This window comes from Microcaecilia unicolor, chromosome 3 (genome assembly GCF_901765095.1).
Source record: "Microcaecilia unicolor chromosome 3, aMicUni1.1, whole genome shotgun sequence".
Lineage (NCBI taxonomy): Eukaryota > Metazoa > Chordata > Amphibia > Gymnophiona > Siphonopidae > Microcaecilia > Microcaecilia unicolor.
In genome coordinates, this window is record NC_044033.1 from 352948613 (window position 1) to 353232907 (window position 284295).

At 42.7% G+C, this 284295-nt stretch overlaps 1 protein-coding gene across 1 annotated transcript; it reads right to left on the reverse strand.

Moving 5' to 3' along the window:
* Nucleotides 1–26073: 26073 nt before the first annotated feature.
* On the reverse strand, nt 26074–210719 carry VTA1 (vesicle trafficking 1). The gene is made up of 8 exons (XM_030198503.1): nt 210457–210719; nt 158343–158437; nt 102269–102396; nt 86044–86119; nt 75859–75970; nt 58816–58986; nt 46547–46630; nt 26074–26628 (listed from the first exon to the last, which is right to left on the reverse strand). The coding sequence occupies exons 1-8, from the start codon at nt 210557–210559 to the stop codon at nt 26483–26485; spliced, it is 915 nt and encodes a 304-aa protein (XP_030054363.1). The 5' UTR covers nt 210560–210719; the 3' UTR covers nt 26074–26482.
* Between the last annotated feature and the right edge of the window lie 73576 nt (nt 210720–284295).

Genomic DNA, 284295 nt, shown 5'->3' on the forward strand with positions numbered 1-284295 from the left:
CCCCACTGGCAAAGAGTCCCCTGGTACTAAGAATAGCAGTAGGTCAGAGCTGGCACAATGGTGTACAATGCCCTTTTTCAGTACCATTCAAGGTAAGAACTACGTTCTCTAACGTGGGTAACACAGGAAAGGGAACTAAAACTGGCTTACAAAAATGGCCACTACCGCATGGACTACAACAGGAAACAAAACAGGGCACACTCTGACCCAGTTAGCAGGGGGGGAAAGCACCATGGGAGTAGAGCCCAGTACCCTATACCCACCACAATGCATTGCTAATGTGACTCTGCAGGGCACCTAATAGAAAAGGTGTCACACTCACCCAAGAGCCACATCGCAACCAGGGAAAGGCTGTCAGAGGATACAACACATTCTGCTGTCATGGAGGTGGGTACGGCATTTGAGGCTGGCATACAGGCTGGCAAAAAAGGTTTTTAGTTTTATTTTTTTACTATGGAAGGGGGTTGGTGACCACTGGGGGAGTATGGGGAGGTCATACCCCATTCCCTCCAGTGGTCATCTGGTCAGTTGGGGCTTCTTTTTGAGGCTTGGTCGTGAAAATAAAAGGACCAAGTAAACCCGGCGAAATACTGCTTAACACCGCTTTTTTTTTTCCATTATCGGCGAAAGCTGGCCATCTGGTAGCCACGCCCATGCCCACCCATGTCCCGCCTTCGCTAATCTACCGACACGCTCCCTTGAACTTTCGCCGGCGAAGCGACGGGAAAGCGGCGATGCTGTCAAAAATGCCGCTTTTGATTATACTGATTTCGCCGCTTTTAAGAAATCGCCAGCCATCTCCCGATTTGTGTCGGAAGATGGCCGGCGATCACTTTCGATTATAAGCTGGATAGTTAATTTTTGACAAAAAAACCCATCAGCAGGTTAACACACTTGCTGATGCTGATAAACTTGGAGCATCTCCTCCCTCACCCCCCTCCAAGAAATATTTAAAGACATAGGATACACTTTTTGAAAATGACTGGGGCTGCTGAACCAACAAACTCAAGACAAATCTTTCCCCTTTCCTCAGCTAAAAAGGAAAAACACAATACCCCTAATTCTATAAAAGCCGCTAATTTAGGTGCATGCGCCCAATTTGTGTGCACAATTTAATTGAATAATGAGCATTATTGGCATTACTTAGATTTAATATTTTTTCAGTCAAAGAATAGTTAAGCTCTGGAACTCGCTGCCAGAGGAGGTGGTAACAGAGGTTAGCATATCTGGGTTTAAAAAAGGCATGAACAAGTTCCTGGATGAAACGCCCATAGTCCTTTACCATTTCCCTCCCATTCTCCTTCCCTTTCACCTATCATATCCTTGTCTACCTTCCCTATTCTAGTTCATTACGTTCTTTTCACATGTCCTTTGTAATGCCTTTCATAATGTAAGTAGTTATGATCATCACAATTTATAATACTGTTCCTACATTTCCTTGTTTTTACAAGGACATGGATTACTGAGACCGAGTCAGCACGGCTTTTGTGTGGGGAAATCTTGCCTGACCAATTTACTTCAATTCTTTGAAGGAGTAAATAAACATGTGGACAAAGGGGAGCCGGTTGATATTGTGTATCTGGATTTTCAAAAGGCATTTGACAAGGTACCTCATGAAAGGCTACAGAGGAAATTGGAGGGTCATGGGATAGGAGGAAATGTCCTATTGTGGATTAAAAACTGGTTGAAGGATAGGAAACAGAGAGTGGGGTTAAATGGGCAGTATTCACAATGGAGAAGGGTAGTTAGTGGGGTTCCTCAGGGGTCTGTGCTAGGACCGCTGCTTTTTAATATATTTATAAATGATTTAGAGATGGGAGTAACTAGCGAGGTAATTAAATTTGCTGATGACACAAAGTTATTCAAAGTCGTTAACTCGCGACAGGATTGTGAAAAATTACAAGAGGACCTTACGAGACTGGGAGACTGGGCGGCTAAATGGCAGATGACGTTTAATGTGAGCAAGTGCAAGGTGATGCATGTGGGAAAAAAGAACCCGAATTATAGCTACGTCATGCAAGGTTCCACGTTAGGAGTTACGGACCAAGAAAGGGATCTGGGTGTCGTCGTCGATAACATACTGAAACCTTCTGCTCAGTGTGCTGTTGCGGCTAGGAAAGTGAATAGAATGTTGGGTATTATTAGGAAAGGTATGGAAAACAGGTGTGAGGATGTTATAATGCCATTGTACTGCTCCATGGTGCGACCTCACCTTGAGTATTGTGTTCAATTCTGGTCGCCGCATCTCAAGAAAGATATAGTACAATTGGAAAAGGTGCAGCGAAGGGCGACTAAAATGATAGCGGGGATGGGACGACTTCCCTATGAAGAAAGACTAAGGAGGCTAGGGCTATTCAGCTTGGAGAAGAGACGGCTGAGGGGAGACATGATAGAGGTATATAAAATAATGATTGGAGTGGAACAAGTGGATGTGAAGCGTCTGTTCGCGCTTTCCAAAAATACTAGGACTAGGGGGCATGCGATGAAACTACAGTGTAGTAAATTTAAAACAAATCGGAGAAAAGTTTTCTTCACCCAACGTGTAATTAAATTCTGGAATTCATTGCCGGAAAATGTGGTGAAGGCGGTTAGCTTAGCAGAGTTTAAAAAGGGGTTGGACCATAAACCGCTACTAAACGGACTTGGAAAAATCCAAAATCCCAGGAATAACATGTATAGAATGTTTGTACGTTTGGGAAGCTTGCCAGGTGCCCTTGGCCTGGATTCGCCGCTGTCGTGGACAAGATGCTGGGCTCGATGGACCCTTGGTCTTTTCCCAGTATGGCATTACTTATGTACTTATGTACTTATGTATTCTTTACCATGTAAGATGCTTTCTTTTACGATGTAAGCCGCACTGGACCTGCTGTATGTGGGAAAGAGCGGGGTACAAATGTAATAAATAAATAAATAAAATAGTCTGTTATTGAGATGTACTTGAGGGAAGCCATTGCTTGTCCCAGGATTGGTACAGTGGAATGTTGCTACTAATTGGGTTTCTGCCAGGTACTTTTGACCTGGATTAGCCACTGGGCTAGATGGACCATTGGTCTGACCCAGTGTGAGACCCTGAGCGAGGTTTGGGAGTGTGCCGGTGAAATAACACATCTGGACATGAAAGGATGCACACAAAATAAGTATTTATTTAAAGAGCTCCCTGGACCTGTTCCTTCACAGGGCCCGAGACATACTGTGGGTAAACCTCTGCGGTTCAGAAAACACAGATATGAAGCAAGCCTCTAGAAGCAGGCCTAACTCAGTTTGTGACTGTCAGGGTTGCCATGCCCCAAACACAGACTTTAGTTCTGGTCTTCTCTCAGAGTTACAGGTCTAGCTTCAGCCAGACCGCAAAACAAACTTGCAATATTCAGTTCAGTATTAGCAATGGGTTATCTCAGCCAGGTCACAGCAGCTATACGTATTCAGTAAGGGCATAGGCTTGGACTTCAGTTCCTTCCTCCCTGGGCCTCCTTAACTTCTGCCTTTTGAACTTCCTGGTAGTGACTCCGCCCTTCCCGGCTTACTTTCTCCCGGGGGGGGGGGGGGGGGGCAGAATCTGCAGTCGTAAGGTGGCCCAGGCTAATTAAAAAAGGACTTTCCTTAAGGGTGAGGAGCAGTGTCCTATAAAACCCGTCACATCCAGCATGGCTATTCTTATGTTCTCATGTGTCTCCTGGATGAAGCTTCCATTGTAGCACAGTGCTTTGCAACTAAAAACAATTCCTTACCTACTGAATTCATATCAACTAATCAGTGTCCCATAAATTGCTTATCAAATATTCATAGCTATAGTGAACCTGTGATGCAACTTTAGCTTATGAGCCACAATTTAACCAATATTGTTGAGAAAATAGACAGTCACTTTAAGTACTGGAATTGTGTAATCAAATCACAGGTGCATCTTTCAAAGGATAAAGCTCCAACAAGGCGTGAGAAGATGCAGTGTAAAATGTTTTAGAGAGTAGGTGTAAGGCTGGGCTGCTGGTAGGATTGCTTTTGGGAGGAGAATGGTTCAACCAATAACGCAATACATCATCAGTCACTTTTTCATGACAGCTGATTCTGAATGATAAAGTTATCTCTGTATTTAGTAGAGCATTACTGCAAGGCAATATTGCATAATAAAGGTACTTTACTGCAGCAATCATTTTCATGGGAAAAAAAAAACAGGGGCGCATTAATAAGACAGACCATTACACAAAGAGGCCCATTTTACATAGACTGTAGAGATCAGAATTGAGATGTCCAGGTTACAATTTTCAGGAAACTATTCAGCGAAGAATTCCTAAAACCTTCAAATACCTTATCTCTCAGTAAGGAGATATTCAGTCTCCAGTCAATTGTTCCCAGTAGCAGTCCCCGCCCCTGGATACTAATCACCTATGCATGATCCAACCAATTAATAATGCCTATGTCTGGACCAGCTATATCCACCAGTACATTCCTACCAACCAAGACAGTCTATTCTAACGTATGTTCTAGGAGTATGGGAAAAGTTAGTATAGTCCCTTTGGCTCAACTGTTGTAGCCTCCACACATCTACTAAGTTGAATAGTGCCATCAAATGGCATAGATTAATCCTATGTTGTCTATTATAATCCTGCCTTCCTGAGGACCTGTCCAGTTCCAGGTCCTGTGTCATATTAAAGTCCCTCTATCACAATCTGCTTATTTTCTATATCCCACCCCATACACGTCACTCATCACAACAGGGTTTATTTTCTCTACCCCCCCCCCCCCAACCTTTCCAACTTTGCCTTGATGTCTCTCATGACACTGTCTTTTGTGATACCAGAACGTAACTTTAGAACACCCTACCATTAGAAATCAGACTTAATCTTCTTTTGCCACCCAATGTCCGCTAAGATTCCATGGATCCATTCCTTCTAAACAGGATTCCTTTGTGTTTATCCCACGCATGTTTTAATTCCATTACTGTTTTCATCTCCACCACCTCCTGCGGGAGGGCATTCCATGTATCCACTACCCTCTTCGTGGAAAAATACTTCCTGACATTAGTCCTGAGTCTGCCCCCCCCCCCCCGCAACCTCAATTCATGTCCTCTAGTCCTACCACCTTCCCATCTCCAGAAAAGGTTTGTATGTGGATTAATACCTTTCAAATATTTGAACGTCTGTATCATGTCACCCCTGTTTCTCCTTTCCTCCAAGGTATACATGTTCAGGTCAGCAAGTCTCTCCTCGTATGGTTTGCAACGCAAATCCCATACCATTTTCGTAGCTTTTCTTTGCACCACTTCCAGTCTTTTTACATCTTTAGCTAGATACGGCCTCCAAAACTGAACACAAAACTTGTATTGTATTGGAAGTCTTGTGGCCAACTCTTCTACATTTTCTTGGTTCTAGAATGTTTGGAATATGTTTCTCTTTAGAGAAACTCACTGTTATTGTAAATGATGATCTCCCCAGTGTTGTGCTTATCTGGAAGCTGTTTTTAGATGTATTTGATGAAAGAGATATTTCCTTTATATCAACATCAATGGATCTTGATTTTTGTGTTAAGGTGTCGATTAGAGGCACTCTATCATATCTCGCCTTTTTTTTTTTATCAGTTTCAAGCTTAGTTTATTCTTTAGCCCACTTGCTTTGGATGCTGTCTTGCGGAATTTTCTTTCTCACGATGCTTCACTCAGTTTTGAATGCATTGTTATTTTATTATTCTTTTTCACTTTATATATGTTGCAGTGTAACTGTATTTTTGTTTGAACCACTTTATTGAGAAATGCAACCAATTCAGAAAAGATGACAGAAATGGAGGAAAAAGATTTAAAAAACAAAACAGGATTGGGGACTCAGGAGAATAGCTGAAAGGGGGGGGGGGGGAGGAGGATGCCAGGTAAAGTAATAGGGATAAAGAGGCTAGTTTCTCATCCTAATCAGAACTCCTGAACATCTACTCAAATTCCAGCCTCTTGAAGCTTGTTGGGTAGATGAATGACCAAGAAAAAGGAGGTAGAGGATGATTTCCAATAACTGACCACAGACAGATTCCATAACATCAGTAATCCTTTTACTGGATCCACAGGCATCCTACCTTTCAGAACATTAGACCGGAACCAGTAGTAAGACTGGCACTGATTGTAAAAAAATGCTTAACACAGTGCACGAAGATTGTTCCCTAGGGTTGTTTTATTTGCTACGTGAACCAGGTGTCTGCCTAGGGCAGCATCATTTGGGGGGGGGGGGGGGCGGGGAGGTTGGCACTGATGCAGCAGTCATGATTTATAGAAAAAACTAAATTGTGGTTGGTGTTGGGCCTTGAGCATGTGCGGATGTTCAAAGACCTGCTGTGACCACAATTAGTCTTCTATAGACATGTTGACTGCTGCACTATTGTCGCCCGAGTAGGGTTACAGAAGAAGACAGGAAACTAGTGAACAGCTTGTGAGGGATGGGTGGCACAAGTCAAATGCTGAAAATCTTGGGTAGAGAAGGGAAGGGAAGCTGCTGCTCACCTGAGTGGAGGTAGAGAAGGACAGAGATGCTGGAGGGGAGGTAGGAAAGGAGTGAGATACTGGACAATGGAAGGGAAGGGAAGGAAAGGGGAAATGCTGGATATGGGGAGAAAGGCCTTGAACCTCCCCTTAATGGGAGATTTAGGGTACACAGCTGAAAGTTCGCCTAGGGTATCAGAGACTCTTGGATCAGCCATGCTGTTCCCATTAGTTCACATAGGATTAATCAAAACTCTTCAAACTTTTCCACACTTGGAAAAGTTCCACATAGGAAAGCCAGGCTGAACAAAATCTGCTCTTTATTGCTTGTTATCAGATAATATCCAAACAGAATTTCAGCAATGTTTCCCCTTTTTAAGAAAGGCAGGAAAGTGGGGATGTGATAGAGAGATTTAAATATCTCAGTGACATTAATGCACAAGAGGTGAGTCTCTTTAAATAGAAAGAAACTTCAGGAATGAGAGGCATTGGATGAAGTTAAAAGGTTTTAGGCTCAGGAGTAATCTAAGGAAACACTTTTTTACATGGCCTTCCCATGGAGGTGGTGGAGATGAGGACTGTATCTGAATTCAAGAAAGTGTGGGACAAGCATGTGGGACTTCTTAGGGAGATGAAGAGATAGTGGATGGGCAGGCCATTTGGTTTTTATCTGTCATCAAGTTTCTAAGTTTATGTTTCTTCCTAGAAAAGTCATTTTTAAAGACCTAGGGGCCGATATTCAAAGTGATTTCACCGGCCAGAAAGAGCTCCTGGTCAGTTAAATCGCTTGTGGGAGGTTATCCACTGATAATCAGTGGCATTTGACTGGTTAGTGCTGCTGTATATCACCACAGACTGCTAAACTGAAAGCCACCTATTTAGTAGGCGGTTCAGGGGCAAAGCTGGTACTTATTCAGTTATGTGCTGATATGGGACTGAATAAAACTCAGTCCTGTTTTTGTGCCAGAGGTGTAGCTACCATTGAGTGAGTCTGGCAAAATGCCCAGGTCTGCCCAATGGTAGAGACTGCCTACAGCTGAACCCTACACACACCTACACCACACACACCCACACCCACCTCTCACCTAGTCCTCCAAAGACTCCAGGCGTGCCATCCCTAGATTTGTCACCCTTGGCAATAGGGTCAGTTCTATATTCTGTTATACTTTGCATTCTCACACTTTCATTTCACGTATGCAGAGCTATGGAAAGCAGTGGATAAGATAAGTACCCACTCAGGCTGCCCTTATACTATGCTGCTATCATCAGCCTTCAGATACTGTGCACAGCTGCTCTTGTGCAGCAGCATGTTTGAAAGAGGACTGAGGGCCTCGTCATTAGAAAGGGAACCGCTTGGCTGCCAGAGGTGACATTTAACCCCACGATGGGCCTACATTTGTGTAAGCAGCTTTCACATATCCACCTTTCATATTTTCTATTATACAGCACACATACATAGAAGCTCAACTCCAGATACTGAACACAGGAGAGTGACTCTGTTTATCAGAAAGGGGCAATGCAGGACTGGCCTGGGGACTTGGCAAAACGTGCTGTGCACTTCCGTGGGCAAGATCTTTCGGTTTAATTCCTGGACCAGATTTTTAGCTCCCTAGTTCAGCAGTGACTGGGAATTCACAGCTCCAGAGGGAAGTCATGGCCCTGTTTGGGGTGGGGTGGGGTGGGGTGGGGTGGGGTATAATGCAGCTATAGACCCTATGATTTAGAGCTCTGGAAGGAGCTCAGATTAATACCTCCCAGCCTTAGGGCCACTGCTAAACAATGACCAGGCTAGAAACAGTAGAAGGAAGGGAGAGTCTATTTTAAAAAAGGAGGGAAAATCAGCAAGTAGTTATAAATGAAAACTCATGGTGCCAGGATCCCCATACTGGTTCCAACTGAACTCAGAGAAGATAGGACGAAGTAACAAGCCAAAAAAAAAAAAAAAAGGATGGGGGGATAAAGATTCTGCATCGTGTATTAAGGGCATGGCTGACCACTTATTACAGGATTGTGAGCAAGGCCTATGTAAAACCTACATATACTGTAGGGGATCTATTAGCTACCCTCAGGGTCACGCATTATTTTTATTCACCTAAGTCATCAAATATGATTTCATCAGAAAATTTAAGACTGTAGCTCTATCTTCCCTCCAAACAAACCTGCAAACGTCTGCACTTGGTTTCATTTGTTAATTTGTATGCTTTGCATATTCTTTATTATAGCGACTGTTTTCCTACTCTAACTCCCTATATAGCTATGGCACTTGACTACTAATAAAGCACTGAGCCTTGACACTAAAGAAAAGTTTACTCATTAAGTTTGAGACTAGATGGTCCTTGAAAATATCAAAGGTCAAAGCCCATTTAGTTAGTCCCTCAAATGTATATTTTATAATAATATGATCAAGAGTTAGATAGTTACTAAATATTAAAACAAATCTCCTATTATCTTCAGTAAGTTGTACTCTAAACAATAGTTCATATCCACAGTCTGTTTACTGTTTGGATTGTTCCTTCCTCAGTGTACATAAAACATGATGAAAACAAGTGCTTGGGATTTAATTTAGTTTAAAACTATTTGCCAAACCCTCTGTTTCATGACCTCATGCCTTTGGCAAAAGTTACACAAAGTCTTAATCTTGGCTGATTAGGTGTGTGTATGTAAGAGCAAAGGTTCACAAATAATGTGGTTTAAAATAATCAAAGATCTCAACAGAAAAGGGCAACATTTCACTGGCTACTGTGCATAGTTAGGAACCAAGATCAGAAAGAAACACATGAGAGCAGAGCTTTGGTAAGCCTAAGCACCAGCTAGCCCTTTTTTACAGGAGGGCAATTCCCAATACTCCATAGTTAGCCCCTCCCCCCACCCCCACCAAATCACATCGAAAGGACGTTTTTCACCAGTTCTGAAAGGTAAAGACCTTCCCTTTAAAAATTACCTAGGAAAAAGTGCTAGTGAAGATCTGGTTTTTCTGCAGTTAAAAAAAAAGGCACATAGGTGCCCTTTTACTAAAGCTTAGTGCATGCCAATGGGTATTAGCATGCGCAGAGTGCCCCATGGCCCATAGGTATAAAACAGGATGCATAGCATCAACAAGGGGTGATCAGAAGCAAACACCGGCGCTAGAGGCTGTTAGTGCCATACTAGCGCCGGCGTTTTCTACCACCCCATGATCAGAGCCCTCGAGCATGTGCAAACAATGCGCTTGAGGGCTCTGAATGCAACTAGCATGCAAATGCATGCTAAACATGGCTAAACATATTCATCCTCAATGATCAGCGACCAGCGCACCAAAGATTGGGTCGCTGGCTGCAGCAAATCCTACGCCAGCTCCGAGCTGGTGTTAGGGTTTGCAGATCATTGGGGAGGGATGGTGAGCCCTGTCCAGCATGCATTTCCATGCTGGCAGGCCCCCATTCCCCCCAACAAGGCAAACCTGCCAGTGACAGGGGGCTGGAGGTTCAGGGAGGACTGGAGATCCGGTGGGTCTCCAGCCCCCTAACTCCCCTCAACATGTGCAACCAGTCCCTGGTGGCCCAGTGGGTGACCAAACCCCACCCCAGCAACAGGGGGGGCTGGAGGTCCGCTGGACAACCGGTCCCCCCCTAGGTTCAGGGAGGGCTGGAGATCCGTTGGGTCTTCAGCCCCCCCCCCCCCAGCAAAGGGTCCCTGGTGGCCCAGTGATCAATCCGCCCCCCCTCTCCCTGCCTGTCCACCCCCTCTCTCTACCCCCTACCTTGTGTGTTGGAGGAGGGAGGTAGCCTGCCTCCCTTCTCTTCCTTCGATGCTGCAAAATGGCGGTGCCCATCCCTGCCCAGTGTATCCTGGGATTATCCCTTATATGGTGTGTAGCCCCGCCCAGCGCATCCCAGGGTACACTGGGCAGGGCGACACCATTTTGCAGCATCGAAGGAAGAGGAGGCAGGCAGACCCACTGGATTTCCAGCCCTCTCTGACCCTGGGGGGGGGGGGATCATTGGGGGGACCAGAGGTCCGCTGGACCTCCAGCCCCTGTTGCTCGGGGCAGGGGTAGTTGGGGGCCTGGTGGTCCCATGGACCTCCAGCCCGCGTTTGACAGGTTTGGGCTTTTGACAGCACAGAGGTCTGGCACTGGCCTTGTTTCCCAATAACTGGAGTTGCACTACTAACCCCCATGTTTACAAAGTTGTGCTAGTGGCTGCCGTGCAGCTGTGCTGGTATTCGCACAGCTTTGTGAACAAGGGGTAAGTTTATTTTGATTCCATTCTCTTTCCCTATAGGAATCCTTTGTGATTATCACATACATTTTTGAATTCTGTTACCATTTTCGTCTCTCTAACCTCCCACAGGAGGGCATTCCAGGAATCTATCACCCTCTCTGTGAAAAAGTATTTCCTGATGTTACTCCTAAGTCAAACCTTTTGTAATCTCAATTTATGTCCTCTGGTTCTACCACTTCCCCATTTCAGGAAAAGGGTTGTTTGTACATTGATACCTTTCAAATATTTATATGTCTATACCATATCATCCCTATCCATCCTTACCTCTAGGGTATACAAATGCAGGTAGTCAAGTCTCCTCATCTAGGTCTTGTGGCACAAACCCAATACCATTTTTTTTCTTGCTTTTCTATGAACTGCTTCAAATCTTTTTATGTCCTTGCTATGGCCTCCAAACTGAACTCAATATTCCAAATGAGGCCTCACCAATCACTTGTGATGGTTATACCTCTCTCTATACAGCCTGTCTCATGCATCTCCTTTGGATTTCTGCACCCCAAGTACATCACTCTGTATTTCTTTGCATTAAAAAGTGGCAGAAACGTTTCCTTAATGCTAAGTGAGCTTTTACCTTAAAATATGGTGAAGTGAGCCTTGAGCGGCGAGATCCAAGATGGTGCTGTAGCATTTAATCGCACCAGACGCACCCAGATACCGAATCAAAGTACTGCTGGGGAAGGCTCCAGATCTCCATAGACAATGGGGAAAAGGAGAGGGAAGGTGCGGGAGAAGCCCTCAACCACCACCGGGACCCAACTTCACCACCAGATGACCTTGGAGCAGTTCGGGTTAGTGCCTGGTCTCAGGCAAGCCTCTTCTCCCGGCGCGTCAACGCTGTCCAACAGTGTCGACGGGGTCTCCTTGAGCCCCGTCCAATGTGCGGCTTCCCCCCAACCAGGAAGGAACAGTTTGGAGTCAAGTCCTGCAGTTCAGGCTCCGGGAAGCAGGGGACCTGAATGTGCAGGAAGGGAACCTGCCCACGATGGGAGAATCGGCTAAGAGCAGCAGGCTGGAAGAACAACTAGCAGTACAAGTATAGCAGTACAAGTATTGCCATCACAGATAGTGAGTATCTTGAAACAGTCTATTAATGCTCCCCTTCCTGTTTTTTCCTCGGGGAATATGGGAAAACCAGCCGTAGTGACAATGGAGCCATTCTGGGACCTGACATTTAACATCCAGTCTTCTTTATAAGTATTGATATCTAAAAACACTAGTGCAATTAAGGTATTATCTGAAGCACCCCTAATCCAGGCATAGGTAACTGCTCAACAACCATCTGAACAAACTTTTAAATGAAAAAATTCAAAAATTGGAATCTGTGGGACAAGCCTCAATTAAAGATAGAAACTTTACTTTTCGCCATTTGCAATATTTAGAAAATCAATCTAGGAGGCTTAATTTGAGGCTGACAAATTTTCCTAGATCAAATTTAATTACACTTATAGAAATGGTTAAAAAATACTTGGTTGAAATTCTAGGAATGTCTGGGGATTCATTGCCTCCTGTAACTCAGGCGCAGTATTTACAAAGTAATGTAAAATCTTCACCTGGAATCGTTCAAACCCAAGTAGGAGAGGCTATGAACCTCACATCTTTTTTGAAATCCTCATTAGAGGTAATTACTCAGAGAAGTACTGTGGTGGTTTCCTTTGCTCTGGAGATGGACCGAGATGCAGTATTGAGACTTTCCTTTCGTCATTTGGACTCTCTATTAGAGTCTTGGGAGCTAAAATAAGAATTTATCCTGATTTGTCCAGAGAAACACAGAAAAGGCGCAAAGCCTTTTTGGTTTTACGCCCAAGGACTTTGGCATTAGGTGCCAATTTTGTACTTAAATTTCCTTGCATATGTCGTATATTATTTCAGTCTAAACAATTCCAATTCTTTGATCCCAAGCAGTTAGATGTTTTGTTGTCTAAAGAAGAGGTTAATGTTACTGTCTAATCACAGATGTACACTGTAGGGTAGCTTGGAGTAGGCTACCTGGGTAGCATTAAGTTTAGTAATTATTTCCTAGGTACAATGTTAAGTATTGTTTTTTCCTTTCTTGGATCTAATTTACCTACTGTATAATGAACGAAAGTGGTGAACAGATTTCAGTTACTGAAAACTTTGAATATTTCTCTATGTTGTATTTCCAATTTCTTGTATTATTGCTCTATGAGTTGTATAATCAAACATATAAACGGCAAGTGACCGACTCACCTGTAAATGCGCAGTACAGACTTCCCTCTCTGTCCCGCCCTCGCGTCATGACGTCAGAGGGCGGAACAGAGAGGAAACCAAAGTTGGACTGTGGGACGCCGCCGCCGCCGCCGCCGCCGCTGCTGCTGCCTGGAAATGAACATCGCGCGAACCAACCTCCACCCTCCCCCCCATCCCTGCCGCCGCTCCCGCCCCCTCAGTATCAGTCCCCCTGCACTGACCTGACAGCGCCTCTCACCTCCGTGTGGAAGTGCTGCAGGCAGCAGCAGAGCGATCTGCTGCTGCCTGTAGTGCTTTCACACGGAGGTGAGAGGTGCTGTCAGGTCAGTGCAGGGGGCCCGGCACGGATGGGGGAGGGAGCAGCGGCGAGGAGGGTAGCTGGACATGGGTGGAGGGCAGGGGGAAGAGGGCATGGTTGCTGGACATGGGGTGAGAGCAGGGCAGAGAGGAGGGTTGCTGGACATGGGGGGAGGGGGAGGCCAAGGGAAAGAGGAGGGTTGCTGGATATGGGGGGGGGGGGAGGATTGGTGGACGAGGTGAGGCCAGGGGAGAGAGGAGGGCTGCAATACTCGCCCATTTTTACAGGCTTAATGGCTAGTAATACATAATTTTAAAAAATATGGTGAAGGGCATACCATGGGTTTACCCATCAGAACCCCGGCAGGCTCCTTCCTAAGGGGCAATGGACTCATGTGTGCAATGCTCAAGCCCTCAGACCTCTCATGGACTGCCTGATCATTTGCCCATAGTTGGTTGGGCTGATGCCTTGATACTATGCTGAATGAAGATTTGCATATACAGAGCCTTCATTAAAGAATTTTAAGGTAGCCTGCAAGAACCCATTTTCTTTCAATGGTTTAAGGTGTATCTGCATTTGGAGGCTGGGGGACCTGAGGAGTATGCAGTAACACTATCTAGTTTAATTTAATTTATTCTTGGTGTGATTGTTTCTTTCCTATATATTTTTTGGTATTCTTTTCCTATTGTTAATGAATTATTTTGTAAATCGCTTCGATTTATTTGCTAAAAAAGGCAATTCATCAAATTTGAATAAACATAAAATTCTCCTGGAAGGGGATTGTTGGTTGTGCCAATTCTTGGTTTCATTCTTTCATACAGAATAGAAGTTTTAACGTTCATTATGCTAATTCTTGGTCCAAGGAGAAATCACTTAAATGGGGGGAGGGGAGTCCAACAGGGGTCCCATTTTTGCCTTTATTGTTTAATATATATATATTTCAGGGAAGTCGTTAAGATAGTTTGGTCTGTTTTATGCTTATGCAGGTGACATCCTGTTTTGGTTACCTATTAATGGGGGTGGTCAAATGCAACAAGTAATATTGTCTACACTTATGGATACAGTGGGCTCTTGGTTTGTAAAATGTAGTCTGGTTTGGAATAGATCAAAATCTGCAGTATTATAGGTTGGAGACACTCATTGACAAGGGGTGCACTTACAATTTAAAGTGGGAAACAGGGATCTACCACACATGTCTAAAACCAGATACAACAACGCTATTCCATGTACTTTGTATTGTTTGCTTTGCTGTAGATAGACTTTCTTTCGAAAATGCCCCCGATGCCTAAGTCAGAATGGGGAGGCCCTGCTCTTAACATCCAACCTCCCCCCCCCAACATCCATCTCATAGTAATTTTCGAACAGGAAAGACATCCAGATTTCCTGTTCAAAAATATGCACGAGGGATGTCCTTATGCTGGAGATATCAATCCTGAACAACCATTTTACAAACAGAAATGTTTAAATTATAAACAGAGGGAAAACAAGGCACAGGGATATCTGTCTGGCAGCATTCTTATTAAAATGGCCACCCTGACATCCTTGTAGAACTGTAACCCACAGGTTCAATTCCCACTGTAACTTTTTGTTGTTGTTGAAGTAATGTGATCCCTATAGGAACAGAAAAATACCTACTGTCCCTGAATGTACACCACTTCAATATATTTTTAAGGATTTAAAAACAAAAGTTTTGCAGGTCCCACGCTTTTTCCATTAGCGCATAGGACTTGCAAAAAAAAAGGGGGGAGACAGTAAGTGCTCCTGAATTATCCAGCACTAATCAGAGCATGCTAAATAGAGAATGCTTCCATGTCCATGCCACACCTCCTCCCAAAAAAGGCTCTTAAGAAAAATCAATAGCATATGATTAGCATGCAGTAAGAGGCAAATTAATGAAAAACACTTTAAGGCAGCTTGAGATAGGCCTACTTCCCCCCTTCCACATTAAGGGTGTGTTACCATGTAACACAGTTTAGGAAAAGGGTCCCTTTATTAATAGAAGACTCTTGTGTATTATGCCTGCTCCTTCTAGTAATTAAGTTAGGGGTCCTTTTATTAAGCTGCAGTAAAAAAAAAAAAAGGGTCATGCGCTTGCAGTAGGGGCTGTGTTTGCTGCATGCTACGGCCCTTTTTAATGCAGCAGATAAAAATGCCTGAAAATAGCCATGGCCATGCGGTAAGATTGTTCTTACTGTGTGGCCATGCAAGGGGGAGTACTTCCGCCACTCACGGAGGTGCAGTAAGGGCTCCCATGCTAACCTGGCTGTTTTACCTAGCGTGGCAAATGGTGCGCACTGGGGCTGGAACTACCGCCGGCGGTAAAATTGATAGTTCTAAGGAAGGGTTTTTGAGTTGCTTAAATTTCATTTCTTGCTTGAATCCCTTCTCCTTCTCCAACTCGTGGACTTGCAGCCAATCATGTTGAGTCTTCTGGTTATTTCCTTGTTATTTCCGTTTCATGGCTAATCTGAACAAGGGATTTGCTTGGGTAAGTATATTTAAAATTGTCTGGAAGAAGAACCTCATATAATATTACACCTGAATGTAAGGGAGTGGTTTTGGACACGCGCTTGTGATTTGAGTAGCAAGTATCACAGGTGATATGCTCAGGTTTTTATACATTACATAGGTTGCAGAAGGTGTGCCCGTACTTCGATGAAGCAACTTTACACCTATTTTTGCATTCTTTAGTCATTTCAAAATTAGACTATGGTAATATAGTCTATTTGGGTATTGCCCGTCACTTTCTACTACTACTTATCTTTTCTATAGCGCTACTAGACATACATAGCGCTGTACACTGGACATAAGGAGACAGTCCCTGCTCGACAGAGTTTACAATCTAACCAGGACAAATAAGAAATAAGGGAATTACTAAGGTGGGAATGATAAAACATGGAGTACTGAACAAGTGAGTAAGAGTTAGGAGAAAAAGGTAGCCTGCCAGTGGTAGAATTATCACCTGCAAATACAAGCATTGGTGGTTCAGTGGTAGAATTTTCACCTGCCACGCAGGAGGCCCGGGTTTGATTCCCGTCTACTGCGACCTGTCTTTTGAACACGTATACCTTGGAGGAAAGGAGAAACAGGGGTGACATGATACAGATGGTCAAATATTTGAAAGGTATTGATCTGCAAACAAATCTTTTCCAGAGACGGGATGGCAGTAGAACTAGAGGACATGAATTGAGGTTGAAAGGGGGGGGGGGGGGCAGACTCAGGAGTAATGTCAGGAAGTATTTTTTCACAGAGAGGGTGGTTGAGTCAAAGATGACCCCAAGGTTACGAGCTGATGAGCCAGGGAGGATGAGAGTGTTATCCACAGAGATAGAGAATAGCGGGAGAGATAAGAAGCTCAGTTTTTGCAAAATGCCTGTATTCGGCTGTTGGGAAGAATAGGGTTGAGAGACCACGGTACACCTTTGTATATTTGGTACCATTAGCTTCCTATGGAGTTCAGACCCTTGCATAAAACTTTGTTGTTGACCTATAAAGTGCTTTATGGGGGTTTGCCTACTTATTTGGTCCCTTTGTTTTATGGGGGTTTGCCTGCCCCTTTGCTTCAGTTTTATCATCCATGGTGAAAGTTCCATTCTACTGGCTCTGCCTTATTGGCTCTTCCTAGTACACAGCAAGCATGCCTCTCTATAATACGAGATAGTGCTTATTTTTGGTGTGCTCCTTATTTATGGAATCGATTATCTATCATGTTACAGATAGAGCCCTGAGTCAATTCAAATTTAGAAAATAAGATTTCAATTTTAATGCAAGCTTCTGGTTCCGGTGCCTAACCTTGGGGGACTCAGAAGGCCTAGTGAGGGTTGTCCATTTGATCAATCTATTTGAAGAGTGGTATATCAAGTGTTGTAAACTATTAAAAATTAAAACTGGCCTCCAATGAGGATACATCATCTCAAGCCTTTATTCACAACCACTTAAAGTTTCTTCCTATCTATTTTTCCACACCTGCTATCTGATGTAGTCATCATATTTACAGTTATGATCTGTGTCTCCAGAGAAGCATGCCTGCAAATTAGTACACATTCACCCTGAATCTGGTGACTGGATGTTGCCATCATGCACTGACTGATTGGAAATCCTGCCCCAACAGATGTGAATAGAGTTACTCTGTACAGCCCCTAGACCTGGGAGAACCCAAACGTCATATACTGGTCTCCAGAATGGAACCCAACTCTATCAAATAACAGCTGAACCGGCAGGACATTCCACAAGCAATAAAGGTGAGGATATTGCCTTTTGCCACTTCTGAACTTCAGTTAGGCCTATTTTTTTTCTTTTAACACCTCTCATTTTTATTGTGCAATGGCAGGTATGCAGCTTTTATTTAGAAGGCCTCATATTGTTATGCTTTGATTCTAGTAACAACTAAAGATTATACAATGCCAATATGTTGTCAGACAAACTGTGCCTTAAACAAGGCTGTGTGAGAACGAAGCAGTGCAGCCACTGTGCGTACAGACATTTTGGGCAAATACTACTGAGGCCTTTTCTCCTCTACAAGCAAAAAAAAAAAAAATACAAGAAAATAAATATACAGTGGGGGAAATAAGTATTTGATCCCTTGCTGATTTTGTAAGTTTGCCCACTGACAAAGACATGAGCAGCCCATAATTGAAGGGTAGGTTATTGGTAACAGTGAGAGATAGCACATCACAAATTAAATCCGGAAAATCACATTGTGGAAAGTATATGAATTTATTTGCATTCTGCAGAGGGAAATAAGTATTTGATCCCCCACCAACCAGTAAGAGATCTGGCCCCTACAGACCAGGTAGATGCTCCAAATCAACTCGTTACCTGCATGACAGACAGCTGTCGGCAATGGTCACCTGTATGAAAGACACCTGTCCACAGACTCAGTGAATCAGTCAGACTCTAACCTCTACAAAATGGCCAAGAGCAAGGAGCTGTCTAAGGATGTCAGGGACAAGATCATACACCTGCACAAGGCTGGAATGGGCTACAAAACCATCAGTAAGACGCTGGGCGAGAAGGAGACAACTGTTGGTGCCATAGTAAGAAAATGGAAGACGTACAAAATGACTGTCAATCGACAAAGATCTGGGGCTCCACGCAAAATCTCACCTCGTGGGGTATCCTTGATCATGAGGAAGGTTAGAAATCAGCCTACAACTACAAGGGGGGAACTTGTCAATGATCTCAAGGCAGCTGGGACCACTGTCACCACGAAAACCATTGGTAACACATTACGACATAACGGATTGCAATCCTGCAGTGCCCGCAAGGTCCCCCTGCTCCGGAAGGCACATGTGACGGCCCGTCTGAAGTTTGCCAGTGAACACCTGGATGATGCCGAGAGTGATTGGGAGAAGGTGCTGTGGTCAGATGAGACAAAAATTGAGCTCTTTGGCATGAACTCAACTCGCCGTGTTTGGAGGAAGAGAAATGCTGCCTATGACCCAAAGAACACCGTCCCCACTGTCAAGCATGGAGGTGGAAATGTTATGTTTTGGGGGTGTTTCTCTGCTAAGGGCACAGGACTACTTCACCGCATCAATGGGAGAATGGATGGGGCCATGTACCGTACAATTCTGAGTGACAACCTCCTTCCCTCCGCCAGGGCCTTAAAAATGGGTCGTGGCTGGGTCTTCCAGCACGACAATGACCCAAAACATACAGCCAAGGCAACAAAGGAGTGGCTCAGGAAGAAGCACATTAGGGTCATGGAGTGGCCTAGCCAGTCACCAGACCTTAATCCCATTGAAAACTTATGGAGGGAGCTGAAGCTGCGAGTTGCCAAGCGACAGCCCAGAACTCTTAATGATTTAGAGATGATCTGCAAAGAGGAGTGGACCAAAATTCCTCCTGACATGTGTGCAAACCTCATCATCAACTACAGAAGACGTCTGACCGCTGTGCTTGCCAACAAGGGTTTTGCCACCAAGTATTAGGTCTTGTTTGCCAGAGGGATCAAATACTTATTTCCCTCTGCAGAATGCAAATAAATTCATATACTTTCCACAATGTGATTTTCCGGATTTAATTTGTGATGTGCTATCTCTCACTGTTACCAATAACCTACCCTTCAATTATGGGCTGCTCATGTCTTTGTCAGTGGGCAAACTTACAAAATCAGCAAGGGATCAAATACTTATTTCCCCCACTGTAAACTAAACTATATGAAAATATAAAACAAAAGATAATGAGTTGAGCCTTGCTTAAGGCACAACTTGGCAACAAATTTGCAATGTTTGTGTAGAAGGCAACAGCTTCCACTTCCTTGTCTGTATCCTTATAAATTCCCAGGACTTGCAATACAAGGGAAAGGAAATACTCTAGATATGCTTCTGAATCAAATGAAGAAAGGACAGACAGGGGGGGGAATCATTGAATAGATAAAACAGTATGTTATACTTGATGTTTCAAAAAATTGCAATAAACAAAATATAAAAAAAAAAAAAAAAGAAAGAACAGACATCTGTTAAAAAAATGTAAAAGTTCAAGCATTTCAAAACAGTTTAATTTAGAACCTATTTGGGATATCTAGTGCTTTGGGACTATATCTAAAAAAGCTTGTTGAAACTTAATTGTAGAAACAGCATTTGATACCTGATCATGTGGGATACAAATGCAATAAATAAATAAATCATTTAAAACTAGAACTAAGAGCTGCATGAGAATGGGGTTAGTGGGGATCCCATAGGGATGGATCCAGATCCTCCAGGGCTCCAGCGCAGCTGTGCGGCAAACCAACCTTTCTTTCCCTCCCCCAAGCTGCAGGGTGTCCTCCCTGCACATACCTCAAGGCACCTGGTGGTTTAGTGGCTTCGTCGGGGGCAGGAAAGATCCCCACTCTCTCCTGCCCACTGCCGCTGATCCTCATCTCGCTGCCGCCGCTTTTTTAAACATGGCTGCTGAGACTTCCAGCAGCGGCCTCATGAGACCTCTGTGGAAGTCTTGCGAGGCCACCGCTTGAAGTCTTGGCAGCCATTTTAAAACAATCAGCAATCTACAGAATCGGCTCTGTGTAAATCAAGAAAACATGAGAATTCAGGCTACAAGCATGCAAATGTGCGGGATGGAGAAGATCACTTCCGGGACAGGTTAGATTCCTGCAGGGGCAGGCTAGATTTCTGTCCCTGTGCAAGTCTTCTACTAAAATGCATTACGTTTCGGGCTTAACCCACTAAATAATGCTGAATTTTAACACACAGCACATCCAAAAATAATACAGCATCAATAAAGGCCATTCCCACAATTTTTTTTTAATTGCAGGTCATAGGTTAACATTTGGATTAATATGCATTACTTGTTCCAAGTTAATGCAGGAGCACTTCCAGCCTCCTATTTAGGAAGCACTAACCCCCAGATTCTATAAAGGGTGCCCACAATTGGGCAAGGATCCCAGAGTGTTCAAAAAAAATGAGTTTTGGCCTCTTATCAAGCCATGCTAGCGGCTCCTGTGCGGCAATGCAGATGAAGCCCATTCAAAGTGAATGCACTTTGTTGGTATTAACGCACCGGGGGCTGCCAGCGAGGCTTGATAAAAGAGGCCCTTAATGGGCTCCAATGATTTAATTATTGGAGTTAATAAGCACTTAACTGGCATTAACTATGATTTGGGTTAGAGGCTGAGGCTGACTGAATTTCGACTTAAAATCTAGGTTTGGATTTTGGCTGAAAATGCTGCGCATTACCCCCAAGAGAAACCATATAAGGTAATCAGGTTTGAGGCAGGATAAGCACATGTAGGTCAAAGATATAAATTCAAATCTTAAAATTACTTTTCTAAAATTGTCATTTTTAATTTTAGCTTCTGTACACTATTTACAGGTAACTGGCCACTAAACCACTGGATTGGAAAAAATGCACTATTGAAAGCTGAGATGGCTTGTCTTGAAACCGTAATCACATTGATCTATATAAGCATTCTAGTCATTCAAAAAAATGAGTTGGGGCAAAATCTACAGAATTGGTTCTGTGTAAAGAAAACATGACAATTCAGGCTAAAAGCATTCAGATGTGCAGGATGAACTATTTTATCTTTACTTCAGAAGCAACATCTATCTCATGGTTGACAAATGCTTTGTGAGATTTCAGCAACAGCAATGTTATAAAAAAAAAAAAAGACCTGAAGACTAATGACAGATGCTTTCTCTCCTCTTTCATGTACACAACACAGATGATTCTCCAAGTACTTTCTGCAAAAAAGAATCTTAGGTATACCACTATTTTCTCTTTAGCTGTCTCTAATACCAGTTATACTTTTATAGCAGCAAAATGAGCAAGAACAGGTGTACTTTTCCCTTTGTACTACATGTGTTAATCATAAGTTATTTCAGGATAAACCGGTATTTGAGAATACATTATTAATAACAGACCTTGTTTATTTGTGATTTGTTTTGTAGGTTGAATGAATCAAAAATGTTAAAGAAAATCAGAGTTTGTTTTTGTAGCTATAAATTTTTAAAATGTGACAGCTCTGGAATGCAAATAAAAACAGACTACAGACTTTGTCTTTTAGAAACACTGTGAGGTGACTGTTGGGCAGTAAACTGTACAGCTTTGCAAGAATAACTTATTGGTATAAAGTTGTACAAGTATTTAGTAAATCTAAGTGTATAACTGCTGCTAAATGTGTACATAGCTTTATACAGGTAAGGTATAAATGCATACGTTATATGGAGAACAGTGAAAGTCAGCTGCTCTCTGTATACCGTTTGCCTCTGCCCCTGGAATGCCCTGGTCTGTCCTCTCTTTATACATTTAAATTTTGGCCATACACCCCTGGATTCTATATAGTGCACCTAGAGATCTGTGCAGAAATCCAGGCATATTGTATAACAATGCGTGTAACTTAATTGGCTTGACAAGCTAATCAGCATTGATAACAGAACTTAATCCATAAGCACTAATTGGTAATAAGTAGAATTTATATGCACAACTCGCTAAGCGTATTCTGTAATGAACTGTGCCTAAATTCTAATGCATGCAGTTCAAAAGGGGCGTGGCTACGGGTAGGGCAATGGGCATTTCAAAAATTTTGCACATATAGAATATGGCCCAGTGTGCATAAATCTACACAGAGATTATGCCACAGTTTCGTTGGTGTAAATGGAGGCGTGTAATTTTAGGCGCTGGGATATCAACTAAGTATAGTCTATATATTGTGCCTAAATTTAGGTGCCGCTTATAGAATACATTTAGGCGGAAGTGTTTATCATGCAGATTTTTTAGATGCCATATATAGAATCTGGTCCATAGGGGCCAATTCTCTAACTGGGCACCCTCTTGTAGGTGCTTCCATGCTGCATGGGGAGTGCCTGGATTCAGTTTTAAAATGCCTAACATAAACCCCCACTGGCACACCTAAACATAGGTGCACCCATTTATGCCAGGTCACTGCCAGGTGTAAATGAGCATGCCTAAGTGCAGCATGCAACATGCATAACTTACAATATTCTATAAATTGTGTGCATGTGGCAGCCACAGCCATGCTCTGACTGAACCTCCCTTGCAGTTATACACTATGGGGGACATTCTATATATGGCACTGAATGTTAAGCACTACTTCTGCACCAAATTTTCGGCAAGAAAAAAAGTTTACTAATGGATGCAAGGCATCAAAACGGGACAGAAACAGCAGTTCTGCATGAAAAAAACCCCATACTTAACGCGCCAATTTATAGAACAGTACATGTTCCGTGCAGATCAGTAAAGGGGGCATGGCCACGGGTGGGCCGGAACATTCCCTTAAAATGAGCGCAGGGTGTTAGAATTTTGGAGGATCCACACCCAACTTGGGCACCGGGATTTATACCTAGTTTCAGTTGGTGTAACTCCTCATGTCCAAAGTTGAGCAGCTCTTTGCGCTCTTCTATAAAAAACGCCGATCCAAGACCACTCGTTATAGAATACCGTTCAGTAGGGATTTTTTTTTCCGGCACCAAATTTTGAGTGCCGTTTGTAGAATTTCCCCCCATAGCACTTACACGTGCCCTTATAGCATGCAAGGCATGCATAACTGTACATCCCCTTTATAGGATGTAATTTCCTAAGAAAATGCCTATGTGAAAAGTCCACAAAAAGACATCTATCTAATGTTCATGCTGATTTTCAAAGCACTTAGCCTTCCAACATATGGAACTTTGGAAGGCTAAGTGCTTTGAAAAAATTGAGTATAGACTCTAATTTACCTTTATAAAATAGACTTCCAGATCTAGCCCCAATTGCACACATTTCCACCTGCTCCAAAGGTGTAAACGTGTACATGCACTCACGTATTTATAAAATACATATATGCATCACAACTCTGCTTCTGCTCCCCCTGGGAAAGCCTATAAGCAGATCACATAAAAGAAGGCATAACCTCTCCACGTGCATTTAAGTTTTATGTATGTTTGTGGACATACAATTTTATATGTCAGGCATTACAAATGGAAAATGCTTTACAAAATTACCCCCTCCAACTTATACAGCCTAAATTTAAACATCTGGGATGGCAGAACATTAAAAAAAAAAAAAAAAAAAAAACAACCCCACACACTTAAGAAGTTGGCTCTCATTGCCAACCACATAGGTGTTTTCAAATACTGGACCATTTATATAAGGAAGAAAAGTTCATCCATGGTTTCTGGTTTCTGTTTTGAGGTCTTCTCGAGGCATTCACATCCAAGGTGGGTGAATTTTGTCTTCCTGTCTAGTGGTGAACAATTGCTGCTACTGATGAACTCAATCCAAGCTTCAGAGAACTCCTTATCAACTACCTATCATTTAAATGTTATTTTAACTACACCCCTTCACCAGGATAATATAAACTGTGGTTTAAACACAGGACTAAATTCAATAAATGGCAGAAAAAAAAATAGAACTTCGTGTTATTTCTATAAATGACACTCAAAGTTAGGAGCAGTGGACAGAATAGCACTTAGCAGGAGGAACTGTTGACTACTTTTAGGTGCAACCATTTACACCAGCAAAACTCTGGTGTAAATCCCCACACCTAAATTAGGCAGGGATCTCCTTTATTCTATAAAAGTGTGCATAAATTGTGGGAACGCCCATGATCCACCCCTTGACTCCCATGGCCACGCCCCCTTCTTGGATCCACACGTACATTTCACACACAGATCTGGCTGCCTAAATTTAACCACGCAAATTTTAATTAATGGCAATTAGCACCAATAATTGATTGTTAGGGCCCAATTATTGGAGCTAATTGGCTCATTATTCAATTAAATTGCATGTGTAAATTGGGCTCATGCCCAAATTTGAATGCACAATTTTTAGTGTCATTTGTCGAAATTGAAGTCAGCTGGCTCTGTTAAAAGGTCAGTTATCAGGTGTCATCACCAACACACTAGTGTTTCTGTGTACAAAAGAAGAGTGAGACGGGAGTGATTGTGTCTGATGGCCTTAAAGGGACCAAACAGAAAAGGCATAAAGAGAGGGATGACCAGCAAGAAAAAAAAGAGGTGATAATGCCCTTGTATAAATCTCTGGCGAGGCCCCATTTAGAGTACTGTGTGCAATTCTGGAGATTGCACCTACAAAAAGATATAAACAGGATCGAGTCTGCCCAGAGAGAGGCTACTAAATTGGTACGCGGTCTCTTGTCATAAAACATATAAGGACAGGCTTATGAACCTCAACATATATACACTGGAAGAGAGGTGGGAGAGAGGGATACGATAGAGATTTTAAGTACCTCAGTTGCGTTATGTACAGGAGGTGAGCCTTTTTCAAATGAAGGAAAACTCTGGGTCATTTGGCCCTTATCTGCTGTCATGTTTCTATGTTTCTTCTTTCTTTGGACCTTCTCTGAATCAAAAAGTAGAAATCTATTTTCTTACCGCCAAGTCTAAGACAAACACTGTAGGGATACAATTCTAAGATGACTGAAAAGAAAGGACAATGGACAAAAACCTGTTATTGATATCACAAAACCAAGAGATTGGGGTGACATATAAGCTGGGACAAGCTGTGATGGCTTATCACAATTAGGATGCCAATTTCTGATGAAAGACAAACATCGGAATCTCTCTTCTCAAGTGTGCCAGCTTACAAAACAAACTTCTTATTTACAGAATACACACATAGTATTTATTAATGTGGTCAAAAGGCTGTCTTAATTATACTGTGAAAAGTTTTACTAGCTGACCTTCAACGAGTTTGGAATGGAAATTCTAAGAAAAATTCTAGCAGAGAACAGAGAATCAAACACGGAAGTTCACAAGCATGGTATCAAAAATATGTCTTTAGGGCCTGATTTTATAACAGGACGCCGATATGGGAAGTCCAAAAAGGTGTCTCTGTGCCTTTATAAAACAGGCTCCCAGATCCAGCCCCAACAGCATGCAAATGCTGATGCGCACATTTATACTTGCTCCGAAGCAGGTGTCAAGGTTGTGAGTACTCTGTACACATAACTCAAATACATGTATGAGGAGTGGCCTAGTGGTTAGAGCACCAGTCTTGAAATCCAGAGGTGGCTGGTTCAAATCCCACTGCTGCTCCTTGTGATCTTGGGCAAGTCACTTAACCCTCCATTGCCTCAGGTACAAACTTAGATTGTGAGCCCTCCTGGGACAGAGAAATTGCCAGAGTACCTGAATGTAGCTCACCTTGAGCTACTCCTGAAAAAAGGTGTGAGCAAAATCCAAATGAATAAATAAAATATATATGTCTCAGTTCTGCCCCTGCTCTGCCCAAACTAGGCTCCTGATAATGCATACAGGTGACACCCGTACGGGTTTGCACCATCTTGTATACTGCTGTACAATTTTTAAAAAACGCTTTCCTCCCCCTCCCCCCACATAATGGAAGCATGGTTCTGAAGTGCTCCATTTCTTCCAGTACACAAATACACAAAATTTTGAAGCTGATTTTATATTTTTTGCTTAAGAATTCAGACTCAAAGATTACACAACTGCCACATTTTTTAATTCTTAAACATCTGAAAAGAATGAGTCAACAGATTCTCCAGACGTAAAACGGAAGCATCAGCATCTGTTCTAAATCTTCTATGCGCCTCCATCACCTCACCAATAGCCCGATAGTATGAAACCCATTTGCACACAAACATTTCTTACTCCGTTATGTTAGCAATGAAGCTATCTTAAGGCTGTTGATTAATGAAACAGTAAGCATCTGATAGAGAGACACAGATTTCATTGTCAAGGGTTTTCATGGCTGTGTTCATCAGATAGGGTGAAGGTGGAATAATGAGGCCTCTTAGTTCTTTAGGCTAGAGCTATGAACTCTGTTGGGACAAAGGATTCATTCTCTGCCGGTAGTGAGTAACTTGAGGGCTTTCTGTAGATTCACCACAGCAGTGCCGACATCTTCGTATTGCAGAGCGCTTCCAGCATATTTGCAGAACTTCTGAGCCCGCGCAAAGTCTTCTGGTGTTAAAAGGAGATCACCTGGAAGCACAAGAAAACACAAAAAGAAATTAACTAAAACAGCAAAAAGAGAATGAAAAAGCTTTATATTAAATGAAATCTAGATGTATTTTCAATTCTAACATAACAAGTAAGCTTGGACTTAATTCCCTAAAGCATATGGTGCACTTGCTATTTGGTTATCCTTTTGGAACCTGTTTCTTTCTCGAATCTCAGTGTTGGATTGCTGAATAGTTTTTAGCCCTGATGGCTCATTGTCCAGTACCTTTTCAGAATGAGAAACTGATATGGTTGAGAAAGGTTTGTCCTTTATATATGTCGTCAACAGCAGGATGTAATTCTACAGAAAAGTTAGTTACCAGAATGCTATGCTCAGCACAAAACAGTGGCTACTGTTGTACTGACTTTGCCGTCAGCATGGAATAATGAATTGATCCATAGCTGGAACGTTTATTCCACAACATACATCTGCATAGTGACATTTTTCTCCTTTCTGTTCTAATACGACTAACTGCACAAATGCTCTCCAGCTTTGTCTCAAGACAATGCTTAGCCCCTGAAGGTGAGCTGCAGCTTTATCGCCAACATGTGAAGAGAAAGAAGTCACTAATTAAACAATTTAATAGTTATGTCATTCAAACATGGTGAAAATGACCTCCCCCCCAGAGTTAGGTAGACTATTTAAACGATATATACACAAAATGAAGATGATACAAGAAAATTTTGCAGTCTGAAAAATACATCAGAGGAATTAGATCATATGTTTTCCAAATATAGTTAAATTCCCTACTAATGATAATTAACATAAGAGCCAAATGTACACGTGCAAATCCTCACATTTGGAGGTAGCATCATTTGATGGAGCCCATGAGATAAAAGCTTATTTGGCTCAGAGGTTTTCTAGAGAACTCTGAATCTTTAGAATCTACTGTACATATCAAGCCAGGCTAAGATCTTACATGCTCAGTTGTAAGAAAACTCCTAGGGTCGATATTTAGCATGGTTTAAGCAGCATGCTGAGTGGGCTGGCCACTGATATATAGCAACACTTAACCAGGAAGTACTGCTGAATATCACCTCTAACCGCATGTAGTAAAACAGGGCAGTAGAGAGGCGTAATGGGGGTGGAGTCAGGGAGGAAATATAACCAACTTAGGAAAAACAATCTCAGCTCAAAACGTCACCTAACTTACATAAAATACAACAAAAATAGTGCCAAATCATTGTACCATCAATGCAAGATCAGTAGTAAATAACACAGAACTAATTAAGGATTGGATTGAGGAAGAACAATTCGGGTTGCTCCTAATTACAGAAACCTGGCTAAATTCTAAAGATGGCCCAAAACTAAATGACATCTGTCCCTTAGGGTACAAAAAGAGAGGTAGGATTAGCAATAATATATAAGTCCTTTCTCAATGTTGAACTAACTTCATATACTATTTCATCTTACCTTGAAATACTAGCTTGCAAAATTAGTGATATCTCTCTTTTAGAGCAACTGTCTCATTCTATTCCATTGTCCCCCAGACAATTGGTATGATGCTGAAGAAGACTTTACACAGTTTATCTCAAACATATGTGTCAACTCCACAAACCTAATTTTGATAGGTGATATTAATGTGCATCTTGAAGACACTAATGATATTAAAATTCAAGATTTTAAAAAGTTTCTAAGACCGTGGAAATTCACCCAATCTCTTGAAGTTTCATCTCACACCAAATGAAATGGGAACCTACATTATGGTCTGACCATAGCAAGCTAACGTTTTCTCTTTATGGGACAGACGAGAATAATATCACGAAGTCTGGAAACGGCACTATCCCTTTTAAATCGAGAGGGAAAGTTGATGCTATAGAATTCTGGTCCAAAATCTTTGACGAGAAACCATTCCCTAACCAAAATTCTGACAACTTTTTAGTGAGATGAGACAATTGCAGTAGGTATACATTAGATAACATCGCTCCAGAAAAATGAGACCTAGCAGGAGATTAGCCCCTTGGTTTAATCAAGACATTCTAACAATAAAAAAGACGCTGCAAGAAGCTAGAGAGAAAATAGAATAAAACTAAAAATGAGGAAAATAGACTACAATGGACCGTAAGAGAATATAAAAACATAATTAAACAGGCTAAAACAAAAACTATGAAAAATATGTAGGAGACAGTTCAAAACTATAAGGTTTGATTAATAACCTACTAAACAAGCAGAACAATTGGCCCAATACTTTGAGCAAAAGATCATTAAGAAAAGGAAGGATGTCATGATGTCCAATGGTGACCTCATAGATTACATCATCGAATTGTCACATCTGAATACAGGAGTAAAACCCAATAGAATATGGCCTTCTTTTTCACAACTCACTACGGACACAATTAAGATCTTTACCTACTCAAATACTCCACTCACACTGGATTCTTGACACTTGTCCGAGCTACCTCCTAAAAGGAGCACCCGGCCATTTCATCTCATCCCTTACATTACACCTATCGTTTATGTTATCTCATGGTCTATTCCCCAAGGAGAAGGGCTACATCATGCTCACCCCTATACTAAAGAACGTGCAGGCTAGCAGAATTGATGTTTGTATTTACAGAGAATAAGGCCTTTTTTCTCAACTGAGATTTTCCACATGTTAACTCAGTATTAACTCAGCTAGACTATTGTAACACTGTCTATGCTGGATGTAATTATACACTACTAAAAAAAACTGCAATCACAACACTGCCGCTAGACTTGTTTGCAAAGAAACACATTTTGGAAAGGCCACCCCCATTGCTACAAAAGCTCCCAATAAAAGCTAGAGTCACTTTCAAATTATGCACATTTGTTTTTCAAATAATATACAGCATAGCGCCAGACAATATAACATCTTTAATTGAACTCCCCACTCGAAACGCTGCTCTAGGAACCAGAAGCTGCAATAAAGGTTATCTATAAATCAATTCTTACGACTGGATTTACCTATCAAGCAACCAAGTGCTGGAATTGCCTCCAGAAACAAATCAGAAGTGAAACTAATTGTATTAGTTTTTGCAAACTACTAAAAACCTTCCTTTTCAGGAAGTTCTTTCAACAGACAGTAGAAATAAATACAAAGGTACAATATCAATTGAAATCTGTATCACAAGTTTCATGATATCCTACTGTGTAATTGGTTATTCAATAGTTTGACTGTATAAAGCTCCTTTTCACGCTTTTTCATTTTTTCTTTATACTCTTACTATGTAATGAATTTAATTCCTCATTCATTATTACCACTGTTGTATGTAAGTCATATTGAACTCATATTTGTTTGGGATAATGTGGGATGTAAATGTCATTATAAATAAATAAATAATAGAATAATGAATACAGGGAAAACCAAGATGCTGAGGGCTCTGTTCATGGAGCGCTGTACTTGTAACCAGAAGGGCAGGATAGAAGCATTGCTCATATTGCATTGTATTAAGGCAGCACACCATTTTGACACACTAAATTCCACACCACTGGTGAAGATGATTAAAATACGAGGAGCAGCAAAATTGGCTTATCCCTCAGCAAGACTGGAACAAAAATGATTTTTCCAGGTGGACTTCATGTTCATCTACTTGTTGAAACAGTGAGTTAGACTTGTCCATTTTACTATAACATTATACTGTGCACTTATTTGCAAGATCATAGTTATTGTCATTATAGCCCACTGGCTTTGGCTGTTACCACACTGCGGTGATTTCTTCACACAGAGTTAAACCTGGCTGTAGTGCAGCACCCTAGTCATATCTTAGCTTCTCTTTCTAGCCTCATGCTTTCTACCTCTTGATTTGAAGCACAACAGTCCAGCCCAGAAACAGAGGGGAAGGATGTACCTGGGGTACTACTTAACTACCAAATCCCTGGCTCCTATTCAAGAAGCTATAATGAAAATCAGAACGACAAGTGAGGTGATTAAATTTGCAGATGATACAAAACTATTCAAGGTTGTTAAAACACGAGTGGACTGTGAAATATTGCACGAAGACCTTAGGAAATTGGAAGACTGGGCATCCAAATGGCAGATGAAATTTAATGTGGACAAATGCAAGGTGATGCACATTGGAAAGAATAATCCAAATCATAGTTACCTGATGCTAAGGTCCACCTTGGGGCTCAGCACTCAAGAAAAAGTTCTACATATCGTAGATACTACGCAGAAATCTTCTGCTCAGTGTGTGGCGGCAGCCAATAAAGCAAACAGGATGCTAGGAAATATTAGGAAAGGGATGGTGAATAAGACCAAAAATGCTATAATGCCTTTGTATCGCTCCATGGTGTGACTGCACCTTGAGTAGTGTGCTCAGTTCTGGTTGCCGTATCTCAAAAAAGATATAGTGGAATTAGAGAAGGTTCAAAAAGGAGCGACCAAAATGATAAAGGGAACAGAACTCCTCTCGTATGAGGAAATGCTAAAGAGTAGGGCTCTTCAGCTTTGAAAAGAGATGGATGAGGGGAGATAGCACTGTGGTCTACAAAATTCTGAGTGGTGTAGAACAAGTAGAAGTAAATTGATTTTTTACTTGTTCCAAAAGTATAAAGACTAGGGGACACCCGAAGAAGTTACACGGAAATACTTCTAAAACAAATAGGAGGAAATATTTTTTCACTCATAGAATAGTTAAGCTCTGGAACTCTTTGCCAGAGGATGTAGTAACAATGGTTAGCGTATCTGGGTTTAAAAAAGGTTTGGACAAATTCCTGGAGTAAAAGTCCATAGTCTGCTACTGAGACGGACATGGGGAAGCAACTGTTTGCTCTGGGATTGGTAGCATGGAATGTTGGTGCTAATTGGGTTTCTGCCAAGTACTTGTGACCTGCCGTGGCCACTGTTTAGAAAACAGGATGCTGGGCTAGATGGACCATTGGTCCTGACCCACTATGGTTACTCTTATGTTCTTATGACAAGAGATGGCATGAGCCTCTCTGGACCATTGTGCGGGCTGAAGTCAGTAGGTGGAGCTTGCCGCTATATTGAGGGACGCAAAACATTTGCAGATGCGATTGAAAACAATAGCAAACATGCGGTTTCATTAAACCTCCTTGGTTTTGCATTCTTTATTATTATTATTAGCATTTGTAAAGCGCTACCAGTTGCACGCAGCATTCTTTATGCTAGGAGGGGATTGGGGAAGATGGGTGTAAGGGGAGTTGGGAGTTTCTGAGGGGTCTGTGAAGCAGGGGAGGGTTGTATTCAAAATGTATTTGCCAGTGTTCCATAGCTAGATTTGTTATTTGCAATGCTATATTGTGGTTTAAAGTGCAGCGCTATATAAAAACAATAGCAAACACTTATGACTGCCTATGTGTTTGGGGTTTTTTTTAAATTTGACAGTTTTTATATTTGAAAGCTTCCCATATGTACATATATATCATGAAATAAAACTGGAAATCATTAAAACAACATAAAACATTATTGTAGCTGGTAGAAACAGCAGTAAAACTATTTTGTGTTCACTTTTCTATACTGTTCTATACAATACAGTATTATATGGATAGATCTAAGTGAGGATATCCTGTTTCCTGACTGTTATTGTAATCTGCCTTGGGGAGCCTGATATTATTAAGATGGCATATACTGAAATTAAATGGAAGTAAAATTAAACTCTCCTTTCATTGGGGAACATGGAATTACATCTTCACTTCCATCTCTTTTGTAGAAGTTTACATTTTAGATACACAAATTGATTATTCTGTTTTGAGCATGTTTCAGGGACACATGGTTTTATAATAAAAATAAATATTTTTGTTTTCATTTGTTTAAACATTACTAAATGGGCTATAAGCTCCTAATGCAGTCCATTGGTTTTCTTATATTTGTTTTCTTGTAATGACTTATACTTTGCCAAAACTGAAAACTCTTATCTCTTCTATCTGGCTGATAATAAAAGGAGCTCATTGTGAACACTATCCACCCTAAAAGGCTGTTTTGTGACTGAACATGAGGAATTGTGATATTGCATAAATAAGTGTGTATTTTTGTTCCTGGTCATGCATCCAAAGGTTATGTAATCCTTTCAAGAAAGCCAGTTAATCGTTTAACTTATTAGTAGAACATAACCACAAAGACAGGTTATTTTGAGTTAGTCTTCACTGTTTCAAATTTGCTTTCCTTTTGCCATCACTATCCAGTTGGATAGGTAGTGCCTTAAAAGGTGCAGGATTAAGTTGTTTTTTTTTTTTTTTATTTACTTGCATATACCACATTATCACAAGCAAACTTGGGTTCAATGTGGTTTATATTTGAAAATACAGTGAGGCAGAATAATAGAATTCAGTAACATCACACATCATGGGAGCAAGTAGATAGATGTCGCTGAAGCATTTAACAAAGTTGAGATTAGCATATATACCCAACTGGACATTTAAAAGTTTGTCCTTTAATGATGCTGCATGTTCAGAAATCATAGTCAAAAGTATAGACAGTTATTCAAACATTATCACATGCACACACTACACACACTACAAAAGGCATCCATACACACACTGAAATGTCAACAACAACTTCTACAGAGTACATCCAAAACTTGATTTTTTATTTCCTTATTTCCATCTTCCAAAATTCTAGACAGATGTACAGATCAATAGGACCCCATGTTAACTGCTTAAAGTACTTTAGTAAATATCTTCCTATGTATCTCTTATAAAATAGTAGAATAAGCAGCAGAAATTGCACTTACTTTGCAAGTGCAGACATTTACATTAGCTTTACATTTCAGTTTGTTGAACATATTTGATATCTGTATTCACTTTTCCCAAGTTTTCCCTTCTATTTGCACCATTCACCCACCTCCTATTCCTTGCTTTTCGTGAACCATTACAACATTTTACTCATCAAGTAAATAATAATGCTTATTGTTATTGTACTACTGGTTGTACGCAGTGCTTCACAGTGGAAATTACATGGTACTACTTTTAAAACATATAGGAGGAAAAGCGAAGATACTTACATGTAGCGGGTATTCTCAGAGAACAGAAGGCTTTATAGTCTCACAAGTGGGTGACGCCGACCTGCGCCGCCCAGTCTAGGACTTATGAAAAGCATAAGTAGAGCTTTGTGGAGCACGAGACACGCTCCACCGTGAGAATGTGTTTTATACTACAGCAAAAAAAGTTAAAAAATAAGAAAGGAGTCAACTCCAAGGGGAAGTGGGAGGGATAGTGAGAATACAAAGCTTGCTGTCCTTAGAGAATGCCCTCTATAGGTAAGTATCTTTGCTTTCTCCTAGGACAAGCAGGCTTATAGATTCTCACAAGTGGGGAATCCCTAGCATCCAGGCTCACAAAAAACAACAAACATTGGTGAACTGGGCATCGAAATGGCGAGGGCATAACAGATTAACCTGAAACTATATACAATCTAAATGAGAGTGCAGCCTGGAACAGAATAAGAATAAAATGGGCCTAGGAGGGTGGAGTTGGATTCTAGACCCCAACAGATTCTGCAACACTGTCTGCCCGAACCGACTGTTGCGTCAGGTATCCTGCTCAAGGCAGTAGTGTGATGTGAATGTGTGGACTGAAGACCATGATGCAGCCTTGCAAATTTCTTCAATGGAGACTGACCTCAAGTGGGCTACCGACGCAGCCATGGCTCTCACATTTTGAGATGGTATTACCCTTTAGGGCCAGCCCAGCCAGGGCATAAGTGAAGGAAATGCAATCTGCCAGCCAATTAGAGTGTGCGTTTCCCGAAGTCAACTCCCATCCTGTTGGGATCAAAATAAATAAAAAGTTGGGCGGACTGTCTGTGGGGCCTGGTACTACTCCATATAGTAGGCCAACTCGAAGCAGAACTACCACCAGAGGTCGTGTTGGGGCCCTCTGTACACATTTACTACCTTTGGCTTTAATTTTATTGAATTTACTACCTTTGGTTAATCTGAGAAGAGCTCTCCACAATACTTTTTCCAAAAAAGCTTCTGAAATCATGCTCCAGTTTTTACAGATTATTTAATTTCATTGGCTGAATTTATTATTCCACTCGTCTTTACAATCTCAAGTGGATTACAAATAAAACATTCATAAAAAACAGCCAAGAAATACAATAAAAATGTCATTATACTTTACACAGGGCTTGGTGGTTTCTTTAGAACTGAAAATTTTAACTTTGCTATAAACAAGGAAATACTATTTCATTTAGTTTTGGTGAAACTGGGTAGACAGTTAATTGCAATTTTTTTTTTAAAGGAAAGACCAAGACAAAAATGACGAATAAAAGTATTCATCCTCACAAACAGCACAGTTAATATGTATTTGTAAGTCAGTCCAAAACAAGGTTAGTAAATGCTACTGTGGCAAGTATTACTGAAGAGCTCATTATAGCAAGAGGACACCGTTTTAGTCTGTTCATTTAAGTAATCCTGAACAAGATGCTTCTCTTAATTTGATGGTAGCATAAGGACAACAGTGTATTATCTAATGGGACAAACTGTGGTTTCGTATGCCTTTGTATCGGTCCATGATGTAACTCGAATACTGTGTTCAGTTCTGGTCACTGCATCTCAAAAAAGATATAGTAGAATTAGAAAAGGTACAGAGAAGAGTGATGAAAATGATAAAGGGGATGGGATGACTTCCCCATGAGACGAGGCTGAAGTGGCTAGGGCTCTTCAGCTTGAAGAGAAGACGGCTGAGGGGAGATATGATAGAGGTCTATAATGAGTGGAGTGGAACGGATAGACGTGAATTGTTTGTTTACAAAAATACTAGGACTAGGGGGCACGCAATGAAGCTACAAAGTAGTAAATTTAATATCAATCGGAGAACATTTTTCTTCACTCAATGTGTAATTAAACTCTGGAATTCGTTGTCAGAGAATGTGGTAAAGGTAGTTAGCTTAGTGGGGTTTAAACAAGGTCTGGATGGCTTCCTACAGGAAAAGTCCATTATTAAATTCACTTGAGGAAAGTACACTGCTTATTTGTGGGATAAGCAGCATAAAATGTATTGAACTTTTTCGGGATCTTGCCAGGTATTTGTGACCTGGATTGGCCACTGTTGGAAACAGGATGCTGGGCTTGATGGACCTTTGGTCTGTCCCAGTGTGGCAATACTTATGTACTTAAGTCTTCCGTGACGTTCCATATTTAAGTACCCTGATGCAGCAAACATTTGTTCTTCTGGATATACATTTCTCTTGATGCCCCTCTACAAGTAGTTGGTGAGGCCCCACTTGGAGTATTGTGTTCAGTTTTGGAGGCCGTATCTTGCTAAAGATGTAAAAAGACTGGAAGCGGTGCAAAGAAAAGCTACGAAAATGGTATGGGATTTGCGTTGCAAACCGTACGAGGAGAGACTTGCTGACCTGAACATGTATACCTTGGAGGAAAGGAGAAACAGGGGTGATATGATACAGACGTTCAAATATTTGAAAGGTATTAATCCGCAAACAGACCTTTTCCTGAGACGGGAAGGCAGTAGAACTAGAGGACATGAATTGAGGTTGAAGGGGGGCAGACTCAGGACTAATGTCAGGAAGTATTTTTTCACGGAGAAGGTGGTGGACATGTGGAATGCCCTCCCGCAGTAGGTGGTGGAGATGAAAACAGTAATGGAATTCAAACATGCGTGGGATAAGCACAAAGGAATCCTGTTTAGAAGGAATGGTTCCGTGGAATCTTAGCGGAGATTGGGTGGCGACGCCGGTAATTGGAAACAAAACGGGAGCTGGGCAGACTTCTACGGTCTACGCCCTGATCGTGACTGGATAGGGATGGGCTGGAGTGTAAATTTTAAGGGGCTTCGACATTAGCTTCAGAAGCTTTAGTACAAGAACAGTGCTGGGCACACTTCTATGGTCTGTGCCCTGAAAATGGCAAGGACAAATCAAACTCGGGTATGTATATAAAGTATCACATACCATGTAAAATGAGTTTATCTTGTTGGGCAGACTGGATGGACCGTACAAGGTCTTTATCTACCGTCATTTACTATGTTACTATGTTACTTACCTATGAAAAAAAGAGCTTATAAAAATGGTAAATGTTGCCATGATAAATATTGAAGATGAGAAAAAAAAAACCCTCTTGCAGCAATTGCTCCTATACAAAATGAAAAAAAAAATCCACCTCTCTTCTTTCAGTCACTAACAATTATTCTATTATGGGCTTTACATTTTTAATATTCTGGCATCTGCCACCTGTTAGACCTGTATGGCCACTATCTGTCGCCACTGATTTTTTTTAGCTTGCTGGTGAAATGGCCGAACTAGTTTAAACCTGTGACTTTTTAAAAGTTTGCTGTTATTTGATGGACAGCATATATATATATAGCTGAACAATTACATATGATCAAATTGTAGAGGGTGTACAGTATTATTCAGTCTCTACACACACCTTTGGAAATTCCAAAAGAACCAGCCTACTCTAAATGTTGCCTGTAAGTATATTACGTGCAGAAAGATTTGGTGTCACAGAAGCTGGAAATTCTTTCAGGGATCTGAGGCAACAGGCCAGCACAAAACTCCTTTAATGGAAGGAAACTTTTTTTTTTAAACTAGCCTAATCATATTATTTCAGTACCGGCTCTCTTGGCATGAGGCCATTTTCTTTTATTAAGCTACCACTACCAAAAACATTTGTGAAGCTTTTTTTCCCAAACTAGACCTCAGGCTTCTAAATGTAAGGCAACTATAATCCAAGCAAATACCAGCTAGTAAAAGTGAATATATTGAACATCATGAAACATATTTGTATGCTTCATAAAAGGGTCCTTTTTCTACGCTGCATTAAGCAGTTAATATCGAATTAGTAAGTGCTAAATGTTAATGCTACACTTGATATTTAGCATACTCTAATTCCAACTGAGAAATGCAGAATAAGGTGGGGGACAGGGAGGGACTGCGTCTTACATTTAATGGGTGGTTTGTTAATGCAGCAGATATTGCAAAAATTATGATGCCAACTTCAAAAAGTGCTGTTAAATGCATCTGCATTATCTGTACTAGGGTGCTTATTTTAGAAGCGCTATTTGAGTTAGATTTGCATAAACATTTAAATCTCAGTTTTACAAAGCTGAAATATATAACTCAAACTTCATTAGGAATAGTAAATATGTTCCTCACAGAAGTCTTTAGTATATGAACTGAAATTAGTTAGACTTTCTAGACGTGTGTCAGTACAGAACAAGGGACATTATTAGGCAAAGGGGCTGAACTATGGCACTTTCGTCTAGCCTTTTAAAGAAATATTACAAATTATGTATCATTTCACCAACATTTAAAAACATGGAAAATATTTGCGTACATACTGAGTTAACTGGGGTCTGCTGTCATTGATTATGGTATTTAACATCATTTTAATTTATGCTTGATATGATTGAAATCTGGAGAATTTTGCTATATTTTTATTATGTATTTTACTATAATCTGCCCTGAATTGATGGCTCAGTGGAATATGAGTGTATTAAATTAAATTTAGTATGTTAATAAACAAACTAAACAATTATATAGATTGGACCTTCAGAGGGTGAGCTCTCAGAGGTATACGAATCATGCTCAACTCCTCAGAGAAGAGGAACCTTTCTTTGTCATCAGGTCTGAGTAATATCCAAACAAAAATTCTCTTTTACTTTACTTTTAACAGGACACCTTTTTTTTAACCAAAATTTAATAAAGATGCACAGAGGCTGCCAGGATGCCCTACTTTTCAACGAAGAAACTATACTAGAATCCCTGTCCAGCGTCATTCATTGATCATTTCTTGAAGACAGAAGTGACAGAAATTTCTTCATATCTTCAGTACGCCCAATTGACTATTACAATTGACTATTGACTATTGTCAATTGACCAATTGACTATTACACCCAATTGACTAATTCTCTCAGCTCTAACCCTCGTCGTCTCTTCGCCACCCTTAACTCCCTCCTCAAAGTGCCCTCCGCTCCCACCCCCCCGTCACTCTCTCCTCAATCACTGGCTGACTACTTCCGCGACAAGGTGCAAAAGATCAACCTTGAGTTCACTACCAAGCCACCTCCTCCTCCTCTTCACCCTTCAACCCTCTCCCTCAACCAACCAACCCAGACCTCCTTCTCCTCCTTTCCTGATATCTCCGAGGAGGAAACCGCCCGCCTTCTTTCCTCCTCAAAATGCACCACTTGTTCCTCTGATCCCATCCCCACCAACTTACTTAACACCATCTCTCCTACTATCACCCCCTCCATCTGTCATATCCTCAACCTCTCTCTCTCCACTGCAACTGTCCCCGACACCTTCAAGCATGCTGTAGTCACGCCACTCCTCAAAAAACCATCACTAGACCCTACCTGTCCCTCCAACTACCGCCCCATCTCCCTCCTACCCTTCCTCTCCAAGACACTTGAGCGCGCAGTCCACAGCCGCTGCCTTGATTTTCTCTCCTCTCATGCCATCCTTGATCCGCTTCAATCCGGTTTTCGCCCTCTTCACTCGACAGAAACAGCACTTTCTAAAGTCTGTAATGACCTGTTCCTTGCCAAATCCAGAGGCCACTACTCCATCCTCATCCTCCTGGATCTATCCGCCGCTTTTGACACTGTCAATCATGACTTACTTCTTGCCACACTGTCCTCATTTGGGTTCCAGGGCTCTGTCCTCTCCTGGTTCTCCTCCTATCTCTCCCACCGCACCTTCAAAGTTCACTCTCATGGATCTTCCTCCACCCCCATCCCCTTATCTGTTGGTGTTCCCCAGGGATCGGTCCTTGGACCCCTTCTCTTCTCAATCTACACCTCTTCCCTGGGCTCCCTGATCTCATCTCATGGTTTCCAGTATCATCTCTATGCTGATGACACCCAACTGTATCTCTCCACACCAGACATCACCGCAGAGACCCAGGCAAAGGTATCGGCCTGCTTATCCAACATTGCTGCCTGGATGTCCAACCGCCACCTGAAACTGAACATGTCCAAGACCGAGCTTATCGTCTTTCCACCAAAACCCACTTCTCCTCTTCCTCCACTTTCTATCTCAGTTGATAACACCCTCATCCTCCCCGTCTCATCTGCCCGCAACCTCGGAGTCATCTTTGACTCCTCTCTCTCCTTCTCTGCGCATATCCAGCAGATAGCCAAGACCTGTCGCTTCTTCCTCTTTAACATCAGCAAAATTCGCCCTTTCCTCTCTGAACACACCACCCGAACTCTCGTCCACGCTCTCATTACCTCTCGCCTGGACTACTGCAACTTACTCCTCACCGGCCTCCCACTTAGCCATCTATCCCCCCTTCAGTCTGTTCAGAACTCTGCTGCACGTCTCATATTCCGCCAGAACCGATATACTCATATCACCCCTCTCCTCAGGTCACTTCACTGGCTTCCGATCAGATACCGCATTCAATTCAAGCTTCTCCTTCTTACCTACAAATGCACTCAGTCTGCTGCCCCTCACTACCTCTCTACCCTCATCTCCCCTTACGTTCCCGCCCGTAACCTCCGTTCACAGGATAAATCCCTCCTCTCAGTACCCTTCTCCACCACCGCCAACTCCAGGCTCCGCTCATTCTGCCTCACCTCACCCTATGCTTGGAACAACCTTCCTGAACCCTTACGCCAAGCCCCCTCCCTGCCCGTCTTCAAGTCTTTGCTTAAAGCCCACCTCTTCAATGCTGCGTTCGGCACCTAACCCTTACCGTTCAGTGAATCCAGACTGCCCCAATTTGACTGCACCTATCGGACCGACCGTTCACTTGTCTATTAGATTGTAAGCTCTTTGAGCAGGGACTGTCTCTCTTTGTTAAATTGTACAGCGCTGCGTAACCCTAGTAGCGCTCTAGAAATGTTAAGTAGTAGTAGTAGTAGTAGTAGTACGCATCTGCTTTAAGAATTCTCTCTGAAGTAACTAATCCTTTGAAATCAATTTTGATAGTGACCTTTGATATAATGTCATTATATACTTGTTGTATCCCTCACAGTGGTTCCTGTACCCTGCTGAGGAATTTTGTCCTGTTGCCCTTTGGAAACAATTCTTAGATGACATTTTGTCTTTGGATGAGCACCGAAAAACTACATTTTGTTTTGCAACTGGTTGAATTCTTTGAATCCTTATTTAAAGTTTGCAATATATTATCATGAATCTATTGATTTCTTGGATGTCTGTATATCAAAGGAGGATGATCAGCTACCCACTTCTGTGTTTTCTACATCGTAACGCCTATTTACATTTTGTTAGTTTCCATGCCTATATAATGAATAGCCGTCTTCCAATCAATTTCTTAGAGTGAAAGACACTTTGCTCTACACTGATAGAATTTAAAGTTCAAACAAAGCTAATTTAGCAGCTATTTTTGAATTGCAGATACCCAGCTTCAGTGGTACACAAGGCTTACTGGTAAGTTTGTTTTATACACAGAGTTATGTCAATATCATAATTTGACAAGATGGTTTAACAGTATGTGTTCTTCCATTTTCTACATCTTCAGCTTCTATTGCATCTATCATCTGCCGAAATTGGCATGTATTACAGCTATATTCCGTTTTTAAAGTGTTTACAATTAGTTTAACAAAGGGGCAAAACCAGTGATGGATATTTATCATAAGAATTTGGATCAGACGTCTAAGTTACAGGAAACTAAACATAGTATATATGGTGCTCCTCCTTGATATGTGGTCCAGTTTGGAAGACCCACAGACGAGATACAAAATTAGACTTAGAAGGTCCACTACATATCCTACAATGGGAGCAGTATATGTAATTTTGTGTCCTTGTATCTGTGTTTATATTGGTAGGAATATGCACATGGTTAAGCTCTGCTTGAATGAGCATAAATCTAGAATTCTAACTGGTAATATACAGGAACTGTTGGTTCAATATTGGTTAGACTTTAAACACCAAACCACAGTTTTGATGGAGAATTATTGACACTATGAAGCAAAAAAAACCATAAAAACATATCTATGGAGATCCAAAAACAACAAAAACAGTAGAAAAGTCATCAAAAAAGTGACCGCTCTGGGAGTCTATGAAAGGAGATCCACACAGGCAGTTGTCCAGGAAAAAACACCTTTACTGGCATACCAGTGTGCACCCAACATGGGACCGTGTTTCGGCGAGACATGCTCATCTGCCTCAGGGGTCATAGAAACACTTTCAGTTGTTGGATATTGGTACATATGATCCTGGAGCAAATGGCATATGTAAATATAGACGAACACATCTCACAGACTGGTGCAGGAAATAGCAAAGCTGAAAAAAGCTGCTGTAAAAAAGTCACAACAGGAAGCCACAGTTAAAACCATAGACTCTCAGAGCGGTCACTTTTGTTGAATTATTGACACTATACACATTGGATGGAAGGGTGGCAATTACGAAAGATTTTTCAATTTTAAGGAACAACAATGGATTTATAATTTGAAGTCGGTCTTACTGCTAGGGTTAAATAAGGAAGTGGAGTGGATGACACTGGCTTGTGATTGGCTGCTATACGAAGAGGAGTGATTATTTAATTGTGGAAATCAAACACCATGGCCATCTTGAATGGAGCCACAGAAGGAAAGTAAATTCTGAAGGAGAAGGTATGTGGATCTCTGATTAAGGTGTGTATTCTTAAGGATTGGTATTACTAAAGCATGACTGTATTTTCTATTCTCCTAGGAGATCTTCCCATGATGCAGCACAATGTGAAACATTCAAGTCAGAATAAGAAGTCTCCTGAAAGAGTTTGTCTGCTTATGGCTCACTAGCCGTTTGAAACAAGAATGATATATGTGTTTGTTACAAATTTTTGAAAAAAATTAATATGTTTAGTAATAAGTCTTCTGGCTAAGAGTTCTGTATACAGAATCATGAAAGAATCATGCAGTATGGTGAACTGTTAGAAGTAAAAGAAAATTTTCAATTGAATATTACTCAGACCCAATGATGAAAAAAGGTATCTTTTCTTTCTGAGGAGTTGAACAAGATTTATATACCTTTGAGAACTCACCTCTGCAGGTCCACTATATATAAATATGTTAATTAATATACTATTCCCAATGAAATAGGTATAGATTATGAATTATATTGGATTTGAATTATACATATAAATTTATGTGCCTTGTCTGGGTCATTAAACTCAAACACACAAACGGCAAGGGGCCATGGTTTGGGCATGGTGTGGATTGGATTAGGGTTGGTATAAAAAGTATTCACCATTTCAAAAGGGAAATGCACATCTATGCCCAAAAAGACTGATGTTAGGATTTACATCTGCTACTTGAGACATCTAGGTTTTAGGAAAGTGTCACTATCCAGCAGAACTCCACTAGAAGGATGAGAGGTTGCTATTCCACCTAGTGAAACTGGCAAGGAATACTGGGCTCTGTGGCAGCTTCAAGAAAAATAAATATTTTAGGTTTCTAAAATGGATACAGCTAAGTTACTCACACGTAGTAGGTGTTCTACGAGAACAACAGGCATATATTCTCACAAATAGGTGATACTGTCCAATGGAGCCCTGTGAAGACACTTCCAAAGTGTACTGCCACTTTAAATCTTTAAAGCAGTGCTTCTACCATGCAAACGTGGGTGCTTTCCAGGCCAGCGCATGAACACGGAACTGGCAGTACAGTGTTAAAGCTAAGAAGACAACTCCAATGTTGTGAGAATATATACCTGCTGTCCTCAAACACCTGCTAAGGGTGAGTAAATTAGCTTTCTCAGAGGACAAGTAGGCATGATATTCTCACAAATGGGAATCACTAGCTACTAGGCTCACAAGAGAAGTGTATTCTGATAGTCAAGTAAATAGTGAGCCTGCTGAAAAATGAGCTGGTAGGTGGAGTTGGATTTTAAAGAGTAAAAAGATTCTGGAGAACTGCTTGTCCAAGCCAGCTATCCTGCCTGGAACACTGGTCCAGACAGTAGTGAGTCGTGAAAGAATGGCTAGAAGACCACATAGCTACATTGCAAATGTCTTTGATACAGGTAGAACGAAAATGGGCTGAGGATGCCATAGCTCACACATTATGAGCGGTGACACAGCCATCAAGGGTCAGGTCAGCCTGAGAATAGATATAGGAGATACAGTCAGTTCCCCAAGTAGAGAATGTATGCTTGGTGATGGGAATTCCTAATTTGTTAGAATCAAAGGATACAAAGAGCTGAGAGGATTGTTGAGAACGCTTTGTGTGTAATTAAACTCTGGAATTCGTTGCCAGAGAATGTGGTAAAGGCGGTTAGCTTAGCGGTTGGGTTGTTATAGACTCGGCATGCTGTTACCAAATGGAAATGAGAAGAAAAAAACATGACATTTCCAAAGACTACACACTATCATCAGTAACCGACAAAATGGCGACAGGAAATGAACAAAAATTCCCATAAATGAAGTGAAATGAAAATTTTCTGGTTGCCTATCCCTATTGCTGATACTTACACATGTAAGTTACTAAGTTTCCTTCAACTGATTTTTTTCAAATGTATTTATGAATTGATGTGTCCACTGCACATGCGGGCAAATATAGTGCATTGTTGAGGTATTTTAGAACAGGCTCCACACTGGCAGAAACCTTTCCTAAAAAAGCAGTGGAACTGAGCACATCCTGACTTGGACTTCTCAGTTCTGATCTATGTAAGATAGGGCTCTTAATGACATTTCTAAACTATGTGAGAGAGAACAGAAACGTGAAATTTGTTTCAAGAGGATTCTTTTCCCTACATATGGCATATTAACTAATAACATTATTCTAAATTTCTAGGTTAAAATATTTAGGCCAAGATCAGAAATAAAAACAAAGCAACACGTGGGAAATACTATAGCATCACCGACACAATCCAAACTTAGTCCAAAATAAATATTGATCTAGGAACTACATTCTTTACTGAAACCTGACAGTCAATTTCAACCCAAGCCAACACCCATCAGCCTCCCCGAGTGTTTTAAATATGCATTTAAAAATGTGATTGCCTAAGTTGAAAAGGGCATTTTGAACAGGGGAAAAAAAAATCTCTAGACAAGAAGCTGAATGAATTTAGAAGAGAAGCTGTGTTCTGTTTTAAATATTAGGGATTTTCTCTTATCACCACCACAACTATAATTGGGCAAATACAGCTGTGTTATGATATTGGGAGGATATCTTTGTACAGGTCATGTAGGTAGCAAAATGGACATTTAGGTGTGACTGTGTAAACTAGGCAAGTGTTTTTAAAAGGTATGGCGCACACCAAGCATTTTTATGAAACATGAATGATACCACAGTGGATGTAGAAATGTCACCATGTACAACTGAAAGAGTTCATTTTAGAAATTCACATTTCAAATAAAAGCAGTGTAACAAGGGGTATATTAATACATGTATAATAGTTAAATATAGATTATGTATGTGGCGATTTTGCTAAATGTGTATCTAAGTGCTGTTTATTATATCAGCAAATAGTGGATTTTGTAAACCTGCACATTCAAGAACAGCTAATTAAGGAGCCATGTTCTTTCATCAAACTTTTTGCCCCATGGAAGGTGGCTCTGAAATGTCATACCCAGCTCCTTGACAGCAGTATGCAGGTCCCTGGAGCAGTTTTAGGGGGTACTGCAGTGCACTTCAGGCAGGCGGACCCAAGGCCCATCCCCCCCTACCTGTTACACAGTTTAAATCACTCACTGCTTCCCCAGAATGGCATGATTTCTGGACACAGTTTAAATCACTCACTGCCTCCCCAGCATGGCATGACTTCTGGACATAGTTTAAATCACTCACTGCTTCCCCAACATGGCCAGGTTCCTGGACACAGTTCAAGTCACTACCTGTTTCTCTAGCTGGATCTGACTTCTGGCTACAGCTGAAATCATGCACTGCTTTACAGCACAGCACCTCTCTCCCCTTGAGTGGAACAGCTGCTTACCTTTTCCTCCAAGCTTTCCCCAGCCTTGAAGGTTTGTTATGAAGCCTTTCAACTTCTTCCCTTGTACCTGAGCTAGAGCAGCAATCCCCATGGGCTCACTTCCCCAGTCATCTTGGGCTTGGATCTCCTCTCAGACCTCTTTCTCCACCTCCCATTCCATGGGCTCCTCTCCCTTTATGGTCCCCAGCTGGTCCTCTCCCTCCTGATTATTCCTCCTCAGCCAATCCCCCTCCTCTCCCTCGGGATCCTGGGACTTATAGTTCCCTTGCTGTTCCCTTTGCTTGTCCCCCAGGGCTTTGCAGGGGTTTTTGGGAACTGTAGTCCTCCTCCGGCTCTTGGGAAACTTATGCCTGCGTGGGGGTGTGGCTTCCCAGCCCCTAGGATCCTGGGACTTGTAGTTGGAATCCCGGGTATGAAATCTACCCATCTTGCTCCTCTCCAGATCCCTTCTTCCCTGACCCTCAGGGGTTCCTCAGAACATCCACACCGGCAGTGAAGAGGGTTAATAAGCAATACTACGGTAAGATACAAAACCTTTACATTTATTTTCACTTTTAATAGTTAATTTCTCCTATTTCTGTATCTGCTTACTGAGCCTCAGCTTCAAAAAAAAAATAAAATAAAATAAACATAAGAGCATAATTGCCTTACTAGGTCAGAACAAAAAGGTCCATTAAGCCTAGTAGTATCCTGCTCCTACAGTGGCCAATCCATCTTACAACTGCCTAACAGGATCCTAAAATGTAGATTTCATGCTGCTTACTCCAAATTCATAACACAGAATACCAATAAAGGGCATTGTGACTTAAAATTTCTGATAAGTATCAATGTAATACTGAAAATTTAAAATACTGCTAACCATTTGGTATGTATAAAATTAAAAAAAAAACTATACGGCTATATAAAAGGCTAGAGGGAAAGAATTCAGGACAATTCAACTTCAGCATTCACGTTTTTGAATGCTGGACCCTGTCAGGGAACAGTTCATAGATAATTTGTACCTTGCTCAAACCCAGAGAGAAAGCAACTTTTTTTCAGGTATGTTTTTTTTTCTTTAACTCCCCATGGATATTTTGTAATGCTTTAACAAATGGGGAAAAAACTGGAAGAAAAACAAAGTCAAACAATCTTACCTTGTGGTGTAACAGTGTACAGAGAAGGATCTACCACAGGGATGTTCTGTGAAGTGGGCTGGACGATAGGATTGCTAGATACCCCTGGATATGATTAACATAAAGGCCAATTACTGAGCTGTGCACAAACATTTAAAATACAACACACACATAAAACACAAACAACTTAGTTCAAAATGAAAACAAAAACACCAATGACAACGAACAGCTATACAAAAAGAATGGCTAATCACCAGTTATACTCCTTCTGTACAAGCAGCATTTCTAAGCTGTAACTCGCCCACAAAAATCATTTTAAAATGTTGTATTTTATAATATTAATTTATAGACTAGCAATCTTTTGGTTTTGCTTTTATAATTTTTTATTTTCCCGACTAGAACAGTGCTTAATCTCCTGACTCATGCACAAACCTTCTGGGACCCATCAATGTTCCCAGACCTGGAGATTGGAATTTGGTTGTATAAATGTACAACAAACAGGAAATGCACACTTTTCAAGTTTCTGACATTTTGCTGAACATCTCACAATTCTTAGCAACTGAGAATGTCTAATATATTCAAGTTTCAAAACCCCTTAAGTTTTTCAGTATGTCACTCAAAAACACCTGAAGAGTATGTTAACTGTATTTTCTATTTTCCATCTATTTAGTTCCACTTAATTACACTCTTCTCACCTCAGTTGGAAGCGAGTTACATAAAACAATATGATAAAAATTAAATATATCAACCTCTCATACATCCCCAATAACCCAAATACATATAATAAAATCTATCATTCCCAAAAATTATACAGCTAATAAAAACATCACCATAGGATTTATCATTTTATAGCAATGAGATATTTGCTTTTCTACTTATACTATGTGATGCTCATCAAAGTGGGTTAAAGAGGCAAACGAGTGAAATAACTTATCAAACAATCTGACAGAGATGAACATAGTAACATAGTAGGTGACGGCAGAAAAAGACCTGTAAGTGAACAAAGTTAACTCAGAAGGGGGGAGGAAAGAGAGACGAATCTTTCTGGGCAACTTCATCACAGTTTGGGATTCTTTTCGAAGCCGTTTCTCTAGCAATCTTAAAAGGGTTTGCATGGCTATTCTGATATTCTATGGAATTCTTTAGTTTTCTTCTTTTGTTCACTTTTTCCCGAAATGCTTGTGAAAAGCAAAATATAAAGTACGCTGAATCTCCCATACTTAGAATTTTGCTTATTTTGTTGTCAGCAACTGTGGACATCAAAAACATATCATACAGAAAGCTTCAGCTACCTCCTACATCTTAAAGGAATCTGTTGGGCACAATCCTGTTAATATCACAAAACTTGTTTCTGACGTGAAAAAGTAACAATTCACTACAGACCAGATAATTAGTTACATAGGGAAACTGAGCTTCCTCTTTAGTTGAGCTATCGCTTATTTATTCCCAGTTCCAGTTTTCTTTGTCTGGGAATCTGGCCTACAACATAGAGCACCTTGTGCCATGCACAGAGATTTACATTCTCCGTCAATGAGTAGGATTTAAGTCAGACAAGTAGGGGGGCATCACCTGACGGCACTGGGAGGAATAGCTGTCCAGAACTCAGAACTTAGTGTAAGGTTCTGAGCATTCTTGGGCCTTCGGAGTCTCTTCAGCTTTGTTTTTTCTGTTCAGGCAAACACATGCAAAACAAAGCCTTCCCATATAATTGTTTAAACTATAGTCTGACACTGTTTTTGTCATTTTTCTTCAGGCAATGGTAATGGCACATCCAGTTCCTTCTGAAGCTTTTGAGGCTAGCAGCATGGATGTTTCTTGAGCACCTTCAAAAGCCTGAGGGGAAAGCTGCTTTTGTCAACTCTGACCAATGCACTGATGAAAAATAAACATATCACTGCAGACTTTCCTCCCACTTTCTGCACAACTCACTTCCTGTGCATCACCTCTGTCCTATTAATTGATTTTGGCATTTTTTTCTATTTCTTCTTGATTATGTTTTCAGGAAGGGTGGTACATCAAGTGCAATAAGCCATCAAGTGCATAAACCCAAAAACACAGTGCCAGTATCTCTCCGCGGAGTCATCCAACACAGTGAAAGACATGCTCAGCTCAGACAAACCCACTTCTGTGCAATCCCTTGTGCAATGGCCTACTCTGTCTAGGCCAGTGATGGTTATAGGGGTGGATGAGTCTTCATCTTCCACCTCTCTTCAGGTTGCAGAAAATGTTTGCTGGTTTTGTCAAGGATTACTTCAAAAACTTATATTAAAGTTCCTTTGCCATCATGCCCTTAAGAGCTGTTGCACTCCTCTAGAGACTTACTCCTGAGACAAAGATAACCATTCAGATCCCACTGTCTTGCTCTTATGTACTTCAGATTTGAAGGATGAGCCAGAGCATTAATTTCCTCCATCCTCTGACTCACTTTCATCCAATGTACAGGGCCTCCTAGATCCCTTTGATTGTGGGGGGGGGGGGGGGGGGGGGGGGGGGGGGGTTGGTTACAGGGATCTCCATATGAGGACATCTAATATCTAAAGTAGGTCAACAAGGAGGGGCATTTTCGATATGATGTCCAAAAATCAAGTAGCAAACATGGTCATTTTTTGAAACCAGAAAAATGCCCACTTTTTGTTTCAAAAAATGGCCATTTGCTAGACTTTCTTTTTTTTTTAGCTCAGTGCATCTATCTTTTAGGACCATTTTTGGCAGGAAAAAATAATGTCTCAAAACAAGCCAGATGTATGGGGGGGGGGGGGGGGAAGAATTCTTACATTACATCTAATATTTATATGCTTCCCCCCCCCCAAAAAAAAAAAATAGGATTGACGCAGCTAACAGTAAGAATTACATTTTAAAACCTTAAAAAGAATTGTGTCTTAACACCGCCAGAAAAACATCCTTCTGCCACCTTATGACTTTTTTGATGTTTATTTTTTTGTTGTTTTGAAAATGAACCCCAAGATGGCTAAGTAGTTCGTTTTCCACACTCATCATATCCTGCTTTGATTACTGCAACTTGCTCCTCACAGGTCTACCATTAAACCATCTCTCTACCTTTCAATCAGTTCAAAACTCTGCTGCACAACTTATTTTCCATCAGTGTCACTATACTCCCACAACCCTTCTCTTCAAGTTACTTCACTGGCTCCCTATTTGTTTCCATATAAAGCTCAAACTCTTCTTACTGACTTACAAGTACATTCATTCCATAGCTTCTCAGTATCTCTCTCTCTACCCCTATACCTAGGGACAACTGTTCATCAGATTAAGTTACTCATCTGTAGAAGCTGGCTGAATTTCAGTTTTGTTATGGTGCCGAAACTGGCCCAAAATCCTTTTTCTTGCCAGATTTGGCTGAAATGCCATTTTAATTTACAGCCATAATTTTGGTTTTGGCTGAAACAGGCCATGTGTTTATGGTGGAATCCGAAAATTTGTGCTCTGTCCTGTTTGTCTCCTTCTTCCCTTCCAAACAGGAGTTGCTGGGAGACTAGGTGGCTAAATGGCAGATGACGTTTAATGAGAGCAAGTGCAAGGTGGGAAAAAAGAACCCGAATTATAGCTACGTCATGCAAGGTTCCACATTAGGAGTTACGGACCAAGAAAGGGATCTGGGTGTCGTCGTTGATAATACACTGAAACCTTCTGCTCAGTGTGCTGCTGCGGCTAGGAAAGCGAATAGAATGTTGGGATTATTAGGAAAGGTATGGAGAACAGGTGTGAGGATGTTATAAATGCCATTGTATTGCTCCATGGTGCGACCGCACCTTGAGTATTGTGTTCCATTCTGGTTGCTGCATCTCAAGAAAGATATAGTGGAATTGGAAAAGGTGCAGCGAAGGGCGACAAAAATGATAGCAGGGGTGGGATGACTTCCCTATGAAGAAAGACTAAGGAGGCTTGGGCTTTTCAGCTTGGAGAAGAGACGGCTGAGGGGAGACATGATAGAGGTATATAAAATAAGGAGTGGAGTGGAACAGGTGGATGTGAAGCGTCTGTTCACGCTTTCCAAAAATACTTGGACTAGGGGGCATGCGATGAAACTACAGTGTTAGTAAATTTAAAACAAATAGGAGAAACATTTTTCTTCACCCAACGCATATTAAACGCTGGAATTCATTGCCAGAGAACGTGGTGAAGGCGGTTAGCTTGACAGAGTTTAAAAAGGGGTTGGACGGTTTCCTAAAGGACAAGTCCATAGACTGCCACGAAATGGACTTGGGAAAAATCCACAATTTCGGGAATAACATGTATAAAATGTTTGTACGTTTGGGTAGCTTGCCAGGTGCCCTTGACCTGGATAGCCGCTGTCAGGGACAGGATGCTGGGCTTGATGGACCTTTGGTCTTTTCCCAGTGTGGCATTACTTATGTACTTATATGTTTCTTACTGAGCACAGCCAATTCATTCCCTGACTGTATAGGCCACAGTGGTACTATAAATGGTACTGTGCTGAGACAGCATCGGCCACTGATACTTGGACAGCCTATGAGTATTTCAAGGCTACATTAGTTATCTGCATTCTCTAGCCACTAGGCCACTCCTCCACTCCACATATAGGTGACACCTGCAGCCACAAGGGCTATTGTAGTGGTGTATAGTTGGGTACAGTAGGTTTTTGGTGGGTTTTGGAGGGATCAATCTATAAAGGAGCAATGGTGAGATGTGAACCTGAGAGGTTTTATGTGAAATCTACTGCAGTGCCCCACTGCTCTCCTGGGATACTTGTGTGGCCAATCTACTAAGGATGCTGGCTCCTCCTACATCCCAATGGCTTGATTTTGTGCATTTTTCACTTGGACTTTTTTTTTTTTTAATGGACCAAAAAGATAAAAGCACAGAGTACAAAAACATCTAGAAAGTGGCAATTAAAAAAAAAAAAAAGCATTTTTGCCATTTCGAAAATCACTATGGGCCCTGTTTATTAAGCTGCGCTGTAGGCGCGCTAACTTTTTAGCATGCACTAACACTAGAGACACCCGTAGGAATATATGAGTATCTCTAGCATTAGCACATGCTAAAAAGTTAGTACGCGTACAGCGTGGCTTAGTAAACAGAGCCTTATATTCAGTGGTGTCTGGAGCAGGCTCTCGCAGGCTCTCGAGAGTCGTTTGTTAAGTTTTTAAGAATTTTGGGAGCCGGTTCTCCATGGCTACTTTAATAAATGGATCCCAAAATGTGGGCTTGGGCCCCTCCTGAATTCTCTTTTACTTTGCTGGCGAGAGAGAGCCCCCTGTTAACAATTTACCAGCACACCCCTGCGTTATATTTGCTATTTGGATTCTGGACATTTTGAGCAAAACATTCAAAGTAGGACTTGGACGTCATATTGAAAATGTCCCTCATGGTCTCCCATGAGACATTTTGGGGAAAATCCTCAGATTAATACTTAGCTGTGCTGTATTTTCAGTTTGTTTAGTATAAATACATCTGTTTTCTACCAACTGCTGATTGTAATCCTTCCATTGTAAACACCATCCAACATTGTTTTGATAGATATTGTGTTATTGTTTTCATTATTGAAAATTTTCAATAAAACAGTGAAACTTGCCAATCATGTAGAAACCTGTCATGTCAGCCCCAGATACCCTGCAATTTGGTGTAAATACCCTTTCTCAAGGTTGTCTTGCATCATTCGTTAGATTCTAGCTGAGTCATTGCACACAGAGGTGCAGCTAAGTAGGGTGCAAGGGTAGCTGTTGCTCTCCCAAATGTATTTCGAATAAAATGACATCTATGCAGTTCAGCCCTTCAGCTTCACACTGATGCCTATTTTATAAAAAGTTTGCTCCCCCTGACATCAAATCCTGGCTACACTTCTGATTGCACATTCTGCTCCTGACTCAGGATTACAGTCCTGGTCCTTAGCTGATGGAATGTTTATATTTGTTTGTTTGGATTTTAATATATTGCCCTTCAGTTCACAATTATATCTCTGTTGTTTGAATTTCAGGCTGTGAAATGTGTATATTTTTGACCCTGTTTCATGGTAGTCCTGTTATTAGGTTTCAATTTGCTGTTTTCAAGTTCACTCATCTATTGTATTTATGTTTATACTTGTTCAGTTTACTATTGTTATGCTGCTAACAAAATTGTAAGTTTTATGTTAAACTGTGTCTGCTGTACATCGGCCTTAAACTACTATATCTTGACTTTCAAGACTGTTAGCTTACCACACACTCCAGTGAATAAACTTCCAGCCTCACTACTACTACTACTATTTAGCATTTCTATAGCGCTACAAGGCATACGCAGTGCTGCACAAACATACAGTGGGGGAAATAAGTATTTGATCCCTTGCTGATTTTGTAAGTTTGCCCACTGACAAAGACATGAGCAGCCCATAATTGAAGGGTAGGTTATTGGTAACAGTGAGAGATAGCACATCACAAATTAAATCCGGAAAATCACATTGTGGAAAGTATATGAATTTATTTGCATTCTGCAGAGGGAAATAAGTATTTGATCCCCCACCAACCAGTAACAGATCTGGCCCCTACAGACCAGGTAGATGCTCCAAATCAACTCGTTACCTGCATGACAGACAGCTGTCGGCAATGGTCACCTGTATGAAAGACACCTGTCCACAGACTCAGTGAATCAGTCAGACTCTAACCTCTACAAAATGGCCAAGAGCAAGGAGCTGTCTAAGGATGTCAGGGACAAGATCATACACCTGCACAAGGCTGGAATGGGCTACAAAACCATCAGTAAGACGCTGGGCGAGAAGGAGACAACTGTTGGTGCTATAGTAAGAAAATGGAAGAAGTACAAAATGACTGTCAATCGACAAAGATCTGGGGCTCCACGCAAAATCTCACCTCGTGGGGTATCCTTGATCATGAGGAAGGTTAGAAATCAGCCTACAACTACAAGGGGGGAACTTGTCAATGATCTCAAGGCAGCTGGGACCACTGTCACCACGAAACCATTGGTAACACATTACGACATAACGGATTGCAATCCTGCAGTGCCCGCAAGGTCCCCCTGCCTCCGGAAGGCACATGTGACGGCCCGTCTGAAGTTTGCCAGTGAACACCTGGATGATGCCGAGAGTGATTGGGAGAAGGTGCTGTGGTCAGATGAGACAAAATTGAGCTCTTTGGCATGAACTCAACTCGCCGTGTTTGGAAGAAGAGAAATGCTGCCTATGACCCAAAGAACACCGTCCCCACTGTCAAGCATGGAGGTGGAAATGTTATGTTTTGGGGGTGTTTCTCTGCTAAGGGCACAGGACTACTTCACCGCATCAATGGGAGAATGGATGGGGCCATGTACCGTACAATTCTGAGTGACAACCTCCTTCCCTCCGCCAGGGCCTTAAAAATGGGTCGTGGCTGGGTCTTCCAGCACGACAATGACCCAAAACATACAGCCAAGGCAACAAAGGAGTGGCTCAGGAAGAAGCACATTAGGGTCATGGAGTGGCCTAGCCAGTCACCAGACCTTAATCCCATTGAAAACTTATGGAGGGAGCTGAAGCTGCGAGTTGCCCAGCGACAGCCCAGAACTCTTAATGATTTAGAGATTATCTGCAAAGAGGAGTGGACCAAAATTCCTCCTGACATGTGTGCAAACCTCATCATCACTACAGAAGACGTCTGACCGCTGTGCTTGCCAACAAGGGTTTTGCCACCAAGTATTAGGTCTTGTTTGCCAGAGGGATTAAATACTTATTTCCCTCTGCAGAATGCAAATAAATTCATATACTTTCCACAATGTGATTTTCCGGATTTAATTTGTGATGTGCTATCTCTCACTGTTACCAATAACCTACCCTTCAATTATGGGCTGCTCATGTCTTTGTCAGTGGGCAAACTTACAAAATCAGCAAGGGATCAAATACTTATTTCCCCCACTGTAGAAGAAAGACAGTCCCTGCTCAAAGAGCTTACAATCTAATAGCCTCACAACTGCATACTGTTGCTTGTTTCATAAAAAGTCTGTATCATATAAAATCTCCATTAAGAAAACCCCTCGTTCTGTGGGATCTAAATTTGTTCCTCACATCATTTACTGAAGTCTCCTTTTGAACCTCTGGAAATTGCAACTCTGAAATTCCAAACTTGGAAAGACTTTCTTCCTAGTAACAATCACTTCAGCTAGAAGAGTATAAGAAGTTCAGGCAATGCACATGATTACAAGGTTATTCCTCAGACACATCTCACATTCTTGCCTAAAGTGAAGACACTATTTCACCTAAATGAGTAGAGTCCTTTCTGCCTTGCTTCAAAGCCCATTCAAATTCTCATGAGACAGTCTTCCAAAATCTGGGCTCTAAATGGGCTCTCATGTGCTGCTTAAACACAACTGAAATGTTTAGAAAAAATTGACTAACTTTTCATCTGATTCAATCCTAACAGACCTGGTATGCCAACTGCAAAAAGGACTTCAGCTAACTGACAGGCTTCTTGTATACAATTCTGCTATAATCATGTGGATGCTCCCTTCCGTTCCAAAGTCATGTCTCATCAAATTACAGCTACTGCAAAACAAGGTAGACTTTGGAGCTATTGACAGCTACTTAGTCCTTTCTTCATACTTTCACTCTATTATTGCTTAGACCAAGTTCTAGCACAGGACAGTGCCTTTGGTCAAATGGTGCTGGCCAATCTGTTTCCATGAGCTAATAACTTGAAATTGCCCTAAAAACTAGGACAAAATAAAACTTGTACAGCCTTATGTACAAGTATGTATTTACATATGTATATTTACAAGTATGTATTTACATATGTATATGTAAATAAATAAATGTTTGGCAGTCATCCATGCATGCCTGAATCAATCATACTTGTCGACTGAAAAAGCAATGTGGCTCACCTGTTAACAAGTTTTCCATAGACAGTAGGGTTGATAAGGCACACAATTCCTTCCAAGAGTTGCTTACTTTGAACTCTAAAACCAACTGAGCAGACTACTGCATACAAGAAATGCTGTGCATGCTCAGAAATTTGCATCCAGTTTTGAGCTCTAGAAGAGCAGCTCCATCCTGGCATATTGGATGACATCACCCACGTCTTATCAATCCTATTGTCTACAGAAAACATCTATTACAAGTGAGCAACAAATTTACAATGAGTGGGAGCATTAAAAAAAAAATGAAAAGAAAAAGGAATGTGCTAAGACAACACAACACACACTTTTAGAACATCTAGAGCCCTATTGACAAAAGGAATTCTGCCATAATCACAGAATGGAAAATATTAATTGCGAATACGGCCTACCTAATGTACATGCACCACGTCAAAATACTGCCGATAAAAAAACAGCATAAAAATAAATGCTAATAAAGTATAGAATATAATGGAATACCTTTTTATTAGCTTAAAACATTTTTGACCAGATTTTGGGAGCTAAACCTTCCTTCCTGAAGTCAGGTCAATATACAAAGAGCTGCTAATGTCTAGAATACTTTTTAATAATGCTAGAAATAAAATAAAAAGTGTTGTACTAAAATACAAAGAGGAACTCAGATATCTCACGGATTTCCCTTTGATAAGAAAGGGAAGTATCATTAACTGAACTCTTACGTTAGAAAGAGTATGTCATTCTAAGAAATAGGAAGGCAAGGAACAAGGGAAACATCTGCTTCACTCACAAACTTCCAGTAGGCAAAGATATTCGTGCTCTCAATCATTTTGCAATGAATTTGAGTGAAAAATGATTTGTGCTTTCAAATCATTTCCATTTTTCCTGAAAGCACAACAATGAATACTGCCACCACACTGGCCCTGAGCCTAGCAGACTAGTTAGAATTCCTGGTCTTTTGATTAGCAGCGTGAGTAGAGCTGATGGGAGTATGAGGTGAAATACATACAAGGATAACTCTGCATACACTAAAAACAAAGCATCAAACTTTACTCAGACCAAGAGCAGACCTGGCCAAGGAGGAATTTGACTTTTTAAGACGTAAATTCTGCTTTAACAAATTTAGGAGTATAAGGCCTCTCTTATATAGATGTGTACTGCAAAGGTGACTTGTCTAATGCTGTACGGAAAAGTGATATTTGAGAGCTCCTGGCATTTGGTCTCTAAGGTGAAAAAAGGAGAGATCGATTCCACAGATGTTCCAAATGTTTATCTGGATTAAGTAAGTACGCAAGTAGGTGATATACAACAGCATTAGGACAGGGCAACTTTACTGTTACCCTTCCCATGCACAGCAGTTCCCTCACTGTCCTAGTTAAGGCTAAGAATCAACTCTTAGGGAAGTAGGTGGGACTGTGTACATTATTAATCCTACTGTCTATGGAGAACATCTGTTAGAGGTAAGCATCTTTGCTTTCCCCATCAACGTGCATGATTGATTCACACGCACAAATAACTCCCAAGTTCAGGGTTGCTTCACGTCTGAGAAAACTTCCCTAGTGTTAATGGGGAAACTGCTCAAATGTGGAAGCAAAAGCTGGATAGTTCTTATGGAACACTACTCAGTACTGCTTGACTGAGGGCACTGTACATGACTCAGGTCGGGTCTAGGCAGTAGTGTGGTATATATGGGGTAACTCTACAGAGGACGCTAAACGTTAGGCGCTCAAAATCTAGACACCAAACCAGTATTCTATAAAGGCAAATTTATGCACCTAATCCATTACAGAATAAGTACAAAAGTATTGCCATACTGGGACAAACCGAAGGTCCATCAAGCCCAGCATCCTGTTCCTAACAGTGGCCAATCCAGGTCACAAGTACCTGGCAAGATCCCAAAAAAGTACAATACCAACATAAAGATGAGAGTACCCCTTTATAAGGCCACATTACTACTACAACACACTATATATGTAAAGAAAATGGTTCTCATCATAGAGGCCTTTGCTTATCAGGTTGGCTTATATGTTGGCAAGTCCTACAGTGCTAGAATGGTATGCAGTTCTATACCAAATCTGGGCATGCTTTCACAATATTTGAAACAAAAATATATGGCTTATATTTACAAAAAATAATCTGAAATGCATTCACATAGCTACACCCTGTTTAATCTGCAGTCTAAGTGCATTAATATTAGACCACCAAACATGCTTACACTGGTAATATGACGCTACTCTAATGACGACACTACAAAACAAGTGTTCCAGAAAGCTTAATAAAAGGAAGCTTGTGTAATTTTTGAATATCAAGGAGGCAATTCTACAACTGGGTCCCTCCATGTAGGTGCCCCGAGGCATTACTAGCATAATCTGGTATCGGTGCACCTATCACTTAGGTGCCCAGAGTTACCCCAGTCCCAGTGTAAGAACTTAAATATGGCAGGGATGTGTGTAACTTACAGTAGTGTATAAGTTACCCGCGTAAGTGGGAGATATACCTATGTCCTGCCCATGTTTCACCCATGTGTGCGTCCCCCTTGCAGATACATGTTACATAAGTTAAGTGAGTATTTGCAGAATAGTGTCTTGACGTACTTCTAGCGCACATCCATGTGTAAGGGCTAGTATTCTAAACATTTATGGGCGAAACTGGCATGTAATATGAGCAACTAGGTTACAGAATTGTACTTCAAATGGCTGATGATATGTGTATGTGTTCCGATTGCCTGGTAGCTTGTCTGCAGAATTAACAGACTAGCTCTACCCTTGCTGACATTTGCAAAAAGGCAATCCTAGAGAGTAAAGTGGATTATACTACTTTATGATGACTTATCAATTTCAAACAGCATTGGAATGAATTCTTAGGGGTGGGAGGATTTGTTTTCCACCTGATCATTTAGGCTTCCGGATCATCTAGAATTAGGGCTGGGTTTCTGTTGCTAAGAATCTCTATTCACAACTAGCTGGGGAGTTTTCTTCTGTTTTATATTTCATCCCATATATCTAGTCTAGTCATTGCAGTGAGTGTTCTTCAGTCAGGGGCCATATACCAGGGTTCCTTCCTAACTCTTGCAAGTATGGGCCCTTAATTAGGTCACCCAGTGTCAACTCTTCAATGTAAACCATAACTACCTCCCTGGAGCTGAGAACATTATTCACTCAGGTGGGGCTGGACATGCTGCTGCAGAAAAAAAATCTAACTATGGTATCAAACCAGAGATCTTCTGCATGGCAATCACCAAGCTACTGAACTGGCATGGACTGAATTCTTGTTAATCAAACTTGTTGGCTCTCAAAAAAATGTGTAAGCAAAAATCATGGTGTCTAGAGACCCTAACTGCCTTTAAATGACACACATAAAGCGGTTTACAAGCTAAAATGTTAGCTAGGAAGGAATACTATCATATATTATAGGAAAGGAAGGAAGGAAAGAAGAAAAGACACACTGAGTTTCACTCAGTGGCAGTGATTGTTCCATACCTGTGTTGTGAGGTACTTCAGCTGGAGTGTTGGCTGGAGCATGGGCACCAGGCGGGATCTGTATGCCAGTATAATTAGTTGTGGGCATGTTGCTGGGATTGTATGTAGAAGATGAAGGTGGAGATGCCTTGGGAGGCATAGAGAATAAACCAGCTTCTTCACTTTCGTTATCTGCAAAGCACATGCAGATTAACCATTACAACTACATACATACATACATATTATTACATTCCAGAACACAGTGAAATCGAGTGTGAAACTGACATCCTTTTGTTCCTAAAACTCAGCAATGCATATTTTGTTGCAAAGAGTAGGTGACAAACTGATTAAAATACAATCAACTCTACTGGTACTGATACTTTTGCTTTAGTAAACACATATTTCCTTACCACACAGGAGAAAAAGCAGATTGCGAGTTCAAATATACAGCAGCAAATATAAAACGTAGCTTCAATTCACTATACACTGATTTTTTAGCTGAACACGGCTTTAATTTAAAATACAATAATTAGATATTTTTATTACAAAGATCTCAAACAAAAGAAATCTGAATCTGCTAACTACATTTATCATAAAATTGATTGTTAATAGACGTTTGTACAGCATTCTCTGATTATAACCAGCATCTGAACTGCTCATACTTTTTAAAACTCTGAAAGGCCACTGTAGCCTGAGAGTGTGCCACTAATGCGCCTCATTGAATAGTGCATTTAATGTATTCATTGCTTTCAAGCAACCATTCTGGCTGTGGTATAGACTGCAGACTGTGTTAATATAGTCTTCTACTTCATCATGCTACAGAACCCATATGCATCAAAGGGAAATAGACAGCGAAAAATCAGTCCATAGCAGGAGTTCTCAATCCAGTCTTTGGGTCACATCCAGCCAGCCAGGTTTTCAGGATACCTACAGTGAATATGCAAGAGATAAATTAGCTGGCACTGCCCCCTGTGGTATACAAATGTATCTCTTGCATATTCATTGCAGGTATCCTGAAAACCTGGCTGGTTGGGTATGTCCCGAGGACTGGGTTGATAACCCCTGGTTCATAGCTAACTATTTCAATGAGATTTGTTTAATAAAAATGCATGCAGTCACAGATGTTTTAAAACCCTGGAAGCCTTGTTTGCTGCAAACACCATGAGATCAATCAGGAATGATAGGAGTCATTAGTTTAAAGCAGAGTTCTTACGTTAGACGAGGGTGGGCCAGGGAGGAAAGGAGGAAGTCCGAAGGGAAGCGATCAGCTGTTGCTTGCTGCAGCGCCTTCACACTGAGGTGAGAGGTGCTGTGAAGGCCCGGCTCGGTGGCAGACGGAAGGGGGCCGGTGGAGGGAGGGAACAGCGTGGCGGTGACGACCTCAGGGGGGGCAGTGGGGGCGGGGCCTCGGGGGTGCGGAGGATGGCGGGGAGGCCAGGGTTGCGGGAAGCTGTCATTTCAATGCAGGGGGGGAAGGGGAGCGGCAGCGATCTCGGGGGGGGGGGGGGGGGGCCAAGGACAATCCATAGGCACAACTCGTTTTTTTTTTTATATGTAGTGAAGGACGTCCTTGGCATGCGCAGAGCAGCCAGCATAACGCTTGGATGCTCTGCACATGCTCGACCGGCGACTGTTTACACGTGGAATAGAGAATGCAAGGAGCTACAATGAGCAGCTCATTTGCATTCCTTTTCCTTGATGAATACCCGTTCCTTACCGATTCGCTAAGGGAATCGGTAAGGAAAGGGCTTTAACGAGTCGTTAGTGCATCTTGGCCCCAGTCCTCAGGAAACACCTAGTCAGTCAGGTTTTCAGGAAACCCAGAATGAATACGCATGAGCTAGATCTGCACCAAAAAGGAGGTAGTGTATGCAAATTTATCTCATGCATATTCATTGTGGGTATCCCCAAAAAATCTATCCACAAATAGGCTGAAAAATCTTTCATCTAGCAGCAGGGGTGTAGCTAGGTGGGGCCACGGGGCATGGGCCCACGCAGAATTTAGCCCTGGCCCCCTGCTTTCACCCCCCTGCCGACGACCCTCCCATGCCACATTCGACCCCCCCTCCTGCCACCAGGTACCTTTGCTGGCGGGAGTCCCAAACCCCGCCAAGCCGAAGTCCTCTTCAGCGCCAGTCTCCGGTGCGTTGCTGAAACAGAATCCAGATCAGCAAACGCGCCGGACTCGGAGACTGGCGCTAAAGGGGACTCGGCTGGCAGGGTTGGGGACCCCCGCAGCAAAGGTAACTGGCAGTGGCGGGTGTCAAAAGGGATGGGGGAGGGGCGGTGGAACGGCTAAAATGTGCCCCCTCACCTCGGGCTCTGGACCCCCCCTCCCGCCGAAGTCTGGCTACGCCCCTACCTAGCAGCACTATAGCTATATATCTTTTTTTCATTAAGAATATATAAGAGGAGGATAAAGACCTCAAAAGTCTGCCTTTAATACTTTTAAGCAGTAGTGTGCCAGCACTGGCTTGACTCTTTTCTTATCATAGTAACATAGTAGGTGACAGCAGAAAAAGACCTGTACAGTCCATCCAGTCTGCCCAACAAGATAAACTCATATGTGCTACTTTATATGTATACCTGACCTTGATTTGTATCTGTCATTTTCAGGGCACAGACCGTAGAAGTCTACCCAGCATTAGCCCCGCCTCCCAACCACCGGTGCTGCCACCCAATCTCTGCTAAGCTTCTGAGGATCCATTTCTTCTGAACAGGACTGAATTCCGTTACCGTTTTCACCTCCACCACTTCCCTCGGAAGGGCATTCCAAATATCCACCACTCTCTCCGTGAAAAAATACTTCCTGAAGTTTTTCTTGAGTCTGCCCTCCTTCAACCTCATTTCATGTCCTCTTGTTCTACCACCTTCCCGTCTCCGGAAAAGGTTCATTTGTGGATTAATACCTTTCAAATTTTTGAACTTCTGTATCATATCACCCCTGTTTCTCCTTTCCTCCAGGGTATACATGTTCAGGTCAGCAAGTCTCTCCTCATACATCATAAAAAACCTCAATATTTTTTAAAATCATGACTATGCATAGAAACATTATATCTTAACATAGCCAAGCACTTACTTTTAATATAAAGGTCTAAAAGAGGCTTTCTAAAAGAGGACAGAAGAGGGTTTTATTTCCCTCCCGACTAAATAAGATGGATGTGTATTTCAACTCCATAACTTAGGCACTGAGAGTGTATCTGCTTCTTTTTTTTGCACATTAAATGAGACAGAATATTAACCCAGTACTGATGAGGAGAAAATGACAAAGAGAAAGTGTTTGAGTAAATTAAAGCCAAGAGCTCTGATGTCTGTGTTCTGTTCAAAGGTACATAGACACCTGCTCTTCTATATCAACTACCTTCATGATGGCTCTTATTTGGACTACTGGCTCCTTCCAAAGTGTCAGGAGACAAGACTGGGGGTTCCACAAGGTAGTTCATCACCTTAATATGATAAAGCCTACATGAATATCTTCAATATCCTTTGTATTCCTCCAGAAGCCAGGTGTTATGGTTCATCCACATGTATGCGGGTAATTAGTCCATGAGACAGAGTTCTACTGCTTAAATGCTAGAACCAAAGAACACTTCAATGGTGTTAAATGTGTTCACATTAATAGCTAATTCTGTTCCGACCACACACTGTAACTTAGACCAGTTCCTTATATCTTGTTTAACTGTACGAAGAAGGTGTCTTGAGTATAGCCATCCATCTACTTATCCTGACTGACTCTAAACTACCCATTTTGTCCCCATCTATATACCTGCACTTGGCCCCTCAGCTACATGTTAAGAAAAGTATTAGCATCATATCTACGTTATTTGATTGTTCTAATATGTGTTTATTAGGTGTTTCATTGGTATTGTGAAGATACTTACCTGTAGAAGGTATTCTCCAAAGACAGCAGGTCTTATATTCTCACAATTGGGTAATGCAATCCCGCATTGCCCAATCCGGAGCTTTTAACAAGCTTTAAAAGAGCTTGAACGAGTGTCTTCCTGCCCACCACAAGACCGCAGTTACCACAGTTAAATACTACAGCATAAAAAGAAAAAAATGGAGACAACCCCAAGGGGAGGTGGGAGGGTTTGTGAGAATATAAGGCCTGCTGTCCTAGGAGAATATCTGCTACAGGTAAGTATCTTGCTTTCTCCGAGGACAAGCAGGCCATAATTCTCATAATTGGTGTATCCATAGCATCCAGGCTCACAGAAAACAACAAACATTGGTCATCTGGGCCTCGCAACAGCGAGGACAGTACTCAATTTAACCTAAAACTATATACAAATTAAGTGGGAGTGTGGCCTGGAACAGAATAAAACGGGCCGGGGGGTGATGGAGTTGAATTCTAGACCCCAAGCAGATTCTGCAAAACTGTCTGCCAGATCCGACTGTTGCATCTGGTATCATGCTCAAGGCAGTAATGATATGTAAATGTGTGGACTGAAGACCATGTCGCAGCCTTACAAATTTCTTCAATGGATACTGATTGCAAGTGAGCTACCGACGCAGCCATGGTTCTGACATTGTGAGCCTTGACATGACCCTCCAGGGTCAGCCCAGCCTGGGCATAAGTGAAAGAAATGCAATCTACCAGCCAGTTAGAGATTGTGCGTTTCACCAATGGCAACCCATATCCTGTTGGGATCAAAAGAAATAAAAAGGTGGGCGGACTATGGGGCCTAGTTCACTTCACGTAGGAGGTCAATGCTCGCTTGTAGTCCAAGGTGTGCAAGGTGCTCTCGCCAAGATGGGCATGATGTTGGGGAAAAAATGTTGGCAAGACAATTGACTGGTCCAGATACAACTCCAACACCACCTTCAGCAGGAACTTAGGGTGTGTGTGGAGAACTACCCTGTTGTGATGAAAACTTAGTATAATAGGCATCCACTACTAAGGTCTGAAGCTCACTGACCCTACTATCTGAAGTAACAGCCACCAAGAAAATGACCTTCCAGGTCAAGTACTTCAGAAGGCAGGAATCCAGTGGTTCAAAAGGAGATCTTCATCAGCTGGGCGAGAATGATATTGGCATCCCATGACACAGGCGGAGATTTGACAGGGGTTTTGACAAAAGCAAATCTATCATGAAGCGAACAACTAGAGGCTGTCCAGAGTGGGCTTACCCTCTACACATTGATGATATGAACCCTTACAGAGTTGGTCTTGAGACCAGACTCAGAAAGATGTAGAAGGTATTCAAGCAGGGTCTGTGATGGGCAGGAAATAGGATCTAGGGCAAACCTCCTCTATTTAAAAGAGTAACACCTCTTAGTGGAATCTTTCCTGGAAGCCAGAAAGACCAGGACACACCCTCTGAAAGACCCAAGGAAGCAAATTCTAAGCTCTCAACATCCAGGCTGTGATGGCCAGAGACTGAAGGTTGGGATGCAGAAGAAACCCCTCATTCTGCGTGATAAGGGTCGGAAGAACACTCCAATATCAATGGTTCTTCAGAGAATAACTCCAGAAGAGGGATCCAGATCTGCCAAGGCCAGTAAGGTGCTATCAGAATCGTGGTCCCGCAATCTTGCCTGAGTTTCAGCAAAGTCTTCCCCATGAGAGGAATGGGAGAATACACATACAGAAGACCTGTCCCCCCAATGAAGGAGGAAGGCATCTGACACTAGTCTGTCTTGGTCCTGAAGCCTGGAACAGAACCGAGGGACCTTGTGATTCATGTGAGTAGCAAAGAGATCCACCGAGAGAGGGCCCCATGCTCAGATCAACACTCGGGCAACGCCCATATTGACAGACCACTTGTGTGGTTGCATAACCCTGCTCAGTCTGTTGGCCAGGCTGCCCGTAAGATAAGTGGCTCGAAGGAACATGCAATGCCAATGAGCCCAACACCATATCTGGATGGCCTCCTGACACAGACGGCGGGATCCGGTGCCCCTCTGCTTGTTGGTGTAATACATGGTAACCTGATTGTCCATTTGAATGAGTACAAATTGTAGGCAGCCCATCTCTGAAAGCCTTTAGAGCATTCCAGATTGCCTGAAGCTCAAGGAGATTGATCTGGAGATCCGTTTCCCGGGTGTACCAAGCAACTGGAGTGTGAAGCCCATCTAAAGGAGCTCCCCAACCAAGGAGAGATGCATGCGTCATCAGAACTTTTTGTGGCTGAGGAATTTGGAATTGAAGTCCCAGAGTAAAATTGGATCAAACGGTCCACTACAACAAAGAGCGAACAAGCTCCGGGGACACTCGGATGACATCTTCCAGACCTCCCATGGCTTGGCACCACTGAAAGACCAGGGTCCACTGTGAAGTTCTCATGTGAAGGCGTGTCATGGGTGTCACATACACTGTGGTGTGACCCAACAATCTCAACATCTGCTGAGCTGTGACCTGCTGAGATGCTCGAACCTGAGAAGCCAGTGCCACTAGAGAGTTTGCTCTTAGCCCCAGAAGAAAAGCTCAAACCTTCTAAGTATCAAGCACGGCTCCAATGAATTCCAATTGCTGGGCAGGGTGAAGATGGAACTTGGGGTAGTTTAAAAATGAGCCCTAGTAGCTTAAGCACCCGAATAGTCCTCTGCATGGACTCTTGAGCACTGTCTTCCGATGTGCTGTTCATTAGCCAATAAACAAGATATGGGAATACATGGACTTTCAGTTTGCACAGCGACGCTGCAACTACCACTAGACATTTGGTAAATACCCTGGGAGCCGATGAGAGACAAAAGGGCAAAACACAGTACTGGAAGTGATGTGTTCCCAGCCAAAATCATAAATACTTTCAGTGGGATGCTAGTATCGGGATGTGTGTATATGCATCCTTTAAGTTCACAGGGGATAGCTAATCGTTTTCCTGATTCAAGGGGGAGAAGGGTGCCAGAGAAACCACCCTGAACTTTTCTTTGTCCAGGGATTTGTTCTGGGTCCTTAGGTCTAGGATGGGATGTATCCCCCCCCCCCCCCCCCCCCCCCCGTCTTCTTCTGCACAAGGAAGTACCTGGAATAGAATCCCCACACTTCTTCCCCAAGTGGAACGGGCTCGACCGCATAAGACTTCAAAAGGGATGAGTTCCTCTGCAAGTATCTGCTTGTGCTGAGAGCTGAAGTAAAGAGTTCTCAGTGGGCAATTTGGAGGGTTCTGAAGCTAATTTAGGGCATATCTGAGATGGACTATTTGGAGAACCCACCAGTCTGAAGTTATAAGGTGCTATCTTTAATGGAAAAACTTCAGACTCCCCCTAACTGGCAAGTCATCTGGGACTGACACTTTGACAGCGGCTATGCTCTGCTGGAGCTGGGGAGCAGCAGGGGCCTTAGGCACACACTGTTGATGGGAATAAGCGCGCTGGGGCTGAGCCACAGCAGGCTGGTGAGATGAGGTGGCATACCTATGCCTCTGAGAGTAGTAGGCACTCTTCTTGACATGCCAGAAGATCTCCTAGATGAGGAGGCTGATGCAGAAGACGCCTGGCAGAAGAGAGAAGAGATGATATCGGTATGTTTTTTTGATAGACGGAGCATCTCAAACAGAATGATTTGTAGACCAAACACAATAACTAAAAAAACTAATACAGATTGCAAAAGGCAACCGATGGAAATGATAAAGAACAGGAGACATATTTTCAAATTGCTTGGACTCAAGTTATCAAGCATGCAGACATATTTTGTACTAATTGCAAACGCTGGCGGATAGATTTACTTAATCTAATCAACAAAGAGTTGCAATAATCAAGTCTACTTGTGACAAATGCATATCTGTTTCTTCAAGTTGTCTTGAGTCAATATAGTCTTCAATTGTCGAATCATACGAAGATAGTAAAAACAAGATCTTACTATATGACCAATTTGCAAATAAAATTTCAAAGCATTGTCACATTGAACACCCAATGTTGTTATATTTTGTAATAATAGAAAAGATCTACCACTAATTTCAGGAAATGCTTAAAGTGTACTGAATTTCTTACAGCAAACGAAGGATGCTATATTGGAGAAACAGGCCAGATGCTTAAGACAAGATTCAATTTACATAGATATCACATGAACAATACAGCCAGTAGGGCCCCCACCCCGGTGGGACAGCACTTCACAGAACCAGGACACTGTACCAGTGATTTCACAGTGAGAATACTGAAAAGTAACTTTAAAACCATACAAGAACGTAAGACCTTTGAAGTCAGAATGATTGAATATTTTAACACCCAACAGAAAGGACTTAACAAGGATCTGGGGTTCCTAGCCCATTATAAACCATAAGCTGTATGTCTCTGTTGATCACCCCACCCCTCACCTATCCACACCCATCCTGTTAGAATATCAATGATATGCTTTGATGTCCCCATGCATACCTCCGACCCACCCCCATCCTCCCACCCTGTCAGACTGTCATAGTAATGCTTGAATGTTTCACTTATATACACTGTCAGCTAGCACATTTGCTTATTTCCAATCTGACGAAGAAGGGCAACCTTCGAAAGCTAATCAAGAAATGTATTAAGTTATGGCCAATAAAAAAGGTATCATCTTATTTCTTTCCATGTTTTATTTTGTTTTATTTCTATTGATAACCTTAGAGCAAAGGAGAAACCAGAAGTGGTTTACCCCAAGTGAAGGGCTCAACCAGCTATGTCCTTATAATTTTTCACAATTACCTAGAACATATCACCTGATCTGGGCCCTAAAACACTGTACGCTAAAGTTTGTTTGGATGTATTTCTTGTGCTGTGTAGTAATGATTTGATCATTAATACAAAATCCAATCGGTCAGGAGACACCAGGAAGAAAGTGAAGACCAACAGATTAGTATGGCAAACCAGAGGTTTAGGATGTTAAAATAAGGACCTGATGCAGCCATATTTTAGCAGAATCCTGCATCATAAGAACATAGAGTAGCCATACTGGGTCAGACTGATGGTCCATCTAGCCCAGTATCCTGTTTTCCAAACAGTGGGCAAGCCAGGTCACAGTATTTGGCAGAAAACCCAAATCTTGGCAACACTCCGTACTACAAATCCAGGGCAAGCAGTTGCTTCCCATGTCTGTGTCAATAGCAGACAAGGGTAAAATTAGGTTTCATACCTGATAATTTTCTTTCCATTAATCATAGCTGATCAATCCATAGACTGGTGGGTTGTGTCCATCTACCAGCAGGTGGAGATAGAGAGCAAACTTTTGCCTCCCTATATGTGGTCATGTGCTGCCGGAAAACTACTCAGTATGTCGATATCAAAGCTCCATCCGCAGGACTCAGCACTTAGAGAATTACACCCACGAAGGGACACTCTGCCCAGCTCACCACCGGCCGAAACGGGGGAGGGGAATTAACCCAGCTCATCCCCACACAGTGGGGGAGGGGAATCCGTCCAGCTCATCCCCGCGGAGGCGGGGGAGGGACACCACACCCGCCGATGCGGGGGGATCTGGCTTATCCTGCAACCGCAACCGCGGGAGGAGCTGACTGACCCTAACACCGCCGAAGTGGGAGGGGTACAAAGCTGCCCTACAACCGCACGAAGCGGGAGGGAGTGCCGGCAGAATTTTAAGTCTCAATCCAGCCCCGTAAAACGGAGGGGAGAGGAATGCAGCAGCTCACTGTAACACAAACTCGTCTCAACTCTTGAAGAATCCAAGTGAAAAAACTTGAACACGAAGTCTTTCTGAAGTAACTGAAGACCAAACTTGAACCTGAAATGCAACCAGAATAAAAACAGTACAGATATCTGGGAGGGGCTATGGATTGATCAGCTATGATTAATGGAAAGAAAATTATCAGGTATGAAACCTAATTTTACCTTCCATTTCATCATGCTGATCAATCCATAGACTGGTGGGATGTACCGAAGCAGTACTCACCCAGGGCGGACATAGCAATCCCTGATCGCAACACTGAAGCTCCAAACCGGGCCTCCGCCCGAGCAGCCACAGTCAAGCGGTAATGCTTGGAGAATGTATGGGCCGATGCCCAAGTTGCCGCCTTGCATATGTCTTCCAAGGAGACGGACCCGGCCTCTGCCATCGAGGCCGCCTGAGCTCTAGAGGAGTGAGCCTTCAGCTGTATAGGTGGCACCTTCCCCGCGGCCACAAAAGCCGCTGCAATGGCTTCCTTGACCCATCTTGCCACTGGTAGCTAGCAGCCTGCAGACCCTTACGAGGACCTGCAACCAGGACAAACAGATGAATCCGATTTCCGGAAATCATTGGTCACTGTCCAAGTATCTGATGATGACTCGTCTCACATCCAGATATTTAAGAGCAGAGTACTCCTCTGGGTAGTCCTCCCTACAAAAGGAAGGGAGACACGAGCTGCTGATTCACATGGAAGCGAGAAACAATCTGGGCAGGAAGGAAGGCACTGTGCGAATAGACACTAACCTGCCTCAGTGAACTGCAGAAAGGGCTCTCGACATGAGAGTGCCTGGAGCTCGGAAACTCTTCTGGCTGAAGTGATAGCCCCCATTTCAACGTCAGGTCTTTCAGAGATGCCCTCAACAAGGGTTCAAAAGGCGGCTTCTGTAATGCTCTTAGCACCAGGTTGAAATTCCACGCAGGCACCACTGAGTGCAGAGGAGGGCGCAGGTGCTTAACTCCCTTGAGAAAACGCACCACATCTGGCTGCGAAGCCAGGGAAGCATCCTTCAGGCGGCCCCTGAAGCAAGCCTGGGCCGCTACCTGGACTTTAAGGGAACTGAGCGACAGGCCTTTCTCCAGACCTTCTTGCAGGAATGCCAACACTGAAGAAATTGGAGCAGTGAATGGAGAAAATGAGCCTGCTTCACCATGCTGCAAAGGTACGCCAAACCCTGGCGTAAGCAGTAAAAGTAGAGCGCTTCCTCGCTCTCAGCATAGTGGCGATGACCTTGTCTGAGAATTCCTTCTTCCTCAGACGCTGCCGCTCAATAGCCAGGCCATAAGACCAAAGGGAGAGGGATCCTCCATCACCACGGGACCCTGATGTAAACAGACCTGCTCCACTGGCAGGCCCACCAGGATTATCCGGCCCGGATGCTTTGCCAATCGGTCTAGCACCCTGCCCAACATGGGCCAGGGCGGGAACACATAGAGAGCTCTTGTGTTGGCCACTGTTAGAGGAGAGCATCTACTCCCAGAGTCGGGGTCCCGTCACTCTGCTGCAAAAGCGCGGCACTTGGCAAATTGGCCGATGACGCCATCAGATCTAGGCTCGGCTGGCCCCAGCGTTCGTGATATCCAAGAACACCTACGCCGATAACTGACCACTCTCCGGGATCCAAGGTTATGGCGACTGAGAAAGTCCGCCTTGACATTCATGACTCCGGCAATGTGGGCTGCTGACAGCTGCTCCAGGCTCGCTACCGCCCCACTGGCATAGATTCATGGCTTCCTTGGCTAGAGGGGCGCTCTTGGTACCTCCCTGGCGGTTGACATAGACCACAGCCGTGGCATTGTCCAACAGGGACCCGTACTGGCTTCAACGCCAGTACCGGGATGAACTCCAAAAGCGCCAACGAATGGCTCTGAGTTCCAGGAGGTTGATAGACCACTTTGCCTCTGCAGGAGACCAGAGCCCCTGCACTGTCCTTCCCAAGCAGTGGGCTCCCCAGCCCGACAAAGAGGTGTCCGTCGTGACGACAATCCACTCCGGGGTCACCAGAGGCATTCCTGCAGACAACTTGTCTGTCTGCGTCCAGCTCAGCCTCAGCGCCTTGCTGCACTGCTGGGGTCCAAGGAAGGCGCACAGCATAATCCTCCGACATCGGAGTCCAGCGCAGCAGCAGAAGATTGTTGTAGTGGGTCTCATATGAGCCCTGGCCCAGGGCACTACATCCATCGTGGCCGTCATAGGAGCCCACCAGCTGCACATAGTCCCAAAGCCCGAATAGGAGAGGCTACTAGGAACTAGTCCACCTGAGCCTGAAACTTGACAATCCGATTGTCTGGCAGGAACACTCTGCCCACTTGGGTGTCGAATCGAACTCCCAGATACTCCAGGGACTGAGTCGGGCGCAGCTGGCTTTTCTTCCAGTTGATGATCCACCTCAGGGAGCTCAAAAGAGCAACCACCCGGTTCACAGCTTTGCCGCACTCTGCATAAGAGGGGGCTTGGATCAACCAGTCGTCCAGATAAGGATGGACTTGAACTCCTTCCTTCCTCAGGAAGGCCGCGATGACCACCATTACTTTGGAGAAGGTCCGCGGAGCAGTAGCCAACCCGAACGGGAGGGCTCTGAACTGGAAGTGTCGGCCCAGTACTGCAAAACGCAGAAAGCGTTGATGAGGAGGCCAGATGGGAATATGCAAGTACGCGTCCTTGCTGTCCAAGGATGCCAGGAACTCTCCTGCCTTCACTGCCGCTATAACAGAGCGGAGGGTCTCCATGCGAAAGTGCCGAACTTTCAAGGCTCAATGGACCCCTTGAGGTCGAGGATAGGCCGTACAGAACCTCCTTTCTTTGGAATCACAAAGAAAATGGAGTAACGTCCCTTGCCAAGCTGATTTTCTGGCACCGGAACGACCGCCCCCAGGCGGATCAGATTGTCCAAGGTCTGCTGCACTGCCACAGCTTTGACCGGAGACTTGCAGGGAGAGAGTACAAACCCGTCTTTTAAGGGTCGGCAGAACTCTAGCTTGTAGCCGTCTCTGATGACTTCCAGCACCCAAGCGTCTGAAGTTATTGTGGTCCACTCGCCCATAAACGAGGACAGCCGTCCTCCAATCTGCACCGGGGCGTGGACCAAGGCCCCGTCATTGGGTACGAGACCCTGGGGGAGGACCGGAGGGAGCACCTCCGGGACGGCGGTCTCTGCGAAAGGAATGCTGCTTGGGGGAGAAGTTCCTCTTGAAGGAAGAGGGGGCAGAGGAGCCCGACCTGCCCGGGCGGTACCGACGAGCTTCCTGCAACCGTCCTCTGGAGGTACCAGGGCGAGTACTAGCCCGAGCCCTGACCTCTGGTAACTTCTTGCCCTTAGACGTGCCGAGATCGGTCACGATCTTGTCCAGCTCGACCCCAAAGAGCAGCTTGCCTTTAAAAGGCAATCTAGCCAGGCGGGATTTAGAGGCGTGGTCAGCAGACCAATGCTTCAGCCAAAGCCACCGCCGCGCAGAGATTGTCTGAGCCATGCCATTAGCTGAGGCTCTCAAGACATCATACAGCAAGTCTGCCAAATAGGCCAAGCCCGATTCCAGGGCCGACCAATCAGCCCTCAAGGAAAGATCCGAGGGGGAAGCCCGCTGCACCATAGTCAGGCACGCCCTGGCCACATAGGAGCCGCAAACTGAGGCCTGCAAACTTAAAGCAGCCGCCTCAAAGGACGACCTTAAGGCCACCTCCAATCTTCTGTCTTGGGCGTCCTTTAGGGCCGTGCCACCTTCCACTGGTCACGCCGTTTTCTTAGTCACCGCAGTGATTAAAGAATCCACGGTAGGCCACAGAAAGGCCTCACGTTCACTTTCAGGCAAAGGATAGAGGCGGGACATAGCCCTAGCCACTTTAAGGCTCGCTTCCGGGACATCCCATTGAGCCGAAATTAAGGTGTGCATGGCATCATGCACGTGGAAGGTTCTAGGCGGGCGTTTCGTCCCCAGCATAATGGCAGAGCCAACAGGGGCTGAGGGAGAGACGTCCTCCGGAGAGGAAATCTTCAAAATGCCCATGGCCTGCACTAACAGGTTGGGCAAATCCTCTGAGCTAAAGAGCCGCGCTGCAGAGGGGTCATCCGCTCCATCCGAGCGGGGATCCGTCTCCTCCAAGGAATCCGCAAAGGACCGTTGGGAGAACTCAGATACGCTGCCCTCATCTACATCGGAGGAGACAAAGTCCTCCAAGGCCTGGGAATCAACCCGAGGGCGTTTACCTCTGGGAACCTCAACCTCTTTACCAGACGAGGGAGCAGGGGCAGCGTTTTGCATAAGGAAGCCTGATGCAGCAGCAAAACAAACTCGGGGGAGAAACCCCCCAGACTGTGCACTTCCGCAGCCTGGGCAACAGCCCTAGACGCACCCTCAACCGGCGCTCGCAAGAGCGGGAGAGAGACATGCTGCGCATCCAAAATGGCGTCCGGCGCGACACTCCGCGAAGGAGCCGCGCGGGAAGAGCGGCGCTTAACTTTAGCCGCTTTGGTGCCGTCGCCCAAATTAAGGGCGTTCATGGCATTAATGTCTCCAACCTCAAGGGCGGCCCAAGAAGAAGCCGTCCGAGCCGCGTGGCCGGCCAAGATGGCGGAGGCGAGGAGCGGGGGATGGGCGTCTATGGCGGGAAAAACCACCACGCCGGACGAAGGACCGGGACATTCTTCGGTCATGAAACTGTCACCCAACAAGGGCGAATCAGGCTTTAAGACCCCCGCATCCCCTCTAGAAGCGCTCAAGCGATCCGGGGAGCGACTCTTTACGCCCTCGCCCTCCGACGCCATATGCCACGTGGAGATAAATCGGGGATCCCCTGCCCGCTATACAAAAGGTAAAAAATTACCTGCTTTCCGCTCCGAGCTGTAACGACCTGGTGTCCCAGTGAGTAGCTGCAATGAACGTTTAAATAAACGTCGAAATAAACGCCTTTAAGGACGTTAAAATTTTTTTTTTTTTTTAACGGAGCCAGCAGGAGGGGGGAGAAAAGGAGGGACCTGGCACCACCAGGTTTGCACTTGCTCAAAAGAGCCCTCAACCCCAGGCACTCAACAAAACCTAAAAATTAGGCTTGGAGGCCTAGCCAGAGCTGCTGCTGTGTGTGACCACCACCTGCTGAGATAGAGAACATACTGAGGAGTTTCCGGCAGCACATGACCACATATAGGGAGGCAAAAGTTTGCTCTCTATCTCCACCTGCTGGTAGATGGACACAACCCACCAGTCTATGGATTGATCAGCATGATGAAATGGAATGGACATTTCCACCAGGAATTTGTCCAAACCTTTTTTAAATCCAGATACGCATCAGTGGAGATAATGATGATTTGATATATTTTTTATTTCTGATTCATTTAAGTATTTCTTGAATATGAATAGAATAAATAAAGTAGCAAAGCACCCAAAAGTGACTTGAATTTTTACATTATTCTATACATCTTTTGAAAAATGAAACATAAGCTGGTCTATTTTTCAGTAACTAAAAGGAAATCAATATGGACTGGCCTCATGGCTCGGCCATATGACACTGAACAGTGGTGCAGAAGATTCAGACTCCAGTTTACAGGGGCCACAGCAACACTCTGGTTTGGGACAAGTGACACACTTGGGCTCGGGGGGAAAAGAGAAAAATACCAGTACTGCTACGGAAGACTGCTACAAGAATAACAAAGGGATTCCGTCTTAGAAAAGACCTCCATTGCAGCTCTTTGCAAGAAAGCAAACACAAGTCATCCAGGTAGTCATCAGGATGAGCTGGCTATGACAAAACCTTATAATAAATTCAAGGTCTGAACCTGATAGAAAGATTGAACTGCCGAAAATCCTTATACGACATGGGAAAAGTGGAAAAAGCAAGTGTAGTACTGGAACAAATATCTCCATTTTTAAGTTATTCAGACTGTTGTACAAATCTGGTCAATAATGTACACTTTCATTTTGAAAGTCAAATGCATACCACAACTTTCACATGTGAAGGTCAGAAAAAGAGTTTCTATTCAACCACAACATTGAGACAATAGTGAGTCAGAATGAAAATACTGTATAAGACAATCTAATATTTTTCAGACAGTGTATTCATAAGTCTAAATTCATTATGTCTTACAGCCTATTTCTTCTCCCCCTAGTTTGAACATTTCTAAGTTTCTATACTATCCTGCAAGGATCCAAGAAATTTGTGCTACTTTTTGGTAGCTTTTCAAATGAAACCTCAAATGAGATCTAGACTTAAACTCAATTTTCCTAAGAAGCATTTTACATTTTGTTGACAGCAAATTAATGTTTTTCCTGACATGGCTACATCTACTTAAGGGAGAAGGAAAGCCTTCTTGGCCTTAAAACCTAGGGCTTTGAACCTGGGGACTACATTATTTTTAAAATTTCATTGTTAAGTGTTTGGTCGAATTAGAAAATCTGTCATTTTGTTTTTATGTATCTAGTTCAGTTAGAGATTTCCTGTCTTGAAAAATCTACTTTATTTTTTATTTTATTTATTTTTATTTTCTGCATTTATATCCCACATTTTCCCACCTCTTTGCAGGCTCAATGTGGCTTACAAATACCGTAGTGGCGATTGCCATTTCCGGAATAAGAAATACAGAAGAATGTTCAGAATGACTGTTAGTAATTTAGCTTCCATTTCCTTTTGAGTAAGAAAATAGGGGTCAATAGATAAGATCTTATGTCTGTTATTATAGGTATTTGACAGCAAAGCTGAATTGGGTTAATGCGGACTTGAGATAAATTGATTGGTTAATTTCTGTTGTTTTTTTTATTTCTGTCTTTTATCATCATTAATTTTTTGTATTGATGATTCTAAATGCACACACATTCACTCACATGGGTCAAACTGATTACAGATTAAAAAAAAAAAAAAAATTAACTGCCAGCCATTGCTAATCTCCCATACAGTACAAGAATCACATTACGGTCAATTAAAGGTAACAGAGAGAAATCCAAAATCAGTGATGGCTTTTGACTAGCAGAAAAAAAAATACTTAAAATCCTTAGTATGCCACAGATAAAAGTTTATGGAAAATATGAGTTCTACAGATATTTCTTACTGAATTATAGCAGCATCCATGATCCCAATGCCATAGTCTATAATGAAAGTGACCAGCTAAGGTCTGTCATTGTCTTTTGGAGAGAGTCTAAGGGACTGTCCTTCGCCAGAGAGCCACAGCCAGCAAGACAGCCCAAAATCAAGACTTCTCATCCTGTCCTGGTGATTGCACAGGTAGTTTGCAGTTCCAGCCTATTCATAATGAATACACAAGAGATAAATCTGCATCCAGTCTATACAAAGTTACTTCGTGTATATTCAGGAGGATATTCTAAAATCTAACTGGCTGAGGGGTCACTAGGAGGGGGGTTTGGGAAGCTTTGCGGTAAGTCACCTCATTGCCCTCCCTGGTCCTTGATTATTTTTGTTCAGACACAAAGAGAGAGATTTTCATAAAAATGATCTTATACAAACATACAGTACAGTAGAAAAAAAATACCATATTCTTCTCCTTCCATTCCAATAGGTCCAGCCTGAGGAGTTTCTCCATTCTTCAAACAATTGTGAATATAAGTCGCCTTCCATCTAGCATACTTCCTGTGCTGAACATTCTGAAACCAAAATAGAAGATGTTTTAAATACGTTATAGCAATAAAGCTAATTAGGCAACACTACAGAAATGTTGAGAGTAGTATAGTGGGGAAAGGGAAATGGGACTTGATATACCACCTTTCTGAGTTTTTTGCAACTACATTCAAAGCGGTTTACATATATTCAGGTATTTATTTTGTACCAGGAGCAATGGAGGGTTAAGTGACTTGCCCAGAGTCACAAGGAGCTGCAGTGGGAATCAAACTCAGTTTCCCAGGATCAAAGTCCACTGCACTAACCACTAGGCTACTCCTCCACACTAGTCAAGGGATTAATCCATTTATTAATATACAATACAAAATAAGCATATTAAAATAACACTATTAATGAACTTTCATAGCTAATTATCTCTTAAATTGCACAAATTCTCAATTTATGTATGCACAACAGAGACTAGATAATACAAGCCTCAGATTCGCAAAGAACATTTTGATTAAAGAAGAGTTTGGAAACTGTAAAAAGAACTAATTCATAATAAATATCACATTTTTATTTAGAGGAAAAATGTATTAAAGCCAAAGTCAACCCTGAAGGAGTGCTGTGACAGCAATGTCTCAGTGGGGAACTTAGGAGTACTGGTTTGTTAGAAATTGTCTCTCTTGAAGCTTGGAGAGAATGTTAGCTATGATTCATTCTTTGCATATCTAACAGTCAGAAGTGAGCTTAAAGTCTCTCTGTATTTGCTTGCTCTTACCCTCTCATTCCTAACTCCCACTCATAATAGGGACATTCTTTGGCTTACAGGGTGTTACCCAATTAGGACAGGAGGGCAATGTTTCACAAAACAGTTGAGATTCCTGTCAGATTAACTTTCGTCTCTTTACAGGTCATTGACAAACTAACAAAAAATGCACCAAATAAACTTAAAGACTGCTGCATTATTTCATTACTAGTACTCTCCTAGCAACTTTATGTAACTAACAACTCGACAACATTAAGATGCAAAACAGGAGTCCAACAAAAAGTTGGGGGCTGCCTAGTTTTTTTTTTCCCATCAAGTACGTGTCTCCTGCACTGCTCCACCTTGCCTTAGACCTAGCTGCTCCATCTATGCTCCTTGCTAGGAAAGTCCTGACAGACTTAAATCTAACAATAAATAGAAACACATAAAAAATTATGTACCCCTACTTTCAATGCCAAGTCATTACTTGTCATCCTGAACAAACGCATTTTCAATCGCTGCTCTCACCTTATAGAACAGGCTTCAAATATAACACTCTGGCAGATGGATACCTGCTTAAGTTTTCACAAAAGAGCAAAGACTTATCCCAGGTATTTTGCTCAACTTAGTCCACACTTTACCATTTCTTTCATGGATAATCTATTTCACTTTTAATACCTTTTTTTTGTTTTTTTTGTAATATCTGTGCCATCTATGTTTCATGTATTATGTTTAATTTTGGAAATCTGTTGAGAACATGAACCTCAATATCAGTGGAATATAAATAAAATATGTACATTTTATTACTTTGAATTTATTTCAACAAAAACATCATTAAACTATTAAAAATATAGTTAGACTTCTGAACCAGTGCTTGTGTATAAATAATCTGTTAATACAGAACTAGATTATTTTAATAAATCATATATTCTCAATCTTATTTTAATTTAAAATGATTTCATTGTCTTTCTGAAAATCATCCAATGCAGTTTACAACATATATACATAACATTTAGAATAGGCTTGTCCAAGTTCAGTCCTTGTGGGCTAAAAACAAGCCAGATGTTCAGGATATCCCTAAGAATATGCATGACAGAATTCTTCACCCAGTGGAAGTAGTGGGAATGTAATCTTACTCACACATATTCCTTAGGAATATCCTGAAAATCTGGCCTGTTTGTGGCCCTCAAGGACTGAACTTGGGAGAAGCCCAAAATCCAAACATCAAGAAAATACCAAATCCCATCAACTGCAAAATCAATTATTCAATCCCCCATCCCTAATTGTGGACATTCACATACCACCACCACACTTCTATAGGGTGAGGCAAAAAAAAAAAACCTAGAAGTTTTTTTTGTTTTCATAGCAACCGCTTTGTGTTTCAATGAGAAATTTTATCTATTTAGCCATCATACCTACATATTACTATTAAACAGCATTTAATTATCTTAAGCTGTGTTGATGTTACTGACATTTTAGTGTTACTACCTAGCAAATTTTGTGTGTTAAAAAAATGTTCTGAACTACAGCACTGTAAAATAATGTCATTCAACCAATACAATAACAATGTGCCAGGAATTTCACAATTACTATGAATGCTCAAAGTGTTCACCCTCAGTTTAAACACAAGGCTTCAGTCACTTTGGGAAGTTCTTAACAGCCTTGTCAATGCGTCCTGTGGCAGGTTGTCAGCCCTGTTGCAAGCTGTCTCAGATCATCAGCGTGCTCCTTGAGTTTGGTGACTGTTTGCGGCTTTGGGTGGAGCTTGTGATAGGCTTCCAACTTGCTCCCTAGACAAAAGTCTACAACACTGTGAAGTCATTAGCAGTAAGCTGCTTACCCCCACCCCCATTTTATTTTAAATAATGGCGAGTCTTTACAGTGCAGATTGTTTTAAAGTGATCTTTTCCTAGATTAGAACTTTTTTTGTGGGGTTTTTTTTTCAGTTTAGGTTTCCCTTGGTGGGGGTGTCAGCTCTGTCAGCGGCCCCCCTGAGCGTTTGAGGTTTCCTTTATTTAATTATATTAGGTTATTCTTTTACTTCACATTTCACTATTTTGGCAGACTATTTAATGTGGTGAGTTTTAAACTGCAAACATTTTTGAACATGCGAAAACTGATGGGTGGTTCCTACTAAAAAGTCTGTAACTTCATCTTGTTAAAGATTATGTTCATAGTAACATAGTAAATGATGGCAGATAAAGACCTGAATGGTCCATCCAGTCTGCCCAGCAAAATAAACTCATTTTACATGGCATGTGATACCATGATATACATGTGATACCATGGTATACATATGTATACCAGAGTTTGATTTATCCTTGCCATGTCTCAGGGCACAGACCGTAGAAGTCTGCACAGTATTGTTCTTGTACTAAATGTTTTGAAGCTAACATCGAAGCCCCTTAAAATTTACACTCCGGCCCCATCCATATCTATTCAGTTACTGTAGACCGTAGAAGTCTGCCCCAGCCACTTGTTTTGCCTTCCCAATTACCAGCGTTGCCACCCAATCTCTGCTAAGATTCTGCAGATCCATTCCTTCTAAACAGGATTCCTTTGTGTTTATCCCACACATGTTTGAATTCCATTACTATTTTCATCTCCACCACCTCCTGTGGGAGGGCATTCCACATATCTACAACCCTTTCCGTGAAAAAATACTTCCTGACATTACTCCTGAGTCTGCCCCCCCCTTCAGCCTTAATTCATGTCCTCTAGTTCTACAACCTTCCCACCTCCGGAAAAGGTCTGTTTGCAGATTAATACCTTTCCAATATTTGAACGTCTGTATCATGTCACCCCCGTTTCTCCTTTCCTCCAAGGTATACATGTTCAGGTCATAAAGTCTCTCCTTGTGCAGTTTGCAATGCAAATCCCATACCATTTTTGTAGCTTTTCTTTGCAGAGCTTCCAGTCTTTTCACATCTTTAGCAAGATATGGCCTCCAAAACTGAACATGATGCTCCAAGTGGGGCCTCACCAATGACTTGAGAGGCATGGGCATCCAACACCTGCGTCCTGTTTCTTCTGCCTGCTCATACCCCTCTGCTATGCCAGCCTCAAGCATCCATTCTGGCCAACAGCCCTGTCGCCTTAGTTATAACTGTTTCCTTCATCTTCACTATCCTCTGCACCAGCACCCCCAAGGTCTCTCTCCATGATGTCAAGTTTACTAATCTCTCACCTCCTATTCGGTATCTCTCTTTCGAGTTTCAGTACCCCAAGTGTATCACTCTGCCACTTCTTAGCATTAAGTTTTAAATGTCAGTACTCATATACCAAGTCCAATTGTTTATAGATATTTTTATATAAAATTTTTTGTGAAACTCGCTCAGTATATGTGACGTGCAACCACCTTTTCCCATTATGTCGCATGAGCGCAGGACTAGCAGTAACAGTGTTAATGCTAAGAGAAGATAACTCAAGGAGAGGTGGGTTGGGTTGTGAGAATTCATGCCTGCTGTTCTCTGAGAAAACCTGCTACAGGTAACTTAGCTTTCTCCGAGGACAAGAAGGCATGATATTCTCATAAATGGAACTCACTAGCTATGAGGCTCATAGGAAAAGTATATTCTGACAGTCAAGCAAATAGTGAGCCTGGTGGAAAACGGGCTGGAGAGTGGAGTTGGATTTTAAACATTCTGTTTTCCCGCTACATAAACAGCCCTGAGGAAGATGTTTCAGGTGCCACCCATGTCCATATCTGGATTTGCTGCTGACAATATCCAGTTTCTTCCTGTTTGTTCAGATAATACATCACCACCAGAGTGTCTGTGCATACTAGTATTACCTGGTTGAGAATTCGACCTGGAAGGTCTTGAGTGTTTCAGATGTGATTTGGGGTAGCTGACTATAAATATGAGGAGTTCTAGGAGTTGTATTGTTGACGTCATTGAATTGGCGGCAGATTTCCAAGTGGCTGCCTGTATTAATGAGTTTTCAGGTGTCCTATTACACCAAGCACACTTTTTAAAGTCACTCGGCACCCTGATGATATGGAAGGAAAACGGCTGACGAAGGTCAAAAGGCTCAATGGCCCGGGGACCTTGAGTAATATTGTACCTAAGAAAGGTCAGAGGTTCCCGGGTAGATGAAAGCCTCAGAGGCCCTCTGGCCAAAATGAAAAAAAAATTAAAAATAACAAAAATACAAATGTCATGAAGAGTTGAACTATGACAAAAACAAATAATTATGAGGAAATTTTGACCCAAAAAGGGAAGGCACCAAAAGTCAAAAAGTTGACACACTGAGGAGAGATTAGAAATACCGCTCTGCTGTGTGGAAAACGAAAGACTTCTGATCCCGTGCTTGTGCATCAGGCAGGAAGGCACCCACGCATAAGCGGTGAGGGCACTTTCCTTAAAGATTTAAAGTGGTAGTACACTGACAGTGTCCACATCAGGCTCCATCGGATGACGTCACCCATTGTGAGAATATCATGCCTGTTTGTCCTTGGAGAAGTCTCTTTATATCGACGTCCCTTGTATTTAGTTTGCTTATACCATACCATCTTGCAAGATCTCTTCACTCCTCTGATGCTGATCTTTTTGTCCCTTCTTTTAGAAAATTAGTCTGAGTCATCCCGTGCAACAGTTCGCTCAGTTCATGGAAGCAGTTTCCTTTCTCCTTGTAGTCTGATCAATCCTACATTAGTTTTATGTCATCACTGAGGACGCTGCTCTTTCACAGAATGTTTTTTTTTCTTTTTAACTATATCCATTGTATTCCTTTTGTTTTCAGATTTTATTGTTATTTTATTTTGATTAGAGTCTGCCGGTTAAGATTGCTGAGTTATACATCCCTTCCTCTGTTGTGTCCTGTTTGGTCTATTGTTTTATTTTATCTGATTTTACATGGGTTGTAGTAAATCGTTTTGATACTCTGTGACATAACTTTACAAAACCAACAATAAATAGCAGATGGGAATGAATTCCATAACGGGTGTAGCTACTGAAAATATTCAAGTATGCATCCTATATTTCCTTACCATCCTAACCCAAAGGTATACAGATAGCCTGACAACTTACACTTATAGGCTAGGAAGATTCAAACGGCATTAACAATGGAGCATGGATTCTTCTCTCATACCAGTTTTAAACAAACAGCAGCAACTTATATTTGATCCCACAACTAATCAGCAGCTAGCAGTCTCATTACTCCAGAAGTAATCTGCTCAAACCATGATAATAATCCTGGATGTTGAATTTTGTGCACACTGAAATGCCTTCTGGCATATGCTGAAAGCCCTATGAAAATGGCATTGCAAAACAGGGAAACACTATTGCTTGAAACACTGTACAGAAAATATAAGAAAACTAAAGAACCACATCTTATAAAATATAGTCTGCATTATGTTTTGTGTATTGTGAATCACACAACAAATATCTAACTCTGATTTTACGGGAATGACTGTCATTCGTAGTCCTAGTTAATGATATCCAAAGACTGTTTTCATAAGATTCCTACACTATTCTGTGTCAACCAAAGAAACATGAAACATAATACTATAGATGTAGCATAAATACCATCAGAGCTAGCAAAGAGAACATATAATATCTTTAATTATTACTTCATATAGCAGATGGATATAAATGTAAAAATAACAGTGTGGAAAGGCAAAGCTCTGTAGCACTCCCTGTTTCATCTCTAACCAACTTGAGAACTACATTTCCACCCTTATTTGAGTCCACCCTCTAAATAAGAGTGAAACAGTCCTTCCAATCTCCGTTTACTGCAGCCTCTGAAGAAGGATCCGATGATCCACACAAATGCCAAGCTAGCAAAAAAATCAGTGGATAAGCTGTGTTAGCCCTTTCCAAGCCACTAATACTGAATCAACATAGAAGTCAGCAAAGATTTCACCCCATAGCCCTTATAAAATCCATGTACTGTGAACCCATAGGCACAAATTTTCCACAAAAATATCTTGTAGTTGTCTTACAACCACCCTTTCCAACAATTTTGCTTAGAAAGAAGGCTAAAAATAGGAAAGAACTAATATCTAACACAGTGGTGAAATGGGACAGGATATTAGGCACGCGATTGGTTTACTCAACATACAAATTGTGTTCTCTGTGTGGATGTTTTATTTTCCTATCTAATTTTGTATTTCCTTTCTGAATTTTGATATTTTTTTAGTACTGGAAACCGCTGTGATCTGTATGCAGCCCAGGTGGTACAGCAAGATTTCAATAAACAATTTTTAAACAAGGGCCACTCTGGCTCCAAAGTGCTGAATGAGAGCCATCAAGTATCTTCCCATGCAGGACTGCTGCCAATGACATCCTGTCCTCAACAGGATCTCTTTCGCAATCCTCCTGCTCTATTCTACCAGTCTCTCTACCCCATGTGCCTCTAAGACTCAAACCTGTATCTTGTGCCACCACTCTCTCTCCTCTGTCCTTCCCCTTCCTATCACCAATATTTCACTTTTTGTTTCCATGAGCACTTTTAAACTAACTGTGTATGCTATAACAGTGATGTTCTCTAGACTCCCAGGGGCTTTCAGGAGACTTCATTACTTTGAGGAAGAGGAGCAAAATGGAAAAAAAAGCCACTGATAAAGAGACTGGCAAGTATAATCTCAAAAGGAAGATTGATAAAAAGATTTATATACAATGCATTTAAACACAACATGCTTTCCTATTTAATAACTGAAACATAACTACATCCTCACCTGAAATAGATAAATGAACACTCTGGCCAATATGCATCAAAATCTGAGAAAGAACAATTCTTCCATTAGGGAAATAACATGATTTGTACAAACTCTTCTCCAACTCCCTAAAGCTGCCAAGCCAGTAAGGCAGGGGGCAGAATGCTGCCAGGAAAAACTGTCCTACTGCTATGAGTTGACTTAAGGCTTTCCTTCTGCTGCTGGAGAAAATGGGGGCTACACCAAGGGTACTCAAGGGTTGACAGTGGCCCTGGACCCTTGCATTGAAGATCACTAATCTAACAGATACAGATTAGGTTGGCTAAACCCATGGGACATGGATCCAATACAGATGTAGTTGTGCACATATCCTGAATCACTTTCTCTACATCATCTTTATTTACTGAATGGAAACCAGACCATAAGATCAGGGTTTCTAATTCTCCCCCTTTCAAACCCAACTGGAATCACTGAGAGTTTTCTTAACTTCCTAGCATAACACTGCAATAAGACACCAGGATCTATTACATAGAGCAGCGTTTTTCAACCAGTGTGCCGTGGCTGGTCCACAGGTGTGCCACGGGAATTGAGGGTCATTTATTAACAGGGCTGGAACAGAGTGTACCTTTTCAAAGTTTTCTTGTCTCTAGCGGTCTGTACCAGCAAGCAGCGATTCATACAGCCTGCATGTGCCAACCCCAGAGCTTTCTCTCCAATGTAACTTCCTGCTTCCACATAGACAGGAAACAGGAAGTCATGTCAGAGAGAAAGATCTGGAGTTGGTATGAGCAGGCTATATGAGTCACTGCTACTGACCGCTAGAGACAAAACATCTTTTAAAAAAAGGTACACGGGTGGGGGGGGGGGGGGGGGGGAAGGGGTCAAGAGACAAGGGAAGATGCCTGATTGCTGGCTGGAAAGAGAGCAGGAGGGACAGATGCTGGATATTTGTGTGTTTGGGGGAGGGGGAATTGAAGGTAAATGTTGGACTATGTGTAGGGGTACAGGTGGGGGGAAGAGAAGGTAAATGCTGGACTGTAACGTATGTGGAGGTGCAGGTGGGGGTTGAAGGTAAAATGTTGGGCCATTTGTGGGGGTGTGCCTTGACAATTTTAGCACCATGTAAGTGAGATGAAAAAGGTTGAAAATCTCTGACATGATATTCATTGGGTGCATTGTTAGCTCTTATACTATTCAAAAAGTTCACAAGGATGGCTTATTCTACAGTGTCAGTTTTTAAATTTTTCCAATGCTAAAACTGAAGTTTCCCTGAGGAAGACATTACTTGGTAAAACAGATACATGTTGAAGTTGGGATATGAAGTGCGAGCACGCCCTTATTATCAAAAGGTGAAGACCTGGTGTGCAGGATGGCTTGAGGACATCTAAATGCAATCAGCTTTTGGATGAGATACTGAACTCGGATCAATATTTATCTATCTACTCAGGAATGTTTGATGTTAAATTTAGGTAATTGATTTTTAAAGCCTTGAGAGAAGATTGAAAATAGAGGCAAGTTTAATAATACAGTATTTAGTTTAGTCTTGGCACAGTATTAGTAGCAGGAATAGGGTTTTAAATTTCATTGAAAATCATACACTTTTGATTTTTTTACTCTCAATTGCTATTTTTTCAGTATCTGAAAATTTTGCTTATAGGCTTGAGTATAGTTTTTGTTAAGGTCTGGATGTGACGTGTTTATACTTTATTCCATCCTTATGACTGCTTGATGCCATAGTTTTATTTATATGAACTTTCTTATACACCAAGTCAAAGATATCAAGGTGGTTTACAAAAATGTCTTGAGAACAATATTAGACAATAATAAAAGTCCTCAAAAGGTAGGGTAAGTATAGCATTACAGAGTACCACCCAAAAAACAACAGCATGGCAACAGAACATAATAATCAAAGAGGAACCACAATAGTACTTAAAGAACTCAGGAGACTTTAGTGTGGCTTGGAACATGTGCTGTGTGAATGATGTATGGAGAGTTTTTATCCATTCAGTTCTCTAAATGGTGTGTTTATAGTTTAATAAACTTGTTTTATGAATATTGCATGCCAATTTTTTTTTTGATTTGAGATTGGTGGTGTACGAAGCTATTTGTTTAGTTAGCTCTTTATGTCAGTCACAGTGGGGCAAATAGCATTTATGTGGTTAGCATTTCATGCTGGTTAACATAACAACTTTTGGCCAGACTTTGATGTCTATACAATAGTTACTGGTGTACGAACTGGATGGGGAAAATGCATACCAGGAATTGGGGAAAAAAATATTTGGACGGCGGTAATATTCAGCCACTATCCAGATAAAAAGTATCTGTTTAGTAGGACTGCATAAATAGATTTCTAAAGGAAACTGATAAGCTATTTATAGTTTGAATCACGTAAACAACAATCCTACCCGAACAGACAGGACCTCTTAATACTGGGGACTTGATATTGAACAGAGCAGCAGGTACAACCCTAACAAAAGCACAGAAGGGTATAAACCTGCACAGAGTAGTAGGTACACATTCTAGTCACCTTACTGGAGGGACTAGATCGATCATATGAATCTCTATTTATTGTCATTTACTATGCTACTATTAAAAGAAGCAAATTAGTTTTCTGCTTACCTTTAAGTAGTGGCTGGCCAACAAAAAACCTTCCACAGATTGCAGAGTATCTGAACAACAAATCATGAACCAGTATCTGCACTGTATGTACTTACCTCTTCAGAGAGCTCTCCAAATACTGACAGTGTGTCTATCAGGAGACTTGCAGTATAGAAGGACTTAATCATATTTCTACAAGAAACAAATATTGTAGCAGTTTTAGATTTTGATGTTTCATGTAACAGTGTCAATACTAAAACAACAGAAGAACACAGGCCAGCTTGATGGTTCAGTGGCAGTGCTATGTAACACAGTAAATGATGGCAGATAAAGACCTGCATGGTCCACCCAATCTGCCCAGCAAGGTGGCCAGAGCTATCTATGCCTGTCACTCTGCGCAGGCCCCAGTCACCCATGCCAACCATATAGGCAGCCAAACATGATGGAGACTTGGTTAAAAGCACATATCACCCCCAAGTATTCAACTTACCAGCCAAGATGTCTTCCCCTCCCCCCAGAGCTGCACAGCACCTTCACTCGCAGCACATCATGTACTGTCATGTACCCTAGTTATCCAGGGCTGGGCATGCTATAGAAGCAGCATTCACAGCCCCTGGGATAAGCATCCTGGTCATCACGCAATGGTGGCCACATGATTGTAGTGTTCCAGAAGAGTCTTAGTACAGAGACCCTGGCTGCAATGGCCAACTTAAAAGATTTTGGAGGAAATATAGAACAGCAGAAAAAGTTCCCAGGTAGTTGCAAACGAAGGTTCTTCAGCACCAGATCCCTGCCCTTGTTACCTATGTAACTTTTTTAAGTCTATGTGCTTTGAAAATGAGCCTCCACGTGAGTTTCAAATAATCATTTAAACCGTCAAAGCCTTATTATTTCTATGCCAAAAACATTCCTTCCTTCCCTCCCAATTCTTGTTTAGCTAATCTAATAGTGTCGGAAAACCAAGCAACACTGAGATCTTTTTTCTCAATGATTTCAGAGGGGACATTTTATCAAGTCTTTCCAATAGAGAGGTATACCATCGATCATGAGCCTCTTCAAGTCAAAGAGTGTCCAACTCCCTCAAATAAGGGCACTAGCAATCTTACGTGCATTGGATCAATTTGTTCATGAGACATGGTAACTTGGGGTGTAGAATATGACTTATGGTCAAGTTAATACATCAAAGTGGAAGAAATCAAATAATGATCAGACCAGGGAATAGGTTCACAAGAAACATTTATACATGTGAGAACTTCGAATAAACTGATTACCCATAAAACAAAGGTTTAAAGTGTGCCATGCATTATGGGTTAGGACTATCAATCAACTGAAACAAACCTAAACAATTTAGGACATAAAGATTGAAGTCACCTAGCAAGATAGTATTAGCTGTCGATTTTTTGTGACCTGTCAAAATTTCAATTAGAGGTGAAAAATCAGAATGTAAACATCCAGGACGACTGTAAATAATTAAGTATTAAGTTCAGGTTCTTAGAGCAGACCCATAAAGATTCAATCCATTCCAGAAGAAAAATTTAACTAACTCTTTAACAAACACTAAAAGACCCCACCCCATCAACCATTTCTTGACTGGGAAAACGTAACATAACTGAGAGGACAAAGTTGGTCAATAACAACAAAATCAATAGTTACAGAAAACTATAGTACAAAGGATTAACAGCTTGCTCATAACAGAATTGGATTCATGACATCAGCCAATTTGCTAAAGTTCTTTTGACAGCTGGAATGACAACTGTGCTGGAGATGAAGGAGACAAGTGTGTCGATTTTTCTTTTAAGAGCCTGTTTAGACTCTCAGGTGTTTAGGGCTGTCTTGTATGGATTTTCATGAAGCTTCAGACAGAGAGCAGGAAATGCTATTTCCTTATTAACATGAAAAGGTGTTTTCACTTTCAGTAAAACTTGAGATGAGTTCGGAGAACTACCTGTTATGATAAACTGGATGAAAGACTCATAGGTAACTAGAACTTGGTGCTTACTATATTCTAGATAAAGTAATCACACCTAGAAAGAACACTTTCCATGAGCGGTACACTTATGCAAGGCAGATTCCATTGACATTAAAGGCCCATGGAACAGGTGGTATCTGAAATAGTGGTCTGACACAAAGAAGCCCCTTTAAAAATAAGAAATGAGTGGGCACTGCAAAGCTGGTGGCACTGAGAAGCACTCTGATAGAAAAAATATGAAATCCCAGATGACAGAGATAGTATTAAATTATAAACAAAAGGAGGGGAGTCACGTGATGCGTTGAGGGAGTAGGACGTGAGTCCCTGCTCTCCGAGGCCCAACGCCCGATATCGCCAAATAACTAAAGATTTCACCTCGCCCCGAAACAAACTGAAGGCACGAAGCATCAGTTAACTGGGTGATGGATAAATTTATGGAGAAATCAGCTAAATTATGCCGGCGCGCGGAGCAAAGAAAGATAAGGAACTGTCGAAGGCAGTTGGCCCGGACATGGACTCGCCACAGAAACACAGCGGGCCGCCTTTCTCGGAGGCGCAATTAGCGCAATTATCACAACTGAATGCGGCAGTAGTCCAAGCACTGGAACCCAGATTAGAAAAAATATCGACACAAATCGCAAATTTTGAAACCCGATTGGAGGAGGAGTCGCGCCGGATCGGAGACCTAGAACATAGGGTGTCCGAGATGGAGGACGCGAACCCCCCAACACAACAACAGATCCGCCAGCTACAGACCACAGTGACAACGCTCACAGATAAGGTGGATGAACTGGAGAACAGAGGTAGGCGCAGTAATCTGCGGTTGATTGGCCTACCTGAGTCGATTGGGGACTCTGTGCTAGCAACAGCTGTGGAACAATGGCTGAAAACAGAGTTCGCTCTGTCGGACCATGCGGGCAGCCTGTGTTTGGAGAGGGTGCATCGCGTAGGTCGGAATCAAGATGGCCGCCAGGCCCCGCGCGCGGTGATCCTGAAAGTGCACAATTACCTGCATAAACAAGAGATATTGAATGGGTACCGCATAAAGCGAGATGACACAAAATATGAGGGACACCAGATCAGAATTTTTCAGGACTACTCAGCCTCCCTTCAGGAACGCCGGAAGAAATTCACGCCGCTGTGTCGCCGGCTACACGCGCTACAGACAAGATTTATGCTGATATATCCAGCAGTACTTAAGATCCGTCATGAGGGTCGCTGGAAAACGTTTGATTCCGCAGAAGCGGCGCACACATTCATCACGGAGCTAGAGCAGCGCCCGGCAGATCAGAACGAACAGAGGAGAGAAGTCTGAACCATCTTTAAGGTCTGCATTTTAAGGGGCGAAGGCTGAAAGTTATGCACCTTCTAGGGCGGGGAGGCCTCGGGCATGGAAGGGGCTCCTCTTAGAGTAATAGACTGGATGCATAGGGTTCAGGAATTAGGATGGTTGATAGGGGCAGGGGGGAATAAGGGGAAGTTAGGGGAGGGGGGTTGGTTAAAAGAGGGATACACACAGGAGCTACATGTACACTATAGAGTTTTTGATAGAGGTAGGCCGCCCGTGGTTTGGGTCGTGGGAGACACAGTGGGGAATACGGATAGCCTCCTGAGTAGGGCTGGGTGCTCAGGAGACATAGGCTGGCAGAACATCACAGGCACCCTGTCACTGACCCATTCCTGCTCAGAATAATGTGCGCATAATCTCCTGGAATGTGGGAGGGATCTCCTCCCCAATCAAGAGAACAAAAATTTTAACAGCTTTACACAGACATGGGGCGGGGATAGCTTGCCTCCAGGAGACCAGATTGTCTCAAGAGGAACACGAGAAACTGAATCGACATTGGGTAGGAGAAGTGTTTTGCTCACCAGCCACGGGAAGGAGAGGAGGAGTAGCGATATTAATCCATAAATCACTAATGTGTTCAGCTAAACTTGAGTTTAGAGATGCCGAGGGGAGACTAGTGGGGATAAAGATCAACTTACAGGGGAGAGAGATGCTAGTGGTGTCGGCTTATGGCCCCAATACAACAGCCACAGGCTTCTTTGCAGAGGTCTTGGCGAAATGCAGGGGGCACAGCACACTTCCCTTGATCCTAGCTGGGGACATGAACCAAGTCATGGATGCGGCCCTGGACCGCTCCAAATCCCAACAAACACAACCCGCGGCTCCACCTTCCATATTAGGAACATTCTGTCATGAGATGGGACTGGTAGATCCCTGGAGAATATTACACGGAGAAGAGAGGGATTACACACATACATCCAGGGTCCATCGGACACAGTCCAGAATCGATTATGTTCTTATGTCGCAGACCGAGTTCTCCAGGGTAATAAATGCCACTATAGGCCCAGAGGAAATCTCAGATCACTCTTTAATCTGGGTGGATCTTGAACCAGCCCCCTTTTTTCAACAATCCCCGGGGTGGAGGTTTCCGGCATATTTGTTCACGTCCAATGACTTCAAAAAGTATTTACAACAGAAGTGGGAGGAATTTGCCACACATAATCGAGAACATCAGGAAGACGGGGTCTTGTTTTGGTCCACGGCGAAGGCTGTGCTCAGGGGGGAGACCATAGCTTATGTCAGCAAGAGGAACCAACAAATTGCCCGGAGAATAGTTATATTGGAGAAACAGCTTAGAGAGGCGAGGCGAGCGTATGCCGGGGCACCGACACGGGCAAATTATGACACACTTATGTCTACCAGAGTGGCGCTCAATAGCCTTCTGCATGAGCGGATAATGCGGTCACTCCTGTACAAAAAATACAAACTACACAAATTTGGAGACAAAGCGGGAGGGATGGTAGCTAGACTAGTGAAGGGCACACGCAAACCGCATTACATCACAGCACTCCGCACTAAAGCTGGAGGAATAACACGTGACCCCAAGGAGATTGCAGACAATTTTTATCAGCACTTTGCAAAATTATATAAAGGGAAACAAGAGCAAGTAGGGACCCGGGAGACCATACAAGGATATTTGAAAGGGGCGGGACTAAAGAAAATCCCCACGGACCAAGCAGCCCTCCTTGGTGCCCCGGTGTCAGCCAAAGAAGTACAAAAGGCGATAGGCTCACTGAAACTATATTCAGCTCCAGGGCCTGATGGCCTCCCAGGAGAATTTTACAAATTGCTGAACTTACAGATCATAGGGCCCCTGACTGAATATTTGAACACAGTGGTAGAAATGGGACAGTTCCCTCCACACGCAAACACAGCACTTATAAGTTTGATCCCCAAAAAAGACAGAGATCAACTGAACCCGGGATCCTACAGACCTATCTCCCTGATTAATGTGGAGGTCAAGCTCTTATCACGCATCTTGGCAGAAAGATTGGCGCCCCTGATGCCCCGTCTTATCCATGAAGATCAGATAGGCTTTGTCCGGGGGCGTCAATCGGTCCTGAACACACGCAAATTGATCCTGGCATTATTGGCCAACTCCCCTCCAGGCACACAGAAAATGGTGGTCAGTTTTAGACGCAGAACGTGCATTTGACCAGGTAGAGTGGCCATTCCTGTTTGAGACACTTAAAGACATAGGGCTACACGGGTGGTTTGTTAATGCGATAGAGACACTCTATGCGAGCCCACAAGCAATGCTCCGAGTCAACGGACTCCGAACTCCAGGATTCGACATCGGGAGAGGCACTCGTCAAGGCTGCCCTTTGTCCCCACTGCTTTTTCTTTTAACGTTGGAACCCCTTTTAGTAAAGATTAGAGCACAACGTAGGATAGCAGGGATAGAGATTGGCAAGAGAGAGTTGAAAGTACTGGCATACGCGGATGATGTCGTAGTACTTCTGAGTGACCCACAGGCTTCACTGGAGTGTCTCCTGCACACCATTAAAGAATATGGAGTTCTTTCAGGTTATTCCCTTAATAAATCTAAGTCTAAGGCCATAGCATTAGACGACACACTACAATCAGGCTGGAGAGGGGAATTCCCATTACAATGGGCGGCAGGTCAATTGAGATATTTGGGGGTGGTCATCCCTAGGGACCTGGAGACACTATATGAGGCAAACGTAAGACCCTTACTGACCAAAACTAGACATCTGTTGAAGTTGTGGGGAGCCTGCCCCTTATCGCTCTCGGGCCGCATAGGATTGTTCAATATGATGATAGCCCCTAAGTGGCTGTATCTGTTTCAGATGCTGCCCCTATACATGAAGAGAGGGGACGAGAGGGCTTTACATCGTGCGGTGCAGACCTTTCTGTGGAATGGGAAGAGACCCAGGCTCCCAATTCATATACTCCAGAAGCCGAGGCCACAGGGAGGGATGGGATTACTCAACATAAGACATCTCACCATAGCAAGTGCAATGAGACACATTAGGGACTGGCTAGTGGGAACAGACGATTTTTCAGTGACAGAACTGGAAAAGACAATGGCCCCTACGGTGCATCTGGGATGGAGATTACATGCCCCGGGAGGAGGGTTAAACACAGGAGAGGGCCAAAACCCTTTGATTGAAGCAGCAAGAGCAGCCTGGAAATGGCTATGCAAACGACACAGATTTGATTGGCGGGCCACCCCTTTCTTGCCACTGCAACATAATCCAGATTTCCCAGAAGGCTCCTCGTCGGAGGCATTCCGTCGATGGAGAGCGCTGGGGATCCAGTACATATATCAGTTGGTGACAGACGAAGGGAAATCGAGATCGTTCGCAGACCTACAACAGGAATTTGGACTCACAGAGAGAGACCGTTTTGCCTATCTTCAGATGAGTCATTATGTCGCAGCTCTGGGTTGGATTAATTTGAGTGAAGACGTCCAGGACATGCTGAATTCGGCACTGACCTTGGGAGCCCAGAATGCAGTACCGCTTAAATATCATCACAGATTTTTGCAAGACACGGCTGAAGACATAGACTTTCAGGCAAGGGCACAGAGTTGGGCCAATGATCTAACACCAGAAGTGACAGCAGAGCTCCTGCAGAAATATTTGACCACCATACGGTCGCGCTCTATTTTCAATCGCTATTGGGAGATGGATTACAAATTTATACTCAGACTGCACATATCACCATCACGAGCCTATAAGGCTGGCTTTGGGGACTCTGCTGCATGCCCCTGGTGTGGCCACACCCCAGCAACATTAGGACACATGTTCTGGTCTTGCCATCAAGTGGGATCGTTTTGGACTCGAGTAATGGGCGAGGCACAGAGGTACTGGAGCCACCAGATCAAAAGTCAGCCATTGATGTTGTTTGGGGATTACAGGTGGGCTCGCCCCGCCCCTCCAGGCCTGGGGGCTTTCATACGAAGAACCATACTGATGGGTAAGAGAACCATTTTAATACACTGGAGAGAAGAAAAGGGTCCAACGGTGGGAGCATGGAGATCTCAAATGATCGGATTATTGAGCTTAGAAAGACGTGGGATTTCGGACATGTCCTCAAAGGAAGGAAAACAACTGCAGAAGATCTGGGCGAACTTTTGGGACACTTTGCAACCCACAGCTCGAAGTAGATTACTGAATTAGGACGGGCGGGAACCTGCTACTGTTTATTTGTGTGAACTGGTACTTACTCCTGTGTGTGTGGGGGGGGGGGGGAAAGGGGGGGAGAAGGGTAAAAGGCACAGTATCTGACAAACTCACCATGCTGTACAGTAATTGAGAGAGACTTCTCACGGAGCCAATGACTGAGAGAAAACATATGATCCCACTGAGAGTTAGCAGAGGAGGCAGCGGCTGGCGAAGGGCCATAAGAAACAAGGCCCTTCGCGGAAGAGAATACAGAAAGGAACTCTGATGCCTCAGACTTGACATTGGCTGTGCTGATTGAACTGAACAGCGGAACATTGACAGGGTGCCTTAGAGCTATTAAGTTAAAGTTGACTGTATAGGACGGAATAGTTGGGTTTGGGAGGGGGAGGGACGTTGGGGATTATAAAATATATATATAATGTTAGCAACGTACAGTTAATGTAAAACTTACAGGATATCTGCTTAAGTGGATGTGTATATGTCATGCTCTTATCATAATAAACAGATTTAAACATAAACAAAAAGGACAGTGAATAGGGATGTGACCATTTCTGAAACACCAGAAGAACACCTCTTCCACTTGAAGGCATACGTACATCTGGTGAATTGTTTTCTTGCAGCAATGTAAACATCTTGAATATGCACTAAAAGACCTAACACTAGAGAATGACACAACGACAAAATATGTCTCCGTCCCCGCAGGCCCCGTCTCTGTCCCCGCAGGTTCTGGCCCCATCCCATCCCCACGGGCTCTATTTTCATCTGCAGAAGCCTCGAACACTTATGATTTTATATTTAAATCTTTTTAGTAAAGTATAAAAAGGAACAATATGCTGTGCAACTGTTGTGTATAAATTACTAACAGAAAAACAATAATAACAAGCAGATATAATAACCCTCCCACCACCACCACTACCCTTCCAACCCCAACAATAGCTGACTTCTACTAACTCAAGGAACCCTAATCCACCCTGTTTAAATGTCCAGGGGTACAAAATACAACCCGTTCTGTATGCCCTAGAGGCAGAAATATGCCCTATGAAGCACTGTTATGATTTTTTAATCTGTGGATGAGTAAGAAGTCATCAACCATCTCAGGATTCAGTCTAGGTCTCCTGTCTTCCACAGTACCTCCTGCAACAGAAGATGACTTCTTGGAAGATGTACAGGATTCCCCCATGCAAATCTTGCTAGCTGTGGCCAGCATGTTTGCTTGTTTTTCCAGAAAATAAAAATATTGTCATCTGCATCAATCAAATAACAGTCCAGTTCATTAACAGGCTTCAAAGTAGAAAGTGACACAGGGACAAAGTTTGTTCCCATCCTCACAGGCTCTGTCCCCATCCCTGCCCCGTCTCTCTAGGCTCTCTCCCCGTCCCCGCAGTTACTGCGGGTCCCCATCCTTGTGTCATTCTCTACCCAACACCATGATTCAGCACTGCTCAACTTCCCTGCTGCAACCTCAAGTGGTAGTCTCATAGTACAAGCAGTAGTACTGCAAGGCTGCCCCCTGGAGGTTGCAGCAGCCACTGTGGAGCTTGAACTGCAATGGACAGGAGCAAGTAACTATCACTCCTACCCTTTGGACACTATACCACCAGGGATTATATACAGGTAGGCCCTATGCTCTTCTGGGGGGAGGGGGGGTCAGGAAGGAGGGGAGTTTAGGTGGATAGGCTTTCAGTGCTCATTCAGGCGGCTTGGGAGGGAGATCAAAATTAGGGGGAGGGGGTTTGGGGATTAGAGTGCAGGAATCGGTAGGCCAGAAATCCAACTGGCAACACACAAGTTATGCAGTTGCTGACCGATATTTAGTGCTGGTACCTGCATAGCTAACTAGGCAAAGTTAAGACTGCTATTTATGCAGTCCTACATGTCCAGTTAGTTATGTGATCACTTACAAAGAACCAGAGTATAACCAGAGTATAACCTTAAGGAGACAAACAGTGAGAAGACTGACCCAGAAAACATGTAAAGAAAACTTTTGTGAATGAAGGAGAAGTTCTCAGAGTGTTAACTCACCCAAGCGGGGCTGCACTACTAAGTAGATTCCGCCTCTAAGGGTGGACAAGTTTCTCGATCATAGAACTGCCCCAAAGGCTTTTTAATTTTTATGTAAGCAAATACACACCAGTGCTCTTCTTTAAATAATAATAATAAACTTCACCTAAAAGAAATATTAATATTGTTAACTTAATTGCTCAGTAATTTCAACTACAAGCAATAAACCTTAACTATAGGTGCACTTAATTTTATCAGGTGTGTGTGCTTGTAGTTGAAATTACTGAGAATAATATACGAGAGGTTGATATAGAGAGATAGCACATAAGCGTGATTAAGTGTATGAAAGTTGTATATCTGCAACTTCATTGAAAGTTGTCAGATAATGTGAATTGTGTGCACGAGGTTGATGGAGAAAGTGACAGGATTGACCTAGCAATTAAGTTAACAATATTAATATTTCTTTTAGGTGAAGTGTTTATTATTATTATTTAAAGAAGAGCATCTGACAAAAGAAATGGCAAGACTCTGGAACAAGAAATATTGGGTTATCCCTATAGCTGAAGGAGCCTTAGGCAGTTACGATAAAGTTGGACAAATTTACAAAACATCGTGAAATTTCAGATTTGACGAACAGCAGAGGTTCAAGCTATAATATATCCTAAGCTTCTGGATAGAGCTTGAATTCTCCGGTGATGCATTTATAATAATAGTACATTTTGGCAATACTGGAAAATACAAGTTGACTTGTGTTGGGATGGTGTTCTCCTTGATCCTCCCTGTTGAGGGTAAAGGCCAAGGCAAAGAAGCTCGCATTTTGGAGATCAATATGTGGCTGCACAGATGGTGTCAAGAGCATTTTGGCTTCTTGAACCATGGGATGCCTTTCCAAGGGTCTCGGAGATGCCTATTATATCTAATCTTTAATTTAGTGCAATATATTCTAACTCTCCCATCTTATTTCTTAGGCTTCTGGCATTCGCATATAGACATTTCAAACTACGTTTGTTGTTCCTATTTACATCATGCTCAGTACTTAACAGTATTAATTTGCAATCTTTTGTCTGATTTTTATTTTAGGACACCTGATCTACTATGGTCTCTTATGCAACCTCACTATTGGGATACCCTATCTTGCCTGTTTTGGTGATAACTTTGAAAGATACCTTATCCCGAACCATGCGCTTTTGAGCGATTGTCAGCCATCCCCCAGTTTCTAGTTTAAAAGCTGCTTTATCTCCTTTTTAAACGCCGATGCCAGCAGTCTGGTCCCACCCTGGTTAAGGTGGAGCCCATCCTTTCGGAATAGGCTCCCCCATCCCCAGAATGTTGCCCAGTTCCTAACAAATCTAAAACCCTCCTCCTTGCACCATCGTCTCATCCACGCATTGAGACTCCGGAGCTCTGCCTGTCTCTTTGGCCCTTCGCGCGGAATGGGTAGCACTTCAGAAAATGCTACCCTAGAGGTTCTGGATTTCAGCTTTCTACCTAAGGGAAGCTCTCGTATACTTCAACAACAGACAGTGCAGCCATGGAGCACTGTCTGTTGTTGAAGTATACGAGAGCTTCCTTTGGCAAAGCGAACTGACGCGAAACAGGCTCCTGTCGGGACTGTATGTATACCTAAGTCGATGCTGAATACAGCCAAGAGATACCTCCGATAGAGCGGAGGGATGTTTAACGCACCACAATCTAATCAAACTGCAGCTCTTAGCAGTGCGAAGATAAGTATAATACCTCCCTTTTTGCGCTGGTTGAAGCCTATGTGGAGATTTTGATAGAGAGATTAATATTAGATAGTACATTGAGAAAATTAAGAAATAAACGGAAAGAGAAACTATGGACACATGAGAAGGTGGCACCATTATGTATATTAAAGACACGAAGGTGCAGCAAGTTGAATGTACTATCGGAAGTGGGGGTAGTCAATGATTATAAAAAACGGTACTATATGAGAAGTTCGCTAATTGCGTAATATCTAGTGCCGACAGGCATATATATGAGACATCCACTATTCAATAGTAGTACTTCACAATAAGTTTTCATACACCACCTAACAATTTTTGTTATATTCGTTTATAAGAGAGTGAGGTGGTACGTTGCCATTTTTTTATTTCTAGAATAAGCAGCATAAAATGTATTGTACTGTTTTGGGATCTTGCCAGGTTCTTGTGACCTGGATTGGCCACTGTTGGAAACAGGATGCTGGGCTTGATGGACCTTTGGTCTGTCCCAGTATGGCAATACTTATGTACTTAGGAACTGATCCAGCTTGTTTTCACTAGAGGTAGTACAAAAAAGGAGAAAAAAAACACAGAAATAGTCTGTGGGCTTTGGTCTATTTCAGAACATGATAGTCCCAACAGACACTTGTAATCATTGGCCAAAAACCTCCATTGCCGTTTTTATGATTGTTCTTTATACTTCATGAAACATTTATTTAAAAAAAAAATAGACCAATTCTTATGAAAATATTATATTATGCAACACTTATCTTCACAATTCCCAACAGGGTTCCCATTTCACCATAAGGCTTCTTCAGGGGAATTTGTGTGCTCATTTCATTTAAGCAACATTGTGGCTCAGTACTTCATTTTTTTGAGTGTATAACTATTTTGGTTTTGAATTAATCCCTTCTTTAATTTTTCACTAGAGGTAGGTCTTGTCAGACAAATCTGATTAATTTCTTTGACTGGATGACTACAGAGTTGGATCGAAGGAGATCACTAGATGTGGTGTATTTAGATTTTAGCAAAGCTTTTGACACAGTTCCTCATAGACGATTAATAAATAAACTGAGTACCCTCAGTATGGGCCCTAAAGTGACTAACTGGGTTAGGAACTGGTTGAGTGCAAGGCAACAGAAGTTAGTGTTAATGAAGCTCATTCTGAGGAAAAGATTTATCATCGGTGATGTGCCGAAAGGTTTGGTTCTTGGGCTGATTCTTTTAACATTTTTTGTAAGCAATATTGCTGAAGGGCTATCTCGTAAGGTTTGACTCTTTCCAGATGATACCAAAATCTGTAATAGGGTAGACACCCCAATGATGTGGATAACAAGAGGAAGAATTTAGCAAAGCTAGAGGAATGGTCTGGAATTTGGCAGCTTACACTTGATGCTAAAAAAATGCAAGGTCATGCATTTGGGCTGCAAAAACCCACGGGAATGGCAAGTTTAGGGAGTAAAGAACTTTTGTGCACAAAAGAGGAGTGAGACTTGGGTGTGATCTTATGCGATGATCTTAAGGTGGCCAAACAGGTACAAGCTAGAAGGATGCTTGGATGCACAGGCAGAGGAATGGCCAGTAGAAAAAAGGAGATGGTGATGCCCCTGTATAAGACTCTGGTGAGACCTCATTTAGAATATGTAGCATAATGCACCTCAAAGGAGCTCAGCCACTGTTGGACTGGCACTAAATCTGGCTTCTGTGTAGCCAGATGTTGTGGACCACTGTACAGGGAGGTAAGGTGGGCAGTTCAAGACGACAGAGGTCAGTTTAACAGCCAAGTCAACTGAAGTCTACATAGAAGTGCTTCTTCCTTGATGGCAGGAATCTGCAACTAGCCCCGAGTTCATCAATATCCTCAGAGTTAAACAAGACAATCCCAAGAAAGTGAAGGGGAAAAAGACACAGCAGTCGGATGGGTGTGGATGCACAGGCAAAACAAAGGTCTGCATTCTGGAATTTTCAGTCTCCACTGATTTTTTTTTTAAAGAAAATATTACAAAGAAAAAGGTTAGCACACAGGAAACAGACAGGCGATCTTTGTTTTCATGTCTGTTTTGTAGAGCAGAAAAAAAGAATTGAGGAGCTGTAGAGACTGCTACGTTTTGAGGTCTAGGAGAACTGCTCCGCCCTTGCAACGTACAACATCACCCATCTGTGGGTGAAAGGAGGGATAGAGGGAAAAATTAGAAGGGGGGAAGAATGGGAGGGCAGGGTAGGAGCTTAGAGAATGGTGAGGGTAAAAGATGGTTGGTAGGTGAGAGGTGTAAAGAGATTAAAAGGACTGAAAAGAGATGAAATCTAGTTATAAGTAGATAAAGAGGTAGAGAAGAACAGAGAAAAGAAGAAAATGGAAAGAAAACCCTGGGAAAAGGAGTCAAGTGAAAACAGAGAAAAGCAGTAGGGAAACTGGAATCAACTTGATTATAAAAATAAAATGGCCAGACAGCAAGTTAGAAGGCATCATTTTATTTTCAGTTTAGTAACTGTAGATAATATGTTCATTCTTGTAATGTGAATCTGCTATCTTTACATGTTGCAAAAAAACTTACATTAACTTCCAATTAGAGCATGAATAGAACTTAAATTATTATTGTTCTTTATAGCTCCCTAAATGATTACTTTGTTCCACAACTGATATTCATTTACAGATACCAAGAGTAAAACTACTGCAGACAAGGTTCCAAAATTTGGAATACTTTACCTTTAAATTTACATCTCGTATCATCATATAAGGAATTCAGATCAGCTCTTAAAAGATGATAATTTCATGGGTGTGATTATTATGTATTGTAACGTCTATTGCTGTTAATTAGATCATGTGGAATCCACTTAGAAATGCTTCAGGAGGAAATGCATGTATTTATATACAGTGCACCATGAGTGAAATAGAAAGTCTAGGTCCTTGGGATTTTAGTTTAATTGTACATACATTTCTATGTATGGTCACTTATTTGGTAAGGACTGAAGTCAGCTATTCTTTAAGTGTGTAGATTTTTAGCAATCCAGTTTCTTTAGGTTTCCTAATAAAGGGTATACTGATGTTCTAGAGCAGGGCTTCCAACCTGTTTTGGGGACCCCAAAGCCAATTGGGTTTTCATGGTACCCACAACAAATATGCATAATGTAAATGCGTATATATAAGAAATTCACTATATGAAATTTAGCTCATACGTATTTATTGTGGATATCCTGAAAACTCAACTGGCTGTAGGTCCCCAAGACAGGTTTGTGAAGACTTGTTCTGAGGCCCATTGTGATATTCACTGTACTGTTGGTTTTTTTTTTCTAGGATCCTTATTGAACGGGGTCTGAGAATTAGTGATTTTATAATATATTAGATTTGCTTAAATGTTTAGTTTTTAAATTCTTTAATAGTATTGCAGTGACTGCGACTACCTCTATGTTACAATGCTAGGAATCTGTTTGTGGTCTAGACAATTTGAGTTATTAATTTTACTTTACAAGGCAACTAAGACTGAAGGTAACTACAAGTTCATGGGTAATTTCAATTGCAGGTTCACAACAATGGAATTCTGTACTGCAGTGGTTCCCAAACCTGGTCCTGGAGGCACCCCAGCCAGTCAGGTTTTAGAGAGATTTGCATATACTACCTTCACTGCATGCAAATTTATCTTATGAATATTCATTGTGGGTATCCTGAAAGCCTGATTGGCTGGGGTGCCTCCAGGACCAGGTTTGGGAACCACTGCTGTACTAGTTGAACCACACTGTAAAAAGATTTACAACTTTTTGTAAAAAAATCTTAAAGATCATAGGCCCTATATTCAAAGCGATTTAACCAGAGAGGAGAGGATTCTGTCCACTTATATCATTTATATTTACCTAAGTGCTGATTTCACTGGCACAACCACAAGGAAGCTGCACGAGGTTCAAGCAACCATTTTGGAGGAGGCAGCTGCACAGAGCAGGAGGGTGCAAGTGGGCATTGCTGCTGCCCATATTCCCTCTAGACCAACAGGAAGCTGCAAAGGTAGGCCTGGAGGGGGGAGGGGCTACTGGAGTGGGGTGGGTAGAGGATCAACTTGGGCCAACCTGCTGCTTTGGAAGGGGGGAGAAGCAAATCAGGACTGAGGCAGGGGATGAGGGGTGCTAAGGCCCCTCTGCAGTTATATGGGTTCCCGCTGATATTCAACTGGAGAACACATAACTGTCTTAAATTGGGCCTCAATTGAAAAATGGCTGGTACCTGCATAAGCTCGGACCATCAGTGCACTTTCAATTAGCTCCAGATATTCAATGTTGGTGCCTGGACATGGCCCGCATTGGATATTTGAAGTTAATTCTGCTTGCAGAAGGCAGCTTTTAAAAAACCGCCGACTGCTGTGGGCTGAATATCAACCAGCATATGTTTTACTCAGTAATTGACTAATTTTAATGGTTGATATTCTTTGATATTATATGTTTTATATGATTTCTGTGATTTTATGTTGGAATCTGCCTAAAAGCATAATACGTAATTACAAAATTATTAAATAAAATGAATAAGGGACATTTTTGTAGGGTTATGTATTATTTTACAATATACCTGGTAGTGAAGATTATTTATTGTTGCTGTTACTAAGAGGACACCAGGATCAGGAAAAAAAGTGTCTTAATTTGGCCTTTCACTTATTGTTGGAGAGGGTTAGAAGTAGTTTCATAAATACAGAACACAGTATTTACATTTAACACATGACAGTTCTGTGTGCAGTGTGTCACATGTCTACATCATTCGTTAGGTGTACCCCCAATGAAAAAAAAAAGCCAACAATCACCAGGCTACACAAGTGGAAACCTAAGGTCCTAAACACATAAAAACCTAAAATAGTTTTACACACATAGGGATAGATTTTATATATGGCGCCTAGTATAGTTCCCATTACTATCCTGGGATGAGCTGAGCAATTAACTACACCAGTGCACTGATGTGGTCACAGTACAGTGGTTTTCAACTATATCCTGGGTGAGCATTAATCAGACAAGTTTTCAGTTGTTTGTATGGAATATGGACAAAATAAAGTTGTAGTTTATGCAAATCTCTCACATGTATATTCATTGTGGATATCCTAAAAACCCGACTGGTGCTTCCCCAGGACATCTTTGAGAGCTACGGCTTTAGTTAAACTTTCCCTCTTCACTTACTTGTGGAAATGTCCAGCACGATCTTCATTGTCTGCATATAGAAACATTTTCAAAGCATAATTCTCCACATGTGCACTCCCAACTATTTCTTGAGTAATGGACTCACAGTCACCTAATTGTTTCTTCATCTGTAAGAAAACAAATAATATACTTGTTTTATTACAAACATTTTACACTCATAAGAAGTGGGCAGCAAAAACTAATTTCATATAATGACTACTTTTAGCGAGAGAGAGAAACAATTTCTATATATTGACCCCCCCCCCCCCCCCACATAAAGATCACCCCCTACTCTCCCCCTCTTAGTTCTATGCCCCTGGAATGACTTGCATATAGGTCCCCCCATCCTCACACTGGTTCCAGCTTCCTCCCAAACATAGTCTATATCTTTCCCAATGCAGCAGCTGCAAGAATAGCATCCTCCCTCCCTTACCCACAATGGTGTTTTCAGTGTTACCTGTTCCCATAACCATACAGCCCTTTCAGCACTGGCACAGGGCCTTCCTCTACAGGCCCACGCTTAGGTGCACTGCTGGGTCATTCCCTGCACAAGAGGAAGTGCATCATCATACTTCCTGTTAGGCAGAGGGTACGATCTGGCAGCACACCGAAGCATGGGCCTGCTATATCAAGAAAGGTACAGACCATGGGCAGGGAGGGAGGGGGGTAGAATAGGGAGGGGAAAGAGATGCTGAAATTGGCAAAGGGAGGGGGGGTAGTGTAGTGGAAAACAGGCTAGTAGATGTGTATAGGTCCCCCCTCTCCCCCCCCTCACTGACCTTTGACCTTAAAACTGGTCAATATGTTTGTGTCCTATATATGAGTATATACAGTAATTATTATTATTATTATTATTTGTAGCATTTGTATCCCACATTTTACCACCTATTTGCAGGCTCAATGTGGCTTACATTTGCCGTTATGGCGATTGCCATTTCCGGACTTCAGATATGCACATGATTTTGCAATCAAGTGCGTACATACATGGTGGAAGAATGCATTGTGTACTTGCGTACTTGTTAACACGTGGTTTTACAACCAAGTGCGTATATATGTGGTAGAAGAATACACTGTGATCTTGTGTGGGTGTCGGCTTTATGTAATTGCTCAGGTGACTGTATTATGGTGAGAGTAATAGTGTTAGGCAGTGATTAGGTCGTTTCACTCTTATTTTTCATTGTTGTTGTTTAGAAGTTAGGACGATTGTTTGTTGTATGCTTTTTTGAATAAGTCCGTTTTCAGTAGTTTACGAAAGATGGTTAAATCTTGCGTTGTCTTTATGATCTTCGGGAGCGCGTTCTATAGCTGTGAGCAAATGTAGGAGAAGCTGGTTGTATAAATGGACTTATATTTTAATCCTTTGCAGTTGGGGTAATGGAGGTTGAGGAATGTACGTGCTGATCTTTTAGCGTTCCTAGCAGGTAGGTCTATGAGGTCTGTCATGTAGGCCGGACCTTCTCCATGTATAATTTTGTGGACCATGGTGCATACTTTTGAACGCAATTCGTTCCTTTAATGGAAGCCAGTGTAGTTTCTCTTAGTGGTTTGGCGCTTTCGTATTTTGCTTTCCTGAACATGAGTCTGGCTGCCGTATTTTGGGCTGTCTGAAGCTTCTTAATTACTTGTTCTTTACAACCCACGTATATTGCGTTACAGTAGTCTAGGCTTAACACCATTGACTGAACTAGGCTGCGGAATGTGTCTCTTGGGAAGTAGGATTTGATTCTTTTAAGTTTCCACATGGCGTAGAACATTTTCTTTGTTGTTTTTCACATGGTCTTCTAGTGTGAGATTTCGATCAATCATAACTCCCAGAATTTTCAAGCTATCGGAGACCGTAAGAGTGTAGTTTGGGGTGTATATAGTATTGTTTCTGTTTGAGTTGTATTGTGAGGATAAGATGAGACATTGTGTCTTTTCTGCGTTTGGTTTCAATTGAAATGCATCCGCCCATGAATTCATTATTTGGAGGCTATGTTGGATTTCATTTGCAATTTCTGTTAGGTCATGCTTGAACAGGATGTATATCGTGACATCATCTGCATAAATGTATGGATTGAGACCTTGGTTGTATAACGATTTAGCTAGAGGTGTCATCATTAGGTTGAATAAGGTTGGTGACAACGGTGATCCTTGTGGAACACCACATTCTGGTGTCCATGGTACTGACGTTTTTGATTTTGAGATCACTTGGTAGGTTCTAGCTTTTAGGAATCCTTGGAACCACTTTAGTACGTTTCCTCCAATCCCGAAGTAGTCTAAGATGTTCGAGAGTATTTGGTGGCTAACCATGTCAAATGCGCTGGACATGTCGAATTGGAGGAGTAGCACACTGTGTCCTGTTGCTATTAGTTGTTTGAATTTAGTTATGAGGGTGGTTATCACTGTTTCCGTGCTATGGTTGGATCTGAATCCTGACTGAGATTCATGTAATATTGTGAATTTGTCTAAGTAGTTGGTAAGTTGTTGTGTTATCATACTTTCCATTGTTTTGACAATCAGGGGGATGGATGCCACTGGTTGATAGTTGGTCGTGTCGTTTAATTTTTTCTTTAGGTCTTTGGGTATCAGTGTGAGTAATATATTTCCTTTGTCTTTGGGGAAGAGTCCGTGTTGTAGCATGTAGTTCAGGTATGTCGTAAGTTCTGTTATGAAGCGTTTGGGGGCGGACCTTACTAGATAAATGGGACAGGTGTCCAATTTGGAGTGGGTTTTGGAAAATTTGTTGATTGCTTGAGAAATAGTGTTTTCGGTTAATAAATCGAAGCTGTTCCAAATTCGATCCACTGGGTATTCACCGGGGGTTGGGTCTATGCAGTCCATAAATTTTTCGTGGTCAGTGATGTTAAGTGGTAACGTGGACTGTAATTTTATGATTTTCTCGTTGAAGTACTTGGCAAGATCGTCTGCCGTTGGGATGTCTGTGCTGGTTGTAGTAGTTGGTGTAGTGTCTATTAGTTTATTTATGATTTGGTATAGCTTGTGTGTGTCTTTGTAGTTAGGTCCTATTTTGGTTCTATAGTATGCTCTTTTGGTTTGCCTTATTGTGTATTTGTATTTTCTTTGTTGTTGTTTCCATTCATTAAGTGTCTGTTTGTCTTTCCTTTTCTTCCACATCCGTTCAAGTCTTCTAGCCTGTGTTTTTAGTATTTTTAGTTCTTCATTGAACCATGGTATTGAGTTTTTTCTTCGTGCAGTCTTTTGTTGTAATGGTGCGATTTTGTCTAGTGTGTTCTTGCATCTGTCGTCCCAGTTTTGAAGGAATTGATTAGAGTCTGTCTGTGCTGTCCATTCATCACTGTAGATCTCTTGCCAGAATGTCGCAGGGTCAATTTGGCCTCTCGTCATATATGTTGTGGGTTCTTGTTTGGGTTGTGTACCTTTTTTTAACATCAATACCAGAGACTTGTACGATATTGGTTCTCAACCAAATCCTTACAACCTCCATAGTGGATTTGGTTTCGGGAGTATTTTATTTTCAAAGTAGTAGTAGTAGTTTTTATACAGTAAGTATTTAAATGCACAAAAAGGGAGGAAGTTGCACCATATACAAGAAAAGGATAGGCAAGGATACAATCTATAAAGGAGGAGAGTATATGGGAAGAAAAACACATGGGATAATGATTTCTTTTACTCATTGTTCATAAGCAGATCCAGCTCGAGCAACAGATGGGGCTATGGAAGTCTAATTAGCACCACTCTGGAAAGCAATGGATAAATAAAAAGCCCTGAGCAGTGAATTTATTAATGAAGGTTTCCGATCTAAGATAGGTGCCAGAACATGGAAGGGACCAACCTAGGCTTAAAATGAATAGTACATAATAAGATATATAACCTCTTTTCTAGGCTCTCATGTGTGTGTACGTGTACTTTTTTCTTTTTTTTACGTCTGAGGGCTTTAAGCATCAAGTTAATGGGAGAGGGTGTGATCTAAGTTATATAATAGCATGGGAACCTGCAGACCAGGTTTAAATGTTGCTTCTCCCACAGATGTTCTTTGTTACCTTGGACAAGTCACTACTTCTTATTGCCTCAGGTACCCTCTTAGACTGCAAGCTCCTTTCAATAGAGATTTCTTGTACTTGCATGTAATTGTTGTAAAGCACCCTGTTGCACAGCATTATGCAGATATTGAAATTTCTGAAAATGTAGGTTTTTAATTGAATATAAGAGAATTAACAGACATATCTTTGGTACTAGGAAGTGATATATTCATCCTTTTAAATATGGTTTGATGTATCAGCAGAGCGATTTTAAACTCAGATGTTAAAACCAGCTGATTGCAATTATGTACTATTTCTTTCATACATATAAATCCATCATCCTAGCATGTTTTTCTACCTGGGAGCATCAGGCCACTAACATGAAGCAAGATGCTCCTAGGCCACTTCTTAAAAGGGGCCTGGTATTAGAGCTTCATTCCCCTTCTCTAAACCCCTCCCCCATGAAGAGCTTCTCCCTCTCTCTCCTGTAGGCTTTCCCCCTCCCCCTCCGTGTTTACCCATAAAAATCCCAAACACCTAGGGGCTCTGGGGCAGGGTTGATCTCATTCACACCTGCCCTGCTAGTACCATTTTGAACTAGGTGCTGGAAGGGACAGGAGTGAATAGGGGTTGCTCCTGCCCTGAAATCCCTACACACCAGGGATTTCTATATGTAGGCCCGGGGGGGGGGGGGGGGAATACAAAATTACTGTGGGCTGTGGTCCGTGGTCCAAAGACTTAATGGAATTCACCTGGAAGCTCAAACTTTGGTATTATTTTGAAATTGAGATAAGGTCTTTTGCTTTGAAGGAGAGAAAGGGGGAAAGGAGAGCATACTCTTTTTGAGACAAAAGGGGGCTTGGGGGGGGGGGGGGGAAGGAGGAGGTGATGAAACGTTTATTGCCCAGCTCCCTTAAGATGTGGCCCAAGCAGTATGAATAATGCAGCTCGCAAGGTTGATCAGAAGCTATGTATTCATGTTTTTCATTTAATAAAATTTGATATACAGCCAAGCCTTAATAGATCATGAAGGTTTCTAGAATGTCATAAAACCAATATATAAAAAGGAAAAGAATTCCATTAAAAAGAAAGACCTAACATATTCATATCAGATATAGAATTACTCAGCGAAATAAAGGACAAGAAAAATAAAAATACCATCGTTTATACCGTTATATATCATGCAGATAATTATAATGAATCCTTCCCTCCCCATCAGCTCGATCACTAAAGGCCAAAAAGAAGAAATACATTTTCAGCAATGTCTTGCATCTTTTACTTCTGCCCATATTGACCGTTGAATCCTATTCCGTAATACTGTAGTCAACTAAAAAAAAAAAACATGCTTTCATGGGTAGATTCCCCAACATGCTTTACCAAGTGAAGGAACTACCATTCTAAGATTCTGTAAAGACCTTAATGTCCTACTTGGCACAGAAGGAATGGCTAATGAGCTCAAGTATGGGGGCAATTGTTCATAGTAAGCTTTGTATGCCATAATCAAGATCTTAAATTCAGTTCTAAAACAATTAAGCAGCCAATAGAAATGTATAACCAAACGAGTGATGTGGTCACACTTAAGAGCAATGCCTACATTCCAAATTCTTCATTTTGCAGAGTCTGTAAATATATGCAGCACTGCTTCTTCAGATAGTTTAGGGATCATAATTGATGTAAAATATAAAATCTCTTCTTTGTAATATTAGAAACCTGTTCACAATCCAAACAACTAAATATCTGAAGCAAACCACAAATTTCTCTCATCCCCACCTCTCTCTGTGGTGACCGGCATTTCTTTCCCTCTTTTCCCCCTCTCTCCCACAGTGACCAGCATTCTGTCCTGCTCCCCCCCCCCCCCCCCCCCCCCAGTGAGCAGCACTTCTCTCTCGCTTCCCTCCTCCCACAGTGACTAGCATTTCAAGCTTGTTACCAGAACCTCTTCGCTGCTGTCACCAATAAATAAGTTATATTTAGCTAAGCTGATGCAGGGCCTTGAGTATGTGCATATGCTGAAGGCCCAGCATCAGCTTATACTTGCTGTAACTTCTGGGTCAGAGGCAGCAGAAAGGAGGTACTGGTAAGAAGCTTGAAATGCTAGTCACCGGGGGAGGGGGGAGCAGAGAAGCTGCAGTCACTGTGGGAGGGAGGGAGGAAAAAGGGTAGGCGACAGAGAAGCATAGCTTTTTTTGAGGGGGTACTGAGTACCGGCACCTTTTCCATTGTCTGCTAAAATTGACCCATGGACCCCAAGTTTTAATGATAGAGCTCAGACTCTACACACCAATTCTATTATTTATTAGGATTTATTTACCGCCTTTTTGAAGGAATTCACTCAAGGCGGTGTACAATAAGAATAGATCAAACATGAGCAATAGACAATTACAATAGTAAAAATATTCAAACAACAATACAAAGTATGGCATAGTATACTACTTACAATGTCAACACAATAAGTAATAGAACATTTTAATTTATAGTAAAGCAAAGATGGAACATATAGATAAGTAAGAGAGTAAGAAGAGTTAGAATGTAAGGTGACTAATTTAAAGAAAGTTGTACATGAGGTCAGAGAGATGGTTAAATATTATCTCAGCTAGGGAAGGAGTGCATAATCTTGTAAGTTCTTGCAAGTGGGCCTTCTCCCAGTAATATAGAAAGAGATGTAGTGCTCTCTCTCTTGAAAGGGCTAGGGGGCTAGATTTAGTAGTTGATAAAATTTAGCACTGTTTGACCTGTATCAAAATTTACCTTTTGAAAAGCATGTGGTATTCAATTACACCTGTATTTAGATGTACACAATATCCTGTATCCCTGTCAACCAAGCTTTCAAGCAGGTCATGAACTAAAAACCCAGAAGTAATACATATACTTATGAATCTATCTATATTTATTTTATTTACCTTAATTTGCTTTACTACCTCTCATCTTGCAATATATATTAGTCTGTACCTGCCTATATGTGACAAACTTTGAGCAGATAGAGGAGATGATTTCTTGCTTATCCTTTTGGATATGTCTGCTATGTTTGGTACAGATAACCACGAACTACTCAAAAGACAGATGGCTGCAATATGCATAATATGGTGGTTATTCACTCCTGCTCCTTAAAGGCAACCCATAAGTCTGGTTTTCAGGACATGCTTAATAAAGGCATGGAACCTGTCTCCCAGGTACAGCCCTCAAGTGCCAAACTAGGGGATATGTCTTTTTAATATTCCTCCCCCTCCCCACCAAAAAAGCAAAGATTCTTACCTGTAGCAGGTATTCTCCAAGGACAGCAGGCTTTATATTCTCACAAGTGGGTGACGCCAATCCGTGTTGCCCAGTCTGGCACTTGCCAAAGCTAGAAAAAAAGAGCTTTGTGGAGCGTGTGACCTCAAGTGGACTACTGATGCAGCCATGGCTCTGACTTTATGAGCTGTAACATGACCCTCCAAGGCCAGCCCAGCCTGGGCATAAGTGAAGAAAATGCAATCTGCCAGCCAAATAGAAATGGTGCATTTTCCGATGGTGACCTCCCATCCTGTAGGGATCAAAAGAAACAAAAAGCTAGGCAGACTGTCTGTGGGGCCTTGTCCGCTTCATGAAGTAGGCCAACGCTCTCTAGCAATCCGGTGTACAATCTGCTTTCACCAGGAAGGACATGAGTTCGGGGAAAGAATGCTGGCAAGACAATCGACTGGTTCAGATGGAACTCAGACACCACCTTCAGCAGGAACCTAGGGTGCGTGTGGAGGACTACTCTATTGTGATGAAACTTAGTATAAGGTGCATCCACTACTAAGGCCTGAAGCTCACTAACCCTATGAGCTGAAGTAACAGCCACCAAGAAAATGACTTTCCAGGTCAAGTACTTCAGATGGCAGGAATTCACTGGCTCAAAAAGGAGCTTTTATCAGCTGGGTGAAGAATGACATTGAGATCCCATGACACTGGTGAAGGTCTGACAGGGGGCTCTGACAAAAGCAAACCTCTCATGAAGCAAACAACTAGAGGCGGTCCAGAGATGGGAGTCTAAAGACCAGACTCCGGTAAGTGTAGAAAATATTCAAGCAGGGTCTGTGCAGGGCAAGTAAGGGGATCTAGAGCCTTGCTCTCACACCAGATGACAAACCTCCTCCATTTAAAACAGTAACACCTCTTAGTGGAATCTTTCCTGGAAGCCAGCAAGACTCGGGAGACACCCTCCAAAAGAATCAAGGAAGCAAATTCTAGGTTCTCAACATCCAACCAGTGAGAGACAGCGACAGAGACTGGAGATTGGGATGTAGAAGCAACCCCTTGCTCTGTGTGATGAGAATCAGAAAATACTCCAATCTCCATGATTCTTCGGAGGATAACTCCAGAAGAAGAGGGAACCATATCTGCTGTGGCCAATACGATGCGATCTGAATCATGGTTCTGGGGTCTGGCTTGAGTTTCAACAAAGTTTTTCCCATCAGAGGTATTGGATGATATGCATACAGAAGACGTGTCCCCAAATGGAGGAGGAAGGTATCTGATGCTAGTCTGTCTTGGGCTTGAAGCCTGGAACAGAACTGATGGACCTTGTGATTAATCTGAGTGGCAAAAAGATCTACCAAGGGGGTGCCCCACGCGCAGAAGATCTTGCACGCTATGCCCATATTGAGAGACCATTCGTGAGGTTGCATTATCCTACTCAGTCTGTCGACCAGGGTATTGTTTTCACCCACCAGATAAGTGGCTCAAAAGGAACACGACATACTGGCGAGCCCAAAGCCGCATCCGGATAGTCTCCTGACAGATGGCGTGATCCGGTGCCTCCTGCTTGTTTGTATAATACATCACAACCTGATTGTCTGTTTGGATGAGAACAATTTGGTGAGATAGCCAATCTCTGAAAGCCTTTAGAGCATTCTACTACTACTACCTAACATTTCTAAAGGGTTACCAGGGTTACGCAGCGTTGTACAATTTTAACACAGAAGGACAATCCCTGCTCAAAGAGCTTACAATCTAATGGACAAATGTAGAGTCAGTCAAGTAGGGGTAGTCAATTTGGGGCATTCTCGATTACATGAAAGGTATAAAGGTTAGGTGCCGAAAGCAATATTGAAGAGGTGGGCTTTGAGCAATGATTTGAAGATGGGTAGGGAGAGGGCTTGGCGTAGGGGTTCAGGAAGTTCTATCATTCAATGCTCTAGCAGGTTGATCTGAAGATTTGTTTCCTGGGAGGACCAAGCACCTTGAGTGTGAAGCCCATCTACATGAGCTCCCCATCCCAGGAGAGATGCATCTTTTGGCAGCACTTTTTGTGGCCGAGAAATTTGGAATGGAAGTCCCAGAGTCAAATTGGATCGAATGGTCCACCACTGAAAAGAGCTTACAAGCTCTGGGGACACTTGGATGATATCTTCTAGACTCCCGGTGGCTTGATACCACTGAGAAGTCAGGATCCATTGACCTGATCTCATGTGAAGACGTGTCATGGGTGTAACGTACAATGTGGAAGCCATGTGGCCCAGCAATCTCAACATCTGCTGAGCTGTGACCCGCTGAAAGGCACGAACTTTGGACACGAGCAAGACAAGATTATCTGCTCTCATCTCCGGGAGGTAGGCTTGAACCCTCTGTGTCTCAAGCAGGGCCCTATGAACTCCAATCACTGGACAGGGTGGAAATGGGGTAGTTTAAAATGAACCGTAGTAGCTCGAGCACCCGAATAGTCATCCGCATGAACTCCCGAGTGCCCTTATCCGAGGTGCTCTTCATCAGCCAATCGTCGAGATACGGGAATACATGGAGGTCTGTGTAGCAATGCCGCAATTACTGCTAGACAGTTGGTGAAGACCCTGGGAGTTGACACAAAGCCAAAAGGCAATACTGAAAATGATGTGTTCCCAGTCGAAATCGAAGATACTTCCGGTGGGCTGGAAGTATCGGAATGTGAGTATATGCATTAAGTCCGGAGACCATAGCCAATTGTTTTTCTCAATCATTGGGAGAAAGGTGCCCAGGGAAACCATCCTGAACTTTTCTCAGACTAGGAATTTGTTCAGGGCCCTTAGGTCTAGATGGGATGCATCCCCCTGCCTTCTTCTGCACAAGAAAGTACTTGAATAGAATCCCAGCCATTCTTCCCCTGGTGGAACAGGTTTGACTGCATGGGCCTTTAAAAGGCCAGAGAGTTCCTCTGTAAGTACCTGCCTGTGTTGAGAGATGAATGAATGAGCTCTTGATGGGCAATTTGGAAGTTTTAGATGACACTTGAGGACATATCTGAGACGGACTATTTGAAGAACCCAGTAGTTGGAGGTTATAAGAAGCCACCTTGATGAAAACATTTTAGCCTCTCCCCGACCAGCAAGTTGTCCAGGAGGGACACTTTTACTGTGGCTATGCTCTGCTGCAGCCAGTGAAGAACTCGTCCCTTGCTTTGCCTGGAGAGCAGCTGGGGCCCTTAGGCACACACTGTTGACAAGAACAAGCGCACTGGGGCTGAGCCTGAGTAGGCTGGTGAGCCGAAAGGGGTGCACCTACACCTTGGCTTGCCAAAAGTCCTCCTAGCCAAGGAAGTTGTTGTAGAAGGCACCCGACGGGAGACAGAGAGATTGTATCAATGTGTTTCTTGATTTGGTCAGCGACCTCCTCAGCCTTCTCTCCAAAAAGGTTATCCCCCCAGCAAGGGGCATCCACCAACCACTGCTGAACAAAATGTTCCAAGTCAGAAACACGCAGCTATGAGAGTCTGTCATTGCTATACTTTGACCAGAGATCCCGGATGCCACATCAAAAGTGTCATAAGTGCCCCTGGCCAACAACTTGCAACACACCTTCTGCTGCTTGACCAACTGGCAAAAAGGCTTGGAATGCTCCGGAGGGGATGTGTCAATTAGGACTGACAGCTGTCACACCGAGATTCGCAAGTAGATGGTCGTGAAGAGCTGGATTGTATTCGGGAGTTGAGCATTTGAAGCCTGGTACATCTTCCTCCCAAAAGAATCCAGGGTTCTAGCTTCTTTGCCTGGGGGCGCCAAGGTATAGCCCCTGGAATTCCTGGCTCTTTTGACAGTGGATTCCACTACCATTGAATTGAGGCAACTGAGGCCTATCAAAGCCAGGTGTACCATGTATCTGATACTAGATGTCAATCTTCTTGGGTATGACAAGCACCGACAGAGGGGACTCCCAGTTCCTGACAAGGACTTCTTGGAGTACCTCGTGGAGAGGTTCAGTCGCAGCCTCCTTAGGAGGAGATGTATTGTCCAGGACCTCAAGCATTTTGGCCTTGGGCTCATCCTCCACTTCCAATGGAAATGGAATGGCATCAGCCATTTCCTTTACAAAAGATGGAAATGAAAGGCTCTCCGGCGGAGACAGTCTCCTTTCAGGTGGAGGGGAGAGAAATCCTATAAGACTCATTTGAGGAAAAGTACCTGGGATCCTCCTCTGAATCCCAAGAACACTCCTCTTCTGCGTTGGACAGTATCTCCCTGTGGGATTGCCAAAACGTACCTGCCACGATGGCAAAGCTTCCTCTACAGACGTCGATGGAGTGCCAACTTGGGTGGCAGTCGACACCGGGGCCGCAAGTGGCGCCGGAGGCCACACCACAGGCTGAGGGCCAGGCGGGGCCGCAATGGGAGGTAGGGTAGGCGCAAGCACCCCGATACTGATGCACACTGTTGCAGGAGGCCATTCAGCAGCTCAGGGAGAAAGGCCTGGATGCACTCATTGAGTGCCGACACCGGAAAAGCTGGGGTGCCGGCTAAGGCGTGGATTGCAGAACTGCTGGGGTCAATGTGGGAACAGGATCTCGGCTGTTAGGAGACAGGCACATTGGTACCTCCTGTATGGAGGGGGAGCAGTCCTCCTGTCGCCGATGCTTCTCGGGTGCCGAATCCTTCGACAGCCGCCTGCCTCAGGTCACAATAATGCACTAAGTATAAAAAAGAACACATACGTACCTCTTCATAAAGGCGGGTAATAAATCCCAATAAATAAATATAAACATCATATAATGTTGAAAAACGTACTAAAAACATATAACCTGGGGCTCCTCCCCAGTGCTGCCTCAGCACCACCCCTAACCTGCCCACATTTTGTTTGGGGGATCTCAGGGGATATTCAACGGTACTGTTCAGTTAAGTGCTCTGAATATCCCCGGTTAGGTGGCAGGAAGCTTTGAATATCAGCTTCATAGTGTTACACAATGTAAACAGTGGTGAGCGGGCCTAAAAGATACGGTGAGCTGACAAACACTGTATTATCATACTGTGCACTGAACAGACATATAAATAAAGCCTACCTCTGTCGGCTAGAGCCACTAGCTGTATTAACTTATGCAGTAGTACTAGCAGGTTAAGATAACACTGTCAACGGGAAGGCGGCAGATACGTGTTTATACGGAGTGAACAAGTACCATAAATGGAAAAGCATAAATAAAAGAAACAGTGCTTTAAAAAAACAACAAACATTCTCTAACAAACGCTAAAGGATATAACCGCTAAAAAATATGTAACCACTATTAAATTTATAGCCACTAAAACAATATACATAAAAATAACTGGTTATGATACTAAAATATAAACCAGGTAAGATGCTAAAACCAGCTAAAAAAAAATGGCACCAAAACGCAGTTTAAAACCAAAATATATTGACAATAATATAAAGTGCTGGTGTGTTAAAACAATACAAAGGTGATAAATCATGAATGTATGAAATTGTCTGATCATATTAATATGAAGAATTGTCTTAAAAATAAAGATAAAAATACCCACTAAAAATCAAATGGAAGCGGTCAGTGCGAGACAGCCAGTAGCCACCAAAATAGCACCAAAGAATAGTAAAATGCAACAAAACCACAACAAATGTATCAGACTATATGCTGCCTTTAGAACACGAGTTCCAGAAAAACCACCATGAACAGACAAAAGACAGGAATGTACTGCTATTGCTGCACCATACTTAAATACATGGAAAAACGCATATGCAAATGTGCAGACGCAATTTGGTTAATGTAAAAGCCGATCCAAACTACAAACCGGTTAATTACTTATGCGGTATTGTCAAAACAGTATATTGGGGATAAAAACTACTTAACTGACAAAAAAATTGATCTTGTGGGTTAAAAATTATATAAAAGGCGCCTATCACTAAAAATGAAAACATAAAAGAAATGAAAAATTAAAGGAACTAAAAAGATAAAAGGTAAAAATACAAATGAAAATATGCACCACAGTAAATCAATGCTTTCATTGGTTAACAATAAATATATTGATTTTAAAATTCTTTGATTTTTAGTTGGTCTGAATTCTGAGGGTTTAAGTGAGCTACTTGTTTTTTCCGTCTGTAGAGAGAAACGTAGGCTCTTGTTTACAAAGCTGCGCTAGCGGCTGGTGGTGCAGTACTGCTGACACAGCCCATTCACTTTGAATGGGCTGCGTCAGCAATGCTGGGTGGCATTGTAAACAGGGCGGGGGTTAGGCTTCTGAAGTTCAGATGTTTTTAAAGAACCTATTTAAATCTGTTTTTGAGGCCTCTTTTCAGGAAGAGACAAATTTATTTTCCCACCTATTTGCAGGCTCAATGTGGCTTACATATAACCGTAAGGCATTCGCCAATTCCAGTATGAACAAATACAAAAGTAATGACATGGTAGAATTAAGTTCAAATATGAAAGACACGAGAGGAAATCGTAGGGAGGAAGAGTTTTTTAATGTCCATGCAAGCTATGGGTTAGTAGAGAGGAAGAGTTGGTTTATGTTTCGTCGAGTCTTGGTTGCGCTGAGTTGTTGGGTTTAGGCGTCAATTGGGTATGCCTTTTTGAACAGGTAAGTTTTGAGTGATTTCCGGAATTTTAAGTGGTCATACGTTGTTTTCACGGCTGTTGGTAATGCGTTCCAAAATATGTAGGAAAAGCTGGATCCATAAGTTGATTTGAGTCCTTTGCAGCTTGGGTAGTGGAGATTGAGGTATGTTCGTGATGATTCTGTTGTGTTCCTGGTTGGTAGGTCTATAAGGTCTGTCATGTATCCTGGGGCATCACCGTAGATTATACTTATGAACTAGGGTGCAGATTTTGAAAGCGATGCGTTCCTTGATTGGGAGCCAGTGCAGTTGTTCTCGGAGGGGTTTGGCGCTTTCAAATCGCGTTTTTCCAAACACTAATCTGGCTGCCATGTTTTGAGCGGTCTGGAGTTTCCTTATGATTTGTTCTTTGCATCCCGCATAAACTCCATTTCAATAGTCAACGTGGCTTAATACCATTGATTGTATCAAATTGTGGAATGTTTCCCTCGGGATGAAATGTTGAGACAGTGTGTTTTTTCTGTGTTGAGATTTAGTTGGAAAGTGTTTGCCCATGAGTTCATGAGGTTCAAGCTGAGTTTGATATCGTTGGTGATTTCTGACAAGTCTTGTTTATATGGGATGTGTATTATGACATCGTCAGCATAGATGAAAGGGTTAAGACCTTGGTTGGATAGTGACTTGGCTAGTGGGGTCATCATTAGGTTAAAAAGGGTCGGTGATAGTGGTGATCCTTGCGGTACTCCGCAGTCTGCTTTCCATGGTGGTGACATGCTTGAGCTCGATTTCACTTGGTATGTTCCGGTGGTTAGGAAGCCCTTTATCCATTTGAGTATGTTTCCGCAAATCCCAAAGTATTCTAGGAGTCTTAAAAATATGTTATGGTTTACCATATCAAACGCACTGGACATATCGAATTGGAGGAGAAGTATACTTTTGCCTATAGCTATTTCTTGCTTGAATTTGGCTAGAAGAGTAGTTAGTACTGTTTCGGTGCTATGTAAGGGCGGAATCGTGATTGTGATTCACGTAGTATTGTGAATCTGTTTAGATAGTCATTTTTAAAGAACCTATTTAAATCTGTTTTTGAGGCCTCTTTTCAGGAAGAGAAACTTATTAGGTGTATCATTAGTATTATGCTAAAATTATATTATATCTCTGGTATTTGAATTCAAGTGCAGTTAAATGTGTATATTTTTTATATTGTTTCACAGTAGTTCTGTTATTAGGTTTCAATTTACTGTTTTCAAGTTTATCTCATTTATTATACTTATGTTTATTCTTGGTTATTTTACTATTGTTGTGCTGTTAACAAAATTATAGGTTTTACGTTAAACTGTACCTGAAGTACACTGCCTTGGGTGAATATGTTCATAAAGGCGATTAATAAGCCCCAATAAATAAATACATTAAATAAATAAATTCACAAGAGCATTAACTATTCCTTAAAAAAAAACACACACACACCACCATATCTCACTCAGAGAAACTCTGAAAAGTAGCCAAAGTAGTAGTTATATTGGTAGATTACTATAAAGAAGTTTCAACAGTGCTGTCAAATTCAACTCATCACCTTGAATAAGCTCCACTCCACCCAAACGTAATGATTTATGCATATAAGCTCTAGTCAAACTGGCACATCAAGGTGCAAAATATCATCTAAATATTGTTTCAACATTTCAAAAGGCAAAATTATAGTAAAATACAGAAAATTAAAATACATTATTTGCATGAACATATTTTCCACCATCACCAATTTTGTCTAACAGCATATTCTCCTTCATCAAAGTAATACTAGCATCTCCCAATGTTTCAATTCTCCTGTCACAGTCATTAATCAACCTTTTGTCCCCCCAAGTCATTCTGCAATATTGGTAACTATCAGATTAATGAGTTGTATGACTCTTTCCTTGTGTTCTATTTTTTTTTTAACGTTTCACTCTCCTCCCATATTGGATGTGTAGGGCTTATGAGAGATGAATGCTTTTCTTTTGCTAGTATGAATACAGATTGCTCTTTTTCTTCTTTTCCTTTATGTTGAATGTTGGAGTACATTTTTGTAAAAACTGAATACTAAAAACTTAGAATAACACATTTTTAAAATATTGTGTTGCCCTACAAGTTCATTCTTGATTTGTAAGGAATACTTAAAAAGTACATAAGATTACAAATGTAAGGGCCCTATTTACTAAGGCATGCTAGTGTTTTTAGCACACATTAACGCTAGAGACACCCATATATTCCTATGGGTGTCTCTAGTGTTAGCACATGCTAAAAGTGTTAGAACACCTACAGCGCAACTTAGTAAACAGGGCCCTAAGTGTGCTACACACAGTTTTCATTTCTTCCATACCAATTTCAAGGTTATTTCCGGACTAAAGATATCCAATCAGCATTCATAATTAGTGAGGGCTTTGCAATTCTTTCAGCTAGTTATTAATAAGGCCCTGGAAGAACAGAAGCTTTCCTATCTAATTCAATGTTGCTTTACAGGTTTAATTTAGAAGTGTTGATTCACACTGAGCAGAGTAAGTTATTTCACATTAACCTGCCTATTTCTTTTTCTTGTGAAGAGGTGTGTTAGCCGTGTTAGTCCACTCTTAAAGGTAATCAATAGAAATCAAACAAAATTAAAACATGGAAAAGAAAATAAGATGATACCTTTTTTATTGGACATAACTTAATACATTTCTTGATTAGCTTTCGAAGGTTGCCCTTCTTCATCAGATCACAAATAAGCAAATGTGTTAGCTGATAGTGTATATATCAGTCCCTCATAGATGGTCTAGCAGGGTGGGTAGGAGATGTGTCCCACCGGGGTTGGGGCCCTACTGGCAGTATTGTTCATGTGATGTCTATGTAAATTGAATCTTGTCTTAAGCATCTGGCCTGTTTCTCCAATATAACAGCCTTCAAACAGAAAGGCTACAACCCCAAAATCTCCAAAAATATTGCCTCCTCCCTCAAAACACCCAGGGAAAATCTGCTACAGTACAAAGAGAAAAAAAACCACAGACAGGATCCCCCTGGTAGTGACATACAATCCAGAGCTGGAAAAACTGAGGAAAATCATAAGACATCTACAACCTTTGCTCCAGGAGGATGAATTACTGAAGGAAATATTCCCATCCCCACCAGTACTGGCCTTCCGACAGCCACCCAACTTAAAACACAAGCTTATCAGAAGTAAACTGCCAACACAGACTGAAAGTGAACAGAAAGGCACACGACCTTGTAACATATCTAGCTGCAAACTATGCCAAAACATTTCACAGGACCCCACAGTCATGCACAAAGGAAAGATATTCAACATAAAGGAATCTTTCACATGCTCATCTTCCAATGTGGTATATGTCATCCAGTGTAAAAAATGCAACGAAGGTTGTTATATTGGCCAGATGCTTAAAGACAAGATTCAATTTACATAGACATCACATGAACAATACTGCCAGTAGGGCCCCAACCCCGGTGGGACAGCACTTTACAGAACCAGGACACTGTACCAGTGATTTCACAGTGAGAATACTGAAAGGTAACTTTAAAACAATTCAGGAACGTAAAACCTTTGAAATCAGAATGATTGAATATTTTGACACCCAACGGATAGGACTTAACAAAGATCTGGGTTTTCTAGCCCACTATAAACCATAAGTTGTATTTCACTGCTTCTCACCCTCTCCTCCCCTCCCCTCCCCACAAACATCCTGCTAGACTATGGAATGCTTTGAAGTCCCCATACACATCTCCTACCCATCCTGCTAGACCATCTATGAGGGACTGATATATACACTGTCAGCTAACACATTTGCTTATTTCTGATCTGATGAAGAAGGGCAACCTTCGAAAGCTAATCAAGAAATGTGTTAAGATATGTCCAATAAAAAAGGTAAACTGCTGAAGACCCATCTCTTCGACAAGACATACCACAAAGACCAAAACATGTGAAATCCCCAGATATATCTAATAATGTTAAGAATGCCTTACATTATATCATTATCATGTTTTCCATTACCATGCAACCCAAAATACTTCTGTAACACTAAATGTCAATTCTCCTTTCATTTCCACTATCCATGATACATTGTAAGCCACATTGAGCCTGCAAAGAGGTGGGATAATGTGGGATACAAATGCAATAAATAATAAATAAATAAATATCATCTTATTTTCTTTTCCATGTTTTAATTTTGTTTGATTTCTATTGATTTTTCTTGTGAGAAATAAATGCAGTACACAGCCAGTGGATCACCCTTATTTCTAATGCTTTCAAACCGATTCACAAACATAAATCAGAATACAAAATCAGATGTGGTTCGGTAAGATGTCTAAATATGATTTTGGATGTTTTAGGAAAAACGTCCAAAAATCCAGTAGTGAGCATGGCCATTTTCAAACCAGAAAAATGTCACAGCAACATAGTAAATGGCGGCAGATAAAGACCTGAACGGTCCATCCAGTCTGCCCAACAAGATAAACTCATTTTACATGGCATGTGCTACTTTAAATATATACCCGAGTTTGATTTGTCCCTGCCTTTCCCAGGGCACAGACTGTAAAAAAGTCTGCCCAGCACTGTTCCTGTACTAAAAGTTCTGAAACTGACGTTGAAGCCCCTTAAAATTTACACTCCAGCCCATCCATATCTATTCAGCCATGATCAGGGCGCAGACCGTAGAAGTCCACCCAGCATTGGTTTTACTCTCCAATTACCGGCATCACCACCCAATCTCCGCTAATATTTCGTAGATCTGTTCCTTCTAAACAGGATTCCTTTGTGTTTATCCCACACATGTTTGAATTCCATTACCGTTTTTATCTCCACCATATCCCGCGGGAGGGCATTCCACATATCCACCACCCTGTCTGTGAAAAAATACTTCCTGACATTAGTCCTCAGTCTGCCCCCGTTCAACCTCAATTCAACCTCTAGTTCTACCACCTTCCAGTCTCCGGAAAAGGTTTGTTTGCGGATTAATACCTTTCAAATATTTGAATGTCTGTATCATGTCACCCCTGTTTCTCCTTTCCTCCAAGGTATACATGTTCAGGTTGGCAAGTCTCTCCTGTTATGGTTTGCAACGCAAATCCCAAACCATTTTTGTAGCTTTTCTTTGCACCGCTTCCAGTCTTTTTACATCTTTAGCAAGATACAGCCTCCAAAACTGAACACAATACTCCAAGTGGGGCCTCACCAACGACTTGCAGAGGGGCATCAACAACTTTTTGTTTAGAAAATGGCCATTTGCTATATGTTTTTCTGCTCAGCGCATCTATCTTTCAGGACCATTTTTTGGGGGGTAAAACACACCCAAGGGGAAAATGCACAAAAACATGTCAATGGAATGTATATAGGGGAGGGGGGCAGCATTCTTAGTAGACTGGCCACACAGACATCCCAGCAGAGCAGTGGGGCACCTTAGGGGGCACTGCACTTCACATAAAAGGTCCTAGGTAAACAACTCACCATTACCCCCTTAAATTATACGGTGAGCCCTCCAAAACCCAGCAAAAACCTACTGTACCCAACTGTAATAGCCCTTATACCTACAGGTGTCACCCATATGTAGGCATACTAGGTTTTTGCTGGGGTTTAGAGAGCTCACATGTTCCACCACAAGTGGGATATGGGCCTGGGTCCCCTTTTCTACAGTGCACTGCACTGACCACTAGGCTACTCCAAGGACCGCCTTGCTGCTCTAATGGGACTGGCAAGACCACCTGAAGCTGTCACAGAGCCTGGTATGTACTATTTCTTTCACATCTTTGGGAGATGGGAGGGGGGGGTCATGCCTTAATCCCTCCAGTCATTTAGAGCACCTTTTTGTGACTTGCTCATGATTGAAACAGGTCTAGACTAAATCATCTAACTTTTAGCCCTGGATGTTTTTGCTTTGTTCCATTATGGCACAATAATGTCCAAGTTTTGGTACATCTTGCCCCAACACACTCCCCTTGTGATTTGCACACACTGCACAGAAAAATATCTCAAATCTGAGTTTTGAAAATCGCGATTTGCACTTATTTAAAAAAAACATCCAAATAGCACTTTATGCCATTTTTGAGACTCTTTTGAAAATGAGCCCCAATTTAAAGTGAAAAAACTGGATAAATCAATAACTATCTTATAATCAGTCCACATCAAGTGGTGAAAGGAAGGAACGCTATCCAGCCACTACCATTATTTATGGATAAAGTGACTATAAAGCTCAATGATGTTCATAGTAACACAGCAGATGACGGAAGATAAAGATCTGCACTGGGAATAAATTGAATTAATCCAGTTTTCACCCCATGAAAAAGATGATGTAGTCCTGCCCTTTTCTACATTAACCCACAGAGACATTACAATTACATCTTCACACATACAATTCCATTAAAAACAAAAAATTCAGGTTTGGCTCAACTTGTCCCCTTAGAAAGCAAAGTTATTTTTTTGTTATCAGGTTCTCTGAGAACAGCAGATACCACCAATGAAGCCTAGAACCGTAAACCCTGAGGTAACAATCTCTCAAAACCTTATGGATTTTCAGAATGGTAAACCACTTACATGGAGTGACCTTAGATCATTATAAAGCTCTTGATTATCAGTAGCCAAATATTTGGGGAAGCAGATCAATACTGTGATCTCTAGGTAGCCTGCTGCCCTTGGTGAACCCTTTCAACAGGTAAGCACAAAGAATCTCTGAAGGTGAGGAAGGGATTGTAGAGCTGGAGCACTGGTTTGTTAGAATTGGTATTCCCCATTTAAGACACTTGCTTTGACTTGAATGCACCTGTGTGGGTAGAAGCTTACTATAGATGTAAGGACTATAGTCAGCCCTTTTTCTGGAGGACAGGGAATAAGGTGCCTTGACAAATCCCGAGCTCTTTTTTACCTGGCATTTGTTCAAGGTCTAGGATGGGATAGAGTACCCCTATTTTATTTAGGATGAGCAAGTACTTGGAGTAAAATCCCTGCTCTCTTGGTGGCATGGATTTGATCACATTGGTCTCTACAAGCTAGGCAACTTCTTTTACATGTATATCCTAATGCCCTAAGTGACAATGCTAAGATTGGTGGTCAATCTGACAATGTTTCCAACACAGTCTGTATCCATCCCATATTATGCTGCAAGCCCTACAGTCCAAAGTTTGGAGTCGCTACTGGTGGAAAGTATCTGCTGCACGAACAATCTAGAGGAGCGGGTGTCAGCAGCAGAGGATACGGGGACTAAAGCAGACACGCGGCTGGCAATGCTGGAAAAGCAGGTACAAGGGAAGGCTGAAAAGTTGGACAAACTTGAAAATTCGTCCTGGAGGGATAACTTCCACATTGTGGGCCTGCCCAAAACCCTGCTGGAGTGCATGTTGGGCACCCTGCTGTGGCATTGGCTCTCTTCAGAATTTGCCCTCTCTGATTCTGGGCCCCCTCTGTCTGGAGCAGGCCCACTGCTTTGGGCGCTTCCAAGATGGTGAGAACTGTCCACGGGTTGTAATTAAAGTACACAATTACATTCACAAAGTGGAAATCTTGTGGGTGTTTCAGCAGAAAAGGGATCCTCCGCAGTAAGAAGGAGACTCGGTGAAAATATTTCAAGACTATTCACCAGCTTTGCAGGAGAGCCGGTGCCACTTTCCCCCTCCCCCCATCTGCTCGGAAATCAGGAACCTGCAGAACCGATTTATGCTTTTTTACCCTGCCTTGCTTAAGGTGTATCACTGTGGAAAGTGGCATAGCTTTGAGTCTCCACAGACTGCACGAGTGCCTAAGGGAGATTTGGGGCTCTGCTGAGAGTAAAACTTGAGGATTTCTTCTGCCTCTAACTGCTTTTCTGTGACTGTGCTGGAAGCCTCCTCCCTTTTTTTTCCCTTGCTTTGTATGTTATACAGTGTTCTGAGGGAAGACCCTGGAGAAGGACCGCAGTTGGCTGCCAAGGGAACATCTGGGAATGGAGTGGATACTGCGCCGTTTACGGAAGAAAGTTTATAAACAGCTGGAGAATCTGAAGGTGAACAAAGCTATGGGGCCGGATGGGATACATCCCAGGATACTGAAGGAGCTCAGAGAGGTCCTGGTGGGACCTCTTAAAGATTTATTTAATAGATCTTTAGAAACGGGAGAGGTTCCGCGAGATTGAAGACGAGCAGATGTGGTCCCTCTTCACAAAAGTGGAGACGGGGAAGAAGTGGGAAACTACAGACCGGTAAGTCTCACGTCGGTGGTAGGAAAAATAATGGAGTCGCTACTGAAAGAAAGGATAGTTAACTTTCTAAAAACTAATGGGTTACAAGACCCGAGGCAACATGGCTTTTCCAAAGGAAAATCCTGCCAATCTTATTGACTTTTTTGACTGGGTGACCAAAGAACTGGATGAGGGACGTGCGCTAGATGTAATCTACTTGGACTTCAGCAAAGCCTTTGACACGGTCCCCCACAGAAGACTCGTGAATAAGCTGAAAGGGTTGAACTTAGGGCCGAAAGTGGTGAACTGGGTAAGAAACTGGTTGACCAATAGGTGGTGGCAGAGGGTGGTGGTAAATGGAATCCGCTTGGAGGAAAGGAAGGTGAGCAGTGGAGTTCCTCAGGGGTCGGTGCTGGGGCCTTTTCTGTTTAATATATTTGTGGGAGATATTGCTGAAGGGTTGGAAGGAAAATAGCCAATAGAGTGGATACCCTGGAGAGTAGGAACAATGAGAAGGGATCTCCGAACGTTAGAAAAATGGTCGAGGGTCTGGCATTTAAAATTTAATATAAATACTACAATAGGGGATAATTATTTAACTTAGAGTACAGATCCTGCACACTGAAATACAAACGTACTCCTTTTTACTATAACAATAGATTTTTTAATCACCAGTGTGTCATATACGTACCTACACCATAAACTCTCCTAATGTCTAAGGAACTCACTCATTCAAACCTTTCACTTCACCATCCAGCCTTCTTTTTTTAAAAACTATACACAATATATGTATAATACAGATCTAATCAATATATCTCAATCACCCTCAGCGTGTTCTGAAAGTGTCCACCCAGTTGCAGTTATCAAATACTGTTCCGTTTATCAAGCAGAGGGTTGATTTTCCAGCAAAAGCACATCCCTTGTATAATATATCTGCTTGAAAATAATGTCAGCAACAAAGGTGTTATGTTGGAACAAAAAATTCCTTTTGTTTGTTAAATATCCTCATATACTAGCTCAATGGCTCAACGCGGCTTGAAGAGAGCTTCCACATGACTTCACCGGACACTCAGCATCTGATTTCACTTTAACTCCTCGATGCGAGACCGCATTTCGTGTTGCCCTTCATCAGGAGGAACAATTCCCATAACCTTCGGGAATAACAGTCCACAGTGGGACTCTTTATCGATTGCCTCCAATACGGAGCAATTTTAGTGGGTACTGCAGTGCACTTCAGGTGAACAGACCCAGGACCATCCCCCCCCCCCCCAACTGTTAAACTTGTGGTGGTAAATGGGAGCCCTACAAACCCCACTGTACCCACATCTAAGTGCCCCCTTCGTCCCTAAGGGCTATGGCAGTGGTGTATAGTTGTGGGTAGTGGGTTTTGGGGGGCTCAGCACACAAGGTAAGGGAGCTATGCACCTGGGAGCTTTTTCTGAAGTCCACTGCAGTGCCCCCTAGGGTGCCTGGTTGGTGTCCTGGCATGTCAGGGGGACCAGTGCACTACGAATGCTGGCTCCTCCCATGACCAAATGGCTTGGATTTGGTTGTTTCTAAGATGGGCGTCCTCGGTTTTCATTATCGCTGAAAATCGGGGACGACCATCTCTAAGGTCGACCTAAATGATGAGATTTGGGCATCCACGACCGTATTATCGAAATGAAAGATGGTCGCCCATCTTGTTTCGATAACACGGGTTTCCCCGCCCTTTTGCGGTACGTCTTGCGAGGATGCCCTCAGGAAAACTTGGGCGCCCCATTCGATTATGCCCCTCCATGTGTCCCAGCGGCCATATTTGATGCATTTCAATGACGCTCATAATGTCATTGGGGGAAAGAAAGCATTGCAAACAGCATGATACTATTGATATTCAGTGACAAAAGTGTTGAAAACACCCAAATGATAAAATTATGCACAATAACTTAATAAAATGTCTAAAGATGACCGTATGAATAAATCAAACAATCAGTCTGATAAATAAACAAATAAAAGGTAGTTGGTCAAACAAATAAATAGCATACAATAGCTTATATCTGCTAGATTTCTCAGCTGCTTTTGACACTTTGGATCACGATATGATGCTAACACGACTGGCAGAAACAGGTATCAGTGGAACAGTATTTGCCTGGTTCAGATCCTATCTATCAGATACGCAACAGCCCATAGTGTTCAGCAGCACCTCATCACCACCATGGGCACTGACCTGTGGGGTACTGCAAGGATCGATACTGTCACCTATTCTATTCAATATCTACCTCAAGCCACTAGCCAAGCTGATTTGGTAAATGGACACTCGGTTCTACATCTATGCAAATGACATACAGCTACTCATACCCATTGAACCTGACTTACCAACAAACTTGAATAAACTGACTACTTGTCTAACATCAATTAAAAAATGGGCTAAAACCAACAAACTTTGCCTGAACCCAAGTAAAACTGAGCTTCTCTGGGTCCCTAACACAAGTGGGGACATACCTGACATCAAAATCTCTTTTGGGAAATATGAACTCCCCCTCAAATCACAAGTCAGGAAACTTAGAATACAGCTGGATTCAACACTTACTCTGATCCCTCAAATCCAAGCAACCTTCAAGAGCAGCTTCTATCACTTGCGACAACTATGCTGCCCGTCTCCTTACATTGAGAAGGCAAGACTTGTCTCAGTTGTGCATGCCATAACATCAATACTATTGTAATGCACTGTACACTGGTCTGACTACAAAGGGTTTGCACCAGCTCCAATTGATTCAGAATGCTGCAGCAAGACTAATAGAAGGTTGAAAGTGAAATGACCACATCAAATCATTTTTCCATAAACTTCACTAGCTACTAGTACAATACAATACAGAGCCAAATTTAAAACTCTGTTTGACCTTCAAGGTCCTTAACGGAAATGGCCCAGAGTACTTGAAGAACAGGATCTCCCTCTACACTCCTTCAAGGTCACTAACGTCCTCCCAAGGAGTTTCCCTAACCACACCCTCTCCAGAGGACATCACACGATGTGATACCCACAAGTGAGTCTTCTCTGGAGTAGCCCCCACGCTCTTGAATTCACTCCCTAAAAGGCTTCGTTTAACACAAGACTATGTCTACTTCAGGAAGCAGGTAAAAGCTTGGCTCTTCAACCAGGCCTTTAATGGAAGAAGTAAATGATATCGGCTGCACATATTATAGCGGGACATGGTTTATCCACTCCTACCCTAGCCAAGATATTGTTCAAGCACCTATCTGACCTCATTTGCAACTCTCTTTAACTAGTCCCTTATTTTCTTACTCCTATTACTCTAGCTTATCTATCTATATGTCCCATCTTTGTTCATACCCTATTCTATTAAAATGTTTTATTGTTGTTTAAATATTTTTACTGGTGTAATTGTCTATTGCTTATGTTTGAGTTATTCTTGCTGTACACTGCCTTGAGTGAATTCCTTCAAAAAGGTGTAAATAAATCTTAATAAATAAAAATAAATACATAAAAGTATAATACATAAATACATAATCAAACCTCACATTATAAATAAATCCATAAAACAGACTAAGCAGTAATAAAATTCATATATACATATGTGGAATAAATATATGGTAATCTGGAGTAAAAAGTGCCTTTGAGTCTCTTACAGAATCACAGAGAGGTTCAATTCAAGGTTCAAACTGTTTGGTGGCACTATTATATTTGAATATAAATTTTTGCTCTTCCTGTAGCAAGTTTTTTTTTTTTTTAAACATCTCTGCCTCTCCAATGTGTCTGAATTTTATGTAGCACAATGAAGGACAAATGGTTAAAACCATGTTGTTGGGACACCATATGTTCAACCAGTGGTTTCTCCATCCCTTTCTTTTCACTGCACATCTACATTCTATGATGCACTAATTCAGCACTCTCATGGTTTTGCCAATGTATAACAGTTTGCAAGGCAAACAACATAGATCATACATTTTATAGGCAGGTTACTTCAAGTCAGTGATACTGTCTTATGTATGAAACTTAAAAGCTGTTACATTCTTTGGCTCTAAACTAAATAATGTAGCACCCTGTAGTGAAAGAGCATGCAGAACCCTTACCCCCTTTCATCAAGTGGATGGCAGTAAGAGTTCTGCCACCACATGCTCTTTTGACCACTCAGGCAAAACTTCTACAGGTTTCCCATGTCATAGCACTGTGAAAATAGCTCTGGACCCCTGAACTTCTGGGGCATCACACACCTAGCAAATGGCTCTTGCTGGCATGGCAGCCTGTTAACAAAAAGTAAACAGTGGAGCAAATAAGACCTACAGTAGTCTCTTGACAGCACCAGAGCTGCAAGTTAAACTGCTCTTTACCAGCTGAAAAATAAAGATGTGGTCCAAAGGGGGGGGGGGGGGAGAGAGGGAAATGGGACTTCCTGCCTTTCTGTGGTTTTTGCAACTACATTCAAAGCGGTTTACATAGTATATACAGGTACTTATTTGTACCTGGGGCAATGAAGGGTTAAGTGACTTGCCCAGAGACAAGGAGCTGCAATAGGAATCGAACCCGTTTCCTCAGAATCAAAGTCTGCTGCACTAACCACTAGGTTACTCCTCCACTCTGCTCTACAAAATCCAGCACAGAATGGAATTCTCACTATAACAAATAAAACTAACAGACAAAAGCTGGTCTCCATATATCAGAACATGTCTAGGATCTCACTAAACTGAGAACAGCAGAAAAAGCAAACCGTAAAATAATTTGAATAGGCACAACAAAGTGTTACTCGTTAGTGTGTTGTTTTTTGATAATTTATGTACAAACTGTCGGAAAGTACATAGAATGACCAAGTTCGCAAATGACTTATCACTTCTCACAAATTTTGAAGACCTGCTGCAACATGACAAACTTTGTTTTCTGTTTTTGAACATTTTGATTCAGGCATACATCTAATAAAAAGGGAGTCATCAGTTCTAACCACCCTGAATGGTTTACTGGCCCAGAAATTAGACTGAACACAGTCTGAGTAGTGTACTGTAACTCAAAGGATTATTTTCAGAGATGCTGCAGAGCATGCAACGTCTCAGATTTCTTAATTTAAAAAAAGCAAAGTAAACACTATGGTCACAAGAAGGGGATTTAACTGTCTAGAATAGGTTTATTGTCTGTTTCAAAAACTCTGCAAAACAGGAATACTACAGAAAATATCAATCTATAGTTTCTAGCAACTTGGACTGTTAGTCTACTGCTGGGGATTTTTTTTAAAAGGTGAATATATAATTTCAACTACATTAAAAATTCAGTCTTCTGAAAAAGTATACACAAAGTAAGCCAAAAAGTAACTTCCTAAGAATTTTTTTTTTTTTAACCACTGTGATTTAAATGTTTGATTATTTGGTCTTCAGAAAATGATTGTTTGATCTTGCTCTGGGATATTTAAGAAGTTTGTTTTGTACAGGTTTATATTACTAAAATTATAACACATGGCAGAACATTACAGTAACACAAAAAATACCTTTACTAACTAATCAGCACAGAACACTTGCAAAGTCGGAAAACAACACACCTGAGTTCAAGGATTGCTGCTCTTATGTTAACAGTAGCTTCCCCATGAAAAATGAAAACACTTGCTCTTAACCTTCCAGTTCCTACTAGATTTTCAACACTATTCAAATTATTTAACTAATGACAATGTAAATCACACTAATTATGTATCCTATATAATAATTCTCACCTCCAACATTCTGACGCTGCCTGGGACCATGGCTCACTCGGATGTGGTCTGCTACCTGCAGTAGATAACACTGACGTCATACATCCCTTCGAGTCTGCTGGTTTCCCTTCTCTTCGCTCTGACTCTGGTCCCACCCTTGTGGAAACAGGAAATGAGGGCGGGACCAGAGCTCAGAGCGAAGAGAAGGAAAGGCAGTAGACTCGCTGATCCTGCTCGCTCATCAATGCTGCCGACGGGACCCCGGTAAGAGAGGGGGTTGGCGATTTTAGAGGGGGGGGACTGGCACTCGGAGGGAGGACAGAGCGAAGGAGAATGACAGATGGAGGGAGGGGAGACTGCAACTCGCAGGGAGAACAGAGTGAAGGAGAGTGACAGAGAGAGGGAGGAAGCCATGGAAATCGGAGGGGAGGAAAGGGGGCCGTGGGACTTGGAGGGGACAGAAGGAGAGAGCGAGAGGGGTGGAGGAGGAAAACCTTGCTAGCACCGATTTCCTTTCGTACCAAAATGGTCCTTTTTTACTAGTTGTGATATAAATTACATGGTTTCAAAGCCTGTGCCAGAAATGATTATAATCTAAGTGTTAGCCCTCAAATTCTATGAAAGATGCTAAAAATTGTGTGCGCGCGCAATTTAATTGAATCAGCACCGATAATTGGCTTAACAAGCAATTATTGGTACTAATTGGATTTCATTAAAATTTGTGTGTGTAAATTTAGGTGCAGGTTCAAAAAGGGGGCACAGCTATGGGAGAGACATGGGTGGATCAAGGCGTTCCCAAAATTTATGTGCATGGTTATAGAATAATAGGGATCTACACCTAATTTAGACACAGGTATTTATACCAAGGTTTCATTAGTGTAAATGGTTGTGTCATGCCTAAATGTAATCGTAGTTCCCAGCTAGTCTATTAACAGTGCCTAACTTTAAGCGCCATTTATAAAATAACGCTAAGCGCTATTTTTTTTCAGTGCCAATTTTTTAGACACCATTTATAGAATTTAGTCCTATATATACTAAGCATTTTCCTCATACACACAAAACAGGAAAATACCCTTTAATCCATCTGGCCCTCAGCGGTGGGAGCTCTAAGTGAATCTCAGGCATACAGCGAGCTGAATTGCAATCTGGATCTCTAGGGTTTACAGATCAAACACTCTGTACAATATCAGCCCCAATTATGCACAACTAATGATAGAGAGCGTTAAAGACTGTGAGAAGGAAGAGGCTGTCCTACCCTGGTTAGGCCCCTAGAGGGCGCTGTTCCCCTAAAATGTCCATGGAGAAGGGCTGGGTGAGTCACGAAAGGGAGCCAGTGGGGGGTGTATGGCAGGAGGTCGCTAGGACCGAGGAGAGTCCTGGAGGTGGAAACAGGTGCAGCAGGTTATGGGCTGCGTCCTGTTTGGCCATTAACCACTTAATACCCCACCTGAGTGGTGAGGGGGAAAGGAGAGCTGGCAGCTGAGGAAGAGGGGGTAACTGAAGCAGAGGGGATCCCCATGAGAAGTACTGGCTGTGCCCTTTGGACTGGGGGTAGAACTGTGTGTTCCCAAGAAGGAAGCTGGCTGGGGTAAGAAGGCCCTACAGTATCAAGAATAAGAACTATGTGTTCAAGGAGGTACTGGGTGTCCCAGCTGAAAAGACTGTGTGTCTAGAACAGTGAAGAGGTACTGTGTGTCCCAGAGGAAGAGACTGTGTGTCTAGAGCTGTGTGCTACAAGGAGGGACTGTGTGTCCAGGGACTGAGTTAGTACTGAGCCCAGATGCCTGTGTGAGAGGGCTCAGGGGGAAGAAATGTTTAAAATGGAAGATTGCACTGAGTAGGAAGAAATGAAATGGTTAAGCTGGAAGAACTGTTTAAGCTTGTGAAAGTGTAATGGACAATTGCTACTGAAGTGTTTAAGTGAACAAACAGCCGTGGGGTGGAGGATAGGACCGTAAGGTTAATGTGAATAAAGAAGGTCCTATCCAGGGGAGGAGGCTGTTATACCCTGAGACCCAGATGTCCCCAGTAAATGGTCTCAGGGGGTGAATCACAGTAACAGATTAATAGTGGGCAAGCCAGGTTCCCACAAGACTGTAACCTAGCTAATAAACTGAATTTACATGCAACCAGCTAATTTGCATATTTTTGCAAGCAGAGAAAGCTGTGCTATCTTCCAGAGAAAGGGTGACCTGGGGGCCCCACCAGAAGAACTGGTAAGGTGGGTCGGTTACCAGGTGATACAGCAGGGAGGCCGGGCCAGGACTGCAGGTTAAGGAAGAGGGCACCCTGAGGGAAAGGGGAGGACCAAACCTAGAGGCCGGAGTCACTGCAGTCACAGAGAAATCTGGTTTCAAGGTGGTTCCCTGAGGCAAAAGGCTGGTGAGGCCGGGCAGGAGCCACTAGAGGGCCACTGCACACCAGAAAGCACCCCTGTGGTGGGGGAGGTTACAAAGGGCACTATCCCAGATGGAACCTTGTTGTTGAATAGCCTCCTGAAGACAAGGACATCAGAGAATCCCTGCTACCCTTGACAGTTGAATAACAGTGTCTGAAAGTGTAAAACCAAGGGAAAGAGCAGAGGGTTGGTGGGACCCAGGCAATAATTTTATCCCTAGGGAAGTGTGCAGAAAGGCCCACTGACTACAGGCAGGTTCTGGGGGATAGGGAAGTGTGCAGAAAGGCCCACTGACTACAGGCAGGTTCTGGGGGACTAAAGAACTCAAAGTGAAGCTGAGTGGAAAAGGCATCACTCTCCAGAGGAGGTCTCTTGTGTGGGTCGAGAGCAGACAGCACGGAGAGGTGCAGGTCGAGAGCAGACAGCACGGAGAGGTGCAGGTCGAGAGCAGACAGCACGGAGAAGTGTTCATGTTTACAAGACACATGAACACAAAAAAACCAGCAACACAATAGGACCGATACACTGATGTATGAAGTAAAATATAGCCAAATCTGTGTAAAGCATTAGATTACAAAATTCTTCTCAGATTCTGGAAAACCCAAATTACTTATCTGTAGCACATGTTCTCTATGGACAGCAGGATTCAAACCCTCATAAGCAGGTAACATCTAAGAGTCTGACTCAAGAAAAAAAGAAGTTTCTATAACTTCAGACAACCTTCTAGTTTTTAAAGTAGCAACTATAAATGTGCCATACTTACTATGCTATATTGTCATATGGGGTCCCCTCAACTGTTACACAGAATACAACTCCTAGGGAAAATAGGAGAATATGTGAGCACTTGAATCCTGTTGTACATGCAGAACATATGCTACAACATTAGCAAGCTTGACTGCAAGTCCTCAGTGGGATTCCCGGACTGTCTCTTTGTATCAGGTGCTCAGCGCTGCGTGCGTCTGGTAGCACTATACAAATGCTAATAATAATAATTCCCTATCTATAAGCCGATTTAAAGAAAAATGAAAGGCATTGACAAAAAAATACCAAAACTGGTGTTGGGTGTCAACAAGGCTACATACACAGATCTATGAAGGGAGGAGAGGGGATACCTAATCCTTTTAGAATAATAATGTCTCCTGTGGCCTCCAATCCAACCTCCTTGAAGAAGAAAGTGGGTTGCAGGTAGTCCAGGAGAAGCACTGGTTTTTGTAGTGCCACTTTGACCTTGTCTCCAAAGAGATTCTTTCCAACATGGCATTGCAAATCAGCAATCTTTTCTTACATGTAGTAATAGAGGTCTAAGGTCACAGTCATGAGAGTTTTAACAGGCTCTAAAAAGTATATAAAGTCAACCTGACCATGTGCTTTCCACACTCTCTTTGTCCACCAGGGACATAAGCTCAAAAGATTTATCCTGAGGGAGGAGTGTGGTAGCCGTGTTAGTCCACTCTTAAGGTTATCAATAGAAATCAAACAAAATAAAACATGGAAAAGAAAATAAGATGATACCTTTTTTATTGGACATAACTTAATACATTTCTTGATTAGCTTTCGAAGGTTGCCCTTCTTCGTCAGATCGGAAATAAGCAAATGTGCTAGCTGACAGTGTATATAAGTGAAAACATTCAAGCATTACTATGACAGTCTGACAGGGTGGGAGGATGGGGGTGGGTAGGAGGTATGCATGGGGAAGGAGGGAATCTGTGAAGTCTTTCTTACGCAAGGTGTCTCAACATTTATTAGCTCTTGAAGAGCTGGTATGCAAGAAGACAGCATAACATTCTGAAACATCTTTCTTCCATGAGAATCCAAGGGATGAGCAACTCTCCTGAGGGTCACGAAAGATTGGTTCTTTCAACTCTAGACAAAGCTGTTGCTTTTCAAATTCAGGATCCTTCTTAACATAGAAGAAAAAATGGAATTATCCCCCTCTCTCTCTGCCCTAATGTGTCACTCAGAATTCTATGACTGGATACTTACACCTTCTTTGGAAGTTTGGGGGGGGGGGGGGGGGGGGGGAACAGGGTTCAAAAATTGAAGGATACAAACTGATAAACTGAACAGCAGTTCAAAGCCAGAGAAGGTGAACAGAACACATGAAAGTGCTGAAAGAAGCAAGCTCATGATAATTCAGAAAGAAATGCAGCCCTTAAAAAGGGTCCTAAACTGACAAGAATTGATCTCATACTAAATAAATTAATTTATATCATGATTTGATATATCGCCATTCAAAGAATGTGTACATAATTGAAGTGAAACAAGAACAATTACAAATGGCAAAAGAACAAGATAAGCCCAAAAAGAAACAAATAGAGGTAAAAAAGTTAATCACAAAATTAATCACCATTTGACACATAGTCTGTATAAGTGGGAAACAAGCAGAAAGCTGAGCACAGGCCTAGTTTGACCATGGGCCCTGTTGTCAGTCCTGTAAAACAGAACTCACTGATAGTAACTACTGACAAAACTGCTGGTTATATCCTGCAGGCATCGAATCCCCTCTCTTAACGCACACTTCAGAAACATACTCCTGGGGAGGCTTCCAGTGCCACATGGGGGAATATTCCCACTAGAATCCCCTATGAGTGATGTTACATCTTCTTACATTTCTGTGGTCAACATTTCACCCTGGGGTCTCTCCACTCTGGAGGTCGGTGGCAGGGGCAGGCTCCTAGTGTCTGAGCTTAAACAGCATTCCAGCACAAGCTGTTGAGCCATTTACCCAGTAGTAGTTCATTAGCTGGAGATGACCTATATTGAGAGGGTGCCACAGAAGATGTACTCAAAGGCTGAGATGCTGCAAGAGAGCCAGGAGGCTCTGATGGATGCCTCCTAAGTTTTCCTCCATACTTCAGGGCCATTGTTAAGAAAAAGTCAATAGGAAAGGAACAGAGGCAATATTTCTAGCGTCAGCTCCACACAGCTCATGCAGCACTCTAGGCAGTGGCCATTTTGGACCCTCCCCCACAAATAACCAGGTTTGACACCAGACTTGAATCTTAAAAATGATGCTTGGATTTCAGGTAGGGAGTTCCACTGAGAGGGAACCAGAAACAAGCATATCTCATTCACACCATGTGAGATGGTATATCTAACAAGTTAGCAATTGATTTAAGAAGTGTACAGGGTTGTACAGGATGAGGAGAGAATCCAGATAGACTGGGTGGGGGTACCAAATAAAGTACGGTACATAACATAAGGAGGAGTGTTACACGACTGAACAATTTTGCGCTATATAGCATTTTTACTACTGTATTTTGAAGAAGTTGAAACCGTTTCAACTGGACCAGTGGGACACCAGCTAGGAGAGCGCAGCAGTAATCTAATGAATTTATGCCCAATGCATGGATTACAGTTTCAGTGCTTCAGAGCCTAAACATAACTGAGGAGATCAAATTTTCTTCGGGGCAAAGAAAGCCTAGTTGAAGTAGAGAGGAAGCAGTTAAGGTTCAGAACACAGGTTAGTGTAATTGAGCACCTGCTGGAATGAAACAAAGCCAGACTGTTTGAAGGAAATGGAAGATAGGCAGATAACAAACTGGAGGTACACAAAGGTAAAAGACCTTGATATGAGGTAAGAGCTAGAGAGAAAGACACTGCCACAGATTTTAAGAGATGAAGGAATTGTTTTCTCCAGTTACCTTGACATCACTAGACTGGATTTGAATTCAGCAGCAACAGTACTTGGTGTTTGTGCTTATTTGACAGTTAAATGCCAATTGAAAAGATGCCTAAGTATCACACTGAAAATGTAAACAAAGATGCTGTTTAAATTTTAGTGACCCTGGGATAACACTTGACTATTGTACCTTTTTCGTGAGTTTGAGATACCATGTGAAGTTCAGAACCACTGCTTTCGGGTGTAGAAATTGTCTATATTGTAATCTAGTGTATTGCCCCTCCCATAGCCTCTTTTACTAAACATGAGGTCAGTATCCTGACAAAAGTGCATCTCATAGAAATACAGAAAATGATGGCAGATAAAAGCCATATGGTCTGTGCAATTGCCCAACCATACCATCTATTCCTCTCCCTAAGAGATCCTATGTTCATGTCCCATTCTTTCTTGAATTCATCAACATTTTTTGTCTCCACCTCCACTGACAGGCCATTCCCCATATCCACTATCATTTACATTAAAAAGTACGGTCTTAGACAGTGGCGTTCCTAGGAGGGGGGGGGGCGATAGGTGCGGTCCACCCCGGGTGCACGCCGCTGGGGGGGTGCGGTGCGCGCCTGTCCTCCGTTGTTCCATGCTTCTTCTATGCCCCGGAATAGGTTACTTCCTGTTCCGGGGCAGAGAAGAAGCATGGAACAACGGAGGACAGGCACGTGTGGCACCCCCCCCCCCCCCCCAGTGGCGTACACCCGGGGGGGGGGTGATGCACCCGGGGGGCAGGGCGCATCGACGATCCGCCCCGGGTGTCAGCCCCCCTAGGAACGCCACTGGTCTTAGACTACTCCTGAGTCTGTCCCCTTTCATCTTCATCCTATGCCCCATCATTCCAGAGCTTCCTTTCAGTTAAAAGAAGCTTGCCTCCTATGCGTTTATGTCAGTGAGGTAGATATATTTAAATGGCTATCGTATGTCCCCTCTTCTGCCTTGTACTGTGTATTATTTAACCTGGAAAACTGAAGTATTTCATTTAGTCTGGTCTCATCCTTTTACCCATGTGCCTATTTTCTGCCTGTGGGAATGCCTATGCAAATATTGTATAAAGCAGGTGTTGTCTGTATACCTAGTTTGTACACATTTAAACCCCCAGGCAACTTTATGAGCCCTTTTGGGAACAAAATATGCTTCTCGACATATTCAAGCTCTCGTAAAAATTATCCCCTAAGTAAACATATCTATCTCACACTGTTAGAGTATCTTCAACACATGTCGTGTTTGATGTAAGCAAATCAGGGGTTTCAAAGAATCTAGTTATCTTCAAGTGAGCTTAATAGTGTGAGAGAATTAAGCCGAATCACAATCAAGTGTTGGAATATTTTATTATATATATATTTCAAGAAACTTTGACTTTAAATCAAATTGTTACTTAAGAAAGCAAACTTCAGACAATCTTTTCATTTGCATGTGGTGTAGGTGTGTTTTTGGGAGGGGGGGTTGGTTTTGTTTAACCACACTTGGAAACAGCTAATGAAGATATGAGCAAGACAGACTGGGGGAAAAAAAGTTGGGGGCGGGCACTATAGAGGACAGCAGACAAGCAAAATGGACTGAAGGGAGGACTGGAGACAGACCACCAAGAGGGATGGGACAGGAAAGGATCTAGAGAAGCATTTTTCAACCAGTGTGCTGCAGTGAGCTGCTACATGGGAATTGGATTTACAGGATTCTGTGGGAATTCCCTGCAGGTCCACGGGGTTCCCATGGGAGTGTATGACCCTTTCAGTTATTAACTATCTATCCAGAGTCCTCCAAGACATCCAAATAATCACCTCTTCCTCCTTTCAATATAATTCAGCGCAACCGCACTTTATCACTGCTTAGGCTGATGCAGCAAGACTCACACTGACTTGCATGGGCCAGCAATGTTAGAGGTCACCTGATCTACTGGTGTATGCATATGACGACTGTCACATGCAGCTGGCTCGTGTAAAATATGGTGACAGGATCAAAAAATTATGGAGGTATGGACACTTAAAAAAACATTTGGGAAGTCTAGGCAAAATATATTTCACAAATTACAAATAGGTCAAAAGAAGGCAAAACAATGAGTAATGTGGTTTCTGGTCAAATTTTTATTGATATTTATTAATTTTATTGCATTTGTATTCCACATTTTCCCACCTCTTTGCAGGCTCAATGTGGCTTACAATACATCATGAATGGTGGTGAAGTATAAGAAATAAACATTTAGTATTACAGAGGATTTTGGGTAACATGATAGTGAAAAAGCATGATATTAGTATAACAAGCAAATGTTATGAGACATTTCTGTGGAGTGGTTCACATTTGTTACTCTTTGTGGTATGCCTTGTTAAAGAGATGAGTCTTCAATGGTTTGTGGAAGTTAGTTCGTGGATTGTTTTTAAGTTGCGCGGTAGCGCGTTCCAGGATTGTATGCTCAAGTAGGAGAAGGTTGACGCATGCATTAGTTTGTATTTTAGACCTTTGCAGTTGGGGAAATGAAGATTGAGGAATGTGCGGGATGATTTTTTAGCATTCCTGGGTGGTAAGTCTATCAGGTCTGACATGTAGGCTGGGGCATGTAGCCTATCATTGTAAGTAAAATACAAACATTGTTTGTCTACCTAATACATTCTGTTATCACTGCACCTGTACTAAATAGGCAGTGTGGTTTAATGGTGAAGCAAAACCCAAAACCACATCTTTCAGATAGTAGAAAGCAGACCCAAATGAAGAAAAAAGGGATGAACACAAAGCACTGACAAGTTTGATATATCAAATAAGTTAAGCCAAAAGAGACTTTGAAAAGAAGCTTGCTAGAGAGGCAAGCATTAATCCTAAAAAGCTTTTCAAGTACATCCAAAGCAAGTCAGTAAAAGTGCTGGACAACCAAGGGGTAAAAGTGCTCAAGGAGGAAAAGGCAATAGCAAATCTATATGATTTCTTTGGTCTTCACTGAGGAGGATACTAGAGTTTTACCCACAGCAGAAACCACCCTCAATAGTGATGATTTGGACAAGTAAAGCATGTCACTGCAAGTCTAGATGTAAACAGATCAAATTGATAAATTCAATAGCAATAAATTTCCAGGACAGGCTGGTATTCACCCCAGAAATCATTTAAACATGAAATGCCTATACTAGCCTATCATTCAAAATAGCCATGAAACTTGAGGATGTGAATCCATTTTTTAAAAAGGCTCCAAGAAAACAACAGAGTGGTGAGCCTGGCATTTTGTGCAAAGCAAAATATTTGACTACATGCAGACTGAAAAATGATAGGAAGGCTGAGCATCCAATGGCAGATGAGATTTAATGTTGACATGTGCAAAGTGATGCACATTGGGAAGAATAATCCAAATTATACTTATTTGATGCTAGGTTCCACCCTAGGAGTCAGCACCCAAGAAAAAGATCTAGGTGTCATCATAGACAATATGCTGAAATCTTCTGCCCAGTATGTGGCTGCAGCCAAAAAAGCAAACAGAATGCTTGGATATATTAGGAAAAGGATAGAACATAAGACAAATATTATTATAATGCCTCCTTGAGTGTGAAGCCCATCTATATGAGCTCCTCACCCCAGGAGGGATGCATCCATCATCAGCACTTTTCATGGCTGAAGAATTTGGAATGGACGTCCCAAGGTCAAATTGGATCGAATCATCCACCACTGAAGAGAATTCCGAAAGTCGGTGGGCAGTTGGATTACGTCCTCTAGATCCCCCGCAGCTTGATACCACTGGGAAGCTAGGGTCCATTGAGCTGATCTCATATGTAGATGTGCGATGGGAGTTCCATGAACTGTGGAGGCCACGTACCCCAGAAGTCTCAACATCTGCCGAGCTGTGATCTGTTGAGATGCTCGAATCATGGACACCAGGGACAGGAGGTTGTCTGTCCTTGCTTTGGGAAGATAAGCTCGAGCTGTCTTTGTGTTCGACAGAGCCCCAATGAATTCCAACTTCTGTACTGGGGTGAGATGGGACTTGGAATAATTGATCACAAAACTCAGTAGCTCTAGCATCTGAATACTTATTCGTATGGACTGTAGAACGCCTGCCTCCGAGGTGCTCTGCACTCCCAGTCTGCGTAGCGACGCTGCTACTACCGCCAGACACTTTGTAAACACTCTGGGCGCAGACACCAGACCAAAAGGCAATACAAGGTACTGAAAGTGCTGAGTTCCCAGCCGAAATCGAAGATACTTCCTGTGAGCTGGAAGTATCGAGATATGTGAGTAAGCATCCTTTAATTCCAGAGAGCATAGCCAACCGTTCTCCTGAATCATGGGAAGAAGGGTGCCCAGGGAAACCATCCTGAACTTTTCTCGAACCAGAAATTTGTTCAGGCCCCTTAGGTCTAGGATGGGACGCATCCCCCCGTCTTTTTCTGCACAAGGAATACCTGGAATAGAATCCCAGCCCTTCTTCCCCTGGTGGAACGGGTTCAACCGCTTGAGCCTTTAGAAGGACAGAGAGTTCCTCTGCAAGTACCTGTTTGTGCTGGGAACTGTATGAATGAGCTCCCGGTGGGCAATTTGGAGGTTTGGATTCCAGAATGAGGGTGTATCCTAACCAGACTATTTGAAGAACCCACCGGTCGGAGGTTACAAGAGGCCACCTTTGGTGAAAAAATATCAACCTCCCTCCAACTGGCAAGTCGTCTGGTACGGACACTTATTGAGACTATGCTTAACTGAAGCCAGTCAAAAGCCCGTCCCTTGCTTTTGCTGGGGAGCAGAATGGGCCTTAGATGCATGCTGTTGAAGAGAACGAGCGCACTGGGGCTGAGCCTGGGCAGGCTGCCGAGAAGCAGGAGTGTACCTACGCCTAGGATAGGAATAGGGAGCACTAGATGAGGAGAAAACTGCGGAGGCACGCTCAAGCGATGGGCGGGAAGTCGTCCGCGCATGCGCACCAGAAGGCTCTGGCAAAACTTTTTAATTTTGCTGGTGAAAAATTTGCCGTTTCCTGGGCCGACGCAGACGTCGACCCACATGTGAGAACAAGCAGCCTGCTTGTCCTTGGAGAAAATCTGGATATTCAGCACCCGTATCCAGATTGTAACTGGGGATTTATATCTGGATAGAGCTGTCAAAATTCAAGATATGAAAGCACAAACCCACTACTTTAAGAACTACACCAGCATGTAGATTTGAAGGTTACATTTGTTTGAGCTCATTAGTCCAGTAGTGAGGAGACTTAAGTATATTTTGAACTTAGGGCATTGTGAATATGTTCTTTTACTATATTGAATATATGCTATATACAGAAGGTTCTTTGGTTTAATCTATGCTATATGCGTAAGAGTTCAGAATCAGCCTAGTTGTATGTACATACACGGTAAGGAGGTGGAACACCAAATGTGCAATGATGGTTCCATCTGTGACATCACCACATACTCCATTTGGGGATATAATGGTTAGAATGGGTATGGTCTGAGCACATTTAAACACTATATAATTGCATTATAAAAAATTAAAAAGTATATTGTTTATCCAAGGTATAGTAGGTAGTGAGGTTGCAGACTTGGTATTGCATATTTTGTGGTCTTCCGTTGATATTATTTTATTACATATCCATAGCCAGCACTGGCTAAGGCATTTATCAGATAACAATTGTTGTTACCTGGATAAATGCCTTTGAATTTCAACCTGTGTGTGAATAAGTTGTAAAACATCTGCAGCTGTACTATAGGATTACATATTCAATTAAATGACTCAATTAATGGGCAGCATTACTAAATGACCAGTTAAAATTAGGAGTAACAATACCAATTCAAAACTAGTTTGCAATTGGTTCCGGTTAATAAATTTTAAAAGTGGAAAAATGCTTATTTTTATTGGACCAATATATATATAATATTTGTGTCTATCTTTCAAAGATCAACATCATCTTCCTGTACTGGGGAGGAAGATGTTTTACCCTTAGAAAATTAGTCAAAAATTGTATTAAGTCCAATCACCTTATCATCTTAAATTTTTCTTAATGAACCTTTCAAGTGGACTAACACAGCTACCACACTCCTATTATCCACTGGTACAGGAAATTTGATTTCCCTAATCAGGTGAAGACCAGTAGTTTGCTGGGCAAACTTCTAGAAAATAATTAAACTGGACAATCTAAGGACATGTAAATAATTAACCAACAAATTTATAAAGGAATATAATTGGGATTATCACACCGCACAAGTCTTCCTCTGTTTCTTTTTTTTTTTGGGGGGGGGGGGGGGCATTATCAATTGGTCAATAACTAATATTGAAGCACTGAAACCTGCAAATACAGCTTAAATGATCCAAACTTGTGCCAGTTGAATCCTTCTGAGAACTTGGTTATCATACTTTGTAAAATCTGCAAACTACTATAATTAAATGGGTGAATGTCTCACTATATTTATCACTCAGAAGTTTTACCACGCTTAAAAAAATATTTGTGGCTGCTCAGGGAACATTTACTATGGTCTGAGGGGATTTACTCTTATGCATAAAACGTTTTACAGACCTTCCGATTATCCTCTAGAGGCAAAAACAACACCTTTGCTGGGAACTAAGCTGGAGAGCTGTTCCAGCAAGCAACTTGCAAAAGAACAAAAATCTAATATTGAAAAGCATAAAAACAATGAAACAAAGAAAAACAGGTTCTCTATAACCAAAGCAGGATCTTATTAAATTATCCTCAGTTGAAAAGACAACCCAAAAACATAACAATATCTGTAACAGTAGAATATGCCTAAGTCGCACATATTCCCCGGTTCGTGTTTCTTCCAATAACAGGTTTTACAAACCAGGAAAGGTCAAATCAGTTGACCACATTTTTCGGAACAATATCCCTTTACAAAAGTAGTACACACTGGGAAACGTTTGAATCTGGCCCAGCAAAATTCTCCTTATTGCTTGAGGCACTTGGATTTTACACAAACTTCTGATGGACCAAGTTGTGTGTTAGAATTTATGTAGAAAAGACCAAGAAATCAAGCATTCCAACAGAAATAATTCATCTAATCAGTGATTCAGTGGTTACAAGCACATGATATTCTGCAATTGCTTAATTTTTCACTATCCACAGGTTAAGCAGCAGCTTCTTACATGCTAAAAATAAAAGTAACAGCAATGTGTATGAATTTTTAGGTGCATTTCATCCACAAAGAGCTCTTGCTCTTGCTTTGTCTGTTCAACTTGATGTATGGATTCAAGTCTCTCTACATGAGCTGACTGGTCAAACATTTCTGAGTCTTTTCCTAAATCTGAAGTTCTGCCAAGTTTTGGCCAAATTGGAAGAACCAGAGTCTACTCCCAATCCATGGGTAAGGAAAAACAAGGGGCGGGGGGGGGGGGGGGGGGGGGGGGGGGGAAGAGACACATCAGCAGGGCACGATTAACCCAGAGACTACAACTGGGAGGAGTATGGGGGAAGAAGGGAGGGCTGTGTACAACTGACTGATCACAGCCCATTAACCACCAAAGAATCTCAAGAAAGCAGGGCAGCTGGGAGTGAAGGAGTAGCCTAATAGTTAGAGCAGTACAACTGGGTTTAATTCCCACTGGAGCTCCTTGTGACACTGAGCAAATCACTAAACCCTCCATTACCCCAGGTACAAAACTTAGGTGTGAGCCCACTAGAGATAGAGAAAAAGCCTGCATATAATAAACATAAATCACTTTGGTTGTACCACAGAAAGGCAGTATATCAGATCTACAGCCTTTAGCCATCAGAGCCCAATGGTCCTCACTGATTTTTAAGTGGGGGCCACTTTGTATCTTTTATGACACTGCTGGCAGTGTGACAGTGAGATCATATGTCCACTCTCTCAAATCCCATTTCTTTTTCCAAATCTTTCAACCCCCCATCTCTCACCTGCCTCAAACCCCACCTTGTGCTACCAGCACAAGAAAATAAGACTAGCATACTAGGGTAGACCAATGATTCATCTAGCCCAATAGCTTGCTTCCAGCAGTGGCCAATCCAGGTCACAAGTACCTGGCAAAGTCCCAAATAGTAGTACAATTCCATACTACCAATCCCACAGTGGCTTTCCCCATTTCTACCTCAATAGCAGAAAGTGGACTTTTTCTCCAACTTGTTCAAACCTGTTTTTAAATCCAGACACGCCAACTGCCGTTATCACATCTTCTGGTAATGACTTCCAAAGCTTAACTATTCAATGAGTGAAAAAATATTTACTCCTATTCATTTCAAAAGTATTACCATGTAACTTCACTCAGTGTGCCCTAGTCTTTGGACTTTTTGGAAGAATAAACAAATCGATTCACATTTACCCATTCAACCCCACTCAGGATTTTGTAGACATCAATCATATTCCTCTCAGCCATCTCTTTTCCAAGCTGAAGAGTCCTGACCTCTTAAGCCTTTCCTAATATGAAAAGGGTTCCATCCCCTTAAGCATTTTTGTCGTCCTTCTTTGAACCTTGTCTAATTCTGCTATATTTTTTGATACACTGCGACCAGAATTACATTACATTATTACAATATACTTTTATACCACTGGTACCTTCTGGTTCCTAGCAATTTACAGTAATTAAAAAAACCAAGACGGGTCTCTTGGGAAGCAACAGAGATTATTATTCAAGAACTAATTTTAACAAACTTGTTAAAAAGATAAGTTTTTACATTTTTCTTGAATAGTAAAAAAGATAACCGTCCCCCACAGAAGACTCGTGAACATGCGCATGTACCGGCGTTCTGGCCGACTGATCGAGAGGAGTGTAGGCTGTTCCTGCCTGAAGAATGGTGTTCCCCTGATGACGCTATGACGAAACATTCTTGCATGTAGGGCACCAAGAACGGATGATCACTGGGAACTGGTTTAGAAGCTTGCTTCACTGCACGTTTTTAAAGTGACCAGGACCTCCACTAGCCACAGCTGAATCTACTGGTTAAGCACTAAGATAAGTGGTTTGCCGTATGATTTTTTATCTGGATAAGGAACATTCATATTATCCATATTAGTTACAATATAACATCTATGGTAGGCAGGTGGTATAGTGCAATGATGTACTATTGGGAACAACACATTTAATGGCTGCTGGTCAGTCTAGAGGTGGTTGTCCAGTCACTGAGCACTACTTGAATGCAAAGAGAAAAATATTTTTAAAAAAGTGGTTTTTGAAATTTTGTTTGTTTATACATTGCACTGTGTGAAACACACATATATATTACACTAAGGGTTTTGTTTGTGTACATTAAGCTGAACAGAAAACCGAAGGATTATTTATACCCCAGTAGTGAGTACTAGTTAAAATTTAATGCCAAGAAGTGTAGAGTGATGCACTTGAGGTGCAGAAACCCAAAAGAGAGATACCAAATAGGAGGAGAGAGATTAGTAAAATCGACTCAGGAGAGAGACCTTGGGGTGTTGGTATATGAGAATCTGATGCTGAAGAAACAATGTGACAAGGCGACTGCAATGGCCAGAATGATGCTAGGCTGCATAGAGAGGGGCATAACCAGCAGAAGAAAGAAGGTGTTGATGACCCTCTACAAGTCATTGGTGAGGCCCTACTTGGAGTATTGTGTTCAGTTTTGGAGGCCGTATCTTGCTAATGATGTAAAAAGACTGGAAACGGTGCAAAGAAAAGCTACAAAAATGGTTTGGGATTTGCGTTGCAAACCATACGAGGAGAGACTTGCCAACCTGAACATGTATACCTTGGAGGAAAGGAGAAACAGGGGTGACATGATACAGATGGAGAGGATGGTGGATATGTGGAATGCCCTCCCACGGGAGGTGGTGATGAAAATGATAATGGAATTCAAACATGCGTGGGATAAACACAAAGGAATCCTGTTTAGAAGGAATGGTTCCATGAATCTTAGCGGAGATTGGGTGGCGATGCCAGTAATTGGGAAACAAAACAGGGGCTGGGCAGACGTCTACGGTCTACGCCCAGATCGTGACTGGATAGGGATGGGCTGAGTGTAAATTTTAAGGGGCTTCAATGTTAGCTTCAGAACTTAGTACAAGAATAGTACTAGGCAGATTGCTACAGTCTGTGCCCTGAGAATGGAAAGGACAAATGAAACTCAGATATACATATAAAATATCACCTACCATGTAAAATGAGTTTATCTTGTTGGGCAGACTGGATGGACCGTACAGGTCTTTATCTGCTGTCATTTACTATGTTATATACATTGCCATCATCATCTTCCCTAGTCAGATGAAGTGGCTGTCAAGGCAAGAGATGGTTAAACAGCAACAAGCTGACAATGGAAAAAAAAAAGACATTACTGTAAGCACAGCATCACAGAAAGCTTATATAGTGCCCCGGTGTTTCAGCTAAGAGTGCACACCTAATGAGATTTCTAGATGTAAAGAGAGTTTTCGTTTTGTTGGCCTGCAGTGAAAGTACTTTGTCTTCCTCCATTTTCAGGAGTCTCATCGATGAAGGTAGTCCATGACATGATGCGTACGGGAAAAAGAGAAAAACGTGGCTCCTTTCAATGTATAGGCTACACTGAAAGCAAGGAATTATAACATTTGGAAAAACTACCTTCCCTATGTATCACATTCAGCAAGTCCAAGCTAAAATCAAACAATTAAAACACTTGCATGGAAATAAAACCTAAAAGAAAAGACACATATAAACTGTTGTGGATCCTAAATAGGTCTCCTGTGCTAAAAAGGGATAATATTAACTGCCCAAATGAGAACACACACATGCACACTTTGCATGATGCAGCTCTGCCATTTTTAAGTGAAAGCAGTTTGAAAAAGCCCCAGTCAAACTATGGCTGAAGTAAGAAGTAGCCTTAATGTGTTCTTACGCGGGTCTTTCCAGCACACTAAGGTTATTTTTACTGCAGACAGAAAATGGCTGATTTTCCGTTTTCCAAATAGCCAGACATTAATCTTGCCATTGGCGTGGGAGTCCTTACTGCTACCTATTTTGCACGTAGGGGTTCACACACAAATTCTGTGGTAATCAATTAGCATGCGACAATGTAGATGCGCTGATCAGTGCAAAAAAGCCCACTCTCTCTGCACCCCCCCCCCCCCAGGCATGCCACCTCTGTGAAAAATTTTAAAATATTTTTAACAAATGGTTTGCATGTGCACATTCAGAACTTACCGCGATAAGCCCTTTTAAGCTGCGTTAAGCACAACTAGTGCCTACTGCAGCTTAGTAAAAAGACCTCTATGGGTGATTTCAATTACCCCGATATTGACTGGGTAAACGTAACATTGGGGCATGTTAGGGAGGTAAAATTCCTTGATGAATCAAGGACTGCTTTATGAAGCAGCTCGTACAGGAGCAGACGAGAAAAGGATAAATTCTAGACCTAGTCCTTAGTGGGTATTATTAGGAAAGGTCTGGAAAACAGGTGTGAGGATGTTATAATGCCGTTGTACCGCTCCATGGTGCGACCGCACTTTGAGTATTGTGTTCAATTCTGGTCGCTGCATCTTAAGAAAGATATAGTAGAATTGGAAAAGGTGCAGCGAAGGGCTACTAAAATTATAGTGGGGATGGGACGACTTCCCTATGAAGAAAGACTAAGGTGGCTAGGGCTTTTCAGCTTGGAGAAGAGACGGCTGAGGGGAGACATGATAGAGGTACATAAAATAATGAGTGGAATGGAACAGGTGGATGTGAAGCGTCTGTTCACGCTTTCCAAAAATACTAGGACTAGGGGGCATGCGATGAAACTACAGTGTAGTAAATTTAAAACAAATCAGAAAAAATATTTCTTCACCCAACGCATAATTAAACTCTGGAATTCGTTGCCGGAGAACGTGGTGAAGGCGGTTAGCTTAGCAGAGTTTAAAACGGGGTTAGACAGTTTCCTAAAGGACAAGTCCATAAACCACTACTAAATGGACTTGGGAAAAATCCACAATTCCAGAATAACATGTATAGAATGTTTGTACGTTTGGGAAGCTTGCCAGGTGCCCTTGGCCTGGATTGGCCGCTGTTGTGGACAGGATGCTAGGCTCGATGGACCCTTGGTCTTTCCCAGTGTGGCATTACTTATGTACTTATCTGGTGCAGGAGGTAATGGTGCTGGGGCCGCTTGATAACAGTGATCATAATATGATCGGATTTGATATTAGCTTTGAAGTAAGTATACATAGGAAATCAAATAAATTAGTGTTTAACTTTAAAAAAGGAGACTATGATAAAATGAGAAGAACGGTGGAAAAAAAAAAAAAAATTAGAGGAGCGGCTGCGAGGGTAAAAAATTTACATCAGGCGTGGATGCTGTTCATAAACACCATCCTGGAAGCCCAGGCAAAATATATTCCGCGTATTAAAAAAGGAGAACGGAAGACCAAACAACAGCCGGCGTGGTTAAAAAGTGAGGTGAAGGAAGCTATTAGAGCTAAAAGAAAATGCTTCAGAAAACAGAAGAAGGAACCGACTGAAAATAATAAGAAACAGCATAAGGAATGTCAAGTCAAATGCAAAGCGCTGATAAGGAAGGCTAAGAGGGACTTCGAAAAAAAGATTGCGTTGGAGGCAAAAACACATAGTAAAACATTTTTTAGGTATATTAAATCAGGGGCGATCAGGGAAGACAAAGCCGTAGAGGAGAGATTAAATGAATTCTTTGCTTCGGTCACCAAGGAAGATTTGGGTGGGATACCGGTGCCAGAAATGGTATTCGAAGCTGATGAGTCAGAGAAACTTAATGAATTCTCTGTAAACCTGGAGGATGTAATGGGGCAATTCTACAAACTGAAGAGTAGCAAATCTCCTGGACCGGATGGTATTCATCCCAGAGTACTGACAGAACTGAAAAATGAGCTTGCGGAGCTATTGTTAGCAATATGTCATTTATCTTTAAATTTAAGCGTGGTACCGGAAGATTGGAGGGTGGCCAATGTAACGCTGCTTTTTTTAAAAGGTTCCAGAGGAAATCCGGGAAATTATAGACTGGTGAGTCTGATGTCAGTGCCGGGCAAAATGGTATAGACTACAATTAAGAACAAAATTACAGACTGGTGAGTCTGATGTCAGTGCCGGGCAAAATGGTACAGACTATAATTAAGAACAAAATTACAGAGCATATTCAAAAGCATGGATTAATGAGACAAAGTCAACATGGATTTAGTGAAGGGAAATCTTGCCTCACCAATCTACTTCATTTCTTTGAAGGGGTGAACAAACATGTGGATAAAGGTGAGCCAGTCGATATTGTGTATCTGGATTTTCAGAAGGCATTTGACAAAGTACCTCATGAAAGACTCCAGAGGAAACTGGAGAGTCATGAGATAGGAGGTAGTGTTCTACTGTGGATTAAAAACTGGTTAAAAGATAGAAAACAGAGAGTAGGGTTAAATGGTCAGTATTCTCAATGGAGAAGGGTAGTTAGTGGGGTTCCCCAGGGGTCTGTGCTGGGACCGCTGCTTTTTAACATATTTATAAATGACCTAGAGATGGGAGTAACGAGTGAAGTAATTAAATTTGCTGATGACACAAAGTTAGTCAAAGTCGTTAAATCGCGGAAGGATTGTGAACAATTACAAGATGACCTTACGAGACTGGGAGACTGGGCATCTAAATGGCAGATGACGTTTAATGTGAGCAAGTGCAAAGTGATGCATGTGGGAAAGAGGAACCCGAATTATAGCTACGTCATGCAAGTTTCCACATTAGGAGTCACGGACCAAGAAAGGGATCTAGGTGTAGTCGATAATGATACGTTGAAACCTTCTGCTCAGTGTGCTGCTGCGGCTAAGAAAGCAAATAGAATATTAAGTACTAGTAAAAAAGCCCCGTTTCTGATGCAAATGAAACGGGGGCTAGCAATGTTTTCTTCTGTGTGCATGTGGGAGTGTGTGTGTCCCTGCCCCCTCTGAGTCCTTCACTGTTACAGAGCCAGCGATTTGATTTCGTGCTCTGCTGTTTTCCTTCACTGACTGTGTTACAGAGAGGGCGGGGCAGACACTCATAGGGAAACCGGATATTTCGCCCCCTTCACACTTCCGGCTGGAGGCTTCATAGAACGTTGGTGTTGCTTTTTATATAGAGAGATTATTAGGAAAGGAATGGAAAACAAAAATGAGGATATTATAATGCCTTTGTATTGCTCCATGGTGCAACCGTACCTCGAATATTGTGTTCAATTCTGGTCGCCACATCTCAAAAAAGATATAGTGGAATCAGAAAAGGTACAGAGAAGGGCGACGAAAATGATAAAAGGGATCGGACAACTTCCCTATGAGAAAAGGCTAAAGCGGCTAAGGCTCTTCAGCTTGGAGAAAAGGCAGCTGAGGGGAGATATGATAGAGGTCTATAAAATAATGAGTGGAGTTGAACGGGTAGATGTGAAGCGTCTGTTTACGCTTTTCAAAAATACTAGGACTAGGGGGGGCATGCGATGAAGCTACAATGTACTAAATTTAAAACTAATCGAGAAAATATTTCTTCACTCAACATGTAATTAAACTCTGGAATTCTTTGCTGGAGAATGTGGTAAAGGTGGTTAACTTAGCAGAGTTTTAAAAAGGTTTGGACTGCTTCCTAAAGAAAACGTCCATAGACCATTATTAAATGGATTTGGGGAAAATCCACTATCTCTGGGATAAGCAGTATAAAATGTTTTGTACTTTTTTGGGACCTTGCCAGGTATTTGTGACCTGGATTGGCCACTGTTGGAAACAGGATGCTGGGCTTGATGGACCTTTGGTCTATCCCACTATGGCAATACTTATGTACTTATGCATCAATGTCTACCTATTTGCTGTATCTATTTTCCCAGCATAAAATATATGCATATTTTTGATCAGATCCCACATCAAACTACATTTAAAGTTAGTTACATATATATACATGCTGTACACATTTAACTTTACCTGCACAAAGGGCAGGCAATTTTATAAAAACATATCTCAACAGGCTGCTTTACCTGTGGAATGGCCTTGAAAAATATTCCACACAACAGAGAGGCTTTTTGGATCTGCACCAGAATAGAAAGCACATACAACGGGTCAAAGAGTAGTATTGGTAGCAATGTCTTTATTAAAAATAACCCTTGAAAAATATTCTTCTGGTACAGACAATGACACTAATATGACTTTTAAATTTATCCTCCCTATGTCAATAATGAACACAGACTAAAATATGCAATAAACAACTAAGGCACCAGAGCTCAAAACTCTGGCACTGTTCCGAATAGCACTGTAAAAATACCAACAGAACAGGTGAGCTCATAGCACTCAGCAATAGGGAGTTTGGTGGGAGGAAGTGCTTTGGCATGGGAGGATTGTGCTTAACACACGCACAGAAACGTTCTGCAGTAAGTTTGGTTCCTGAGCGCAAGCACCTGGTAAAACCCGAATGTGAAGCACACACTGACGTCCGTTTTCTGCGGCCTTAATATAAGCCTTTTTAATTTTTTTTTTTTTAAGCTTGGATGCTTATATTTAGATTCAGGAAACAGACACCAACATGTGCTTTTGCTTGGGTCTGCTGTTTCTCACGACCAGCGCGTAAGGGCTTGCATGGGCTTCCTTCTGCTTCCAAAAGCAATCAAAACCGGCAGATTTTGTAGAAAGAATAATGAGAAATCCTCTCTTCAAACACCCTAATGCTTGCTCCAACCTCGGTTATTTTTTTGCAACGGTAAGGCAGTTTTGTTTCAGGCACTCTTTTCTAAGCATTGGGGAGGAATATAAAATAACCTCACTGACATGAGCTTGACTAAATTAGAATGCTACTTGCGTTGTTTGTCTGCGCGCTCTGGGTCTCTGAACATTCTGCGCAGGTAAATGCGGGCGCTAGTACAACGTTAATGGCCTTTAGCAACTGCTTTTACTTTTGAGCAACGTGGCCCAAAACCATGAGAAGGGGATAGCTTGACCTCAAAGTCAAATCAGTGTTCAGTTTCTTTACAAGACATTATTGGTCTATTAGTGTAGGGTGGGCAAACTCATTAGTCAATATGAAATATTTTAAGCAGCAATATATAAAGAAATAATAAAATGGAAAGATAATAGAGAGGAAAAGTATTTGAGTATATTTCAAATTAAAAATTGTCTCAAATCTTTTCCATCATAGAAGTCCACACAATCCTCACAACAGAAATTACTACAGACCATCCCTGTCAGGGATACTGGATAACAAACTGAATATGCAGATATGTCTAAATATACATGACAGAGGTTTCTATACAACAGGACTAGTAGGCATACAAATCTCCATCATGCAGATTCATTAAGGATATCCTGAAAACATGACCTATTGACAGCCCTCTCTATTCTCTACCCCTCAGTAAGTATTTCTGTCTGTGTAGATATATTTAGGCTTGTATTCTGTGTATGTAACAGAACCTTTGGCTAAATGTATTTGAAACTAATGAGAAAGATTGTGGGCGTGCGTCCATACATACATGTGAAGAAGCTTTTACATTATTTATTTAGATTTTTTTGCTCACACCTTTTTCATACCTGAGTCTAAAAGAGATTGTCAATTTAAATGTGTGTGTAATTAATTGGAAGAGAAAAAAATACAAGAAAAATAGATTTCTCTGCTGGAACCTGGCAGATTTCAAGTAGCACTTTAAAGTTCAGTCCTGTGCCTGTACTGTTTGTTGGGCATCATTCATTTAAGTCTCGAGCAAATTTGTTGTTTTCAAGACAAGATTGTTTCTTTCCACTGGATGAGCTGACACCTTTGGAATCAGATCCTGCCATTAGACCAGGTCAGATTAATAAAGTGTAGTTGTGACGTCCCCACTCTTGAAGGCTCCTTGAGCTTCTTTGGCTAATATCTTTTATGAGCATATTGGTCTATCCCAGCCAATTACTTTTGAGCATTTTGAATTGCGATTTCATTATTAGCCACTTTAACTTTTCAACTATTTTTTTGCCTAGCTAACATCTTTTCTTTCTAGAGTCTTGATATGCTGGAATGCAGATTTCAAATTGGGCTAAGTAAGTTTGATTTCTTGTTGTGTAAAGGGGTTTTTTTTGGTGGGGGGAGAGGGTTATATTTGTCTTCTTTGGATTGGGGGAAGAGTTGCAGTATATTCCCCTGAAGCAGCTAATTTTGATGAAACAGGGGCCCTTGTCAGGAATATATGGACATGGACTGCTTGATGTGAAGATTACTATTGACTGCAGTTTCCAGTTTTCCTCTTAATGGTATGGATTGTTGAAGAAAAATATTGATATTACAAGATTTTTCAATGCTATGCTAAGTCAATCTGCATACCATGAAATCTAATATTATAAACTGAATATACATGGAGTTTTTTTTTCTGACCAGTGATGACGCTTGTTGCTGGTGGTTGATGCAATATACCCCGGATTTTTTATGTATTCAACACTTAGGTTGTTTTCTCCACATTTGTTATTAATTTTAGAAGGGATTTGTATTAAATCTACACATTATTTTCTACTTTGGAGTGGTTTCGTGCGTTGATTGTTCTTCCACTTTTTCCCATTCATTTACAGTACCTTCTTGGTGACCCAGATTTACCACTGTCAGGGACTGCATGCATCACTGGTCTGATCCAGAAATGAACTTATGTCAATGGTAGGATCACTGGAGGTACTGGATTTTATTGTCATTTTGGGACCCTTTTTCTAAAGGGCAGTAGGACTTACTGCCACGTTGGCGTGAAGCAAATTGGGCAACCGCAGGAGCCCAACAGTAGTCCCCGCCTCTACCGCGCACCATCTCCGGTGCTAGAAAATGCATTTTTATTTTCTAGCACCGGGGGCTTACCCAGCAGTAACACAGGGTGAGCGCGGGAGCCCTTGCCACCTTCAAGGGGTGGTGGTAAGGGCTTCTCCAGGAAATGGCCACATGGCAAGTGGTTCACTTACTTCAGGGCCCATTTCCCCCCCAAAAATATAATAAAATAAATCCTTTTACCCACTTTGGTAAAAGGGGGCTTTGGTGAGCGATGAATCCACGCGCTGATGCTACCGCAGGGCCCCTTTTACTACAGCTTGGTAAAAGAGGCCCTTTATATTGTATTTTATTATCTCTCTGTTAAGTTAGTGCTGTACATCTATTACGTAGTTGTTTATGTAATCTACTCTTCAGTTTGCAACATAAGGACAGAATATCAGGTTTAAATATACTCAAAACAAACCAAGTGAGAAGCAGCATCAAAACAAAACCTTGTTGTTTGTAAAAACTCAGGCCAAGGTGCACTAAAGTCGTCGTTAGAGCCATTCCGTACCGAATTCCATAGCGAATCGGTAGGGAACGGCTATGCATCAAGGAAAGGGAATGCAAATGAGCTACTCTATTCCTTCTTAAAACAGTCGGAGAATCGGCCGGTCAAGCATGCGAAGAGCAGCAAAGCATTATACTGGCTGCTCTGCGCATGCCAAATACACCTCCCTGTGCCGCCCGAAGACGCCGCGCCACTCACCCCCCCCCCCCTCCCCAATAATAAAAACAAAAGTGCAGTTGAGGCTGGCCATCGAAAAAAGCTGTCCGTGCTTTACTCAGCTGAGAGACCTGGAAGTCTCTGAGCCAATCAACTGCACTTTTATTTTTATTATTGCGGAGGTGAATGGCGGCGAAAACGGACGGCTTTTTTCGATGGCCGGCCTCAACTGCACTTTTGTTTTTATTATTGTGGCGGGGGGGGGGGGGGGGGGAATGACTTTTATAGCGGTTTTTTATCAGTTTTCAATCCCACACAGCCCCAACGAGAGGTACACACCTCTCAGAGTTTCCAGCGTTAAGGCAATCGGAAAAGCTTAGTGCATCTCATTACAATAGGGTTGCTACACAATTTGCTCATCAGCATTCCGTTTTCGTTAGCGGCTACCGCAGTTGTAAAATGGCTTTTAGTGCATGCCAGGGTTTACTACTTCCTCGTTAATGGCTAGTTATTGACTCGTTAGGTTTAGTGCATCTGGCCCTCAATGGGAAAAAAAAAAACAAAACAAAAAAAAAAAGAGCTGTATAATTACTTTCATGACAAGTTGAGGAGTGGAAATTGAAGATGACTTAACACCTCAATTATTTTCATCCCATTATTGAATACTTTCAGCTGTCATGATCAAATGCTTCAAGTGGCTTCTCCAAATATTTTCAATATTGAAAGAGTGAAAGATTTAAAAATGAGGAGAAAGTGCCTTGGTTATACAACTCTCACATTAATAAAAGGTGTTCATTAACTTCAAATGATTTAAAATGTACTTTTTGACTTGTAAGTACCTATTGTTTACTTTTCCATGTTGTAAAAGAGATAACTGCTTAGATACATAATACCTGCTGTGCACTTGCTTATCTGTCTAGCACCCAATCAATAGTGCCCTGTGGGTGAGACAAATAGCCATTGTTTATCCTTCAAGATAGTCTTTCAGTACCATAAGGTCAAAGTCACAGCCATAGCTTATTTTGGAAGGCTTCTTTGAAAAGAACAAATAAATACAAACTCTAAAACATACAATATTTAAAAGTTATCTTAAAGAATTATGGTGTCAGATCAATTACATAACAGTGATCTAGAACAATGTTTCCCAAGTCCATTCCCGGAGTACCCCTTTGCCAGTCAGATTTTTAGGATATCCACAATGAATATGCATGAACTTGATTTGCATACACTGTCTCCATTATTTGCAAATATATCATGCATATTCATTGTGAATATCCTGAAAACCTGACTGGCAAAGGGGTACTCCAGAAATGGATTTGGGAAACACTAATCTAGTGTAGTGTTTCACAACTATAACAGAGACTGGCTAGCTACCCTCACATCAACAGTTTGACTGATGAGCAAGATATTGGGGGGGGGGGGGGGGGGAGGAAATCACCCAGCAGTTGACAGCTCAGCAGTACATTCCACGGCGCATTTGTATAAACTAGCATATGCTTTCTAAAAGCAAAATTAAATACAGTAAATGATTTATTAAAAATTAAATTTGTTCTTACATGCTAAATTTCCTTTCCTCGAATCCTACTAGACCAGTCCAGACAAGCAAGTTCCACCTTTTGGGTTGGCCAAAGCATCAGGACCTTCTCAATGTAGTATTGGACTATCAGCAAATAAAAAGTACCTGACAGTTTTTCTAAGCAGGATATGGTCTAGTCTAGAAGGACTAAGGAAAGGAAATTTCACCTATCTTATCCTCCCTACTAGACCAGTCCAGATATGTGGGATGTACTCAGGCTCAAGTCCATCCTGTGAGGAATGGCCCATTTCCACAAACTGGGAGTCTCCCAACACAAGAGATTCGACCCTATTCCATCCATTTGTTTATGTAATACATAGCCACCTGGCTGCCATCTGAACCAGGATGACCTTATTAGGCAACTGTTCTCTGAAAGCCTTTAGAGCATTCCACACAGCTCTTAGCCCTAGAAAGTTTCTGATTAAGGTTTTCCTGAGCAGGCCATACACCCTAGATGTGAAGCCCATCTAGATGAACTCGCCAGCCCTATTTAGATGCATCTGTCGTTAAGAATTTGTCGAATCAGAGGAATCTGAAAGGAGATTCCTTTTGTCAAATTGACTGGGATTATTCACCACAGTAGAGTCTTGAAGAGGATTGGTGACAAATATGACATCTTGGAAATTCCCTGCACACCAAGTCCAAATGAAGGCATGTCATGGGAGTGACATGGACTGTTGATGCCTTCTGATCTAGCATCCTCAAAATTTGACCTGCTTATCCTTGCTGACTTTCCTCCACAATGAAAACCTGCAATAGTGGGATCAGATTCTAGGGGGTTGCTAATCAGGGTTTGTGTGGACAGGAGCAGCTACTTTAGAAGCTGCACCCTCACGTATGTGGGGTATAAAAGCAAGTTCCAGTCTGCCAACCCCTACCCATCATCTGCAGTTTTCTAGAACTGCTGCTCCCACTGAATAAGGGGAAACATGTATGTGCAGTCCTGCATTTGGCAGAGCCTTTGTAAAATACAGGCAGAATTGGTGACAGCCACATTAGGATGGGCACAATTCCCATCTCCATGTCCTTTCTAAAATGTGATTCCATGTCCCCTTGGTGATGACGCACCTACATGGTTCCCTACAGAAGATAGATTTAGGTTCTTCAGTGATGACACTAACCTTTAAATATTTACATGGTTTGGACCCAATTTATTTCTATAATAAAACTGGAGCATTTCATAGTCAGAAGGTACTCACAATCTTTGAATAAGGTATTATTAGTAGTGAGCTGGAGCTCAGTTAGAAAGGTCAACCAGAAGGACTTCTTCTGAGACTTTCACTGACCCAGTTTTGTGGAATTTGCCGGTGACATTCCACCTTTGTAAGAATTAAACACCTGATTGTTTAGACAGGTGTATTGAAATACAGATTGAATATTCATGGTACCTTAGCCAGATTGAGAAAGAACTATGATTGCTTGTGGGGAAAACAGGCCAATTAGATCATATAAAAGTTTAGTCAACTTTCAGACCAACACAGGCCATTTGGCCTATTATTATTATTATTAGCATTTGTATAGCGCTACCAGAAGCACACAGTGCTGAACATCTGACACAAATCCAGTCTGCCCACTGAAACCAAAAGTCCAGTTTGTACCATCCCTTCTGGTCTCATATATCCTCTGTACTTGTCCCATGTTTTCCTGAATTCTGATATTGACCTCCACCACCTCCACTAGCAGGCTGTTCCACACAACTATCCTTTTTATAATTAAATATTTCCTTAGATTATTTTTTAATTTTCTCCCTTTTGACCTCATATTATAACACCTAGTTTCTAAGTCTTTCCATTGACAAAGGCTCCACTAATACGTATTTATACCTTCGAAGTATTTAAATCTGTATCATAATCTCCTCTTTCCCACCTCTCCTCCAGGGTATGTTAAGATCTTTAAGTCCCTACATACTTTACAATAAAGGCAGTCAACCATTTAGGAGATGATTTTTGGCCACCACAAGTCTGAGTCCTATCTGAAGCAGTAATTTAGAGACTAAAAGGTTTTGGAACCAAATACCGATTCCCTTGAGGCATTCAGTAACCACCAATATGTCATCTAGTCATACAGAAAATTGTAGTTACCATGTTAGTCCACATGGTTAGTTAGTTTAAAAAAAAAGGGGGGGGGGGAGATGTAGGTGAAATTTTAAATTGAGCCAAATCAAAAAAATATTTTTGACAAGCTTTTGAGAGTAATCCTTTTCATCAGATCAGTGAAGAAACAATGCATAGTCTATTACATTTCAGTAAAAGGGAACAGAGGTAGACAAAGGTGATGAGACACTAACACTTTACAACTTAAAGGCTCTCAAGTCTGATGATGTGTAAGAAAACCAGCATCTTTTGAAAAATGTTGGACCATTATAATTTCATGCATTTTTCAATGTAAGTTCCTACAAGAACTTTATTGTAAAGCTGTTGAGCTATATTGTGGAACATTTTTGAAAGAGAAAGGCAGTGTACATGGGATGATCATACTGCATACATTATAGTTATAATGTGTGACTATATTGCTTTCAAGAATAAAGACATTTAAATATAGTCAATATTAAGATCTCTTACTTACAGCTTCCAACTGATCCATGAGCTTTAACAAAAATTTACGGCACTCAGGGGTTTTACTATCAATTTTCATCCCAGTTTGCATAGCATACAGACGACCTAGAAGGAGGAAGGAACATAAGTTTGTCTAATTCAATATATGATGTGCCATAAATAGATCAAAACCAATTAGCTGGAAAACAAAAGAATCATTTTATTTCATGCCCATCAACACTCCTCTGGATTCAGAATTCACAGTATGCAGTTAATGTTTATTGGTATATATTTAATATACAATATTCTTTCAGACGATAACAAAGCAAAATTATTAGTTATGTTCAACAAATCACTGGTTTATTTCTTGGCTCTTATTGCTGCATCTCTAGGTATATCTCCTAGGTCTCTCTTCCACTGACCTATTTTATTGTATTTATTCTGTCCAAGCATGAGTCTTCAGGCAGGCTAAAACTCAGCTATCATAAAAACAGTACGAGTCACAAAGCAAGAGAGAGAGAAGATTGAATACACCACTCTCTGTCTTGCTTTTTTTTTTTTTTTTTAATATCACTTTGAAGAGCCTCCAATAACTTCAACCAAGCTCTACAAAAAGATAAATAAAGGAACACACAACAGACCTCTACTCATAAACACAGAAAAACTCAACTATCTGGGAGGGCTCTGTGCCGGTCTAAAGGGACTAATGGAAAGCAAATTAGCAGGTAAGACCTAATTTCTCCTTCCATAGCGTCCCTCTAGACCGGCACAGATGGGAAGTACCAGAGCAGTGACCATCATGGGAGTGACCCACGGAGCCCCGCAGTCAGCCCCCAAACTGAGCATCCTAATGAGCATACACATCCAGCTAATAATGATGAGTAAAAGATTGAAGGGAAGACCAAGCCACTGCTCTACAAATTTCCACTGGAGAAACCAAGAAATGCTCTGCCCATGATGCTGCCAATGCTGATGTAGAATGAAACTTCAAAACAAGAGGGAATAGGTTGGGTCCTAAGCAAATAAGCTGAGGTCATCGCCTCCTTCACCCAGAATGCAATGGTCACCCTTTCGCGAACTCCCCACCTGCAAATACTGATGGAGAACCCAGCGGACATCCAGACTGTCCTGAGATGGCTGCCGAGGTCCCAGAATCCCCCCAAAGGACTGCACTCTCTGAAAGAAATGACTACACTGAGCACCACTGCCTCTACTAGGCTTGCAGCAACATGGGTCTCGAAACCTAGACTTCCCGGACACACCTCTGACAACTGGCTGAAGCCTATCCTCCTGCAGACGAGGAACCTTAGTCTCCCCCAGACTCTTCACCAGCTTATCAAGATCTTCTCCAAACAACAAGGAACCACAAAAAGAGAATTTACTGAGCTTAGTCTTGGACGCCGCATCCAATGACCAGCCCCACAGCAACAACAACCGTGGGGCCACCACACTAAGAGACATTGGACTTAGAAGACACACGGATCATGCAGGGCATCTGACAAGAAAGAAGAGCCCATCTCCAACTTGGCGGCCTCCTGATCCACCATGTTCCAATCATCGGAGTCCCTGTCCAAAATTTGCTCTGCCCAACGAAAACAGGCCCTCGCTACTAAACTCCCACAAACTGCAGCCTGTACCGTCAAAGTGGCCACATCAAAACTCTTCTTAAGCAGTGTCTCCAGTCTGTGATCCTGGGGGTCCCTTAAGGGCAGTGCCACCATCCACCGGAACCATATTTTTCTTGGTGATAGAGAACACAGTGTCCACAATGGGTGGACAAAAGGAGTCCCGATCCTGCTCCGCGCCGAGAACTTCTTTTCTCTTTTTTTCCCCCCATTTAGCTTAAACAGGAGATGTGACTAGGGAAGTCCCCACAGCATTCGAAGCTATCAGTCTGCTAATAGACAGAGCCAGACAGCTGAGACTCAACCAACCAAGGTACCCCAACAAGGGTCCGAGTAGGGAAGGGGGAGGCGAAAGAGGCTCCTGTAGACCTCAACCCCTGTCCAGCAGCCAGGCAAGAGGCACAGCAAAGCAAAAAAAAAAAAGTCTCTGACAATTTTCTGATACATAAAAATAGATAAGAGGGTTTGTTTTTGTTTATTTTTTTAAATAGAGAGTTTTCTCTTTCCACCAACCAAAAACAACCACAGGGCCCCAACTAACGGTACTGCACAGGCTTACCACTGCTACCAACTGCTGAGACTGAGAACAGACTGGTTTTCTGGGGACTGCACAGCCCACTTATAAGCTTCTTTGAAGATCAGTTTGTTCTGTCTCCATCTGCTGGTAGGAGTGCATAACCCATTTGTGTGGGTCTAGAGGGATGCTATGGAAGGAATAATGATCCAAAAACATTCTGCAAGTTTGGAACAGTAAGTCTTAACTGTATAGTGCGGGAGGTGGTGGAGATGAAAACGGTAACAGAATTCAAAAATGCGTGGGATAAACATAAAGGAATCCTGTTCAGAAGGAATGGATCCTCAGAAGCTTAGCGGAGATTGGGTGGCAGAGCCAGTGGGGGGGGGAGGCTGGTGGTTGGGAGGCGGGGCTAGTGCTGGGCAGATTTCTACGGTCTGTGCTGTGAAAATGGCAGATACTAATCAAGTTCAGGTATACACAAAAAGTAGCACATATGAGTTATCTTGTTGGGCAGACTGGATGGACCGTGCAAGTCTTTCTCTGCCATCATCTACTATGTTACTATGTATTACAGACTTGGATTTATGCACGGGTCTACTAGGCCTATGACTACAGCAACAAAATTATGTAAGTGGCAAAATTATTGTCCCCTTCCTCCATAAGCCTCTGATACTTTTCCTTGTGTCTCCCTCAATCAGTACATCTCAGGGCTTTGAATCCAATATCAGCCGAGAGCAGCGAGTGCATCAAATCAGCTTGCACTCAGAGGGACCAGTGGCCCTAATCCTCCAGATGGCATGGCCTATGAATACAGGCTGATTCAATCCATATACTTTCTTTCTGCTGGTCTACAAAAGTCCATAGGTAGGGAGTGGCAGCACAAGCTTACAGTGCCTACAGGCAATGTTAACTTAAATCCAGCAATGTTTAATTTTAAAAGGTTTACTAGAACTGGTGAAATATCAAACACGGCACATGCTCCATTGTGCCACAGAATTCATCTTCTACCAAGGAATCAAGTCAGATTGGCTCCTTTCGCCCCACCATTTTTCAACTATTCACCATGCTGTTTCTCCCCCCCCCCCCTCACTACCCACTGCTGTTCTCCCCATCTACCTGCAGCATCTGCCATTTATGTGCACCCTTCCACATTCCGGTCTCTCTGTGATATTCTCAAGATACTGGAAGTATTTCTGTACCACTGAGCAACCAATTAGAATCACACCAGTAGCCTTAAATGAGAGATAATAGTGAACCGATTATTTTACAACACTCTATAATCAGCAACGTCTAAATGCCATCACTACCACTTACTGTACAACAATGACACTTATCCACTCTGTATAGCAATGTGAAAATATTTCGAAGGCCTCTATCCAAAAATAGATTAAACTATGCTGCTGGAAATATTAAAAAACCTGTTTAGCCATTGAGAAAATGACTACAGATAATTTGGCCAATTTTCCTACTCCAATAATGAAGAGTCAACAGTGAAAACAGTGATAGTCCAGCTTATTTTTGAAGGAGATTGCCGGCCATCTTCCAACACATATCAGATTTTGGTCAGTGCCAACTGCTTTCCATCGCTGGGATGGCCAAAGTTCCCAGGGGCATGTCGGAAGGGTAGCGAAGGCGTGCCGGGGCGTGCTTAACAGATGGGCGCCCTCGGCCAATAATGGAAAAAGGAAGGGCGTCCCTGGCAAGAATTTGGTCCACTTTATTTGGTCCCCTTTTTTTCAGGTCCAAGTCCCAAAAAAGTGCCCGAAATGACCAGATGACCACCGAAGGGAATCGGGGATCACCTCCCCTGACTCCCCCAGTGGTCACTAACCCCCTCCCACCCTCAAAAAAACAACTTTAAAAACTTTTTTTGCCATCCTCAAATGCCATACTCGGGTCCATCGCAGCAGTATACAGGTCCCTGGAGCAGTTTTAGTGGGTGCAGTAGACCTTCAGGCAGGCGGACCCAGGCCCATCCCCCCCTACCTGTTACACTTGTGGTGGAAAATGGGAGCCCTTCAAAACCCACCCGAAACCCACTGTATCCACATGTAGGTGCCCCCCTTCACCCCTTAGGGCTATGGTAGTGGTGTATAGTTGTGGGGAGTGGGTTTTGGGGGGGCTCAGCACCCAAGGTAAGGGAGCTATGCACCTGGGACCAATTTGCGATGTCCACTATAGTGCCTCCTAGGGTGCCTGGTTGGTGCCCTGGCATGTAAGGGGGACTAGTGCACTACGAATCCTGGCCCCTCCCACGACCAAATGCCTTGGATTTGTTCGTTTTTGAGATGGGCGCCATCGGTTTCCATTATCGGTGAAAACCGAGGGCGCCCATCTCCAAATCCGGCGATCTCAGCATTTAGGTCGACCCATCTTTAATGTTGACCTAAATGTTGAGATTTGGGCACCCCAACCACATTATCAAAACAAAAGATGGAAGCCCATCTTGTTCGATAATAGTCGGCCATGCTCCTTCACAACGCCGTCCTCGGAGATGGGCGCCCTTAGAGATGGTCATCCCCGGTCGAAAATGCCCCTCCACATGACCTATGTGAAATGAGGCACAATGAATCTCCTTAAAAAGCATCACTAACAGAAAAGCCTACATGCCCATCTGTCCTCTCTTCCTTTATTTTACTGTGCGCAGCGCATATTCATAAGTGATTTTACATTTTTGTAGCAACAGATGTTTTCCAGCTAATAAGACAAACACTAGCAAAGTAGCATAGTAAATGACAGCTGATAAAGACCAATATGTCCCATCCAGTCTGCCCAGTTGTACCTGCGACTGTGCAAGATACCACCGCCCCCTCCTCTTTTATCTTGGTGCAGTATACCCCCTCTTATGCCTTTTTTTTTTTAACATGTGAAAATTAATTACAATTTTAACATGAGTGAAAATGCTCTACATTTTTATTTATATATATTGTTCAATCAAAATTTTTAAATTATTGGTTTCCTCTGTCATATGGGACAAGTCTCATAGTATGAACCACAAAGTTATGGGATCTTGTGGCAGATATTAAAAAGACAGACTCTGTGGGACGTAGTATACTGTGCTAGAAAGTGCCGTATTCCCGTGGGCCCTAGGGACCGAACTGCTGGATAAAATGTTTGGGGAAGTGCCTCTAAAGAAGGAGAGAATTTAAACTACCTGCCCTGCTGCCTGCTACCTTTTTGCCACTCCATGATCTCAATGCTCTAGGAAACTACCTAGTTCTCCCAATGGAAGCACTGGCCCATAGGAGGAAGGGGGTTGTCTTGTTTGTTGGTCTTCAACAGTGTTATCTTATTTGATTTAATAATGAAATATTTTTGTGCTTATCATAAATATTGGAGAATTTTGAGAATATCCATGCCTGACCAAACATGAAGCATCTCTGCATGAGGTGGAAAGACAACATGATCTGAGCCCTTTTCAGGTGCTACTGAACTAGTATGCACCCTTGAGACTTTGCCCTTTGTCCTGAATAGCTCCATTAAATCTTACTGCCAAATATGATCCTTAAGCTACCCCAGCCCCATTTTGAATATAGATCTCCAGTAGATAATGCCTAAGTATGACCTACCCTCTGACCAAATCATCTGTTAATTTCAATGATCGGTTTCCTCCAGGAACAGTTCCAAGGTCCTGGTGCATGAATTAGTAGGAAATAGACTGGCTGCTGAGCCGTGTTGTATGTTGTTCTGTGAGTTCTGGTATTCTTCACTAACAAGTGGTCTGATAGAACAGCTTTCCCTGAGCTCACAACTATTTCAAAGCTTTGAGTATGTGTGGCTTCACTGGCCCATGGTAGTCCTCATAACGGGGTTTTCCAAACCTGTCCTGGGGGAAACCCAACCAGTCGGGTTTTCAGGATATCCACAATGAATATGCATATGAGAGATTTGAATACCGAGGAGGCAGTGTACGCACATTGATCTCATTCATTGTGGATATCCTGAAAGCCTGACTGACTGTGGCTCCCCCACGACAGGTTTGGGAATCGCTGCCTCAGTTTCTCTGCTGAAAGGATATAGTAACATAGTAAATGGTGTCAGATAAAGACCAGCAGTAAGGTGGTTAGGGTTATTACTGCCATTTGGTACAGGTTACCCCCTCTTTTATCTAGGGTTGTGACTGATACTCTGTACAGGTTACTCCCTATATGCTTTTTTGAAGCATGTTATTCATGAAGCTCTTCCTTCATAAGCATTTCTTCTTTAGAAAGTTTTCTTCATGTTTTTTTAACCTTTTCTTCCTTGTAATCTTTTTTTGATGCACAATTGGCACTTCTAATATACAAAGTTAAACTTCTTCACTACTGCATAACTTATGTTTATATTTGGCAGTGCCAGCTGTTTAAAAGGTATAATGATATAAGTGACATGACATTGCTGTTCATACACATAATGGCTTCATTTATGCATATAATTTATATTCAGAGCATCTGAATTTCGCCACTCATAGCTTTTTTGCTGGCTCCTGACCTGCCCTTAACCTTATCTTCTGCTATACGTATGTATTTTTATATAGTAATTCTCCGATGACAAGCAGGCTTCTCACATATGGATAGATTGTAAGCTCTTCGAGTAGGGACTGTCTTTCCATGTTAAATTGTACAGCGCTGCGTAACCCTAGTAGCGCTTTAGAAATGTTAATTAGTAGTAAATTGCGATTAATCCCTCTGCTTAAACATTTGGATAGCAGTTAATTGTATTTTTAATCACTGCTCAGATAAAGCTGCTACTGCTGTGGCACTATCTCGGCAGTCAAATGGATAGTGGCAATATTCAGCCTGCTACCCGGTTGGCTAACTGGGTAAAGTTAAAAGAGCTTTTGCAGTTCAGACTTCACCATCACTCCTGCTCAGGCATCCATAAGGTAGACTCGGGGGTGGGGGTGTTTAAAACACCATTAGTTTTAATCACTGCTAACAGCAGCACATTAATTATGAACGCAAGTTATTACGCAGCGCTATAGAAATGCTAAGTAGTAGTAGTAGCAGTGGCGTACCTAGGGTAGTTGACACCCGGGGCCGGTCATTTTTTAACACCCCCCTCCAAAATCTAGTACTAGGCATGCCGAGAATACAAAACACTCAGGACCTATAGAGCAATTCTAGCATACCATAAGCAGTAATTTCTACAAGTCACACAAGGAAAAGGAAAGCATCTTAAACACTACAGTGAGCACTAGAACATCAATTCACCTACTGTAAAACAAAACCAGGCAGAATAACATAGATCTTCCATCTTGCACAGTCAATGCCAACCGAAAGCCATGTCTTTTTCACAAAAACAGATACACCCTAATCCACTATAGAATAAGCAATAATAACCTTTCTATTTAGACAAAAATTAAACTGAACCCCCAAGATGCCAGACTCTGCATACAATGCAACACCACAGAAACAGAAAATGTCCCCTAGTACTGTGCAAAATATAAAGACAGCAGATGTAAATTTGAAAAAACTAACAAGTACCAATCACCACTTTACAAATTAACAAATAGAAATAAAACAAATATAGAAAATAAAATAATACCATTTTATTGGACTAATACATTTAGCTTTCAGAGGCCAAAACATCCTTCCTCAGGTCCGGATAGGATATTGTAATAGCACTATACTGTATTGACCTGAGGAAGGGGGTTTTGTTCTCCGAAAGTTAGCCAAAATGTATTAAAATTAGTCCAATAAAAAGATTACATTGTTTACATGTTCTATTATAAACATTAACACAGCTACAATACTACTTTATCCTAAAGCAAAAAATAAAAATATATATTTTATTTACAGTTTGTTGTCTCTGGTTTCTGCTTTCCTCATCTTCTTTTCACTGTCTTCCTTCCATCCAGCATCTGTCTTTGTTCTCTCTCTGCCATCCAGTGTCTGCCCTCTCTGCTGTTCCCTCTATCCAATGTCTGCCCTCTCTCCCTGCCCCTTCCATCTACATGTGCCCTCTATCTCTGCCCCTGTCTGCCCTCTCTCTCTCTCCCTCTTCCATTCACTGTCTGCCCTTTCTATCCCTTTCATCCACTGTCTGCCCTTTCAATCCATCATTTGCCCTCCCTCTCCCATCCATCCAGGGTCTGCCCTCCCTCTCCTCCCCCTTCCATCCAGGATCGGTCCCCTCTCTCTGCCCCTTTATTTCAGCCCCCAGTTCCAGCCCCACTATCCCACCAGTCCCCAGTTTCAGCCCCAGTCCTTTTCTCCCACCAGTCCCGAGCTTTAGCCCCCAGCCACTTCTCCCTGTCACCTTTTTAGCCCCCAGTTTCAACCCCAGCCCTTTTCTCTCACCAGTCTTGAGCTTCAGCCCCAGCCACTTCTCCCTGTCTCCTTTTCAGCCCCCAGTCCCCACAATTTCAGCCCCTGCCGCCTTTCAGCCCCCAGTCCCAGTACTAGCCCCCTTATCCCACCTACCCTCCTTTCAGCCCCCAGTTTCAGCCCCTTTCATCCACATGCCTTGTCCCCCTTTTCAGCCCGACCCATTCTCCCTCCTGACCCAGGCATGCCCCATTTTCCATCATGACCCCTTCTCAGACCCCAGTTCTAGCCCCCTTCTCCCATTTGAGAACCCCCACCCCACCCCCACCCCAGTCCTTCTCCCATCTGAGAATTCCCAGAACCCCCTCCCCACCCCAGTCCCCTTCTCCCATCTGGAAACCCCTCCCCACTCCAGTCCCCTTCTCCCATATGAAAACCCCCTCCCCTCCCCATGTGAGAACCCCCACAACACCCCTCTCCACTCTAGTCCTCTTCTCCCATATGAAAACCCCCTCCCCTCCCCATGTGATAACCCCCACAACACCCCTCTCCCATCTGAGAACCCCACCCCCCTTTTCCCCATATAAAAACCCCTTCCCCCATGTGAGAACCCCCACAACACCCCTCTCCCATCTGAGAACCCCACCCCCCCATTTCCCATATAAAAACCCCTTCCCCCCATGTGAGAACCCCACAATACCCCTCTCCCATCTGAGGAGCCCACCCCGACCCGACTCTCCTGCTCCCACCCTACCTTTAAAAAAAATTTTTTTGAAGCGTGGTTGCAGGCAGCGCCTTGCGGCTGCCCTGCTTATTGTAAAAGAAGTAAATCTCTTCGCTTCGTCGTCGTCGGGCCTCACTATGTCCCGCCCTCCTCTGAGGTAATTTCCACGAGGGCGGGACATAGTGAGGCCCGACGACGACAAAGCGAAGAGATTTACTTCTTTTACAACAAGCAGAGCAGACGCAAGGCACTGCCTGCAACGACGCTTCAAAAAAAATTTTTAAAGGTAAAGTGGGAGCAGCGGAAGCAAAGCGGATCACCCCCCCCACCCACTGACACCCGGGGCGGACCGCCCCCACCGCCCTCCGCTTGGTACGCCACTGAGTAGTAGTAGTAGTAACAGTACTAATTTTATTCTACCTTCTTGCCATATAAGGTACCTCCATGCTTATCCCACACCTTTTTAAATTCCACCCACCATTTTTGATCCCACCACTCCCCTATGGAAGAGCATTCCAGGCATCCATCACTCTCTCCGTGAAAAATATTTCCTGATGTTGCTTTTTAACTTCATTTCATGTCTTCTAGTTCTATAGCCTCTCCCCCTTTTTGGAAAAAGATTGTTTTGCTCCTTAATATCTTTCAAAAATGTAAATGTTTGTATCGCACATTACCTCCCCTGTCCCTCCTCTCCTCCAGGGTATACATATTCAAGTCTTCAAGTCTCTTCTCCCTTACCATTTTGGTCGCTTTCCTCTGAACAGTTTGGAGCCTTTTTATATCACTGGCAAGATATGGTCTCTAAAACTGAACACAGTACTCCAAATGTAGTTTCACCAACAACTTCTACGTGAGCTCCTTTTGCCTTCTAGTTATGGATGCTTGGCTACATAGAGAGGTCATATCACAAACTTCTCCCTAGCCACCCTGAAACAGGAAATACTTCCACAATTAAATACACATCTGTGTTCCACAATTTTATACACTCATAAGCAATTAATTCAAACATGACAAATAAAAACCACATGCTCTATCTTGTTTGCTCATCCATACTAGCTTGCTCAGTTACAATCCCTTCCTCTCACACAAATCCTTTTTGTCCCATGTTTTCTTCAACTTAGTTTATGCTCGTCTCTAAAGCCTCCACTGGGAAGGCATTCCATGCATTCTCCAACTGTACAAAATGATTCTCGTTTAAGCAAAGACACATCCTGCGCTAGAACGAAAGGACTGTAGAAGCTGATGCAATGAACAAGACAGGAGAAAATAAATAAATAAAAAAAGAGGAGCAAGAGAAGCTCCTCACTGAGTTATGGAACAGATGGGTCAAGTAAACAAATACATAAATCTAATACTATATGACTTACAGTTTTGGAAGCTACTCAAAAGGGCATACAACTTATTAATGTGAATCTATGAAAAGTACTTGTCTCTGGGGGGAAAAAAAGGTGAAATAACCAAAGAAAGCAGTGGGTAAGGGCAGATGATGGGAAACAGTTGAAAGAGATGGAGACTGAAGTTTCATATAACTAAGCAAACACTTAAAAGTGCCAAAGAAAGGAAAAAATAACGTAAGGGACATGACTAAGACTGAGCTTCTTCTCTTTCCCCCTAAACCCACCTCTCCTCTTTCTCCATTCTCACTCTCTGTGGATAACACTCTCATCTTCCCTACCTCATCAGCTTGTAACCTTGGGGTTATCTTTGACACCTCTCTCTCTTTCTCTGCATATATCCAACAGACTGCTAAAACCTGTCGTTTCTTTCTCTATATCATCACCAAAATTCATTCCTTCCTTTCTGAGCACACTACCAAAACCCTTATCCACACTCTTATCACCTCTCGTTTAGACTATTGCAACTTGCTTCTCACAGGTATCCCACTAAGAAATCTTTCTCCGCCATTGTCGCTATGCTCATATTAGCCCTCTCCTCGGGTCACTTGACTCCCTATCTGTTATCCGCATACAGTTCAAACTCATCTTATTGGCTTACAAGTGAATTCACTCTGCAGCTCCTCAGTACCTCTCCACTCTTGCACTCCTCCCCGGAAACTCCATTCACTGGGTAAATCTCTCTTATCTGTAACCTTCTCTTCCACTGCTAACTCCAGACTCTGTTCCTTTTATCTTGCTGCACCATATGCCTGGAATAAACTTCCTGAGCCAGTACATCAAGCTCCATGTCTGGCTTATCTTCAAATCTAGGCTAAAAGACCACCTTTTTCAGGTTGCTTTTAACTCCTAACTCCTATTCACTTGTTCAGTACCCTTGTATTTATTTTATTTTTGTTACATTTGTACCTCACGCTTTCCCACTCATGGCAGGCTCAATGCGGCTTACATGGGGCAATGGAGGGTTAAGTGACTTGCCCAGAGTCACAAGGAGCTGCCTGTGCCTGAAGTGTTTTTATTGTATCCCACCGTGATACTTTAGGGATGTATGTTTTGTCCTTCCCACCTTATTAATTCCCTTATCTGTCCTGTTTGTCTGTCCTGATTAGATTGTAAGCTCTTTCAAGCAGGGACTGTCTCTTCATGTTCAAAGTGTGCAGCGCTGTGTATGTCTAGAAGCACTACAGAAATAAGTAGGTACAGCTACATCAAGCATTCAACATGACTGAAGATCTTGCATAACGCAGCTGAGGTCAACTATCAAACAAGAATTAAACAGGGAAAACCAAACATTTTTAGTTGTATTTATCTGGTATACCACCATCCCTAAAGTATCAAGGTGGGATACAATAAAAATACTTAAACTGCAAACAATAAAACAGAAAATGACTATTAACATACCACTGCGCTAAAGATAGACAAACCATGAAAAGTATACAAGAGGAGGTCTAAGATTACAATACTACAATCAGAAGTACACAAAAGAAACAGAATGAGAGTTAAAAGTGCATCTAATAGCAAAGGAGAGCAGCCTCAAATCTTGGTGGCTGCATGGATTGTAACAGGGCTTGATAGTGAGGCATGGAGGAGTGATCTGGGTGTTGTTGCCTTTGTGGGAAATCAAAAGAGGCGGCTAGAAGTTTACCGGCAGTGGAGATGGAGGCTGGTGCAATGGCAGGATTTTGATAGATGGTAGGGGGAATGGTGTTGGTGTTATTTATGAAAATGTATGTGTTGTACACCCAAGATAGAAGAGAACAACAGAGACGGGATACATCAATTAGCCTTTATTTGTAGGTGAAGATCTCAAGCTTGAACACATATCAATATCTAACAGGGAGCAGGTGAAAAGGATGGAACTGAGGAGTAACACAGGAGTGGCAACAGCAGCAATACTGTAGGTAGTCAGCAGTTTTGTCAGAGATGGAGAGGATGAGGAGAGATATCAGGTTAAAGAGAAGTTCACTGCAAGCAATCTAGTCAAAAGAAAATGGAAGAGATTGCAAGCATCAAGAATTTAGGGAGGAGCAAGCCTTACCAATATTTCAAAAATGATAGCGGAAATAAAAGAAAGCAAAGGATAAGCAGTGAATAAAGCAAAAAAATTGCTTAGCTTAGCATAGCACATGTTTTCCATAGAGAGCAGAATCAATCAGGCACACGAGTGACATCATTACATGATGCCAGGACGGAATAACTCGCCTGGAACTCAAACCTAGTGTAAAGATCTCAGCATGTGTGTCCTCGCCTGCACATAGTAGACTCCCTAATTAATTTCACAGCAAAATAGTAATGCAGCCCTCAAAGAGCTGGGAGGGACTGTATGCCTGATTAATCCTGCTGTTTACAGATAAGTAACTGCTTTCTCCACCAACAACCAGGATTAAATTAGGCACACATGCAGGTGACTCCCAACCTCAGGGTTCCTGTGGTTTCCAAATAAAGTTTCACAACTTTTGAGGCGCAACCCAGTGAGATGAAGATTGAAAAGTTGAATTAGATTACAAAGACTTGCCTTGGTAAAAAGATGAACACTGGGCCACACAGTAGTGCAAAGTGTATGTATGAAGCAAGGACCATATTGTGATCTATAGCAGCAGCACTGCCTCATATTTGATGAAGCTTAACTGTGCTGGTCAAAGGATTACCAGTCTGCTCATGAAAAAACAAATACAAGATGCCAGGCAATTTGCTAGTCATCTGGTCATTTCGGCCACCTTTTTGTGCTTTGGTCATAAGAAAAACAGGACCAGGTAAAGTCGTCCAAGTGCTCGTCAGGGACGCCCTTTTTTTTTCCATTATGGGTCGAGACGTCCATGTGTTAGGCATGCCCAAGTCCCGCCTTCGCTATGCCTCCGATACGCCCTCTTGAACTTTGGCCATCCCTGCAACGAAAAGCAGTTGGGGACGTCCAAAATCGGCTTTCGATTATACCGATTTGGACGACCCTGTGAGAAGGAAGCCCATCTTCCGATTTATGTCGAAAGATGGGCGTCCTTCTCTTTCGAAAATGAGCCTGATACAGTACAATACAACAGAACTCTTATATCCCACAACAGCTCCATGCAGTTCACAATAAGAAAAAAAAAAAACATTGGGAATTTCCAGACAGCTACAATACAACAAGAGAATAGACGTTCTTAACCCAGTTCATAGGGCACACCGAACAAGTTGGGTTTTCAGGATATCCAAAATGAATATGCACTACATAAGTTTGCATAAAATGGAGGCAGTTCATGCAAACTTACATTCTGAATATTTCTTGTGGACAACCTAAAAGCCTGACATTCTAAGGGTAGCCCAGGACAGGTTTGGAAAACAATGCCCTGAGTAAACCTTCAGCTTGTGCCTAAACAACCCCCACCCCCTCCCTCCAAATGGTCTTTCAGGCCCATAGGATCTCCCTTTCAGAGACTGACAATTGAACTCATCACGATTACACCAATATTAAGCCTCCCAGAACAATTAATAATTGGACAGCTTGATGGTTATTTTAGAACCCTATTTCTGATTTGGAAATGCATAAACCAGCATTTAGAAATTAAACTAGGACATACACATCTAAATCACAAATATATGCATATGGCAAGGGTGTTTTGGGTAGGGCTAACATATACATGTGCATTTCCCATTTCAGAAGGAGAATGCACATTTATCTCCTATTGAGTTAAGCACTGAGATTTAGAGTTGCACCCAGGCATGTCTAGTTTACTTTAAAGTACTCCTTTTGTGTAGTGCTGTAAAGGACAGGATTAGGGGAGTTCCCCCCCCCCCCCCCCCCCACCCACCCAGTTATGGCTAACTTGAGAGAGATGGTGTTAGGGACCCATCTTAAATTTTTCCTGGAGTATTGTGTTCAGTTTTGGAGGCCGTACCTTGCGAAGGATGTTAAAAAAATGGAAGCGGTGCAAAGAAAAGCTAAGAGAATGGTATGGGATTTGCGTTCCAAGACGTATGAGCAAAGACTTGCTGACCTGAACATGTATACCCTGGAGGAAAGGAGGAACAGGGGTGATATGATACAGACGTTCAAATACTTGAAAGGTATTAATCCGCAAAAAAATCTTTTCCGGAGATGGGAAGGCGGTAGAACGAGAGGACATGAAATGAGATTGAAGGGGGGCAGACTCAAAAAAGATGTCAGGAAGTATTTTTTCACGGAGAGGGTGGTGGATGCTTGGAATGCCCTCCCGCGGGAGGTGGTGGAGATGAAAACGGTAACGGAATTCAAACATGCGTGGGATAGGCATAAAGGAATCCTGTGCAGTAGGAATGGATCCTCAGAAGCTTAGCCAAAATTGGGTGGCGGAGCAGGTGGGGGAAGAGAGGTTGGTGGTTGGGAGGCAAGGATAGTGGAGGGCAGACTTATACGGTCTGTGCCAGAGCCGGTGATGGGAGGCGGGACTGGTGGTTGGGAGGTGGGAAATACTGCTGGGCAGACTTGTACGGTCTGTGCCCTGAAAAAGGCAGGTACAAATCAAGGTAAGGTATACACATATGAGTTTATCTTGTTGGGCAGACTGGATGGACCATGCAGGTCTTTTTCTGCCGTCATCTACTATGTTACTATGTTCCTGACGCAGTAGTCTAAGCGCTGCAAAATGCTGGCCGACGTTGGAAGTGAGCTGTTTTATTTCAATAAGTTGTACCTGGCTTTTTATGAACATTATTGAATGAAAATTGATGAAGTTTTCACTGGGAGGTTTTCTGAGCTGAGGATCGTTAACACTTGACTTCCTACCCCATAAAATTTGTGAAAATTAGCTGTGCATGGTGGGATTACATATTAGGTGGGTTTTCCCTAGTGTTTAATCTGAAACCAATTAATAAAAAAAATTAAACCTCCTACATCAAAGATACAGGACTCAATAGGAAAAAGCCATTGTTTTATGAGAAGGAAAAAGCCTCAGAATCAGAAAGACACTTTACACTTTTGTGCCTGCTTATTCAATCACTGGCAGAAAAAAAAACCCTCTTCACAAAACTGGTCAATAACCTAGGGCCCTGTTTACTAAGCCGTGTTATAGGCGAGTTAGCATCTTTAACGTGCGTTAACTGTGTATGTGATTACAATATCCCTATAGGCGCCTACACAGTTAGCACGCACACTAATTGTAGGCAAGTTAAAAATACTAAAGCGCCTTAGTAAACAGGGCCCCTAGTCCCTTATTAGCTCAGAATAAATCTTTATTATTCACTTACATTCACAGTATAGTCTATATGAAAGGACTTAGCTGCTCAAGAATATCTCCAGTCCACCCAGCTGCTCCACCCAATGATGGCCAATGTTTCACAGCTTCACAGGCTTCTTTCTGCTGCCTCAGAATATCATGCAGGTGTTCTTGAACAGCTTAAGGTCTTTCATATAGACTCTACTGTGAATGTAAATGAACAAAGATTTATTCTGAGACAAAGGACTACACTATTGACCTGTTTAACTAACAAGGTTTTTTCTGCCAATTTTTTTTCCAACGTATAACCTGCTTTTACCTAAAGTGGAGTTCATCGGTAACATACATAATAAGAGACACCAACCACTGACAATATACAGCACTACAAACCCTACTACTACAAATCATTTCTACAGCGCTACCAGTCGTACGCAGCGCTTCACAATTGAACATGAAGAAAAGACAGTCCCTGCTCAAAAGAGCTTACAATCTAATTCAGGACAGACAGACAGGACAAACAAGGGATAAGGGTAGGACAGACAGATAGGACACTGTGCATGTACTATCCATGCAAGCCCGCATCTTATTTGTGTATATATTGCAACTCTGCCTCCACTGTACACAAACTGCACCCCCGGAACACCTACGCACAGGTCACATATAAGCACACACTCTTTCCACACTCATTTTTATACACGTACTAGTAAAAAAAAGGCCCGTTTCTGAGACCAATGAAACGGGCGCTAGTAAGGTATTTGTTTTCTGCACTTAATGTTTTGAAAGGGATATTTAGGATAATTGTGTTGTCATGGTAATGATTAATTTACATTTTTGTGTTGTGTGTAATAGTATTTTTTTTAATTTGTTTTTTTTGTTGTTGCCTTTTCCGTATATAGAAACATGCTTTCCACATGGAAAAAAGCTGGTTAAAATGACACCCAATGAGGGCAATTTCCAGAAACTATTCACCTGGATAAATGAGCTGTTTGAAAATGTTCCAGCTTCCCTGTGTATAAGAGCACATATTGATGGTCTTCAGTTTCTGTGGCTCCCTGTGCAAATACTTACTATGCTGCCACCATCTATTACATTGAGGTTATATACCACTCTATACCAAATGGTTCCTGCTCGCCAATGTACACACAAGCCCACCATGAATTCTAACAGGATTTTTTTTTTTCTACTGAAGAACAAACCGTGAATGGAAACATCAAACCAAAAAGTGCAGTGCCATTCGCGGTTTGTTCTTGAGCAGATGCACGATTATCGGTGAGTGGGCCCCTTTTTGTTTTTGACATTAGCGAGTTGTTTTTTTTTCCCTAAACAATAAACTTTATGACTGTGTAAACATCATTCATAGGCAGCCTTACTGCTAACTTTATATAGAATTTGTTTTATTACATCATTTATTTATGACATTTATATCCCACAATATTCCTGCCCATGGGCAGGCTCAATGTGGCGTACAATAATTAATAAGCAAACAATAGTACAAAGTACAGTGGACAAGGTCACAGGAGAGAGAGAGAAATAACGAAGGAGGGAGAGGAAGAGAGGGGAGGTGACAAATTATCACGGAGGGAGCCACAGGCTAAAAGGGTATGGCACCAAATGATGATTTGGATATTTATAAAACTACAGTCATTAATTTTTTTATTTTATAAAATTTCCATTTTTATAGTTTACCTTGATCCATTTTGAAAACCTAAAAAGGTTCCTATTTGAGCTAAGTTCAGCAGTTTGCCTCTCTTTAGTTGCTCTCATGAAAAGATAAAATAAGAGTGCTTACCTACTTTTCACCCAATGAAAACTAAGTTCAGAAATCAAATATGCAATCATTGACACAAAAGGAAAGAACAAAAGGTTATGGAAGGTCTGCCCAAAGCTCTGCAAAATGTATCGAGTAATTATTTTAGACAGACAATCTATCTGCTATGCCAGTCCACTGAACAGCTATGTAACAAAAATAAGTCAAGGAATGTAAATAAAGATAACATGGTATACATCTGAATCATTTAGGGTGGGGAATGACTAAAGGTTAGTGCAGTGACCTAAGAACCTGGGGAAATCGGGCTCGATTACCATTTCAGCTCTTTGTGACTCTGCAAGTCACTTAACCCTCCATTGTCCCAGGTACAAAAAAAAAATAAGTACATCAAATCCCATTCCCTTTCCTTTCCCTTTTACCATACCTTGATTTACCACCAGATTCAGAAACCTGCGGGTTCTCAGTACCACAGGTTGCCAAATCCCATTCACCTTGTAAGCAGCCTTATTCTTATTCCAGCAGCTTGGGAGTATCAGACTGGCAGAGCAGGGTCCCCCTCCTTTGCTGAGGCACCGCCCACCCCCAATATGGAAGGCCCCCCCACAAGGTTGATATCCCCCACCCCCTCCAACATGGTGAAGCCCCCTCCCCACATTGCCATACCCCTACAAGAGCTACCTTGGGCAGCAGCGCTGGTCCGGGGGGGGGGGGGGTCTTCGGACAGGATTAATGCCCTGTCACTCTTGTCCATTCCCACGCCTTCAGTAAAATGGTGCCCCTAGTAGTCTTGCATGAGGACTGCTAGGGGTAAGGCAATGGCATCAATCTTGTTGTAGGCATCTGGAACTGGGGAGGGGAAGCATCGGGCCACAGCTTTGTGGACCGATGCTCCTGGGCAGTGAAATAACCCCAGCAAAAGGCTGGGGTTATGTTATGTGATTTTTGGGCCTTAACATGACTTGCGCTGTATCACCGTGAGTTGTGTTAGGGTATTTACAAAGTAATGATTTGCAAAACATGCATTTGCATGTTTTGCATCTTATTATTAAACCACGATGACAAACATTGCTATGGTAATTTTAGTCAAGCAGTGTTAGGGCCGTTTAGATTACGTTAAGGGCCAACACGTCTTAAGGCCCTAATGCAGCTTAATGAGTTCCCACCTTAAACATATGTTGAATAATTTAAATAATATGCAAAAAAAAAAAAGTCTTTAACTACTCCATTGTAATTATTTTAAGCAAGAGTTATTTAACCTACAAAAAAGACTCACCACAGTATTTGACTCTTTTTTTTTCACTCAGTACAGTACTATATAATAAACCTGTCATCGGGTACAATTATGCATTCTAATTTGAGGATTATTTCGCTGGCTTAGCTGGGATGATGTGACTTTCCTACCTGCCAAAATTATGGGCGTATCAACTAAAATCAGCATATAAAGTGGGATGTATAAGGTTTATGTTCTTAGGTATCAACTGTAGATTTTGGTGTTTCATTCTTCTTTTTTTTGATGTAACACATCCTCTATATACCAGTAAAAGCACTTCCAAAGAGAGCAACAGTTTTACATTTTCCTCCTACTCTCTGCCACATGTTCTCCACATAAGACCACAACTGTAACTGCTACCACTATTGTTTGTACCCATCTGCCCACATTTTTTCCTTCTGTGAACCAGTCAGAACCAAAATAAAATCACCACAGCAGAAGACAATATTCTGCTAGGTGTTTATTTTCAACCTAACTAGGGGTTCTTTTAAGGTACAAAAGTCAGTGTTTTTGCACTACAGGTACCCACTGCTTGGTACCTTTTCCAATGGAATTAAATATGTATGTGTGTCAGGCAATGCTAGCATAGAAAAGACAAAACAAAATTTAAATAAAAATTTAAAACAAAACAAATCTGAGAGGAGGACACAAGACAAGGCAGGAGAGGGATGAGCACTATGGGAAGTGGTGGTGTGGGGGGGGAGGGGTTATGTTTATCTAATATGCACTTATTTTAATTCTTTATGCACTGGTCAAGAGAGGGGCTTATCAGTTAAAACCTAAAATCAGAAACCTTAAGGCTTCAAATACACCATCTCATATTCTTAAGCATTAAAAAAAAATAGAAAAATAATATAGTCAGAAAGGATAAATAAGATTTCCCAAACAATTTCTCTTCTTGCCCAACAGTTGAAATTAACTGGCATTTAAAGCTGTTCTAGCATACTTACCCCTCTTTTAGGGCCCTGTTTACTAAGCAGCGTTATAAGCGCGTTAACATTTTTAACGCGTGTTAACCATGTATGTGCCTACAATATCCCTATAGGTGTCTGCATGGTTAGCGCGCGCTAAGTGTAGGCGTTTTAAAAACACTAATGCACCTTAGTGAACAGGGCCCTTAGATAGGTCAGACAGACCTCATTTACTTGGGACAGCCTGGAACCTAGGTAGTGGTGCAATCAGTTCTTGGATAAGGGATTCTGTTTCCCAGGTTGGTCAGGGCGGAGGATGCTGCAAAGTCCAAGCCATTGCTAAATACTGACCCTTTGTAACCAGGCTCACGGCCCATCTTGTTACCATGGATAACAGCAGCGGTAGGGAATATGTAAAACAAATAAACAAACTCAACCCTTCATTTTTCTCTGGAGACAGGGCAAAAACCCACTACACCCAAAATATTTTGCTTTGAGCTACTATTGAAAAGCTGTCAGCAAAAACAAAAACCTTATGTAGCTTAAATTGAAGCCTCAAGGCACCACATCAAAATAAAGCCAGTCCTGATTGAACTAGACTCCTAAAAGAACAAGTATAAACTGCCAGGCTAAGGGGCCCTTTTACTAAGCTGCGGTAAAGGGGGCCCTGTGCTAGCAGCAGCGGCCGTTTTTGCCATGCATCAGGGCCCCTTTTACTGTAGCGGGTAAAAAGGCCGAAAAAAATGGCCATGTGGTAAGTTTGCACTTGCTGCGCGGCCATTTCAGGGGGAAGTACTTACCGCCACCCATTAAGATGGCGGTAAGGACTCCCGCACTAACCCAGAGGTAACCAGGCAGTACGCAATGCTGCCCGATTACTGCTGGGTAAACACCTACGGAAATATTTAAATATTTCCGCCAGCGATGGAAATGGTGCGCTCTGGGGTGAACTACCGACAAGGTCTTGCATTGGGCCAGCAGTAGTTCCGGGTTGCCGCATGGCAACCCTTTAGTAAAAGGGCCCCTAAATAAATAAAACCAGAGTAGTCTCAAGCGTCAACAGTGAGCATGAAAGGTATTTACAATCAATGTTATTGCCTTTGCCCTGCACATTTTGTAGAGGTACATCACCATTTGTATATAAAGTTGGCAATAAAGCAGCCTACATTAAGGAACAGATAGAACTTGTTCAATTCCGTTTGATATCACACTATGTGAAAGAACAATTACAAAAAAATATATACATGAAAAATCTGTCTAATGGAGAAGTAGCAGACGGAGAACCAGGTAAACCAAGTTTGATACCCACTCGGTTCCTTGTGACTCTGTGCATGTCAGTTAACCCTTCATTGTCCCAGATACAAAAAAATAAGTCCCTTTATAATATGTAAACTGCTTTGATTGCAACCACAGAAGAGTAGTTTATCAAAGCTCATCCCCTTTGCCAGATCAAAGTCTCTATTATGTCACTTTAAAATCATTTTCCCATCAAATTCTTGATTTTCTTCATACAGCTAGCATTTAAAATGTTAAAAATGACGGCAGATACAGACCACGAGGCCTGTCCAGTCTGTCAGTCTTGAGGAAACCCATGACCCATTTTAAAACAGGTACAAATATATTCTGGCTCCCTCACAAACCTAACTGACTTTCTTGAGGATTCATAAGATTTAATTTCAACTCATGCCACCCTTCTGGTTTCTATATAACTGGGGTGTTGAAATCTTATTTTGAAAGAAGGATCTTTTCTTTTGTGCATATTTTTCCAGATGTGGCCTAGGTCACTCAGAGGTCCTTTTATTAAGCTGCAGTAAAAGGGGGCCTGTGCTGGCGTCAGTACGTGTTTTTGACGCGCGCAGAGGCCCCCTTTCACCTCAGCAGGTAAATATCCTTTTATTTTTTTTTTAAATGGCCGTGCAGCAAATGAACCACTTGCCGCGTCGCCATTTCAGGGGGGTGCATTTACCACCATCCATTGAGGTGGTGGTGAGGGCCCCAGTGCTAACCCAGCAGTAATCTGGCAGTACGTGGCACCCAATTAGCACTGGGGCCCTCACCACCACCTCAATGGATGGTGGTAAACGCACTAGGCTGCTGCAGTAGCCCGGTGGTAGTTCCGGATTAGCGAGCAGTAAGCCTGCCACTTCGTAAAAGACCTCCCCCCCCCCCCCCTCAGTTACATAGGAAATCTTAACCTAAAGGCCCAAATGTTTGTTCTTAGATGGAACTTTTTTTGAAGGATTCCTTGCAAGTGCCTAGTTAGCTTTCTGGCAAATAAAATGTGTGTTATTGGATCCTGTACATTTGGAGGTATTTCTTTCAGAAAAAAAATGAAGTACTGTAATATGTTTTGCGATAAGGAGGTACTACAGAGCTACATTTTTCCAAGAAGACAAAGGTTGGGGTGAAAGGGGCTTGTTTCCTCCCCTTTGTTTTATTTTTCTTTATTTAGTCTGCTCATTTGAGGGGGGGGGGGGGTGATTCTGTTCTTGAGCAGTTATCTCTCTTCAAAACTGCATTTCCTAGATATAATTATAGAATGTTTATGTCAAAACTTAATTTTAAAAAATAAACAACATATCATCAGAATTTATGAACTGCAGAGGACTGCAAAACCATACAGAGGGGGAAATTCTATAAATGGCTCTCAAAGTTAGGTGCCAGGAAGATCTGCGCTAAACTAGTATTCTGCAAAGGGCCCTCTACTGCATACTAGCTTAGCGTGGATCTCGCACTTAACTTTGGGCACAGCACTTACGCCTGCTGAAACCTGGTGTAAATGCTGGTGCGCAGCTAATCAAAATTTTCAGTGAAAGGACTAAAAAATAGCAAACTCTGAAGGGAAAAAACTTCAACAATGTCCACAAATCACAATCCCACAGAGAATAATGATATATTCAAAATCGTCCAAACTTGTGTAAACAAAAAAAGTTTTTAAGATTGTCTTGCCAGAAAATATGATCACAACCACAGGCCTATAGGCAGTGGCATTCCTAGGGGGGCTGGCACCCGGGGCAGATCGCCGATTCGCCCCGCAATCCGCCCCACCCCCCAGGTGCAGCGCCCCCCCCCCCGATGCAGCGCGGACCCCCCCCCCGGCAAAAGGACACCCCTGCGAAGGAACCCCCCCCCCAGCCGGGTGCACGCCGCCGGGGGGGGGGTGGTGCCGCGCACGCCTGTCCTCCGTTGTTCCATGCTTCTTCTCTGCCCCGGAACAGGAAGTAAGCTGTTCCGGGGCAGAGAAGAAGCATGGAACGGAGGGCAGGCGCGCGTGTGGCACCCCCCCCCCCCCTGGTGGCGTGCACCCAGGGCGGACCGCCCCCACCGCCCCCCCCTAGGTACGCCACTGCCGATAGGTCTTCCAATCATTGCACATTTTTAGCTTTGTGTATCCCAAACACGTGTCAACATTGATATCTCAAAAAGATAGTTGTAAGACTCTTTATAACTTGTCTGCAAGCATTGTCTTGGGTCCCAATACGGACCATGTTTCCCGTTCCGCTGTTTCAAGGTACCCAACTTACAATATTCAAAACTGTCTGCGATGGTCTCTCACACAGCTCTCACACCTAATTTCTGGGAACATCCCTTCCCGGCCATGCCCCTACCATAGCCACACCCCCTTTGACCTGCATAGTGTGTAGGGCAGATCAGTGCATAAACCCAAATGAGTGCCAATTAACTGCTACCGGCTCATTAATTAGTTTGCGAGCGGGCCTATATAGACTCTGGGGAAGAGATCATAAGTAGATGTAAAATCAAAACTGCAGAAAGTGCAGAGGCCTGCAGCAACCCTAATTCGCTTCCCGCCAGTTTGAAACATTTCCCACCTCACCTGTTGCATCTGCATGTTACAAATGGAACCATGCCAGAACTGTATCTGTGATCCTAAAGCATGGAGCCTCACAGCAGGATACAAGTGGTCAACAATGCAAAGGCACAAAGATTTAAAAAAAAAAAAAAAAAAAAGAACTGGGCAATAGTTCCAAGTCCCTCAAAGGCTGCAGGGTGGTAGAGTTGGTCTCTGGAGCTCAGCCTGACTTCAAGTTCCTTCGACGGGCACTATCTTTTCAGGTGCGCTGCCAGGGAATCCAGGCCCCCAAGTCTCAGCCTGCCTGTCTGATACTGCTGCCTGGACATCTCACCGCCATCTGAAACTAAACATGGCCAAGACTGAACTTCTTATCTTTCCCCCCTAAACATATATCTCTCCTCTTCCCTTATTCTTTATCTCTGTGGATAACACTCTCATCCTCCCTGTCTCATCAGCTCGTAACCTTGGGGTCATCTGTGACTCCTCTCTCTTTCTCTGCACATATTCAACAGACTGCTAAAACCTGTCATTTCTTTCTCTATAGTATCACCAAGATTCATCCCTTCCTTTCTGAGCACACTACCAAAACCCTTATCCACACTTATCACCTCTCGCTTAGACTACTGCAACTTGCTTCTCACAGGTCTCCCACTAAGCCATCTCTCTCTCCCTTTCAATCTGTTCAAAATTCTGCTGCACGACTTATATTCCGTCAGTGTCATTATGCTCATATTAGCCCTCTCCTCAAGTAACTTCATTGGCTCCCTATCCATTTCCGCAAACAGTTCAAACTCCACTTACAAGTGCATTCGCTCTGCAGCTCCTCAGTATCTCTCCACTCTTATCTCCCCCTACACTCCTCCCCAGGAATTCTGTTCATTGGGTAAATCTCTTATCTGTACCTTTCGCCTCCATTGCAAACTCCAGACTCGGCTCCTTTATCTTGCTGCACCATACCCCTGGAATAGACTTCCTGAGTGAATACTATTCACTTGTTCAGTAACCATGCCTGTTTTATCATTCCCACCTTAAGTAATTCCCTTATCCCTTATTTGTCCTGTTTGTCTGTCTTGATTAGATTGTAAACTCTGTGGAGCAGGGACCATTTACTAGCTGCATACATCTAATAGCAATATAGAAATAAGTAGTAGTAGTAGTACTAATATTGACTTAAGCTTCATATTGTCTCTTCCAGTATTAAGATAACTGAATGATAATGGGTAGCCTTCAGCATTTAAAATACATTTTATTTTCATTTATTCATTCTTGTACCCTACATTATCGATAAACTTGTTTCAGTTCAACGTGGCTTACAACAACATTAAAATTATGACAAAAGAAATACAAAACAAAATTAACTGGAAACGTAATTATTTTTAAAAAAACACTTTCTAAAATAAGTTTTTAAACCTTTACGAAATAATAGATAATTACTAAGGCACCTTAAATCCTTAGGGTTTAAATTCCACCATTTGGAGCCCTGGTAACTAAAACCTGCCACATGAACCAATTTATAGACCACATTTTTGCAACTAGGAAAAATGAAGAAACAATTAGGCTCTCAATGTGAATTTGCCTCACAAAGAGTTGCTTTGGGTAAGGGAAAACTTCTAAGTGGGTGCAGTACTTGGGAATCTGTATAAATGCCTAACCTATCCAAGCTTTTTGAGGTGAATTATGTACCCCTCTTTAAACAGATTGTAATGGAGTTGAAAAAGTGGAGGGAGCATGATGTCCATTTAGGAGGGCATCTGCGGTAAAAATGAATGTTTCTCCATGCCTGCTGTACTTTTCCAGGCTCTGTCAACCCATATTCCTAATCAAGCTCTAAAATATATCACAAAGAAGGATCTTGCAGTTTATATGGAATGGCCATCAACCGATGGAGGCCAAGAAAGTGTTACATAGTGGAAAGAAAGAAAGGGGGCTTGGGGTTCCAGATATTAAGGAAGATCCTACTACTACTACTACTTAGCATTTCTATAGCGCTGCCAGGGTTACGCAGCGCTGTACAAGTTTAACATGGGGAAGGACAGTCCCTGCTCGAAAGAGCTTACAATCTAAAGGTTACAAACTATGTAGTCAGTGTAGGTATCATGACTGGGGAAGGTGGTTAGGTGCCAAAAGCAAGGGAGAAGAGATGGGCTTTGAGTAAGGACTTGAAAATGGGCAGGGAGGGCGCATGGCGTATGGACTCGGGAAGTCTGTTCCAGGCATAAGGTGATGCGAGGCAGAAGGGGCGGAGTCTGGAGTTAGCGGTGGTGGAGAAGGGTACAGATAGGAGTGATTTGTCCTGAGAGCGGAGGTTACGGGTGGGAACATACGGGGAGAGGAGGGTAGAGAGGTAATGGGGGGCTGCAGATTGAGTGCACTTGAAGGTCAATAGGAGGAGCTTGAACTGTATACGGTAGCGGACTGGGAGCCAGTGAAGCGACTTGAGGAGGGGGGTGATATGAGAGTAACGGTTCACGCGGTAGATAAGACGTGCGGCGGAATTTTGGACAGATTGAAGGGGGGATAGATGGCTAAGCGGGAGGCCAGCGAGAAGAAGGTTGCAATAGTCAAGACGAGAGGTGACGAGCGAGTGCACGAGGGTTCGGGTGGTCTGATCAGAGAGGAATGGGCGGATTTTGCTAATATTATAGAGGAAGAAGCGACAGGTCTTAGCTGTCTGCTGGATATGGGCCGAGGAGAGGGAGGAGTCGAAGATGACTCCGAGATTGCGGGCTGAAGAGACGGGGAGGATGAGGGCGTTGTCAACAGAGACGGAAAGTGGGGGAAGAGGAGAAGAGGGTTTGGGTGGAAAGACAAGGAGCTCAGTCTTTGCCATGTTCAGTTTCAGATGCCGGTTGGACATCCAGGCAGCGATGTCTGAAAGGCAGGCCGAAACTTTGGCCTGGGTTTCGACCGTGATGTCAGGAATGGAGAGATAGGGCTGAGTGTCATCAGCATAGAGATGGTACTGGAAACCATGTGATGAGATCAGCGAGCCCAGGGAAGAGGTGTAGATCGAGAAAAGAAGCGGTCCAACACATGTGGGATTGGTGGAGGGAAAAGTGCTTCAAAAGATTTGTGCAGATCAAACCCCATACATTTGGCATACCCTCTCTTTGATACAAGGGCAAAGTAGGAGAAGGAAAGATGTGGAAAATTCTGTTACACGACCCATCCTTGAACTGTGGGACAAGATAAAAAGTTAATGTTTTAGGAAAAGAGATTTTCAACATTAGTTCCCCTTAGCTATAATAGGAAATCTCATCTACCCCAACTTGACATTTTGTCCTTTAGATTGTAAGCTCTTCTGAGCAGGGACCGTCCTTATTCGTTAATTTGTACAGCGCTGCGTAACCCTAGTAGCGCTCTAGAAATGTTAAGTAGTAGTAGGATTTTGTCCCAGGTCAGGAAGGAGGGGTATATCAGCATTGGGAAAGCAGGGGACATACATTCTTGTTACCAATTTATGGAGGATGGCAATCTAAAACCTTTGATGACCATAAGGAGTTTGGGTTGAGGGAGAGCAACTGCTTCCCATATCAGCAAGTAATACATTACCTGAAAAACAGAAAGGTATGTGTGTGTAGTGGGGGAGGAGGAGGGGAAACTATAAGGATCCTGGAGGGACTTGCTCCTGAGCAGCTGTGGGTTGGGGGGAAAAGGGGCAATGGGGGTCGATTTCAGCGCTATATGAAAAGGTTGCCCAGAATATTTTAACAAAGCATTCTAGCAAAACCAAAGTATATGAAGAAGTGTTTGGTGGAGGGGGGGGGGGGGGAGATTTGGGAGAGACTACTGGAAAAACAGAAATATACTATAATAGATCCTGTTTCTGTCAGGATCAAAAGAAAAGAAAAAGCTTGAAGGTATTGATAAGACAGTACCTTACCCTGGTTACAGAAAGAAAAAAAAAATGTACCCATCCACCCCAAGGGACTGTTAGCAGGCATGTGGAAGAAGGACATTTCATCCTATTTGGTGACTGTGCCCAAATTCAGCAGGTGATTTGAGTAACTTTCATATTTATGTCATTATGAACTCAAACAAAATACTTATTAGAGTAATGGCAGAAGAGGACTACCCATAAATATTGCAAGCTGATGCAGACACGAGTAGTGGTAGCACAGTGCAAAATAACACGGAAAAGGAAGAGAGCTTCCCAGTTTAAAGAGATAGAGGGGGAGAAAGTAGCCGTATACAATATGTAAACCACTTTGGTTGTACCACAGAAAAGTGGTATATCAAATGTATGACACATTATGGCTGGTATTGTTAATGGAGAAAGAAACAATATGCCATAACAGATATGAAGAGTTCAACAGTGAATGGTCCATACTGCCAAATTATATGAATAAAAATGATGGGAGTTTAGGGAATGCAGATTTTTGAAACATCATAAACTTAGATAAGATTTTTTGAACATCCCTTAGAAAATTTATGATCCACCACTGTAAAGTTTGAAAAGTGCAAAATAATTTTAATGTTAATGTATTCATTCTGTATGTTTAGAATGAATCTGCTTGTTAAACTAATGTGTTATAAGAAAGTGACAGAATCTTATGTTTGAAAAGTTTAAAGATAAAAAGTTGTGTATTCTTTACCTAAACCATGCTTCAAAGTGAAACAATGAAAAATTATTTTAAAAAAAAGAAGGTTATACAAATTTGGTTCAGAGAGCTTGTTTATGTGCTTTCAATGACATCAGTTCCATGGAATAGTGTACGGGAAATGTTTTTTACCTTCACTGTTTTCAATTTCACGTTGTTGGCAAGCATTTGGAAATGAAGTTTGTTATCTCTAGGAAAAAAAAAAAAAAAAGACTGCATGCCTAAGTACAGTTCTTTTCGAGAGCAAGAGAGAGTTATTGGAAAAAGGTGAAACGCAGAGCAGACAAATCATCATAGTGCCTGGATATTTTGAGTCACATGGTCTGTAACTACGTACGTTATATTTTGCACTTAGTTTTTTTTCTAATCTGTATTGCCCGATTTCCTACAAGAATATGTGAGTGACGAACAGAGCAGATATTTACTTATTTGTAGCATTTGTATCCCACATTTTCCAGGCTCAATGTGGCTTACATTTGCCGTAATGGCGGTTGCCATTTCCAGTTAACATAATTACAGATGGTATTGCGTTAAGGTGCATACATACATGGTAACATACATGGAACATCACATATATAAGGAGTATATCATGGTATATATATATATATCATGTGTGTACATTCATGGTAAAGAAGAATACATTATGGTGTTGCATGAAGGTTCCTGAATAATAACTTGGATTATAATCTACATTAGGTCATCATTTTACATAAGGTTTAGGGTGGTAGTGTTCGTCATGTGATAAGATTTCGGTCTTGCATAGATCGTGTGTAGTGTTATTATTGAATTAAGATGGATATTTATGGTATGCCTTCTTGAAGAGATCTGTTTTCATTAGCCTTCTGAAGATGGTTAGATCTTGCGTTGTTTTTATGGCCTTCGGTAGTGCATTCCATAGCTGCGTGCAGATGTATGAGAAGCTGGTTGCGTATGTGAGTTTGTATTTTAGCCCTTTGCAATTAGGATAGTGGAGATTGAGGTATGTGTGTGATGATCTCTTTGCGTTCCTCATAGGCAGGTCTATAAGGTCTGACATATAGGTCGGGGCTTCCCCGTAAATGATTTTGTGGACCAGGGTGCAGACTTTGAACGCAATTCATTCTTTTAAAGGGAGCCAGTGTAGTTTTTCTCTCAGGGGTTTGGCGCTTTCGTATTTCCAAATATGAGTCTGGCTGCCGTGTTTTGAGCGGTTTGAAGCTTCTTAATGATTTGTTCTTTGCATCCGGCATAGATGGCACTAGACTGCGGAATACTTCCCTTGGGAAGAAAGGTTTGATTCTTTTAAGTTTCCACATTGAGTAGAACATCTTCTTTGCTGTATTTTTCGCATGTTCTTCAAGTGTGAGATTTCGGTCAATTGTAACTCCCAGAATTTTCAGCCTGTCTGAGACCGGAAGAATGTAGTCTGGGGTGTTTATGGTGTTGGGTTTGCTTGTGTTGTATTGTACCCGAACCATTCTGATACCAGTTTATGTTTTATTTAAATATTGTTTGAATCTATAATCCTAAGGATCACTTTACTCTTTTTCCCTTGAAGACTTTAACTTTGTTTTTGTTTGGATTTCTAGATTCTGTGTTCCAGATCAAGCTAATGCTCGCATTTATTTTATCCTTTAATAGATCCCCTTATGCTTGTATATCTGTGTGTGTATGTATAAATATATATGACCTAAAGGAACACTTGGAGGGGCATAATCGAACGCCCATCTCCATGGGGGACTATGTCCGAGAACGGATACGTGAAGGGGCACCTTAGGGGGCACTTGTAACATTTTAAAATAAAAAGTAAAATACCTCCCAAGTCCATAGCTCTGTTCCTTTGGGTGCTGAGCCCCTCAACCCCCCACCCCCCCCAATCTACACCATTACCATAGCCCTTATGGCTGAAGGGGGGCACCTAGATGTGGGTACAGTGGGTTTTGGGGGCGGTTTGGAGGGCTCCCATTTACCACCACAAGTGGAACAGGTAGGGGGGGGGGGCCTGGGTCCACCTGGGTGAAGTCCACTGCACTAACAACTGCTCCAGGGACCTGCATACTGCTGTGATGGAGCTGGGTATGACATTTGAGGCTGGCACAAAAAGTTTTTAAAGTTTGTTTTTTTTTTGGTGGGAGGGGATTAGTGACCACTGGGGGAGTCAGGGGAGGTCATCCCCGATTCCCTCCAGTGGTCATCTGGGCAGTTGGGGCACTTTTGGGGGGGGGGGCTTGTTCGTGAGAAAAAAGGGTCCAGAAAAAGTTACCCAACTTCTCGCTAAAAACGCTTTTCTTTTTTCCATTATCAACCGAGGGCGCCCATCTCTGCTCGGCTGATAAACACGCCCCAGTCCCGCCTTCACCACGCCTCCGACACGCCCCCGTCAACTTTGTTCGTTCCTGCAACAGATTGCAGTTTAAGGCGCCCAAAATCAGCTTTTGATTATACCGATTTGGGCGCCCACCGGAGAAAGGCGCCCATCTCCGGATTTGGGTCGAAATATGGCGCCCATCACTTTCAAAAATAAGGCTGTTGGTCTTTGTTTTGTATAGGTCTCATGAGAAAAAAATATATGTAATCATGCTTATTTGCACCCTAGTTGAAATGTCTAAATTTATCACATAAGTATTCAAACTGTTGCACTACTTTTCCCCTTTATTGGCTTCCCCTGAATTATCCCCCTCCCCTTATGATTCAAGGTGAGCAGGTCCAATATAAGGATACATCCATGATTCCTGGAGTAACGATTGATCAGCATTTGACATTTTCAAGTCATATTTCCTCAATGGTTAAGACAAATCTGTGTGGTTCACTCCTTTTTTTGATACATCATCTTCTCTTCGCTTGTTAGTTCACTCCCTAGACATTTCACGCTTGGATTACTATAATTCTGTTCTCCAAGGTGTGTCACACTATCAACTATACTGTTTCCAACTAATCAAAATACCACAATTAGATTAATTCATGGTGCTAAAAAATTTGATATAGTGTCACCTATCTCCTTGCAAGCAAACACTGGCTTCCCATTTAGCACCGGATTAATTATATGGCTCTTGACTTTTCAAATCTTTCATTCAAGATTGCCAAAATCCCTATATGGATCTCTTATTCAAGAACTCAACCTCTAGGTCAGTGGTTCCCAAACCTGGTCCTGGACGCACCCAGCCAGTCAGGTTTTCAGGATATTCACTATGAATATTCATGAGAGAGATTTGCATGCAGTGGAGGCAGTATATGCAAGTCTCGTAAATATTCATGGTGGGTATCCTAAAAACCTGACTGGCTGGGGTGCCTCCAGGACCAGGTTTGAGAACTACTGCCATAGGTTCTACCCAACAAAATTTGCTCTTTGTACCTTCCCATCTTCAAATTCGTTCACAACGTGTTTAAATTTAATCTCTTTACTGACAGGGGGCACAGCAATCTGACAGTATGTCATCGGTATGTGGTATGGGTTTGACCACATCTGAAAGCTTAACTTTGACACTCTCAGTGGGCAATTTGGTAGGACGCTGCCAATGAAGAATGTAACTTACCTGGTCTATTTTGAGAATCCACTTGTCTGAGGTTATAAGGTTATAAAAGGAAAAAATAAAAAAAACTCAGCCTCCTTCCTACTTATAGGCCACCCAGAATAGTTACTCTTACTATGGCTATATTTCTCCTGAAACTAGTCAAAAGCTCACCTCTTGCTTAGACTGGAGAGCAGGCTGGGGCTTTTCAGCTCTCTGCTGCCTTGGACAGGAGAGCAAGTACTGGGTCAACTGGAAAGGACATGAGGGTGGAGGAAACTTATGCCTACAAGATTAGTAGAATTTCCACTGCTCTCCAGCAGAGATCCTCCTGGAAGTAGAGGCTGCAGCAGGAGTGAGCCAGGAGAGTGACCTCCTCCACTTTGTCACCAAAAAGGTGGTCACTGTGGTACAGAATGTCCACCTGTTTCTCCTAAACTGCTAGTTCTATGTCTGAGGCACGCAGTCAGGTGAATCTGTGCATCCCAATACCCACAGCAGAGGCCCTGGATACCACATCAAAAGCATCATAAGTTGCCTATGCCATGTATCTTGGGCCACTCTTGCTACTTGGCTACTAACTGGTAGTGTTCGGCAGCCTTCTCTGCTGAAAGGATGTCTGCAAATTCCAGCACACTCTACACTAGGCTCCACAAGCGCATGCTCATGAACAACCCTCGAAGGGAACGTGGTGGAGACAAAAGCAGTGACAGAATTTTTAAATGCTTCAGATAAGCACACAGATTCCCTATGTGGAAAGAGGATTAAAATCAAAACAAACAAAATTTAGTGGTGCTTAGATGGCAACTCCAGTAGTTGGAAATTAAGGCCAGTGTTGGGCTCATGCACTATTCCTGCACTAACCAGTTAGCTTGCAGTAATATACCTTTCTGCATCTAGACATGCCCCCTCAAAAAAAAAAAAAAAAAGTTTAAAATATTTTTAGTGTACAATTAGCATGCACACATTTGGCACTTAAAGAAAGTCGCCTGAGTGCGTCCCACAGTATGTCACTTGAAGCTGCATTAGACACAAGTTAGTGCCTAATGCAGCTTTTAAAAAAGGGCCCCTTAATAAACATTTAAAATTAAAAAAGGAACTTGGGAGGTATTATGTGGAAAAACACAGTTTTAAAACAGATATCTTTCCTCTTATCCCTCCAAGTAATCACATTTCTGGCAACGGTCTAGAAGAGAAAAATTCTACAGAAAAATCCACAAGAGAAAAAAAAAAAGTTTGAAAGTGAACACTTCAAACAGTGTCTCTCAGTAGGTTTGAAGCAGCTGTGTAATAGAAGAAGGGGTGATGGTTATATTTCTATCTATGGGAAGATCATAGGTGCGTGTCTGTAGGAATGTGTGGTATGAGAGGGTGTCTAGAAGAGCAAGTTCTGCAGGTTGGAGAATTATGGGGATGGACTGCATCTCTTTATGTTTGGGGAGGGGAAACAGTGTGCAAGCATATGTGCAAGGAGTCTCTCTCTCTCTCACACATACACAAATTAAAATTTAACAGACCAGGGGCCCTGTTTACTAAAGTGTGTTAGTGTTTTTAGAACGCCTACACTAATTTAATGCGCTAATCATGTAGGCCCCTATAGGGATATTGTAGGCACGTATATGATTAACACACGTTAAACGCACCTATAACGCTTAGTAAACAGGGCCCCAGGCAAGAACTCTTCCATTTACCAAGAGCAGACCTTGCCTCCCCACCACATTTTAACGGCAGGGCTCAGGCTCCACACAACCATGATACTCTTCTATGGCCTGGCTCCTCTTTGTTAATTCCCCCACCCCCCAAAAAAAATCCTTATGCATGTTTGTATATGCAAACAGATGGACAGTGGACTAACCTCCACAACAGGTGTTCATAGTACTGGGTGAAATGTACCTAAAAATAGGAAGATTATGAAAATTGACGGATAATTTGGAACATTTGTGCAAATAGCTTCACCATGCTTTTTCAAACATTTCCTATGCAATGTTGGTTTTGGGGTGTGTTTATTTATTAAAACATTTATATTCTACACTATCGCAAATGTTCTAGGCGGATTACAATTCTTCACATACATAATACAAAATTAAAACAGCAACATACAAAGCCTCTCCACTTGAACTCATCCAAACCCTGGATCCCTCTCAGTCTGATGGGCAATGAATTCCAAAGCAGAAGTTCTGCAGTACAAAATAAATCGATATTTTCCTTCCTGAACTTTGAGGAAATGAATGCCCTTGAGGAAGAGGCTCTGCTTTAAAATGTTTGTGCAGTTTTTCTGAAGTTCTCTCATCTAATTAAATCTGGCCCCTGCCATAATTTATATCCATCTTGTCTTTTGTACTTTACTTTATGTAATCCACCAAGACCTAATTAATTCATATTAAATTAGGCTTTAGTATAAAATGTGGTAATTTATTTATTGGGATTTATTAACCACCTTTATGAAGAGATTCACCCAAAGTGGTGTACAGCAGGTACAGTTTAACATAAAACTTACAATTTTGTTAACAGCATGACAATAGTAAAATAACCAAATATAAACAAATACAATAAATGAGGTAAACTTGAAAACAGCAAAATGAAGTCTAATAGTAGAACTACCACAAAACAATATCAAAAATACACATTTAACAGAACTGAAATTCAAACATCAGAGATAACACTATGTCAACATAATACTAAATGAAACAGCTAATAAGAATGCATTCAAATAACAGATACGATGCCCCCAGGTATTAATTACTATGCTTTTGTCATAAAACATTCATGACATTTGTTTTGAAAAATATATCAATATGGTCACCATATATTTAAAAAAACAAAACAAACAAAAAATCTTTGCCTTTCCTCTCAAAGTTCTAATTAGTCATACATTAGTTACAGAAGTACTATGCCTTTTATATACACTAACATGTTACAGCAGTGCCCTCTTCAGGATATTGTTATTATTGCAGAAAAAGTTTTGTTTTAACGAATTTCTAATTCTACACATTTGTTCTCTGAGGCAAATTACAGTTGATTAACACAAGATAACCAATGGGACCCTGATAAAAAGAGTACAAATTTACTAAATAGGGCAGGGGTGGCCAACCACGGTCCGAGGACCACAATCTGGTCGAGGTTTTCAAGGTTTCTAAAATGAATATGCATGAAAACTATTTGCATAGAACGGAAGTAGTACATGCAAATCAAATCTCATACATATTCATTGGGGAAATCTTGAAAACCTGACTAGATTGTGGCCCTCGAGGTCAGTGGTTGTCCACCCCTATGATAACATATATCTCAACATATGCCTTCCTGTCACCAATTTAAAGATAGCAAGATAAAAATCATGAGAGCAACAAACACCCCCACTATTCCCAGTCACAGATGTAATTTCTATAATTAAAGATTCCATAATGTATGTTACCATCCACATGGCCAAGATAAAAGCAATGCACAATTAAATGCTAGCAGAAATTAGAAAAAACAAAATCGGTGGAGAAGAGATGGCTAAGGGGAGACATGATAGAGGTATATAAAATATTGAGTGGAGTGGACCAGGAGGATGTGAAGCGTCTGTTCACGCTTTCCAAACATACTAGGACTAGGGGGCATGCGATGAAACTACAGTGTAGCAAATTTAAAACAAATCGGAGAAATGTTTTCTTCACCCAGCGCATAATTAAACTCTGGAATTTGTTGCCGGAGAACATGGTGAAGGCGGTTAGCTTAGCAGAGTTTAAAAAGGGGTTAGTCAGTTTCCTAAAGGACAAGTCCATAAACCACTACTAAATGGACTTGGGAAAAATCCACAGTTCCAGGAATAACATGTATAGAACAGGATGCTGGGCTCGATGGACCTTTGGTCTTTTCCCAGTGTGGCATTACTTACTTATGTACTTATAACAGCAATGGGAGATTTCAACTACTAGAAAATCAAAAAATAACTACTCAAATCAAAAAACCATGGATTCTTCCCAAACAAAACAAAAAAATTCTAGTGGAGAAAGACCTGTCAAAAATACAAAACCACAATGAATTCACCTACAGGTTGGCATTCAGGGGCCCCTTTTACTAAGCCACAGTAAAAAGCGTCCTGCGCTAGTTTTGGCTGCACTGTGCTGTTTGTTATCACGGCGGGGGAAAAGCCTTTTTTTTTAAAATGGGACAATAAATGGCTGTGCACTAATATTAAAATTAGAATGCAGCTATTTACTGCTTGAGCCCTTTCTGCCAACTATTTAGAAGGCAGTAAGGGCTCACGTGCTACTCGTGCAGTAATCAAGTAGCTCATGGCAATGTGGCCTTGCTGCCAATTACCGCTGGGAATGCCCCCGCTATTTTCTACCATGGGAAACTGCGTGCCAACTTCAGAACTACTGTGGGCACCTGCAGTACCCCGGCGGTAGGGTAGATTTGGTGTGCAATAGCCCTAATGCGGCTTAGTAAAAGGGCCTTCTCTATATATCTTAAAGCAAGCACTCGTGTTCAGCATGTGAAGTCTGGTCAAAACTCGGGTATCCTGACAGGGGAATTTTGGAAACAGCCTTGATATGAAGACAAGTTGGTGAATCTCCTGAGACAGCTAGAGTGAAACAGAGTTGGGATATTGGAGTTGACCAGACTTCACATGATGAACATGAGTGCTTGCTTTAAGATAAACAGTGTTTTGATATTTTGAGTCTTCCATGTTGGCTGTAGAGAGTTATTGTCTTTTTCTTGATTAAGTGGGAGTTTTTCAATTTTGTAAGTGGAGTTTTTTTTCTGACCCACAATTATATAATGCCAACCTATAGGTGAATTCACTGTGGCTGTGTATTTTTGACCGAGGCATCTTTTTCCTTCCCTTTTAAGAATTTTTGATTTTTTTTGGTTTTTGTTTTGAATTTTAGGCTTTTGATTGTTTTGGGGAGAACCCATACCCTCCTCTTTACTAAGCCGCACTAGCAGCTGCCACGGGGCAATGCCAACCCAGCCCAAAGTGAATGGGCTGCATGGACATTAGCACGCGGCTTAGTAAACGGGGGGGGGGGGGGGGTTATTTCAGTAGTTATTTTTTATTTCCTCAATATTTGGCTACTCAATTTTTTTTTCTTGCTTGGTTGAGATTTCAACTACCCCAATATTTATTGAGTAATGGACATATTAAAGAGGTAAGCTTCTAGATGCCATAAGGGAAAGCATCTGGCCTTGAACCTGAATCCTGGTATAAGGAGCTAACTAGGTTAGGCCAATTTGGCAGTAATGATCATAGCAACAAACTTTTACAAAATCACTGAGGAAAAACAAAGGAAAACTACTGCTGTTTTCATTTCATTTCAGTATTTATATACCGCTTACACCTAAGTGGTTTACAGTTTCACTTTGCAGGTACTGGGTCTGTCCCTAATGGGCTCACAATCTAAGTAGTACATTGTACTACTGTTGTACCTGGGTCAACGGAGGGTTAAGTGACTTGCCCAGGGTCACATGCAGCTGCAGAGGAAACTGAACCTGGTTCCCCAGGATCTCAACCCACTGCCAACCACTAGGCAGCAGCGGAAATCGAACTAAGTTCCCCACATCCGCAACTTTAATCAATAGGCCACTCCTCTACTCCACTTTTTAATAGAGGGACTATGATAAAGGGAGGGGGGTACAAGGTTAAAGGTTTGTATGTAGCATGGACACCATTTAAAAATATTTATGACATTTTTACCCCACATTAGCCTGAGAGTGACTCAGGTTCAATGGGGCTTTCATAACAATTAGATTGAGTATTTTGACACCCAACAGACAGGACTTAAAGATTTGGGTTCTCCAGCCCATTATTTATTTAATTATTTATTTATTTGTTGCATTTGTATCCCACATTTTCCCTGCAGGCTCAATGTGGCTTACATTATTCCGTGATGGCGATCACCATTTCTGGAATGAGTAATAAACCATAAAGTTGGATTGCTCTATTTGTCACTCTCCTCTCACCTATCCCCCCCCCCCCCACCCTGTTAGAATATCACTGAAATGCTTTCATGTTCCCATGCATATCTCTTATCCACCCCCACCCTGTTAGACTGTCACTGAAATACTTTGATGTTTCACTTATATATACTGTCATCTACCACATTTGCTTATTTCCGATCTGACGAAGAAGGGCAACCTTCGAAAGCTAATCAAGACATATATTAAGTTATGTCCAATAAAAAAGGTATCATCTTATTTCTTTCTATGTTTTATTTTATTTCTATTGATTACCTTTAAAAGTGGACTAACACGGCTACCACACCTCTCTATAACAATTAAATGAATGATAAATACTAAAAATTACAGAATCAGATTATAAACTACAATAAATAACGCTATAACATTGGTTTTCTAAAACAACTATAACATATGTGGTGAATTAACCTGGATGCAGCTGTTCTTAAGGATGGATAGAGAAGATTAATGACAGTTACAAATCAAGGTAAAATATACACAAAAAGTAGCACATGTGAGTTTGTCTTGTTGGGCAGACTGGATGGACCGTGCAGGTCTTTTTCTGCCGTCATCTACTATGTTACTATGTTATGTTACCCTCAGCAATTAAGGTTCTTTTAGGATGGAAGGATTTTTTTTTAATGGTATTTCCCAAAAGGAGTCTAGTCAAGACCACTATAAGCTCTTAGTACCATCTTGTAAAGCACTTTGGGATCCTTTCACAAAGCTGCGGTAAAGTTACTGACACTCTGCCACATGCTAATCTGGCACTACTGCTGGCTCACAGCAGGAGCCAGTGGTAGTGCCACCCCCATCGCACACCAGGACCCTTTTACTAAGCTGCGGTAAAAAGTGCCTTGCGGTAGTGTGGCTGCATGAAACCGGCGTACGCTGGGCCATTTTTTACCGCAGATGGGGAAAAAGGGCTTTTTTTAGTGGGCAGTAAATGGGCGTGTGCTAAAATTAAAAGTAGCAAATGGCTATTTACTGCCTGAGCCCTTACCACCACCCATTGACCTAGCGGCAAGGGCTTATGCGCTCTTCGTGCGGTAATCAGTCAACGCACCACTGTGGCTACACTGCCGAATACTGCTGGGAATGTCCCCTGCGATAGAAAACAGAAAAATATTTTCTACCACGGAAACAGTGTGTGCCAAATTCAAAATTACTACCAAGTGCCCAACGCTAGCGCTACCGTGTCTTAGTAAAAGGGCCCCCTAATTTCCAGCATGTAGGAAATTATTTTACGTTTTTTCGGTCGGGGGCTTACCCTGCAGTAATCTGCGCTCCCTGGTCACCGCTGGGTTAGTGCAGGAGTCTCTACCACCTCCGCTGGGTTAGTGCAGGAGTCTCTACCACCTCCTAAACAGGAGTAGGTAAGGACTCTCCCAGCAAGTGGCAACGCAGGAAGTAAATATTTTCCGCATAGTCATCTCCTTAACTTTCACAAAAACCTCGCTGCAGTAAAAGGGGCCTTGGGGCAAGGCAAATCCACACACCGAGGACAGAGCAGGGCCCCTTTTACTGCAGTGTAGTAAAAGAGCCCCTTAATCATGTTAAAGGTTAGAATGAAGTGTGATTAAAATAAGCTCCCATTTCCTTGGATTGAAACCCCCGAGTGTTGTGAGGAGAGTTAAACTTTGCATGGAATTGGTAACATGGCTGATGGATAAAATGATGGGTAGTTTATGTCTGTGAATATATTAGTTCTTTTATTTTGGGAGAGACTGATGGATGAATGTGTGGGTGGGTTTATCCACCTATCAATTTCATACACCTCTTTTCACATTAGGGGCCCCGTTTACTAAGCCACGCTATAGGTGTGCTAGCGTTTTTAAATTGCGCCAACTCAAGAGACACCCATTGGAATATAAGGGCGTCTCTAGCATTAGCGTGCACTAAAAACACTAGTGCACCTTAGTAAACAGGGTCCTAGGCTACAAAGCAGTTTATAACACAATCAACATCCATAACATTTAAATTTTATCTTAATTTGTTTAACAAAGCATATATTGATAAACTTATTCCATATAACAGCCCATACAGAATTGCTAACTTTTATGACCGAGTTGTATACTGCTTATATTGTAGCTGTGTTTTGTATACTGCCCTTGTGATATATGCTGCCCTTCAGAAAATAAGACTACATTCGATTAGGTTATTTATTTATTTAGATTTTGCTCACACCTTTTTCAGTAGTAGCTCAAGGTGAGTTACATTCAGGTACACTGGATATTTCTCTGTCCCAGAAGGGCTCACAATCTAAGTTTGTACCTGAGGCAATGGAGGGTTCAGATGCTTGCCCAAGATCACAAGGAGCAGCAGTGGGATTTGAACCGGCCACCTCTGGATTGCAAGACCAGTGCACTAACCACTAGGCCACTCCTCCACACTTATGGTTAAAATAATCATAAAGCAAGTATGCAGATTATAGTACTTTCATTCACCTCACACTTGAATCAGACAGAGTAGAGTTTCATCCCTAGCGCCACCCCTCCTTAGACCATGATGTCCACCTGCAAGCATTAGGCACACCAATGCCAACTTTCACAAGTATTCTATTATCGGAAGCTTGGTGCCAAGATGCCATTATAGAATTCGCACTAAGCACATGGCACTGAAGAGATAAACCTTTGTGCCAAATTTATATAAGTGCCACCTTAGAATTTTAACTGCCACTCTATGCAAGTTAGCCCAGAATTAAAAAGAAGAGGTTGCAAAGATTTAAAAGTTTACATGTGGCACAAACACTATTTTGAAATGTTCAAAAATGCAAAGAACACTCCACAAAAAATATAAATGGCATCATCAACTACCCTAAAATGTGGATCAAAACACTAAGAGAGTTCTTTTACTAAGCCACAGGCATCTCAGCATTTACAACCAGCTGATTTCTACTGTGAGCTAAAAATGCTACCGCAGCTTAGTAAAAGATATATCAAAAATATGGAGGAGAGACCTCAGTCTGTGGTACTTAAATTTTGGAGGTTTTTGGCCTAGTGTCTGTCTCCAAGGTACTCTGGGGCTCATTTTCAAAACACTTAGACTTTTCAAAGTTCCATAAGTTACTATCAGGCTTATTTTCGAAAGAGAAGAGCGCCCATCTTTCGACACAAATCAGGAGATGGGTGTCCTTCTCCAGGGTCGCCCAAATCGGCATAATCGAAAGCTGATTTTGGGCATTCTCAACTGCTTTCTGTCGCGCAAGGGGACAACCAAAGTTCATGGGGGCGTGTCAGAAGCATAGCGAAGGCGGGACTGGGGCGTGCTTAACACATGAGCATCCTCGGCCAATAATGGAAAAAAGAAGGGCGTCCCTGACGAGCACTTGGCCGACTTTACTTGGTCCATTTTTTCTTGCGACCAAGCCTCAAAAAGGTGCCTGAACTGACCAAATGACCACCGGAGAGAATCAGGGATGACCTCCCCTTACTCCCCCAGTGGTCACTAACTCCCCTCCTACCCTTAAAAAAAAAAAAAAAAAAAAAAAAACTTTAAAAATATTTTTTTCTTATTTTTGTAGAGTGAACTAAAGCCTGTCTGCACCCTGCTTGCATACCATGGTCTAAGATCTTGTGAAAGAACTGTGAATGAGGGAGTATCCTACTAATAAAAGAGCCAGAACAGTGGAGCCATGTGACCTTGTAAATTAATATGAAAGGTTTTTTTCTCTTTCAGAGTTCAAGCTTTAAATTTAGAATTTTTATGGGCCAGGATTTGAAACACACATGGCTATCCCGGAAACATTTTTAATATAAGCAAATCCTTTTCTATTTATGGGATAGTTATGCCATGTATAATTTTTGCTTATTTGTGCACATAAGAAGTACTTCTTGCTTAATGGAACTACTTAGGTAATCCAATTGGATACCACATATGCTGTTTTTTTTTTTAATATAATAGTGTGTTTATTTGCAGGTTAAGCCAAGTCCTGAATCGATCGATGTGATATACACAAGGCCTATTAGAACTGTGTTTTGTCTGTCATGTGGTCTTCATTTTTTATCTGTTTGTTTTATCTTATGGGATACCCAAGAAACTATAAACAGACATTCCTAGACCGTCCCACTCAGCCCTTTCATTAGTCCAAATTGTACCATGTCCTTTTCCAAAATATTCTCACTGGCAGGCAAGATGTATATATATGTTCACTACTATTCAAGCTATGATTTATTAAGTTCTACAAATTGCTATTTAATGTCATGCATTTATATGAGTATATATATTCAAACCATGAAAAAAAATAAAGCTCTCTCTTTATATGACCCTCCTGATACATTCTGTATCTGACTTTTTAGTTTATTCTGTACTACAATCAGTACATACACATTGAGGCATATTTTCAAAGCACTTTGGGAGGCTAAGTTCCATAGGTTTCTATGGAACTTTGGGAGGCTAAGTGCTTTGAAAATATGCCTCATTGTCTCTCTCTGGAATGAAATATTAGTTAGTTGTGTGCAAAGCACAGTTAATATATCTCTTCTAAATTCTTTACAAAAAACACTAAACACATGAGTATTGTCAATTTACTACATTAAATACAGTAGATGAATATTGTAGCTGTTCTACTACACACAGTACACACACATAGTTTCTCTCTGAAAGATATCTCATAGTACCATACCATGACCCTGTTTTCACTTATTCGGTCAATGATCAATTAGATATTATTTTACAGAATTTATGTATTCCCATAGATAGGAATAATTATTTTGTATGTGATAGTAACCTAGGACGTTATGATAATTGCCTGCTTAATGGTACCTGTGCCTTTCATCTTTCTAATGATAACAATAGTATAGTAGTTACATATTCCCATTCTTGTTTATGTATTAGAACTACCTGTCCTTTTATTATTGCTAATGGTATGCTGTTCATAGTAATTGAAGGTTTAAATCTATGTCTATGTGATATCACTAAAATTACAGGATGTGATTTTTAGTTATTCCAGACCAATGATGCAGTATGTTTCCAATGACCTATCCATACCCACTGCTGAACTATTACCTATTCCTTTAGGTTTTAATGTAACCCACTTACAGTCCGTATGGGAGCACCCTATTATACAGAGATCCTTAGAGCGACTCAAAACAGAAAACAAGATAGTGACTGAAAAAATCACCAAGGATACTAAATTAATACATCAGTTAGCCTCTGAAATAGAGAACATAGGGAAACATTCATGGTGGGGTATTTTCCTTGGAAAGTCAAATACTGGGAATAATGTACTGAATAGATTGTTCCATCCCATTGTGGTGGAATTGATTGGTCAGTTGCTCACTATGATGCTAATGATTTGGCTAGCATGCTGGGTTAAGAGAAAGTTTCACCAGATCTATAGTACCATACCATGAAGATATCATGTGGCATCAACTTGGGAGCAACCTATGTCCTGAGCGGTTGCAAAAACAAGCTGGTCTCTGGGGGTGGTGCATATGATACTTGCATGATTAAAGGCACGAGAGTGTGATTGCAAGCCTAATAAAACTAAAGCAAAGCCAGACTCTGCCCAAAGCCGCCTAAATGAATAGAAGCCTAATGGAACAGATGCCTGAATACCACAGAAAACTTGATCAATGGTGAATATCTAGCAACCTAAATGTAAGACATGAGCACGAGCAAACAAAATTAATAATAATGAGCTATTTGCTTATAATAGTCACAATTCCTATTAGGTGACACGTTCCAAGGTTCAATATCCACTATTCAAAGACTCACTTCTCCCAATATACCCATGTGAATAGTCCAATATCTCTGCCATTGTTTTATTTGAATTCTGCTTCTGTGTTAAGATTGTAACTTTTTATAGTTATTTGTGATTCTCTGTTCCAATATTGTGTAAATATTTTCACTAAGAATCAAGAGAGGGAAATATGTAGCATATGAGTTTAATTGTCAGAGTTATTGATTTTGCTGGATCAGATACGAATCAATCTATATAAATGAGAAGTGACCGACTCACCCGCAAATGCGCAGTAAAGACCAAACGTTGAGAGAGTAAAAGTCCAAGCCCCGCCACCACCAGCTCATGTACCAGAAAGGAGGAGGAGTCAGAGGTGGGGAGAGGGGCGGAGAGTACAGAAAACAGCACGAACTTAATGCAAACAATGTCTCTCTCACAAACATGGAACTCAGAAGTGGAAAGAGGGTGGAGGGAAGGACAGGGCGTGGAATACTGCGGCCAAAGAGGAAGGGCAGTAGCACTTGAACTCAGCCAATAGGGTGGAGGTCTTGGACATGGGCGTGGAAATCGGAGGAGGAGGGAGGGAAGGAGGGGGTGGAACTGAGAGGGAAACGGACGCAATGATGGAGGTGAACTGACGACAGGACTCACAGGAGGTAACGAAAGCAGCTGAAGGCAAGGCTTAGGCAATAAAGTTAGTAGGACACGGCGATGGCGGAAAGAGGGGGGGTCGACAGGGCAGAGGAGGTCAGAATCGCGGTACACTTATGGGATGGGCGGACATGGATGGGAGCCGGAGAATGGAGGGCAGGGGAGAGAACAGTTGATGGACATGGGTGGATAGAGGGCAGGGGACAGAGGAGGGTTCCTGGACATGGGTGGAGGGTAGGGTAGGAGAGAGGAGGGTTGGTGGACATGGGTGGATGGAGGGAAGGGGAGGTCAGGGGAGAGAAGAGGGTTGCTGGATATGGGTTGATGGAGAGGAGGGGAGGTCAGGGGAGAGAAGAGGGTTGCTGGATGTGGATGGATGGAGGGGAGGGCAGGGAGAGAGGAGAATTGTTGAACATGGATGGAGGGGAGGGAAGGGAAGGCAGGAAGGAGATGCACATGGATGGAGGGGAGACAGAAGACATTCTGGACATGGATGGAGGGGAGGGAACACAGAGGAAGGAGATGCACATGGATGGATGGGAAGGGAGAGAGAAGAAATGCTGGACATCCAGCTGTTCCACTACATTTTTAAAAACAAAAATCTCGCCCGTTTTAACGGGCTTAACGGCTAGTGTATATATAAAATATATACAGATGCAAAGACTTTACTTTCACCTTCCCCCTGGAAACTACTAATAAGGAAAACTAGCTGGGTGGCTACCTAAGCCCATCAACACATCTCCAAAGAACAAAACTCTGAAGATGGACAGCATCACAAAGACTGGAGTTAACCAAAGACAGTGAAACGCCACCTATTCTCAGACAATGACTCAGACTGAAAAGTCCATCTAGCTATCTAATCTGACAAAAGAAGCCCACCTACGCTCGGACAAAGACTCTTGTAATCTTGTCAGATGCCTTACGGATGTGTATCTACCAGCAGATGTCCAGACAGAAAGTCATATGATGTCATCAAACATGTGACCAGTTACCATGCTCCATCTCAAAACTAGATGAAACCAGTTTTCAGCTATCCCTGAGTTTTCACTGGATCAAGTACACCCTACCTACTTCAGCCTAGGGGCCAGCAAGAAAATATAAAAAGCCTTGGAAAATGCCCAGCTCTTGAGGGATCTGGTTCTCTTCACTCTGCCTCCTGCCTCTCTGCTGGACTTCACACACACCCTGATAAGACTTTCTCCAAGCTCCAACAACAACAACTCTGCAAGAAAAGACTTCTATTTCAGCAAGGATCTCCATCACTCCACCCAGCAGCCTCTATCGAAGTGAGTTACCATTATCCAACATAATTTATAATTCAGACCTTTTAATCTTGAAAAGCACATTTCCCTTGTGAAAGATTCTTAAAAACTGCCTCTCTCTTGTAACATTATTATCTGTATTGTAAATAAACATTTTAAAGTTAAAACATATGGTCTTTATGTTCTGAGCACATGTCCTTAAACCTTGCAGTGCAGGTTAATGTAATTCAACAAATACAGTATTTAATTCCCCCTTTTCTTACATATTCTTATTCTTATCATATTACCTTATATGTAATTGGTGGAGAATAGAATATATATATATATATATATATATATATATATATATATATATATATATATATAATCTAACACCAGCACCGATCCCTGAGGGACCCCGCTAACTACCCTTCTCCATTGCGAATACTGACCTTTTAATCCTACTCTCTGCTTCCTATCTTTCAAAAGGTTTTAAATCCACAGTAAGACACTACCTCCAATCCCTTGTCCCTCTAATTTCCTCTGTAGTCTTTCATGAGGGACCTTATCAAACGCCTTCTGAAAATCTAGATACACAATATCAACCGGCTCACCTTTGTTCACGTTTGTTTACCCCTTCAAAGAAATGCAGCAGATTGGTGAGGCAAGACTTCCCTTCACTAAATCCATGTTGACTTTGTCCCATCAGTCCATGCTTTTGAATGTGCTCTGTAATTTTGTTCTTGATTATAGTCTCTACCATTTTACCCATCCATGTGCCTCTGTGTACATAAATCCAATTTAATTCCAATTAGCACTAATTGATTAAGGCCTAATTAGTGCTGATTGGCTTGTTATTCAATTACATTGAACACACAATTCTTAGCACTACATATAGAACTCTGAGGTTAATGTACTTTTTTTTTCTACTACTACTGCTAATCATCATTTCTATAGCACTACTAGACACACACAGCATTGTACAAATTATATGCAGGTACTTTCTCTGTCCCTATAGGGCTCACAATCTAACCCCCCTGTTCACTAAGCCACCCTAGCGGCTGCAGTACACCAATGCCGACACAGCCCATTCACTTTGAATGGGCTGCGTTAGCATTGCCGCTCAGCTTAGTAAACAAGGGGGTAAGTTTTTATACCTGAGGCAATGGAGGGTTAACTGACTTGCCAGAGATCACATGAAAAAGTTTTATATCACCGTCCTTCAAACTAGACAGAAGGCCTGCAGTGACAGAATGACCTACCACAGGAACATGGCCAAGAATACTGACAGAACAGATACAAACGGATCTGGTCAATAAATGTCTATTGTTACAAAACAACTTTAGATGGCCATAGAAAAGCTGGTATGACACCTCTAATACTGAAAATTAGGATCAATTTTTAAAGAGGACCCCTTTAATAAAAGATTGAAGTACTCTGTTTTCCGAGAACACATCCTCACTATGCTTCAGAACTGCTTGCACCAGCAGAATGGAACTCTAGCTGTATTAAAATTTCAACCGACAACTGAATATAAAACAGATATACTTTCTGGTAAGCTTTCAACTTATCCCCCCTGCAAACAATACAGATAAACAAAGGTCAATTTTAACATTTAAAATTTACAAATCTGGTCAGTTACAAAACATGATCATTTGATATGTGCTTATAAAGTTGAAATTATCCTCTACTTTGTTATGGTGAAGGGGCATGTGTGTGTTTTGATGAGTCGGAGTGCTATGCTATAGGGACTACCCATATCAGAAAGGCTCTTGAAGAGAAACAATACAATGGGACCTGTTTACTAAGCCATGCTATAGACATGCTAGCATTTTAGTGCGCACTAAAAATAGCATGCAATAATGCTATAGACACCCATAGGAATATACGGGTGTCTATAGAATTAGCATACGCTAAAAATGCTAGCACACCTTAGTAAACAGTCCCTAAGAGTGTTCCAATAGTGGAACCAAGATGGCGATTGAAAGGAGGTGTTGCTGCAGAGCTCTGGGGTTCTCTGTCTTTGCTAGTCCCTAAGGGGAAAGGAAGGCGAAGTTGTGGGTTACCATCCAGGACCTGCTGAGCCACCTCGGATGGTTAGACAATTGTCAAAATAATATAAGCAGTCTAAATAATTTTGAATGCGTTATTACTCAAAAATACCGAATTGTGGAATGAAGCTGTGAGCAGAACTTTTGGCATATTTGGGCAGTCCCAATGGCTCTACGAGGCAACGTTTGGACAGAGTGTTGCAGCACAACGGCAGGACTAGCCCGATTCAGCTTCAGCAGTTGCTAACAGGTTTTTCTTGGATTCTTCATTTGTTTCCAGGTAGTAGCATACAACTGAAAACTATATACTTTGCATGATGTAAACTGTGCATTAAATTTATTTACTGGGATTTATTAAATGCCTTTATGAAGAGATTCACCCAAGGCGGTGTACAGCAGGTATAGTGTAACATAAAACTTACAATTTTAACAGCATAACAATAGTAAAATAATCAAGAATAAACATAAATACAATACTTGAAAACAGTAAATTGAAACCTAATAATAGAACTACTATGAAACAGTATCAAAAATATATACATTTAGCAGCACTGGAATTCAAATATCAGAGATATAATTATTATTAATTACATTTGTACCCCGCAATTTCCCACACATAGCAGGTTCAATGTGGCTAACATAGTAAATAGAATTACAAAGTCTTGAAGGAGAATGTTACAAGTTGTAGTCAACATAGTAGTAGTGGGGTTTGAGGATATGTAAATTGAGCATGGAGAGGTAAACAAAGATAGGATGAGCAAAAGGAGACGAGATTAGGAGGGGTAAGGGGTAGGAAGGATGGAGAGGAAGAGATTGAGGAATGAGCATAAGGAGATTGTGAGACATGGTCAAAGGTATAATAATACAATGTTAGCATAATACTAATGACACACCTAATAAGCATGCATTAGAACATTCAACTAACAGATACGGTACTAAAGATTTTCTACAATACTGCCTACCATATAACTAAGGGACCAAGAGCAGATATATGATGGGAACAAGATGCGTGGTACAGAGTCAGTTGGGATAATTTGATGGTTAGCTAAACTCAAGATAAGTTCTTTGTATAATTAAGAAAGAGATAAAGAACTGATCTAAGTTACAGTGTATGCAGCAAGCTAGTCCAGGTGCAGAATGCGTGTATAATCAGTCACCTAATGTATTAAAGGCTTGAGAGAAGAGCCAGGCTTTCACCTGCTTCCTGAAGTTGAGGTAGTCTCGAGTTATATGTAGCCCCTCTGGGAGTAAATTCCAGAGTGTGGGGACTACTTCTGAGAAGGCTCACTGGCAGGTATCACATCGTACAATTTCTTCTGACGAGGGTATACCATACTCATATATGCCCTTTACAGATTTACTAAGGGGGGGGGGGACTCTATAAGTGGTGCTCAAAACTCAGCACCAAGTACAATTCTGTACAGGACCCTTTATACAGAACAGCATGTCAATCCCATTCCCACGCCCAAAGTTGGGAGTTAGTATTTATGCCACCATCCAACTCATGAAAACAAAAAAGGAGAAACCAAGGAGGATGCCAAAAAGAACTTTATTGGGTTCCTAAAAAAAACGACCCGACACGGCCGTGTTTCGGCCAAAAGGCCTGCCTCAGGGGTCTTGAACAATATCAAATGTTGCAGTGTAATATTATACACTATTCAGAATTAACACACAGTTATTAAATCAAAAACTTCTGTGATCTCCTCTCTTATAGGAATGGTGTGTTCGTCAGTTAGAAACTGAATTAAAATGACCCTCATTGACTATTGTAGAATCAAACGTATCCCACGGGGCCTGAGGATCAACAAAGCACCCACTATGTTCACTGATTTCCCTCAACCGTCCAACTCATGGCAGTTGGGAACAGAAGTGGCACTACTCTATATACCCAAGTGCAACTTTTGGAAATGCCATTGCTCACACCCCCTTTTGGATTGCACACTAGGGGATTTAGGTGCACAGTCTTATGGAATAGCGCAGTTAGATGCGCACACAAATCCCAATTAACTGCAATAATTAACAATTAAATTACTAGTTAATGGCTCACTATACAATTTATTTGCGTGCATCTTTGATCCGCATCATATACAGAATCCGGGATAATAGTATACTACAAAACCTCTCTGCTGTTTTGATTAAAAATGTTATTTCAAAGTGGTGCAATAGTGTAGACATTGCTAAGCAATAAATACCAACTCCCAGGACAGTCTCTGACTTGGCTTGAGCTGGAACCTGTTATATTGGGATCTCTTAGCGAGAAAGTGAGTCATGTGGACATCTTTACACAGGGCTGGAAAAAAACAGGGTCAACCAAAATGTGACACCTGACAAAGCAGCACCTTGCAGCCAAAAACAGAAGCAAAAGCAGCAGCCAGTCCAGGATAAAATTAAAAGAGGTATCAGGGCAGAAGCAGCAGCTAAACTCTCCAAGGATAGAAGGGGGGGAGGGAGGCGAGGTACGGAACAAGTGGAGCAGTATGAGCAGGTGCTAAAGCAGTCCCTGGGCAGCACATAGAAGAGAAGACAAGAGTAATTTAAATTTGGGAAAACATACACACATACACCTATAAAGAATTTACCCTCTAAATAATTTTGGCCTTATGACGCTAAATGGTGAATGAGAAAAGCAAGAATTGCACTCATCTGCTGATTAAGAGGGAGGACACACTTAACACTTGAGCACCAGTAACTAAATTAAAACAAGTTTTCTTGTTTTCCTCAGAGTATTTTATCAAATTTTTCTTCATTTTGTTTTATTTTTTTTTTTATTTTGTCTCTATTTTCCAGCCTCTTCTATGCAGATAGGGAACAGCCCCAGATTACAGTAGACCTTCAAAGGCCAGCACCATGCACAAATTATAGGTGCCCAGGCAAGCTGGAATTTTCTATAATTGTGCAGGAAGCTTCTTCCCTCTTCCCATTAGTAATACCCCTCTTCACTCACAGGAAATTTGATCACCATCAATTACTCTTGCCCCTTGCCTAGGTTCAGTACCCCCCTTTCAACTCACTCCTATACCCCTACCCATGCTCAATCCCCTCTTGCCCCTTGTCTAGGTTCAGCACCTCCTTTTAGCTCACTCCTATACCCCTTCCCATGCTCAATCCCCCTCTAGCTCAGTCTTGCCTCACCCCATGTCACTCAACCTCCTGCAGCAAATTTGTGCCTTGAGTAATAGGTTAAAATGAAACACAGAAAAGAAACTAATTTATCCAGAAATGTTCTATACTATCTTTTGCTTTAACACTATCATGTAACCCAAAACCCTCTGTAAAACCAAATGTATATTCTCTTCTACTTCCAGTATCCATGATGAATTGTAAGCCACATTGAGCCTGCAAAGAGGTGGGATACAAATGCAATAAATAAATAAATAAACTGCTTGAAGACTGACATAATGATAGCTTTTTGAAATGCTACAAATAAACATAAGTGCAAAAGTCTACTTTTCTGTGTAGAATACTGCCCTTTTCTATAACAATATTATAAGCCAAAAAAAAAAAAACCACTATATAGCAGGTTTCTCAATGAACTGTATGTTATGACAACTCCAAGTGCTACTGGAATGATGGTGGAAGGCCTATCTTCTTTTCCTTGTTTCTGAAGGGTGTGGAGGGGGAAGTCTAGAGGAGGAAACTGGCTTCAGGGCCTCATCATACCTTATGTGGGCTCCCAGAATCACTTCAGCTAACCATAACCATGTCCACTACAGTAGGATATCTATAAAATGCAATTATACTTTACATGATAATTGAGTCTTGGGAGAAGTATGTGGTAGAAAAATAGGTTTCAGAGATAAGTATTATTAAGTGGCGAGATAGAAGAGAAGAGTTGAAAAAAGAAGAGTAATTTAAATTATGGTTTTAGAGTTTGATTTGAGGGTTTTCTCCTTCAACTATAAAAAAAAATCACAAAAATAGTCTGGTTTTCATATCTTATAGCAATTACTTTATTTGGGGAAAGCACACGAACTTTCATATAAGAGCTGAAAAAAATAAGATAGAATCTGTTTCCAGATTCTGTCACTTTGCTACACAAAAACATGCTAATTAACCCAAGATGTTAATTTAAAATATATATATACTAGCCGTTGAGCCCGTAAAAACGGGCTGGTATTGGGGTTTCCTTCCTTCCTTCCCCCTCCCCGCGAGGTCACCACCACTACCGTTCCCCCCCCCCCCCCCCCCCGGAGTCGCCGCCATCCCTCTACCCGGCCTGGGCCCTCTCTCTCTCCGCTACTAAACTTACACATCCATTCGCCGGAACGCAGCACGCACATCAGCTGAGCTGCCGTCGGCCCTTCCTTCTCTGCCTGTGTCCCGCCCTCCTGTGACATAACGTCAGCGAGGGTGGGACACAGGCAGGGAAGGAAGGCCAACGGCAGCTCAGCTGATGTGCGTGCTGCGTTCCGGCGAATGGATGTGTAAGTTTAGTAGCGGAGAGAGGGCCCGGGCCAGGTGTGGGGGGGGGGTGGTAACGGTAGCGGCGACCTCGGGTGGGCGGGTGGGGGGAGCGGTATCAACCTCGGCGGTGGTTTCCCTCTGTCCCGCCCTCGTCATCACGTATTGACGCGGGGGCGGGACAGAGAAGGAAGTCTCTACTGCGCATTTGCGAGTGAGTCGGTCACTCGCCGTTTATATGTTTGATATATACACATATATATATGCATATACACACACACACTAGGCGTAATTATACAGAAAGTTTTGGATCCGACAGATCCCGTCTTCAAATGTGCCAGCAGCAACATAAAGATCTCAAAAGCTCGTGTACAATATACCAGCCATGTATACGACAAGCTGTAGCCGGTTCATGAACAGACCTCACAACTCTATTGTGTTCTATTAGAGCTAGTGTCAATACGTTTTTTTAACATATTTTGATAAAGTATCAGACCCAAAACCCTATTCTACGATCATAATAAACTACTACACTATCCCTCACTGAACCCCTCCCTAAAAGCGCCGATTACGGCGTCAGAGAGAGCTGAGCGAAGGGGGCGGGTTGGTGAAGGGACAAGCCGTAGCACCTCCCCACTACTTACAATAATAAGCCACCACCGGGTCGCGCTTTTCATGCTCCTGCGCCGTCCGCAGATGATGCTGCAGGCTCTTGAATTGTTGGGGTAAAACCGTCGCTGCTGCCATTTTCCTCGTTTGTTCCTACTACCTGCTTCCGTATAACACTCTCCTTCTCCAGTGCTAACGAGGAACAGCTGATAAACCTCCTCCCTCACTGCCACCCAGAGCCCTGATGCCGAATGCTTCTTCCGGGTCCTGAAACTTCACTTCTGTTTCCGGGTCCCCACTTGCCAATTATTAGGGCTAGGGTGAGTGCAAATAGGTTGAAGAAAAACAGGAGTCGGGATGACATCACAACGTTGAAGTTATTTAGGTTACTCTCGTTTTCCCCTTCCCCGCGCTGCCGTCATTCAAGTACACTCAAAACAAAGCAAACGTATGAGCAGCAGCATCCATGTTCTCCTTCTTTATTGCTGGTAGTATTTTTATTTGATCCCACTTAAATTTTCAAACATGCCGGCTTGTGCAGCATACAGATGTACACAAAGGAAGTATAATAACAGAATAACTTTTCAAAGGTAGAGTAGTAATCTGTTATAAATCGTAATCGGTTTGTTATTTGGAGGGGCTGGTTATAGGGATACCCTAGCATGTTATATTCGTGCAGAGATATTTTTTTTCTCCTGGTAAAGGGCCACTATGTTGTGAGAATCAGGTGCTCAACATTCAGAGTTTCTCAGGGGCGTAGCCAGACAACAGATTTTGGGTGGGCCTAGGCAAGAAGTGGGTGGGCACCAAGTGTTCTCCACATCACCATCAAAAAAATATCTAAGCTGGCAGGAAAACACTTCTTTCCACCTTGGCAGTCTGCAGAAGGCATGCGCTGAAAACTGAGCATGCGCAGGTTCCAGTATCGTTGAGAGTAGCGTTTTTGTTACCATTAGGCGGAAGTCTTCAGCTGACGGAGCTTTGGATCCCCACCAGCTACCGCTAAATGTGTGCTACTGTCAGGTGGGCCCACCCAGGCCCACCCGTGGCTATGCCACAGGTTTCTATGTATCTATTTATTTATTTACTTACTTACTTACTTACTTACTTATTTAAAGCCACATCAAACATAAATTAGGTTGAAACCTGTGAGCATTTAAAATCTTTTTTTTTCTTGTGCCTAGATCAAAAGAAAAAGATGGCATGTGGGAACTTGCTCCTTTTGTTTTGTGGATTGCAGTGGTATATTATAAAAATACACTTGATATTTTTTATTACTACTATTTAAAAGACAGATATTGAATAATGAGGGCAGAGCTACCTTCATGCAGAAGTCCAGAGTCAGTCTAAATGTGCCAACATTGTCCAGCACACTATTAGCTGCCAAGGTTATACAAAGTTAGGGCCATGGTTAGCACAGAGCTGTCAAGTTACCCATTCCAGGAAGGAGACTTTTTGGCCAGTTCGGATTTCTGCCAACCTCATCCTGGTGCATTATGGAACCTGCAGCATGGTTTCAATGGATAGAATCATGGACTACAAATATGACACTGTTTGAGATGTAAGTTTAAAACCAAGACTGGTCAAAAAAGTCTCCCTCCTGACATGGGTAACTTGGCAGCTCTGTTAACATGCGCTAATTTTTAGAGCACACTAATGTTTAGCGTACACTAATAATGCTTATGTGCCTTTGTAAACAGGGCCCATAATTATGTTCAATGGAAAATAAATCTGTTGGTTCAGGCTGCTTGCTATGCATCACTGTTTCATTATTACTACCAAGTATTACATATTAAGAGCATTTGATTTAAACTTTGTTTTAATTCATTTATCCAGTCCTTACATGCACATGGTTTGCTTTTTAAACTCAAAGGTGAATCCTAAGGGTGGTTGATATCACGTCTGTGGCCGTGACCACCCTCAGCCTTACCTTCTTTCTGGGGGTCAGCAGCTCTGCTGGCTTCTGTCTGTGTTTGTGTTAGTCTTGTCTCTGTCCTGGTGTGCTGGCTGCTTCCAGCATGAACCTGATTGCTTCACTAGACCTCACCTGTGTGGGCTATGTCTCTCTAGGGAGCCAGCATCTAAGATGGCTGCCACCGGCTCTGTGCCAGCTTCCAAGATGGCTCCTGCTTGTCTTTCCTGTGGGCTCACTTCCTATGTGTGTCAAGCCTCTCTTTGGGTTCAGTGTACTTCCTGCTTCTGTCCTGCTGCTGGTGACTCATCAGTGAGAGCCTTCATAAGGAAGTGCTGTGCTTGCAGTCAGGGCCTTTGCATAAGTGTTATGCTCTTAGGCCAGGTCAGGTTAGTAATTGTCTGCTGCACTACTGCTTAGCCTCTCTCTGGGTTCCAGCCCAGCTTCTTTCTGTGTCTGTGTCTCTGTTGTCCTTCCGTGGGGGGTCTTCCCTGCCACTGTCTGTCTGTGGACTGCGGTCCTTCCTGGCTTACCCTGTGTTTGGGGTGAAGCCTCTGCTCCAGGCTTACCCTGTGTTGGGGTGAAGCCTCTGCTCCAGGCTTATCCTGTGTTGGGGTGAAGCCTCTGTTTCTGGCTTACCCTGTGTTGGGGTGAAGCCTCTGTCCCTGGCTTACCCTGGGTTGGGGTGAAGCCTTTGTCCTGGTTTACTCTGTCTGTTCTCCTGTCTGCCCCAAAGACCCTTGGCCTGTTATTCCTGGTTACTCTGTTTGCTCTGCTGCCAGCTAGACCCCTGGCCTGTTCTTCCTGGTTTGCTCTCTTTACCCTGAACCCTGCCTTGCCTAGCCTGTGTGCCTACCCTGCTTGTATATCCTGAGGGTATATCCTGAATCCTGTATCTGTCTGGCTAGTGTGTATTTCCTGGGTGATTATTCCTGTATCCTGTCTCCACCTAGCTAGAGGGTTTACCCTGTGGGTATTCCCGGATCCCCGTTCTGCCTAGTGTGTTGCTGCCCTAGTCCTTGCTCCTGCTAGCTTCTGTACGCCTTGTGTTCCTTGGTCTGTCTTTTGGGTCTTGCTAGTGGCTGTGCAGCAGCACACTGTCTGAGTCTAGTTCCATGCCCTGTCGCCCTCGTGTATCCCAGACCCAGGGTGGGTCCTCTGGATCTTCAGTTCCTGCCTTATCCTGCAAGTCCTGCCGGCCGCCTGCACTTCGGAGCTCAACTCAGGAGGAACGGTGGCTAGGTGCACGTGAAGCTGTTCCTGTCTCATCTGTTCTAGTTGCCTGCCTTGTACTACTCCAGTCCAGAGTTCCAGTACTGCTCTTCTGTGTTTCCAGTCCCGAGGTGGTCTTGCCTGCCGCTCCTCGGCAGTGGCCCAAGGGCTCACGAACTCCAGTCCTGCCTCGAGGACCTGACAGAATGCCAAGGCCCTCGAGAACGCAACAGTTGAACAGTTAGGTGTAAACTGTGTTGTTTATGACTTTACTTGTCTGGACTGCTTTGGGTCCTGCTGATCTGTACATCTGCAATTTTGGAAGATGGAAATGAGAAAATAAAAATTAAGTTTTGGACGTACTCTGTAAAAGTTGTTGTTTACTTTTGCAATGTGTGTATGGATGCCTGTTCTAGTTTATGCATTGGATAATATTTGAATAGCTGGCTATGATTTCTGAGCATGCAGCATCATTAAAGGACAGACTTTTAAATGCCTTGTTGGGTATATGCTAATCTCAACTTTGTTAAATGTTTCAGACATATCCATCTATTTGCTCCCATGATATAATTGAACTCTATTATTCTGTCTCACTATATTTTCAAATGTAAGCCACATTGAACCCAACTTTGTTTGGGATAATGTGTGATATAAATATATATATTTTTAATCCTTTATCCTCCACCTTTTAAAACACTACCTATCTAGCTGGATGATGATGGCACAAGCAAAGCAAGTTTGGTCCAGTGAAGACTAATTCATAGTAACCTGTTCCTTAGCTGGGCCCTAGTATTACCATATTGAAAATTCGTAGATTAATACAAATAATTTTATTTCTTTTCATTCCAAACAATTATTTTTTTTTAATATCTTTATTGAATCAGAGAATCATAAAAATGTATACAACAAAGTGTGTCAAAAGCACTCCAACAAAGCACATTACAAATCAGAACAGAATGCACAAAGTAAGCAGCCAACTTGCCATTTCCCACATAAAACCATGCCAGGCAGCTATTGAGGGGGGAGCCGGGTCAGCCCAGGACTATAAAATGCACTTCTTGATAAGGAAAGTCACTAATAACACGAACTTACACTGCACCTCCCCAAGGCTCTTCTGTGACAAGTGTGCCGCACTACCCATCAGCACTACCGAGTAAGACCAATCAAATGCACAACACAAAGTGTCTTCAATGATTCTCAGTGCACCGACCCAGAACGCAGACAACGCCAGACATTCCATAAAGGAATGCAGGAAGGTGCAAGCACTTGCCTTGCATTTAACACAGAAATCACTCTCCCACAACCCCATGGCCTTCCCCCTCTGCTTGGTAATGTGCACTCTATGTAGGACCCGGAACTGAATATCTTGCAATGCCGCATTAGGTGTCACTTTACTAACACATTCAAATACAGCCCCCAGCTGAACCTTTGAAACACATTCCACCACATCCTGGCTCCACTCTCCCGCTAATTTTTCCAAATAACAGGTCTTACTGGAATCCTGAATAAACTGGTACCACTGGGAAAGCCGGTTTGATTTGGTTGGCAGGTTTTAAAAAACAGGTCCGCACATTAGAAAGCCACTGGCCTCCCACAGCGCCGCTCAAGGATCAGAACATAGTCCCGCACCTGGAGATATGCGAAAAATGAGGATTCGGGACACTCCATGCATGCCAGATTTGATCAAAAGATGGGAAGTCCTTGTCCCCCAACTGCCTCAGATGCCCCAGGTATCGACATCTACTCTCAGCCCAGCACTTAAACACGGGGGAACCCACAACCAGCAGGAAAGTTGGGATTACCTACTAAGGTAGAAAAGGAGCTACCTCCAACTGCAGCTCGAGCTCGCCACCACACCCACCTCAGAGCACCCAAATAAGGGTTTCCCTGCAAAACTGCCATACCCCATAGCTGCTGAAGACCAAGCACTGCAAAAGGATGGTAAGGGGCACTCCAGCTTTCCCAAATGCCAGCTGAAGCGAAGAAATGGACTCCCGAATGGATCTCATGCACCCAACGCAGAAGCGCCGAAACATTATACATCCTCAGATCAGGAATCCGAACCCCCCCGGGCCTTGCCAAAAGTTAACTTAGTGAAGGATATCCTAGGTCTCTTAGCATGCCAAATAAAGGTGCTGATGAAGCTTCAAAATAGACAATCCTCTGACCCACATACCCAGAGTGGAAGCATTTGCAAAGGATACAATATTTTAGGCAGGAGGACCATTTTAACTAATGCAACACGACCCAGAAAGTTTACAGGGAGGTCTTTCCAACAGTGACACAATTGTTTTATCCCGTCTAGCTTTTCCAAGACATTTTTCTTGTAGACCCAGGCCGAATCCGCCCCCAAGTATACCCCACGATACTTGAGACCCCACCTGGCCCAGGACAGAGGGAAGCTGGACAGAGAGGAGCTCACACAAGGACTACTGATGGGTAAAGCCTCCGACTTCCCAAAATTTATACTAAGGCCAGAGAATGCGCCAAACTCCCATATGATGGCCATAACTTGCGGTAAGCCGGAGGACGCGTTGTCTAGCACTAGGAACATATCATCTGCATACAAATTAATTCGATACTCCATACCCTCCATGGACACCCCAGACATGACAGGTTCCTGACGAATCCGCGCTGCGAGAGGCTCCAAAGTCAGTATAAATAAAGGGCGGATAGCGGGCAACCCCTGCCTGGTTCCCCCATGCAATGAAAACTTCTCAGTCACAGTGTCATTGATAATAATCTGAGCTGAGGGGTTACTATAGAGTGCACGAATCCAGTCTGAAAATGTCCCCCGAATACCAAACCGATGTAGCACCCAGAACAAATACTCCCAAATCACCTTATCAAAGGCCTTTTCCACATCCAGACTGGCCAAGTTGGCATCCCCTGACTTATGACTCCCCTCTAGCAAAATACGGCTCACTTTCAGTATATTGGTGGAAGCGTACCTTCCCGGGACAAAACCCACCTGAGCTTTGTGGACTAGGAGGGGCAGAAATGAATTGAGTCTAGACGCCAGGGCCACCGCCAGAACTTTAACATCCTGATTTAGCAATGAGATAGGCCTATAAGATCTCACAAGATCAACATCCTTTCCTGGCTTGTGGAGGACCGTAATATAAACATGATTCAGGGTGGGGCCCATATTACGCAAGTCTTTCGAATCTTCACACATTGGGATAAAGGAAGGGATCACCAGATCCTGCAAAATTTTCTAGAATTCAGTAACAAGACCATCCAGGCCTGGTGCCTTAGCCAACTTCAGCTGCAATGAGATAGGCCTATAAGATCCCACAAGATCAATATCCTTTCCTGGCTTGCGGAGGACCATAATATAAACATGATTCAGGGTGGGGCCCATAGTACGCAAGTCTTTCAAATCTTCACACGTTGGGATAAAGGAAGGGATCACCAGATCCTGCAAAATTTTCTAGAATTCAGTACCAAGACCATCCAGGCCTGGTGCCTTAGCCAACTTCAGCTGCCTAATGACTCTCTGCACCTCAATCCCTCGCAAAGGAGCACTGAGGAACGCCAATTGATCTGGCGTCACTGATGGAAGGTTCACTTTGGTAAAGAACTCCTCACATCTTTCAACAGAAAAGGGGCTTTTACCATAGAAGTTGGTGTAGAACCGGATAAACTCCTTCTGTATGGCTTCCCTGCGTGTGTGGTTGGTTCCTGTGGAATCCCTAATTCGGCCAGTGTAACGTTTTGCTGACCTCTGCTTCACTAATAACGCCAACAATTTACCAGTCTTATTGCCCATTGGTGTAGACGATATTTGTAAAGCTTATTACTATAGAGAGCCCTAGTGTCCAGCACCGCCTGAAGCTGTTTCTTAACATCAAAGTAAACCTTGCAGGATATATCAGATGGGCTGAAAACAAAAGCCCTCCTAGCATCTCCCAATTGCTTCGAAGGATCACGAATCTTACGTTCCCTATCTCTATTCAAAGATGCAGTGTACGCTATGATTTTACCTCGGAGCACCGCTTTAGCTGCTTCCCAATAAACGTGAGGCCCCACAAACTGAACGTCATTCTCAGCATCATAGTCCAACTACCCCTGGTGTAGATATTTACGAAACTCCCAGTCTTGGTAAAGAACATGGTTCATACGCCAATGAAACGTATCCGCCCTATCTCCCCACTCTAGCTTAACCCACACTGGGGAATGGTCGGAAACATCGGGCGTCCCTATCCCTGCCTGCACAGCTCCCCGAACCAGAGAGTGCAAAAGCAAAATGTAATCCAGGCGTGCATGGACCCCATGACGGTGGGAAAAAACATATAATCACGCTCATCTATGTGTTGTAAGTGCCAATAATCCACCACCCCCATCTCTTGAATAAGGAAGTTTACCCCCTTCCCTTCATGGTCTTTGGATGGTCTTTTGGGCTGCTTGCAGTCTATCAATGGGTCACTAGTGATATTAAAATCCCCTCCCAGGATTAAGGGATATTTATCGAAGGCGGCCAAACGCGCTGCCAAAAGTGTAAAAAATTTGTGAGAATAAAAATTAGGTGCGTAAATATTACAAAGAGCTACCCGCTTTCCTTGCAGTAACCCTGCCACAATTAGAAACCGACCTTCTGAGTCCTGGTAAAGCTATACAATGTAAACACTACGTTTCTCTTAAACAATATGGCTACTCCCCACTGTTATAGGCGGCAAAATATAGACCCCCCCCCACCCAATCCCTCTTTAGTTTTAGGTGTTCTGCTTTCCCCAAATAGGTTTCTTGTAATAACGCTATATCTGTGTGCAATCTCTTAAACTCCTGATTGTTTCGCCTGCCTCTGTTCTCTTGATCATCAACTTGCTGCATTAGAAGTGCACACTGCTTCTCAAGTGCCAGAATCTTCATGTCCGCCGTCTCAGCACGATCCTCCTGACGCAATATATGGTCCTCTGCCTGCTGAATTCACGTGCCCTGTCGCTCCAAGGAGTCTCGGATGTGATCCACTAACGTTTGCAGCCTAGACAGTTTGTCCTCGAGCACTATCTGCTGCACTAAATCTTTAGTGGACTCCGCCGATAAACTCGTCAGTGGAGGACTCACTGGCACCGCCATCTTCGGGCCTGAGGTCTGCATGCGGAGCTTTCCTGCCCACGGGGTCTTTGTGGGCATAACCCTCTATTCCACCATTAAAATGCACTGGAACTCCGCCAAAGGGCACAACAGATGTTAATCTCGCTGTCAGGGATCATCTAGCCCCACATATGGAAGATCTCACAGGTAAATTTGAAGAATTTGGGGAGGCCGGAGCGGAGCTTGGTTTAGAGACGTCCGCTCAGCTAAAGAGCATCACGTGACCCCCATTCCAAACAATTATAATCAACCTTCTAAATAATTATATAAAACATAACCTTTAGAATAAATATTGTTCTCCGATCTGATTACTCCTTATCATTATATACTTACTAGTAAAAAAGCCCGTTTCTGATGCAAATGAAACGGGGGCTAGCAAGGTTTTCTTCAGAGTGTGCATGTGGGAGTGTGTGTCCCTGCCCTCTGCCCTCTCTCCCTCCCCCTCCCCCCTTGGAGTCCAGTCCTTCAGTGTTAAGTTTCCTGCTGTTCTGTGTTACAGAGAGAGTGAGGGCATCTCTCTCCCCTCCCCCCTCTGAGTCCTTCACTGTACAGAGAGAGGGATTTCGTGCTGTGCTGTTTTCCTTCACTCATGGGGAAACGGATATCTCTGGCGCTTCACACTTCCGGCTGGAGGCTTTCAGAACGTTGGTCTTGCCTTTTATATATATAGATGATTCCCAAATCTTCCTACTAAATGTCCATGAATGATCATATCTAGATGTTAATAGTCCATGAAGAAGATGTCAATGATGTTCATTCAAAACGACGGAGAAACAAGCAACCTCCTCTGTTACTGAATCCATTGATGTTTACGAACAATATTGTATAATCATCAAGATTGGATAATCCAAATCATCAGGGCAATCGTATTCCATAAATGATCAACTTCTTCCAACAAATGAAATTGCAATTACTGATGAAAACAGATGCTTGAAAACAGCTCTACACAAGACTGTGTTTCACCACCAGGCGTCCTCAGGAGCCGTTCAATGTCCACCGCTTAACAATGGTTTTTCTATTAACCAAAAAGGATACAGTACAGGAGTATAAATTACCCTTATAACATTGTTAACCATTCAAAGGTACTTTTAAACACAATAATACAATATAATAAAATAATAAAATATCGTATTATTATGTTTAAAAGTATCTTTGAATGGCTAACATACTTGAATGGTTAAGAAACTTTTAGAAACACAAAAAAAAGCAAACACTGGGCCTTCAAGAAAAGAGAACAATGTAATCCTTTATTCCAAAGAAGACCCCGACACAGGCCGTGTTTCGGCGCACAAATGCCTTCCTCAAGGGTCTAACATAGAAACACATAAATATATTAGTCCAAAAAACTTGTCGTTTGTAAAATAAGATATATATAAACACAGTAATAAAACAAAAATGATTCATAAATAGCAAATAAATACACTAAAACCAGCCAAAAAAAACTCAAAACACAATCCAGAAACTTGAACGAGCATGGAAAAATAAAAGATGAACACTCTCAATGCATGGAAACAAATACACAGAAAATACAAATATGCAATAAGACAAACCAAAAGGTCCTATTACAAAACTAAATTAGGACCGGATAACAAGGATCTGAAGAAACTATTTCAACTCGTAAATAAGTTACTAGACACCACCCTTGTCACCACAACCAACACAGACATACCACCCGCAGACAAACTGGCTACCTACTTTAACGAAAAAATAACAAAATTATGCAGCACTCTTCCTCATCACAATACCGACATCAAAAACTTCTTCGACGACCTGAACCTAATCCCGGGTGGATACCCAGCTGACTGCATCTGGTCAACATTTAATCTACTCACCACTGAATCAGTTACTCAAGCAACTCATAGGTTCGCCAATACCCACTGCAAACTGGACATATGTCCCAGTCATCTACTTAAATCCGCCCCCGGCCACTTCATAGAAGACCTCGCATCCCACGTAAACTTCATGCTACAACAAGGTTTCTTCCCCGAGGAATATGGTAACATCCTACTTACCCCAATACCAAAAGACACTAAGAAAAACACAAACCATCTCACTAACTACCGCTCAGTTGCGTCCATCCCTCTGGTAGTAAAATTGATGGAGAGCTTGGTGACCAAACAGTTTACGGAATGCATGGACAAGTTCTCAATATTACACAACTCACAATCAGGATTCTGCTCCCACCATAGTACTGAAACTGTCCTAGTCACTCTCCTGGCCAAATTCAAGCAGGAAATAGCCACAGGTAAAAGCATACTTCTCCTCCAATTCGACATGTCGAGCACATTCGACTTAGTAAACCACAGTATACTACTAAAACTCCTTGGCCACTTTGGGATTGATGGAAATGTAGTTAATTGGATCAAGGGCTTTCTAACCACCAGAACATACCAACTAAAATCAAATTCAAACATATCACCACCGTGGAAAGCAGCCTACGCAATACCTCAAGGATCACCATTATCACCAATACTCTTCAACATGATGATGATCATCCCACTGGCAAAGTCCTTATCCAATCGAGGCCTCAACCTGTTCATCTATGCAGATGATGTTACAATCTACATTCCCTTCAGACATGCCTTGACAGAATGATAGCCCAATGAAATCAATGATAGCTGAACATCATGGACTCTTGGGCAAACTCATTCCAATTGAAACTGATACACTGAAAAACATACTGCGTCATTTTCTCATCTCAACATAACAACTACAAACCCGCAACCATAAACACCCCAGGACACACCCTCCTACCCTCAGACAGCCTAAAATACTTGGCGTCACAATCGACCGCAACCTTACTCTCAAGAGCCAAGTAAACACCGTAATAAAGAAAATGTTCTATTCAATGTGGAAACTCTAACAAATAAAACCTTTCTTCCCGAGGGAAACTTTTCAAAACCTAATACAATCATTGGTCCTAAGCCATGCAGATTACTGCAACGGAATCTATGCGGGATGTAAAGAACAACTCACAAAAAAAACTCCAGACTGCCCAAAACACAGCAGCCAGACTGATATATGGTAAAACACGATTCAAAAGTGCTAAACCCCTTTGAGAAAAGCTGCACTGGTTCCCAATCAAAGAACGGATCATCTTCAAAATTTTCACTTTGGTCCAGAAAATTATCTACAGTGTAGTCCCTGGATACATGACAGACCTCATAGATCTACCAAACAAAAACAGAATTGGATCATCACGATCATACCTAAACCTACATTACCCAAATTGCAAAGGACTTAACTACAAAACAACTTATACATCCAGCTTCTCCTACACAAGCACACAACTTTGGAATGGACTCCCAAAAGCTGTGAAAACAATCCATGACCACCTAAACTTCAGGAAATCACTAAAAACCCACTTCTTCAAAAAGGCCTAGCCCACCGATCCAACGTAAATCCCCCACACCCAGCAACACAGCATAACCAATGATTGTACTGGACAATTTACAATCTTCATTCCCTTGACCCTCATGACGTCTGATTCACACCTACCTCATTTGACCACAATATAACCTTGTATTTGTTATCAACCGAATTGGCAAACGCCTATATGGTACTATGTAAGCCACATTGAGCCTGCAAATAGGTGGGAAAATGTGGGGTACAAATGTAACAAATAAATAAATAAAAATACCAATAAAAAGTTAAAACATATATATATGGATAGACAAGGGGATCTCGCGAGATGTGCTGAAGTAAGCGGTCGCAAGTCCGCTGCTCTCCCTGCCTTCTCCCCGAAACAGCCCGAATTTTAACAATAAAACGCCGGCTGAACAGAGGAAAACGATACCCAGGCACCAGTGTATGGATAAATATATGACAAGAAGTGCGGAGGCTATGCCCGGAAAAGCTCCAAAGAAAGAACCTGAAAAGCACCGGAGCGGGCAGGATAACAAAATGGCGGCGAGCCCGGAACCCGCAACAAAGCTTCTTACGGAGCCCCAAATACAGCAGCTTATGGAGGCGGTCAAAACAGCACTGGCCCCACAATTTGCGCTGCTAGCTGGACAAATCGCTACCTTTGAACAAAGCCTGACGGAAACGAACCATAAGACGGAGGAGCTTGAGAAACGGGTGTCCACAATAGAAGATGAAGAAAGAGGCCTTACAGAGACCATGGCACAGCTACAAAAAACAGTGGCAGACCAGGCCCAACAGATAGATGATCTTGAAAACAGATCAAGACGCTCTAATCTGAGAATAGTGGGCATACCAGAGACAGTACCGGACTCTTTGCTGGGCTCGCTGTTGGAGAAATGGCTCCAATCTGAATTCGCATTAACAGGCAGCTCAGGAAAGCTGTGCCTGGAGAGAGCACATCGAATAGGCAGATGGGTGTGCGCAGGTGAAAGGCCCAGAGTAGTGATAATTAAAGTACACAACTATATACAAAAGATGGAGATCCTAAATGGAGCGAGACGGAAATGGCAGTCCTTAAAATATTATGAGACGCCAGTTAAAATATTCCAGGATTATTCAGCATCTCTGCAGGCGCGGCAGAAAGCTTTTGGGCCAGCATGTAAGCAGTTATCGGAAGCTGGGACTCACTTTATGCTAGTATACCCTGCACCGCTTAAAATCCACCACAACGGAGCGTGGACTACACTTGCTACCCCGGTGGCGGCGTCCAAGTTTTTGGAAGAACATCTTAGAATGGACACTAAGGACTGAGAGGACTTGACCTGAGTTAAGACAAGGCAGAGGAAGATCCAAAACATGGTGAAGTATAAAAAGGACCCACTGGAGCAGGAATAATTATTCAGTAATGTGTATATAAATTGACGCTGTTGTTGTAAGAAGTTTTGTAATTTTGATCACATTATTACTTGTGTTCATGGTTTGGCCAGGACAATGAGGCACGCAGGTTGGCATAGAGGCTGGTTTGGGGGGAGGGCTGGGGGCAGCACAACGAGATCCAGGCAGAGCTCTTCACGGGTGAAGAGCTTTTGGGTGAGAATGGGGAGTAGGAGGAGGGGGGTTAACTTAGGGAGGGCCTATGGAGGGGAGGGTGAAGGGGAGGGGGCTGGGGTCAAAACACTTCAGGAACTATGGTTGAAGGTAAGAACAAGCTGGCTAGTTTACATATGGTCACCACTGTGGAGAGGCCTTGGAGGGAGGCTGGGCTTCCGAGGCCATGAGCAACAACAATATCTGCAGCTGTACAAATCAGTATACAAGGATGCAGGGTAAAAAAACAAGATTAGTCACATGGAATGTAGGTGGGATCACTTCACCAGTAAAAAGGGCCAAAATCCTTGCAGCTCTAAAACGCCATGCGGCGGACATCGCATGTTTACAGGAAACCCGATTAAATGAGCAAGAACATGCAAAATTAAAACGAACATGGGTGGGCGAGGTTTACTCTGCTTCTGCAGAGGGTAGAAAGAGGGGAGTTGCATTGCTAATAAGGAAAGGTTTGGCAGCTAAGGCAGAAGTTCTAGCCAGGGATCCACAGGGCCGTTATATCTGCATTCGCCTATGGCTGTACAATCAAGAATACACAATACTGGATTATATGGGCCAAATATATATGATTCAAAATTTTACCAGAAGATAATTAATCTTTGTTCTGCGGTGCCCAACAAGAACCTTATACTCCTAGGAGACTTTAATTTAGTAGCAGAGCCAGAGCAAAATTGTACTCACCCAAAGGAAGCAAAGCAAGGGGGGCCACGGGCAAGAGCGTTAAGTACATTTATGCAGACCCTGGGAGTAGTGGACGTTTGGCGAGCAATGCACCCAGATGAGAAAGATTTTACACATCAGTCTAGAGTAGGGTTACCATATGGCTCCAGAAAAAGGAGGACGGATTGAGCCAGCCGGGTTTTACTTCCATTACTTTCAGTGGAAAGCAATTGCTTTCAATGGAAGTAATTGAGCCAGATGGGTTTTACTTCCATTGCTTTCAATGGAAAGCAATGGAAGTAAAACCCGGCTGGCTCAATCCGTCCTCCTTTTTCTGGAGCCATATGGTAACCCTAGTCTAGAGCCCATGACACACATTCGAGAATTGATTATATATTAATGGCGGTAAGCCTATTTCCAGGGGTCACACAATCCGAGATTGGTCCTGAAGAGGTATTGGACCATTCAATGGTCTGGGTAGAAGTAGAGGCACCATTGCATTTTCAAAAAGGAACGGGATGGCGTTTCCCGGGGTACATGTTTACTAACAAGGAGTTCCGGGAACACCTAATTCATAAATGGGAAGAATATGCCAACTTTAATGTGGAACATAAAGAGAACCCAGAGTTGTTCTGGATGGCGGCCAAGGCGGTGATGAGGGGTGAAGTCATAGCTTTTGTTCAGAAACAGCACAAGAAGAATGCTAAAGCGCTCTTAAACTTAGAATCACAACTTGCAAAGGCTAAAAGAGCCCATATTCGCCTGCAAACGGCAGCCACCAGAGAGCACATGAGGGCCATTCAAATAGCAGTAAATTCCCATATACATGAAAAAATAACTAGGCCTAGATTATACCAGAAGTATAAACTGCAAAAGTATGGGAATAGAACAGGCCCCATGTTAGGCAGGCTAATGCGCACATGGGAATCCAACCGAGTCATAACAACTATGCAGGGAGTTCAAGGGAAGATAGAAACCAGTTGTGAGGGAATTGAAAAAATCATAGTACAACACCTCTCCACCCTATATAGAAAACACTCAACACTGACCACCAAAGAGCTTAAGGAATACTTGAACGCTCTACAGTTACCTAAACTGCTTCCTAATGAGCTAGAATTATTAAATGGACCTATCCAAGGGAGAGAAATTCAAGAGGTAATTAAAAGTCTTCCACTACACTCGGCCCCGGGACCGGATGGATTTTCTGGGGAGTTTTACAGGCTCCTCCCGGAACCGGTGGTTGGGGCACTGCAGGACTATTATAATCAGATTGTCAGCCAAGGTGAATTGCCACAGGGAGAGAACTTGGCTTTGATATCTTTGATCCAAAAGCCCGGGAAACCGGGTGACCGTGCAGACTCTTATAGGCCCATCTCCCTAATAAACATGGATCAAAAAATCTTCGCCAAAGTGCTGGCGAATCAGCTGGCCCCAGTGTTGCCTAGAATAATAGGTGAGGAGCAGGTAGGCTTTGTCCGCCAAAGGCAAGCGGGGGTTAACACCAGGAAGTTACTACTGGCAATGGCGCAGTGCAACATGGGCAACACTCCAGCACTGATTCTAAGTCTTGACGCCGAAAAGGCTTTTGACAAAGTTGATTGGGAATTCATGTTTGGGGTGTTGGACCATATGGGAATGTGTGGTTGGTTTCAGGAAGCCATTAGGGCCTTGTACAAAGGGGTGAGGGCTTCGGTGATAGTTAATGGGACCCGCAGTGTAGAATTCACTATTCACAGAGGCACGCGACAGGGCTGCCCTCTTTCACCCCTATTGTTTATTCTGTCCCTGGAACCCCTACTGAGGGGATTACAGTGCGAAGATCAGATAAGGGGAGTGGCTATGGGAGATCATATAGTAAAGACACTGGCTTTTGCCGATGACCTCCTAGTGATACTTCAGGACCCGGATCAATCAGTACCAGTGCTGTTGAGAGCCATTACAAGATATGGGGACCACTCAGGATTTACTCTAAATCTCCATAAATCCACAGGATTATCAGTATTAAAGGAAGATAAGGAAAGGTGGAAAGGTAGCCTAAACATAAGTTGGGAAAAGGAGGAATTTAAATATCTAGGGGTAATGATTACAAATGATCTTACAAAAATATACACGAGAAATGTAGCCACCTTACTGGGGATAACACAGGCAAAACTACAGATGTGGCAAGGGTACCCGCTCTCACTCCTAGGTAGAATCACTGTGATTAACATGATGATTGTGCCAAAATGGGTATATTTATTTCAGGTGCTGCCACTGTATCTGACTCGTAAAGACGAAACAAAGATAAATAAAGCTCTACAGAGATTTCTGTGGAATGGAAAACGGGCCAGGATACCGTTGGCAGTACTACAGACACCGAAAGAGTACGGAGGCATGGGCCTCCTTAACATTCGACATATAACAGTGGCTAGTGGTATGCGCCACATTAACGATTGGTATAGAGGGACTTCAGACTTTTCAGCTACAGCAATGGAAAGCCACATGGCACAGGGCTTACATCTTGGATACGTGGCGCAAACACCGAGGGCTGAAATCGCACAGGAACTGAAAGACACTGGAATTTATAGTTCAGCCCAAGCGGTATGGAAATGGATTTGTCGTATTTATCACTTTAAATCTACAGTAACACCATATTTGCCAATACAGGGTAACCCGGAGTTTGCTCCCGGGATGTTACACAAGACTTTCCAAGATTGGAAGACGCAAGGCATTATTTATTTACTACATGTGATCACGGAGGAAGGTCACATAAAAACATTTAAGGAGCTGAGGCGCGAATACAATTTGAAATCAGCGGACCAGTTCCACTACGCCCAACTATAACATTATGTTAAAAGCCTGCCGTGGGAGTTCCTGGCAGAGGACGTGCAGGAAGAACTAGCAGAGGCTTACTCTTTCCGGGTGCAACAGAAAGTCCCACTAGCATACCATCATCAATATATTAAGGACAATTTTTCAGAACTGGATTATGTACATCTGGCAACAGCCTGGAGTGAGGACTTGGGAATTATAATAAAGCAGGAAACGATCAAGGAACATGTTCTGGGGATGAGACAGTATACGGCAATTGTGGGACACTGGGAACTGCAGTATAAAGTAGTGCTGAGAGCACATGTACCACCAAGGCGTGCTTTTCATATGGGTCTCTCCCCAGATGGTGCCTGCCCCAAGTGTGGGTTGGAGGGAGCAGAGCTGGGGCACATGTTTTGGACATGCCCCCACATCCGGAACTTTTGGAGATTAATACTGCAAGAAATTTCTAAAATCTGGAAAGTGACGTGGCGACCACAACCTGGAATACTGTTTGGCAATCTGAAGCTACCACGCCCTACCCCAAAAGGAATGCGGCAATTTGCTTTACGAGCCACAATCTTTGGGAAAAAAGCTATTTTAAAGAACTGGTTAGCTCCGAAGAGACTCTCAGTACAGCACTGGCGGGGAGGTATGATAGAGCTCATGCGGTTTGAAAGATTGGAAATGAACAGACAACCGCAAGGGTACAAAAAAGCATTTACGCAGCGCTGGAGCCCACTGTGGAACACATTAACGCCAGCAGCGAGGAGTTATCTGTTAAACATATGAACATAGGAACTAGGAAGTAAAGTTTGGAGTGAGAGCGACCCTGGGAGGGATGGGGATAAAAGGGGGGAGGGAGGAAAGGGGGGGGGGGGGGGAAATGGGAAGATAGAGTAGGATGTTTCATAATTAAAAAGTTTGTACCTGTGATACTATATCTGATGTACATGTAACTGACAGATGTAACAGGTGAATTGAGTTAAGAAACTGGAACATGTACAATGTTCACTGTATTTGTTGAATAAAAAATGAATTGAAAGATACAGTATATATGGATAGACATTAGAAAATATATAAATTCAAACTGAAAATTATATATATATATATAAGTATACCACAGTTTTTTATATATGTATATATATACACACACACACATATATATATATATATATATATATATATATATATATATATATATATATATATATATATAAGTTTACCACAACAAGACACACAATAACAGAAACCTCAGTGGTGAACCGTCTTACCAGAAAGGGTCCTATAGGTATAAGCATGTGAGATCGAACTAGCAATCTGGGTATATATCCTAGAGAAAAAAGAGGGAACACAGAGAAATTCTTCTGTCTAACAGCCATATGTATTGATATAAAAACATATTTCTACACTATGGCCCGATGCCATACAGAGTGAGATTGCAGTAAATACTGAATAGAATGTAGCAGGACGGACGAAGTGGAACTGGCATCAATGTGAAATCTTAGAAATGCACTATTATTGGGTATTAAAATTGGAAGGAGACCAGCCTTAAAATACCTCACGGCAGCATGAACAAAAGAATAAACAATATATAATGAATGCTAAATCAGACATAGCAGGTCAAACGAAATAAAACTCACAAGTAGTGTAAAATCTTTAAAATGCATGTCGGATAAGAGCATGCTCTGTTTAACTGCATGCCGTACTTCGGTCCCGTTTTTGGCACCATCAATTTCTATGGGGACAAACTTCAGTTTAGCACACCACTGATAAGTGCAAGATTCGCTTATATGCATGGTTCAAGACTGGTCCTCTGTAGGAAAGACTCTGCATAAGCGCGCGCATGGAATATGGAAGCTGATTGGCGCGTGACAACCAACGAGATTTCAAATTTACTGCCTCTTTAACTGCCACAGACAGAATAAGCGAAAGAATGCTGTTAGAGCGTGCACCAGGGTCATCGTCGTCATCACGGTGGAACTGTAAGACTTTAACACTGGCTGAATGAATAGAAGTTCTTAAAAAATTAGAAAACAAACAAAGTCAAGCATCTATTGCTAAAGAATATGGTGTCAATCCCAGTCAAATTTCACGTGTCTTGAAGCAGAAAGACCAGCTTCTGGAAGACTGGCAAAACAATACAAATCCACAACGGAAACGAAAACGTGCGGGAAAAGCTGAGGAGGTAAAAGATGCTCTTCTTCGGTGGTTTTCTCAAGTCAGGAGCAGACAGTTTCCTGTCAGTGGTCCACTGCTTATGGAGAAAGCTAACCAGCTAGCTGAAAGTCTTGGACTAACTGAATTCAATGCCACTGTTGGATGGTTGGAAAGATGGAAGGAGAGGAACAGCATAAAATTCAAGAAACAGCATGGTGAGAAACAAGACGCTGATGACTTTGGTGCTGAAAATTGGGTTATTTCAGTTCTTCCTACCATCTTGAATGGGTTTACACCTCGTGACATTTTCAATGCTGACGAAAATAGTCTCTACTGGCGAGTGATTCCTGATGGAACACTTGCATTCAAACATGCCGAAACTACTGGAGGTAAAACATCGAAGGACCGGCTGACCATCCTCCTCTGCTGCAATATGGATGGGAGTGAGAAGTTGGAACCCCTCGTCATTGGAAAGAGCAAACATACAAGGCTAACGCAAATTCATGGATGACTGGGGAAATTTGGAAGCAGTGGCTAAAGAAGTTAGACACTAGAATGCGGGCACAAAAGCATCAGATTTTGCTGCTTTGTGATAATTGTGCTGCACACAGGGATGATGTCAGGCTATCTAACGTCAAGGTGGTCTTCCTGCCACCAAACACTACCTCTCTGATCCAACCTATGGATCAGGGCATAATAGCCAATTTCAAACAACATTATTGGGCTCTTGTGTTATGTCATCTGATGAGTGTTATGGATGACCAAACTGGCAAGGATAAACGTGCTGTTGAACTGGCTCGTAATCTATCACTGTTGGATTCCCTACATATGCAGAAAGAAGCCTGGAATCATGTTACACAGGCAACCATTGTGAACTGCTACAAGCGGGCAAGCTTTGTTAAGGATGTGAAGGGGGGATGCAGCTGTTGCAAACATGTCAGATGAAGAGGTTATTGACATACCAGCCGGTGTTACTGAAGAGGAGTTCCATCGCTATGTAGCTGTTGATTACGATCTACAAATAGCTGAAGACAGGACTGATGTTGAGATATGTGCCTACACACAGGCAACAACGGCTGATGATGGAACAGATGAAGAAATGAGCATCGAGGCACATGCTGATGAAATTCAACAACCTCCTCCTGTCACTTTTGCAAAAGCGCTGGAGAGTCTCAACACCGTGCGGGCCTATCTGGAGGCCACTGGATGTCAGTGCTATGACAGTTTTTATCGTCTGGCAGATATAGTCTATGGAACTCATAGACCCAAGAGTGTACAATAGGACTATAACTGATTATTTCAAGTAAAGCCTAATGTCAGTTAACTGTGACTGTATACTGTACGTATAATAATAAACAGTACTGTACATATGTTTATCAGATGTCAAGCTTCTTTGGGTCACAACGGTTAAGTGCATGCTCTGGTTTGAATTTATATATTTTCTAATGTCTATCCATATATATATGTTTTGTTTATTGGCTGGTTTTTGTGCATTTATTTGCTATTTATGAATCATTTTTGTTTTATTACTGTGTTTATATATGTTATTTTACAAACTGACAAGTTTTTTGGACTAATATATTTATGTGTTTTTATGTTAGACCCTTGAGGAAGGCGTTTGTGCGCTGAAACACGGCCCGTGTCGGGTCATCTTTTGGAATAAAGGATTATATTGTTCTCTTTTCCTGAAGGCCCAGCGTTTGATTTTTTTGTGTTTATGTTGACTTTCGTATGCTGTTACCCTCTTCTTTGTGACTAAGATACTTTTAAACACAATAGTACAATATAATAAAATAATGTATTATTATGTTGAAAAGTATCTTTGAATGGTTAACAATGTTATAAGGCTAATGAGCTCCTTTTATTATTGAGCAGTTAGAGATAAGAGTTTTCATTTTTGGCACAGTATAAGTCATCACAAGAACAAAATATAAGAAAACCAATGGACTGCATTAGGGGCTTTTAGCCCATCTAGTTATGTTTAAACAAAAGAGATCTGCATGAAACAAAATATTTATTTTTATTTTGACTTTAAAACCTCTTGCCCCTGAAACATGTTCGAAACAGAATAATCAATTTGTGTATCTAAAATGTAAACTTCAACAAAACAGATGAAGATGTGATTCCGTGTGCCCTAATGAAAGGAGAGTTTAATTTTACTTCCATTTAATTTCAATATATTCCATCTTTATAACACCAGGTTTCCCAAGGCAGATTACACCAACAGTTAAAATGAACCCATCAGGAAACAGGATATCCTCGCTGAAATTTGGCCATCTGTATTGTATAGAACAGTGTAGAAAAATGAGAACAAAATACAGAGTTTATAAGTGCTGGTTCTACCAGCTACAATAATTTTTTAAGCTGTTTTAGTGATATGCAAATTTGAATTCCTGATATTTATATCTAGATACGGGAAGCTTTCAAATAAATTCCTAAAATTCACCTCCATATTAAATGTTCAAGTCATCCTACTACAAATGCTGGCTCCTCCTATATCCCAATGGCATGAATCTCTACGTTTTGCACTTATTCGGGTTTTTTAAAAAATGGACCAAAAAACCAAAATGTCCAAAGCATAAAACTTTGTTCGAAACAGTATTTTTGAAAAAAAAAAAAGATAAGACATTTTTCTTTTTCGAAAATGACTTCCTTTCCTATTTGGATTTTGGACATTTTGTCAAAATGTCCAAAATCGGACTTAGACATCATATCAAAAATGCCCCGCCATGTTTCTTCTTAGTTGACAACCTTTTTTATCCATTGATCTTATATCAATGATTGGAACGAAGAGTCTTAATAACCTTTTGACCAGTGTCAACAGATTTCTACCATCAAAATGATGTAAGGACATCTTAGTTGGAAGAGATGTCAATAAAATTGTGGATCTACTACTTGGCATGTACTAATTACAGTAAACGTTATTTGCATATGGCAGCTAGGCAGTTAAACATCTACTACCCAATATTTTAAATGGTTTGACCTCCAAAATGGAAATTAACCGGCTAGCTGGCGATTTTCAGCACTTTATAGCCAGCTATCAAGTGCTGAATATCTCCAGATAACGGCTTAAAAGATAGCCAGTTATATCGCGTGATATATCCAGCGATTTTCACCATGGAGCCAGCTAAGTTTTGGCAGCTATATTTGGCCACCACAATAGGTAGAATAACTTTAGCCAGCTCTAACTTGACCAGCTAGTGTTGAAACTTGGCTTGGCCAGTTACGTTGGAACTGGCCAAATTTAAACCGGGTATTTAATGCTGGTCACCAGAAATGGCCTGGAATTGAATATCTGGGTTCAATGCTGACCATGGGAGACAGCCCGGCTATCTCCCACAGTCTGAATATTGGGACCCCAGTGCCCTCATCAAATAGGCCTGCATTTCTGACCAGGCTCTTTTGGCACAATGGATACCGTTAAGCAGCACTAGATGGTGCTTTAATACTAGTGTAATGCAAAATGTCTTGTACAATATTATTCTTTACTTTTGGCATGAAAAAAAATTAATAGTTGGATCTTGCTAGCAGTTAATGTTTCTAGAGAACTTTTTCACATGGTACCGGAGTTGATGTGAAGGCTGAGCAGGAAGATATAGGTCCAAGCAGTGAAGAATTGGCCAAATTTGTTTCCATAATAAAATCATGGCTATTCAAGCTTGGTCTCAGGGCTTCCTAAAGTGGCAGATGGAGGTAAGCAGGAGGAGTTTTACCTTCTAGAAAAGGAGTTGATTCAAAAGATGGTGCTTAGGGTGGCAAATAGGGGCTGTTCACTTGATCCATGTCCTGTGGCTTTTGAAATATCTGCCAGAAGGGTGCTGGAAATTGGAAATTTGTTTGTGTTCTATTAAGCTTGGTTCTTTAATGGAAGGCTGGATGCAGGGTGGGCTTAAGCATGCACTTATTGATCCTATTTTAAACAAGAAAGGAGAAGACTAAATAGTAGTCAAAACTACAGACCTATTGCCAACCTCCCAATGTTGGTAAAAACTTTAGAGGTCTTTGTGGCAGTGCAGTTACATGACTTTTCAGAAACAGAATAGAAAGGATAAGGCACAATCCATTACAGAGACAGTGCTCTTTGTACTATTGGATAATCTGAAGGAACGGCTGGCTGTTGGGGGCTCATGGATTTCTGATCTTCCTGGATCTCTCACAGCTTTTGATGTGGTACATTGTGAAAATAATTGCCTTGGATGACTAGTACCTGTAGGTGGTTGAGAATGTCTTAAGCAGATACTGCACCTCTTAGCCCTAAACTACCATTGCCCTCCAGGACAACTTTTTAGTGGGAAGGTAATACCCTGCCTGTTCAATCAGGATGTGCCTGCCTACAGGCACACCTAGCCAAGGCAGAGGATGTAACAGGCATCTCACCGATGATATCTGCACCAATCAGAACGCTACACATGTATCAATTAGATGCTGCTAAGAATTTTTAGGAAAGGGGTAGAAAATAAGACAAAGAATATTATAATGCCTTTATATTGCTCCATGGTGTGACCTTTTTTATTATTATTATTATTATTATTTATAATTTTACAAAACATAATGTTCAAGAATACCTTGAATTAGAAGGATAAAAATGTTACACAATTCCAACAACACTGTCAGGCTTATTTTCAAAAGAGAAGGGCGCCCATCTTCCGACACAAATCAGGAGATGAGCGTCCTTCTCTCAGGGTCACCCAAATCGGCATAATCGAAAGCCGATTTTGGGCACCCTCAACTGCTTTCCGTCGCAGAGATGACCAAAGTTCACGGGGGCGTGTTGGCAGCGTAGTGAAGGCTGTGAAAGATCATTCCCTCCGCCCGAGGGTCTCTGGGATCTTGCCTCCACCCTGGCCACTCAGCCTCCCGGCCCACTGCAATCCACAGGGCAGGGCTCAAGGAAAATAAATTCCAAAAAGGTAAAAGTCACCAAGCTCCTTTATTGTCAGGGATTCACAGTCCAGTAACTTTCAAAAGGAATCCTGCAGCCCTTCAAAACAGTTGCTCCTGTTTTCCTCTCAGGGCCCAGGTACAGCAGAAACACAAACACTTCCCCTTCCAGCTGCTGCACAAATCAGTTGGAGCCAAATTAACAGTCCCCACAGATAGGTTCCTCTGTAGTCCAACTTCACACCCCAAAAAGAATCCCTGTATCTTGTCCACCCCCACGGGGTTTCTGCAAACAGTTCAACACACACAGTTCTGTGGGCCTCAGCCCACAAAAAGGAAAAAAAAACACTGTAGCTTACTTTCCCCTCCCCCACACAAAAGAAGGTTTGTTTTCCCAACAGTTCAAAATCCACAGTGCTTAGTGCCTTAGCACTCAGTTCAGCCACACAGTCTCTTCAAGGAACACAGCCTGAACTCTTTTGGGGAACGAGGAAAAGATCCCCCCCTTTCTGGGTCACTCTATTACTTCACTGACCCTCCTCCCGCATGACCTTTCCCTTTCCACTTTCAGCCCAGCTGTGACACCAAGAGTTCACCTGGTTTTTCAGTTTAGCTTTCAAGGCATGAGCCCAGGCAGAAAGGTCCATGGGTTCCTCAGAGCCTACCTCCTGCTCCTTCTCTTTGGCAGCTTGCCAGCAGGGTTACCAGGTGGAAAAATTTTTTCCCACCCAAACGAGCCCAAAACCAGCCCAAAACCTGCCCAAAGTCAAACCCCGCCCCCGACACCCCACCCCTGCCGTCATCAACCCCGCCCCCGCCATCATCAACCCCGCCCCCGCCGTCATCGGCCCCGCCTCTTCCGTCCCCGCCTCCCCGTCATCGGCCCCGCCCAGAACGTCACTAACCCCCGCCCAAAATGTCACTAACCCCGTCCAAAACGCCACTAGCCCCCCCCCGCAGCCCGAAAAACCGCAAAAAAACCACGGAAAGACCCCAAAACAAGCCCAAAAAAACGCAACCCGCCGTGGGCAAAAATTTCCCACGGCGGGTCGCGGAAAACCGCCCAATTGGGCGGGAAAACCGCCCACCAGGCAACACTGCTTGCCAGTCCATGGGCTCATTCCCCTCCAATGTGGGCGGCTGTTCCTCTCTTACTTGATTGTGTTCCAGGTGCCCCTCCCTTGCCTTGTCAGAGCCCTCTCCCGGGGAATGCTGGGGCCAATAATCCCTATGCCAGGGTTTTCCCCGGGGATGCTGGGAAATGTAGTCTTTCTCCCACCTCCATTTTCTAGGGGGCACTACCTTTTCCCTTCTCTCTCTCTCTCTCCCTGAGGAATGATTAAAGGTAAGGCTCTGCTCTGTCTCCCGGCTCTTGAGCCTCCTTCCTTCTTCCCCCTCCACTTCCATCGGTTCAAAACCCTTATCCTCCCCTTCACAAGGTAAGGCTCTGCTTTGTCTCCCTCGGCTCTTGAGCCTCCTTCCTTCTTCCCCCTCCACTTCCATCTGTTCAAAACCCTTAACCTCCCCTTCGCAAGGCGGGACTGAGGCATGCTTAAGAGATGGGCGTTCTCAGCCGATAATGGAAAAAAGAAGGGCGTCCCTGATGAGCACTTGGCCGACTTTACTTGGTCCATTTTTTGTTGCGACCAAGCCTCAAAAAGGTGGCCGAACTGACCAGATGACCACCAGAGGGAATTGGGGATGACCTCCCCTTACTCCCCCAGTGGTCACCAACCCCCTCCCACCCTAAAAAACAACTTTTTTGCCAGCCTCTATGCCAGCCTCAAATGTCATACCCAGCTCCATGACAGCAGTATGCAGGTCCCTGGAGCAGTTTTAGTGAGTGCAGTGCACTTCAGGCAGGCGGACCCAGGCCCATCCCCCCACCTGTTACACTTGTGGTGGTAAATGTGAGCCCTTCAAAACCCACCAGAAACCCACTGTACCCACATGTAGGTGCCCCCCTTCACCCCTTAGGGCTATGGTAGTGGTGTACAATTGTGGGGAGTAGGTTTTTTGGGGGGTGTTGGGGGACTCAGCACACAAGGTAAGGGAGCTATGCACCTGGGAGCAATTTGTGAAGTTTAATGCAGTGCCCCCTAGGGTGCCCTGTTGGTGTCCTGGCATGTCAGGGGGACCAGTGCACTACGAATGCTGGCTCCTCCCACGGCCAAATGGCTTGGATTTGTTCATTTCTGAAATGGGCGTCCTCGGTTTCCATTATTGCCGAAAACCAGGGACGACCATCTCTAAGGACGACCATCTCTAAGGTCAACCTAAATGTTGAGATTTGGGCGTCCCCAACTGTATTATCCAAGTAATGGATCAGAATATAATACAAGAAAAGCCATGCTGAGTAAGACCAGGGTCCATCAACCACAGCATCCTGTCTTCGAAGTGGCTAGACTAGATCACAAGCAGGGACATAACCACTAGTGGGCCTGGGTTGGCCTGGCCTATTCTGTTTCAGGGCCATTCAGCAACCGGACACACCATTCTGTAACTGGCAAGGATCCCCAAGCTCCACCAGCTAAAAAAATCCAATCCCTGATCATTTAAAGCTCAGCTGTGAGCAACTCAAAATGCCTCTGCTGACAGGGAAGATGTAACCCGTCCTCCCCCCCCCCCCCCCACACACACACACATTTTAACTGTGCTCTCCCCCCTTCCCCCAGTACCTTTTAAATACTTCTGTTCACCAGCAGCGAGCAGGGATTCCTACCTGCTTCTCGCACTGGCTCGAGCCTTCCCTCTGATAGAGAATGACACGGGGACAAAGTCTGTCCCTGCCCCATCCCTGTGGATTCTGTCTCCATCCCCACCCCATCCCCGCAGGTTCTGTCTCCGTCCCCGCGCCGTTCCCGCAGGCGCTGTCTCCGTCCCTGCTCCATCCCTGCAGGTTCTGTCCATGTCCCTGCCCCGTCCCCATGGGCTCTGTCCTCATCTGAAGAAGCCTCGAACAATTATGATTTTATATTTAAATCCTTGGAGTAGTAGAAATTAGCTATTGTTGGGGTTGGAAGAGTGGTGAGGAAAGTTATTATAGCTGCTCGCTATTATTATTATTTTCTATTTGTAATTTATACACAACACTTGCACAGCATCTTGGTCACACGCATAAAAACACAGACAAGTGGCCACAGATCACTAATCTATATATATAAAAGGCACCTCCAACATTCCATTGAAGCCTCAAGCCGGATCTTGAGGCGCCCGAGATATCCGCTTTGGCCTGTTGCCTGTAGCTCCGCCCTCGCGTTTCTCCGCCTTTCACAATTACGTTGACGGCGCGTCCTCTCCCACCATTGGCTGAGCTGCACATTAGGCAGGTCATCAATGGGCGAACCTCCCCTAGAAGGCGCGGCGAAATACCATCATTGGACGAGCCTTCTGGATGGGCGACAATGTGGAGAGGATTACTTTTACACTCCACAAGAGAAATGCTCTACTGACAGCTCGGGCGATCCAACCCCGCCTCTCGCGATGACGTCGCCGGCGGGGCCGGGAAGGCAGAAGCCACAAGTCGTATGGACACACGTCGACGGCAGGGCAGGAAAGGCAGAAGGCACACAAAACCACGACCGATGAAGGGGGAAGGGGGAGCACCACCATGAACACAGGGGGAGGAGCAGGAGTACAAAAACAAACAAAACCACGACGTGCGCACGGCGATGAGTAAGCCCTGCCCCCCTCCTCTGCGCATCGCCCACCACCTCCCCCCCCCCCCCCCAAGCACATACCTCCCAAACAATCGCCATGCCGCTCATCAGCAATGCCCACAGGGAAAGCAGCTTGCCACACAGCATGGAGGAACTGTGAAGGCAGGCAACCTACAGAGACACGCAGGAAGCACAGCCCATTGCCACAGAGCCTCACACAAACACTGAAAAATCATTTCTACACAGAACCCAGGTACCTCTGTCTCACACAGAGGGAAACAGCAGGAAGCTATGTACAACATACAGAGGTATAGAAAGTGTGACAGCCTCCATCACGATAGCTCAGGGACCTCACGGCACAGATGGCAAATAGCCTGGCACAGCCAGCCTCCCGGGAAAACCCCCTCAACTACAGAAACCAGGATCACATACGCACTTGTACACACTCATTCTCACTCACCCACACACTCTCTCTGTCACACCCGAACTCGCACCCACACTCATTCTCTCACACACATACACACTCGTACATTCACTCTCTCTCTCTCTCTCACACACAGTCACTCTCACATACACTCTCTCAAACATACACACTCCCAGGAAAGCCTTGCTAGCGCCCGTTTCATTTCTGACAGAAACGGGCCTTTTTTACTAGTAGAGATATAAAGGCAAAAAAAACCTGAAGAATTCAGACTCTGCATGTATAGAAATACTACACAGCCCACTTGCAATACTAGAGAAACAGAAACTGAAATACAAGATATCAGAGATGCACACCTCCTACGTCTGACATAAGTACATAAGTACATAAGTAATGCCATACTGGGAAAAGACCAAGGGTCCATCGAGCCCAGCATCCTGTCCACGACATATTCCAAATTAATAAATTCTGAATACAATACTTTTCTGTCTTTGTGGTCTGAGCATTTTATCATTTGCTTTAAGCTCAGTGTCTCTTTTCTACTGGGTGTCCTGTCCATTTGACATTTCCTTGCTCTTTTTGTCCAGCATCCCTCTGCTTCCCTATCCTGTTCAGCCTCTCCTCTCTCTGTCCCTGCTCCCCTCCATGTCTAGCATCTCTCCTCTGTGTCCTTGTCCCTATCCTTGCCCTATAGTCAGCATCTTCCATAGGTGTCCCTATCTTGCCCTGTCCAACATCTGCCTCTCTGTTCCTATCCCTCCCCTGAGATCAGCATTGCCCCATATCTCCCCCCAATGTCTAGCACTGTTCCTGTGTTCCTCTCCCCTCTTTGTCCAGCACTGCCCCTCTCTGTCCCTCTGTACCTCCATGCCAAGCATTTCTTCTCTATCTCCCTTATCTATCTCCTTTATCACTCCCCTCTTCCCTTCCTCTCACACCTCCTCCCCACCCTGGGGCCAGTATCTCTTCCTGCAGCCCACCCCCTCATAGCCCAGCATCTGCTCTCCCTTCCCCCTGATCCAGTCTCTCTCTCTCTCATCCAGCATCTCCCCCTCTCTTGCCCTCTCCCCTCCACTCCCCTATGCTGGTTCAGCTTATCTCCATCTCCCTCACCCTGGGTCCAGCCCCCACCCTGTCCACCCCTTCCTCCGCCTCCCCCCACCAGGTCCAGAAGCACCTCTTCTTTTTTTATCCCGTCCTCCATTTTGCCCCCCCCCCCCCCCAGGGTCCAGCAGTACCTCTCTTGTTTGTCTCTTCCACCTCCTTCCCCCTCCCCCCTGGTCCAGCAGCACCTGTCCTTTTTCCTTTTCATCCCTGGATCCAGCAACACCTCTCCCTTTTTGTCCTTTCCACCCTCCCCCTCCCCAGGTCCAGCAGTGCCTCTCCCTTTCTGTCACTTCCACCTTCCCCCTCCCTAGATCCAGCAACACCTCTCCCTGTCAGTTCCTTCCACCCCCTCGCCCCTAAGTCCAGCAGTACCTCTCCCTGTCCGTTCCTTCTTCTCCCCCCGGGGTGATGCAGCACATCTCACTCCACCCCCTAGCCCCAGATCCAGTGACTGTCTATCCGCAAGCCATTTTTCTGCACGCCTTTGTAAAAGGACCCCACTGTTTCTTCACAACACCTAATAAGTATGCATGAGAACATTCAACTAACTTAGATATGATGCAAATTATTTTCAGCATTTTCACTCCTGCATGTTGCACCACATGTCTTCTAGGATTTGCATCTTTTTAAAGACTGTTATCCTGACCCCCATTTGCATCAGTGATTCTATATACAGACCCTGATGCAGGCTTTATGCTGAAACACAGTACTGTGTCGGGTTTTGAAGAATAAAGATTTTGGTCATTATAACTCTCGTCCTCTTGTATTTTGTGGAAGAGCCCTGCTACCTTTACTACCTCTTCTGCTGGCTGCAGTACAGTTTACCATATAGCTGAGGGACCAACAGCAGATATATGATGGGGACAAGATGTGTGGTACAGAGTCAGTTGGGATAATTAGATGGTTAGCTAAACTCAAGGCAAGTTACATGCTTCTGTGGCTTCACTTACACCTGCTCCTGTGGATTCATCTTAACATTATTTAGTATTTTTGAGGGGGTCTTGATAAAGTGTTCATGTATTCTATTACCATGCAGGGGCGTAGCCACGGGTGGGCCTGGACGGGCCCAGGCCCACCCATTTTCCCTCCAGGCCCGCCCATCCTTCGCACGCTGTCGCTGCCCTTTTGTCCCGCGGAGGCAGCGTTCAGCATTTCCTTCCTGCCCTGTCTTTCCTCAAGCTCCGCTGCATCGTCCCTGCAAGTGGAATCCTTCTTCTTTTCGGCCGTCACGCTGCGCTGCCGTTCACACAGGCAGCTTCGCTCCTCCCCCGCCGCGTCCATTCTGGCCCTCTCTGATGCACTTCCTGTTAGGGCCGGATGAACGCGGTGGAGGAGGAGTGAAGCTGCTTGTGTGAACGGCAGCGCAGCGCGACAGCCGAAAAGGAGAAGGATTCCACTTGGGGCGATGCAGCGGAGCTTGGGGGAAAGACAGGGCGGGAAGGAAACGCTGAACGCTGCCTCCGCGGGACAAAAGGGCAGTGGGAAGGTTGTGGATGGGCGGGCTGGAGGGAAAATGGCTGAGCTGCTGGGACATGGGAGGGAGAAGAGGAAGGGAGAGAGCTACTGGGACATGGGAGGGGGAGGAGGAAGGGACTTGCGGGAAGGGAGAGAGCTACTGGGACATGGGAGGGAGAGGAGGAAGGGAGAGAGCTACTGGGACATGGAAGGAAGAGAGCTACTGGACATGGGAGGGAGAGGAATAAGGGACTGGAGGGAAGGGAGAGAGCTGCTGGACATGGGATGGAGAGGAGGAGGGGATTGGATGGGAGAGAGCTACTGGACATGGGAGGGAGAGGAAGAAGGGACTGGAGGGAAGGGAGAAGGGACTGACGGGAAGGGAGAGCTGCTGGGACATGGGAGGGAGAGGAAGAAGGGGACTGGAGGGAAGGGAGAGAGCTGCTGGGACATGGGAGGGAGAGGAAGAAGGGACTGGAGGGAAGGGAGAGAGCGTCTGGGACATGGGAGGGAGAGGAAGAAGGGACTGACGGGAAGGGAGAGCTGCTGGGACATGGGAGGGACTGGCGGGAAGGGAGAGAGCTACTGGACATGGGAGGGAGAGGAGGAAGGGGCTGGAGAGCTGCTGGACAAGGAAGGAAGAGGAAGAAAGGACTAGAGGGAAGAGAGCTGCTGGACATGGGAGGATAGGGAGAGAAAGAGGGGAGATGGATGATAGGATGCAGAGAGAAAGGGGAGAAAACTAGAAGGATGTGGAGAGAGGGAGGAGACTGAACAGAAAAGGGTAGAGAGATAGACACTGGATAGAAGGAGAGGGGAGATAGAGACACTAGATGGAAGGATCAGGAGAGAGGGTAGATGAGTGGAAGGATAAGGAGAGAAAGAGGGAAGACACTGGATGGAAGGGTAGGGAGATAAAGGAGACGCTGGATGCAAAAGAAGAGGGGAGACACTGGAAGGATGGGGAGAGAAAGAGGGGAGCTGCTGGATGGAAAGAGGGAGAGGACAGAGTAGGGAAAGACTGGAGAATAAGAGGAAGGGGCATGTGGAGTACAATGGTGAGGAAAAGATGAAAAGCCATAGGTGATGAACGGACAGGAAAACCCTGGCAAGAGAAAGACGAAGGAAAGCAGAATCTAGAGACTGGGAGCAACACAATGAGAAAAAGTAAATGGCCATACAACAAAGGTAAAGAAAATAATTTTATTTTTAATTTAGAATAAAGTTATATGGTACCTGTGTTAATAAAGTTTCAGAGACCAATACTTCCTTCCTTAGGTCAGGAGAGGATATCGTAACAGCATTATATTGACCTGAGGCAGGAGGTTTTGGCCTCTGAAAGCTCACTGAAAAGTGTGACTAAATTTTGCTGGGGGAGGGGGGTAGAGAGAAAATTTTGTGCCCACCCACTTTGGGTTCAGGCCCACCCAAAATTGGCAGTCTGGCTAAGCCACTGTTACCATGCAACCCAAAATCCTTCTGTTATACCAAATATCTATTCTCTTCTTACTTCCATTATCCATGATGTATTGTAAACCACATTGAGCCTGCAAAGAGGTGGGAAAACGTGGGATGCAAATGCAATAAATAAATAAATAGATTTGGCATCTGCGAACAGTAAGCACTTGGTGATTATTTTTCTGTATTTTGTTATGCGAGGGGGGGAGCATGTCATGGGCAGAAAATGGACATGACCATGTTAATCAGCTTACAAGTGCACATATGGTTAGTAGACCCATAACACAGGATCCTTAGCACCTCCACTAGGATGCAGTAAGTACTCTCACGGCAATTTTGTTTCTGGCCACATGCTAATGCAAACATTAGCACACAGAAATTCAAGAAATGGAAAAAAAGTCACTTTTGCAGGTCACTTATGTTGTTCCTTGGTATCTTTTGATTAATAAAACACTTTGGGTCAATATTGAAAGCTAATTATCCAGGTACCAGCAACTGCTACCCAGATAACTAGTGCTCAGCAGCATTAATCTGATAATTCAGCTGAATAGGGTCAACCACTTTAGTACTATCCAGGTAATGCCAGAATGGTCTAGGGATGGAGCTAAGGCAGAGCCGAAAATGATCCAGGTATTGTCGATATTCAGCACCAATAACCAGATAACTCTCCAGGCAAATTAGATTGGAGAAATGGCTGATCTACCTTGCTCCGATAGCTATCCGGGTACCAGTACAGAATATCAGCGGTATCCCGATTGCTTCCAGTGGCCCCTGAATACCCAGATATTTAGTGTCGCTATCCTGGTATGGCCTGGTGCTATATATCCGGGTATAACATCCTCACATCCTCCCTGTCTCCTCGGCTCGTAACCTTGGAGTCATCTTTGATTCCTCTCTCTCTCCTTCTCTGCACATATTCAACAGATCGCCAAAACCTGTCGTTTCTTTATCTACAATATTAGCAAAATTCGCTCCTTCCTTTCTGAATACGCTGCCAGAACCCTTATCCACACCCTTGTCACCTCTCGCTTGGACTATTGCAATTTACTTCTCACTGGTCTTCTGCTCAGCCATCTCTCTCCTCTACAATCTGTCCAAAATTCTGCGGCACGACGTATTTTCCGCCAGAATCGTTATACTCACACTAGCCCACTCCTCAAGTCACTTCACTGGCTCCCTGTCCGCTTCCGCATTCAGTTTAAACTTCTCGTACTGACCTTTAAATGCATCCACTCTGCAGCCCCCTATTACCTCTCCACTCTCATCTCTCCCTACATTCCTCCCTGTGAACTCCGCTCACTGGACAAATCTCTCTTGTCATCCCCCTTCTCCTCCACTGCTAACTCCAGGCTTCACTCCTTTTCTCTCGTGGCACCTTATGCCTGGAATAGACTTCCTGGACCTATACGTCTAGCTCCATCTCTACCTGTTTTCAAATCTATACTGAAAACCCACCTTTTCACTGCTGCTTTTTAGCTCCTAGCCACTACTCAATTGCCCTCCCCTTGTCCCTTCCTTCCTTTTCACCCATTACTTCCCTCACCCGTAACTGTCTTGTCTGTCTGTATTATTTAGATTGTAAGCTCTTTTGAGCAGGGACTGTCTCTTTGTATCAGGTGTTCAGCGCTGCCTGCGTCTGGTAGCACTACACAAATGCTAATAATAATATAACAAAACACTGATTACTGGGGGATTAATATTACCTCCTTTGTCTTATCTCAATGCTTATGCTTGTATGGTGTTCAGAAGGTGCATGATTCATTAGTCATGGTCACAAGATAGCTGCACAATATCCTAACCTAATGTTTGGCAGGAGCCTTTCTTAAAGACTGAAAAAAATTACAGAATGAAACTAAAAACAATCATCTGGGCCTCTTATGTAAACAATACAAGCTGCTCTACCCCAGGGTACTGAAAGCTGAGTATAACCTTTTAATATGGGTTTTTGTGTACAGTATGGTCATTAAATATACAATATATAGGATCTGAACAGGCAGCTGTTACATTGATGCCTCTTGATCCACGATGTCAAACGCTATAGAGAAATCCAGTAGTACTAACACGGAGGTGGATCCCCTGTCGTGGTTTCTGTGGAGATCATCTAGCAAGGATATGAAAACTGTCCTCATTCAATGACTGGGTCTGAATCTGCATTGACATATGTAACCCTGGTCTCTTGCATAAATCCTGGGCACCGGCTAAGCTCTCGGGTGGCGCACCCAAGACCAGAGCCACAAACAAGATCAAGATCTAATGGGTTGGGCACAGTCCAGGGCCAGGCTTGATCCTGGTAGGCCATAGTGTATTAAGCCACTCTGTTTATCATTTCTCTATTAGTCTCTGAACAAATTGACTTCACTCGCACGCCAAAGAAACTCTCCATTCCAGGATTTATATTCAATGCAATAACTTTACTGGAACGCTGCAACAGGCAGGTATCCGAACTTCATCTTATATACTTAACAAACAGTCCATGTTATTGGTAGAGGCATTTAAAACAATCTATTTTATTGGTAGAGGTCTTAATAATTGAATTAGTGTTCTCTTGAAAAATCTTAGGATATTTACATATTTACAATTCTGTCCAGTCCTCTCATACCCATACTTTGTGCCAGAATAATCCAAGACTGAGGCTTCCAGCTCCTTCAGTAGGTAAGCATCCCACTGGGCTTTTCCCAGCTGCCGGACCTCCTCAGGACTGGACCTCCCAGTCTGTACTTTCCCTTCAGAGGTGCACTTCTTCGAGCTGCCCCCTCAGATTCCGAACAGGCTTCTCCCTGCTCCAGTCCTGGAGGGTTTACCCATTCTACCTGCCCGGAGCTCTCATCTCAGTTACTGATCTTCCAGCAGAAACTACCTCTTTGGTCAGCCTTAGGTTGTTGGGCCTGGTCAGGATGCCCCCTCTCCTTATGGGTCCTGGCAAATGAGGGCAATCAAAGACCATTGGGCTCATTTTCAAAAGAGAAAAATGTCCAAAAAGTGGCATAAATCTGCATTTGGATATTTTTCTCACAAAAACGTCCAAATTGGTATCTCCAAAACCAATTTTTAGACATTTTTTAAGAACTGAGAAAAACTTTAATAAAAATTGATTCTTAGTAGCCCTAAGAGTAATATCATTTTAAAAAGAAAGATGTGCATTCAAGTAAGCAGGAGTTAACCCATACATTGCCAGATAGGTCAAAGCAGCCACCTTGAATTGAAATCTCACTTCCAGTGGTAACCAATGCGATGAGATAACAAAGGGGTAATGTGTTTAGATTTATCAGCTGCGAAAATAACCCTAGCTGCTGCATCTACACCTGTTGTAATTTAATCTTCAATAACTTAGAGCAACTAATATAGATAGAGTTACAGTAATCCAACTGCAAGAGTAGTAAAGTCTGAACCAACAGCCTAAACACTGACATACTGAAAAATTTCTGAATAGTTCTTAATTTCTTAAGTAGCAAAAAGGAATTTCTTACCACCTTATGAACCTGGGTGCCTAAAGATAATTTACTGTCTATATCAATTCCCAGGATTCTAAATGAGTCATCTAATTTAATCTGTAAATTATTAACCTGCAACACCATATTATCCAGAGTTAGAGGTGGACTTAAACATCTAAACATCTTGAAAATTTATTCAAGAAAAGAAAAACATGTAGCTGCTATGGCTGACTGAAGATGCTTGTGACCTTTTGAGTCTGAAAGACTCAATTCTGAATCCAAACAAGTGACAGGGGAGCAGTTTTAAAGTATAAGATCCTTCTTAGTTAAGGATTGTAAATTATCTTTTAGTTTATTAGTTATCAAATATAGTTCAGTGCTTCTGTTACTAAGGGCCTTTTTTATCAAGCCGCGCTAGCGGTTCACGTGTAACAATGCCGACGGAGCCCATTCAAAGCGAATGGGCTTTGTTGGTATTACTGCATCGGAAGCCACTAGTACAACTTGATAAAAGGGGTCCTAAAGAAACAGAGGATAGACATACACATCAGAAATGGTGAAGAGTCTCTTTTATTTATTTAATTAAATCAGGCTAGTGGGTATGTAAACTAAAAAGAAGATAATGTTTGAAGAATACACAGAATATGGCGCCCTTCCCAAGGCAGAAGACTAGGCAGATAAGTTTTATAATTGAGCTTGACAAGTTGCCCTCTGAAGACTTCAACTGATTCAAAATATTGTAGCCAGGCTAATTTACTTTTCCAAGAGTTCCAATCATTTGCCCCCTTTGTTGAAGGAGCTTCATTGGGTACCTACAGTGTGTCCTAGAAGTTTAAAGTTCTTCTGTCATTGAAGGCTATTCATACTGCTTTACCTACACTGATTTTTAACATGCTGATCCCTCTTGCCCCTTTCCATTCTTTGCAAATCCCAGAGTGATAATCTGCTTTTTATCCCACTCCATCCTGAGCTCATCTTGAGGAAACCCACGCCTCCACATTCTGTATTCTGGCCCCTGTACTGTGGAATTCCATTGCTAAATACTTATGAACTGAGACCTCTCTCCCTAGGTTTAAATGGGTCTTAAAGCCTATTTTTTCAGTCTGGATTTGGGGACTGACAGCCTTAGTGTGTTGCCTTCTTCTCTGTTCAGTTCTTCTGCTGTTATTGTTCTTTTATTGATGTGGAATGGTATTTTAGAAAGGACGTACCAAAGTCAAACTAGGTGGCCAACAAAAGACATGTGGCCAAGGAGGGGCATTCCTGAACCCCTAAGATGAATGTCCAAGTGTGTGAAATCACCCTCAGAAATGAACGGCCAAAAACATTTAATGGACAGCCAAAAAAAGCATGGACATACAACATGTAGACATCTAGATCCAATGTCTAAACATGTATAAGAGCCAATTGCCTGCCTCATTTGAGGGACTAAACAGCTGTAGACACTGTAGGCCACTGACTCAGGTAGAAGATCACATAGAAGACAGTGTTGGAATGTGTTTTCCAATAGGTTGTGTGCCACATCAGGGAAAAATGTTGGACAGCCAACGTAAATAGCATGATGTGCCCAAATGTACATCCACAGTAACACATAGCATGATGTGCCCAAATGTCTGTACACAGTAGCAGCATGAACAGCGTGGATCCTGGACAAACAGTTTCCAGTGCACATAATATTGTGTCCTCTACATTATCTGATGAACATGGCTACCAGAAGGGAGCCAACATCTTAACAGAAGAGACTGACCTCCTGGCAGTCATGTGTATAATACACTACTGGGAGATCTTCAGGCACCATAGGAGGCCCTCACCGCACAATATTTCCAGACATCACTGGAGAGAGATTAGACATACACTGGAAAGATATGCTGCTCTCACAATCCCCATGTGCACATACCTCCAAATTCTATCTATGGTGCCTTAAGTTGTGCACGCTAATTTGCCCATATGGCCGAGTGGATTACTAAAGCAAACCAATTCAAAACTGCATAGAGCAATGCAATATCAGAAACTTAAACTCACTCTAATTGCTCCAAATCAACAGGATATAGATGAGGCAATGAACTGCTATATTATCATTTAATAATATATAGCCTCATACGTCCAGGGTACCTTTATGTAAATTAGGACACCACTGACTGACATTCATCATCGGCTACCACCACCTACCTTACACTGCAGAGAAAAACTCTCCTATTTATATCTAATGATGAGAGAAAATCTGCAGTGCTTAGGCATATGGGAAAATCAATTTAATAAACCTCCAGTTCAAATGCTCATCAAATCCTAAATATGACCCTAAAAAACTATATAAAGGGTCTAAAAAAGAAGAAAAAAATGTAATCAATACTGAAATATACAAAAACAACAGCCAGGTTAAACAGTTCTGTGTATGCACTTAGCTTTGCCTTATTCCAAAAAGCTCAATCGCTGTTTAATTCTCTTTTAATATCCATGGCTGTGACTTCTTAAAGTCCACGTTTTACTCCCACTCTTTCTTATTCTTATAGGATTACTACCCTATTTTGTGGGGAAGAAGCCTTGGCTTTTGAACACACCAGACCCCTGACACAGGCGCTATGTGCCGAAACACGGCCCGTGTCAGGTCCACCTTGGAAAATTGACATTTGTCAATAAAGAACTGTGTCCCATTTCTGAGGGCTCCTGGTGCCTTTGTTGTATTTTGGACTTTATTTTGTACTCTGGACCCTCTCTGTACTGCTTTCTGGAAATTTATTCTATATACATGTATTTTTATTATATATGTTTTTTGGCTCACTCAAACACATCCACGTTAGGTCCCAGGATCTCCACGTGTAAACACAACAAGAAAGAATTCACTGCCATTAACACACCAACTCTAAACCTTCCTGTCTCAGAAACCCTAAAAATTCTCGGAGTTACCATTGATCGACACCTAACACTAGAGAACCATGCGAAAAATACAACCAAGAAGATGTTCCACTCAATGTGGAAATTAAAAAGAATAAGACCTTTCTTCCCAAGGAGTGTTTTCCGCAACCTGGTACAATCAATGGTGCTCAGTCATCTAGACTATTGCAACGCACTATATGCCGGCTGCAAAGAACAAATAATCAAGAAACTCTAAACATCCCAGAACACTGCAGCTAGACTTATATTTGGCAAACCAAAATTTGAAAGTGCCAAGCCCTTATGAGAAAAACTACACTGGCTCCCACTTAAGGAACGTATCGCGTTCAAGGTATGCTCACTAGTTCACAAAATTATCCATGGAGACGCACCAGCTTACATGTCTGACCTGATTGACTTACCACCTAGGAATGCCAAAAGATCATCCCGCACATTCCTTGATCTGCACTTCCCCAGCTGCAAAGGAATGAAATACAAACTAATGCATGCGTCAAACTTCACCTACCTGAGCACGCAGTTATGGAATGCACTGCCGCGCAGCTTGAAATCGATTTACGAAAGAACGAACTTCCGCTCATTACTGAAGACCCATCTCTTTAAGAAAGCCTACCACAAAGATCAACCAATGTGAATATGCACAACTCGCCCATCTATATTCAGAATTGTCTCTTAATATCTGCTTGTATACTATTACTTTGTTTTATTATCATCATGCTGACCAAAACCCTGCAATACTAAATGTTTATCTACTAACATTCTTCCACTAATCATGATGTATTGTAAGCCTGCAAAGAGGTGGGATACAAATGCAATAAATAAATAAATAGCAGCTGTCTGAAATCGCCATTTATACGTGAATGCAATCTACACATTTAAAATGCCACTATTCACACCAGCAAATGATTTTAAATTGACTTCCTTAGTATATTTTCTATGATCTACAGCAATTCCTGAATTTCCTTGATAACAAAAGAGGAATTTCATCTTTTTCTTTCTATATTTGGGCTTGGAGGTGGAAGAACTTTAGGTGAAGGCTAGTAAGACAAGTATCTATCCTCTTTCCTCAATTTTCTGTTTTTGCTTTCTTTTCCTTCATTTTTTAGTTTTTTTTCTTCATATGTTTGGAACTGCAGAATATGGTCTAATTTAGTTTTGGTTTCCTCTCATGGAGGTCTTTTTGACAGATACATTCTGTATATTATATTTCCTTTTGTGTTGTGTTGATATAATACACATTTGACCTACTAATACAAGAGTTAATTCTTGCAATTATTTCAAAATTCACTATAAATATATTTTAGAAGTTTCAACATGATTAGTGAAGTGCCTCTCACCCTCCTAATGTGGTTCTGCTGTACCTGGCCTTATGGACTGTGCCTTGCTGCCACAAATGAACGGTATGGATGAAGATTTAAATACATAAGCATTGTTTTATTGAGACAAATCAAACCATCAGAGCCTTGAGCCAAGCTTTCTGCAAAATCACTATGACCTGCTGGTATTGCAGAGCCTTTAGTATGATAGAATGGGGAAATTAAACCCCAGCAATTAATGGGTAGGGATGTGATGTGCCCTCTCAGTTTCAAATGGAATGGGGACACAAGTCCAGCAAGTTGGGTAGCAATTGCTCCATAAAGACAGTTCCATCTGCCCTCTCTGCTCCCTCTGATATGCTCAAAATGCAAAATAAAATGGCTGCTGATTGATGGGTACGGAACCGTTAGCTCCAGGTACCATCGCCGAGCTACACCGTTGTTTGGCTGTGTTTTGGCCTGGTTCTGCTCGAACCAGCTTTGTTAGGCACTGTGAAGCTCTGATTACCTCCTTTTCACCTGTTTCGGTCCACTATGCCATGGGGAGCAGCTGTCCGTCTTTCCTTGCAGCCGGCTTGTCGGACGACCAGCAAAGAGATCGTTTGCGCTGACGCTGCAATGGAGGGTGTCAGAGGGCCTGTGCCAATTACCACTCAGCTTTGCTGCTGGACCGGGGAGGTCATCTTCTTGCGCTGCCGGCTGTCGGCTGCTGGACATCTGCAGCTGCTTTGTGTTTGGAGTGTGCTGCACGTTGAAGGGGCCCTGTTTCCTCCTGGACCGCCATTTCCAGCCGTTGGCCTTCGCCTGCATTCCTGTCCTGCTGGCGGGTTCAGCTTGCTGGTCAGCTGTTTTTGACGAAGATCGCGAGTGGCCGGATGTAGAGATCTGATTACCTACCTTAATATGTCTCAGCGAGTCAAGACCTAATTTTGGACTCCTAAATTTCTATTCTTTTTGCTTTCTTCTCTCTGCCTACTTATTTGTTTAAATATTGTATTTGTACTACCACTGATCTGGCGATCGCCTTTCCAGTCTATTGTAAGCCACTTTGAGCCCGCATCCTGTGGGAAAAGGTGGGGTAAAAATGCACTAAATAAATAAATAAATAGATAAATATGCATTAAAGACACTAACGTGCTTATAATGCGGTTTAGTAATCAAGATATAAAAATTTGGTTTTCTCTATATTCAATTTCAGTTTATGTACAAGCATCCAATCTTCTACTAATTTGATGGCATTTTTAATAGTAGAAGTCTAACTGAATGGAATATGTGATTGTTAGGAAACGGATGCAAAATAAGACCAAGAATATTACAATGCCTCTGTATCACTTCACGGTGTGACCTCACCTTGAATATTGCGTTCAATTCTGGTCACCGTATCTCAAAAAATGATATAGTAGAATTAGAAAAAGTTCAAAGAAGAGCTACCAAAATAATAAAAGGAATGGAACTGCTCCCATATGAGGAAAGGCTAAAGAAGTTAGGGCTGTTCAGCTTGGAAAAGAGATGGCTGAGGAAGAATGTCAGGTCTACAAAATCCTGAGTGGTGTAGAATGGGTAAAAGTGAATCGATTTTTCACTCTTTCAAAAAGTACTAAGACAAGGGGATGCTCAATGAAACTACATGGAAATACTTTTACAACAAATAGGAGGAAATGTTTTTCACTCAAAGAATAGTTAAGCTGTGGAACTCGTTGCCAGAGGATGTAGTAACTATGGTTAGCATATCTGGGTTTAAAAAAGAGTTGGACAAGTTTCTGGAGGAAAGGTCCATAGTCTGTTATTGAGATGGACATAGGGGGAGCCACTGCTTGCTCCGGGATTGGTAGATTAGAATGTTGCTATTAATTGGGTTTCTAATTGGGTTTCTGCCAGGTACTTCTGACCTGGATTGGCCACTGCTGGAAGCAGGATACTGGGCTAGATGGACTACTGGTCTGACCTAGTATGGCTATTCATATGTTCTTATGAAAAAGGAATCAAAACAGTAATGTTATCTGCATAACTGTAAGATAGGAGATCTTGTTCTTAGTATGTTACTCCTAAAGTTTTTCCAAGTTTATTATAAGTTGATATACCGCACCATCGGACACCTTCTGGGTGGTTTACTACAAAATCCAACAGAAATAGGAAAAGGAACTACAATATAAATAGGATAGGCAAATATTAAAAAATAAAAAGATGACAACGAGCAAACCATCCAAAGTACCATACCATACATATACTCATAAAATCACAACCCCATGTATATACACACATATAGCACAGAGCTCATGAAGTCACACCCTCATAGCAAGCAGGCAATCAGCGCGGAAAAGCTGAAGTAAATAAATAAACGCATAAACACATTAAATAATATGGATGACAAAGGTGAACCCTGTGGTACTCCACAAGAATTATGCCACTGATTAGAAAAATAATCTGTCATCTTAACCCTGTATGATCACCTGGTAAGAAATCCACAAAACCAGTTATATATCTGACCTGATATCCCTATTTTCTCAAGAGTTAATAGTAATATGTCATGATCTAGGAGATCAAACACACTTGAGAGATCAAATTGAAGGATAATAGCTGGATTGTGTGTGTTTAGAATGCCAACAGCGTGCTGCCATTTATATCAGATTGTCATGTGTTATCACATGTTGTCCTTTTATGCCTCTTTTGGCAGGAGAGAGGGCAGTGAGACATGCCCAGACATGTTCTATATCAACAGACATCTATATAAATAATTCTCACCTCCAACATTCTGAAGCTCACTCTGTGGCAGGGAAACACTGAAACCCTGCACTGTTGGTAGGCTAGGCTGTCAGCACCGCTCACTGTCACTCATGCACCGCTCACTGTCACTCATAGACCCGCCCTCAGCCACGCCCATTCCGCACGTAATTCGCAACCCCAACGTTCTAAATGAAGCCTCAACTGGAAGTGTGAGGCGTCGAGATATCCTTTTTGCCCATGACTGTGTGCCCCGCCCTCACGTCACAACGTGATGACGACGAGGGCGGAGCACTGACACTCCACGAAGCACGATCTCCCCCTGCCCCTCGGCGGCCATTTTACATACGGACCCCGCATCACTGAGCGCACACATGCCTGGAGGAGGGCTGGGGGACAGCTGCCTCGCTTACGATGGGTCGCTGCAGGGGGCCTGGGGGACAGGAGGCTCGAAACGCGATGCACAGGTGCCTGGAGGGGGGTTAGGGGACAGCTGGGTCGCTGACGACGGTTGCCTGCAGGGGGGCCCCGGGAGACAGGACGATCGCTGCACACTGAAAACCTTGCTAGCGCCCGTTTCATCTCTCACGGAAATGGGCCTTTTTTACTAGTACTGTAATAATTGTCCACCAAGTTTGGGGAGGGGTTGCTCTTCTGCCTACTGTGTCTCATGACAGGATCGTCAGTAGAGGTGGGAGCCTTTTGCACTCAAGGATTTCAAGTTACTGATGGCACAATTTGTCAGTGAGTTTTGCATTTCTTAAATCATTTTAAAATCTTTTAAAATGCTGTTCAGGCAAGTAAAAACCTAAGAAATACTGTGAAATGTACAATCAAATCACTCTCTCCAAAAAGATGTTTTTACCTCATTCCTGAAGGTGCCCTAATGAATGAATGAGGGTCTTTCTGCAGAAGGAAGGGGGAGAAGGGGCCTATCTGGTAAAGCTATGTGCCTGCTTCTCTGTGGAAAGCATACAAAACTCTTATTTTTCTAGCTTTCTTTAAAATCAATCAATTTTCACAGTCAAAGAAAACTCTTTGCTTTGTAAAATGTACATTACAGCCTTTGGATTACAGCTATAAAAGACTGCATACAGAGAGAAAAGCTAGGAGGAGAGGGCTGTGGCATTTGTAAAGCAAAAGCCTTTTAAGGTGTGTAGGTGTGTGTGTGTGTGTGTGTGTAGTCTGAAAGCTGAAATGCCTTTCTATCTCATTAAAAAAACACCCATACAAACCTCTAAAACAGCAGTCACAAAGCTCTGCTTTTCTGAACTGCTAGCTTGCCCTGTTTTGCACAGGAGGGAGGAGGATGGGGATTTCAGCATGCTGTTCATAGAAACAGACGGAAATTGCTGAGGGCACACAAAAAGTTTATTTTAGTCTGAAGGCTGAAATGTGTTTTATTTCTGAGGGATAATGAGCAGTGAAAGTTCTAAAATGGTAGGCAGAGTCATTTGCTCTTGGTCGACCATAAAAACACACAAGGGCTGGGGAAATAAAAGGAACCAAACCGTGCATGCTCTGTGCCTGGAAGGAGCAGTGTCTGTTGACAGACAACACTTCCCATCACGTGGTTTGCATTATTCACTGCCATCCTGGATTTGTGAAGTCTTAAGCAGTAGCCAATCCAGATCACAAGTACCTTATAGAAACCCAATTAGTAGCACCATTCCATGTTACCAATCCCAGGTCAAGCAGTGGCTTTCCCCATGTCCATCTTTGTAACAGGAAGTGATGCTATGGATGCCACTATATTGGATTTGTGTGATGCATGGTCACCATCATCTTGGAAAAAGGGTGTGGCCTGGATGGAGTTATGACATCATTTTCTGTGTCACCACCAAAAAGAGGTGGTTTAGTGAGGAGTTATGGCATTACTTCTGGTGACACCAACAAAAGGGGTAGGGCAGAGCGGAAGCGGCATGGTTTGGGTGGAGATTGGGCAGGACTAAAGTGGATCCTTGATTCTTATTGACTGACTACCCAGAAGTGGGTGTGGCACCTGTCAAAATCAATTATGAAAAATAGGTTTGACGAAAGCTAGTGAACCTTACTACTAAGATATAGAAGCAAGGAAACAGAATGACCAAATCCAACATCAACAAGAACTCATCCCTGAACAGCATTTATATATTCTTATTAAACATCAGTTATCAAGTATTTATTATTCTGCACCCTCCCAATTCTTTCTCACCACTTAACCATCCTCCATCCCATACTGCAGATAAACATACCAGATAATAAGAGGTCTAGTTTCTTACAGCCTTCTTAATTAAGGGGTCCTTTTACTAAGGTGCGCTGAAAAATGGCCTGCAGTAGTGTAGGCACCTGTTTTGGACGCGCACAGATCCATTTTTCAGCACACCTGCAAAAAATGCCTTTTTAAAATGTTTGCTGAAAATGGACGTGCAGAAAAATCAAATTTGTTGCGCATCCATTTAGGGTCTGAGACCTTACCACCAGCCATTGACCTAGTAGTGAAGTCTCATATGGTAACTACTACTACTACTACTACTACTACTTAACATTTCTAGAGTGCTACTAGGGTTACGCAGCGCTGTACAATTTAACAAAGAGAGACAGTCCCTGCTCAAAGAGCTTACAATCTAATAGACAAGTGAACGGTCGGTAACTGAGCGGTAATAACCTATGTGCATCAAATGCCACTTGGCGCACGTCCAATACGCGCATCAGAAAATAAAAATTATTTTTCAGACACACGTATCTGATACACGCCAAAAATGAAGTTACTGCAAGAGCCACATGGTAGCCGGTTGGTAACTCCATTTTGGCGTTCATTGGGCTCGCGTACACGCTTACACAGCTTAGTAAAAGGGCCCCTAAGTGTTGTAAACTGCTTAGAACTTTGCAGTTATAGCAGTATACAAATACTACAGTCATGTAATGTTCCTTTGTGTCATTGAAATTGCATAGATCCCATTCCCTCTATCACCCCATCCCCATTACCCCTCTTAATTTTATTCCCTCAGTGTCAGGCCTACTCTCTTTCCCCACCAGTAGGGTCCCTAGCAGAATCATCTATAGCTCCCTCATCACCTTCCGTGTCTCCATTGACATCCATTCAAAATAAAACTTCATACTCTGGATGGAAGTGATTGTACATAATATTCCCATACAAGAAGGAAAAGTTTTCATCTCTTCGGAGAGCCTTTTGCTTCTTGGTGTTCCATTGCTTCATCTTGGATCCAATTATGTAAAATACATTTCTTCCCTACTATACTAGCTTTCCTGTCAAACTGTAATCCGTTGGGTTGGTCGTGAGCCCTTGGGCCCTGGCCGAGGCCAGCAGGGCGCCGACCCAGGCCAAGGGGAGACCGACCCACCACCGCACACCCCAGCTACACAATACCCCCTAAGCTACCCCTCCCCGCAGTCCCTCAGGAAGAAGGGAAATAGGCATACAGGCGGGCCTCGCGGCCGAACCGGAACCCACGCAGACAGAGCCACTCGTGCGAGCCTCACGGCTGAACTGGAACCCAATCACACACAGGGAGGGGTGAAAGAACCCAGAGGGCCCGAAGATGCCAGACACGCGCTGAACACCAGCAATAGGGCAGAGGTGGAAACAAAGGACCAGAGCGGGCCACGCCCACGCAGGGGACTAGCGCAGGACAGGGGAACTAACACAGCAACCCCCCCCCCCCCCACCAGGGTAGGAGCCCCAGGCAGAAGCCAGAGGAACCAAACACAAAAGGAAGGCAGAAAGCCCTTGCCTCAAACCCACTGTAGACAGAGGCACACAGAACACAAAGGGTTAAGCTTGTAGAGCCAGCAGAGAAAGAGTGCCATAAATCAACAAACAATCAGAGAGAACGCTTCCCCTCCCGAGAGGGAGTGGGGCCCATCCAACAAACACACTGGCAGAGGCAGGAATACAATACACACAGTACACAAAGGGTTAAACTCACTGAGCCAGCAGGCCAGGACACTGGGAAGAGAAATCCTTAAAACAAACAAACAAAGGAGAACACTCAGCCCAGAGCCCCGGAGGCTGAGCAATGCCCAGCCCCCACTAAACAACCAAGCAGCTGACCCTGATTACAGAGCTACCTACACACACACACAGCAGCAGCTAACCCAGAGGGAAGGAAAAGAATACTCTAAATCAACACAGATCCCTGTCAGAACCTAGAGCACGTTCTGAGAGAAAACCTAACAGGCTTTCCTGTTACTACCAAGAAGTAACGCAAAAGCAGAGAAACTCCTCAGCTGCAGGCTAAAGTACTATCCCCTGAAGTCAACACAACCCCTGGCAGCCAATCAGAAGAGACGTCCCCCCTCCCCCCTCAGCCAAAGCCAAACCGGCAGAATCATAACACAAACAATCTAACTCCTTTCCCCACAACCCCTAATTTCATTGTTCAATCTCATATTAATCCTGCAAGGTGTACATTGAATTTGTGTCTGGTAATCTGATTTAATAATGAATAGTCACTTTTGCTGCTGAGTCGTATATTCAGTACAACTTCCAGCAGATCAAGACTTGCTTCAGTCCTGCAATGTCCTCATTAAGGGCCCCTTTTAATAAGCAGTGTTAAAAAGTGGCCTGCGCTAGTTGTGGAGTGTGAAATTGGCGCATGCTGGGCCACTTTTTACCATGTTGGGAAAAAGGCCTTTTTTTTAATGGTGCAGTAAATGGCTGTGTGCTAATTAAAATTAGCGCATGGCTATTTACTGCCTGAGCCCTTACTGCCAACTGTTTAGTAGGTGGTACGGGCTCATGCTTTAACCCCGTGCTAATCAGGCAGTGTGCGGCAATGTGGCTGCGCTGCCGATTACTGTTGGGAACACCCAAAAATGGTAGAAAATAGAAAATTATTTTCTACTGGGGAAACTGCTTACACCAGCTTTGGAACTACTGCCGGACTCTTGCGCTACCCTGGCGGTAGGGCTGATTTGGCGCGCCCTACCAGGTCTTTGTAAATGGGCCCCTAAGTAATGTGAATCTTCCATTCATTAATAAGTACAGGTTACAAATGAAAATCAATCCTAAAATCACACCAGAGGGATCTCATTGAAGGAAATATTTCCCATTGTATTGGAAAAATCATATTGAAGGAAAAATAAAATCGTGAGCAGAGGCATTCTTGGGAGATAGCTATCTAAAAGGATCAAGATCACCAAAGATAATGAGGAAGACTTGAATCATGAAGGAAGATCCTAAATTCATATTTTCCAATAATAATTGAAATTAACAGCTGAGGCGCAAAAATTGCAGAAAGATGAAGAAAACAGAAAAGAGAAGTATCAAAATAACTTATTGAGGGAAAACCCAAAACAGTTCCATAGGGAACAGGGAAAGAACATCAGTACAGTCAAAGCACCAGCAACTAAAGCTGAAACAGAAATGTTCTGGAGAAACATACGAAGGGCCCTGTAGAGCACAACCAAGAATCAAAATGGCTACCCTGCATAGATGAGAATTTGGAATGGGCAAACATTAAAGCCTGAAGTAATGAAAGAGTTGGAAAACAAGTTTAAAAAAGCCCCTAACTGGAATAGCCCTGGCCCAGACGGAGTGATCGTTTGACTCAAACAATTAACATTTCTTTACAAAGACATGGCAAATTGCAAAAATCAATTGATCAAGCAGCCAGATTAGACTCTACAATGGAAGAATGCTTCTGTTTCCAAAGGGAGATGCAAGTAACTATCCCAAAAATAACATACTGACAACTGCTCTTTGGGTTAAGTGGTCTATACATTTTATAAATAAACTTGTCTACCTACAGTCTTTAAGATGATCACTGTAATAGACGCTGACAGAATATATAATCATACTGGCTCTAATAACATCACAGCAATAGTTAAAGTGTATCAAGAAAAGAGCATATGAAATGAACGATTAGCTCTTTCTAGATAAAGTCATCATGGCTTGTGCTAACAAAAGTAGAAATCTCAGTGTAGAACAGATTGATTATAATAAAGCGTTCAGCAGCGTCCCACACTCTAGGATAATATATTGCCCTGGAATGTACAAAATAAATGTTAAATTGATTGAGTAAATTAACTTTACCATGAAAACATGGCAAACCCTACTCCAACTGCAATATGAAAATGGGCAGTATATCATTCCTATTATCAGGATCCAGTGAAGAATATTGCCGGGATAGTCTTTGTCACCACTTTTGTTTTGTTTAGCATTTAATCCTTTGAATTCAATTCTTTACTCTTTGGATTATGGGTTTAGCCTTTAATCCTAGAATTGGCAAAGACCCAGAAGTAATATCACACCTGCTATTTATAGATGATTTGAAGCTCTACAATCCTAGTGATCAACATTTGCAAATCAACTCTGTTTAGTAAAAAAAAAAAAACTTTTCATATGACATCAGGATGATATTTGGCCTGGACAAATGTGCTAAGGCAACTTTTTTAGGAGGCAAATTGAGCAAAACTAAAAGCTGCTTCCTGACTGATAATTATGCCACCAAGGAACTTGGACAGGAAGGTGTATATAAATATTTAAGAGTCGAGGAAGGAGCAGCAATACTGGATAAAGCGCTGAGAGAAAGGACCAGCAAATAGTATTACAGGAGATTAAAACTGATACTGAAAAGTGCTCTAACATCAAAGAATAAGATACAAGCCATCAACCAATTTGTGATTCCTGTATTCTTATCTAGTTTTTGGAACGATAGACTGGCCTCTTAAATACCGTGAAAAATCTGACATATAAACAAGAATACTCCTCCACACTCTTGAGGTATTCTATATGAGCTAGTGTATGCTAAAACTGTACAGGGTCAATATTCATATATGCAGGTATAAGGGCTACTGAAAATGACCAGTTAGCCCCGAACAAACAATTTAATACCAAGTATGGTATTTTGTGGCTTCTGTGTAGCGGTTTGTAGCAGTCCCATTCTTCTGTTTTATCAGTAGTGAATATTTAGGTGTTATAGGGCCTAATATTTGTAGAGCTGCTGATTCATAAGTAGGATTCTTGTTGTTTAAATCATAGGATTAGTGCTAGTGTTGTACGACATGTTCGCTACATATATATATATTAGGAATTCTTTCAAGTTTTGTGTGTCACATTGTACTCGGTAGTGGAGAGATTTATTTTGCTATTGCTCAGATGACATGAGAATCAGAATATTTTTTGTATGGTGCCTTCTATGAAAAAATGCCCTATATCTGATCTGCACCTGTAGTTGGGGTGTGGTGGGGGGGGGGGGGGAAGATGGAGTTTTGTGGATGCAAATTATGTTAACATTTAACACGTAAGAACTGCTATACTGTGTCAGACCAAAGGTCTATGAGGGTCATGTACATTATGTGTGGGCATAATCGAAAGGGACGCCCAAGTTTTGTTGAGGACGTCTTGTTGAGGAAGTTTTACCAAGCAGTGAGTTTATTAAATAATAGCCCATTGGCAGTGATACTGGTGAATGACGTCTGAACCGCCACATTTCCTGTGGGGTGGGGTACGCACCAGGGATGCCCTCTGTCCCCTCTCTTATTTGCTTTCTACTTGGAACCTTTAAAATGGACAATTAAGATTGATGATAACATAGTTGGGTGGACATTGGCTGTCCACATGCTGAAGATTCTGGCTTATACAGATGGTATGCTACTTATTATTTCCAGACCTCAGTCCTCACTAACTAGACTACTAACAGTCTTATTTTTGAAAGAGAAGGGTGCCCATCTTTCAGCACAAATCGGGAGATGGGTGTCCTTCTCTCAGGATCACCCAAATCGGCATAATCGAAAGCCGATTTTGGGCATCCCCAACTGCTTCCTGTCATGGGGATGACCAAAGTTCCAGGGGGGCATGTCGGAGGCATAGCGAAGGCGGGACTGAACCATACCTAACAGATGGGCGTCCTCGAGCGATAATGGAAAAAAAAGGGCGTCCCTGACGAGCACTTGGCCGACTTTACTTATCACCGAAAATCAGAAATGACCAAGTCCTGGGGACGACCATCTCTAAGGTCAACCTAAATTTGTATTATCAAAACGAAAGAGGGATGCCCATCTTGTTTCGATAATACAGGTTTCCCCACCCCTTGCTGGAGCCATCCTGCAAGGATGTCCCCAGGAAAACTTGGGCGTCCCTTTCGATTATGCCCCTCCACGTGTATTAGATGAGTTTGGTTTTATGTTGGGGCTAACCTTGAATTTGCAAAAATTGGTGGCATTTCCTCTGCAGAGCAAGGTTCAAAGGGATTGGGTTGCGGGATTTCGCAACCAACCAAATCAAACCAAATCAAAGATCAACAATCTTACACAATCAAAACACAAATAAAAATACTAGGAATCATCCTCGCCAAACATCTGACCCTTGAAGACCAAGTTGCTGCAATCACGTCAAAAAGCTTAAAAAAACTATGGAAACTGAGAAGAATCAGAGACTATATCCCCAGACAGTCATTCCATCTTATAGAACAGACGCTGATATTGTCCCAGCTAAACTACTGTATGCAGCGTATGTATGCTGCAAAGAAAAACTACTACGATTGTTGCAGACCGTCCAAAACACAGCAAAAAGTCGAAATATGAGAGAGCAACCCCACTACTCATACTGCTACATTGGCTCCCAATCAAGGCCAGACTATTTTTCAAAACCAGCATAATCATCTTCAAAATACTGTTTGGCATGTCACCGGACTACATGCTAGACATAGTCAAACTATCACCAAGAAATGCAAACCAGGAACCAGAAGTTACCTACTACGTCACCTGCCAACTGCAAAAACGTACTATATAAGTCCACCTACACAGTGGGATTTAGCTACCTGGGCTCAAAATGGTGGAACTCAATTCCCATACTCATAAGAAGCATCATGAACTACCTCCAGTTCAGAAAAGACCTTCAGGAAATTCTATGAGTAAAATATGCACTAATCATTCTAGAACAACAATACCTCTAATTGTAACACACCTTTTCATATAAGAAATGAACTAAGACATATTTTATTTATTTTTGTTACAATTGTACCTTGTGCTTTCCCACTCATGGCAGGCTCAATGTGGCTTACAGAGGGCAATGGAGGGTTAAGTGACTTGCCCAGAGTCACAAGGAGCTGCCTGTGCCTGAAGTGGGAATTGAACTCCATTCCTCAGGACTGAAGTCCACCACCCTAACCACTAGGCCACTCCTCCACTTCTCAAGAAATCCAATGACTAGTCCATATGCACTAATTTGTTAATTTGCCAACCACTGTAAAACACAGCATCATACAACCTTGTAAATGTAATTGAATCAATGTAATCTCTAACAACTGTTAAATGTAAGTCACATTGAACCGAAACTCGTTTATTGATAATCGTGGGATACAAGTATGAATGAATGAATGAATGAATAAATAAAATTTGAGGATCTGGATACCAAAAAATCTATCTCATCTCTATAAACTGAATTTTGATCCACTGCTCAATTCCACACTATACAAGCTTCAGTCTTGGCAGCATTATCCACTCTCGATATCTGGATGCATAGCATTATATAATATGGAGGTAATACCACAGTGGCTATATATGTTCCAAGTGTTGCTATCTTTTTGCAATGGGAAGTTATAGTACAGAGCTCTCAGTAACTATCCATGGCAGGGTAAGAGAGCCCGATTTCCTTTGGCGGGGCAGGGCGGGGGAATTGAGTCGTTAAATATTAGATTATTTTCTTTGGCATGTGGCATAAGGCACTTAACAGATTGGTTACAGAGCACTTCTCACTTCTCAGTTTCTGCAGTGAAGCAGGGATTGGGAGCTCCTTGGCATTTTAGTTATTTGTTGCATGTGTGGTCCCCTGGTTGGGGCTGTAACATAATGAGCTCCCTTTGTTATGTCCCCATTCGAGCGGTCTGGCAGAGAGTGGGGAAGCTACTGTGAGTGTGCCCATGTGTCTCCCCACTACTCCCCATCTGTGGTAAGAGTGATTTTCTCCCAGAGCTGTCATACTCAGGTTTTGGCAGGTGGGCGCAGAAGGGGGTGGTCTATATTTCTCATATGGTCGCAAAGGAGGGAGGTGGGTACTTCAGAATGATGTATGCTTGAAATTTTCACAACCTAGAACCACCTTAGACCATATGTTTTGGACCTGTCCCAGAATATTAAGATTTTGGGATTGTATCAGTTCTCATGTATCCAAAATGTGGAGTTGGTCTTAGAATCCTACTGCCCTTATTCTCTTTGCAATTGGCACCAGAGGATATCTGAAATTTGTAAAATGAGCCATTTTGCAGGGGAAGAAATGTATATTGCAACGTTGGCTCACAGCGGACACACCATCTTTAGCACATTGGCACTTGTTAATGATTCTACAGATATCACTGGAGAGAAAAGCATTTACAGAGCTGGATTCCTCACTGGGGCATTCATTTCCCCAGGTTTGGGAACCTCTCTAGTCTACCCTGACACTGTTTGCATGGAACAGACTGTTGAACAACTGATAGGATACAGACTGATTGGATAGGTGCTCCTTGAGATAGCACATGTGGAGGGGCATTTTTGATGTGACATCAAAGTTGGAATTTGGACACTTTGCACTAAATGTCCCAAATTTGAAAAGCAAATTTATCTATCGTTTTTTTTTTTTCAGAAATACCATTTGTAACAAGCGTTTGTGCTTTTTGAGTTTATCTTTTCAGGCAATTAAAAAGAACCCCACACAAGTTAAAAACACACAATATCAAGCCATTGGCATGTAGGAGAGGCCAGCATTTTTAGCAGACTGGTCCCCCAGACATCCCAGGAAAGCAATGGGGCACCCTAGGGGATACTGCTTTGGACTTTATATAAATGCTCCCAGGTACACCTCTCACCATTCCTTCCTTATCTTGTATGCTGAGCCTTCCAAAACCCACCCAAAACTCATTATCCCCAACAGTACACCACTACAATAGCCCTTATGGGTGAAGGGGGAACCTATATGTGGGTACAGTGGGTTTCTAGTGAATTTTGTAGGGCTCACAGTTTCCATCACAGGTAGGAGGAGGTCTGGGTCTGTCTACAGTGCACTACGCCCACCACTAGACTATTCCAGGGACCTGTATGCTGCAGTAATGGACATGGCAATAACATCTGAGACTGTCATAGAGGCTGATGAGTACTATTTTTATTCATATTTTTAGAGGGTGTGAGGAGGTCAGTGACCATCGGGGGAGTAAGGGAGTCATCCCTGAATCCCTCCAATGGTCATCTAGTCATTTAGGGCACCTTTTTGTGTCTTATTCATTAGAAAAACAGGTCTAGACCACCAAAACATTGAAGTTTTTGGCCTAGACATTTTGGTTTTGTTCCATTTTGGCTATAAAACATTCAAGTGTTAGGCAAGCAGCAATCCCTCCTTCAAAACACCCCAACACGCCCGCTTGTGATTTGGGTGCACTGCAGATGAAATGTCTGCAAAATAGGTTTTAAAAATATCAATTTGGACGTTTTTAGAAGAAATTTATCCACATGCTGCTTTATGACACTTTTTGGACGTTTGTCTCTTTCAAAAATGAACCCCAGAGACTTACAGGCGGAGGTGGGGAGTGGGGTGTGTGTGAGGGTACCAGGGTCTAATTGTATAGTTCACAAAGGTGTAAAAGTTAACTAGCTGTGTACTTGCTTGGTCTGTCTTCTGAGAACTGTTAATAAAAAAGAATTAAAATAAAAAAGTCCTAACTTTTGCTTCTGCTCCTTTTAGCTTTTTTTTTTTTTTTTTTAACCATTTTCCTCATTTTATCATAGTTGCCCTTTTGAAAGATAAATGCTGCTACAGTAGATTTCTGTAGTGTCTTCACTGCAGTTATTAACTCGAATTTGATCGTGTTATGATCATTGTTTCCCTTTCCCAGCAGACCCAACACTGTTACTCTCGCACTAAATCCTGCTTTCCATTAAGGACTAGATCTAAAATAGCTCCCCCTTTTGTCAGTTCCTAGACCAGTTGCTCAATTTAATTTCCCTAGCATGCCCTGATTGGCATTTATCCAGTCAAAATTGGGGTAACTGAAATCACAAACCAACAATGAAGGAAAAAAGCTGAATAAAAATCAGAAAATCAAAACCAAAATCAGCTAGACAGGAATACCATTACTTGTGCATAATGTCTGCAAAACAAAAACCTTTTGTGTAGAAAAAAAAGACCTCAGAATCCAAAGCTCATAAATACCAATATACACAAGTCAATGCTGTAAGTAACAGCTACTACAATCAGTGGTCAGAAAAAAAAAAAACTCCACTTTGTCAATAAACAGAACTAGTTCAAGGACAGTGTATAGAGCCACAGATGGGACAACACAGTGGAGTTAAAGTTTATTGGAAGACTCGATTCAGAAGGGGCGGTTTGTTGGGAGACCTGGCACAGCCTGTGTTTCGGCAACTGCCTGCACCAGGGGTAAGAATAAGGTCTCAGCACAAAAACTATGGTAGTGCATAAAACAGCATAATATGGAAATGCAATAAGGCGGAGATACTTGCACATCAGGTCTAGCATTCAAAAGCAGTCAGGATGAAAAATGACCAAAACTTAATAAAATATCAGTGCGGAAGGCAAAAGGTCACAAACGGGATGCTTAAAGAGGTGCTGTAAACTCATGCAAATTAAATGTCATCCTTCACACGCTTAATAGTTTTTCACACTTTCTTATCCAGACAGTGTGTTTTTGAATAGAAGCCGTGTCACATGTAATCCGACAGCAGCCCTGTTTTGCTATCTTGCTGCTTCAAAGGAAAAAAGTGACTGACAAGCTCCAACACAGATATAGAGAGGCATTTTCAAAAGGACGTCCAAGTCAGAATAGGAATGTCCACATTAGAACGTCCCAGATGTCCATCTTGCATGTATTTTAGAACAGGAAATATGTGAGTTGGATGTCCGTGTGCTGGAGACGTTCAAATTATGAACGGAAGAAAACATGGATATCTGTATGACGGCATTCTTAGAAAATGGCCAAACAGACATCCATGCAGAGCAGAGGGGCAGTCTAGTGGTTAGTGCAATGGACTGTAAATCAAGGGCCCCAGGATCAAATCCCATTTTAACTCTTTTTAGGGGCCCTTTTACTAAGCTGTGTAAGGGCCTATGTGAGTACAGCATGCGCAAAATTAGCACTACTGCCCAGCCAGCGCATGAACCAGGCGGTAATTCTGAATTTGGTGCACACCAAATCCCGTGGTAGAAAATAATTTTCTATTACCTGGTGGTAAACAGCAGTTGGCACGCCCTGCATGCTTACTGCACAAGTAGCGCATGAGACCTTATTGCTAGGTCAATGGGTGGTGGAAAGATCTCAGGCAGAAAATGGACATGCGCTAGTTTCAATGTTAGCGCATGTCCATTTTCTGGCCCCTTAAAAAAGACCCTTTTTCCTAGACGCGGTAAAAAATGGCTCAGTGAGCATCCAAAAGACGTGCTTGAACTACCACAGGCCTTAATGTTAATGTTTCTTCCCCGAGTATGAGAATCATCAATCTCTTATTTTTTAATCAACGATGCCCTTCTAAGATATACCAGTGTCTTCTCATAATTTTCTGAATATCTCCTGAGAGATGAGAGAATCTCAAACTGCATACAATATCCAGTTTTGGTCTTTCCACACATTTGGTTAATAAACTTTCTCTGTCAGCAGATCTTGCCTTATTTATCTCTTTGGTGATACATTGCATGGGGTAACCTCTATCCCTGAATCTTTGGGCCATAGGTATTACTTCTCTGTTGAATTCCGTGTAGTCACTGCAAAGCCTCCTTAACCAGATAAACTGTATTTTATTTTGTTCTAGCTGGCACTGGGAGCCTAAAAAGTGTCAGTGATACAAAACAAAACATCCAAACTCTATTCAAGGTCTAGCTGTAATTTGAAGAGCACATCTTGGCTATTGGAAGAAGTGGGACTAAGAAGCCCTACCATCTGGTCTGGCTAAGGGTTATCCTTAGGACTGTTTATTTACTTTTTGCCTTTCGTTATCGACCACAAAATGAGTCACAACTAAATATATGAACATAGAGCACTTCTCAGTATAAGCATAATATTAACCCATCTTAACACATGTCCTTAAAGTCATGTTACAAAATAATTAGTAAAACAAAGCCTTACAATGCACATACCTGTACAAACAACCAGGCAGTTAATTTCCTACAAAATAACAGCAGCCCACAAGAAGCAGAAGATTATAGTTTCTTCTGTTTGGTTTGTCCTACAAAATAACAGGTAATTACTTTCCAACTGATGAGTAGGATGCTGTTCTAAAGCTCTAAATATATGTATGACCGATGACCACACCAACACTGAGGGGAGACATGATAGAGGTATATAAAATAATGAGTGGAGTGGAACAGGTGGATGTGAAGCGTCTGTTCACACTTTCCAAAAATACTAGGACTAGGGGGGATGCGATGAAACTATAGTGTAGTAAATTTAAAACAAATCAGAGAAACATTTTCTTCACCCAACGCGTAATTAAACTCTGGAATTCGTTGCCAGAGAACGTGGTGAAGGTGGTTAGCTTAGTAGAGTTTAAAAAGGGGTTAGACGGTTTCCTAAAGGACATACGTTTGGGAAGCTTGCCAGGTGCCCTTGGCCTGGATTGGCCGCTGTCGTGGACAGGATGCTGGGCTTGATGGACCTTTGGTCTTTTCCCAGTGTGGCATTACTTATGTACTTATGTACTATGGGGCCCTTTTACTAAGCCACGTAGGCTCCTACGTAAGTCATATGTGCACCAGTTAGGAACTACCACCCAGTAAACCGCACAGCCTGGATAGTAATTCCATTTTTTACGCGCATCCGATACGTAAGCTGGAAAATATTTTTTATTTTTCAATACTCAGCGCTAGCCGGGCGGTAATCGGCAGTGTACACACGCTGACGATTACCACTTGGTTAACACAAGAGACTTTACCACTAAGTCAATGGGTAGCAGTAAGGTGTCAGACCCTTTTTCTCTTTGAAGGGCTTGTACTCTTCCAATCCTCCATATTGCTTAGATCCAAGTTTCCAAGTTTATTGAGAATTTACTACCCCGCCCTATGGCATCATTCAAGGTGGTTTACAATCTAATACATAGAACAAAATACATAGAACAAATAAACGAATAGCCATAATATAAACATACAGATTTTAAGGAAGGAGATAGAACTACAATAATAATAGAAAAGAAACATGAAGACCCAAAAGGAAGGGGAAGCTCTGTAAGGTCAGTGGATATCCTGGACAGAATCTAAACAGCCTGTGTCAGAAGAAAGTATCGTTAAAAAGATATGTTTTAAGATCTATCTTGAACTTTGCTAGGGATGATTGTAGTCTTAAGGAGCCTGGAAGAGCATTCCAGAGTTGTGGTCCTAGAACAGAGAAGACAGAATGCCTGATATGTTCATGAACTATAACACGATAAGAAGGAATAAGCTGGTTTTGTTGAGCCAACCTGAGAGTTCTTGAACTATAAGGAATTAAGTCACTGGAGAGGTACAATGGTGTTCCAGCAGTCAATACCTTATGAACTAAGAGTTATACAGTGAGTAATCAGTAGCCAGTGAGCGTTTTTGAGGTGTGGTGTAATATGATCATATTTCCTTAGATTAGTAATCAGACGGATTGCAGTATTTTGAATAAATTGTAGATATCTGAGCTCCTTAACCTGAAGCCAACGGAATAACGGATTACAATAATCAAGTTGCATGATCACTAGCGAATGGACTAAAATATTGAGAGCTGAGGGGGATATCAAAGAGTGGATGGATCAAATTAGATGAAGCTTATAAAAGCAACTTTTAATAACTTGGGATATTTGACGTTTAAAGGAAAGATTAGAATTCAGCAAAATGCCCAGAATTTGAGCTCTGTCTACCTGTGGAACAGGAATATTTGAGAGAAAGATACCCATTGGTAGGAAAATATTCACTTTATTAGGGAAAAAGACAAACCTGGATTTTGTGGGATTGAGGATAAGGTATGGTCTCTGATCCAGGCTGTAAGCTTAATAAGCTTCTGGTTTAATGTGCAGATCTCCTCGATATCACATGTATTTAAGGTGTAAAGTATCTGAATGTCATCTTTGTAGACTAGTCTTCAGTTCCAAGATTTGGGCTAAAGTCAGAAAAGGGGCCAAAAAGATATTGAAAAGGGTTGGCAAGAGAATGGATCCCTGAGGAACACCGGAATCAAGTCTAAACAGATCAGAAGTAAAATCTTGAAAAGTAACTGTATAAGTTCTGTTGGTAAGATAGGAGGTGAACCATTCAAGTATTGTACCGGAGAGACCAATATTACTTAAACGCTGTCTTAGATCTGATGTCTCATTACACACCAATGCCCAAATATTCTATTTTCTGTTAGATCAACTCTGATAGTATTTCATTTCATTAATGTAATTTTAATGGGGATTTGGAGCAGGGTAGTCATGTGTTCTGCTTTATAAAGAGTACCTAAGTACATAAGCATTGCCATACTGGGAAAGACCAACCAGCTTATTTTCGAAAGAGAAAAACGCCCAAATTCCGACCTAAATCGGGAGATGGACGTCTTTCTCTTGTGGGTGCCCAAATCGGTATAATCGAAAGCCGATTTTGGGCGTTTCCAACTGCACTCCATCGCGGAAACGCATAAAGTTGATGGGGGCGTGTTGGAGGCATGGTGAAGGCGGGACTGGGGCGTGGTTATCGACTGAGGAGAGATGGGCGCGCTCGGCCTATAATCGAAAAAATAAAGGCGTTTTTAGCCAGAATTTAGGACACTTTTTCTGGACCCTGTTTTTTCACGAACAGGTCCCAAAAAAGTGCCCTAAATGACCAGATGACCAACGGAGGGAACCGGGGATGACCTCCCCTGACTCCCCCAGTGGTCACTAACCCCCTCCCACCAAAAAAACCCCGAACTTTAAACACTTTTTTTTCCAGCCTCTATGCCAGCTTCAAATATCATCCCTAGCTCCATGACAGCAGTATGCAGGTCCCCCCAGCAAATTTAGTTTAGTTGGTGCTGTCCGGACCCATGCAGAGAGCAAAAATCGGAAGAAAAAAAAAACATGCAAGTGCAGTTGGGGACATTCAAATTAAAAAAATAGTAAAAGGGAGATTTGAACCAGCCACCTTCTGATTCCCAGGCCAGGGCTCTAAGCACTGCACCACATGAATAAGTTGTCTAGATGTCCTTTCCTTTCCATTAAGTCCCTCCAAGTTTCTGTCAGCCAATCACAGCTGTTTAGCTGACATGATATCAGCTAAACGAGCTGTGATTGGCTGACAGAAACTTGGAGGGACTTAATGGAAAGGGAAGGACATCTAAACAACTGATTTGTATGGTGCAGTGCTTAGAGCACTAGCTTGGGCATCAGAAGGTGGCTGGTTTGAATCTCCCTTTTACTATTTTTTAAATTTGGACGTCCCCAACTGCACTTGCATGCTTTTTTTTTTCTTCCGATTTTTACTCTCTGCATGGGTCCGGGCAGCACCAACTAAACTAAATTTGCTGGGGGGACCTGCATACTGCTGTCATGGAGCTTGGGATGATATTTGAAGCTGGCATAGAGGCATCTCAGGGGGACCAGTACACTACCAATGCTGGCCCCTCCCACGACCAAATGCCTTGGATTTGTTCATTTTTGAGCTGTGGCGCTTTGGTTTCGATTATCGCTGAAAAACGAAAACGCCTAGCTCAAAAAACGCCCAAATCCTATGCATTTGCCTGGCACAAAACGTATTTTCGAAACTAAAGATAAACATCCATCTTTTTCGAAAATACAATTCGGCCCGCCCCTTCACGGACCCGTTCTCGGAGATGGACGTTTTTTCAAATGGGCGTTTGCGTTCGATTATGCCCCTCCAAAGGTCCATCAAGCCCAGCATCCTGTTTCCAACAGTGGCCAATCCAGATCACAAATACCTGGCAAGATCCCTGGCAAGAGCACTTCTTCTTGTTTAAGAAATTGTTTTATGTCCTGCTTAAGCAAGAACAGGATGAACCATTCTTGTTTTTAAGTCTAGCATTGCTCTGAAAAACAGAATTGGATGAATTTCATTGATGACATACTTGGCCAGATGTAGCATTTCAAAAGGGCGGTGCAGATGGTGTGATTTATCAGCATTACCCAATTCCTTTCCCCATCGCATTCGTTTCTTCTGTTCTTCCAAGCTCCTCTGCATCCTCCCTATCTAACTCCCATTTCTCTCCCTCACCTATTCCCTCACTATCAGGTACCACTCAATTTCTTTTTTTTTTTTTTAATCATTTCCATTATCCTTAAGCTCCTTGACATTTTTTCCTCCTCCCAACCAGGTCCCTTTCCATCTCCTCCTCACATGCCCATAAGGTCCTCTTCATCTTTTCCTGTCATTGAATTTATCTCCCTTCTTTTTCTTTGGTTTTGCTCCATTTCCTCACATTCTCTCCTTCAGGTTCCTTTCAGCTCCTTGGAACATATAGCTATGAGCAGGGTAGTATAAGGCCAACAAGCAAGGATCTCTAGGCGTGAGATATAGAATCCCTGGATTCTATATAGTGCGCCTAGAGATCCATGCCGAAATCCAAGCGTATTCTATAACAACGCGTGTAACTTAATTGGCTTAACAAGCTAATCAGCGTTCATAACAGCTCTTAACAAGCAATAATAAACACTAATTGGTAATAATTAGAATTTACATGCACAACTCGTAATGCAGTGTACCTAACTTTTAATGTGCGCAGGCAAAAAGGGACATGGTTATGGGCAGGGAAATGGGCATTTTATGGGCATTCTGAAATGTACATGCATAGTTATAGAAAATGGCCCAGTGTGCCTAAATCTATGCACTGGGATTTATGTCATGTTTTCACTGGTGAAAATAGGGGCATGTAGTTTTAAGCATTGAGATATCAACTAAGCATATTTGATATACCATGCATATATCTCTGTGCTGCTTTTAGAATATACTTAGTTGGTGTTGATTTCTGCACTGATTGTTTAGGCACCATATATAAAATCTCCCCCTATATTTTAGTTACATTTCTCCGAGGACAAGCAGGCTGCTTGTTCTCACTGATGGATGACATCCACGGCAGCCCCCTCCAATCGGAAACTTCAGTAGCAAAGGCCTTTGCTAGCCCTCGAGTGCCCATGCCCACCGCGCATGTGCAGCCGTCTTCCCGCCCGAACCGGCTCGTGTTCGTCAGTCTTCTTTTGTCCGCGCTCGGGACGGTCGTGTTTTGCCGCCATTTTGTGCCCCTCAAGTTGACCTTGCGCGTCTTCGCGATTTTCGCTTAAAAAAAAAAGAAGAGACCGATCCGGTCTTTACCCCTTTCCCGTGTTTCTAGCTTTTTCCCCGCGTAAGTTTCCTTTCGCTTTTGGGACCGGCCTATTTGGCCTCAGTATGGGTTTTTTCTCCCTTCTTTTTGGTGCCTTTCGTCATCATCACGAATTTTGATTTCGCCGGCGTGATTTTTCCGCCCATGTCATCAAAGTCTTCCAGCGGCTTCAAGAAGTGCACCCAGTGCGCCCGGGGAATCTCGCTCACTGATAGGCACGCTTCGTGTCTTCAGTGTCTGGGGGCTGGGCACCGCCCGCAGGCCTGCAGTCTTTGTGCTCTTTTGAAAAAGAGGACTCAGGTAGCGAGATTGGCCAGTGGAATGCATTGTTCTCGGGCTCTTCGACGACAACAGCACGGGACGCATCGAGTGCATCGACGTCGACAGCATCGAAGTCTTCGACCTCGGCATCGGCATCGACTGCATCGAGGCTTCTACCTCCTGCATCATCGGTACCGAGACATCGGAAGGCTGCGTCGACGTTGGTGGTACCGGGACCTCCGCTATTGCTGATGTCATCGGACGGTGGTGCTTCGTCTGGAGTGCAGGTGAGGGCTGTCCATTCCCCTGCTGGTGGCGGTGAGCCTTCGGGTGGGTCTCCCCCTGCCCTGAGGGCTCCTGCGGTACAGCCCCCCCGAGATCGACCTTCTTCGGCCTCGGCCCCGAGGAAGCGACGGTTGGATTCTACGTCCTCCTCGTTGGTACCGGGAAGCTCCGGTGACATGCTTCGCTTGAAGAAGTCAAAGAAGCATCGTCACCGGTCTCCTTCCCCGTCTCGGTACCGAGAGCTCTGGGTCGCCGAGGCAGTCGGCACCGGGAGGACCGCTGACCCTCTGTTCAGGAGGTGTCGATGTGCTCCCCCTTGGACAGCCCGGAACCGCCTCCATGCCCGGAACAGACTCTGACCTCGACACCTGCATCGGCTTCTCAGTCTTTCTCTACAGCCGCTCTGCACGAGAGTCTCCGGGCCGTTCTTCCAGAGATTCTGGGAGAGCTGTTGCGCCCTTCTCCTCCGGTACCGGAGGTGCTTGCATCACCGGTACCGTCGAGTGAGGCAACGGCTGGCCCCTTGCCCGAGGTGAGGTCTCCGGTATCGGTACCGCTTGCGGTACCGGCTACGGCCGCCTCCCAGGCAGACTCCCCGACGACGTCGGCGGAGGGAGCTTCGCCGGTGCTGGCGAGGGAGTCCACCTCTCGACATTCCTACCGTGGCCGTGTTTCCATGGAGTCGAGTCGGGCACGGCTTCAGACGCAGGTTCGTGAACTTGTGTCTGATACCGATGGTGAGGCCTCGTGAGAGGAGGAGGGGGACATCAGATATTTCTCTGACAAGGAGTCTGATGGCCTTCCTTCTGATCCCACTCCATCCCCTGAAAGGCAGCTTTCTCCTCCCGAGAGTCTGTCTTTCGTGGCCTTTGTCCGGGAGATGTCTACGGCCATCCCCTTCCCGGTGGTTGTGGAGGATGAGCCCAGGGCTGAAATGTTTGAGCTCTTGGACTATCCTTCTCCACCTAAGGAAGCGTCCACAGTACCCATGCATCATGTCCTAAAAAAGACATTGCTGGCGAACTGGACCAAGCCACTAACTAGTCCCCACATTCCCAAGAAGATCGAATCCCAGTATCGGATCCATGGGGACCCAGAGCTGATGCGCACTCAGTTGCCTCACGACTCTGGTGTGGTGGATCTGGCCCTAAAGAAGGCTAAGAGTTCTAGAGAGCATGCTTCGGTGCCCCCGGGCAAAGACTCCAGAACCTTAGACTCCTTTGGGAGGAAGGCCTATCATTCCTCTATGCTCGTGGCCAAGATTCAGTCCTACCAGCTCTACACGAGCATCCATATGCGGAACAATGTGTGACAGTTGGCGGGCTTGGTGGACAAGCTCCCTCCTGAGCAAGCCAAGCCGTTTCATGAGGTGGTCAGGCAGCTGAAGGCGTGCAGAAAATTCCTGGCCAGAGGGGTATATGATACCTTTGATGTTGCGTCCAGGGCCGCTGCTCAAGGTGTGGTGATGCGCAGACTCTCATGGTTGTGTGCCTCCGACCTGGAGAATAGGATCCAGCAGCGGATTGCGGACTCCCCTTGCCGAGCGGACAACATTTTTGGAGAAAAAGTCGAACAGGTGGTAGAACAGCTCCACCAGCGGGATAACGCTTTCGACAAATTCTCCTGCCGGCAGCCTTCAGCATCTACCTCCTCAGGTAGACGTTTTTATGGGGGAAGGAGGGCTGTTCCCTACTCTTCTGGTAAGCGTAGGTACAATCCTCCCTCTCGCCAGCCTGCGGCCCAGGCTAAGCCCCAGCGCGCTCGCTCTCGTCAGCAGCGTGCGCCTCAGCAAGGCCCTACGGCTCCCCAGCAAAAGCAGGGGATGAGCTTTAGACTGGCTCCAGCACAGCATAGCCGACATCAACGTATCCGTGCCGGGCGATCTACCGGTCGGGGGGAGGTTGAAAGTTTTTCACCAAAGGTGGCCTCTTATAACCTCCGACTGTTGGGTTCTTCAAATACTCCGGCAAGGATACACCCTCAATTTGGCCTCGAAGCCTCCAAATTGCCCACCGGGAGCTCAGTCCTACAGCTTCCAGCACAAGCAGGTACTTGCAGAGGAACTCTCCGCCCTTCTCAGCGCCAATGCGGTTGAGCCCGTGCCATCCGGGCAAGAAGGGCTGGGATTCTATTCCAGGTACTTCCTTGTGGAAAAGAAAACAGGGGGGATGCGTCCCATCCTAGACCTAAGGGCCCTGAACAAATATCTCGTCAAGGAAAAGTTCAGGATGCTTTCCCTGGGCACCCTTCTTCCCATGATTCAGGAAAACGATTGGCTATGCTCTCTGGACTTGAAGGACGCCTACATGCACATCCCGATATTGGCAGCTCACAGGCAGTACCTGCGATTTCAGCTGGGCACACGTCACTCCCAGTACTGTGTGCTACCCTTTGGGCTCGCCTCTGCGCCCAGGGTGTTCACGAAGTGCCTGGCTGTAGTAGCAGCAGCGCTTCGCAGGCTGGGAGTGCACGTGTTCCCTTATCTCGACGATTGGCTGGTGAAGAACACTTCCGAGGCAGGAGCTGTACAGTCCATGCAGACGACTATTCGACTCCTGGAGCTACTGGGGTTTGTGATAAATTCCCCAAAGTCCCATCTTCTCCCAGTACAGAGACTCGAATTCATAGGAGCTCTGCTGGATTCTCGGATGGCTCGTGCCTATCTCCCGGAGACAAGGGCCAACAACCTGCTGTCCCTCGTCTCCCGGGTACAAGCGTCCCAGCAGATCACAGCTCGGCAGATGTTGAGATTGCTTGGCCACATGGCCTCCACAGTTCATGTGACTCCCATGGCTCGTCTTCACATGCGATCTGCTCAATGGACCCTAGCTTCCCAGTGGTTTCAGGCTGATGGGGATCTAGAAGATGTGATCCACCTATCCACGAGTTTTCTCAAATCCCTGTACTGGTGGACGATTTGGTCCAATTTGACTCTGGGACGCCCTTTCCAAATTCCTCAGCCACAAAAAGTGCTGACTACGGATTCGTCTCTCCTGGGGTGGGGAGCTCATGTCGATGGGCTTCACACCCAGGGAAGCTGGTCCCTCCAGGAACATGGTCTACAGATCAATGTCCTGGAGTTACGAGTGGTCTGGAACGCTCTGAAGGCTTTCAGAGATCGGCTGTCCCACCAAATTATCCAAATTCAGACAGACAACCAGGTTGCCATGTATTACATCAACAAGCAGGGGGGCACCGGATCTCGCCCCCTGTGTCAGGAAGCCGTCAGCATGTGGCTGTGGGCTCGCCGTCACGGCATGTTTCTCCAAGCCACATATCTGGCAGGCGTAAACAACAGTCTGGCCGACAGGTTGAGCAGGATTATGCAACCTCACGAGTGGTCGCTCAGCTCCAGAGTAGTGCGCCGGATCTTCCAAGTGTGGGGCACCCCCTTGGTAGATCTCTTCGCATCTCAAGCCAACCACAAGGTCCCTCAGTTCTGTTCCAGACTTCAGGCCCACGGCAGACTGGCATTGGATGCCTTCCTCCTGGATTGGGGGAACGGCCTGCTGTATGCTTATCTTCCCATACCTCTGGTGGGGAAGACTTTGTTGAAACTCAAGCAAGACCGAGGCACCATGATTCTGATTGCTCCTTTTTGGCCGCGTCAGATCTGGTTCCCTCTCCTTCTGGAATTGTCCTCCGAAGAACCGTGGAGATTGGAGTGTTTTCCGACCCTCATCACACAGGACGAAGGGGCGCTTCTGCATCCCAACCTCCGGTCTCTGGCTCTCACGGCCTGGATGTTGAGAGCGTAGACTTTGCCTCTTTGGGTCTGTCGGAGGGTGTCTCCCATGTCTTGCTTGCTTCCAGAAAAGATTCCACTAAGAGGAGTTACTTCTTTTTATGGAGGAGGTTTGCTGTCTGGTGTGACAGCAAGGCCCTAGATCCTCGCTCTTGTCCTACACAGACCCTGCTTGAATACCTTCTGCACTTGTCTGAGTCTGGTCTCAAGACCAACTCTGTAAGGGTTCACCTTAGCGTAATCAGTGCATACCATTACCGTGTGGAAGGTAAGCCGATCTCAGGACAGCCTTTAGTTGTTCGCTTCATGAGAGGTTTGCTTTTGTCAAAGCCCCCCGTCAAACCTCCTACAGTGTCATGGGATCTCAATGTCGTTCTCACCCAGCTGATGAAACCTTCTTTTGAGCCACTGAACTCCTGCCATCTGAAGTACTTGACCTGGAAGGTCATTTTCTTGGTGGCAGTTACTTCAGCTCGTAGAGTCAGTGAGCTTCAGGCCCTGGTAGCCCAGGCCCTTTATACCAGATTTCATCATAATAGAGTAGTCTTCCGCACTCACCCTAAGTTCTTGCCGAAGGTAGTGTCGGAGTTCCATCTGAACCAGTCAATTGTCTTGCCAACATTCTTTTCCCGTCCGCATTCCTGCCCTGCTGAACGTCAGCTGCACACATTGGATTGCAAAAGAGCATTGGCCTTCTATCTGGAGCGGACACAGCCCAACAGACAGTCCGCCCAATTGTTTGTTTCTTTTGATCCCAACAGGAGGGGAGTGGCTGTGGGGAAACGCACCATTTCAAATTGGCTAGCAGATTGCATTTCCTTCACTTACGCCCAGGCTGGGCTGGCTCTTGAGGGTCATGTCACGGCTCATAGTGTTAGAGCCATGGCAGCGTCAGTGGCCCACTTGAAGTCAGCCACCATTGAAGAGATTTGCAAGGCTGCGACGTGGTCATCTCTCCACACATTCACATCTCATTACTGCCTGCAGCAGGATACCCGACGTGACAGTCGGTTCGGGCAGTCAGTGCTTCAGAATCTGTTCGGGGTTTAGAATCCAACTCCACCCCCCTAGGCCCATGTTTATTCTGTTCCGGGCTACACTCTCAGTTAGTTGGATAAGTTGTTAGGTCAATCTCAGTTATGTCCTCGCCGTTGCGAGGCCCAATTGACCATGTTTGTTGTTTTGAGTGAGCCTGGGGGCTATGGATACCCCATCAGTGAGAACAAGCAGCCTGCTTGTCCTTGGAGAAAGCGAATGCTACATACCTGTAGAAGGTATTCTCCGAGGACAGCAGGCTGATTGTTCTCACAAACCCGCCCGCCTCCCCTTTGGAGTTGTGTCTTCCCTTGTCTTGCTACGTATGGGACTGACGAACACGAGCCAGTTTGGGCGGGAAGACGGCCGCGCATGCGCGGTGCGCATGGGCACGCAAGGGCTAGCAAAGGCCTTTGCTAGTGAAGTTTCCGATTGGAGGGGGCTGCCGTAGACGTCACCCATCAGTGAGAACAATCAGCCTGCTGTCCTCGGAGAATACCTTCTACAGGTATGTAGCATTCGCTTTGTACCCCATGCTTTTCCACTCATAGCAGGTTCAATGCAGCTTACATATTATATACAGGTACTTATTTGTACCTGGGGCAATGGAGGATTAGGTGACTTGCCCAGAGTCACAAGGAGCTGCCCGTGCCTGCAGTGGGAATTGAACCCAGTTCCCCAGGACCAAAGTCCACCACGCTAACTACTAGGCCACTCCTCCACTCCATGTGTTCCCTCCTCCTTTGGCTGCTTGTCTACCAATGTGCATGCTTTCTTTGTAATCTGAAAGCATATGTGGTGCTGTAGGAGAGGAGAAGCAGCCTCAGAGACTAGGAGTGTATACTTTACCTTTGAAAACTGGTGCAAAATCCATGGATTAAAGTGCTTGTAGACTTCACACATTCCACACAGTTTTAAAAATTGTCCCATACATCAGTGCTTCTCTACCTATCCTGGAGGCACACCTGGCCAGTCAGGTCTCCAGGATTATAACAGTGACTATTCATAAGATAAAGTTGCATGCAAGGGGTCTCAAACATATGCAAATTTATCTAATGTATATTAATTATGGTAATCCTGAAAACCTAACCAGCTGTGTTAAGTTCTAGGTACCATGCCCTGTGGTTAATAACAGGGAGAACCGTGACAATAGACCCCACGACACGGATTTCCTCTTGCATACTGAGCTATGATGGATGAAGTCCTAATAATTTCTTTCCTGTAGGGAGGGAGAAAAGTGGACATTTACATGGTGCATTTCATAACTACTCTTTTTGAGTTGTTTAGGCAGCCTGTGTTGTCCAGTAAAGTCTATAAAAACAATTCAACTCTCAGATCTGCTGAGGTCTGTAGTGACAATGGCTCTCTCAGAAATGAGCAAATGATAGCTAGTACTATGATCATTACATTGCTTTGTAATTTCTTGAAAATTCATTACATTTCTTTGTAATTTCTGGATTCAAATGAAAGTTAAAGCATGAGTCTCACAAGCAGATGATCAAAAGCCCCGCGCTGTTCCAAACAGCGCTCTAAAATAGCGCTGGAACAGCGCGGGACGCTATTAGACCTATGATCGGAGATAATGCATGCAAATTTAAGCAGTGCAATTATCTCTGATTATGGGGTAGAAGTGTGGGAGAATTGTGCCTGAGCATGCGCTCAGCACAATCCTCCCGCACTTGTTTGACAGATCTGGGCTGGAGACCAATGAAAAGAGAAGGACGTCCTTCTTTAAATCGGAAGATGGACGTCCTCAACTGCCCTGGTGCAGGGATGGCCAAATTTCAAGGGGGTGTCGGAGGTATAACGACGAGGCAGTTGAGGATGTCCAAAATTTGGACGTTTCTGCAATGGGCAGTTAAGGACGTCCAAAATTGGATGTTTCTATGAGAAAGATGTCTTTCTCATAGAAACATCCAATTTTGGATGTCCTTAACTACCCATTGCCGAAACATCCAAAATTTGGATGTCCTCAACTGCCCCGTCACAGAAACGTCCAAATTTTGGACGTCATCAACTGCCCTCGCTGGCAGGTTTGCTGTAGGGGGGAATGGGGGCCTGCCAGCATGCAAATGCATGCTGGACAGGGCTCACCATTCTTCCCCAATGATCTGCAAACCCTAACGCCAGCTCAGAGCTGGCGTAGGGTTTGTCGCAGCCAGCGACCAAATCTTTGGCGCGCTGGACACTGATCATTGGGGATGAATGTGTTAAGCACTGATTAGCACACATTTGCATGCTACTTGCGCTGAGAGCCCTCGAGCACGTTGTTTCATGCGCTCAAGGGCTCTGATCATGGGGTGGTAGCAAACGCCGGCGCTAACAGCCTCTAGCGCCGGCATTTGCTTTTGATAATCTGTCTGTCAGAGCAGGGGAAGGTGAAAGTAATTTATCCATTTTTGTTAGCAGCAATGGATCTGTCTCACACATCCATAATCAAAATTAAATTAGATTTAAACAATTTGGCCACATATCATGCACGTTGTGACTCGTGAGGTGACACTGCTAAAAAGGCAATTGTTGATGCACTATGATGTGGTCAATATCAGACTGTGGCTGATTAGAATCTTTTGGAGCATATTTGTAGAAGGCAAGTAGACAAATCAGTCAGAGTTTAGCAATCTTGAGGGTGGCAGATTCAACATAAGCAAGCACTAGTTGACATTTACAGGTTTGTATGGATTACTCAATTCACATCTGATCTCAAAAATCCAAATTGTAAGGCGCTGTCAAGAATTGACACGTATCATCTTTACAGAGCTGCCGCAACTGCTAAATTAGTAGGAGGAGCAAAAGCAAATTTATGACTAGTCCAGGTCTATGGTGGGGTTTCCAGAGGTGGAGTTAATGATAAAGGTAAGCTTAAATTCTTTATTTTATTTATTAGGATTTATTTACCATCTTTTTGAAGGAATTCAAGCAAGGCGATGTACAGTAAGAAGAAATCAAAGATGAGCAATAGACAATTACAGCAGTAAAATTATTCAAATAACAATGCAAAGTATGGCATAGATAGTATACTACTTACGTCAACACAATACGTAATAAAACATTTTAATAGATAGTTTAGGGTATAAGCACTTTATGTAGGCCCCTTGTCTTTCTCAGGTACAATGGAAATGCACATTTGGTTGCTGCAGGGCTATTAGCTAGTTTCAATACACTGAAGCAGATGGTATCTTAGGATCCTATATTGTTCTTCTTCAATCCTAATCTGCCAATGCTGGTGAAAACTGATGCAAGCAGCTATGGAAAAGAAAGAGTCCTGTTGCAGAAACACAATATCTATAAACTAGTAGTGTTCTGTTTTTGCACTTTTATCATTGGTCACCCAAAGTTGGGTGCGCAAATTTGAGTGTGAATCATAGATCCACATGTAAACTAATTAGTTAATGAGGCATTAACAATCAAAATTGGTGTTTATTAATAGTCATTAGGAGTGCAAATCTGCCCTATGCCCTATTCTATAACATGCGTGCCTAAATTTCAAGGTACATATTTCCACAGGGAGCATGGCTATGGGAGGGGAACGGATTACTCAGGGGCATTCCAAGGATTTAGGTGCGATGTTACAGAATAATATCATTTATGGGCCCAACTGCAATTAGTTGGGCACCAGCATTTACACCACCTTTTAGCAGGTGTTCTGCCCCCATATTCATGGAAGCTGGGTGCATTGTTATGTATATTTAATATTAGTATTATTTGTAATCAATTGCATTGTCTGTGGAATAGATAGCATTGTATACTAGGCCTACTATCCCTGTAGTTTGAAGTTTCCTGTGATTGACTCATTCTGAGCACATGTTCCTGCCCCTTGTGTATTGTGGGAATTTCCTATTGGCTCTTGCTTCCCTGCTGACTGTGAAAGAGAGTCCCAGTTCTTCCAAGTATACTTTTGTGATCTGCACTTGTTCTAGGGGCTGATCCCTCCCTTAATCTGCTATGATTCCATCAAGATTCTTCACCACATTTATTCTCCTTTGAATGTTACAGCTTTTCGTCTCAGCTGGGCTGAGGATCTGCCTATCTCCTTGTCTCTGAGTTGGCTAGATACAGATTCTGTTTGCAGAAGGCAACAATTCTTTCTATGCAATTGAACTGTAAGTTGATTTTTCTTTGTTTGCTATGATTACAACATTAAAGGACAGTTGGATTAAGAATTGAGAGTTTACTGGTAAAGTTTTTACTTGGGAATGGTTTATGCTGGCTGTTAAGGGGTCCTTTTATAAAGGTGCACTAGTGTTTTTAGCACACGCAAAAAATAAGCGTACACTAAACACTAGAGTTGCCCATATATTCCTATGGGCGTCTCTAGTGTTTAGCACATGCTAATCATTAGCGCACACTAAAAATGCTAGCGCACCTTTGTAAAAGACCCCCCTGAATCTTTGTGATCACACTGCCTAGAACAGCACAGCAGACACAAGTTAGGTGTGAAATACACACTAAGCTAGTGTAAAGGGCACTCTGCTCAGAGTGATATTTACAGAATCCTAGTTTAGTGCAGACCATAATGGAACCTAACTTTGGGTGCCATTTACTGAATCTGGCCTTTATAGAGGCAGAAAAAATAAAAGAATACTTGGCAAGTATCTGTTCTTCAGAAATATTCTATCAGTATCTTTGTGGCTGGGAATCCTACAGACTGCTGACCAACCACAAGCCACAAATTAGACTCATTAACAGCAAAGGCCTGACTTAGTCACTATTATGATGTTGAAGATGACTTATCTGAGGGAAGACATTCAACCCAGTGGCAGAATGTATTCTTGGGAAGGATTTTCTAGTAGCAGACATGCTGTCCCAGTACTCTAGACAACACTCTGATCCACAATAACTGCTAGGAAGTATCAATATATGAGTTAGAAAAAAAGTACACCTATTATCAGAAAACTAACATTATTTATTGATCATATAAAAGGACCAGAACAATAACTGAGTGAAGACCTATATAGCCATGTTTCCGTTCATGCCTTCATCAGGGATAGCAGATGTTCTACAACATGAAAAAGGCAAAAAGAACCCCATAATATAAATAAAAATAAAAATATCTTATAATACATTCAAAATGACACATCAAAATAATATACCATTGAAAGAAATTAATAAATAAACACATGCATAGCAAATCAATAAATAACAAACAACATATATTGATGGAAAATAAAACAACAAAAGATATATAGAATATTAATATATAAAAAAGAACAAACATATCTGATTAGTATTACACACTATCAATGTAGAAAGCATTCAAAAATATAAAATAATAGCAGCATTGCATTTAGAGATGTAAATATTGGAAAAGATAGATAGATAGATAGATAGATAGATAGATAGATAGATAGATATAGATATATACATATGTACCTGCAATGAATAGGACTTACAACTGGCATAACATGACCCCTAATGATACTAGCATGAGACTACCATTTGTGGAGATGGTGCCAGCAGGGCTAACACATGCCAAATGCAGCAACAACAAAAGATAAACAACAACAACAATAAAAAGAAACCTAAAGTGGAATGTGCTAATGCATTCTGCATTAGTTTTGGGATCTGCACACTAATTAAGTTTTTGTATTTATTTGATGGGGCATGTCAGGGGCAGAGAGTGGGTGTTCATACACTAACCAGTTAGTGCATCTACATTAGCATGCGCTGATTAAAGCACGATAATGTGGGAGTCCTTTCCGCCTATAAAATGGGTGGTGGTAAGTGCTCCCACAGTAATTTTTAAAAATGGCCACACACTAATTTATGTATTTATTTATTTATTAGGATTTATTTACCGCCTTTTTGAAGGAATTCACTCAAGGCGGTGTACAGTAAGAATAGATCAAACATGAGCCATAGGCAACTACAGCAGTAAAAATATTCAAGTAACAATACAAAGTATGGCATGGTATACTACTTGCAATGACTACACAATACGTAATAGAACATTATAATTGGTAGTGAAGGGTAAGGCAAAGTTATAACATATAGATGAGTAAGAAAGTAGGAAGAGTTACAAAGTGAGGTGACTGATTTGAAGAAAGTTGCAAATGAGGTCACAGAGATGGTTAAATATCATCTCAGCTAGGGTAGGAGTGGATAAACATGCCCCGCTGCAGTATGTGCAGCCCGAGTCAATCCTTGTGAGTGTGAGACTAACAAGTTAGTTACTTCTTCCATTAAAGGCTTGGTTGAAGAGCCAAGCTTTCACCTGCTTCCTGAAGTACAGATAGTCTTGTGTTAAGTGGAGCCTTTCAGGCAACATAGCCTAATGGCAACATTAATGAAATAAATACAAAATTGGAAGTTTTACGGCCATGGTAAAACTGGCTCTGGTGTGAAGTCCGATCCAAGATGGCCGCCTAGAGAGCTGTTGTACCAGACACCTCAATTTGCTCTTTCAGAATGCTGCGGGAGGGCTTTGATTCCCTATCATTATGGGGAAAAGGAGAGGGAAAACTCGGGTTAATCCCTCAACTCCGAATGGAACCCACCTTCTACAGCAGCCAACGCTGGAGCAATTTGGTGTGGTTTCTGGCCCCAGTCAAACATCTTCCCCTGCTATCTGAGCCAGAACTAATGAGCTGGCCGACGGGACGGTGTAAAAACCGTGGCCGACAGTGTAGATGGGGTTTCTTTCAGCCCCGTCATGTGCTGGCAGCGGTGGTGGTGGGGGGAGGGTCGGCGGCAGCAGGGGGGTCGAAAGTGGTGGAGGAGGGTTTTTTATTGGACATAACTTAATACATTTCTTGATTAGCTTTCGAAGGTTGCCCTTCTTCGTCAGATCGGAAACGAAGAAGGGCAACCTTCGAAAGCTAATCAAGAAATGTATTAAGTTATGTCCAATAAAAAAGGTATCATCTTATTTTCTTTTCCATGTTTTATTTTGTTTGATTTCTATTGATAACCTTAAGAGTGGACTAACACGGCTACCACACTCCTCTATGTTATTTTTTAAAACTTTAGATGTTTATTTTTTTCCCCCAGATACCAACATAAACAATCCATAGTAAATACATCAGAATAATATTAGCCAATCCTATATACACTAACAACACTCAGAAACACTATGGCATTATTTAGTATATTTTATCAACATTCGCCAGTTCTGATTTGGCCATACAACAAACTGAGCATAATTACATTTGTCTTGGAGCTCTGTTTTTAGTGTGG

Bases quoted from the DNA above. Each gene is read 5' to 3' on its own strand.
- VTA1 (XM_030198503.1), bottom strand. From the start codon at position 210,559: ATGGCAGCAGCGACGGTTTTACCCCAACAATTCAAGAGCCTGCAGCAT. The intron at 158,438-210,456 runs GTAAGTAGTGGG...TCCTCCTTCTAG, and splicing joins CCCGGTGGTGGCTTATTATT to GTCGTCTGTATGCTATGCAA. The intron at 86,120-102,268 runs GTAAGTGAAGAG...TGTTTCTTGTAG, and splicing joins CGTGCTGGACATTTCCACAA to AAATATGATTAAGTCCTTCT.